Raw genomic sequence first — 244,080 nt, forward strand, 5'->3', positions numbered from 1 at the left:
ATACAAAAAATACAAAATAATTAGCTGGGCATGGTGGCAGGCACCTGTAATCCCAGCTACTCAGGAGGCTCAGGCAGGAGAATAGCTTGAACTCAGGAGGTGGAGGTTGCAGTGAGCTGACACCACTACACTCCAACCTGAGTGACAGAGCAAGACTCTGTCTCAAAAATAAAATGAAAAGAAAAGGCCAGGAGCAGTGGCTGACGCCTGTAATCTCAGCACTTTAGGAGGCCAAGGTGGAGGGATCACTGGAGGTCAGGAGTTTGAGACCAGCCTGGCCAACATGGTGAAACCCCGTCTCTACTAAAAATACAAAATTTAGCCAGGTGTGGTAGCACATGCCTGAAATCCCAGCTACTCGGGAGGCTGAGGCAGGAGAATCGCTTGAACCCTGGAGGCAGAAACTGCAGTGAGCCGAGATCGCGCCACCGCACTCCAGCCTGGTGACAGAGTGAGACTCTGTCTCAAAAAAAAAAAAAAAAAAAAAAAAAGAATCTGTGTGGGCAGAAAATAGGAATCATTGTTTTCTTTTTTTTTTTTTTTTTTTTTTTTTGAGACGGAGTCTCGCTCTGTCGCCCAGGCTGGAGTGCAGTGGCCGGATCTCAGCTCACTGCAAGCTCCGCCTCCCGGGTTCACGCCATTCTCCTGCCTCAGCCTCCTGAGTAGCTGGGACTATAGGCGCCCGCCACCTCGCCCGGCTAGTTTTTTGTATTTTTTTAGTAGAGATGGGGTTTCACCGTGTTAGCCAGGATGGTCTCAATCTCCTGACCTCGTGATCCACCCGTCTCGGCCTCCCAAAGTGCTGGGATTACAGGCTTGAGCCACCGCGCCCGGCCAGGAATCATTGTTTTCTACCCACTTTCCATGCAGTTATGTGGGGCCAGGAGAAGTCTGTCTAAAGATGGCCCAGATGAGTGGGGTGATCCAAGCCCATTGTCAAATATGCTTAGGGAGCTTGAAAAGTAGAAGTGCCACTGCTCAAAGCTGGGGCTCCTGGGAAGCCACAGGTGTTTGCAGCCCTCAGGCGCCCTGAGGGGCAGGCCTCTTGTTTCTGAAAGGGTGAGTCAAACAGGAGCGGATCGTGCCTAGAGACAGCAAAAGAAGTCCAAGGTCTCCTCCAGTCAGGCAGGCTGCTGGACTTGACGATTAGTGTTTTTTGTTTTGTTTTTCTTTTTTTCTTTTCTTTTTTTTTTTTTTTTTTCTTGAGACAAGGTCTCACTTTCTTGCTCAAGATTGGAGTGCAATGGTGAAATCTTGGCTCACCACAGCCTCAACCTCCTAGGTTCAGGTGATTCTCCCACCTCAGTCTCCCGAGTAGTTGGGACCAAAGGCACAGACCACCACACCTGGCTAATGTTCTGTATTTTTAGTAGAGATGGGGGTCTCACCATGTTCCCCAGGCTGGTCTTGAACTCATGATCTCAAGTGATCCACCCACCTCGGCCTCTCAAAATGCTGGGATTACAGGTGTGAGCCAGCATGCCCAGCCTGGACTTGGTGATTTTAATAGCGACCTGACACACCAATGTCATCCAGGGACAAAGGAATAACTGCATTTGATCAGGAGAAGGTTTCTTGTGTTACTCTCTAAAGTATCACTGTGATTCCCCTCAGGACAAGTGTTTTTCCCATGGGGCAGATGCTGGAAGCTCTAATTACACGAATGGGAAGCAGGGTTCTATTTCCAGAAAGGCAATTTACATCCCAGAAGCACGTCTGCAAAGCAAGTTACACTTTTGCCACTCTTGCTGTGTGTGGCTCCCCCCTGCGCAGCAGGCCGGGGTCGGGTAATTTTGATTTCATCACACCAGCCTCAGTGGGGATGGCAAGTCGGGCACCGATTAGAAGTGACTGGGAGCTCCAGGCCAGGAGACTTGGACTTAGCTGTTCTCCAGAGTGACTCTTCTTTTTCTTCTCTTTTCTTTTTTTTTTTCTTTTTTTGAGACAGAGTCTCACTCTGTCACCCAGGCTGAAGTGCAGTGGCACGATCTTGGCTCACTGCAACCTCCACCTCCTGGGTTCAAGCGATTCTCGTGCCTCAGCCTCCTGAGTAGCTGGAACTACAGGTGCCTGCCGATACACCTGGCTAATTTTTGTATTTTTAGTAGGGAAAGGGTTTCACCATGTTGGCCAGGCTGGTCTCAAACTCCTGACCTCAAGTGATCCACCCACCTTGGCCTCCCAAAGTGCTGGGATTAGAGGCGTGAGGCACCGCACCTGGCCCAGAGTGACTCTTCTATACACAAAACTGATTTCCTCCTCTTGCCAGTCAAGCCACGTTTTTCTTCTGTGGTAAGCAGCAAGCTGGGGAGGCTGAGCTAGGTGTGGTGGCACATGACTGCAATCCAAGTGGACCAGAGCTGCCCAGGCACCCACTTGGCCTGGGGCAAGGCTGGAGGGCACCCGTCCTGCCTCACTTGTTCCCAAACCTCAGGTTTCTAACTTGTGAAGCAGGGGGAGTGAAAGCGCTCTGGGTTTGTTGAGGATTCAGCGGGAGAGTGCCCATTGTGCCCTTCATATGGGTCTGGCACCCGAGTCAGTTGGTACCCATGTCCTGCCTCAGCAGTCTATGGGTGCACCCCAGACACTGCGTGCGCCCTGCTCTGCCTCTAACGTCTGCCCTCCTCAGCTGACACCTGCTCAAACTGCCTTGATCACAACCTTCTCCAGCCCAGCTTCAATACGCAGACTATCCCGGATCCCGGTTCTATTTTCCCCTGGCTGATGCCCCTCTGTCAGTCATGCCACTTCTGTTTACCCGAAGTCTCTGCTCCACCTGTGGGCCTCTCCTCCCTCCAAGGGAGTCTTTCTGGAGTGATATACTCCCTTGACAGCCTTCCCTATTTGAGTGCCAAATAAGGACTTGTCACTCAAAAGGCACAGGGGATATGGGGGGTGATTTAAACCCACTCCTTTCCCTCCAGGGAAACACACACGAACATCAGTAAAATGCCAGGATGCGTGTGTGGGAGAAGCGTGGCAGGAGGACCAAGGAGAGTGCCCCCTGTTTCTGCTGGGGAACCAAGCAAGGCAGGCTTCATCGAGGAGGTGAAATTAAGAAGGGTCCTGAGAGATGAATAGGAGTTCATAAGCCCAAAGGGCAGAGGCGGTGGACACCTGCAAAGTCCTGAGAAGGTCAGCGTGGCCAATCCTGAAAGTTTAAAAGGGGATGATAGCTGGCCAGGTGCGGTGGCTCACATCTATAATCCCAGCACTTTGGGAGGCTGAGGCAGGCGGATCACGAGGTCAGGAGATTGAGACCATCCAAGCTAACACTGTGAAATCCCGTCTCTACTAAAAATACAAAAAATTAGCCGGGCGTGGTGGCGGGTGCCTGTAGTCCTGGCTACTCGGGAGGCTGAGGCAGGAGAATGGTGTGAACCCGGGAGGTGGAGCTTGCAGTGAGCCGAGATTGCACCACTGCCCTCCAGCCTGGGCGACAGAGCCAGACTCTGTTTCAAAAAAATTAAAAAGGGATGATAGCTGAGGACCACTGACCTTAGGAGACAGGGAGGCATCTGCCTCTAGGTGAGGGCCCTGATCAGGCACCCTAGGGGCAGATTCTGTCTTCACCACTTCCTGATTTTGCAGTTTTTCCTATCTGAGCCTTAGTTTCTGCTCTGTAAAATGGAGATGTAACAGTACCCAACTCACTGAGAATGAAATAAAACAGCAAAAGATACGTGAGCACCACGTCAGGTGCATGGCAAGTGTTCGGTAACTGTTAGCTTTTGTTATTTCCTGGACTCTTAATAGCAAAGGCTGTACTTTTCTACTGGCTTCAACTAATCAGCCTAGCCCCAGCCCAGGCCTCCAGCTTCCTCCTGGCCCCCAGTCCCAGCTGTGGCCCAGCCATTCCAGGGTTGGATGTCTTCCCAGAGCAGAGAGATCCAGGCCTCCCGCTGCACAGAGAGGCAGGGACGGTGACTTGCCTGGGGGCACACAGTGAGCAGGAGCAGGGGTGGCCAGGGCTTGAATCCAGGGCAGTAGCTGCCCTTCCCTGACTGTCGGCTGTGGCAGGCAGTGCCCCAGAAGGGCTGCTCTGGGCTGGGAGCCAGCAGCAGCCCAGCCAGCAAGGAGGTGGCCGCTGTTGATACATGATAACACGTGTTTGTTTAGCTAGAGCCACTCACCAAAGGGGCGTTCAATTCCCTGCAGCAGGGAGCTGAGCTTGAGGCCCGAGTCTTTCTGCCCTTCCTCCCTGACACCCACAAGGGCTGCTCTGGCCTTAGAGATCGCCTGGCTGGAAACTCACAACTGTGTGTCTCCTGGATGTTTGGGAACACAAAAATCCAACAGGGCTCCACCCTGCTGCTTCTGGGAGGAGTGGCCCGAGGCTCCAAGTGGGACAGCAGTCCCCAGTGTCCCCCAGCCTACTAGCTCTACTACATAGGGTGTTCCAGGCTGGAGACCTCTGGGAGGCCCTGAGGAGGGGTGGCTTGAAGTAGTGGGGGCACTGCTGGTCGGTGGTCTCAGCGCTCCCCTGGGTCATGAAGGTCTTTGCACTTGCTTCTCCCTCTGCCTGGGACCCCCTCTCTGCCCCACCCGCTCAGGTCTCTCTGTAGATGTCACCTCCCAAATCTTCCCTCACCCCTCACTGCCATCCCGGGGCTTCCCTCCACTTAGCCCTGAGCCCTCCAGCCACATGGGGTCCTTGGGGCCTGGCCAATGTCAGGCTGATGGGGAAGGGGCCTCTTCTCTGGGAAAGCAGCCCCCAGAGACTCCAGCCTCTCATTTCCATGTTGCAGCAGGATTCAGGTCACTCTGAAGTCAAAACCTCAAGATGCCAGCTGGTGTCAGAGCCCCTGGGCCAGCCCAGACCCCTCCCACCCACAGAAGCATGGAGCCCAGGAGGCCATGTTGGGCGAACAGGCTGTGCCCAGACAGTGCCCTAAGACCAACTCATCACACCCAGTGAGTCCTGGCAGAGGAGGAGCCAGAAGCCAGGGGCAGAGCTTTCTCTGGGTTGGGCAAACGACATGGTGTGAGGTCTGAGCAGCCTCTGACTTCACCCTGCTGCCGCCACAGCCTGTGTGCCAGGAGAGCTCAGGGAACTGGCAAGGAACAAACTGTCCTCGGGCTGGCCCTCTGCCTACTTCCTGGTATAGAACCCACACCCCCGGGGGTTCCCACGCAGCCCTGAGGGCCGGGCTCCAACAGCACAAAGCTCAAAAACCCAGCCTCCCAAGGCGGGCGGATCACCTGAGGTCAGGAGTTCAAGACCAGCCTGGCCAACACGGTGAAACCCCATCTCTACTAAAAATACAAAAAAATTGCTGAGTGTGACGGCGGGCGCCTGTAGTCCCAGCTACTCAGGAGGCTGAGGCAGGAGAATCGCTTGAACCCGGGAGGCAGAGGTTGCAGTGAGTCAAGATCGCGCCACTGCACTGCACTCCAGCCTGGGCAACAGACTGAGACTCTGTCTCAAAAAAAAAAAAAAAAATCCTCATCCAGCTTCAAGGGGCCAGCCTCACCCTACTGCCTTCTCATATCCAAGAAATACAGAGAAGGAAACCGAGACCCAGTGATGGGCCAAGCATGTGTGTCAGGCAGAGGCAGAGCTGACATGAGGCCCCATCTCTCCTCCAGGCGAGACAAAGGGAAAGTGTGCTCTGGTCACTGAGCACAGCAGGCTCAAAAGAAAGAATGAGAGAGAGAGGTGCAGGGTGCCCAGTGATGGGCCCAGTAGGGAGATGGGGCCTGGCGTGGCCCCATTCTGAAGCTGCCCCTCCCACCCCTAGTGGGAGCAGCCAGGTTAGCGTGTGACCCCTTGACTGGCAGACACGCAGAACAGGGCTGTCCTGGAGATGAGCCAGATGTGACCCACACCCCCATACCAGGCAGCATTCTGGGCACTGGGTCACAGACCTGAGCTTCCCAGTCATTAGGTCAGGTAAACAGACGGCGTAAGGGTGACAGCGTGTTACTGACCACGTGGCTTCCAAAGGCCGTGGTGTCAGCCAGGTTCAGAGGGGTCCTGTTGAGAGAGGCTGACCTTGGACTCTGGCCTCCAGAAGCTGCAAACGACTGGCCTCTTTCCCTCCTCCAGCTTCAGCTACTCCGAGACCAAGGCACTAGACGGCCCAGCTCCTACAGCCACAGCACCCTGTCTGCAGGGAAACTAACCCCAAGATTCCATGCATTCATTCACTCACTCATTCATTCATTTATGCTCTGTTTGCTGAGCCTCCACTCTGTACCATGATCTACACGGGGCACACCTTGAGCATAGGGAATTCCCTCTCCTTGCTCTCAGGTTGTCCCAGTCTGACCAGGGAGACAGACAGACAGACAGACAGACACACACACACCATACACACAACACACACACACACACACACCATACACACAACACACACACACTATGGTTGGGGCTTTGATGAGTACAACGTAGAGGATGGAGTACACAGAGAAGTGTGTGTGTGTGTGTGTGTCCTCCTGGGGTCGGGGGAGGTTGTAGGCACAGCAGAGAAGACTTCTGGGAGGAAGTGTCCTTTCAGCTGGGTTTTGAGGGAGAAAGAAGAGTTGGGCCACAGTGGTGAGGAAGGGTCCTGCGGCCTTCAACACTGCCTCAGCAGCTTTGGAAGTAGAGCCCCCCTCCCACATCCTTCACTCCCACCTTACTCACTCACAACAACCTTCTTACCTGGGCTGAGAGCTGAGGCCGCAGGCATGGCCCACAACCTCACACTAACTCGTTTACAACTAGAACAGCACGACTTTAACAAGACACTCATGATGGTTTGGGTTTTTTTGTGTGTGTTTTTATTTTTATTTTTAATTTTTTTTTAGATGGAGTCTCGCTCTGTCGCCCAGGCTGGAGTGCAGTGGTGCGATCTTGGCTCACTGAAAGGTCCGCCTCCTGGGTTCACACCATTCTCCTGCCTCAGCCTCCCCAGTAGCTGGAACTACAGGTACCCGCCACCACGCCCAGCTAATTTTTTATAGTTTTAGTAGAGATGAGGTTTCACCGTGTTCGCCAGGATGGTCTTGATCTCCTGACCTCGTGATCTGCCCGCCTCGGCCTCCCACAGTGCTGGGATTACAGGTGTGAGCCACCGCGCCCGGCCCGCCTGTGGCTATTTTGAGTTATTTATGTATCTCGAGTCAGGGTCTCATTCTGTTGCCTAGACTGGAGTGCAGCGGCATGATCATGGCTCACTGGAGCCTCAACCTCCAGGGTTCAGGTGATCCTCCCACCTCAGCCTCCCGAGAAGCTGGGACCATAGGCGTGTGCCACCATGCCTGGGTAATTTTTGTATTTTCTGTAGAGACGGGATTTTGGCATATTACGCAGGGTAGACTGATGATGTTTTTAAAAGAAGATAGGCTGGCACGGTGGCTCACGCCTGTAATCCCAGCACTCTGAGAGGCCGAGGCGGGCGGATCACGAGGTCAGGAGATTGAGACCATCCTGGCCAACATGGTGAAACCCCGTCTCTGCTAAAAATACAAAAAATTAGCCGAGTGTGGTGGCGTGTGTCTTTAGTCCCAGCTACTCGGGAGGCTGAGGCAGGAGAATCACTTGAATCCAGGAGGTGGAGAGGAGCTGAGATCGCGCCACTGCACTCCAGCCTGGGCGACAGAGTGAGACTCCGTCTAAAAATAAATAAATAAATAAATAAATAATAAAAGAAGATAAAGAGGAGTTTTTGGTGGAGTTGTAGAATTCAGGGTCTGGGATCACACAGACCTAGGTTTGAGCATGGATTCAGCCACTTATTGGCTGAAACGTTTGTCTTTCTGAGCCTCCGTTTCTTCATCTGTGAAATGGGTGCTCGTGAAGTTTCGGCAAGGCTGCAGTGATGTGACTCGTCGCATGTGTCCAGCATGGTGCCTGGCCTTGGGTCAGCTCTCCGTAAGGCCCTGATCTTGGCTGTTAGAGAGGTTCCTGAGACGGAGACTGGGCCGGGCACTTGCTGTTTGGAGAAGGGGAGGAGACATTATTCTCCCTTCTCCAAGAGAACTTTCCTTCCTCAACTGTTTCTCACACTCTGAGCTCCAGCATGTACCTGCTGCTTCCCCAGCCTCCATCCAGCCCCTGCTGCCAAGGCGAGGAAGAAAGGATGGCCACCATCAGCAGGGCTGGGGACAATGGGGCCTGCGTTCCCCCGTCAGGGTCATTCACCACTTCTGACTCCTGGAGTCCATTACCACCTCTTTGGAAAGGTCACCTCCCCATTCTCAGTTCGTGTGGCTCAGGGAGGACGGGCCTTTCCTGACTCCAGCCTACTGCATGGCTGGCCTATGAGACAGCGCACCCCCCAGGCACTGCGACTGGTCAGGGATGAACATATCACCAAGCCTGTCCAGTGAGACGCAGCCTGGGGACTTCAGCTGGGACCCTGAGGCAAGGCGACCTCTCTTTCCACTGGGGTAGCCTCGTGGGCAGGACGTGAGCCTGAAGCTTCAGGCTGCCATCTTGCTGTCACAGGGGAGAGGCTGCCAGGGAGGAAGCCGGACCACCAGATGTGCGTCTGCAGCCCAGGTGCCTCGACCTGCAGCCCAGAGAAAGCCTCGGGCCTCTGCCAACCTGCCCTGGTGCAGCCTGAGTCCAGCCTGGGCAAGGGGGTTCGGAGGCTTGAGCTCAGGCCCCAGGCCAGCCCCAGCACTGATCTGCTGCACGACCCAGGGCCAAGCACTGCCCTGTTCTGAACTTCTGTCAACAGCAGGCCCTGTCCCTGCCCTGTGGGGTGCACAAGGCTGACAAGGCCCAGGCAAGGAGACAAGGTGGACAGGTGAGGGCCATGGCAGTCCCCTACCCGACAGGGCAGCAGCCCCAGGAGAGGGAGGGAAGGCAGCCTGGCCCGCCCTGCTCCCCTCACCCTGCCATGCTGGCCCCTGACCGGCGTCCTGGCCTCCCACGGGGCACCGATCCACAGCCAGGGAGAAACAGATGAGCTGGAAGCTTCACGCTCCTGGGTTCGAATTCACACCCCACCACCTCCCGGCTGTGTGATTCAGGGCGAATGACATCACCTCTTTGAGCTTCACTTTCCTCATCTGCTACCAGGAAATGGAAAGAGCACCCAGCGACCATCGCGGCAGGCACTGGGCTTGTGTGTCCCCGATGTCGCCATGGTTTATCTCCACGTCCCTGTGAGAGACGCCACCACTGCCTGTTCCAAATGAGGAAACAGGAAAATGAGACTCAGGCACATGAAGTGACCAAAAAACCACAAACCCACAGAACTAGCAGAGCCAGGCTCGCAGCCCCAGCTTTCCTGTTCTAAAGCCAGTCCTGCCTCAGCCTCCCGGGGCCTGGCACCCGGTGAGTGCTTGGCACAGGGGCCTGGCACCAGTGAGTGCTTGGCAAATGCTGGCTATGATCCTAGAAGGACATTTCCTGGGGTAGGAGGCCCTGGCTGCTTGTTTAGCTGCCTCACACCTGGTGCTCCTTCTGCACTGTGGAATTCCCCACGGAGGGGGTCTTGCTGAGCGCGGGGACCACAGCCTTGTTCCTCCACTCCCCAGCCTCTAGAGCTCAGGCCTAGAGGCCCAACTACTTTGCCTTAACACCTCTGTCTCATCAAGGTTCAGTTGGGAAAGTAGCATTTCAAACAGGAAAGGACTGAACACGGGGAATTTGAGGCTTGCAAAACCATCCAAAGAGCTGACGGGCAGCCACACCTGGTCCAGAAGTTAGGACTTATAGCCGGGCATGGTGGCGCACACCTGTGGTCCCAGCTACTCAGGAGGCTGGGGCAGGAGGACTGCTTGAGCCTGGGAGGTCGAGGCTGCAATGAGCCGTGACTGCACCACTGCACTCCAGCCTGGGTGACAGAGAGAGACACTGTCTTAAGAAAAAGAAAGAAAAGAAACAGGACTGGAGGAATTGCAGGAGTGTGCACCACCGGGGGGCTGGTCAGCCCCAGGAGACCACCAGAAGTCACTGGCAAAGTGTGACATATGGCAAAGCCCACCCCTGCCTGCCACCGCGCCTCCCCACAGCCTTCCAGGTGTCAGGCAAATGACTGGCAGGCTGTGACCCAAATCCCTGCTGCAGGGGCTTCGAGGAAACGTAGCTGTCAGGCTTCCAACCCCTGCAGCCCCCAGCAGCCACAGAGCAGGGAAAAAGGTGCTGAGTGTCCAAGGCCCTCAGCCCTAAGAGGACTGCAAAGTGCCCTGCACTGACCTGGCACACGGGTGCCCCAAGTGCAGCACTGCCTCCTGCTCCTCATGCGTGTGGTCCTGGGCAGGTTGCCACATTTCTCTGTGCCTGCCTCTTTGTCTGCAAAATCAAGATAATAATAACCCCCACCCCACAGGGCTAACGTGAGGATTCTTTGTGATAATCTGTGTAGAAAGTTTGATGCAGGAGCCTGGCACCCAGCGAGAGCTCAACAAATGCTGGCTGCTATTATCCTAGAGGACATTTCCTGGGGTAGGAGCCCCTGGCTGCTTGTTTAGCTGCCCTGCATCTGGTGCCCCTTCTGCAATGAGGAATTCCCCACTGAGGGGGTCTTGTTGAGCACGGGGACCAGAGCCTTGTCCCTCCATTCCCCAGCCTCTAGAGCTCAGGCCTATAGATTCCTCCACAAAGAATCAGGGCCCATTGGGACCTCTTCCCACTGGCTATGGCCGCAGCATCCCACAGTGGCACTGTCACCTGATGATGACATCCACAGTGTCAGCAGTGGTTACAGCAGCCCCTAGACCAGCCTATTCCTGGGGTCACCCAGGCTGTGGGGCAGCTTCCTGCCTCCTTGAGCTCCTCCTTCTTTCCAAGCTAGGTTTCCGAGCCTTCCCAGGAGTCTAAGAAAACCCTTCCAATAAATTATTTTCCTTCTTAAGTTAACATGGGTCAGTACCTTGTCTGCAGCCTTGGGGCTATGACATGAGACTGTGGTTCTCACAACAATTCTGGGGAAAGATGTGGGAGTGAACGAAGGTGAGCCAGGACACATCCATGAATGGGGAAATATGTAGCCACTGAAGGTGGTGTTTTCTTTTTTCCTCTTTTTTTTTGAGATAGAGTCTTGATTTGTCACCCAGGCTGAAGTGCAGTGGTGCGATCTTGGCTCACTGCAAACTTCGCCTCCCGGGATCAAGCGATTCTCTTGCCTCAGCCTCCTGAGTAGCTGGGATTACAGGCATGCGCCACCACGCCCAGCTCATTTTTGTATTTTTAGTAGAGACGGGGTTTCACCGTGTTGGCCAGGCTGGTCTTAAACTCCTGACCTCAAGTTATCTGCCTGCCTTGGCCTCCCAAAGTTCTGGGATTAAAGGCGTGAGCAACTGCGCCTGGCCTGAAGGTGGTATTTTCAAAGAACATTTGCAATGACTTGGGGGGACGGGGGCAGTAGCTTATGATACCTGACACCCCAGCTACTTGGGAGGCTGATGTGGGAATACCGCTTGAGCCCAGGAGTTCGAGGCTGCGGTGAGCTATGATTCGCCACCGCACTCCAGCCTGTCTGAAAAATAAAAAAAATCACTCAGAAGCCAGGGGCTACATGTTTCAGTTGAAGTGCGACTGACATGTAATAAAGTCCACAAACCTTAAGGTATAACTCAATTTTTTGGTATTGTGGTAAAACATATGTAACGTAAAATTTAATATCATAACCATTTTTAAGTGTACAGCTCAGTGGTGTTAAATACATTCACAACACAACACAACTCAATTTTTTTTTTTTTTGAGACGGAGTTTCTCTCTTGTCGATTAGGCTGGAGTGCAGTGGCGCAATCATAGCTCACTGTAACCCTCACCTCCCAGGTTCAAGTGATTCTCCTGCCTCAGCCTCCTGAGTAGCTGAGATTAGTGCCTGCCATTATTCCCGGCTAATTTTTATACTTTTAGTAGGGCTTCACCATGTTGGCCAGTCTGGTCTTGAACTCCTGACCTTAAGTGATCCACTCACCTCAGCTTCCCAAAGTGCTGGAATTACAGGCGTGAGCCACCATGCCCAGCCCCAAGTATCTTTTCTATTATTTCTTTTTTTTTTTTCTTTTGAGATGGAGTTTCGCTCGCTGCCCAGGCTGGAGTGCAATGGCGTGATCTCAGCTCACCACAATCTCTGCCTCCCAGGTTCAAGCGATTCTCCTACTTCAGCCTCCCAAGTAGCTGGGATTACAGAAATGTGCCACCATACCCAGATAATTTTGTATTTTTAGTAGAGACAGGGTTTCTCCTTGTTGGTCAGGCTAGTCTCGAACTCCTGACCTCAGGTGATCCATCCACCTTGGCTTCCCAAAGTGCTGGGATTACAGGTGTGAGCCACCATGGCCGGCCTTCTTTTTTTCTTTCTTTCTTTTTTTTTAAGATGGAATCTTGCTTTGTCCCCCAGGCTAGAGTGTAGTGGTATGATCTCGGCTGTCTGCAATCTCTCTCCTTTGTTCAAGCGATTCTCTTGCCTCAGACTCCCGAGTAGCTGGGATGACAGGTACCCACCACCATGTTCGGCTAATCTTACGCATTTTCTTAGTAGAGACGGGGTTTCACCATGTTGGCCAGGGTGGTCTCGAACTCCTGACCTCAGGTGATCCGCCCACCTTGGCCTCCCCAAATGCTGGGATTACAGGCATGAGCTACTGTGCCCGGCTAACTCAATTATTTTTGACAAGCCATACGCCTGTGTAACAACGACCTAGCTCAAGATACAGAACATTTCCAGTTCCCAGAAGGCTCCCAAGTGCCTCTTCTCAGACAATACTTCCCAAAAGTAAACCATGAAACTGAACATTATCCTCAAACTCCCACAGATTAGTTTTGTCTCTTCTAGAGCCCCAAAGAGACACTATCAAACAAGCACACTCTTTTGCCTGCCTGCCTTCACTTTATGTATGTCTGGAAGATTCCCCTGCATCGTCAAGTACACGGGCACTCATTGTTCTTCGCTGCTCTGTGATATCCAATTGCATGATGGGAAAGGCAAATAAAATCTCGGGATCCCAATTCACTCTGCCAAAAGAAAAAAATTAAGCTGAAAGCTGAGTCAGGCAAGAAACTGCTTCCCCTTTTGTTCCTAAGCAGAGAGCTACAGATAAAAGGTTAAATATCTACACTCTGCATTCACCTTATCTTGTGTAAAATGCCAACGTAGAAGCACTAGATGAATACGTCACTGACTACTCCCCTCCCTGCTCCTTTTCTCTTCCAACATACGGATTTAATAAGGTGACCATCCCCTCCCTCCTTCCTCTCCAGCCTGCTTTTCCCCTTTGAACACTGAAGCCCTCAAAATCATCTTTGATGACTGGGGCTCAGACTGGGAGAGTTCTTGGCTTTGCAGAGAAAAGAATTCAAGAGTGAGCAAACAAGACAGAGCAAAGCAAACACAAGTTTATTAGAGCGACAGAGTGCAGGAAAATGGCTGCTCCCTAGAGCAGTTAGCAGCAGCCCTAGTGGATCGCTGGCCAGCTATATTTATGGCTATTCCTTCATTATCTGCTAAATACGGGGCAGGCTATTCATGAGTTTTCTGCAAAAGGAGTGGCGAGTTTCTGGAACCAAAGGTTTCTACCTTTTTTTATTTATTATTTATTATTTATTTTATTTTTGAGAGGGAGTTTCGCTCTTGTTGCCCAGGCTGGAGTGCAATGGCGTGATCTTGGTTCATGGAAACCTCCGCCCCCCGGGTTCAAGCGATTCTCCTGCCTCAGCCTCCCGAGTAGCTGGGATTACAGGCATGAGCCACCATGCCGGGCTAATTTTGTATTTTTAGTAGACACAGAGTTTCACCATGTTGGTCAGGCTGGTCTCCAACTCCTGACCTCAGGTGATCTGCCCCACCTCAGCCTCCCAAAGTGCTGGGATTACAGGCGTGAGCCAGCCGGGCTTTTTTTTTTTTTTTTTAAATTTGAGTCACAGTCTTGCTCTGTCGCCCAGGCTGGAGTGCAGTGGCGCCATCTCAGCTCACAGAAACCTCTGCCTCACGGGTTCAAGCGATTCTCCTGCCTCAGCCTCCTGAGTAGCGGGGAGTACAGGCGTGCACCACCACGCCTGGCAAATTTTTGTATTTTTCGTAGAGACGGAGTTTCACCATGTTGGCCAGGATGGTCTTGATCTCCTGACCTTGTGATCCGCCCCCTTCCCAAAGTGCTGGGATTACAGGTGTGAGCCAACACACCAGGCCTCTACCCTTTTTGAACTGTGTAAGGTAACTTCTAGGAGTGGCCACAGTATTTGTAAACTGTCATGGTGCTGGTGGGAGTGTCTTTTAGCATGTGAAAGCATTATAATCAGTGCACAACGAACAGTGAGCGCAACTAGAGGTTGCTTTGGTCACTGTGTTGGTTTTAGCTAGTTTCGGCCCATGTCTTTCCTGCATCCTCTTTTGATCAGATCTTGTTTTGTTCAGCAGGGTCTTGTGACTGGTGCTCGGAAAACAAGTCCTGCTGATCTCTTCTTTATTCCTTTCCGGAGAGACTGTGGGCTCCTCCTCAATCTTTTTTTTTTTTTTTTTTTTTTTTTTGAGACAGAGTCTTGCTCTCTCACCCAGGCTGGAGTGCAGTGGCACCATGCTGGCTCACTGCAACCTCTGCCCCCTGGGTTCAAGTGATTCTCCTGCCTCAGCCTCCCGAGTAGCTGGGATTAAAGGCACGCGCCACTACTGCCTGGCTGATTTTTTTTGTATTTTGAGTAGAGACGGGGCTTCACCATGTTGGCCAGGCTGGTCTCCAACTCCTGACCTCAAGTGATCCGCCCGCCTCGGCCTCCCAAAGTGCTGGGATGATAGGCATGAGACTCCTTCTTAATCTTAAGAAGCGGTAGAAGGGCAGAGGTCTACCTTCTACAACTGCTTCCTGCTCATCTTATGGGCATAGGCTCTGCCCGGTGTTGGAGGAGTGAAAATCTCTGGATGCCTGATCTAAGGACCCCAAAGGCAGAAGGTCTTTATTTTCCAGGCCAGAAGACAGGATGGGTCAGAAACCCAGTGCCAGCACATGGAATTGTAATCTAGAAGACACGAACTTTACTAAGAGGTCAAATAAGTAAAGGCCAAAGATCAGTAGTAACAAGAGAGCTATTAAAGGTCCTAGGTAAAAACCAAGTCACTGATGGAAGAAGCTCCTTATCGAATTCCGCATAGTCTGGGTATTGGGGTTGTGAACACCATGTAGCCACTTGACTTGCTCTTCTTTTTGTGTGTGTGTGTGTGTGATGGAGTCTCGCTCTGTTGCCCAGGATGGAGTGCAGTGGCTCAATCTCGGCTTACTGCAACCTCCGCCTCCCAGGTTCAAGCAATTCTCCTGCCTCAGCCTCCCAAGTAGCTGAGATTACAGGTGTGCACCACCACGCCCAGCTAATTTTTGTATTTTTTGTAGAGACGGGGTTTCACCATGTTGGCCAAGATGGTTTCGATCTCTTGACCTTGTGATCCACCCTCCTCAGCCTCCCAAAGTGTTGGGATTACAGACGTGAGCCACCATACCTGGCCCTTTTTTTTTCTTTTTTTTCTTTTTTTTTTTTTTTGAGACAAGGTCCCACTCTGACTCCCAGGCCAGAATGCAGTGGCATAATATCAGCCTACTGCAGCCTCCGCCTCCCAGGTTCACGAAATTCTCCTTCCTCAGCCTCCCAAGTAGCTGGGATTACAGACATGTGCCACCACGTCCGGCTAATTTTCGTGATTTTACTAGAGATGGGGTTTCACCATGTTGGCCAGGCTGGTCTCAAACTCCTGACCTCAAGTGATCCACCCTCCTTGGCCTCCCAAAGCACTGGGCGTGAGCCACTGTGCCCAGCCTTGTTCATATATTTTGTCAGTATCTTCCTCTGCTTGACCTGAGGCGTTTACATAGGTACGGCAGGTTTTATTACTCACAGCATATGCCTGTCATTGTTCAGCCAACATAGAGTCTAATGTCAATCTATTATCCATAACTATATCTACTACAGAATCAAGAGAGGCTCAATTTATCTAAAGTACCTCCCATTTTATAAGAAGGCATGTAGAGTGAAAAGTAAAGTTTTGAAGAGTTGCCTCATGCTAGGCAAATCCTCCCCATGGGGCCAACAAGCCCACAGCAGCCCTGACCCCAGACAATGTAAGGCCAATTGCTGGCTTAGCTCCTGGGCAAGTCATGTTGTATAATTGAATACTAGAAGGCTTCGCCTGTCTTACTGTATGTTGACCTTTGAACCACATGTTATCAACACATTGGTACCCCTGGTCTCAAATGAGGAATGAGCTATTTTTAGGCTGATTGATTTAGTGGGCGTCCATATAGCCACAGATATCTACTGTGGGTCACAGACCCGAATGGGATGGGAGCTGTTAAGAACGTTAAGTACCGCTGGGCGTGGTGGCTCAGGCCTGTAATCCCAGCACTTTGGGAGGCCGAGGCAGGTGGATCACTTGAGGTCAGGAGTTTGAGACCAGCCTGGCCAATCTGGTGAAACCCTGTCTCTACTAAAAATACAAAATTAGCCGGGTATGGTGGCGCACGCCTGTAATCCCAGCTACTCGAGAGGCTGAGGATCACTTCACTGCACTGCGGCCTGGGAGACAGGGCAAGACTCTGAAAAAAAAAAAAAACGGTTTAGGACCTGTGTTATTCAAGGGGTGCTTTGGTTTAAGCATGAATGGGATGGGGGGAAAGTAGTAATTAAGGCAATACCAGTATTATGGGGAGCAGTTACAGGAATTGAGAATGACACAGTTGTTTGTAGAGAGCCTAAGGCCCTCCAAGGGGGACAAGAAGAATTATAATTGGTGGTACCATCAGGGCAAATATGTGTGGAATTCCAAGGCGAGGAGATATAGTGAGGCCTGACTGACTCTCTTTCTCCCTACCCACTTCCTGTTGTGGCCTGAGCTAGATTTTCAGGTGTTTTTTTTTTTTTTTTTTTTCTGATCATAGTATGCTAGAGGCAGTATCATGGCCAAGCTTTTATTCTGCCCCATATCGATGCCAGGATGGTGTGCTACCTGTCCTGGCTATATTATGTGCCTAAGTGGGACCCCTGTGGCTAAGAGAATCAAAAGACAGTTAAATATGCTAGGCCAGACGAAATGGAGGTGGACAGGCACTCACTCATCTTAAAACCCCTTTTAAGCAACATAGGAGCCAAAAACCAAAAGCCAAAAGACAAGGTGATGCAACTGACTTATCTATAAATTCTCTGCATTTGATCCAGTGTAATTTTGGCTTGTAGCAATGAGCTATAGAAAACAGAAGCACTTTGTTTAGCTGTTGTGGCATGTGTGTGTCTGTCCTCGATTTGGAGGGCCTGAACTAATTTTCTTTTTCAAAACTGGCCCTTATAATCTCATGCAATAGTCCCTGAGCTGGGAGACATTAAATAGTTTCAAATTCTGGAGGTAAAACAAAATATGAAGAATTAACAATGTTTCAAGCAAAAAGGCTAGGAGGAGGAGGAGGAGGGGGAAAAAGGTCATAAGCCCTGCATCGTTTTGAGAATGACAGAAAGGAAGCTCATAGGTAGCTAAACATTCAAATTATTTAGTACTGAGGCATAGAATTAATTATATTAAATGGATACAAGTCTGTCCCTGTGTCTCAGAAAGCAGTTTATGGCCAGGCGCAGTGGCTAATGCCTGTAATCCCAGCACTTTGGGAGGCTGAGGTGGGTGGATCACAAGGTCAGGAGTTTGAGACCAGCCTGGCCAACATCCCAGTTACTTGGGAGGCTGAGGCAGGAGAGTCGCTTGAAACCAGAAGACAGAGGTTGCAGTGAGCTGAGATTGCGCCACTGTACTCCAGCCTGGGCAACAAGAGTGAAACTCTGTCTCAAAAAAAAAAAAAAAAAAGAAAGAAAGAAAGCACTTTATTCTTATTGGTGACACTGAAGGCCATGGCCTGACTGGAAACTGTAAAAAGATTTTACAATCTTGTAGTAATTAATTTTTAAAGCTTTGATAAACCCCAGCCACAGGTCAGAGTCTTATACTAGGATTTGATTCTGATGGCATTTGTCAAAGATGTTAAAAAGACTCAAAATATTTGATCAAAACGGAACCACAGATCACTGTAAAACAATAGTTGTTTGGTGATAATCAAAAGCCTTTAAGGGCAATACAGATGGTTATGTGGATGTAAAAACTTTAACCCTTTTAAATCTTTCAGCATTCAAAAGACCTAATAAAGCCAGGCATGGTGGCTCACGCCTGTAATCCCAACGCTTAAGGAGGCTGAGGCGGGCGGATCACTCGAGGTCAGGAGTTTGAGACCAGCCTGGCCAACATGGTGAAACCCTGTCTCTACTAAAAAATTAGCCAGCCACGGTGATATGCACCTGAAGTCCCATCTACTCAGGAGGCTGAAGCAGGAGAATTGCTTGAACCTGGGAGTTGGAGGTTGCAGTGAGCTGAGATCACACCAGTGCACTCTAGCCCAGGTGACAGAGCAGGACTCTGTCTCAAAAAATAAAAAATAAAAAAAAGACCTAATAAAGACAGCACAGGAACTGTCTTGATGAAACATAAAATCTTATTTCTTAAGCCAGTTACCGAAAAAGCAAAACAAAACAAAACAAAACCCCTTCTGCAATGTAACTGCCTCTCTTTGTGTGTGAAGCCCATTTATATAAACTGGAAGTCAAACCTGATGAAAAAACTATTGGAATTTAATTGGACACAGGAAGAGTATGTTCAAGATTTTGAGGATGGCAGGGGAATACATGACTCTTAGTAACTGCATGAAGAATTTCCTGATTACGTTGAAAATTTAGATATATCAAGAAAAAGCCAAGGTTCTAAAATCAATTTATACTGAAGGAAAACACTGCTTTTTAGACCTCTAAGATAAGATATTTAGGCATCAGGCCATAACAGCAGTGAGAACCGAGGGAGAAAAAGTTGCTAGAGCTGATGAAAAGGCTAAGAGAGTTATCATCTCAGGCCTTCTTAAGGGGAGAAAAAGCTGAAAGTGGCAAGACACAACAACCTTTTGACTTCTGAGATATGAATCTGATAACTTTGCAAAAGAAACAGGTTATAGAATTGAAAAGCAGGCTGGGCACAGTGGCTTACACCTGCAATCCCAGCACTTTGGGAGGCCAAGATGGGCGGATCACGAGGTCAGGAGATCGAGACCATCCTGGCTAACATGGTGAAACCCCGTCTCTACTAAAAAATACAAAAAATTAGCTGGGCATGGTGGTAGATGCCGGTAGTGCCAGCTACTCGGGAGGCTGAGGCAGGAGAATGGTATGAACCAGGAGGTGGAGCTTGCAGTGAGCCGAGATTGTACCACTGCACTCCAGCCTGGGCGATAGAGCAAGACTCCATCTCAAAAAAAAAAAAAAAAAAAGAGTTGAAAGCAAACTTTCTTATAATTTCTTTTTCTTTTTTTTTTTTTTTTTTTTTTTGAGATGGAGTCTCACTCTATCACCCAGGCTGGAGTGCAGTGGTGTGATCTCGGCTCACTGCAAGCTCCACCTCCTGGGTTCATGATATTCTCCTGCCTCAGCCTCCTGAGTAGCTGGGACTACAGGCGCCCTCCACTATGCCCGGCTAATTTTTTTGTATTTTTAGTAGAGACAGTGTTTCACTGTGTTAGCCAGGATGGTCTTGATCTCTTGACCTCGTGATCCACCCATCTCGGACTCCCAAAGTGCTGGGATTACAGGCATGAGCAACTGCACTCGGCTCTTATAATTTCATTAAGAGCAAATCAATACCTTAAGCAAGCCTTCTTTTAACATAGGGGACTATTCCTTAGAAAGGAAAAATAATCTCCTTTTAATTACAGCTAACTTAATTACAAACAAAATTCCTATTTTTATAAATTCCCCTTTACAAATCTTATCACAACTTACATGAACCATCTATGTCCTGCTTTGACTTTCTGACTTGTCCTAGACTATCTCTTTCTTTCTTTCTCTTTCTTTTTCCTTCCTTCCTTTCTTCCTTCCTTCCTTTCTTCCTTCCTTCCTTTCTTCCTTCCTTCCTTCCTTCATTTCTCTCTCTCTCTCTCTTTCTTCTTTCTTTCTTTTTTTTTTTTTTGACAGTTTCGCTCTTTTTGCCCAAGCTGGACTGCAATGGTGTGATCTCGGCTCACCGCAACCTCTGCCTCCCAGGTTCAAGCAATTCTCCTGCCTCAGTCTTCCTAGTAGTTCGGATTACAGGCATGTGCCACTATGCCCAGCTAATTTTGTATTTTTAGTAGAGATGGGGTTTCTCCATGTTGGTCAGGCTGGTCTCGAACTCCTGACCTCAGGTGATCCACCCATCTTGGCCTCCCAAAGTGCTGGATTACAGGCATGAGCCACCACACCTGGTTTCTTTCTTTCTTTCCTTTCTTTCTTTCTTTCTTTTCTTTCTTTCTTTCTTTCTTTCTTTCTTTCTTTCTTTCTTTCTTTTTCTTTCTTTCTTTCTTTCTCTATTTCTTCCTTCCTTCCTTTCTTTCTTTCATCTTTCTCTTTCTTTCTTTCTTTCTTTCTTTCTTTCTTTCTTTCTTTCTTTCTTTCTTTCTTCCTTCCTTCCTTCCTTTCTTTCATCTTTCTTTCTTTCTCTCCCTCCCTCCCTCTTTCTCCCTCCCTCCCTCCTTCCTACCTTCCTCTCTCTCCCTCTTTCTCTCCTTCCTTCCTTCCTTCCCTTCCTTCCTTCTTTCTTTCTTTCCTTCCTTCTTTCTTTCCTTTTTTAAAAAACAGGGTCTTGTCCTGTTGCCCAGGAGGAAATGCAGTGGCACAATCTTGGCTCACTGCAGTCGGGATCTCCTGGGCTTAAGCAATCCCCACCTTAGCCTCCTGAATAGCTGAGACTATAGGCACATGCCACCATGCCCAGCTAAGTTATATATTTTTTGGGAGACAGGGTTTCACCATGTTCCCCAGGCTGGTCTCAAACTCCTGAGCTCAAATGATCCCCCACCTCAGCCTCCAAAGTGTTGGGATTACAGGCGTGAGCCACCACATCTGGCCTATCTCTTTCTGAAATAACCAGTAATTCTACTCTAGGACAATAATTTTCCTTACAAGATCCTTTCTCATATAAAGTTATTCTCTTTTCTTTATAACCTTCTTTGCCAAAAATACATCTTTGTATCTGTAATTTTTTTCATATCTCTCCCCTACTTACTGGTTTCTTTCAACCTTGTTTAAGGACCACTTTTTTTTTTTCTTTTTTTTTGAGAGGGAGTCTCACTCTGTCACCCAGGCTAGAGTGCAGTGGCGCGATCTCGGCTCACTGCAAGCTCCACCTCCCGGGTTCATGCCATTCTCCTGCCTCAGCCTCCCAAGTAGCTGGGACTATAGGTGCCTGCCACCACGCCTGGCCACTTTTTTTGTATTTTTAGTAGAGATGGTTTTCATTGCTTTAGTCAGGATGGTCTCAATCTCCTGACCTTGTGATCCGCCCGCCTCGGCCTCCCAAAGTACTGGGATTACGGGCATGAGCCACTGTGCCCAGTCTTTTTTTTTTTTTGAGATGGAGTTTTACTCTTGCTGCCCAGGCTGGAGTGCAATGGCATGATCTCAGCTCACTGCAACCTCTGCCTCCCCAGTTCAAGAGATTCTCCTGGGCCGGGCGCGGTGGCTCAAGCCTGTAATCCCAGCACTTTGGGAGGCCGAGGCGGGCGGATCACAAGGTCAGGAGATCGAGACCACAGTGAAACCCCGTCTCTACTAAAAATACAAAAAATTAGCCGGGCGCGGTGGCGGGCGCCTGTAGTCCCAGCTACTCAGGAGGCTGAGGCAGGAGAATGGCGGGAACCCGGGAGGCGGAGCTTGCAGTGAGCCGAGATCGCGCCACTGCACTCCAGCCTGGGCAACAGCGTGAGACTCCGTCTCAAAAAAAAAAAAAAAAAAAAAAAAAAAAAAAAAGAGATTCTCCTGCCTCAGCCTCCTTAGTAGCTGGAATTACAGGCGTCCACCACCACACCCAGCTAATTTTTGTATTTTTAGTAGAGATGGGGTTTCACCATATTGCTCAGGCTGGTCTCAAACTCCTGACCTCAAGTGATCCACCTGCCTTTGCCTCCCAAAGTGCTGGGATTACAGGTGTGAGCCACTGCGTCTGTCTAAGAACCACTTTTAACTCCATAATTTGAATTGACTTTTAGATAACTTCTTTTTTTTCTTTCTTTCTTTTATTTTTAGTAGAGATGTATTTCACCGTGTTGGCCAGGCTGGTCTTGAACTCCTGACCTGAAGTGATCCACCTGCTTCGGCCTCTCAAAGTGCTGGGTTTACAGGCATGAGCCACTGCGTCCGGGCAGATAACTTCTGAATTAGACAAAATTCTTATTTTTCTCAATAAGAACACATCTTTGGCACATTTTATATAAACCTAGAAAGCAAGAAACCCTGAAATACCCATTAGAGGTTAGCATTTTACAGATGAGCAGCATATTCCACAATTCTTTTTGTTTGTTTGTTGTTTTTGAGACGGAGTCTCGCTGTGTCACCCAGACTGGAGTGCGGTGGTGCAAACTTGGCTCACTGCAACCTCCACCTCCCAGGTTCAAGCAATTCTCATGCCTCAGCCTCCCAAGTGGCTGGGATTACAGGTGCCTGCCACCACGCCTGGCTAATTTTTTGTGTGTTGTTAGTAGAGATGGGTTTCACCATGTTGGCCAGGCTGGTCTCAAACTCCTGACCTCAAGTGATCCACCTGCTTTGGCCTCCCAAAGTGCTGGGATTACAGGCGTGAGTCACCATGCCCAGCAGGATTCCACAATTCTTTTTTTTTTGAGATGGAGTCTCACTCTGTCACCCAGGCTGGAGTGCAGTGGCAAGATCTCAGCTCAATGTAATCTCTACCTCCCAGGTTCAAGCAATTCCCCTGCCTCAGCCTCCCGAGTAGCTGGTACTACAGCACATGCCACCATGCCCAGCTAATTTTTTGTATATTTTAGTAGAGATGGGTTTCACTATGTTGGCCAGGATGGTCTCCATCTCCTGATCTCATGAGCCACCTGCCTTGGCCTTCCAAAGTGCTCAGATTACAGGCATGAGCCATCGTGCCTGGCCCAGGATTACTTATAAAAACTATGACACTAGGCTGGGCACAGTGGCTCATGCTTGTAATTCCAGGACTTTGGGAGTCCAAGGTAGGCAGGTCACAAGGTCAAGAGACTGAGACCATCCTAGCCAACATGGTGAAACTCCATATCTACTAAAAATATAAAAAATTTAGCTGGCTGTGGTGGCGCATGCCTGTAGTCCCAGCTACTTGGGAGGCTGAGGCGGGAGAATTGCTTAAACCTGGGAGGCAGAGGTTGGAGTGAAACGAGATTGCGCCACTGCACTCCAGCCTGGTAACAGAGCAAGACTCCACTTCAAAAACAACCACCACAAACTGTGATACTAGACAAAGCTAGACATCATTCAAAGCTATATCCTGGTTAACCATTTTTAAAGTCTGAACATTAAGTGAACACCTATCTAAGAATCTTAAACACATGAGCATTTTGCCGACAACTCAGAAGATTCAGTTATTTTCACTGAATCAACAATCTTAAATTAGTCTTACTTGCACAATGCTATTTTTATCAATGATTTCAGACATTTTTGTATTTATCAATAATTTTTTTTTTTTGAGATGGAGTCTGGCTCTGTCGCCCAGGCTGGAGTGCAGTGGCCGGATCTCAGCTCACTGCAAGCTCCGCCTCCCGGGTTTACACCATTCTCCTGCCTCAGCCTCCCGAGTAGCTGGGACTACAGGCGCCCGCCACCTCGCCCGACTAGTTTTTTTGTATTTTTTAGTAGAGACGGGGTTTCACCGTGTTCACCAGGATGGTCTCGATCTCCTGACCTCGTGATCCGCCCGTCTCGGCCTCCCAAAGTGCTGGGATTACAGGCTTGAGCCACCGCGCCCAGCCGTATTTATCAATAATTTTACAACCAGTTTTATTTACCAAAGATTCATGTGAATTTGAAAAGCATTTGGCCGGGCGCGGTGGCTCAAGCCTGTAATCCCAGCACTTTGGGAGGCCGAGGTGGGCGGATCACGAGGTCAGGAGATCGAGACCATCCTGGCTGACACGGTGAAACCCCGTCTCTACTAAAAAATACAAAAAACTAGCTGGGCGAGGTGGCGGGCGCCTGTAGTCCCAGCTACTGGGGAGGCTGAGGCAGGAGAATTGCGTGAACCCGAGAGGCGGAGCCTGCAGTGAGCTGAGATCCGGCCACTGCACTCCAGCCTGGGCGGCAGAGCGAGACTCCGTCTCAAAAAAAAAAAAAAAAAAAAAAAAAAAAAAGAAAAGCATTTGTACTTAATTTATAAGTACTAATTTATTTAAAATTCAATTTGGTAGCATGTTACACACATGGTGGGGAAAGGAACAACGTGATGTGTCAGTCAGGATAGGTCAACTGTGGTAACAAACAGCCCTCAAATCTCAGTGACTGAACACCACACAGCTCTGCTTCTGGCTCACACAAAATCCTTGCAGATGGTCTTGGTTAGGCATCCCTCCTCCTTGTGGTAACACAGGGATCCTGGCTCCCTCCTTGTGATGCTGTTATCTTCATCCTGCAGCTTCCTAGGTCACCATGGAAGCAGAGGAGAGTGTGGGGAAGGCGTACCAGCTGTTTCACCTCCTCGGCCCTACAGGGGTGTGTATTACTTCTGTTGATGCCTTAGTCCATTCAGATGGTGGGCACGTAGACTTCCATGTGGTGATTCAGGGACCCAGGCTTCTTGGGACTAGTAACTCTGCCAGCCTTCTTCCCTTAGATCCTTTGCCACTAATTAGACATAGAGAGGACAGAGAGGACCTCCCAGGAGAGAGAAGTGACCTAATTAAGGAGTCACATGGTCCCAGCCACTGCAGGAGGGTGGGGGGCTAGGAAATGTGGTCTTCGGGTGTGCCTAGGAAGAAGAAATGCATTCAGAGAGTGGAAGTACTGAGTCTCTGCCAGGAGGGGTGGCAGTGTTCACGAGGGGATGGAACCCACACTAGGGGTGGGGAGATGGTGCAGGATGGAGGCAAGAAAGTGTCAAGGCCAGTGAATGGAGGGTCGAGAGGGGTTGGGAAATCGTAGTCAGAGAGGGTCCTGTAGGAGAGGCCTAAGCTCAAAGGTCAGGAGCTGGTGGACCCCAAGTGGGATGCTTAAAACACATTTCAGAGCTGGGGCTATTTCTAGCGGTGAGAAAGTACAGGGCATGGTGGGAGGCCTCAGCAGAGAAGATGTCGGTGAAGGTGGCAAGCTAACAGAGGCCAGGTGCTGCATAGGTCATGCAGGTAGAATGCTGAAGTCACAGAGAGTGATGGTAGAAGCCTGGAGAGAAATGGGGTTTTAATTTTTTTAATACTGTGGCCGTGTGTTTTTTTGAACACTCAGTTCCAGGCTCTTTGTAACTATTCACTCATTTAATCCCTTAACAACCTCATGCAGTAGGTACTGGTATTGTCCCCATTTTATGGGCAGGGTACAGAGGCATAGGGAGAATAATCACCTGCCCAGGGTCAAATAGCCAACAACTGGTGGGGCTGGGATTATAACTCAAGCAGCAGGACCCCATTAGGCTACCTCTGGAATCTTCAGGCCATTTGTTCACAATTCATTTATTCATTCCTCCGAACAGTCATTGAGCATTTGCAACGTGCAGGCCCTGAAGGAGGACGGGGCCTGAGGGGTCCGTAGATGCAGGAGGCAAGGACAGGAGAGGACAGCGTCAGCCCAAGGACATAGACTTTGGGAGAGGACTGGGAAGGGGTCCTTGGCCCGGCCTGGAAGCCTTGCTTGGTCGGATTAGTCAATCCTGCCTCCGGGGCGGGGGTAGGGACCACAGGCATCCCAGGCAGCAATCTAGCCAGGGAACCTTGGCTTTATCACAGGCTGCTGGTGGCCAAGGGTTTCCCTCTCCACCCACCACCCCCGTCCACGTGGCGCCGTAGCCTGGGTAGTTTATTGTTATTAGCATGGTAAATATAAATTCTAATCTCAAAAGCAGCTTCAGTAAACTACGTCCTAGGAAAATTGTAATCCCGTTAACCCCGCACCCGCCCCAACTTTGCCAGGTCCCAAGTAGAGGGGTGGGGAGGGACTTGTAGGGCAGGGAGGCCCCGCAGTCGGAGGCAGTCAGTCTGCGCCGCTCCAGAGGCCCCAGGACGGAGGCAGGAATGGGGGTCCTGGGATCCCTCGCCGCCAACCCCACCCCTCGCGCGAGGCCCCACGGGCTGTTCTCCGGGGAGTTCTGCCCACCCCGCGGGCCCCGCCCCTGCCCCTGCCCCTGCCCGCCCCTTCCGAGGCCCCCTCCTTCCGGCGCAGCTCTCGCCAGGAGGGGCCGGAGGGAAGCCAGAATGCCGTTGGTCCGGATTCCTACTCCGCCGGCAGCCGCTGGCCTTGGAATTCGGCCCGGCAGTGGCTCTGCGGAAAGAGAGTCCGGCCTTCGCTTCCCTGAACCCAGCGGATCTCCCAAGGCCGCCCCTCCTCCCCGCTGCCGCTCATCCCCCTCTGCCTTCTTAGATGGCATTCTGAGAAGCTTGAGGGCCCGGCCAAGGTCACACGGACGGGCTGCCAGCGGGGCTCCACCGATCGCTGGTAGCTTCCACAAGCTGGTGTGGGGATGGGGGCTCCCAGCTCCCCTGTCAGTCACTCAAAGGGGGTGCCGACAGTACCGGGGGCCCTAAGGGGCCTCTTGACATTCAGGCCTGGAAGGCACGTGCCCTTGGGAGGGGAGGATGGAGGGTGAGTACGCCCACGACCGGCCACGACATCCTGCCTAAGCAGAGCCGCTGTCCTGCCTGTGCCCCTGTGCCTCTGCTTACCCATCTGTACAAGGGGTCCCCTGCAGAAGGGAAGGCCAGCCCAAAGCTACCAGGCAAAAGTCCAGCCTGCAGGGCCCAGGGCTGACTGAGGGGAGAGGGGCCCTGTGCACCCGGCAGAGGGGGTGCAGTGCCTGAACCCAGGTTGCCCAACTCCTAGCCCAGAAGTGTCATCCCCACAGTGTAACCTGCATGATGACTGGGGCCTTTTTAAAAACTGTATTTATTTTGTTTGTTTGTTTGAGACAGAGTTTGGCTCTTTTGCCCAGGCTGGCGTAAAGTGGCGCAATCTTGGCTCACCGCAACTTCTGCCCTCCAGGTTCAAGTGATCCTCCTGCCTCAGCCTGTTAAATAGTTAGGATTATAGACGCCCGCCACTATGCCCAGCTAAGTTTTGTATTTTTAGTAGAGATGGGGTTTCGCCATGTTGGCCAGGCCGGTCTCAAACTCCTGACCTCAGGTGATCCACCTGCCTCGGCCTCCCAAAGTGCTAGGATTACAGGTGTCAGCCACCACGCCACAATTTTGCATTTATTGTGCCAAAAATTGCGTTTAGGGATTCATTTGTGTTACAAATGTAAAGCAAGCTTAGAGCACAAAACCTCAAAGTGGGTTTTCACCAAACTTGGAAAGAGAGCTTAGATTGCCTGACTTAAGACTGGGCACGGTGGCTCATGCCTGTAATCCCAGCACTTTGGGAAGCTGAGGTGGGCAGATATCGAGACCAGCCTGGCCAACATGGCAAAACCCCATCTCTACTAAAAATACAAAAATTAGCCGGGCGTGGTGGTGCATGCCTGTAATCCCAGCTACTTGGGAGACTGAGGCAGGCCAATAGCTTAAACCCATGAGGCAGAGGCTTCAGTGAGTTGAGATTGTGCCACTGCACTCCAGCCTGGGCAATGAGAGAGGCCTTGTCTCAGAAAAAAAAAAAAATTGCCTGACTTAAAATATAGGCTATGTGGACACAGGAAACGCACTCTGAGGGGCCCAGGGAGTCATCTCCAGTAGAGGGACGGTCACTAGGTCATTGCCAGGGTCTACTATAGCGGCGCCAGGAGGGATTCATGTGCCCCAAGGGCCTCAGATTTAGATGTATCTGAATAAGGATAATCAGATTAGCACAGAGATGTGTTGTCAGGCCTGAAAGATGTTTGTCACACTGTACCACTTAAGGTACTCTACAAACCATTATTATTATTATTATTGACAGTATCTCACTCTGTCATCCAGGCTGCAGTACAGTGGCTCAATCATGTCTCTACAGCCTCAATGCCCTGGGCTCAAGTGATCCTCCTGCCTCAGCTTCCCCAGTAGCTTGGACAGGTGTCACTATGCTTGGCTCCATTACTATTTTAAATTAATCCCTCTATTGCCTTGAGAATAGCAAAATTATCTTGACTGGGACTTTTGCATGTGTGTTAAAAGCATTGATTTGTTCAACTTAAGTATTTCAAATATGCCCCAGTTTTGGTAACGCTGTCGAGATCTTTCTTTTCTTTCTCTTTCTTTCCTTTCTTCCTCCCTCCGTCCCTCCTTTCTTTTCTTTCTTTCTCTTTTTCTTTCTTTCTCTTTTTCTTTCTTTCTCTCTCTCTCTTTCTTTCTTTTCCCTCCCTCCTTCCCTCCCTCCCTCCCTTCCTTCCTTCTTTTGACAGAGTTTTGCTCCTGACCTCAGGTGATCTGCCTGCCTCAGCCTCCCAAAGTGCTGGGATTACAGGTGTGAGCCACCGTGCCCTGCCTAGATGTTTCTTAATTTTTGAATGTACCAGGAGCTTCAAAGAATGGAAAACTCTCCAGGCCCTGTTAGACCAGCCAGAGCTCCTGCAGGCTTTGCGCTTCCACTGGCACTTAGGATGAATGGGTGTTTGCTGCTCTCTGCCAGGCTCTGGGAATCCAGCTAACAATAAGCAGAAAAGCATAGATACCCTTTGTGGGGCCTTGGCTCTACACCCAGCTCTTTCTTTGCTGGTTTCAGCGAATCTCCCCAACAGCCCTGTAGAGTAGGATTCCATTTGGGAATGAGGAAAGTGGCTTAGAAAGGTAGATGCTCTGGGCCGGGTGCGGTGGCTCACACCTGTAATCCCAGCACTTTGGGAGGCCGAGGTGGGTGGATCACGAGGTTAGGAGATCGAGACCATCCTGGCTAACATGGTGAAACCCCATCTCTACTAAAAATACAAAAAGAAAATTAGCTGGGCGTGGTGGTGGGCGCCTTTAGTCCCAGCTACTCCGGGGGCTGAGCCGGGAGAATGGCATGAACTCAGGAGGCGGAGCTTGCAGTGAGCTGAGATCATGCCACTGCATTCCAGCCTGGGTGACAGAGCAACACTTCATCTCAAAAAAAAAAAAAAAAAAAAAAGGTAGATGCTCTGTCCAAGATCACACCTGGGTGGCAGTGTGACCTCTAAAGATCGATTTTGTGTGTGTGTGTGTGTGTGTGTGTGTGTGTGTGTGTGTGTGTGATGGAGACTTGCTTTTATTGCCCAGGCTGGAGTGCAGTGGCATGATCTCGGCTCACTGCAACCTCCACCTCCTGGGTTCAAGCGATTCTCCTTCCTCAGCCTCCCGATCAGCTGGAACTATAGGCATGTGCCACTATGCCTGGCTAATTTTTGTATTTTCAGTAGAGACGGGGTTTCACTGTGTTGGCCAGGATGGTCTTGAACTCCTGACCCAGGTGAGCCACCCACCTCCGCCTCTCAAAGTGCTGGGATTAGAGGTGTGAGCCACTGCACCTGGCCAGATTTTTTACCCATAATATTATACTCAAAATCCCTGCAAATGAGGACAGGAGGAATGCCTGCCCCACCCACCAGATATATGGGTATTCTAGTCACCTGCTTTCTCTGAGCCCTCTGGGCCCTAGACTCTGGCTGTGGGTGCTGAGGCAGAATGTATGGTAGAAGGGTCAGTCCAACTCAGACCACACTTGGGCTCAGAGACCTCCAGAAAGTTGCTGGACCTACATAGCCTTTCACTGAGAGAGCTTCCTGGGCTGGGGCCACGCTCAACACTCAGGGAAGGCCCAGCTCCATGTCACTCTGCTGGCTGGCACTGCAACCCAATCTTCAACATGGAGGATTGCAGCCGGGTGGCCTCTGTGCTCTCATCAATATTTTAAGGCTCAGAACTGGAGTAGGGGTGCTTGGTCCTGGGTGTGACCTGGGAGGGGGTGTGAGCACCGCTTTGCCAGGGCTCTGCTTCTCCAGCGCGTGAGGGAATCCCCACTGTGCCAAATGTCTAGTGCTTCCTGGGCCAGAGGTGCTCATGTGCAGAAGGACAAGTCTTCCTGGATGGGGTCCTGGGTGGAGTCCTAGGTCCTGCTGGCCTTTAACGAATGGTTTTACCCCTGTGAAGCTCCCTTGCCACCTGGGAGATGAAGTGCTAATTACACTCACCTCACTGCTGCTTAGGGATGCACACAGCATCTTTGAAAGGGCTCAAAGCCTGCTCCTACCAGGTGCTTGACAGCAGGTTCCCCCATCCTGGGGGGAGTCAGACTCACAAAGCTCTTTCTCAGAACAGGCCTTGGAGTTGGTGGCAGGGCTGAGGTCTGTGGGTGGAGCCCGAGGAACCCATCAGCAGGAAATTCAGAGAGTGGATGCGAACTTCCTAATTTTTCCTCTTTCCCTCCTAAGGCCCATCACCCACCCTCTGAGTCTGCTCTCAGAATTCAGCATCAATCACAGAGCTTTTGGAGAATTGTTTTAATGTTATCCTAGAGGAAAAGAGTCTGTAATTGGAACAACCTCTCCTTAGGACCAGTGCCTGCCATAGCAAATTTCTCTCAAAGTCTTGTCTACTTGTGCGCAGACATTGACATTTTGGTTATCAGAGTGTTTGAATTGTTTTTGTTTAAAATTATTTTTATTTTTTTAGACAGCCTCTGTTGCCCAGGCTGGAGAGCAGAGGTGTGATCATGGCTCACTGCAGCCTTGAATTCCTGGGTTCAAGGGATCCTCCCACCTCAGGCTCCTAAGTAGCTGGGACTACAGGCACATGCCACTATGCCTGGTCAATTATTTTATTTTTTGTAGAGACAGGGTCTCACTGCTTGCCCAAGCTGGTCTTGAACTCCAGGCCTCAAGCAAACCTCCCACCTTGGCCTCCCAAAGTGCTGGGATTACAGGCATAAGCCACTGCACCCGGCCCAAATTCTTTTCTTATACGACACTGTCTTCCCAACCTGTGAATTGCTACAAGTGTATGCATTATTCATCTCTGAAAACCAACCGCTGGCAGAGGCAACACCAGGCAATGCACTGCACGCAACAAAACAGGTGCTTCTGACATCCTATGCATTTTGCATACATTCTGTCATTCAATCCTGGGCGCTCGGGGTATTATAGTTGGTTATCAGAGTGTTGGAATTATTTTTGTTTTATAGTTGAGGAAACTGAGGCTCAGCCCAAAGTCATAAGCTAATAATTGCTGAGCCAGGAGCTCACCGATTTGTTCATTCAGCAAATAGGGTCTCACTCTTTCACTCAGGCTTGAGTGCAGTGGGTGCCTTGACCTCCCAGGCTCAAGTGATCCTCCTGGCTGAGTCTCCCAAGTAGTTGAACAAGTGTAAGCCACCATGCCCTGTTCATTTTTTTTTCATTTTTACTTTTTGAGACAGAGTCTTACATTGGCTGGGTTGGTCTCAAACTCCTGGCCCAAGTGATACTCCTGCCTTGGCCTCCCAAAGTGCTGGGATTACAGCCGAAGCCACGGTGCCTGGCCTTGAGGCAGCCTCTTCCTCCCACAGGGAACTGTAATCCCATAAAAATGTCTTAGGGTTTTCCTAACACAAGCCAGCAGATGCCAGAAAGAGTTATTTCAAATTATAGAGGTCCACTCCTTACTTTAGTGTCCCTTCCTCCTGGCCAGATTTCTGGCATTCCTTTGAGTTTACCAGACTGGTGCCAGGAGACAGTGGGACAAAGGGCTTGTCACCTGGGCAGGCCATTGGCATGGCCCCACCTCCCTGTGAGCTGGTATTTTTAGAGAAAGTCCTTGGCTCCTTTATCCAAATGGCCTCCCCAGATTGAAGCCCTTGGCTTCTCAGCCTTTCAAATATCCAGTGGGACTCCCACCTTGCCTGGCCTCCGTCCCAGGGGCCTTGGCCTCTCCTACCTCCCTGCAGGTCAACTTCCAGGCCTATCGCCACAGCAGCCTCACAAAAGTCCCCTTTCATTCTTATCCCTAAATAAGACCATTTTGCGTGGAGCAAGTTCAACCAAGTACACATTTTAAAAGATTTTTGCTTCTGGTGGAAGACTGTGAACTCCCTACATAGAAGCCATTTCCTGTGCATCAGGCACTGGATTTCCTAAGCCCCTGGCAGCCCAGGAAACCTCCTGTTTCAGCTCATGTCCCATAAAATGGGATCCATAATTTTTATATTTATCGGCACCTCACTTCCAGGAAGGACGGCAGCAGTGAGGGACATGGGACAGTGCGTGGCAAACGGTAGCAGGGGCCCCTGCCCCCCTACTGCGGCAAAGGTGCGTTAGTCATTGTCACAAGGCTGTTTCCTGCGGGGGATGGGGAGGCAGGGGACAGCGTCCACAACGCCAGCAGCCCCGTGGCACGCACCTTTGGCCTGTGCTCTGGGCAGTTGCGGCGGCCCCGTGGCGGGGATGATGCCCCTCCCTCGCCGGTCCCTGAGCCTCCAGCCCTGAACTTCTAGGCCCGAGCATCCTCAGTACCACGGACAGGGAAACTGAGGCTGCTGGAGGCGTGCAGACGGCTGGGTCCCGGTAGCCCGCGTGCAGCCCGGCCCAGCCTGGCCCACTGTGTGGCCTCGAGCCCGTCGCCTCCTCCCTCCTTCGGGCCTCGGTTTCTTAGTAATTCCTCGGGCTCCGCGAGGCGAGGACGCGCCTCTCACAGCGCTGGGAAATGTTACAAAATCAGAGCCACTGAGCCCCAGGAGGAGGCTGCTCGCCCAAGGTCACGCGGAGAGGGCAGTTGTCTCCAGACACGTTTCCTGCCTGCCCCTGCCAGGCCCGGCCTCTGATGTCACGGGGCTTCCGAGGGGTCCAAGGAAACTTTCAGCTCCCAAAGCCAACCCCGCGGTCCTCCGAGGCTCAAAAGCTTTACCCGCTCGGCCCAGTCCGGCTCCGTCCCACCCCGGAGCCGCTCTCCCGGCGCGCCCCCGCGCCTCGCTCCCCTCTCCCCTTTTCCTGCGACCGGGGGCGCCCCCTCGACGCCCCGCCCCCTCCGCCCAGGCCCTGCTCCCGGAGGTCGCAGCGCCCCAGGTTGGGGGCGGCGCCGCAGCCAATGGGGAGGCGGCGTGGCGAAGGCGGCGGCGGTTATGCTGCGCCGAGGCGGCGGACGGCGGCCAATCAGTGGCGAGCGCGAGGGCGGGCTGTGACGCTGCCGGCGCTCCTCGTGCGGCGGCGGCAGAGGAGCGAGAGCAGCGGGCAGCAGCACATCCCCGCGCAACAGTCGCCACAGTCGCCACAGCCGCCACAACCGCTAGAGCCGCCGCCGCCGCCGCCCCGCGCGCCCAACTGCCGCGGCCCGCCGCCCCCTGTCCCCCTCCCGGCCGGCCTGCCAGCCCGTCAGAGAGCGGCGAGCGGCCTCCCGCCCGGCCCCCTGAGGCGGGCGCCCGGCCGGACCCTGAGCCTCGTCCTCTCGCGCTGCGGCCGCCCGCGCGTCCTCGGCCGCCTGTCGGGCATGAAAACCAAGTTCTGCACCGGGGGCGAGGCGGAGCCCTCGCCGCTCGGGCTGCTGCTGAGCTGCGGCAGCGCGGCCCCGGCGCCCGGCGTGGGGCAGCAGCGCGACGCCGCCAGCGACCTCGAGTCCAAGCAGCTGGGCGGCCAACAGCCGCCACTCGCGCTGCCCCCCGCGCCGCCGCTGCCGCTGCCCCAGCCCCCGCCGCCGCAGCCGCCGGCAGACGAGCAGCCCGAGCCCCGGACGCGGCGCAGGGCCTATCTGTGGTGCAAGGAGTTCCTGCCCGGCGCCTGGCGGGGCCTCCGCGAGGACGAGTTCCACATCAGTGTCATCAGGTCGGTGGCGCCGGGGCTGGGGGCCGCGGGCCAGTCAGGTGACGCGGGGCGGGGTCCGGGCCGGGGACCGCAGCCGGCGAAAGCCCTCCTTTTCCCAGCCCTCGCGAAATCCAAGGGAAGCGGGTCCGCGGCCGCCGCAGGCCGTCCACAGGCAGGCTTTTGTAAAAACGTCGGTTTCATGCGAAAACGGGTCTACTCTAGGAGAACAATACCGTTCCATCACGAAGTGCGTGTGGTCCTGACGCTTAAGATAGGTCTAGAAAGTCTTTGCGGTTTAGGGCCTTGAATGAAGATGTTGTGGCTGGCTTTAAAAACACACATCACTTTTTAACTTTTTTCTGCTAGTTTCTCGAGTTCGCGATTTGATGTCTTTTCCCCTCTCAAAGAGTCATTTGTTAGTGGAGGAGTAGCATTTTCTCATCCCCTAAGAGACTGTTGAGACATCACTATAGCTGTGTTACTAGACAAAGGTGGGAGGCGTGGCTCCTAAATTAAGAGTAAGGTAGAAATATTTTTTCCTTTTTTTTTTTTTTCTTTTTGAGAAGGAGTTTCGCTCTTGGTCCCCAGGCTGGAGTGCAGTGGCGCGATCTCGGCTCACTGCAACCACGGCCTCCCGGGTTCAAGCGATTCTCCTTGCCTCAGCCTCCCTAGTCGCTGGGATTACAGACACCCGCCACCACGCCCGGCTGATTTTGTATTTTTAGTAGAGACAGGGTTTCTCATGTTGGTCTGACTGGTCTCAAACTCCGGACCCCGGGTAATCCACCCGCTTCGGCCTCTCAAAGTGAGATTACAGGCGTGAGCCACCGCGCTCGGCCATTTTTTCCTTTTTTTAAACTTGAAAATATTTAATCTTAAATTTGAATTACAGAAGTACGCGTGCAGGTATTCAGACTTAACAGAAGTCTGACCTTCTTTCATCAGTCTGCTTCCAAGAGATAGGCCTTTAACAATGTGTTCCTGGGCCGGGCGCGGTGGCTCATGCCTGTAATCCCAGCACTTTGGAAGGCCGAGGCGGGCGGATCAGGAGGTCAGGAGATCGAGACCATCCTGTCTAACACGGTGAAAACCCGTCTCTACTAAAAATACAAAAAATGAGCCGGGGTGGTGGTGGGCGCCTGTAGTCCCAACTACTTGGGAGGCTGAGGCAGGAGAATGGCATGAACCTGGGAGGCAGAGCTTGCAGTGATCTGAGATCGCACCACTGCACTCCAGCCTGGGCAACAGAGACTCCATCTCAAAAAAAAAAATTGTGTTCCCGGCCAGGCACGGTGGCTCACGCCTGTAATCCACTTTGGGAGGCTGAGGCAGGAGGATCACTTGAGGCCAGGGGTTTGAGACCAGCCTGGCCAACATAGTGAAACCCTATCTCTAGTAAAAATACAAAGATTAGCCGGGCATGGTGGCGCACGCCTGTAGTCCCAGCTACTTGGGAGGCTGAGGCAGGAGAATCGCTTGAACTCGGGAGGTGGAGGTTGCAGTGAGCCGAGATCATGCCACTGCACTCCAGCCTGGGTGACAGAAGAAGACTCTGTCTCAAAAAAAAAAATGTATTCCATCATTTTTTGCCAATTTTCTTTTAATTGGCTGACCAGGTTGTGTGCAGTATCTAGAAATTTGCTGGCTGGCTGCCACCAGTAATCCCCAATCCAGTTTTGGTCATTTGATTCCTTTTCTGTGCCCACTGTCTTTCACCAGAGCCACTAATGCAGCAAAATTAACTCTTTGAGCTTCACTTTCTCTTTGTGTTTCAGCCCCTCTGACTGCCTATGACCTAAGAGTGAGAGTTAAAAGGTAGTTGGTAAGGAAGCAGAGAAAAGAAAACCAAAGCTGTTTAGATAATCCCTGAATTGCTTAATGGCACTTAAAAAAATTCAGCTGTCTCTAAGGTTTACTTTAATTCGCTTTTAGTTAGTCCTGAAAATTCTCAACTAGAAGGGCGATCATTCTAGGCCATGTACTCACCAGTCTGTGAAGTGAAAAACCTGGAGGAGAAGTGACTTGCCTGAGGTCAGTGGGTGTTTACTGCCTTCAAAGCCTGAACTGCCAGGTCTCTGGTGTCCCCCTCTCCTGCACCAGTGCTCTAGCCTGCAGCCTGTGAAAATGTTTGGACACCCTAGATGTCTTAAGGACAGCCTTAAGACATTTTCATGGCCTTCTCCAGGGAGAGTTACTCAGCAGTTAAGCTTTTGCATTTTGCTCAAACCATTTATTAGGAAAGCATTGAGGATGTCTTGTTTCTTTTCTCCAGGAGTTAGCAGTCTTGGAAAACAAAGCTTTCCTTTTGGATTGGATGACCTTTTTACATAATGTTGCAAGAGTACACTGTCTCAGTCCTGTCTGTGTTCTGGAAGAGAATGTAGTTATGGAATAAGTTTAATAAGGAGAAACAAAGGTGATTTAGGACATGGGAAAGTGGGTGATGTCTAGCTTTAAAAAAAGACAAGGGCATTTGGAGGTGGGGAGAAGAAGAGGAATTCTCCTGAATGAAATTCAGTGATTCTCCATAGGCAGTTGCAGTTATTATGGCTCCAGCTATCAGATTTTACTGACATTTCCCAATCTGATTCTGGTTTTTGGTTTTTTTTTGAAGACAGAGTTTCACTCTGTTGCACAAGCTGGAGTGCAGTGGTGTGATCATGGCTCACTTCAGCCTCGACTTCCCAGGCTCTGGTGATCCTCTCACCTCAGCCTCCCAAGTAGCTGGGACTACAGACACGCACCACCATTACTTGCTAATTTTTGTATTTTTGTAGAGTTGGGGTTTCGCCGTGTTACCCAGGCTGGTCTTGAACTCCTGAGCTCAAGCAGTCCTGCTTCAGCCTCCCAAAGTGCCAGGATTATAGACGTGAGCCACCACACCTGGCCTCAATCTGTTTCTGGAGCTCCCTGTTTCACTGAGTGCCAGTGCATCTGCAGGAGTTTATCAGACTTCACCACCTCAACTCAGTGCATTCAACCTATTCCAAATTTAACCCTTTGGCTCCTCCCCACCCAGGAATGTGCTTCTGCTTTCTCTCTGCGTTCTGCGTTTGTAACAACAGCCTGGCCAGAGCCCCGGGATCATTTCTAACTCTGCATTCCCCCAGAAATCCCTCCTCTGCACGCAGTAGTAACTCAAACCTGATGAGCTACTTTTGTATCCCCACCTTCTGTCTGCTCCCTTTGCTGTCCTTGCTTAGACACTGTAACAGTAGGCACTTTAGGATCTTCTTGCATTTTGTGTGTTCCTTCTAATCCATTCTATATCGTGTTGCTGTGGATTTCTCAAATACTGGAAAATAAAATCCAGACTTGTTTGCATGGTCTAAGCTTGAGCCCTGGCTTACCTTTTTATTTTTTATTTTTAAATTTATTTTTTGAGACGGAGTCTTGCTCTGTCACCCAGGCTGGTGCGATCTCAGCTCACTGCAACCTCCGCCTTCTGGGTTCAAGCGATTCTCGTGCCTCAGCCTCCCGAGTAGCTGGGATTACAGATGCACCACCACATCCGGCTAATTTTTGTATTTTGGGTAGAGATGGGGTTTCACTGTATTGGCCAGGCTGGTCTTGAACTCCTGACCTCAGGTGTTCCACCTTCCTTGGCCTCCCAAAGTGCTGGGATTACAGGTGTGAGCCACCACACCCTGCCTGACCTAACTTTTTAGACTGATTCTTTTTGTTACTACTGTTTTAAAATCACTCCTTCTCCCGGACCACAGCAGCTAACATTGAGCTAGTTACACTGGAGCCTGCATTTTCTGAATGAGCTTTGTGTTTTCAGTTACCAGGCCTTTCTTTGCCCCTACCCTCTGCTTGGCAGCCTTTCCCCTGGTGTCTGCTTTTAAAATTCCTCTTTCAAGGCTTAACTCAGAGAGAACCAGACATAATGAATTTCTTTCCCCTCTGTGTCTCCTCTTTAGCACTTTGTACATGCAGGCCTTGTTATCACAACCCTTAACACATTTGTGTGTTTATTCATTCCATTCTCTTGTTAGATTGAATTCCTAGAGGGCATTTCATGTTCATCTTTGTATCTCCAGCACTAGAATAGTGCCTGGCACACCAGCACTGGATAAGTGTAGAAACTGTCATTTTTAGCTTAAATTGGCCTCTTTGCTGTGTGATGAACGGAGGTCCTTGTCTGAGTCTCTCCAACTATGAGTGGTATAGGGAAAAATAAAAATTGTCCTAACATGAGAATTGTTGTTAATGAACTGACCACTTAGAAAATTTGTTCATTTCCAGGCATCACAGCTTAATACTAACTCTGTCCCTCCCTGTCTAATCAATAGTATGTTATTATTTTCTTTCTTTCTTTCTTTTTTTTTTTAAGACAGTCTTGTTCTCTAGCCTAGGCTGGAGTGCAGTGGTGTGATCTTGACTCACTGCAACTTTTGCCTCCCAGGTTCAAGTGATTCTCATGCCTCAGCCTCCTGAGTCTCGCCCTGTTGCCCAGGCTGGAGCACAATGGCGCGATCTCAGCTCACTGCAACCTCTGCCTCCCAGGTTCAAGCGATTCTCCTGCCTCAGCCTCCCGAGTAGCTGGGATTATAGGCGTGTGTCCTGTCCGGCTAATTTTTTTTTTTTTTTAATCTTTAGTAGAGAGAAAGTTTCACCATGTTGGCCAGGCTGGTCTTGAACTCCTGACCTCATGGTCCACCTGCTTCAGCCTCCCAAAGTGCTGGGATTATAAGCATGAGCCACCATGCCTGGCCACCTGGCTAATTTGTGTATTTTTTGGTAGACGTGGGATTTGACCATGTTGCCCAGGCTGATGTAGAACTCCTGGGCTCAGGTGATCCTCCTGCCTCCTCCCAAAGCCCTGGGATTACCGGCATAAGCCACTGTGCCCAGCTTAGAGTTTGTTATTTTCATTGCTGATTGATAAGGTCACAGCAGTTGTGAAATGAAGTTTAAAGTCTTGTGTGGGATACAAGATTTCGTGAAGTTCAATGAATGAAATGTTGGAGAACTGTCAAAGTTTCACACACATCTTTTGACATTACGTTCCACAGACCCACTAACGGTGAAAAGAAAACCATTGATAAGGATGATACCTTGGACCCTGCAAAATAGAATCATATCAAAAGATGGAGAGAGTCCCACGAAAAGACTGGCCAAGTCCTCAGATATTGTTGTAAAATTATGCAGTAAAACTCACATAGGAAGTTAATTGTGTCTTACGGTGCCATCATAATGTTTTTGGAAAAATTTTGTCCAGATTCCCTACTTTTCATTTTAAATGTTTGCTTTTCAATTTAAACATAAATATGTAGTTGTACTTATAACCTAAATTATGTTACATTTAAGAACAGAAATAATTTTCAGTTTCATTTTTCAAGATACAATTTTATTTACGCTTGTTTTTACTGGAAAGTTTTGTTCCTTGAGTGACTGGCTTGCGGACTTTCTTTTTCTTTCTTCCTCTTTAAACTAATACACTTTATTTTTTAGAGCAGTTTGTATTTGTTTGTTTAAAAATGCGGGGTTTCACTGTGTTACCCAGGCTGGTCTTGAACTCTTGGGCTCAAGCAGTCCCTCCTGCCTCAGCCACCTGAGTAGGTGGAATTACAAGTGTGTGCCACTGTGCCCAGTTTTAGAGCAGATTTAGGTTCACAGCAAAATTGAGCAGAAAGTACAGAGAGTTCCCATATAACCCCCTGTCTGCACACAGGCACTGCCTTCCTCTTTCTCAGTTTCCCCCACCAGAATGGTACATTTGTTACAACTGAGGGACCTGCATTGACATATTAGCACTTAGAGTCCATAACACACTACATCCTATTCTTGCTGTTGTACATTCTGTGGTTTTTGGCCACCATATAATGACTTGTATCTACCATTTTACTGATGCTGCTTTACATGATGAAGTTACTTCAACAGGGTTATGCCCTGATAAACCATCATAAATTGAAATGCATTTAATACATCGAATCTACTGAACAGCATATCTTAGCCTAGCCTACCTTTAATTTGCCAGAACACTTACACATTAGCTTACAGTTGGGCAAAATAATCTAACAGAAAGTCTGTTTTTATAATAAAGTTTAAATATCTCATGTAATTTATTGATTATTGTACTGAAAATGAAAAATAAAATGGTTGTATGTATACTCGAAGTACGATTTCTTCCAAATACATATCACCTTGGCACCATTGTATAGTCGAAAAATCATAAGTTGAGCCATCATAAGTTGGAGACCATCTGTACTATCATACAGAATAGTTTCACTGCCCTAGAAATCCTCTACTTAATGTCTGTTTAACCCTTTTTCCCTCCTAACCCCAGCCAATTACTGATTCTTTTACAGTCTCCATAGGTTTTCCTTTTCCAGAATGTCATAGAATTGGAATCATACAGTATGTAGTCTTTTCAGTTTGGCTTTTTTCACTTGATAATATGCATTGAGTTTCCCGGTATCTTGTCTTGTCTTTTCTTCTTCTTCTTTTTCTTTTTTTCTTTTTTTTTTTTTGAGACCAAGTCCTGCTCTGTTGCGTAGGCTGGAGTGCAATGGTGCGATCTTGGCTCACTGCAACCTCCGCCTCCTGGGTTCAAGCAATTATTCTGCCTCAGCCTCCCGAGTAGCTGGGATTACAGGCATGTGCCACCCCGCCTGGCTAAATTTTTTGTATTTTTAGTAGAGATGGGTTTTCACCATGTTGGCCAGGCTGGTCTCGAACTCCTGACCTTGTCATCTGCCCACCTTGGCCTCCCAAAATGTTGGGATTACAGGCGTGAGCCACCGTGCGCAGCCTCCCTGTGTCTTTTCATGGCTTGATAACTAACTTCTTTTTAATACTGGGTAGTTGTCTGTCATCTGGATATACCATAGTTTATCCATTCACCTACTGAAGGACATCCGGGTTACTTCAAGGTTTTGGCAATTATGAATAAAGCTGCTCTAAACATTCATGTGTAGGTTTTCAGTTCATTTGGGTAAATACCGAGGAGCATGATTGCTGCTCATATGGTGAGAGTTACCTTTAGTTTTGTAACGAACTGCCAAACTGTCTTTCAGAGTGGCTGTAACATTTTGCATTCCTATCAGCAGTGAATGAGATTTCCTGTTATTCCATGTCCTCACTAGCATTTGGTGGTGTCAGCATTCTGGAGTTTGGTCATTCTGGTAGGCGTATAATGGTCTCTCATTTTCATTTTCTTTTTCTTTTTTTTTTTTTTTTTTGAGATGGAGTTTCACTCTTGTTGCCCAGGCTGGAGTGCAATGGTACAATCTCGGCTTGCTGCAACCTCCACTTCCCAGGTTCAAGTGATTCTCCTGTTTCAGCCTCCTGGGTAGCTGAAATTACAGGCGCCTGACACTACGACTGGCTAATTTTTGGTATTTTTAGTAGAGATGGGGCTTCACCATGTTGGCCAGGCTGGTCTTGAACTCCTGACCTCAGGTGATCCACCTGCCTCAGCCTACCAAAGTCCTGGCATTACAGACGTGAGCCACCGTGCCCGGCTCTTTTTTGTTTTTGTTTTGAGGTAGAGTCTTGCTCTATTGCCCAGGTTGGAGTGCAGTGGTGTGATCTCAGCTTACTGCAACCTCCCGAGTTCAAGCGATTCTCTGCCTCAGCCTTCTGAATAGCTGGCATTACAGGCGCCTGCCACCACGCCTAATTTTTTGTGTTTTTAGTAGAGATGAGTTTTTTCACTGTGTTGGCCAGGCTGGTCTCAAACTCCTGACCCAGGTGATCCACCCACCTCAGCCTCCCAAAGTGCTGGGATTACAGGCGTGAACCACCGTGCCTGGTCAGGTATCTCATTTTAATTTGCAACTTTCTTTTTTTTTTTTTTTGAGATGGAGTCTTGCTCTGTCACCCAGGCTGGAGTGCAGTGGTGTGATCTCCGCTCACTGCAAGCTCTGCCTCCCGGGTTCACACCATTCTCCTGCCTCAGCCTCCCGAGTAGCTGGGACTACAGGTGCCTGCCACCACACCTGGCTAACTTTTTGTAAGTTTAGTAGAGACGGGGTTTCACCATGTTAGTCAGGATGGTCTTGATCTCCTGACCTCGTAATCCTCCCACCTCGGCCTCCCAAAGTGCTGGGATTAGAGGCGTGAACCACATGCCAGGCCCCTGCCACACCTTCTTGAGTGGAAAGGAATGTTTTCCTATTCTTGAGTTTTAAGAATTCTTTATATATTTTTGTTAACAGTCCTTTATCAGATGTGTCTTTTGCAAATATTTTTACCTTGTGACTTTTCATTCTCTTGACAGTATTTTTTGCAAAGCAGTTTTTAATTTTAGTGAAGTCTGGTCTATCAATTATTCTTTCATGGATCATGCTTTTGATGCTGTATCTAAAAGTGATCTGGCTGGGCAGTGGCTCATGCCTATAATTCCAGCACTTTGGGAGGCCAAGATGGGTGGATCACCTGAGGTCAGGAGTTCGAGAGCAGCCTGGCCCATGGTGAAACTCTGTCTCTACTAGAAATACAAAAAAATTAGTCCGGTGTAGTAGTGGACACTTGTAATGCCAGCTACTTGGGAGGCTGAGGCAGGAGGAATTGCTTGAACCCAGGAGGCAGAGGTTGCAGTGAGCCGGGATTGCGGCACTGCACTCCAGCCTGAGCGACAAGAGTGAGACTCTGTCTCAAAAAAAGTAAATAAATAAATTAAAGCAATCACTATACCTAAGGTCATCTAGATTTTCTTCTATGTTATCATCTAGAAGTTATCTAATTTTGCATTTTATATTTAGGTTTATGATCCATTTTGATTTAATTTTTGTGAAGTGTAATGTCTGTCTAGATTTTTTTTTGCATGTGGAAGTCCAGTTGTTCCAGGACCATTTGTTGAAACAACAAATGGTTTGTTATAAAAGACATTTGTTACATTGTATCGCCTTTACTCCTTTGTCAAAGATCTGTTGACTATGTGAATGTATTTCTGTGCTCTCTAGTCTGTTCCATTGATCCATTTGTCCTTTCTTTTGCCAATACCACACTGTTTTAATTAATGTAGCTTTTTTATTTTTATTTTTTGAGATAGTGTCTTGGCTGGAGTACAATGGCATGATCTCGGCTCACTGCAACCTCTCTCTCCCGGGTTCATGTGATTCTCATGCCTCAGCCTCCTGAGTAACTGGGATTACAGGTGTGTGCCACCACACCTGGCTCATTTTTTTTTTTTTTTTTTTTCTTGAGATGGAGTTTTACTTTTGTTGCCCAGGCTGGAGTGCAATGGCACGATCTTGGCTCTCTGCAACCTCTGCTTCCCAGGTTCAAGCAATTCTCCTGCCTCTACTTCCCTAGTAGCTGGGATTACAGGTGCCTACCACCGCGCCCAGCTAATTTTTGTATTTTTGGTAGAGACAGGGTTTCATCCTGTTGGCCAGGCTGGTCTTGAACTCCTGACCTCAGGTAATCTGCCCACCTTGGCCTCCCAAAGTGCTGGAATTACAGGCGTGAGCCACCGCGCCTGGCATAATTAATGTAGCTTTATGATGATTCTTGAAGTTGAGTAGTGTCAGTCCTCTGAATTTATTCTTCATTGGCTATTCTAGGTCTTTTGCCTCTCCTTATAAACTTTATTATTATTATCATTTTTTTTTTTGAGAGGGAGTCTCATTCTGTTACCCAGGCTGGAATGCAGTGGCGCGATCCCAGCCAACTGCAACCTCTGCCTCCTGGATTCAAGTGATTCTCCTGCCTCAGCCTCCCGAGTAGCTCGGATTGTAGGCGCCCGCCACCACACCCAGCTAATTTTTTATTTTTAGTAGAGACAGGATTTCACCATGTTCGCCAGGGTGGTCTTGGAACTCCTGACCTCAAGTGATCTGCCCACCTTGGCCTCCCAAATTGCTGGGGTTACGGGCGTGAGCCACTGTGCCTGGCCTCCCTATACATTTTAGAATCAATTCGTTGGTATTCACAAAATAACTTGCTGGGGTTTTCATTGGGATTACATTAAATCTACAGATCAAGTTGAGAAGAACCGACGTCTTGATAACATTGAGTCTTCCTACCTATGAACATGGAATATCTCTCCCTTTGTTTAGTTCTTCTTTGATATCTTTCATCAGAGTTTTATAGTTTTCCTCAAGTAGAGCTTATACACATTTTGTTAGATTTATATATATCATTTTTGGGGGTGCTCATATAAATGGTAATGTGCTTTTAATTTCAAATTTCACTTGTTTGTCACTGGTATATAGGAAACTGGTTGACTTTTATGTATTAACCTTGTATTTTGCAGTCCTGCTATATAATCTCTTATTCCAGCAATTTTTTTGTCACTTCTTTCTGATTTTCTACATAGACAATCGTATCATCTACACAGTTTTCTTTCTCTCTTCCTAATCTGTATACTTTTAATTTCCTTTTCTTATTAGTTAGGACTTTGTATGATGTTGAAATAAGTGGTGAGAGAGAACATTGTTACCTTGTTCCTGTTCTTCGTGGAAAAGCTGTGACTTTCTCATCAAGTATGATGTTAGCTATAGGTTTTTTATAGATGTTCTTTATCAAGTTGAGGAAGTTCTTCTCTATTCTTCATTTTCTGAGAATTTATTATTTACCATGAATGGGTGTTGAATTTTGTCAGATAATTTTTCTCCATCTATTGATATGATCATGTGATTTTTCTTCTTTAGCCTGTTGATGTGGTAGATTATATTAATTGATTTTATTTTTTATTTTGAGACAGAATCTCACTCTGTCACCCATGCTGCAGTGCAGTGGTGTGACCTCGGCTCACTGCAATCTCCACTCCCTGGGTTCAAGCAATTCTTGTGCCTCAGCCACCTGAGTAGCTGGGATTACAGGTGTGCACCACCACATTCAGCTAATTTTCATATTTTTAGTAGAGACGGGGTTTTACCATGTTGGCCAGGCTGGTCTCGAACTCCTGACCTCAAGTGGTCCACCTGCCTTGGCCCCCCCCCAAGTGCTGGGATTACAGGCACGAGCCACCACATCCAACCTACTGTTGATTTTTGAATGTTTAACCTATAGTCCTGTGGTGAGGTCTCAGTCTTTTGGTGAGCCTGTGCACCTAGACTGTGAACTTTACCCATTTTTCTTAGTTCTTCTCCCCATTTAGGTGGGACAGAATGGCCAGAGGGGGCTGGAATTGTGTATTTCCCTTCTCCCAGGAAGTTTAGGCTCTGAGAAGATCCCAACAGGTTAGGTGCTGGCAAAATAATTTCTCCTGAGGGCAGACCTTGTTAAGAACAGAATGTTCCGGTGTGTTTAAAAAAAAAAAGAGAAAAGAAAAGAAAAAATGATTTCTTTGCCCCTCCTTGTGCTGGAAGCATGAAGGGATTTTTCCCCCCCTCAGTTTTCACTGTAAGGAACTGGTAGAGCTCCTGGAGGTAAAACTCATGGAATGATGGGGCTCCCCAGTAATTGGATCTCCTGGAGTTTTAAATTCTCACAGTTGTCCACACTGAGCCTCCAGCAATTTGTTAGTTATAGTTAAGGTTTTCCTACCCTAGCGCTGATTTGGTGGAGGATTTTACTCCAGTAAGCTATGATTCTCTGTATCTGCCTGTCTGTCTGTCCAATTTGGGAGGCAGCGGTTTCCCGCTTAACCTCCTTTGTTTCTTTTTTTTTCTTTTTTTGAGACAGAGTCTCACTGTCTCCCAGGCTGGAGTGGCATGATTCACTGCAAGCTCCGCTTCCCGGTTCATGCCATTCTCCTGCCTCAGCCTCCAGAGTAGCTGGGACTACAGGCACCCACCACCACGCCCGGCTAATTTTTTTTGTATTTTTAGTAGAGACGGGGTTTCACCGTGTTGGCCAGGATGGTCTCAATTTCCTGACGTCGTGATCCATCTGCCTTGGCCTCCCAAAGTGCTGGGATTACAGGCGTGAGCCACCACGCCTAGTCACCTCATTTCTTTAAGAGTTGTTTTTTCAGTTCATTCAGCTTTTTACATGTTGTTAGGATCAGGTGGCGACTTCTAAGCTTCTTACATGCTGGGCTAGAAACCAGAAGGTTGAGTGATATTTCTTTTCTTTCTTTCTTTTTTTTTTTTTTTTTTGAGACAGGATCTTGCTCTGTTGCCCAGGCTCGAGTGCATTTGTGGGATCATAGCTCACTGCAGCCTGGAATTCTTGGGCTCAAGCGATCATCCCACCTCACCGTCCTCATTAGCTGGGACTATAGGCATGTGCCATTGTGCCCAGCTAGGAGTAGAATTTAAATAATAATAATAAAAGCACTTGTTCTGTTATCTATCATATATTGCTTTCAGTGATGCCCACGTTCTCCTGCTTGTTTTCCCCTCCAGTGGAGCCCCGTCAGCCTGTCTAGTATCCTTCCGGGATCTCTCCATTCTCTGTCAGTGGCAGGGAATCTCCTCGTTCTGCTGCGAGGTGGGGCATAGCCTTTATCTTTAGTTTTCCACAGTGAGATCGTAATTTCCTTGTCTTTCATAATGTATTTACACATCTTAATGTACCTAGTACTCTTTTTGTCCAGTATTGACTGGGAGTCAGCGTGAGCTAGAAGGGATGCAAGCACTTTATGAGAAAGTGGGAGGGGATACTTCTGACCATGCCTTGTGGAAGGACTTCCTAGGTGGGAAGGGTAGGCAGAGGCATACTGTGTTCCAAAGACTGTGCTAAGGACAGTGGTGGCTTGAAATTTATATTTTAGAAACACTTTCTAAGGTGGCCTGGGGGATAGCATAGAGGAGAGAGGGATCAAGAAGCTGGGAGACCAGAGAGGAGGCTGCTGTAGTGGGGGTTAGGGGGAGGATGTACATTTGGGCAGGAGCAATGAGAATGGAAAGGATGAGAGAATTTGGGAGATAGGAAGAGGACCAGGCCATTGGAAACGAGGAAAGTTTTGAGCCTGGGTGAGTGGGAAAAAGGTACTACTGTTAACTGAAATAGGCAAATCAGGAGGAAGAAATTATTTTGAATAGAGGAAGGAAAAGATTATAAGTTGGGAATCCAGCTAGAGAACAAAGTGGTGTTCAAATTTTGGGGAAGGGAAAATAGGTAAAAACTGCAGAAAGAATCATGAAAAAAGTAGAGGAATAGTGAGGTGATTTTGTCCCCCCACCTCACCATTTGGGAATGTTTGAACATTTTTTTTTTTTTTTTGAAACAGAGTCTCACTGTGTTGCCCAGGCTGGAGTGCAGTGGCTCGATCTTGGCTCACTGAAACCACTGCTGCTCAGGTTCAACAATTCTTCTGCCTCAGCCTCCCGAGTAGCTGGGACTTCAGGCGCCCGCCACCACACCCAGCTAATTTTTTGTATTTTTGGTAGAAACGGGGTTTCACCGTGTTGGCCAGGCTGGTCTTGAACTCCTAATCTTGTGATCCACCCGCCTCGGCCTCCCAGAGTGCTGGGATTACATGCATGATCCACCGTGCCCGACCGAACGTTTTTATTGTTACCATGTTGGTGGTAGTACAGCTGGCATCTAGTGAATAGAGGGCAGTGTTGCTACTAAACATTCCTACAGTGCACAAGGCAGCTTTGCCCCTCAGCGAAGAATGACCTGGCCCCAGATATGAAGTGTCAAGGCTGAGCCATGCTGGAGTAGGATTCTTAAGACTGAGCTTTATCCTTTCATCCTTCTGGCTTCCTCTTAAATATTAACCTTTGCTTTGTAATTGGTGCTGATAAATGAACAGCTCATATGATCTCATGTAATCTTCACAAAACTTCTGTTAAATACTGCTACATTGTTTTATGGTGTGAAAACAGGCTTGGAGGCCTGCCCAAGGTCACACAGCTATTTTGTACAGAGCCAGCACTCCACCTGGGCTGGACGTTTTTTTTTGGAGACGGGTTTTTGTGTTGCCCAGGCTGGAGTGCAGTGACGTGATCACGGCTTACTGCAGCCCCAACCTTCCAGGCTCAAGCAGTCATCCCACCTCAGCCTCCCAAGTACCTGGGACCACAGGCTTATGCCACCATGCCTGACCAATTAAAAAAAAATTTTTTTGGTAGAGATCGAGTCTTGTTATGTTGCCTAGTCTGGTCTGCAGCTCCTGGGCTCAAGCAGTCCTTTCACCTTGACCTCCCGAAGTGTTGAGATTGATTATAGGTGTTAGTCACTGTGCCTGGCCTAGCCTGTTCTTTTAATGGTACCTCCTGGCTTTTCTTGTGTTCAGAGAGCTGGGGGTTAAGACTGTCCTGATTACTCCATAGAGATACTGATGTTTTACTGCAGCACTTTTTTTTTTTTTTTTACCTGAGCCATAGCTGCAATTTGAATTTTAGATGGTTAGAAGAAATTTTTCCAAAATCTGCTTTTTTTCTTATTTTCCTTGTGCTCTAAATTCAGTAGCTGTTTTGATATTATGCTATATTCTCTTTTCCATGTAGCCAGGCCTGTGGCTTAAAGATCATTTTTCTGCTGAGACACTGGTTATGTCGTGATTTTTTTTTTCTTTCTAGTCATTTTGACTTTTAGATGATAGTCATGAGGCTGCCTGCTCTATTTTCTCCTAGGTCCAGGCCCTCAGCCCTGGGGACTAAGCCCTGTATCTGCTGAACTGGGTGCCCTGTGACTTGTAGACAGTCTGCAGAGCTTTCAGTGGCTTTTTTGCTTTTCAGCAAAATACAGTTGGTTAGGTAACTTCTTACCTTAATTTATCAGGTGGAAATCTTTGTGTTACAGGTTGGGGCAGACAATTCCTCAGGTGTGTCATCTGCCTGAGCGTTCATTCACCTGATTCACATACATGAATACCAAAATATCCCCGTTGCTGAAAATGACAGGGGAAAAAACCCAAATAATTAAAGATAGATAGATGTTTGACATTAGAGATGACATATTTCTTTATTTTCTTTTTTTTGTTTGTTTTTGTTTTTTTGAGATGGAGTCTCACTTTGTTGCCCAGGCTGGAGTGCCGTGCCCTGATTTCAGCTCACTGCAACCTCCTCCTTCTCTGTGTTCAAGCGATTTTCTTGCCGCAGCCTTCTGAGTAGCTGGGACTACAGGTGCCTGCCACCATACCCAGCTAATTTTTGTATTTTTAGTAGAGATGGGGTTTTCCCATGTTGGCCAGGCTGGTCTTCAACTCCTGACCTCGTGGTCCACCCACCTCAGCCTCCCAAAATGCTGGGATTACAGGCGTGAGCCACTGTGCCTGGCCTAGAGATGACATATTTCAAGACCTTGGGTAGCCTACTAAGCTGTTGTATCACTGTAGCATGTAGCATGGATTTTTCTTGTTTTACAGTGCTATAGAATGTAACAGGCATTAAATAATCTCTCTCTTTTTTTTCTTTGAGATGGAGTTTCGCTCTGTTACCCAGGCTGGAGTGCAATGGCACGATCTCAACTCACTGCAACCTCCGCCTCCCGAGTTCAAGGGATTCTCTTGCCTTGGCCTCCTGAGTAGCTGTGATTATGGGCATGTGCCACCACGCCTGGCTAATTTTGTATTTTTATTTTTTTATTTTTTTATTTTTTATTTTTTATTTTTAAATTTTTTTAAATTTTGTATTTTTAGTAGAGACATGGTTTCACCTTGTTGGTCAGGCTGGTCTTGAACTCCTGACCTCAGATGATCCGCCCGCCTCAGCCTCCCGAAGTGCTAGGATTCCAGGCATGAGCCACCATGCCTGGCCAGAATTTTATAATTTTGTAACCTGTGTATTTGATGTAAGTGCTGAAGCATTGGAGCATTATTCATAATGTTTATAATTGACATGTAATAATTGTACATATGGGCCGGGCGCGATGGCTCACACCTGTAATCCCAGCACTTTGGGAGGCCGAGGCAGTTGGATCACTTGAGGTCAGGAGTTCGAGACCAGCTGACCAACATGGTGCAACCCTGTCTATACTAAAAATACAAAAATTAGCTGGGCATGGTAGCGGGAGCCTGTAATCCCAGCTGCTCAGGAGGCTAAGGCATCAGAACTGCTTAAACCTGGGAGGCGGAGGTTGCAGTGAGCCGAGATTGCACCACGGCACTCCAGCCTGGATGATAGAGCAAAACTCAGTCTCAAAATAATAGTAATAATAATAATTGTTCTATTTATGGGGTATAAGGTGAATTTATTCCTTCTATCTGACTATAACATTGTACCAGTTGACCAGCCTCTCCCTGTCTCCCCTGCCCTCCCCTTGCCTCTGGTAAGCACTCTTCTCAACTTCTATGAGAGCAACTTTTTTAGATTCTACACAAGTGAGTCACATTGTTACTGTCTTTCTGTTTCTTATTTTGCTTAACGTAAGTACTCTCCTCTGGGTTCATTCATATTGTCACAAAAGACAGAATTTCATGCTTTTATAAGGCTTAATAGTATTCTACTGTTTATATATACCACATTTTCTTTTTTCATCTGTTGATGGACACTTATATTGATTCTATAACCAATTGATGGCTATTGTAACTAGTGCTGCAATATACATGAAAGTGTAGATGTCTGATGTACTAATTTCATTTCCTTTGGATGTATTCCTAGTAATGGGATTGCTGGATTTTTTTTTTTTTTTTGAGACTGAGCCTTGCTCTGTCTCCCAGGCTGGAGTGCAGTGGTGTGATCTTGGCTCACTGTGACTCTGCCTCCCGGGTTCAAGTGATTCTCGTGCTTCAGCCTCACAAATAGCTGGGATTACGGACGTGCACCACCATGCCTGGCTAATTTTTTTTCATTTTTAATAGAGACGGGGTTTTACCATGTTGGCCAGGCTGGTCTCGAATTCCCGACCTCAGGTGATCTGCCCGCCTCAGCCTCCCAAGGTGCAGGGATTACACGCATGAGCCACTGCACCAGCCTGGATTTTTTTTTTTTTTTTTAAACTTGCTTTGATGAGCAGGAGCTGGATCTTAATGGTAATTCTATTTTTAATTTTCTGAGGACCCAGCATACTGTTTTTCGTATCTGTGCTAACTTACATTGCCATCAACAGTGTGTAAGAGTTCCCTTTTCTCCACATCCTTGTTAGTGTTTGTTGTCTTTTATCATTGATAATAGCCAGTCTAATAATGACTAGTGATGTTGAGCATTTTTTCATATATCTGTTGGCCATTTATTTTATTTTTATTTATTTATTTATTTATTTATTTTATTATTTTTTTTTTTTTTTGAGACGGAGTCTCGCTTTGTCGCCCAGGCTGGAGCGCAGTGGCCGGATCTCAGCTCACTGCAAGCTCCGCCTCCCGGGTTTACGCCATTCTCCTGCCTCAGCCTCCCGAGTAGCTGGGACTACAGGCACCCGCCACCTCGCCCGGCTAGTTTTTTGTATTTTTTAGTAGAGACGGGGTTTCACCGTGTTAGCCAGGATGGTCTCGATCTCCTGACCTCGTGATCCGCCCGTCTCGGCCTCCCAAAGTGCTGGGATTACAGGCTTGAGCCACCGCGCCCGGCCTATTTTTATTTATTTATTGAGACAGTGTCCTGCTCTGTCACCCAGGCTGGAGTGCAGTAACACAGTCACAGCTCATTTGCAGCCTCAACCTCCCAGGCTCAAGTGATCCTCCCACCTCAGCCTCCCGAGTAGTTGGGAGTACAGGCACATGCTACCTACCACACGTGGCTTTCTGGCCATTTATATGTCGTCTTTTGATAAATGTCTGTTGGGTCTTTTGCCTTGTTTTGTTACTGAGGGATGGAATCTTGCTCTGTCATCCAGGCTGGAGTACAGTGGTGCATTCATAGCTTACTTCAGCCTCAAACTCTTAGGCTCAAGCAGTCCTCCTATGTCGGCCTCCCAAGCTGGGAATATAGGCACACGCCACCATTTAGGACTAATTTTTTTTTTTTTAAACAGGGTCTTGCTCTGTCACCCAGGCTAAAGTACAGCGCAGCCTTGACTTGCTGGGCTCCAGTGATCCTCTTGCCTCAGCCTCTTGAGTAGCTGGTGTCCATTTTTTAATTGGTTTTCTTTACTTTCTTTGCTGTGAGTTCCTTGTATGTTTCCTATATTAACCCCTTAACTGATATATAGTTTGCAAATAGATTCTTCCATTCTGTAGGTTGTTTCTTCTCTCTTGTTTCCTTTGCTGTGCAGAAACTTTTTAGTCTGATATAATCTTATTTGTTTATTTTTGTTTGTGTTGCCTGTGCTTTTGAGGTCTTTTAAAAAAAATTCCTGGCTCAGACCAAGGTCATGAAGCTTTTTCCCTATGTTTTCTTATGGTAGTTTCATAGTTTCAGGTCTTTATGTTTTTGATCCATTTTGAGTTTATTTTTGTATATGGTGTGAAATAAGGGTCCAGTTTCATTCTTCTGCATGCAATATCCAGTTTTCCCAACACTGTTTATTGAAGAGACTGTCCTTTTCCCAATTGTGTTCTTGACGCTTGTTGAAAATCAGGTGGCTGTAAACGTGGATTAACTTGTGGGCTTTTATTCTGTTATACTGGTCTCTGACTGTTTTTACACCAATACCATGCTGTTTTGGTTACTATGACTTTGTAGTATATGTTGAAGTTAGGTAGTGTGATTCCTCTAGCTTTGTTCTTTTTGCTCCAGATTGCTTTGGCTACTGGGGTCTTTTGTGATTTCATATAAATTTTAGGATTGTTTTTCCTATTTCTATGAAGAACGTCATAGGGATTGCATTGATGCATTGAATGTATAGGTTGCTTTGGGTAGTGTGGATTTTTTTTTTTTTTTTTTTTTGGAGACAGAGTCTTGCTCTGTCGCCCAGGCTGGAGTATAGTGGAGTGATCTTGGCTCACTGCCACCTCCGCCTCCTGAGTCCAAGCGATTCTCCTGCCTCAGCCTCCCGAGTAGCGGGGATTACAGGTGCCTACCACCATGCCCAGCTAATTTTTGTATTTTTAGTAGAGACAGGGTTTCATCATGTTGGCCAGGCTGGTCTTGAACTCCTGACCTCAGTGATCCGCCCACTTCAGCTTCCCAAAGTGTTGGGATTATAGGCGTGAGCCACGGTGCTTGGCCAGTATGGACATTTTAACAATATTAATTCTTCTAATACATGAACATGGGCTATTGTTCCATTTATTTGTGTCTTCAGTTTCTCCGATCAATATTTTAAAGTTTTCATTGCAGAAATCTTTCACCTCCTTGGTTAAATTTCTTTCTTTTTCTTTCTTTATTTCTTTTTTGGTAGTTATTGTAAACACGATTGTTTTCTTTTTTTTTTTTTTTTTTTTGTCTTTTTTTTTTTTTCCTTTTTGTGGAGAACGGGGTCTCGCTATATTACCCAGGCAGGTCTCGAACTCCTGGGCTCAAGCTATCCTCCCGCCTCTGCCTCCCTGAGAGCTGGGATTACAGGCGTGAGCCACCGCGCCCGGCCTGTTTTCTTGATTTCTCTTCCAGATAATATGCTATTAGCTGGCATGCAGTGGCATGATCACAGCTCACTCACTTCAGCCTTGACCTTCTGGGCTCAAGTGATCTTCCCACCTGAGGCTCCCATATAGAAATAATACTGCTACTGATTTTTGTATGTTGATTTTGTATCCTGCAATCTTACTGAACTTATTAGTTCTTCTAATAGTTTTTTGGTGGGGTCTTTAGGGTTTTCTGTATGTTAGATCATGTTGTCTGCCAACAGGGATAATTTAACTTCATTTCCAATTTGGAGGCCTTTTCTTTCTTTCTTTTGCCTAGTTCTTCTGGCTATCAAGAGAAGCTGAAATGATTCATTTCAGTATTGATTAACAATTTCTGCAAAAGAACCTCTTTGGATGGGCGCGGTGGCTCACGCCTGTAATCCCAGCACTTTGGGAGGCCGAGGTGGGCGGATCACAAGGTCAGGAGATCGAGACCATTCTGGCTAACACGGTGAAACCCTATCTCTACTAAAAATACAAAAAAAATTAGTCCGGTGTGGTGGTGGGCGCCTATAGTCCTAGCTACTTGGGAGGCTGAGGCAGGAGAATGGTGTGAACCTGGGAGGTGGAGCTTGCAGTGAGCCGAGATCGTGCCACTGTATTCCAGCCTGAGTGACAGAGCAAGACTCTGTCTCAAAAAAAAAAAAAGAAAAAAAAGAAAAAGAACCTCTTTATACTGCGTGTATTCCCTTAGTATTCTGTTTTAAGGAATCATGAGTTGGCAGTTAGTGATGCCTGCACCACTGGGTCTGGAGGGCAGAGGTGAGAATTCTGCCAGCGGGTACTTCCTGCTCTTTTCCGTTTCCTTCCTGTCATTGTGTTGAGTGTGGAATAAGTGTGTTGTCACTGTACTTGAGATTTTGCTTGAGTATCTTGTACCTCTCATATATATATGTGTGTGTATGTGTGTGCGCGTGCGCGTATATTTATATTTATTTATTTATTTATTGGAGACAGAGTTTCACTCTCGTCCCCCAGACTGGAGTGCAGTGGTGCAATCTCAGCTCGCTGCAATCTCCGCCTCACAGGTTCAAGCAGTTCTCCTGCCTCAGCCTCCTAAGTAGCTGGGATTACAGGCACGTGCCACCATGCCCGGCTAATTTTTGTATTTTTAGTAGAGACAGGGTTTCACCATGTGGGCCAGGCTGGTCTTGAACTCCTGACCTCAAGTGATCTGCCTGCCTCGGCCTCCCAAAGTGCTGGGATTACAGGCATGAGCCACCACATCCAACCCATGCCTCTCATATTTAATTATGACTTATAAAGCTGTTATGCCAGGTGATAAAGTTTGTGGTTTCAAAACTTCTTGTAAATCGTTGAGAGCTCCTGGGGTTTTACTTGGGAGGATATTTTTGACAAATTATATGATAAATTTTTTCTACCATTTCTGGCATTTCTTCCCACCAGATTTTGTTGTTCCTGATCATATTATTATTTGACTCATTGGTAACTGGCTTTTTTTCTAGGTGAGTTTCTCACAGTTTGGGTTATTGGTGCCAGTCACCTTACTTCATTTATTTTGACCGTCACTAAAAAATAATTGACAGTTTCTTCATTGAAACCTATTGAATAATAGAGGTAACAGGTAATACAAAACAGCTGAAGCGTTTCCAGGTCGTGAGCTTGTTTCTGGCCAAGCTAGTCTGCCTTCCTTCTTTAGCAGTACGGGAATAAACTTTGAATCAGGTTACACAATTTAGAACAGTACTTCATCTGTTTGCTTTTGCATTTGACTGAGATTTCCAGAGTATGTGACCGGAAGAAAAACTAGGGCTTTTAACTCTGTTTTAATGCCTGTTCTGTTGCTTGGTAGCCAGAAACCCATGTTGGCTGTGACCAGACACGGCAGGGGGATTCTGATAAGCCACACAGTTGAGGCACCACCCCAAGTTTAGCAGAAAGGTTAAGGCTGTTTTTGGTTCCTTTGATCTACACATTGTCGGCCTGTTTCACAGCTTACTTTGGGAAAAACAAGAACTTTGGTTTCCCTTTTATTTTTGTTCTTTTTAACTAAGGTAGACAACCTTCTGGGAAAATAGATCCTGACTCTTGCTGTCTTGTTCCTAGAGACTCATGATGGTTTTTCATTTTAAGTAACCTTTGAAAAAACTTCTTAAATATGTCTTAAATCTGGGAAAAATTGTTTGTGTTAGAAGCACATTCAAATTTTTTAATTGGTAAGAAAAAAATGAGATATGGTTCACATACCATACAGTTCACCCATTTAAATTGTACAGTCCAATGGCTTTTAGTGTAGTCACAGATACTTGTAGCTGTTACCACCGTCAGTTTTAGAACATTTTCATCTTTCAAAAAGAAACCTTTAGTTATCATCCCCTACCCTTAAGTACCCCCTCCTACCCCAGCTCCTGGCAGCCACTAATGGACTTCACAGATTTCCGTGTTCTGGACAGTTCATATGAATGGAATCATATAACATGTGGTCTTTTGTGACCGTCTTCTTTTACTCAGCATAATGTTTTTAAGTGTCGTGTTGTGGTATATATCAGTACTTCATCCTTTTTTATTAAAACTGTGGTAAAATAAGGCCAGGCATGGTGTGCCTGTAATCCCAGCACTTGGGGAGGCCGAGATGGGTGGATCACTTGAGGTCAGGAGTTCCAGAGCAGCCTGGCCAACATGGCAAAACTCCATTTCTACCAAAAATATAAAAATTAGCTGAGCATGGTGGCATGAGCCTGTAATCCCAGCTACTTGGGAGGCTGAGGCAGGAGAATCGCTTGAACCTGGGTGGTGGAGGTTGCAGTGAGCTGAGATTGTGCCACTGTACTCTATCCTGGATGACAGAACAAGACCCTCTCTGAAATAAATAAATAAATAAAATTAAGTAAAATTATGGTAAAATAAGCAGCAGTAAAAATACCATTTTAACAAATTTAAAATTTATAGTTCAGTGGTATTAAGTACATTCACATTGTTGTGTTACCATCACCAGAATGTTGTCATCTTCCCAAACTGAAACTCTATACCCATTAAACTTAACCGACTCCCCATTTCCACCTAGTTACCCTTATTTTTAAAAATTCATGAGCTTGATCAGAATCTGTTTTCAGTTTTAAAGTTTTAAGCCACTAAGTTTGTAGTAATTTGTTATAGCAGTGATAGGACACGGAGACTTTTGTGTCATAGAGGTTTATAGAGAGTAGTCCTGATGGAAGGTGATTTTGCAGCTCCTATGACATTTTTCTTTTTTCCTCTCTCCTCTCCCCTCCCCTCCCCTCTCGTCTCCTCTCTTTTTTTTTTTTTTGAGACGGAGTCTTGCTCTGTCTCCCAGGCTGGAGTGCAGTGGCGCGATCTCTGGTCATCGCAAGCCCGTTGCCTCCCAGGTTCACGCCGTTCTCCTGCCTCAGCCTCCCAAGTAGCTGGGACTACAGGCGCCCACCATCACGCCCGGCTAATTTTTTTGTATTTTTAGTAGAGACGGGGTTTCACAGTGTTCGCCAGGATGGTCTCGATCTCCTGACCTCCGCCGGCCTCGGCCTCCCAAAGTGCTGGGATTATAGGCGTGAGCCACTGTGCCTGGCCTCCTCTCCTTTTTTTTGAGATGGGAGTCTCGCTCTGTCGCCTAGGCTGGAGTACAGTGGTGCAATAATGGCTCACTACAATCTCTGCCTCCTGAGTTCAAGCCATTCTTCTGCCTCAGCCTCCCAAGTAGCTGGTATTACAAGGTGTGTGCCACCATCCCGTCTGATTTGTATTTTTAGTAGAGACAGGGTTTCACCATGTTGGTCAGGTGACCTCAGGTGATCCACCTACCTTGGCCTCCCAAAGTGCTGGGATTACAGGCGTGGGCCACCGCACCAGGCCTCCTATGACATCTTTAATGTGGCATGTGGTGCTCTTCAGCTTTGCCTCCTATCTCTTTGGCAACTCTTCATGGTTAGTTATAAGCAAGGACTCTGGAGCCATATGCCTGAATTTGATTCCTTGCTTAGCTACCTACTTGGTGTGTGATTAGAGTATGGAGGTCTTCTGTTTCATCTGAAGGCCCTGGTAACCAGTTAATGTTGGAAGTTTTTTGAACAAGCTCCTAGTCAAAATCAGTTGACAGATCTTTAGTAACACTAGCATAGAAGATCTTGGAACTATTAATACATATCAAATGGAAAGCCCTAGAGAAGAACGTTTAAATATTGCCTCAAGATTTTAACCTGCTAATTATAGAAATATAATGGAGATTTTTGGATTCTAGAAGAATATGAGTTTGCAGGGATGCATCTGGGATGCCTTTCCCCTTCCCAGGACTGAGGGCATTTCTTCTTTCTTCTCTAAAGGAAAACAGCATGTGGAGGTACACACAGGCAAGTCTCGCTCTGTCGCCCAGGCTGGAGTGCAGTGGCGTGATCTCGGCTTACTGAAAGCTCCACCTCTCCGGTTCATGCCATTCTCCTGCCTCAGCCTCCCAAGTAGCTGGGACTACAGGTGCCTGCCACCATGCCTGGCTAATTTTTTTGTGTTTTTAGTAGAGATGGGGTTTCACCGTGTTAGCCAGGATGGTCTAGATTTCTTGACCTTGTGATCCACCCGCCTTGGCCTCCTAAAGTGCTGGGATTACAGATGTAAGCCACCGCGCCCAGCCCACACAGGCGATTTCAAAAACGCTTCCCCACCTCTACTCTAGAAATTAAACAGACAGAGAATTTGTCTGTTTTTAATGTGACTCATGGAGTTAAATTGGGAGAATAAATCGAGATAAGATGAGAACAGTTATTGTGTAACCCTGACTTTTCATCCATATTTATCCAAGAAGAGTGATTTAGCTCACCTGCAATACAGATACTTACTATCCTCTTATTTCTGACAGAGGCGGCCTTAGCAACATGCTGTTCCAGTGCTCCCTACCTGATACCACAGCCACCCTTGGCGATGAGCCTCGGAAAGTGCTCCTGCGACTTTATGGAGCGATTTTGCAGATGGTGAGTTGATAGGCTACTTTGGGAGGGGGGGGGATCCTGTTAACATTTTAAATCTTCTTTCCTGAGATACCTTGGAAAGAGATTTTAAATACTTTAATGGTGTTACTAAAGATATTTAAGTATATTGCTTTTACTGTAATTGGGCTGCACAACTTGGTTTGCATTCTGAGTTAATTCCTGTTCTTTTTTAGTTATTATTTATTAGTAAACTAGTACAGGTATTCCCAGTTTCACATCCAGAGAAGGTACAACGTTGGTTAAATCTTAAATAGTGCTTGATGATTCTTGGTTCTACATATTGATTAAAATTTTCAGCTCAGATTTAGATTGTAAAGTTCTAATGTGGAGAAGGTATTGTTTTTATAACATAATCCAAAAGATTTTAGAGGATAGTCCCAGTTAACAAAGTATGATCTCAATGAAGCTGAATTTAATAACTATTTCTCTTGAGATTTCCTTAAAACTTTGAATTGTTTGTTATAGTCATAGTCTTTCTAAAGTTTTATATTACTTAAATAATCTAATTCTTAATTAAAGTATCTATTGAATTATTCAGTTACAGGGTATCCCAACTTGTCTGGGTTTATCATTAATATTATTAATGTCATGAATTTACTATTTCTTTGACCACAATAGAAATGTTAGGTTGATGTATTTTTTTTTTTTTTTTTGAAACAGAGTTTCACTCTTGTTGCCCAGGCTGGAGTGCAATGGCGCGATCTCAGCTCACTGCAACTTCTGCCTCCCGGGTTCAACTGATTCTCCTGCCTAAGCTTCCCAAGTAACTGGCGTTATGTATGCCACCATGCCTGGCTAGTTTTGTATTTTTTTAGTAGAGACGAGGTTTAACCATGTTGGTCAGGCTGGTCTCAAACTCCTGACCTCAAGTGATCTACCTGCCGTGGCCTCCCAAAGTGCTGGGATTACAGGCATGAGCCACTGTGCCTGGCCAGGTTGATATATTTCTGTGGCAGGATTTTTATTTTTTTATTTTTTTCCTGAGATGGAGTCTGGCTGTGTTGCTCAGACTGGAATGCAGTGGTGCGATCTCGGCTCACTGCAACCTCTGCCTCCTGGGTTCAAGCAATTCTCCTGCCTCAGTTTTCTGAGTAGCTGGGATTATAGGCACACCACCATGCCCGGCTATTTTTGTATTTTTAGTAGAGATAGGGTTGTACCATAGTGGTGGCCAGGCTGGTCTCAAACTCCTGACTTCAGGTAATCTGTCCGCCTCAGCCTCTCAAAAGTGCTGGGATTACAGGCGTGAGCCACCATGCCTGGCCTGTGGTAGGATTTTGATATCTGTGTTTTTTTTTTTTTTTTTTGAGATGGAGTCTCGCTCTGTCGCCCAGGCTGGAGTGCAGTGGCACGATCTCGGCTCACTGCAAGCTCCACCTCCCAGGTTCACGCCATTCTCTTGCCTCAGCCTCCCGAGTAGCTAGTATTACAGGTGTGCGCCACCACGCCCGGCTCATTCTTTATAATTTTAGTAGAGAGAGGGTTTCACCATGTTAGCCAGGATGGTCTTGATCTCCTGACCTCGTAATCTGCCCGCCTTGGCCTCCCAAAGTGCTGGGATTACAGGCGTGAGCCACCGTGCCCAGCCTTTTTTTTTTTTGAAATGGAGTCTTGCTGTCGCCCAGGCTGGAGTGCAGTGATGCAATCTTGGCTCACTGCAAGCTCCGCCTCCTGGGTTCATGCCGTTCTCCTGCCTCAGTCTTGCAAGTAGCTGGGACTATAGGCGCCCACCACCACGCCCGGCTAATTTTTGTATTTTTAGTAGAGACAGGATTTCACCATGTTAGCCAGGGTGGGCTCAATTTCCTGACCTTGTGACCCACCTGCCTCGGCCTCCCAAAGTGCTGGGATTACAGGCATGAGCCACTACGCCTGGCCCTGATATCCTTTTTAATCTTCTTTGGAAGGGCCCATTTTATCTTAATGAAATAGAGTAGTTTTCAAGCTAAATTTTTTAGAAGACTAGCCTATTTCAGCTCAATCTAAAAAGCAGGTCGTATCCATATGATATTTGATTATATGTTTGGCAATATTAAAGTTCAAATTGGCAGTCTAGGTGTTAATTCTTAAAAAAATTGTCATAATGTGAAGAAACCCTTTTATTGGATAGCTTTTCCTTGACTCTGTCAAGCTGTGGAAATGGTTAAGATCTAAAAATGTGGGGAACAAGTTAGTATGTTTGAAGGTACATAACTATTCCACACATGTGTACGCTTGTTGAGGATATCTGTGGTCACTTTGTCATTAGGTGCAGATAGCTGGCATCCAGCTAGGACCACAATTGATGCTAACTGAAAACATAGACCCCTTGCTGTTAATACACAAGCAGAAAAGATTCTTGTGTTCACCATGCAGCTTGGGTTTTAAATTTAATCAAGTTGCAGTTTCAGAGTATAGTTTTAAAAATCTTTCATTGTTATTTTGGCACTTTTACTGATGTGCCTTTTTTTGTTTTGAGACAGGGTCTCACTTTGCCACCCAGGCTGTAATGTAGTGGCACAACCATGGCTAACTGTAGCCTCGACCTCCTGGGCTCAGGTGACCCTCCCAGCTCAGCCGCCTGAGTAGCTGGGACTACAGGAGTGAGCCACCACACCCAGATAATGTTTGTATTTTTTGTAGAGACAGGGTTTCACCATGTTTCCCAGGACGGTCTCAAACTACTGGGCTTAAGTGATGCGCCCGTCTAGTCCTCTCAAAATGCTAGGATTACAGGCATGAGTCACTGCGCTTGGCCTGGTATGTCTTGATAGTCATTTTTCCTTTGAGGACTGTTTAGATTCTGCAACAGTTAAGTCCCATTTCTGCTATTTTGTGTGTTTTGCATTTATACAACACTTTTAAAATAATAGCTGCTGAAATTACATGTGATATAAAACTATTATTTAAATCTGATTTATGAGGCTTTCATTTCTAACTTAAATAAGAAGCATTTTAAATGTGTTACAAGGTGCTCCTCTGCGGGCTAGACTAACCTAGGAGTTCAATCCTGTGCTCTAGAGCAGTGCTACAGTGATGGGAGTAATGGAGTATTCTGCATCTGTGCTGTCTGATACACTCGTCACCAGCCACATGTCAGTAATGAATATGTGGAATGTGGCAAGTGTGACTGTTGAACTGAATTTTAAATTGTTTTTAATTTTAATTAATTTAAATTAAAGTAGTGACATGTAGCTCGTGGCCACTGTGTTGGACAGCCCAGCTCGAGAATGTTCTGGTTTATTATATGAGTCACTTAGTAAAAGCCAGCTGCAGCATAGCCTACAACTGGGCAATTAGCCTTCCTCTAATAAAGATTCATTATCTTTATTATTATTTATTGTTAGTCTTTTTTCCATTTTGAAATTTTAGCATTGTGGAAGTAGTACCTGACAGTAGTTAAATACAGTAGAAATGTGTGGAAATAAAATTTGTTTGAACAGAATTCTATGTCCTAATTTATTTCGAAGAAAAAAGACTATTAAGTAACTAAGAAAAATAAAAAGAATTATTTAAGCCACTTAAAATGTAATTGACTCTTACCAAACTAATAGAATAGAGTATGTTTTACATATAATTACAATTTGGGGGGAGGTACCCCACGTTTAGCTTCTCAGTTATGTTTTTATTAGGCAAATGTTAAATGAGTTTCCATTCCTGAAGCTATATCTACTGATGTAAGGTGAAACCATACTTGAAAGCACCTTGGATAGAAAGGGAAATTAGGGCTGGGCATGGTGGCTCACTCCTGTAATCCCAACACTTTGGGAGGCCAAGGCAGGTGGATTACTTGAGTCCAGGAGTTTGAAACTCCTTTTTTGCCATGGGCAACATGGCAAAACCCTGTCTCTATAAAAAATTAGCTGGGCGTGCTGGCATGTGCCTGTGGTTCCCCAGAAACTTTGGAGGCTGAAGTGGGAAGATCCCTTAAGTCCAGGAGGTGGAGGTTGCAGTGAGCCAAGATCATGCCACTGCACTGCAGCCTGGGGGACAGAGAGAGACCCGTCTCAAAAAACAAAAACAAAAAAAACCGGAAGGGAAATTAGTAGTTTTCTACATGGATAATAAGCATACCTCTGACAATCTGACAGTTGACATAGACAACAAACTCATTTTTGTTGGAAAAAAACTATTTCTTTGTTTTGTAGGTGGGAATCTGTATTTTCAATGTAATTATTCAGTTGTTCAAGTCCTTAGTTCAAGCACACTTTTTTGGTTGTAGTTTAAACTTAGTAAACCATGAAGCCTAGAGTCACAGAGTTCAATATATTTGGTTTCCTAGCTCTGCGGAGTTTAGCAGGCATACTTGTTGCCAGTTAAGAGTTTCAGATATTAATGGCCATTGGAGAGTGCTGGTCATTGGGAGTACTGTGACAACATGAGGAGGGGAACCAAAATCAACAACTCCAAAAGATGGCTAAGGTACAAAAGAAGGAAAGTAAAGAGCAGGCTTAGAAGCTTCTAAGATGCGAGCCAGGCAACAGCTGCTGTGTGCTTTAGGAGCTGAGCTGCCACACACTGTGCCAGGGATTTTAAATTCCTTTCCAAATATTTTCAACAGCTTTAAAGTTTCTATTATTTATTTTTGCTGCGGTCTAGGTGTGATGAAATTGCTGATGTATAGCCAACTCTTTAGAATGAATCTGGCCTACAATGGAAGGAGATATTTATGGTCTACAGTGAGGGTTTTGTTCCTATCACAGCAAAAAAAAAAAAAAAAAAAAGCCAGAATTTATAATAAATTGTTAGGATTGATAATAAATTGTCAAGATTTGCATTAATTGAGAGATGTGACTGAGCAAATACAGAGCCCCAAATAATAAATCACATTACTTTCATAAAATTAAGGGTTAAAGAGAGAATTAAATATAGTGTGACTCAAATCTTCTGCTTTCCTTCTTTTTGCTCTACCTCATAGGAAAGCATACACACATCCTATACATGTGTGTGTATTTATACAAATATAACTGGTATCTCCCAAGCCAACTTTACAAAAGCAGCTGTAGCATCCTTCAAGGTGGGCTAGAATTCACTCCTTGGAAAAATGTTAATTGAAGACTACTGCACAAGGCCGGGCGCGGTGGCTCAAGCCTGTAATCCCAGCACTTTGGGAGGCCGAGACGGGCGGATCACGAGGTCAGGAGATAGAGACCATCCTGGCTAACACGGTGAAACCCCGTCTCTACTAAAAAAATACAAAAATCTAGCCGGGCGAGGTGGCGGGCGCCTGTAGTCCCAGCTGCTCGGGAGGCTGAGGCAGGAGAATGGCGTAAACCCGGGAGGCGGAGCTTGCAGTGAGCTGAGATCCGGCCACTGCAGTCCAGCCTGGGCAACAGAGCAAGACTCCGTCTCAAAAAAAAAAAAAAAAAAAAAAAAGACTACTGCACAAATAATAGGCCTATGTGTTTTCTCAGAGTATTTTGCATTTTTGCTTAATTATATGACAGATTTAGTTTAGTATGTCCCTTCTTTCTATTTCCCTTCCTTGTTTTAAGCTTTTGAACATTTTACTTCTGTGAGAATCAGAGGTGGTAACATTTTACACGTTCTTTGATCTGCAAATGATTTACAGGTGACTTGGTTTAAAATAACGAGATGATTCTCAACTTTCTCATTTTTCTTCATCTTGGCATTGTAAGATGTCTAATTTCCTTTATTTCCATAGTGACACTGAAATGACTGCTCTTTGGTACAGTTCTCTAAGGGTTAAGTGCCAAAAAGCCAAGGTAAAACTTTGATTGGGTTCGGCCCCACAGCTTCTGTCCCACAAACATCTGTCTCTTCTAACCTCTATTTCTATCTAAGATGAGACAGAAGCAGACTTCCTGACTGTATCCTGGAGTTTTTGTTTAGGATTTGTGTTAGTTTTAGGGTGCTTATGAAAATTCCTGTGTTTGTCAAGGTCAAGAATGGGTCCTTTTGAAAATATGAACAAGACAAGACACACACAGCTATAGAATATTATTTGTAGGAAATTATTAAACATAAAAATATTGGTCTGATCTTAAAGTAATGCATGTCAATATAATTTAGTGTCTGTTTTACATAGACTATCTTTAATTTTAATGGAAATGAGGTTATTTTCATTAGCTGCATAGATTATGAAAACCAAACTCAACTGTGAAACTACCCTGAGCTAAAGGAGGATAATTTAATAGAAGTTTTGGGAATAGGTCAGCCTTTGCATTGTGGAAAGAGATAGAATTGCTAGAAGAGAGCGTAAATGTATAAAATTAGCTATAAATGTAACTTGATTTTTTTCCTTTCTGATACTGGGAAGGAACATGAGCTCTGCAACGTCCAGTAGCAGCCTTTTCAGAGAAGCAAGTTTGGCTGATTACAAATAACCAGTTTGCTTATTTATCATGAATTGTGGAAGACACAAATGTCAGTACGTATTGTTCCTTCAATGTAACCTGTGCCAGTTGGCGGAAGTCTCAGAGGATTGCTTTGTCCCTTCCTCTGTCAGAACAGTGACTCTGTGTTAAGCCACTTCCTTCTGTGCATGAATGGAGAGATTTGGCCTCACCGTTATGAGCGGTCTCACAGGCATGAATGTTTATAATACACATCAAAGATCTCTCTTGAATGTTGTCTGGAAAATTGTTTTTGTTTGTTTTTTGAGTAATAGAAGGCTAATATTAGTGCTTGTTTGAGTACTAACCATAATAAAGGCATCAAGGCACAACGCAGATATGTATTAGCAACTCAAAAGAGTAAAATTTGAGACACCGTCCTTTTTGAATCTAGAAAACAAATGTCTTCCTCCCTGTTTTCTCTTAGCCCCAGTTTAATTAAAAATTAAGCCACAATAAAATATGGATAACTCATAAATAGTTAATATTAAACTACTGGCTACTGAGAAATCAGCTGCTAAAAAGTATTTCTTTATGTTACTAAGGTCACACCATGCAAAGACCAGTATTGCTGGTACTCCTTGAAGGAATTATGTCCCTGGTAACTGAATTCTGTGAATTGTCACTTTTTTCCTCATTGTATTAGGATCATTAGGAATTGAAGTTGTCATGTTCACGCTGCTTTAAAAAAAATTCCATTATACTTTTGAGTATGGTTTAATTCTTTATTCCTAAGGCAGTCAAAACTTCCCTCTCAGAAGTGAAACATTTTTCTCGTGTTGTGTGTTCCCATTTGGGCTAACCTAACATTTCTTTAGCTGATACTCTCCCAAGATAGTTGCCAAATTACTACCAATAGTCCTTCCATACCTGCTTTGGTGCCTTCTTTTGATAACCAAATAAACCACAGACTACTATGTCTAATTTTTACATATTCAAAGTGTCTTTGTCTTGCTGGTATTAAATGTTTGGGATTTATAGCATGAAGCCAATGCGGATTTCTGGTCCATGGAACGATGGTTTGACCGCAGCCCACCCCTCTTTGGGAAGGAATGTCTTTATGTTGGGTGGAGTGAAGGGCGTTGGGGGTAATGTACCACTTTAGCTGTATGTGCATGTGTTCTCTGCTGCAGGCTTGTCCATGCGATCGTGCCTGGAGCACTCTGGTTTCCAGGTGACAGACACGATTCACGGTATAGTATGAGACCTCTGAAGTTGGAGCATTCTCTACAGCTTTAATTTCTTTCTTTTAGTTCTTGGATTCAAGAATTGCTTTTAAAAAAGAAAGTTGTAATGCTTGTTAAGTAGCACCAGCTACAGTTTGTGCTGTGCTTAAAGAGGTACAGTGATTAAGATTTCAGAATGTTGTGTAATAAATATATCACTTTTTTTTTTGTCCAAAGCAAATCAGATTCCTTTCTTCTGTTTCCTCAGTAGAAAATGACAAAATTTAGGAATTTTAGAAGTTTATGGGCCTCAACGTGATAACTTAATTGAAGTAATCAAGTTCTTCCTTCATACCACTTCCAGCATTAAGGAAACACCATATATATTTTGATATTTTGGTCAGAATTAGAAACAAACCTTCTTCTTTGTCCTTACCAGTCAGTGTGCTTTCATACACTGGGTACCTGAGACCTTAGGGAGCTCTGCAGTGCTGATCTGATGTAGTGAAGCACACTTCCTGTAAAGGTGTTGCTTACAAGTCAACCCTTGGGATACTTAGAGGGAAGGTATTTTATTTAGTCTTGGAAGTCTGGGGAGCATTGGATCAGCAGGTTGCCCTGGATCAGACATACATTTTGAGAACTTCCTGAAATGGGCCTCTTTTATTTTTTTTTTTTGGAAATGGAATCTCGCTCTGTTGCCCAGGCTGGAGTGCAGTGGCGCGATCTCAGCTCACGGCAACCTCCACCTCTTCAGTTCACGCCATTCTCCTACCTGAGCCTCCTGCGTAGCTGGGACTACAGATGCCCACCACCACGCCCAGCTAATTTTTTGTATTTTTAGTAGAGACAGGGTTTTACCGTGTTAGCCAGAATGGTCTTGATCTCCTGACCTCGCAATCCACCCGCCTCGGCCTCCCAAAGTGCTGGGATTACAGGCATGAGCCACCCGCTTCTGGCCGAAATGGGCCTTTTAAAAACCTGGGTTTCCACTCACCTGTCTTTCTATTGGCTTATGTTGCTTAAAATGTTTTAGAAGTTCTAGTTTCCTAGGGATGTTCATCAAGTCATCCAATTTTGAAATTATTAGTGTCCAAAAAGATCAAGTTTGTTTTAGATTGGTCCTTGGGATAATTGAAGACACTCTAGAGACTACCATAAAATGTTAGAAATCACTTATCTGTTTAAATTCTTGTAATTCATATGTGCTCTTTAGATAATAACATAAGCTATACTTTAAATCATTGCATGAGATCTCACATTTTAATGTGTTCTGTAAAATGTTTTCAGAAAGTGCTATAAGTTGCCGGGCGTGGTGGCTCATGCCTGTAATCCCAGCACTTCGGGAGGCTGAGGCGAGCAGATCACCTGAGGTCAGGAGTTCAAGAAAGTGCTGTAAGAAGCCATAAAAGCAATAAATACAGGATGATTTCATTTTTTTCATAGAAATCAGGAAGAAATAAGGTTAGGGTCCATGATAACTCTGAGAGGAAAACATATTGCAAAGAAACCAAATGTTAATTGAAAGAGTTGCATAACTCTTTCAATTCTGTAGAATTGAACACATTCTATAGAGTCATGGTTCTCAGGCTTTTTCCTGCCCCACCTCTCCTGAGATGGAACATAGCTGCATCGTCAACAGGGACTCGGCAGGCCAGGGATTATAACAGATGCCACCCCTGTATTAAAAATCATTTCTCTCCTAGAGGGTTGAGTGTGGTGAGATGACCAGGGTGGGTATTAAGGGTCTCTGAAGCCACGGGCTACCCAGTAAAGAAGCATGCCACTCCAAGACCAAATGGGCATCACAGCTACTGAATTGAATCCGAATGATGTACCACATGCTCCTGTTCTCAGGGTGAATACGATGGCCTGGGAGTTGTTCAGTACTCAGCTCAGGAAGGTAATACCAGATTAGTAGAAAGATGGATTATTTTCCCAGACCAAAATTTAGATATCCTAGAAATTAAGTCTAGGATTTTTTTTTTTTTTTGAGTAGGAATTTTTTTTTTTTTTTTTTTTTGAGACAGCCTCACTCTGTCGCCCAAGCTGGAGTGCAATGGCATGGTCTTAGCTTGCTGCAACCTCTGCCTCTCAGGTTCAAGCGATTCTTGTGCCTCAGTCCCCTGAGTAGCTGGGATTAGAGGCATGCGCCACCACACCTGACTAATTTTTGTATTCTACGTAGAAACAAAGTTTCACCATGTTGGTCAGGCTGGTCTCAAATTCCCAACCTCAGGTGATCCTCCCACCTTGGCCTCCCAAAGTGCTGGGATTACAGGCATGAGCCACCGCGCCCAGAAAGGATTATTCTTACTTATTTGTTTATAGGTCTCAAAACATTTTTAAAAGGTCACAATCAATTTACTGTTTTATGTAAAGCCTTTAAAAGAGACAGTAAGGTGAATGATCCATTTAGTTATTTTTTGGTGAGGAAGGAGTGGTAGGAAGAAGAGAATGTTATCCATGTTTCTTAGTTTTCTTTTTTTGTATGTATTTTTCTTTTTTTCTATTAAAAAATGGATGGCACAAATTTTTTTCTACAAAAAACCTGTACTCTCATTTGTATATCATTTTAGTTCAGCAGCCACCATTATATTTAACAGTACCTGTTTCTATTCTGTATTATGATTTTTTTGTGCGTGTGTGAGATGAAGTCTCACTCTATTGCCCAGGCTGGAGTGCAGTGGGGCGATCTTGGCTCACTGCAATCTCCGCCTTCCAGGTTCAAGCCATTCTCCCGCCTCAGCCTTCCAAATAGCTGAGATTACAGGCGCCTGCCACCAGGCCTGGCTAATTTTTTTGTATTTTTAGTAGAGAAGAGATTTCACCATGTTGGCCAGGATAGTTTTGAACTCGTGACCTCAAATGATCTGCTCCCCCCTCAGCCTCCCAAAGTGCTAAGATTACAGACGTGAGCCACTGTGCCTGGCTCATATTATATTATCCATAATCAATAATGATTTGGTTTCTTAAATAGCATTTCCAATTTATTTTGCTGTTGATGACATGGTGTTCTTTGTAGCTGATTCATCACTTTTTAAAATCTGTCTCACAAGCAGCTCATGTAGGTAGTGGACCTTTAAAGACACTTTGAAGATAAATGTTTCAGATGTTAAAGATGTTTTAAATGACATTTAAATGATAGCTCTATGTGACTTAACGACACTTTCTTTATGCCACTTTCACCAATTCTTACTATGCACAGACTCTAGAGAAAACTGAGGTGCTGGTTTGTTTCATCTCCCAGTGGGGCTTTATTCATTTAGTCATAAACCTACTTCCCTCAGTATTAGAGAAGTCTTTCATTAAGTACTGGCCAAGTAAGTTTATTCTGTCTGATGGCTTAAATAGGTTAAAAGAAATACACCTGCTGTATTGTGGAACATTAGGTAACTTAAAGTAGGTTTTTGAATCCTAAAATCATATAACACAAAATACGATAAAGGGATGTCTCTTCCTTCTTGGTCCTGGAGTTGTCTTACTACTTACTGACTTTTTACAATTTTATTTTATGAGACGGAGTCTCGCTTTGTCGCCAGGCTGGAGTACAGTGGTGTGATCTTGGCTCACTGCAACCTCAGCCTCCTGGGTTTAAGCGATTCTCCTGCCTCAGCTTCCCGAGTAGCTGAGACTACAGGCGCACATCACCACACCCAGCTAATTTTTGTATTTTTAGTAGAGAGGGGGTTTCACCATATTGGCAAGCATGGTCTCTATCTCTTGACCTCGTGATCTGCCCGCCTCGGCCTCCCAAACTGTTGGGATTACAGGCATGAGCCACCGTGCCTGGCCCATTTTATTTTTAAAGCATGAAGTAGAACATTTTGAAAACCCATGCTCTATAATATGAACATTTACTGCTTTTCATAGTCTCATTTAAAATACAAAGTCTAAATAGCCGGGCGTGGTGGCGCACACCTGTAATCCCAACTACTCAGGAGGCTGAGGTGGGAGAATCACTTGAACCCAGGAGGTAGAGGTTGCAATGAGCTGAGATCGCACCACTGCACTCTAGCCTAGGTGACAGAATGAGACGCTGTATCAAAAACAAAAAACAAAACAAAACCCAAAGCCTTAAAATGCAATTTTGTTAGAAAAGTAAACATTTGAAACCTTGCACCAAATGTATTTATTATAAAAATAATACAAGCTTTTAAGCACTTTTTAAAGTATAGAAGTATTTAAAGTAAAAATGAAGGTCCTCTATTTTTTCATTTTACTCCCTAGCTAATATAATTTAGACTTTCAGGAATTTCGTTTTTAAATTTAAAAGTTCTTGGCCAATCAAAAAATCTTTTTCAGGCTGGTCATGGCAGCTCATGCCTGTAATCTCAGCCCTTTGGGAGACTGTGGCAGGAGGATCACTTGAACTCAGGAGTTCAAGAGCAGCCTGGGTAACACAGTGAGATCCCACCTCTACAAGAAAAAAAAAAAGGCCAGGTATGGTGACACATGCCTGTGGTCCTGCTACTTAGGAGGCTAAGACAGGAGGATTGCTCGACCTGGGGAAGTCGAGACTGCAGTGAGCCCTATTCCTGCCACTGCACTCCAGCCTGAGAGACAGAGCGAGACCCAGTCTCCAAATTTTTCTTTAAAGTTTCACCTCTTAAAAGCTAGCTTTAAAATAGTAATTACGCCTCCTTTATTAATGCCGTCACTGTAGCCTCTTTTATTTCCTACATCACAGGCTAATGAATATATGACTCTAACTTAAGATTCTCTTGAAAACTAAGCCCAAAATAGGAAGGAAAGAAAGGTGGGAGGAAGCCAGTGGCAATATATTTTTTATTATTATGTGCCTTTTAAGTGTAGAATTCAGTGGTTTTCAGTATATTTATGGAGTTGGGTGTCTTAGGCATAATTGAGACATTCTGATTTCTTAGGTCTTGAAATTTCAATGTTTATTTTCTAAAAGTTTTTATTATGGGGAATTTCAGATATACCCTAAAGTAGAAGAGTATAATGAACCCTAGTGTCCATTCTTCATCTTCCCCTCACCAGCCAATCTTCTTCCATCTTTTCCCTCATTTACTCCCCCAGGGTTATTTTGAAGCAAATTCCAGGTGTTATATTATTCTGTAAATGTTTCAGTCTGTATCTATACAAGATGATTTTTTAAAAATGACCACAGTAATGTTCACATTAAAAAAATTTAATAATTAATATTAAATAACCAGTGTTCAAATTTCTAATAAATGTAAAAAGCTTAGTTTTGTTTTATAACTTATAGAAGATAATTTTTATTAACTTGTTAGAGAAAAGTTTGATGTCATACTAAATATACAATGTATTTTAATATCTGCTTCAAATGAATTTATGTCACTGAAGTAAAATCCCACAGATGATTATATATATACTTATATATATACATATAGATATATATATATTTTTTGGAGTCAGAGTTTTGCTCTTGTCACCTAGGCTGGAGTGCAGTGGCATGATCTCAGCTCACTGCAACGTCTTCCTCCGGGGTTCAAGTGATTCTCCTGCCTCAGCCTCCTGAGTAACTGGGATTACAGGCACGTGCCACTATGCCTGGCTAATTTTTTTGTATTTTTAGTAGAGTTGGAGTTTCACCATGTTGGTCAGGCTGATCTCAAGCTCCTGACCTGAGATGATCCACCTGCCTCAGCCTCCCAAAGTGCTGGGGTTACAGGCGTGGGCCACCGCGCCCGGCCCCAAAATGTATTTAACTTCCTGTCTTCCTGGACGAAAAAGTTCTTCTCTTACCTTTCCATGAATATCCACTTGGTTTGAGATTTCCTGGTCTTACACTTCTTATTTACAGGACTTAGGGAGACTGAACATTCTGTACTGAGGAAACAGAACAGAGGGCTGGATATTGCAGAAGTCCATCTTGCCTTCATAATGGTGCTCTTTTGGTATAAGTAATGAATTCATCTGGAGGTGGACTGAGGGGGAGTGGGCAGGGGAGATTATCATGGAATTTACTACCACTTATAGTGCCAATATGTTTAAAGAAAGGCAAGGCCTTGGGGACTCAGCCAATTTTTAACTTTGGATGAAGTAACTTGCTTTTGAGAGCACCATTAGATAAGGGAAAGGGACTTCTGATGGCTAAATAACCCATTAACTGTATCTCCCTAAGAAGATACAGTTAGAGTAACAACAGCATAGGAATAACCATAGTCATTTAGAATTGTGTACAGGTCAAATCCCGTTACAACGATTTCAGAAGAGTATCAAACTTTCTTATTTGTCTTAAAGCTCATACTGCAAAGTATTAATATGTAATATATCATAGAACTTTTTTATTCTTAAGTTTCTTTGGGGAAAAAAGCACAAGGACTTCTGAAGGGGCATTTCTAATTAACCCCACGGCTAGCTTCCTTGTTACCAAGATCCTGGATGGGAATTTGCTGTTGCTGGTTGGCTGCATGGCACCAGGCAGCTCCTTGGGCTCACTTGCCTCGTGCTGTACCGCTCTGGAGCGTTCATTTATTCATGCAGCCTAAAAAGTGTAGTGGGCATCAAGATTTGCTTGGTGCTCTGGGAGAAGACTAACATCAAGAAAAGATGCAGTCCCTATTCATTAGGAATTTACAGACTGCTTGGAAGGGGCGACCACCAAAGCAGAGTCTAAGGTAACAGTGCAGTCACGAGAGTATTTGGAATTAGGGTGAAGTGAAGCTTTCCAGTGCTTACCACATCGCACATCAAATCATCTGCAAAGATCTGAAAGCATTTTTGTAGTATTTTGATTTTTATAACCTTCATTGTAACGGGATTTAACGTGTAACATCTTTTCATTAGAGAACTGCAGATTACACAAATGAAAATATCATAAATCCCCATTTGTACTTTCTGTACTTTGTACCAAGTATACTTAACTGTATGCTAAATATAGTATTGAATATGTATCAGTGCAAATATTAAGAGTCTTTTGCAAATAGATTTATGAACATGGGTACTTCTTTTGTTTACTTTTGTATTGAGTAAGATAGAACATGTACTGTTTATACAAAACATGCATTAAAATGTCTGGAATGTTATTTCAGTGTGTGATGGATGAGTGGTTGCTTTAAATCACTAGGTTTTTGATTGGTGCTAGAGTAGCTGGTGTTGCTTAACGTGGCATTTTTTTTCCTGTCCACACTTTCCACCCTTGGTACAGGTATTTTTGATAAAGCTGTGGAATGGAAAGGTATGTTTTTCATGGGATGTTCAAGAATCTGTTACATTAAATTTTTTTAAAGAGGTTTCCTTTATGGGATTCCTTTTGGGTCTGGCTTAAGCAGACTTAGTTTAATTGTAACAAGTAACATTTTTAGAGGCAGTGTTTGAGTATAAAAGTTTGTCATGACACAAATTTCTGACTTGACTTTTCCCCATTCCCTTATTAAAGATAGTACGAAGGATTTTAAAGCATTTGGGGTGGGGGGTTGCTCTTAAAATGTATGATCTGTGCCATGAAGAATGTAGCCCAAGGGTTGTTTATGGTAGTTAATGATCTAGTGTGTTGTTATTGCTAGAATCCTGGTTACCATAAATTTGCAATTTCATTGAGGAAAGTGATGTAAAAGTATTTCTTAATATATTAATATGTGAAATAATTTTAGAGACTTTATTAAATTCACACAGTCCTCTTTATGGTGGAGGAACAGTTCAGCTTGAGCTGGTGACCGACTGAACTAGAGGGGTTACTCCGGGAAAGTGGCGAGTCGGCAGGGCATGTCTGCACAGATTTTGTGCCAGGTTTCCTGCCTGCACAGCACTTTCTTCTCTGTCCGAGTTCTGTGCTGACCACAGCTGTCCACAGGCATGTTTACACTCCCTGTTCTTGCAGGTTGACTTGAGAGAACCACGTAGCTAAATTGGTGAGAGACTCAGCCTGACCGCTTGTCTTTAGAAGGCCTGATTGGAAGAGTGCACTCTATTGACTTTCCTCTAACAATGAAATTGTGAAAGGTACATGGGGCGGCTGTGAGACGTGCAGCTATCGGGTCTCACCGGCACATCCCTTTTCTCGTAAAGCAATGAAGCACTTTCTAAGGCGTTGGTACTAGTGCTGGAGGCTGCTGGTGCATTAGATGCTGCCCGTCACATCGGTGGGCTGAGAAATCTTCCTTAAAGACCTGTGATGTTTTGTAAACCCTGACTGTTCTGGTGGTTGCAAAGTTAGTGTTTGTTCAGTGTTCCCCATCTCACTGGAAGTGTTTCCTTTTTCTCATTCATAGAGATCCTGTAATAAAGAGGGATCCGAACAAGCTCAGAAAGAAAATGAATTTCACGTAAGTAATTGAGTCTTTCTGCATCTGTTTGAGATGTGAACTGGTGTTAGCCACCCTTTGCTACTCCAGGGCTTGGCAGTGTCTCTTATCTACCCTTGGAAAATCCTGATCTATCTTTCTGCCAGGAGGGGCTCTTGGTATATTTATTGGAAGCCACCTTGCAGAGACTGAGTGAGCAGTGGGTATTCCTCTTTCCTCCTGAGAGTGTAGACTGTGGAAGTTTGGTGTCTTTATGGCAATCGAAACAGCAATGGGATGCTGGCAGATGGCAGCAGGGGAGCATTCGTGTGTGGTACCCAATGTGGAGGCCTTGGCTGCCGCTGCTGTGATGCCTTTCTCACCCCCTCTTGGTCGTACCCACGGCCCAGTGGTTTTGGTGACCACCCTTTACAGGCCACCGCGCCCGGCCTGTAAAATTTTTATAATCAATATAAAAATAGCCAAGAAATAGGCTGAGTGTGGTGGCTCACGCCTGTAATCCCAGCATTTTGGGAGGCTGAGGCAGGTGGATCATGAGGTCAGGAGTTCAAGACCAGCCTGGCCAACAAGGTGAAACCCCGTCTCTACTAAAAACAGAAAAATTAGCTGGGCATGATGGTGGGCACCTGTAATTCCAGCTACTTGGAAGGCTGAGGCAGGAGAATTGCTTGAACCTGGGAGGCGGAGGTTGCAGTAAACCCAGATTGTGCCACTGCACTCCAGCCTGGGTGACAGAGCAAGACACTGTCCCCCCAATGCAAAAAAAAAAAAAAAAATCAAGAAATAGACATTAAAACAATTGAGCTAAAAAAGGAATGAAAGTGATGATATTTTTTCCACATGTTTCAGCAGCTTGTTTTGCATGTGTCCTGCTCTGGGGGCCCTGCTAGAAGATCTAGAACTTGTGCTCTCTGGAGTGACAGTGACTGGGAAGTCCTTGGGTGGGAAGTGATTGACATTCTGTTGTCAACCATTCCAGGCCCTTTGTACAGAGACCTTTGGACATCCTGGTAGCTGAAAATGTTGGATCACAAGGACCTCCGTGATGCTAAATCCAAAGTACTTTTCAGTTCTCATTTTATTTTGACTTCTCAGTAGCATTTGACATGACCCCCCGCCCTTTTGAAATGTTTCCTTTCCTGAGGGTAGCCATGACACAGAGACACAGTACAGATCTGGCTGTCTACATGCTGGGGTGCCCCATGGTTTGACCATAGGCCCTCTTCTATGTTGTCCTCTCTCCCTCAGTCACCTGATCTGTAGGCCAAAGGGCCACTGCATTTTTCCTCCAGCCCTGACCTCGACTTGGAACTAATGCCATTGGCTAGCAGTCTCTCCTCGGATATCTCACACGCCCCTCAAACTCGCCATGTCCTACACTGCATGCTTGGGCTCTTCACATCCCCCCACAGCACAATCAAAATCTAGTCCTTTCTGGTGATCTCTTTTTCTTGGTTGCTCAGCCAGTTAGTTCCCAGGCCAGAAAGCAGGGCGTTACCTCCGCGATCCTGCTGTCACTTACCCTGGCATCCTAACCATGATGTTGATATTGCCTTTGAATTGCACCTTACATCTGCCTTCTTCTCTTGTATCCCACAAACTATTCCCTTTATCGTTGCCATAGTCATCTTTTTGAATTGCCGACCCGCTCGTGTCCACCCCTTGCTTAAGATCCTTCCACGTTCGCTCTGCACCTCTGGCCAGGTTAAGGGGGCCTTTGCCTCCCATGTCCTCAGTAGTCTGACCCCTGCTGATCTTTCCAGCCTCAGCTCACAACCTGCTTTCCCCGCCCTTCATTCCCTCCAGCCAGGTTGTCCTAAACCCTGTGGTTTTTTCCCTGCCCTGGGCCTTTGCAGATGCCTTTTCTGTTGGCTGGCTCCAGGCCTTCACCTGTTTCCCACCCCCTAGCTCTTCTCATAATGAGGATCGGCTGGGGCTTCTTGCACAGGGCCCCTCCTGGCTTTCCAGACAAGGTTGGGGCTTTCATTTCATGCTCTCACAACACCAGGGACTTCTTTGCATTTTTTTTTTCTTTCTTTCTTGAGATAGGGTTTCACTTTGTCATTCAGGCTAGAGTGCAGTGGTGCAACTGCAGCTCAGTGAAGCCTTCTCCTAGGCTCAAACGATCCTCCTGCCTAGCTTCCCGAGTAGCTGGGACTACAGGTGCATGCCCCCACGCTTGGCTAATTTTTTGTATTTCTCCTAGAGATGGGGTTTTGCCATATTGCCCAGGCTGGTCTTGACCTCCTGAGCTCAAGAAATCTGCCTGCCTCCTTTGGCCTCCCAAAGTGCTGAGATTACAGGTTTGAGCCACCGCGCCCAGCCCTTTGCACTCACTTTCTTTCTCTCTTTTCTTTTTTTGAGACAGAGTTTTGCTCTGTTGCCCAGGCTGGAGTGTAGTGGTGCCATCTTGGCTCACTGTAACCTCCACCTCCAAGGTGGTGAGGCATGATTCTTGTGCCTCGGCCTTCTGAGTAGCTGGGGACTACAGGCATGTGCCACCACACCCAGCTAATTTTTGTATTTTTAGTAGAGACGGGGTTTCGCCATGTTGGCCAGGCTGGTCTCAAACCCGTCACCTCCAGTGATCTGCCCACCTCAGCCTCCCAAAGTGTTGGTATTACAGGCATGAGCCACTGCCCCTGGGCCCTTTGCACTTTCTATGGCTGTAAATTTTCAGTATTATATGATTTTTGCTCACACGAGACGCTGAACTCAAAACAGGCTTTTGCTGCTTCCTGCTGTCCCACTGCAACTACAGCAGCGGGTACAGAGCAGGACGCAGTGAAGAATTGCTGAAGGCTGGTGGCGGCTGCTGCCAGTGGACGTCTCAGACGTTCTACCCTTGCCTACTGGTACACACTGTTGTCCATTCCTCTCATCAGGTTCAGATGCCTTTACCTCAGGGGACCCTTCAGTTGTAGCAGCACCACTTCTCCCTCCTCAGGGCCTCCCGAGAAACGGCAGAGATTTGGGTCAAAGGGTAGGCAGGTGGTTGTCAGAGTGGAGGAGTTGGTTTTGTCTTCTTACTTGAGCCCTTTTGAGTTGCCGGTTTTGGTCTGCAGACCCTGCTCTTCTGAACATTTGCTCCACTAAATGGTCTTCTCCAAGCCTCACTGTCTCAGGAGACTCCCTGCCCTACAGCCTTCTCCAGAGGAGGCGGTTTCCTCAGTCACTTCCCAAGTACCTCAGGGCCACTAGTGGGGTTGGTGCCTTCTTGCTCCTTCCTCATTCCTGCCTGCCATGTCTCCTGTGTTGAAAACCCAGTTTTGTGAGGCTCACACCCGTGGCTCTAGCCCTTGACTCCTCCTGACGGCTCTCATCCCTTGGTGAAGATTTCAGTCCATGGCTCAGCCTCTGAGTTTGTTTTGGTTCCTGCTGTCATTCTCTGGGCTCTGTATCTTGACCTCCTCATCCACTAACAACCTTTTCCTCTCATTCCTCTTCCATCATCCACTCACGGATGTGCTCCAGACCTAATTGCCAGAAATTGTGCCCTCTCTGACATGAAGAGAAAAAGGAAGGCCTGAAACAGACCTCTTGGCTGTGGAAGGCAAACCTGGAGAAACTCAGTAGGCTGCCCAGCAGTGGTGAGCACCCACCCAAGGCTTGGCCCCATAACTGTAAGATGAAGCTGGTCCTGCCAATGATGACATGCCAGTTTCAACAACCCGTCTGCTGACCTGCCAGTACACTTTGGCACCCCCGTAGCCATGGCTCTGTGACCACCACTGAGACCTCTGGTCCAGACACGGCTGACTCCTGGCTTTCCTTCAGTCCTCCGTCCCACGTTCACCTTGCCCGGCTGAAGAGCTACACTCTGCCATCATGAGCCTTGCCTTCCACACATTCTCACTCACTCTCTCCACTGGCCTTCTGCTGGACTCATCTCACAAAACCCCACCCCTGCCAAACCCGGCCACCCACTTGCCTTCTCTGTGCTGCACCCAAGCAGCTGAACATTGTTAGAGGAAAAATCCATCATTGGCAGGACCAGCTTCATCTTACAGTTATGGGGCCAAGCCTCGGGTGGGCGCTCACCACTGCTGGGCAGCCTCTGAGTTTCTCCAGGTTTGCCTTCCAGAGCTGAGAGGTCTGTTTCAGGCCTTCCTTTTTCTTTTCAAACCTCCCTGTTCCTGCCCTGAACAGGCAGTATCACCTCACTCCCCAGCTGCTGCTTCTCTCCTGTCTTTGCCTGTAAGCCCTCTGCATTTGTACCCGTGTCTTCCACTGACTGTGAAGGGCTGTCCTTCCCTGGGCTGCATGTGTTGAACTCTCCACTTGTCTGCTTTTGGGCCTGACTTCTTGACCTGTCCCTTCACCCCTTGTGCCTTCCTCTCCCCTTTTTCATTGGCTGTTTCTTCTCAACCGCTCTGCCATCCAGGTGAGTCCCAGTCACCCCACAGAATCATGAGAAATAATAAAGTGGTCACTTGCCTCGTGCTTTTCTTGGCCCCACCCTGTCCCTGCTTCCTTTCCCACAAGATTTCTGGAGGTGGTATCTCCTGTCTCTGCTTTCTTACTTCCCCGTCTCCTTTTTCGGAAGACAAGTTTGAAAGCATGGGAAAGTATAGTAAGCACCTTTATTCTCACTGTGCAGAATTAGTCATTTATTTTGTCATATTGCTTGATTTCAGTCTTTTTTATATGAACTTATTTTTAACTTCTTATTTCATATCAATTTTAGACTTACAGAAAAAAATTTCAAGAATACTACAGAGAGGCCGGGCATAGTGGCTCACGCCATAATGCCAGCAGTTTGGGAGGCCGAGGCAGGTTCATCACAAGGTCAGGAGATCGAGACCATCCTGGCTAACACGGTGAAACCCCGTCTCTACTAAAAATACAAAAAAAAGTAGCTGGGCGTGGTGGTGGGCACCTGTAGTCCCAACTACTTGGGAGGCTGAGGCAGGAGAATGGCGTGAACCCAGGAGGCAGAGCTTGCAGTGAGCCGAGATCGTGCCACTGCACTCCAGCCTGGGTGACAGTGCGAGACTCTGACTCAAAAAAGAAAAAAAAATAGTACAGAGATTTCCCATGCACCGCTCACTCAGCTTCCCTAATGTGAACATCTCACATAACCACAGTGCAATGGTCAAAACCAGGACATTAACTTTGATGCAATAATAATAACTAAACGCCTGTAATCCCAGCACTTTGGGAGGCCAAGGTGGGCTGATCACTTGAGGTCAGGAGTTTGAGACCAGCTTGGCCAACAGGGTGAAACCCTGTTTTTACTAAAAATACAAAAATAAGCTGGGCTTGGTAGCGAATGCCTATAGTCCCAGCTACTTGGGAGGCTGAGGCAGGAGAATAGCATGAACCTGGGAGGCGGAGGCTGCAGTGAGCTGAGATCTCGCCACTGCACTCCAGCCTGGGCAACTGGCGACAGAGTGAAACTCCATTGCCAAAAATAATAATAATAATAACTATAATAACAACTAAACTATGAACTGAATTGAATTTCAGAAGTTTTCTGTGCATATTTTCTTTTGTTCTGTCTCAAGATTGAGTTAGATCTCAACATTGCATTGGCTATTTCTCTTTAGTCTTTTTCAGCCTGTAACAATTCTTTTGTTATTTTTAATGTTTATACCTGTGAAGAGTAGTGATCCGTTATTTTGGAAATGTCTCCTCAATTTCAGGTTGTCTAGTGTTTTCTCCCAATTGAGGTTATGAGTTTTTGGCTGAAATACCACAGAAATGCTGTTATGTCTTCTCAAGAGGTTCATAACATCAATACTCTTCTTCCTGGGTTTTAAATAAAGGAAACTTCATAGATAAAGTCGGTTTAAACCTCTTGTTCCATTCTCAACCACTTCTCTCTCCTGCTTCTGCTCATTCTTCACATGCTCCAATCTGACACCTATCCCCCCATCACTCTGAAACTGTTCTTGTTTTTGTCACCAACAGGTTCCATATTGCCAAATCTAATGGCCACTTAGCAGCATTATTAGGGAATGCCACTCTCCTTCCTGGCAGTGGTGCCTGCCTCACCTCATCTTCCGGCCTGGGCCCTCTTCTTGCTGCCTGAACTTAAACCAGTTTTTCAAGTTGTGGCTTGTGAACCTCTAGTGGGGCATGAAATGTTAGCATGTTGATTGCTTTTTCAAATGAAATAGAGTGGACAATATTAATAAGCATTGCCCAGTTGTGAGAGGGAGTATTGCTGTGGATAATGTTTGTTTTGGGAGTGTATGCGAGGGTGCCCTGTAGAAAGCTTTCTTTTCTTTTTTTTGAGATTGAGTCTCGCTCTGTTGCCCAGGCTGGAGGGCAGTGGTGTGATTTTGCTCACTGCAAGCTCCACCACCTTGGTTCACACCATTCTCCTGCTCAGCCTCCCGAGTAGCTGGGACTATAGGTGCCCGCCACCACGCTCGACTCATTTTTTGTATTTTTAGTAGAGAGGGGGTTTCATTGTGTTAGCCAGGATGGTCTCCATCTCCTGACCTCGTGATCCACCTGCCTTGGCCTCCCAAAGTGCTGGGATTACAGGCGTGAGCCACCGCATCCGGCCAGAAAGCTTTCTTACTATTTAGACAGTCACAGTAAGAAAGGGCATTTTAAGGCCTGTGCTGGTTCCTCTTCTGTCCCCAGGGGATCGAACCCCAGTTTGTGAGCTGTAAACATCATCAACGTGTTGAGGACTTGTGAATTGGTATCTTTGGCCCAGTCCTTTCTGTGAGCCCCAGTCCACCCAGCAATTCATGCTGTTCTCTTCCTTTTCCTCAATTGCCCTGTTCCAGTGAGACAGGCCTCTCAGTTCCTTGAAGGCGTCACACTTGTTCCTCCCTCATGGCCCTGTGCTCCTGTGGGGCTGCTGTGGCTTCTCACACCTCAGATCTCAGGTCAGTTCAGTGTGGCCTCCTTAGAAATACCCACTCCACCACACCAGTCACCCTTGTTTCCCTCATGACAGTGAGCCCCATCCATAGCTGTGTGTACTTGCTTACTGTCCATTTCTCTCTCTCTCTCTCTCTCTCTATCCCTCCCTCCCTCATGTAAGCCCCGTTGTGGGCAGGGGCCTTATGTGTCTTGTTCTTCGTTGGTTACCTGGCGCTTAGCACAGTGCCAGGACAGAGTAGACATGTAAGTGTGTTTTGGGCCAGTGTATTAATGAGTATTTCTGAAGCCCAAGTAAATTGTTCCAAGTTGAGATATGTGAAAAAATAGGACCAGTTCTCCCTCCACTGTCACTAGCTGTGGCTAAACCAGTGCATGGTGCAGGAGAGAACCCAGCCATGTCTGTCCAACCCCACTTTTTACCATGCTCACTTTCAGGAGCAATCAGGAGGTGCCTGGAGACTTAGTGATGACAAGAAGACCATCAGCAGTTGGTGCACTTATTCTAGGATTCTCTGCCATCCTTAACCTGTTGTGTGTTTTTTTTTTTTTTTGCTTGTGCCTTGGTGTTCTCTTTCTTTTTTTTCTTTTTTTTTTTTTTTTGAGACAGTCTTGCTCTGTCGCCCAGGCTGGAGTACAGTGGTGTGATCTTGGCTCACTGCAACCTCTGCCTCCCAGGTTCAAGCGATTCTCCTGCCTCAGCCTCTTGAGTAGCTGGGATTATAGGCGCCCGCCACCATGCCCAGCTAATTTTTGTACTTTTTTTGGTAGAGATAGGGTTTCACCATGTTGGCCAGGCTGATCTCAAACTTCTGACCTCAGGTGATCTGTCCGCCTCGGCCTCCCGAAGTGCTGGGATTACAGGCGTGAGCCATGGTGCCCAGCTTCATTTTCTTCCTCTCTAAATCCTTCTCTCCATGCACCATCTCCCCCTTTCTCCCACTGTGAATAAATATTGAACTGCAGTATTACATAAGAATAAGGGTGTTTTTGTTTACAATGTTTAGGACAGTGCTAAAGAGAATTGGAAAGTTCTTACATTTCTTTCCCTCTTCTCTATGTCCTTTCTGGGTTGACTCAGCTCTGGAGAGGATTCTGGCTAGTGCTGGTGACATGTGTTGACAATGCCACACGTAAATAAAGTCACCTCCAAGAATCCTTCCCAGTGGACGTGATGTGCAAAATGCTGAACTTCTGAGTCCAGCACCCCCTTGTCCTGCTATGCCCAGCCCCTGGTTACTTTTGTGTTTTACACAGCATGAGGGTGGGGGTGGGGACCATAGTCTCCAGAGCACCAGGACCATGCTGCCCCCTGGGGAGCAGGGGAACACAATGTCTAAGCAGAGACTTAGAGGAGGCTTTGCAGACCTTGCTTAAATGCCCCAGAAAGTTTATGTGATGTTGGGCTTGGAGTAAGATGGGGACTGCACCTCTGGACAACTCTACCATAGGACTGAAAAGTGCTTGGAAACCTTTTGACAACTAAACAAGGATACTAGATCTTTGTTGTCGTTCTCTAAGGTTTTAAGAAATAAAACCGGCCGGGCTCGGTGGCTCAAGCCTGTAATCCCAGCACTTTGGGAGGCCGAGACGGGCGGATCATGAGGTCAGGAGATCGAGACCATCCTGGCTACACGGTGAAACCCCGTCTCTACTAAAAAAAATACAAGAAAATAGCCGGGCGAGGTGGCGGGCGCCTGTAGTCCCAGCTACTCGGGAGGCTGAGGCAGGAGAATGGCATAAATCCGGGAGGTGGAGCTTGTAGTGAGCTGAGATCCGGCCACTGCACTCCAGCCTGGGCGACAGAGCGAGACTCCGTCTCAAAAAAAAAAAAAAAAAAAAAAAAAAACAAAAAACCTGTCTGATATCAAATCCCACCCTAAAATTCATTAGCTTGATAGATTGATGTTGTCAGTCTATTGTCATATACACAAAACCACAAATTAGGAAGATTGAGCCTCACAAGATGACAGGTCATAATTGTGAGGATTATACAAATGATAGTTGTAGATGATAATTGTGGAGGATTACCGACAAATCCATTTGCTCCCACAAAATATAAAAGTGACCAAAATACTTTTTGCTTTAATGTGGTCTGGTATCCTTTGGAAGTGGCTTTTCTTTTTTGTTTTCTTCTTACTAACTCTAGTACTGTATCATTTCCTAATAAGTTTGTCCTCTTGGTTTCTCAGTTTTTGGTAACGTGAATGTGTTTAGAGAATGTTTCTCTGGGATCATTTTCCTCTACAGCACATTTCTTCACAGGGGGTGAATTAGAATCATCTGAAACGTTTTTCAAAACAGCTCTGCTGGTGCCTCTCTTTTAATACTTGGGGTAGGACCTAGGAATCTCTTTGCAAAAGTTCTTTTTTTTTTTTTTTTTAAAGAGACTTTGGTGGTGATGGGGCATCTCACTGTGTTGCCCAGATTGGTCTCTTAACTCCTGGCCTCAAGTGATCCTCCCACCTCAGCCTCCCAAAGTGTTGGGATTACAGGCGTGAGCCACCACCTAGCCTGTAAAAGCTCTTTAAGAGATTCAGGTGGACCTCTGGGTAAGAATGACTCCTTCGCTCCAACAGATAGAAACCCTTATGCTGTAATGTGCTGTTTAAGGGGGAAAGACCAAGGACTGAATTTGCTTTGAGATCAAAGCATGGATTTTGAAGGCAAAATGATGATAGATCCCACATTAATTATTAGGACAAAGATAGAACAGACAGCATCATAGAGATTTCAGCAAGACAAACATTCAGTAACAGGAAAAGGTCAGGTATGCCAGCTGAAGTCTGGGATGCTCCATGCTCGGCTGCTCTTTGGACTAGAAAGCCATAGACCCTGGACCTAAATCAGTAATTTTCAAGCTTGTTGGACCCATGAGCCCAATTTAGTAGGCAGAAGGTCCTTTGGATCCTTTGCTTTAACTAGGTGCACTCAACCAAAAGCAAATCAACCCTTACCAGAATGGATGGTGTTGTGGCCTTTGGTGAGATGCCAAGAGTGAGACTCCTATATAGGTTGCGAAATAAATAGAAGCAATAAAAGCACTGATGGATATTTTTCTATTTTTGGAACTAGTGACCTAACTTAAACTCACATTTTAAATCTTATCAATATAGCGTAGTGCTTGCAAGCATGAATCCTGCAAATGACAAGATGTGTGACTTTGGAACCTCTATTTCTTCATATTTAAAATGGGGATGGTGATAACAGTAGTGTCCACATGAAAGAATACTCGTGAGGACTAGATGAAACACTCCTGTGAGAGTGCCTCTGATTCCTGGCGCAGAGCAAACACTCAGTAAACACCTGACTTGTTGCCATCTGTTTTAGGGGGCCGAGGCCATGGTTCTGGAGAGCGTTATGTTTGCCATTCTCGCAGAGAGGTCACTTGGGCCAAAACTCTATGGCATCTTTCCCCAAGGCCGACTGGAACAGTTCATCCCGGTAAGATTTGTTCATAAAGGCTCAGTTGACATAAGCCACAGACAGAAGATGGCTTCTTTGTCTCATTGCTGCAAGAACCTGCAATGCTGGTTCTTGAACTGTTAACCTCACCTATGTCCTTAAACTGTATCAGAAATCATGGAAAGCAACATTTATTTTGTACTCATATCAGAACCTCTTTCTTTCCTGTAAAGGTATATTCATCCAAATTTGAAAAATATATGAAACTTACCATTTCATTGTCCCCTGAGGCTGTGTACCCTGAGACTTTGCCCTTTTTCACCTTGTTCCTCTCAACTTCTGGGGCCCTGCTTTATAGAATTTGCTGCTAGAACACGTTGGCCTTGACTGTACCCTGCTCAGTCTCTGGCTGTAGCCCTGTGAGGGGGCCATGCCTGTTCTTTCCCATCACCCTTCCTTGGTTTGTTTTGTGCATTCCCACTGAGTCTCCCTACCTCCCATCTTCCTGTCCCCATATGCTGGTCAAATTCTTAGATTTCAAGGCCTTGCTCCAAGACCTTGCAGTCTTATTTCTAAGCAGTCATGATTATTTTCCCTTTCTTATTGTCCCAAGGCAGTTTTAGTGTTGCTGTAACATTTACCAGTATACCATGTCTTAGAGTTACATGTACATATCTAAAGCATAGTTTCTGTCCCTCTACCCACCCACCCCAGACTCCATGCCCTGCACAATTCTTCATGCCCAGGGGTTCTCATGAACCCTAAGTGTTGAAGTATGGCTCTGAGCCCTGGCAGTACTTCTTTGGTTGGCAATGCTGGTCTTTGTCAGCCTGCACTCCCTTCCTAGATAGACCAGATATTCCCCATTTTAATTGAGCATAAGCTCCTTGAGGACTAGAGTCATAAGCCGCTAACTTTTCCTGCCCTGCTGCATGAGATGTCTTATCCATGAGAGGCCTGGGCATGTCCAGGGCTCTCCTGTACATCTTTGCAGATGGAGCCTAGCAGTAGGATGCCTGGCAGAGGGGTGCTCTGCTGTGTCTGGCTGGGGACCAGGGGCAGGGGTTTCTTTGTCTAATCCCACAGCCCAGAAACAGGGAGGCTAGTTGTGCTCTGTCTCCCCAGAAGAGATATCCTCTTCTAGTTGACAGTGGTGCTGTCCATCTGTGCTAGCGTTGTGCTAGTTGCCAGTGCTGAGGATGTGTTTAGATGAGTGGATGGTGCCTTCATTGCACCAGCTTTTACCTTTAGTTTGCTCCCTGGCACCTGGCTATGTTTTAGTAGAGACAGGGTTTCTCCATGTTGGCCAGGCTGGTCTTGAACTCCCGACCTCAGGTGATCCGCCCACCTTGGCCTCCCAAAGTGCTGGAATTACAGGCGTGAGCCACTGCACCTGGCCGAGATAATAAGTTTTTGAAAGAATTTTGGAAATAATAAAACCTCATATGGTTATAAGTGGCAATATAGGTGAATCTTACAAATACAATGTCGAATGATAAAACCAAACTGCAGGAGACTGTAAGTAGTATCATACCATTCTATAAAGCTTGATACATTTTAAAAATTGTTTAAGAATGTATGCACATGTAATAAAAGTTCTCTTTTTGGACAAGGTAAGGGAATTGTGTTAACACAATTCAGAATAATAAAAGTATCTTGGGGACAAAAAGGGCAGGCATGAGGACACATAGCTTATAGTATCTGTGGAATCGATTTTGTTCTAGTTCTTAAGTTCTATCTATGCTCTTGTATATATTGTTTATTACATATTTAATTTTTTTTTTGAGATGGGAGTCTCACTGTCTTGCCCAGGCTGGAGTGCAATGGCATGATCATAGCTCACTACAGCCTCGAACTCCTGGACTCAAGTGATCTTTCTGCCTTAGCCTTTCAGGTAGCTGGGAGTGCAGGTGCACACCAGCACACCCAACTTATTAAAAAAATTTTTTTGTAGAGATGGGTCTTGCTATGTTACCCAGGCTGGTCTTGAATTCCTGGCTTCAAGCTCTTTTCCTGCCTCAGCCTCCTAAGTCACCAGGATTACAGGTGTGAACCACTGCACCCAGCCGTAGTGAAACTTTTATTTATTTATTTATTTATTTATTTATTTATTTATGAGGCGGAGTCTCGCTCTGTCGCCCAGGCTGGAGTGCAGTGGCCGGATCTCGGCTCACTGCAAGCTCTGCCTCCCGGGTTTACACCATTCTCCTGCCTCAGCCTCCTGAGTAGCTGGGACTGCAGGCGCCCACCACCTCGCCCGGCTAGTTTTTTGTATTTTTTAGTAGAGACGGGGTTTCACCGTGTTGGCCAGGATGGTCTCGATCTCCTGACCTCGTGATCCACCCGTCTTGGCCTCCCAAAGTGCTGGGATTATAAGCTTGAGCCACCGTGCCCGTCCGAAAATTTTTTTAAAATTCTATTATATACTAGGTTTGAACCATATGATGCTGCTGGTGTTTAACTGTTTTTGACCAACAAGAATGGCAGTTTCATTTGATTCAACCTAATACCATATGTTATTTCTAGATTTGCTTTTTTTTTTTTTTAAGATAGGGTCTCACTCTGTTGCCCAGTATAGTGAAGTATAAGCAGCTTGATCTCAGTTCACTGCAGCCTCAACCTCCCAGGCTCAAGCAATCCTCTCACCTCAGCCTCCCGAGTAGCTGGGACTACAGGCATGTGCCACCATGTTTGACTAATTTTGTTTATTTTTTTGTAGAGATGGGGTCTCCCTGTGTTGCCCAGGCTGGTCTCAAATTCCTGGGCTCAAGCAATCCTCCCGCCTTGGCCTCCCAAAGTGCTGGGATTACAGGCATGAGCCACCACGCCTGGCTTAGGTTTACTCTTCACTGCTTGGGATCAGGTGATTTAGTTTCATGATTCCTGTAGCCATCTTTCAAAGGGCATGTGAGAATAGCGGGGCCACTAGGGATGGTAGGTAGTCTGTTTCTCTCTGTGCTGGGGAAGGAATTTGGAATACTGAGATTTGTTCATATCTGAGCATGTTAGCTTTAGATTTTCCTTGTTGCCAAATTAATGGCAGTTTTGAAAGCTGAGTGAGCTACCTTAATAAGTCCTGCGTGTCCTGCTGCTGGAAGTGGAGTCCCTGTTCTTATCGCAGCATGGTAATTTGTTGACAGTGCTGGGGTGACAGTGCTTTCTGGAGGGAGTTGAATAGAAGGTTGAGCCCAATGCTTACAGTGAGCTCTTAGCTCTCAGTAGCAGACGTCTGCCACTTGCTGAGCTGCACCCTGGGCTGGGTGCTGTCCCAGAGACCTCACCTGCATTCTCTCCTCCCGCTCTCCTGGCAACTCTGTGAGAGACTTCATGTCCTGATTCCCATTTGATAGAAATGGGAACACAATGAGGTAACTTGGATGACCATGTAGCTTTGAAATGAGAATTAAAGCCACGATTTCAACTGGGATTTCCCTAAGTTGGGAGTATTCACTCTTACCTCTGTGCTGTACTTCTTTGCATTTTCACAGAAACCTCTCTTTAGATTTCTGCAGGGTGGTAGGTCACACGAGGAAGCTCTAGAGGTTTCAGTTGATTGTGAGCTCCCATGGGCCTCCTGTAAAAGGGCAGCCAAACAAGCATGGCCTCAGGCTGATTTAGGGGAAGTGCAGGATGCAGAGGCCAGGAGGAAGTCCTCTAGACACTGTTTTTTTTGCCCAACTTTGCCCTGGACACCTTCTCTGTGCCAGGCCAGGTGCTGACACCACCACTGGGAGCAGCTGGAGACGGCCCCCCATCCCTGTGACACATCTCCTGGTTAGGACCTGTTCTGGACCCCGCATCTCACTTGCAACACATCAGAGTAGAATGTCCTAGCTGACGGAGGAGCTGGGAGCAGAGCTGTGTGATAAACTGCTGAAGACATGGACTTCAGCATTGGGTAGAGAATAGACATTTGCTGTGGTTTTAGAGACCAGAAGAATAGATGATAGTGTAGTTTCAGTTCAATAAAATTTAAGGAAGGAGTTCTCATAGTTAAAAGGGGTTCAGAATGAAATAGATACTTGGAGGTGGCTGGCTCCTCACTGTTGAAGTGCCATAGCAATTGCTGGGTCACTGTCTGTGGGGACACAGTGTCCATTCTTAAGGGAATTTGGGGCATTGGGTGAGACTTAAATGCACTACAAAAGCTGGCTTCTCATTCCTAAGACAGTGTGATCTCACTCTTTTTAGTTTACTTGGTAAAGGTCAGTTTTTAACTCCCTTTTCTATTTCAGAGCCGGCGGTTAGATACTGAAGAATTAAGTTTGCCAGATATTTCTGCAGAAATCGCTGAGAAAATGGCTACGTTTCATGGTATGAAAATGCCATTCAATAAGGAACCAAAATGGCTTTTTGGCACAATGGAAAAGTAAGTGGTGAAATCACTTGGTCCTAATGTAGTTTTACAGTGGTGGCTCCTAGAAGTACCAGAGTGAGCAACTAGGTCTTCCTAGTTCACTGAAGTGCAGAGTGTCAGCTGGTGATACTTGTCTCATAAGTAAGTCTTTCTTACATATAAAAGTCAATTCCTAAACCAAGAAAGAAGGCTTATACAAAAATGCTATTGAACGGGTGAAGGGGCAGAAAGTCACCTTCCTAGAATGCCACGAACCCCCAAGGCCGCTCCTCTCCCTCAGTCGTGGCAGCCAGAGGGGTCCCGCTGGCATTGGGACTGCGCTGGGATTGAATGTTTAACCAAAGCCCCAAGAACAACAAGCCTTGGTGTATTGACAGTGATTCTTTGTTCTGTTCTTTTTTTAAAAAAAAATTTAATAGATATCTAAATGAAGTTCTGAGAATTAAATTTACTGAGGAATCCAGAATTAAAAAGCTCCACAAATTGCTCAGTTACAATCTGCCATTGGAACTGGAAAACCTGAGGTGAGTTTTCCTTCTATTTCCTGACTTTAAATATTCTTAGTCACTAAAACTGTTGTCAGTAAACATTGATTGAGCTTGCCTTATGTCTGGCATTTTACATTGATTTTACAGGATGAATTTAAGCAGATAAGTTTTGTCATCTGGAATTATGGTTCTCTAGAGGACTAGAGATTATAGACTCTATGTACTAGAGGCCCACACGTGGCCAGTTTGTGAAAGTTCCATAGAGAAGGGAAATGTCGAAGGAGTGGCTTGATGGCCAGGGCAGTAGAGTGTCTAGCGGGGTGGATTTTCTCTGGTGGGGAGAAGGGAGTAAGGGCAGGCTGGGGAGTGTGAGAAAAATCCCTCTTCCTTACAGTTCAACCTTGGCTTTTGTGAGAAACAGAATCTTCCTGCTGATCTCTGAAGCAAGGCCATCCTTGTCCTCAGAGTGATGCTGCATGCAGGCCACTCACATCTGTACACTAACAAGTATTTACACCATTTTTTGTTTGTTTGTTTAATAAGACGGAGTCTCGCTTTGTTGCCAGGCTGGAGTGCAGTGGTGCGATCTCGGCTCACTGCAACCTCCCCCTCCCGGGTTCAAGTGATTCTCCTGCCTCAGCCTCCCAAGTAGCTGGGACTACAGGTACACGCCACCACACCCAGCTAATTTTTGTATTCTTAGTGGAGACGGGGTTTCACCATGTTGGTCAGAGTGGTCTTGATCTCTTGACCTCGTGATCTGCCCACCTCAGCCTCCCAAAGTGCTGGGATTACAGATGTGAGCCACCACACCCAGCCATAAGTATTTCCACCTTTAATTACTCAGGTATATGCCTCCTCTGCTAGGCTTGATGATCGCTGCCGAGGGAAAACAAGTAAACAAATAAAATAATGTCAAATTGTGATAAGTGCTGTGACAGAAGCATAGACCAAAGTAGGCCGTTAGTCTGCATAGGAGGACCTGCTTGGGTCACTGGTAAGAGACGGGCCGTCTAAGGGGGTGCTGTACAAGCTGAGACCAGCAGAGAAAGGGGCTCCAGGAGGAAGTGGCACATGCAGAGGGTCCTCCGGGGGAAGAGCTGAGTGCAGAGGGCCTGTGGGGGTTTCAGGCGGGAGCTGCTGTGGAGTTGTTGCTGTGGAGCTGTTGTGGAATTCTGACACAGTTGTCAGAATTCAGATCACAGATACTACTCCCAAACTGTGTGTTGCTTTGGAGCACGAATTTGGTGCTGGCCATGTGGAGAAGGCAAGACGGTGTGCAGCTGACTGAAAAGCTTGATAGGTAACAGTGAAACCTTTCTTTTCAGATCATTGCTTGAATCTACTCCATCTCCAGTTGTATTTTGTCATAATGACTGTCAAGAAGGTAAGAATTGCTATGTTCTGTTACAGATGAGGTTTGTGTGTATACTTAGAAAATTACTGGCAGTGTGTCTAAAAAATGCCAGGTAGCATCAAGAGTATATTAGGTATATTAAATTATGATACAACCAGACAGTGAGGTTTTGTATTACTTTTTTAGCATATAAGGCCAGGCACAGTGTCTCATGTCTGTAATCCCAGCACTTTGGGAGGCCAAGGTGGGAGGATTGCTTGAGCCCAAGAGTTCTAGACCAGCCTAGGCAGCATAGCAAGACCCCATCTCTACAAAAAATTAAAAAATTAGCCAGGCATAGTGATGTGCACCTGTAGTCCCAGCTACTTGGTAAGCTGAGGCCGGAGGATGGCTTGAGCCTGAGATTTCAAGGCTATACTATATATATAGTATATATATATATACACTATATATATATAATACATATATGTATATGTATTACATGGAAGAAATCCGAAAGAATATTCACTAAACTTGGGAATTGGGATACAGAACTTAAACTTTCTAAGTCACATGTTACTTTTTCAGTGTTTAACTCCTTATAGTAAACATATATGATTTTTTTTAACCTGAAAAAGCAATAAAAGAACAAGATCCACTGCCTACCCCATTCAGTCCTGGGCCCTTCCCTTCTGCATCACATAGCGTAGTGTTGCTTATTGCAACACGTGTAATCCTAACACCTTCTCTCCTAGTATCAGTGCACTGTGCTATTAATTACTTTGGGCTTCTCTGCTTTGAAAACATGACAGTGATATGTTCCTTACTGTAACAAAATTTCATCCCACGCAATTGCACATTGAATAGTCTCATCAGAGGCCCCCCACTATGCAGCTCCCACTGGTGCTACTGACATGGCCTTGCTCTGCCTTGACCTTGCCTCCCCCAGTCACAGTAGTTCAGGTCACACCTTGAGCCCTTCTTTGCCAGGCTCAGCAGTTTGCTTTTAATCCTGAAAACGATCTCTCATGAAGACCCGTCATCCATAAGCCATTCATTTGAGCCAAATTACCTTTTACTAATTAGCTGCTTGTAGCTGGCTAACTCAAGTCAAGGAGAGTATAGACATTACAGCTACAGCTTTGTGTATTATCCTTGCCCTTCTGGTGGTGAGGGGGTGATAAATGGCACAGACATCACTAGAGAGAGGGGACTGGAGGAGATCAGCTGCGTTGATGATGGCAAAGTGTAGGAGGGATCGAAGAGGTAACAGGTGTACGTTAATTTTGTTCTGCTACTTTGGGTGTCTGCCTCCAATTTGCCTTTTTTTTTTTTTTTTGAGACTATTACTGTGTCACCCAGCCTAGTGTGCAGTAGCGCAATCAAGGCTCCACGTAGCCTTAGCTTCTTGGGATTAAGTGATCCTTCTACCTTAGCCTCCCGAATAGTTGGGATCACAGGCACACACGACTACGCCTGGCTAATAATTCATGGAGATGGAGTCTCTCTGTGTTTCCCAGGCTGGTCTTAAACTCCTGGACTCTAGTGATCCTCCCACCTCCACCTCCCAAAGTGCTGTGATTACAAGTGTGAGCCAATCACGTTTTCTGGTCTCCAGTTTATGTTGTAATTGCTACCCTAAATGGAAAAAGTATGCTGAAGAACCTAGACACTATACCTCCACTAGAAATCCTGGGGAGAGAGAGCAGCTGAAAACCTAGCAAAGGTTGGCTCACTGGTGCCAGCCCCAGGATGTCGGAGATGCTGAACGTCATGTCTAGTGTGGGGATATCAGGAATGTAGGCCTGCAGAGCCAGGCTGATGGCCGACCAACTCCTGACCCAGAATCCAACAGTAAAGGAAATAGTGGTGTAGGAATGCTGCCTGTGGTCTCGTTGGGAAGGAAAAGCAGGCAAGAACAAAGCAGGGCATCCCATGTGGCAGCGGAGCTCTTCCTTGCCTTTCTTACTGGAGGGCACTCCCGCAGCTTCCCAGCTGGGGTGCTGCAGCCAGCTGGAGACAGCAAACCAAGTCCCAGGGCTGCTGAGGGTGGTATTTGGCTAGCCTGAGCTCCTGCATGCCACCATACAGAACATTTGGGAAGTACTCTTCTGACAGCAGAGCAAGAGACCAGGCTTTGTTCCATAGTGAGCCTGGGGGTCCGGTGGGGACTAGGGCTATGAGCAGGGGTTGTTATGGCCAGGTGGGTCAGGAGCCTCCGTGCACAGGGGTAGGCCTCCCGTGAGCACTTCTACGCTGTGTCTAGGCCCTGGTGATGTCCACAGACCAAAAGCCACATTCAGCTAGGATTCCCTAAGGGATCAGATCCATTCTCTCGGCTCTGCTGTTCAAGGACTTGAACCTTCTATTGTAAAACATAAGCCATGTTATCCAAACCTTTTGCAGGTAATATCTTGTTGCTGGAAGGCCAAGAGAATTCTGAAAAACAGAAACTGATGCTCATTGACTTCGAATACAGCAGTTACAATTACAGGTAATATGTTACAGTCCAGTGTTTCCATCTCAATATTGTTTTATCATTATGATATACTTAATTAACAGTTATTAGAGAAAATAAGTCAAAACGCCACCCTGAGTTGCAAGCTGCTTCACCTGGAATCAGTGGCTTCTTGTCCAGTGGCCCGTGATGGTTGTGGTAAAGTGGCACGGCCCTCCTTGTTCCTAGCAGACAGCGCTAGTTGGGGACAGCCATGCCATTCAGCCAGACTTTGGCATTTTCTTTTGGCTTCAGAGATTATTTTCTTCTCATAAATCCTGGTTGAGGAGACACATTGTTTTGGAGTTGTGGTTCAGGTGCGCCTGTATAGCTTTAGTCAGCTGTGATGCTGACAACCATCTGTTGGCTGTCTCTGTCATTAAAGCAGTTACAGTCCTGCTCCCTCAGCAAGTCCAGATGGCAACAGGAGTGGCATGCTCGGAACTCAGCCTTTCTTTCTTCTGCAGTCAGGGAGCCGCCAGGCATACGGTTTGCCTCATTCTGTGCACTGTCTTATCTCTTATTTCAGGGGATTCGACATTGGAAATCACTTCTGTGAGTGGATGTATGATTATAGCTATGAAAAGTACCCTTTTTTCAGAGCAAACATCCGGAAGTATCCCACCAAGAAACAACAGGTAGGAGATGAGTTTTTGTATACTTGATAGGAAAATTACATCAATTTCATCCAGTTAGAATTACATCTTCTTTTTTATTTTTTGAGACAGGGTCTCACTCTGTTTCCCAGACTGGAGTACAGATCGCAGTAGTGCGATCATGGCTCCCTGTACCTTTGACCTCCTGCGCTCAGGTGATCCTCTCGCCTCAGCCTCCCAAGGAGGTGGGACCACAGGCGCATGCCACCACGCTCAGCTAATTGTATTTTTTGTAGAGATGGAGTTTCACCAAGTTGCCCAGGCTGGTCTCAAACTCCTGGGCTCAAGTGATTTTCCTGCCTCAGCCTCCCAAACTGCTGGGATTACAGTTGTGAGCTACCACCCCTGCCCTACATCTTCATTTTTAAAGTTAACCTTTTAAAGTTTGGTTTATGTTAAAAAATGTTATTTTGTTTCTGTTAAATGTAGACACAAATTTGACCTTTTAGTCCAGCTTATTAAAAATCTCTGTGTCAGAGATACTTACATTCAGAGAAGAGCTTTAGCATCCTTTGTAGTTCCTTCTAGTGTTTTCTGAAAAACCCAGCCTTGATTCCGCTTTCTGGCCATCTTTTTGGCGATCACTGACCTTTTTCTATTCATTTCACACTGTGGAGAGAGAAGTAATCTTTCGGGCACCAGGGTTTAGTAATGGAAGGAAATGTCTTTGGTGTTAACAGTTCCCTTTCCTGTCCTGAATGGTGGGAGGAGGCTGGTAATTGTGTGGAGAATAGTTCTCATGGGAGTTTCCTCCTGGGATCTTTCTCTCCCATTCCTCAGCCCAGCACTGAAGCCTTGGTAGCGGTGCTGAAGTTGAGTAGGACTGGGAGGGTGCACCAAGCCTGCCTCCAAAATAATGGTCTCCAGTTTTAAGTGCTACTCTAAATGGGAAAAGTATGCTGAAGAGCCTAGACACTGTATCTCCACTAGAAATCCTGGGGAGAGAGAGCAGCTGAAAACCTAGCAAAGGTTGGCTCACTGGTGCCAGCCCAGGATGTCGGAGATGCTGAACATCATGTTGAGTGTGTGTCTCCCAGTATGTCACAGTAGATGCATATGCTTCGTGACAGCTATTGACAGTCTGTTTTAACCATCATTGATCCTAACACAATTACTTTTTTTTAAGCTCCATTTTATTTCCAGTTACTTGCCTGCATTCCAAAATGACTTTGAAAACCTCAGTACTGAAGAAAAATCCATTATAGAAGAAGAAATGTTGCTTGAAGTCAATAGGTAACGTTTTTCCTTTTTTGATTTGTAAAGATAGCGTTCCTCTTTATAGACTATATTTGGGATGCTTCCTTGCAATTATGAGTATTTTAGAGCTTCTTTTTTTGTTTTTGTTTTTGTTTTTGAGACAGAGTCTTGCTCTGTCACGTAGGCTGGAGTGCAGTGGCGCAATTTTGGCTCCTGCAACCTCGGCCTCCCAGGTTCAAGCAGTTCTCCTGTCTCAGCCTCCCAAGTAGCTGGGAGTACAGGGGCCTGCCACCATGTCCAGCTAATTTTTGTATTTTTTAGTAGAGATGGGGTTTTTGCCATGTTGGCCAGGCTGGTCTTGGACTCCTGACCTCTGGTGATCCACCCACCTCAGCCTCCCATGCTGGGATTACAGGTGTGAGCCACCGCGCCCGACCTAGGAGCTTCTTTTTAATCGTACATCTTTAGGACTTGCCCTTTGTCAAAAATAGAATTTGCTACTTCTCCATTGTGGCTGAGACTATGCAGAACTTTCAGATCTGAGCATACAGCAGGCAGAGTATATTAGTCTGTTCTCACATGGCTACAAAGATACTACCTGAGACTGGGTAATTTATAAAGAAAGGAGGTTTAATTAACTCACAGTTCTGCATGGCCAGGAAGGCCTCAGGAAACTTACAATCATAGCAGAAGGCAAAGGGGAAGCAAGGCACTTCTTACATGGCACCAGGAGAGAGAGGGGCAGAGAGACAGAGAAGAAGGTTGAACTACCAAACACTTTTAAAACCATCAGATCTCATGAGAACCCCCTCACTATTGGGAGGACAGCATGGGGGAAACCACCCCCATGATCCGGTTACCTCCTACCAGTCCCTCCCTCCACACATGGGGATTACAATTAAAGATGAGATTTGGGTGGGGAGACAGAGACAAACCATATCACAAGAAGAGGTCCCGTGTCCAAGAAGGGTCAGGACACTTTGTGACATTCTGAACTGTCATCCAGACACAACAACCCAGCCATACAGGGTTGCTGCCACCCAGGGCCTACAGAATTTTTTTTCTTCTTTTTTGAGATGGGATGTTGCTCTGTCACCCAGATTGGAGTGCAGCAATGCGATCATGGCTCACTGCAGCCTCTAACTCTTAGCGAGCCTCTTGCCTCAGCCTCCCAAGTAACTGGGACTACAGGCACGTGCCACCATGCCTGCCTAATTTTTGTATTTTTTTTGTAGAGACGGGGTCTTGCTCTGTTGCCCAGGCTGGTCATGAACTCCTGGGCTCAAGTGGTTCTCCTGCCTCGGCCTCCCAAAGTGCTAGGATTACAGACGTGGGCCACTGCACCTGGCCGTGCAAACTTGTCACTGATGCTTGTGGAGTGGTGGGCACCGTTTGCTGTGTTTGACTCTTCAGTTTCTCCTAGAAAATGACTAAACTCATGTTTATCAGTTTTAAGTCTTGCTTTTTACTGTTTTTTCAAGTTTTCAAAGCAGGGTCCTGAAACTTGCAGATTCTGCAAAGGTCTAGACCACTATTTGTCCATCTCTTTAGTCAAGAGGCCTGTGGGTTGTTCCTATTATTTGGGGTCTCCTGTGACGTTATTTGGTAAAATTGCTGTTGAAGTCACTGTGGCCCACCTCATCTTTCCACTGCACTTACCACAGTCATCTCCTCATGGCCTCCAGAGTGCTCACCCCCCACACTAAGTGTGATGTCACATCTGCCTACCTGCCGCGCCCCACCACAGCGTACATTATCTCTTTCTGTTTCTTGAACTGGTGGAAATAGAAAAAGGTAGATGAAGGAGAACCCAGACAGAAAGGGTAGCACAAGGGACTCTAGTGGGCTGAGGACCACAGGATGAACAGAGAGTAGGGTTGGAGGATACTAGAGCAGGCACTCCTAAATTTGAGCTTTATCTTCATGTAGATGAACCCTCAGGGTATCGTTTGAGGAGAAACTTGGATTCGCAGTGACTTGGAGGCTTGGTATGGCCTAGAGATGGTGACGTGGCTCACACTCTCTCATCTGCTCTTTTCACTTCTGTGTGACAGGAGGGGATGGGACAAGGATGGGATTTAGAAGTCTCTTGCTCAAGGAGTGAGAGCTTCATCCCGCGTCCAGCAAAGGGCTGCCTCTTGGTTGCTGATGCTGTGCACCCTCCCTTGTAGCAGGCTTGCTTTATTTTCTGCCAGCATAGCCACCCAGGCCTTCACCTGCACCCTGTGAATGTGAATATATTCACCCTGTGAATATATTATGGCCAAGTGGCATTGACATGTGCCATGGCCAGACCAGCTGTGTGTGTTCATACTCACCAGTGCACCTGTCACTAGCAGGTGAAGGAAGGGTGTGGGAGTGGTTTTCCCATTTTTCTTAGTTAGTCCCATGGAATATAGACCCATGATTTGCCAACACCAACTAGGTTTGCATCCACACAAGTTAAAATGTCCATCTGGCATGAAATCATTTCATCAGTCCTGTAACTGATACTGTATGTCTCATATGTGTTTCTTGCTTTTATCATTCCAGGTTTGCCCTTGCATCTCATTTCCTCTGGGGACTTTGGTCCATTGTACAGGCCAAGATTTCATCTATTGAATTTGGGTACATGGTATGTTTTAGCAGCGTTTTTTTTTTTCCATCCTACTCCCGGGTAAAAATGCTATAGTATTTGTGAATGCTTGGCAGCAAATGACCATTCCTTACAGAGGGTTCTCTGTCTCCCCAAGTACCCGAATGTGGTGACCTGGTGGCATCAGGACAGTGTGGCTCAGCCCAGGAAGCCAGGGGAGAAGCCGCTGTCACTGATGCCGTGGTTGCCTTTGGAGGTTGCCCTCACTTCCAGGCCAGCAGACCTTGCCTCCCCGGCTTCAGAGAAGGGCCAGGTAGTCCTGCAATCCTGATGGGGAATGTAGGCATCTGCACCCTGGAGGTCCAGCTGTGACCTCAATCCCTTCTGACACAGGGGACAGTAAGTGAAGAAGAGTGGGTGGCTCTTGCCTGTGCTGTGGAAGGTTTTATTTCTCGGGTACCACTTCATTCTCCAGCCTGTAGTGCCCAACTTTGGGTTGGAAGCTGGTAATTACTGAATTAGACCTCCTGTTTTTCACAGGCATGTTTGTAACCAAGCTAGGCTGTCATTTACTTTTAACCTTAAGAATTGTCAGCTGGGTGCAGTGGCTCACACCTGTAATCCCAGCACTTTGGGAGGCTGAGGTGGGCAGATCACCTGAGGTCAGGAGTTTGAGACCATCCTGGCCAACGTGGAGAAACCCCATCTCTACTAAAAATACAAAAATTAGCATGCGTGGTGGCGGGCATCTGTAATCTCGCCTACTCAGGAGGCTGAGGCAGGAGAATGCTTGAACCCAGGAGGCGGAGGCTTCAGTGAGCTGAAATCATGCCACTGCACTCCAGCTTGGGTTACAGAGCAAGATTCTGTCTCAAAAAAAAAAAAAAAAAAAGAACTGTCATTGATACAGAAATAGAAAGGTTTTTTTTTTTTGTTTTTTGGTTTTTGGTTTTTTTTTTTTTTTGAGGCGGAGTCTCGCTCTGTCGCCCAGGCCGGAGTGCAGTGGCCGGATCTCGGCTCACTGCAAGCTCCGCCTCCCGGATTTACGCCATTCTCCTGCCTCAGCCTCCCGAGTAGCTGGGACTACAGGCGCCCGCCACCTCGCCCGGCTAGTTTTTTGTATTTTTTAGTAGAGACGGGGTTTCACTGTGTTAACCAGGATGGTCTCGATCTCCTGACCTCGTGATCCACCCATCTCGGCCTCCCAAAGTGCTGGGATTACAGGCTTGAGCCACCGCGCCCGGCCGAAATAGAAAGTATTTTTAACCATCAGACAAACCTTTCTGTTGTTCCATAGTGAATGAATGTTGGTGAGTTGTCTTGGGGTGGGGGACAACACAAATGTCTACAGTCTAGTGAGCTGCCTTCCTTCGGGACAGGGATGGGACTAGTTCATTTTGTCCTCCTCAGTTTTATACTAGAATGATTTCTACTTCTAGGCAGAAGGTTTGGTAATGCAAAGATGATGTTAGGTAAAAGAAAGGGACATTGGATTTTTAAAGCAGATTTGAGTCATGGTCAAATGATACTGTAAGACAAAGCATACTTCGTAACAAGGAATATTACTAGAGATAAGGGCATTTTGTGATAATAAAGGCATCAGTACATCCAGAGGACATTAAAAATCCTTGTCTTGCTTCAAAAGACATGATGTTAAAACTGACAAAAGTGAAAGAAGAAACTGGCAGATTCATGATTAAAGTTGGAGATCTCGGCCGGATGTGGTGGCTCATGCCTGTAATCCCAGCACTTTGGGAGGCCGAGGCGGGTGGATCACTTGAGGTCAGGAGTTCGAGACCAGCCTGACCAACATGGTGAAACCCTGTCTCTACTAAAAATACAAAAATTAGCTGGGCATGGTGGCAAATGCCTGTAATCCCAGCTACTTAGGGAGGCTGAGGCAGGAGAATCACTTGAACCCGGGAAGCGGAGTTTGCAGTGAGCTGAGATGGCACCATTGCACTCCAACCTGGGCAATAAGAGCGAAACTCTATCTCAAAAAGAAAAACAAAACAAACGTAGGAGATCTCACCACTCCTCTTCTGTGATTAGAACAAGGAAGAACACACACAGAAGGAGAGAGAGGGCCTGACAACTCTCCCTGCCAGCCTGGCCTCGTGCATGTTCATTAAACCCACCAGCAGCTGCAGAGTGCACGTTATTTTCAAATGAATATGGAATATTCCTCAAGATAGACCATATGCTGGGCCATCAAACAGGTCTTGATAAATTCAAAGGGAATGAAGTAATACCGAATATGTTCTCAGTGAAATTTAAGTGGAAATCAACAACAAAAGATATCTAGAAAATTCTCAATTATTTGGAAATTAAACAATACATTTCTAAATAAGCCCTGGGTCAAAGAAATTAAAAAGAAAATGAGAAAATATTTTACACTGAATTATAATGAAAACATAGCATGTCAGTATTTGTGGGATATACATAAAGCAGTATTTAGAAACTTATGGCTTTGTAGCTTAAATGTTTATATTACATAAGAAGAAATATTACACAAAATCCCTATCAAAACATTGGCAAAAATTAAATCCATTAACATATGTAGAAGGATAATATATTATAGCCAAGTGGCATTTATCCCTGGAATGTAAGGCTGGTTTGTATTTGAAAAAATCAGTTCATATAATTCTTCATATTAACAGAATGAAGGTGAAAAACCATATGATTATTTCAGGAACCACAGGAAAAAGAATTTGTCAAGATCCAATGTGATTTAAAAAAATCTCAGCAAACTAGGACTAGAGGGGATGTTCCTCAGCCAAATAAAGGCATGTATGAAAAACCCACAGCCAGCCAGGTGCAGTGGCTCATGCCTATAGTCCCAGCATATTGGGAGGCCAAGGCAAGTGGATCACCTGAGGTTGGGAGTTCGAGACCAGCCTGACCAACATGGAGAAACGCCGTCTCTACTACAAATACAAAATTAGCGTGAGGTGGCACACGCCTGTAATCCCAGCTACTTGGGAGACAGGCAGGAGAATCGCTTGAGTCCGGGAGGCAGAGGTTGCAGAGAGCCGAGATCACGCCACTGCACTCCAGCCTGGGAAACAGAGCAAGACCCCATCTCAAAAACAAAACAAAACAAATCAGATGGAACAGAATATAGTGCCCAGAAATAGATCCATATGTATATAATCACCTGGTACTCAACAGAAAGGCCAAGGTAATTTAAGAGGGAAAGGATTATATTTTCAAAAAACGATGCAAGAACATTTGAAGAGTCCTATGGAGAAAAAACTGAACCTGATTCCGTGCCATAAACAGCAGTCAACTTGAAACAGGTAACAGACCTAAATGTGAAGGCTAAAACTATTAAGTTTCTGTGAGAAAACACAAGAGAAAAGCTTAGTGACCTAGGCCGGGCGCGGTGGCTCACGCCTGTAATCCCAGCACTTCGGGAGGCTGAGGCGGGCAGATCACAAGGTCAGGAGATTGAGACCATCCTGGCTAACACGGTGAAAACCCGTCTCTACTGAAAATACAAAAAATTAGCCGGGCCTGGTGGCAGGCGCCTGTAGTCCCAGCTGCTCGCCTGTAGTCCCAGCTGCTCGGGAGGCTGAGGCAGTAGAATGGCGTGAACCTGGGAGGCGGAGCTTGCAGTGAGCAGAGGTTGCGCCACTGCACTCCAGCCTGGGGGACAGAGCGAGACTCTGTCTCCAAAAAAAAAAAAGCTTACTGACTTAAGCACAGATTTATTGGGTTACATAAAGCACTAGCCATAAAAGAGGAAAAAATAGAGTAAGTTGCTGTGAGCAGGAAACACATAAAAACCAAAGTGCTTTTTCCCATTCCTTTCATCAGCAACAATCATCACCACAGAAGACTAAAGTCGGGGGGCGGTTCTCCCCCCCTCACAAACAAGCAATCAGTTCTGGAGTGGATAGCAGATGGGTGTCCTTCAATTCCATTACGACACTGTCTACCTGGGGAGAGAATCAGACCCCACAGGTTGAGGGCTGAGACCTTAAGACTGCCCTCCACTTCTGACACCAGTTGCAAGTCCAGGCCTCTGGAATTTCTGACCAACCAGCCATATGTTGGGGTTCCCATGTTCCCCTCCTTGGGTTCAATTAATTTGCTAGAGCGGCGGACAGAACTCAGGGAAACATGTAAGTTTACCGGTGTATTTTTTTTTAAGACGGGGTCTCACTGTATTGCCCAGGCTGTCTCCAACTTCTGGACTCAAGTGATCCTCTTGCCTCAGCCTTCCAAGTAGCTGGGACTACAGACATTCCGCCACCATGCTTAGCTAACAAAGGGTATTTTAAGGGTGAAGAGATACATAGGTGGGGTGAGGTCTGAAAGGATTCTGAGCACAGGAGCTGCTGTCCCTGCGGGTGGGTTGGGGAACTCATTCTTGTTCACCTTCCTGTCAGCCTCCACCTGCGGTTCTCTAGAAACTCCCCAAACCCTGTCCTCTTGGGCATTTTATGGAAATGTCATTGGATAGGTATGATTGAAACATGGACAACCATGTTGAAATGTGATTGGACCAAAAAAGGTGTGATCTAAACCCGGCAAGGCCTGACCAGGTTCTTCGGGCCTCTTTGCACAGCGTTCCTTATCCCAGGGTATGAGGCAGGACCCTCTCCGGAATAAGAGTCTTATGACCCACAGTCAGATCAGAGTCTAGCTTTGGGCAGGTGAAAGGACGGCAGAAGGTCAGAGAGGGAGATTCTGTTTACTGTAGTAAGGGCTATGGGAGTTATGAGACAGGGACCAGCTACAAAAACACTCGTATATATCATCACAGTTGGACTTCATCAAAATGAAAAACTCTTTGAACGATATCATGGAGAAAATGAAAAGGCAAGCCACAGACTGGGAGAAAATAGTACAAATGTATATTTAATAAAGGATTCATATTTAGGATATATAAAGAACTCATAACTCAGCCAGAAACCAAACAGCCTGCATTATTATTATTATTATTATTATTATTATTATTATTATTATTATTTCGAGATGGAGTTTCGCTCTTGTTGCCCAGGCTGGAGTTCAATGGCACGATCTCGGCTCACCACAACCTCTGCCTCCTGGGTTCAAATGATTCTCCTGCCTCAGCCTCCCGAGTAGCTGGGATTACAGGCATGCACCACCACACCCGGCTAATTTTGTTTTTGTATTTTTAGTAGAGACGGGGTTTCTTTGTGTTGGTCAGGCTGGTCTCCAACTTCTAACCTCAGGTGATCCGCCCGCCTTGGCCTCCCAAAGTACTGGGAAAACAGGCGTGAGCCACCACACCCAGTCTCAGCCTGCTTTATAAATGGATAGAAGATTTGGACACTTAAGAGAAACACATGGCCAGTAAGAATCTTTTCATGTGTTTCATATAATTAGTCGTTAAAGAAATATGAATCAAAGCCTCATTGCGATACCCTACACACCCACAGTGATGGCTAAAACTTGAAAGAACTGACAGTCTCAAATGTTGGCGAGCAGATAGAGCAATGGGAATGCGCGTGCACTGCTGCTGGGAATGCAGTCTGCGACAGCCGGCGTGAAGATGCATGCGTTAGACCACCCAGCAGCCCTCCTGGGGAATTTTTCCAGAACAAATGAAAACAGATTCCACACCAAGACTTGCACTCAAACGCTCATAGCAACTTCATTTGTTTGTTTGTTTTTGAGACAGAGTCTCACTCTGTTGCCCAGGCAGGAGTGCAGTGGCCCAATCTTGCCTCACTGCAACCTCTGCCTCCTGGGTTCAAGCCATTCTCCTGCCTCAGCCTCCTGAGTAGCTGGGATTACAGGCGTGTGCCACTGCACCCAGCTAATTTTTGTATTTTTAGTAGAGGGGGTTTCTCCATATTGGCCAGGCTGGTCTTGAACTCCTGACCTCAAGTAATCTGCCGGCCTTGGCCTCCCAAAGTGTTGGGATTACAGGTGTGAGCCACCGTGCCTGGCCTGCAGCTTCATTTGTAATTGTCCCAAACTGGAAGCAGCCTCAATGCCAGTCAGCAGATGCGTGGATACTACAGTGCCAGATCCGTGTACTGAGAACACTTGGCAGTGCAAAGGAAGGTGGCACGAATGCATGACAGCATGGGCCACTCAGAGGCATCACGCTGAGAAGCTAGGCACGAGGGTACATACTGTATGGTGGCATTTATGTGCTACTCTAGGAAAGAAAAGTCCAATCCATAGTGACAAAAATTGAGTCGGTGGCTGCCTGTGGCCAACTGCAAGAGGCCCATGGGAGCTTGTAGGGATGCTGGAAACACAGGTCTCCTCCTGACTGCAGTGGTGGAGAACTGGCTGGATGCATCTGTGAAAGCCCTCAAACTGGACACTTAAAATGGGCTCATGCTTATAGAGTAGAAATTACAGCTCAGAGTTAATTTTTCAAAAAAGTGTTATTGTAATCTTCCTGGCTTCTAGAATTGCAGACTTTTAGATTAGGAGTGGGTCTTTGAGATTGTGTTGTCCTCACTGATAGACAGATGAGGGAAGAGACCCAGAAAAATACAGTGGCAGAAACAGAACACCAAGCCAGGTGTTCTCCCTTGCCTCTCAGTGTCTTTCTTAAAAGTCATGCTGCAGGAGATCCCGGGAAATAGGCAACGGGCATCCTCTTTTTTCTCCCCTTCTATTCTAGACTTGCCTATGTCCCAGGGGCCTTTTGCTCTAAAAAGTGTGTTATGTCGGTCAGCCAGTGCCCAGAGCACCCAAGGTTAACAAGGTGATGAATGGTAGCAGTGCCAAGCGTGTGGACGAGACGTCCATCCTGAGAGGCAGGGCTGGGCTGGCCCATGCCTGTAAACAGGCCTCCTGAGAATGAAGGTGTGCAGGGTGGGCCAGGAGCTTGAGGAGCCTGCACCTGCGGAGCAGCCCTGCTGCACAGGCCAGTCCTGTGCTGTTGGTCTCGTGGGTCCGTGCCCTCAGCTCTTGCCAGGGGTGGGGTTTGGGGGACACATGGGCAGGGGCAGGCCAGCAGGATTCCTTGCTTCTCTTTGCTCTTTCCTAGGACTACGCCCAAGCAAGGTTTGATGCCTATTTCCACCAGAAGAGGAAGCTTGGGGTGTGACTGTGGGGAGGACTCCATCCACCTCATCACTGGACTGCATGGGGAGGCGGCGGAGCGGGGTCCTCTCTGTGCTTCGACTACTGCTCCTGTGGCAGGAGGCTTTGGGTGGCTCACTACTGAACACAGATGTTTATGATACTAAAGACTGTATTAAAATGGAGCGACATTTATTTCACCTCTTGTTTACAATTTCACTAGGACTCAGAAACGAGATTGGGAAGCAGAAATATAGTGCAATAGTGCAACATCTCTGAATCCTTTTAATCTAGAGAAGGCGTTTCATATTTGGGGGCTAAGGTTTCCAGTCAGAAAGGGCAAACAGCAAGAGTAAGCAGTGTTACTTGCAGGTACTTTGGTTAATGTTGATTTAAATTTTTTTTTTTTTTCATGAATGTGCTGGTGAACACTGTGAGCAGGCTTTTGTAGATGGCGATGTGTTATAGACGCTGCTCATTCCCAAGGGACGGCAAGTGAGCAGAGATGTACTGTGAAGTCGCCAGTCACTACTGCAAGGTAGCTTCTGCCTGGGGCCCCCAGAAGCTGCTCCTGTATCCTCTTGGTCCCATGGCTGAAGCTGGAGCAGTGGATTGCTGCCGCCTGCGTGTGGAGCACAGCTCTCCCCTCCTGCTGGGCGTGTGTGACATTGATGAATTTCACTGTACTGCGTGTGACTTCTCCCTGCCCTTCCTCCTGATGGAGTGTGCAGACAGCCGTGCATGGCCATGGGGCAGTGTGAGGACCTCCCTGTCTCCCAGCTCCCCTCCCGGGGGAGCCAGCTGATTGACCCAGCTCTTTGGGCCTCTCCTGCCCTTTGCTCTGCCTGAAGTGTGGGATCCTGTTGAGTGGGCTGGGCCGCCCCCGGGCAGGGTGAGGGAAACCCTGGCCTGGGTTCTCTGAGGGCTCAGTTTCCCGGCCCTTACCTTTCCCGATGTCCCTGACATCATCATTCTTGTGGGAGACAGCAGCCTCTATGTGGTGAACGGCGTGGATTGAGTGTAGCTGTGAAATCCATATATATGAAATGTCCCGCGGGATACAGTCTTAGCTGACTTTTTTTACTCTGAACTCTTATTTGAATTGTTTTTTGTGCATATATTTCTGCTACCACAGAGATTGTCCTATACAAATAAAATAATAAAAACCCAACCTCAAGCTGTCACCCTTGGATGTGTCCTAAATCTCAGGGAGGGCTCCTGGTACCTGAAGGAGCCCATGGACGGCTCCATCTGCACCCACCCAGTCCCTCAGCTCAGCAGTGCCCCACTGCTCTCAGCTGGCATCCCAGCAGCGTGTGACCCCATCAGCCCTCCTCCACCTCCTCTTCTTCCCTGTCACACTCTGGTTTCCCTGCTTCTAGCCCAGAAATGAAGAGCCCTGGAGGACGTTGGAGACTGGGAGCAGCGCTGGTGCCTGGGGACACTGAGTGGCTGGGCAGGGGCAGGGGCAGGAGGGAGGCTTTCACTATTCACCCTTCTAGAGAGTTACAGTTTTAAACAGGTGAAGCCAAACTGAATTGAACAGCAGTGGTGTTGCACTCCTGCATAGGAGCTCTGGTGGCTTCTCACTCACCATCTTCCTGTGCCCAGGCCACTGCTGGCCTCACTTAGCCCTCACCTCTGCCTGGTCCTTCACACACGAGCTCACTTGCAGTCTCCTTGCAGAGATCCATTTGGAGCCGATCTTCCAATACTGGGCTCCTTCACTTTGCCCTGCTGTCAGCTCAGTTACAATCTCAGGCCTTGCTATTCTACCCAAGACACTGGCATTCCCTAAACCACCCTAGGCCCGGCCCTGGCCCATCATTTCTCTCCATGCACCTTAACTTTCCTGGAGCCCCTGGTGGTCTCTGCATCAGGCCATAAGCTCACATGGACAGGGATGGGCTCGGGCCTGTGCTGTTCACTGCCGAGTCTTCCACGCAGGTGACCCACTCCATCCCTGTGTCTCCCAGTGACCGCCATGCCCCAGAGGTGCCCACCCCAGTGCCTTTTTATGTGCCATTCTCATGGCAAACTGGACTTCTCTAGCCACCACTGCCAGGTACCCCCATGTCAAAGCCAGGGCAGGGCTGACTGGTCATCTCCCTGGGATCCCACACCACACCCCTCCTAAATCACACTGGGGCCAGTCGCCACGAGTGCTGCTCACCTATCCCAACCTCACTGCCTGCCCCAAGTCTCTGCCCAGCTCCCTCCCCAGGAGGGAGTGAGGTGTTGGGTTCTGGATTTGGTCCAGATCCACCTGCAGCTCTCCGGAGTCCTTCATTTAGCCTCCTCTGTTCCTACCCCAGCACCATGACACCGTTTCTCTAAGCTGAGTCTGCTCGGCATGTAGAATTACCTCAGAGGCCCTGATACCACCCCTGGCATCCAGAGGTCCTGAGCAAGGCAGTCCAGGAGCCAATGGACAGGCTCCTCCCAGCAGCTGTCCACAGCCACAGCTGTGGGAAGAACCACTTTGCAGCTTGTTGGCTTCTGGGAAGCACTGGCTCTGCCTCCCAGCAGGGGTGGGACCCAGGCCAGAGGAGACTGCAGAAAGCCACCCCCGTCCTGCCAGCAACGCAGGAAGGAGCACCAGGGAGGGGTCAGGAAGACTGTAGCCTCAGTGAGGGGAGGCTGGGCTTGGAGTCAGGCTCAGCCCCTGTTCTGACCCCCGGGGCCTGGGGTAATGTCTGCTGCTCGGGACAGCCTCTGCCCTTCCTGGCAGGCATGTGGCCTTGGGCGTGTGACACCATAGCCCTGCCTGGAGCATGGACCGGGACTCAGGTGCCCCAGACCGCTCTGTACTTCCAGCCCCCTGAGGCCCGGCACCAGGGCATGTATATTGGCACCACTCCCAACAGAGAGTAACCCAAACACCCGCTCACAGCCAGTTGCACACCTCCAAGGATGGGGAATTCACTCCCCTAACCCGGCCTGGGAATACATTTGCTCACTCCAAGTTAGAATGTGCTGGAAACATCCCTCCTTGGCCCTTCTCTGCCCCTTTTCACCCCAAGAGTCTGACATTGCAGATCTGCAGGTCCTGGCCTCAACTTTTTGAGGTCCCAGATCCTACACCATGCCTTCTACCCCGCCACCTGCCTCAGCTAGAAAGGAGGGAAGAGAGACGAGACATCACTCCCCAGGGCGGACCCTCTTTATTCCTCTCCTGCCTCAGAGGTCAGGACGGAGGTCTGGCAGGACCTGCAGTGGGCCCTAGTCATCTGTGGCAGCGAAGGTGAAGGGACTCAGCTTGTAGCCTGTGCCGGAGTAGAACTTGTTCTGGAATTCCACCCTGGGGGTGAGAAGAGGAGGGGTTGGTGAGGGGAACTCCCACCTCGAGCAGCCCAGGCCACAGGGTGGTTGCTCACCAGTGCAGCCGCAGGGCGTGCAGGAAGGCCGAGAGCCCCTCCATCACCAGCAGGATGGCCACGGTCATCACAGCAAAGGCGGCAAAGATGGGGACCAGCACCACAGCCGCCACGCCAACCTCCCGGCCCAGGCCCAGGCCTATGCTCATCACCATGGCCCACAGAACCTCGGACAGCTCTGCGAGCAAAGGAGACAGTGGGGGCCAATGGCAAGTGGGGGCCTGCCAGCCCCCAACCTACCTGCCGCAGCCTGAAGCCCTCCCTGCACGGGGAGCCAGCGAGGGACCTCCTTAGACAGTCCCACTTTACAGAGGGGAAACTGAGGCCCAGAGAAAAGAAACCCGCCCAGCCAACAGCCGTAAGTGAGAAGCCAGGAGCCGGGGCTGGCCGTCGGTGGCCAGGTCACTCACGGGCGTGGGCCAGGCTCAGGGCCCACAGGCGCAGGTAGGATGCGGTGTTGGAGACGCAGCCCAGGCAGAACTCGATGGTGTGGATGGCCTGGTGCATGAGCACCTCGGAGGGGACGAGCTGCGGGGCGGGTGCAGTGAGGGCCAGCGGGGCCTCACCCGTCCCACCCCCAGGAAGGCACCGCACCCACCTCAGCCTCCTCTTCATCATCCAGGCCCCCTGCCTTTTCCTCATCGGAGCTCCAGCCATTCACAGATGCATCAGGCAGGTCCAGCAACCCAGCCTTGTCTTCCTCCTGGGGAACGAGCAGGCAGTGTTGGCAGCGCTCCAGCCTCAGGAGGGCCCCCACCACCCACCAGGCCTGCTCCTGGCCACTTAGGAGCCTGCGAGGAAGTGGGGAGTCAGGTACACACTGGACAGTGGCCTCTCCTCCCAAGCAGCCCCCCACACCTTAGGCCCGGTCCTACCTGTCGGCCAGCGGGCCTCCTCCGCAGGTGGGGGCGGTGGCGGCGCAGCAGGTACAGGGGTGTGCCAAGCAGCAGGATGGGCACCATGGCCAAGGCCAGGACCACCAGCGTGGCCTGGACCACCTCCTGCCAGGGAGAGGGCGAGAGTCAGGGCACCCCTGCTCTGCACACCTGCACAGGAACTTGGATCACAGCAGTCACAGGACCCAGAGAGCCTGTGGCCGCTCCTCCCTTCAGGGCCCACGGGGGCTCTGTGCCCTCACTGAGTGAGGATTTGGCTCCATAAGGACTCCTGAGGGAAGGGACCCCAGGTTCCCAGCGTCACTTGTGCCACCTGCTAAAGATGCACGCCATCACCTCTGACGGCCCTGTCTGCACAGCCTGGGGCCTGCATCCCCGTTTCTTGGACGAGGATCCTGCAGCTCCCAGTGGCCCAGTGACCGTGGGATCCCCATGAGGCTGTGTGAGCTGGGCCCCCCAGCCACAGCACACCTGCCGGGGGTAGAGCGGCCGGTTGGTGGGGCTGTGGGAGAAGAGGAACATGTTGATGAAGTGGATGAGGATGCTGGGGGCCGAGGCAGCGCTGGCAGCCGACACACACAGCCACTTGTAGATGACTAGGAAGACGAGGTAACCGAAGAGCCCCAGCAGGAAGGTGAGCTCCGGCAGTGTCTCCAGCAGCAGCCGGTGCCTCTGGCCAAAGTGCCTGGCAGGTAGGAGGGAGGTGTGGTCACTGGGGCCCACTCTGGCCTGCCAGCCTCCCATCCCCCAGGCAGCTTTGGCCCTCACACGTGGTTGAAGATTCCAAGGACCACCCCGAAGGCCATGTGCACGACCCCCAGGATGACGGACATCTTCATCTTGAAGGAGTTGAGGAAGCTCAAGTGGTTGGCAGCCAGGCTCCAGACCTAGGGTGGCAGCAGGGCAGGCTGGACTCAGGGGCTCCCTGGCCAGCACTGCCAGGAAGTCCCCGGCCCGAGTCCTTCTCTCTCATCACCCTGTTTTCCCCCTCGGAGCCTGCAGCCTCATCCATCACCCACCCACCGAGGGGCAACAGAGCACAGATGGGCCAGCCGCCACGGCTCCAGCCTGGGTGACCTTGGGCATGGCCTCTGTGCCTCAGTCTCTTCTTTAGGTGAGGACACGGCTAACGTGCGGCCCACGGGGTTGTGATGAGGTTCAAACAGAAAATCAGGCTGGGCACGGTGGCTCACGCCTGTAATCCCAGCACTTTGAAAGGCTGAAGCAGGTAGATCACATGAGGTCAGGAGTTCGAGACCAGCCTGGCCAACATGGTGAAACGCTGTCTCTACTAAAAATACAGAAATTAGCTGGGCATGGTGGCAGGTGCCTGTATCCCAGCTACTCAGGAGGCTGAGGCAGGGGATCGCTTGAACCTGGGAGATGGAGGTTGCAGTGAGCCGAGATCGCACCACTGCACTCCAGCCTGGGTGATTGAATGAGACTCCATATCCCAAAAAAAAAGAAAAAAGAAAAAAGAAAATCACTTCCACAGAGGGTTGGGAACAGTGCTTAGCACAGTGCAAGCTACAGACTGGTTCCTGTCCGGTCTGGCTTTGCCTCCGCACACTCAGGAGACTGGTTCCTGTCCAGTCTCGCTTTGCCTCTGCACACTCAGGAGACTGGTTCCTGTCCAGTCTCGCTTTGCCTCCGCACACTCAGGGGACTGGTTCCTGTCCGGTCTGGCTTTGCCTCTGCACACTCAGGGGACTGGTTCCTGTCCGGTCTGGCTTTGCCTCTGCACACTCAGGGGACTGGTTCCTGTCCGGTCTGGCTTTGCCTCTGCACACTCAGGGGACTGGTTCCTGTCCGGTCTGGCTTTGCCTCTGCACACTCAGGGGACTGGTTCCTGTCCGGTCTGGCTTTGCCTCTGCACACTCAGGGGACTGTGATGCAGGCTCTGCAGGGCAGGAGCCTTGTCTGCCTCTTGTGCTGAGGAAAGGGCCTGGCACACGGGAGTGCTCCGCGATGGCACTGCAGGAGGGCTGAACCGAGGGGAGCCCCAGCCCCCACTCCCAGCTGCCTTCACCACCCGCAGACACTCCACCCCAGGACTCACAGGGTCGATGCCAAAGGGGTAGGGTCCCAGGAAGACACCGGTGACGTTGGGATCCAGGGTAAGCATCGCGTGCTGGGCCAGGAATGCATCACTGTAGCAACGGAGGGCAGGGCGGTCAGGGCTGTGGGGGTTGCGGGGCCCCCGGCCAGGCTGGGGCCCGGGCCTCACCTCCAGCCAGACTGGTTGGCCATGGCGGCCACACTCCAGCCCGAGGGGAAGATGCTGGTGGCGCGACTGAAGCACTCGTTGTAGATGAAGCCGGTGTAGATGGAGAACAGGCCCATGAGCAGGAGCAGGTAGCGGCCCCTGAAGAAAGTCTGCCAGATCTGCGGGGGCAGCAGTGTGGTGAGGGGCTGCCTGGCCCCACTACCCTCATCAGGACCCCAGCCCGGCCCCTCACCTCATTCTGCGCGGCCTTCACTGCCGGCTGGTTCTCCGCAAGCACCATGGCCAGGGCGAAGAGGAACATGAGCAGCCCGTGGCCCACATCCCCAAACATCACAGCAAACAGGAAGGGGAAGGTGATGATGGTGTAGGGAGCTGTGGGCAGAGGGCATGGTGGGTGAGCTGGGAACCCCCAAACACACCAGCATCCGTCTCCCGGCCCAAGATGCCACAGAGGCCCTGCTGGCTTGCAGTCAAGAACCCACCACTTAGCAGCCGGGCACGGTGGCTCATGCCTATAATCCCAGTACTCTGGGAGGCCGAGACGGCGGGGGGGATCACCTGAGGTCAGGAGTTCAAGACCAGCCTGGCCAACATGGTGAAACCCTGTCTCCACTAGAAACAGAAAAATTAGCTGGGCATGGTGGCAGGTGCCCATAATCCCAGCTACTCAGGAGGCTGAGGCAGGAGAATCATTTGAACCCGGGAGGCAGAGGTTGCAGTGAGCCAAGCTTGCACCACTGCACTCCAGCCTGGGCAACAGAGTGAGATTCTGTCTCCAAAAAGAAAACAAAAAAGAACCCACCACTTAGGAGCTGTGTAACCTAGGCCCGGTCACTTAACCTCTCTGAGCCTCCATTTCCTCATCTGTAAAATGGAGGTAACACCAGGCCACTTCATAAGGTCTCCGTGGGCAGCACCGGCCAGCTGCTGGAGCAGCTTCAGCTATTGCTGTCCCCAGAGCCCCACACAGAAGCCAGAGAGGACAGCGAGCCACAGGTGGCCCCAGCTGGCACATGGCAAGTTCCAGGAGGCCGAGCTGGTCGCTCCAGCTCTGAAATCTCGACTTCCCATCAGTAAAACAGGAACAAGTCCTCATGGGAGGCAGGAGGACCCCAACATGCACACCCTGTCAGGAGCTGTATTGTGACCCCAAAAAAGATATACTGGAGTTCCAACCCCCAGGAACTCCGGATGTGACCTTCTTTGGAGACAGGGTCCTTACAGAGGTCACGGGGTTAAGATAAGGCCATTACAGTGGGCCCTATCCAGTGTGCCCAGTGTCCTTACGAAAAGGAACATTTGGACCCACATGGAAGGAGAACAGCGTGTGAAGATGAGGACGGCCGCTCCAAGCCCAAGAGAGATGCCAGGAAGGGATCCTCCTGGACAGCCTCAGAAGGAGCCACTCCTGCCGACAACACCTCATTATCTTTTATTTTTTTAAGATACAAGGTCTCGCTATGTTGCCCAGGCTGGTCTCGAACTCCTGGACTCCAGGACTCCAGCGATCCTCCTTCCACCACAGCCTCCCAAAGTGCTGAGATGACAGGCATGAGCCAGTGCGCCCGGCCCCTGCTGACACCTTGGTCTTGGACTTCTAGCCTCCAGGACTGTGGGACCATGTCTGCCCCTTAAGCCACCAGCCTGTGACACTTCGTTACAGCTTCCCTGGCAAACACGTTGCCTCAAAGGCTGGTGCTTTGAGCTGGCAGCATTCTATCCGCCATGGGCCTCTGGGCGATGCTCTAGCTGCACCAGCCTCTGTCCATGTGCAGGGGAATCCGAGTGGGGCCCAGCTCCAGCCCCAGGACCCCGGCCCTGCAGGAGCAGCAAGCCTCCCAGGACCACACAGCCCTGGTCTTGGTTCACAGAGCCTCAGACTCACGCCCTGCCTCTACCACATGGGGGCCCAAGCACCCTGCCTCTTGCCCACTGGGTGAGGCAGGGCCCCTCCCTGGCCTGTGTCCAAGTCCCCTCCCAATAGGGGCTCCACCACGTCACACCCACGCTATGGGCCGGGCCCCCATCGGTGGTACTGGGGGATACTGGGCCCCTCCACTCATCTGACAACACCAGCCACACTGCAGCTGGCCCACTGTGTTGGGGAGTGGCGTCCTGAGGGGGAGGCCACAGCTGGACGACAGAGCAGGCACTGCAGGCCTCAGGACTCCCAATGGGGAGGAGGAGGATGTGGAGGGAAAGCACTAGAGCTCCCCCAACCCCTGCCCTCATCCCTTACTGGTTTCTACTGGGAGCACCTCCCTTAACCCACCGCTTACTCCAGAATGTCCGTCTCAGGGACAGCTTGACCCAAGACTGCATTAATGCAAACTTCTATAAAAACACTGTGTAGGACCAGGTGCGGTGGCTCACACCTGTAATCCCAGCACTTTGGGAGGCTGAGGTGGGCGGATCACGAGGTCAGGAGTTTGTGACCAGCCTGGTCAACACGGTGAAAGCCCATCTCTACCAAAAATACAAAAATTAGCCGGGCGTGGTGGCGCGCGCCTGCCCAACTACTCTGGAGGCTGAGGCAGGTGAATCACTGGAACCTGGGAGGCGGGGATTGCAGTGAGCCGAGATCATGCCACAGAACCCCAGCCTGGGCGACAAAGCGAGACTCCATCTCAGGGAAAAAAACCAAAAAACACTGTGTAGCCAGGAGTGGTGGCTCACGCCTGTAATCCCAGCACTTTCAGAGGCTGAGGTGGGCGGATCACTTGAGGTCAGGAGTTCGAGACAGTCTGGCCAACATGGCGAAACCCTGTCTCCACTAAAAGAACAAAAATTAGTTGGACGTGGCGATGGGCACCTGTAGTCCCAGCTACTCGGGAGGCTAAGGCAGGAGAATGGCTTGAACTTGGGAGGCAGAGGTTGCAGTGAGCCGAGATCACACCACTGCACCCCAGCCTGGGCCACAGAATGAGACTCCATCTCAAAAAACAAACAAACAAACAAACAAAACCGTGTGACCAAACCAACCACACCACAGGCTGCCTCCTGGCTCTGGCTTGCAGTCTCCAATGGTCACTAAGCTTCCTGACATTCCTCTGAGGTTTGCACTATTATTTCCAATTTGCAGGTGAGGCAGCTGAGGCTCAGAGAAGCTAAGAAACATATCAAAGTAGGCGAGATGGGCTTCCAACCTGGGCCATGTCCACCGCACAACCTCTGTTCTTTGCACAAGCCCGTGAGGCTCCCTTGTAAACTCAACAAGGGGGAGTTGGCTGGGAGCCGACATAAAGCCTCACACCGGCTGCAGAGCCCAACAGCCTCTCGAGAGTGACGGGATGCGTGCTCCTCATCCCAGGAGGGCAGGCCGGGCCCGGGATGGAGATACCTCCCACTCAGGCTCACACCCATCCAGTGGGGCAGCTGAGCCTCCCAGGACACGGGTAAGGGCGCCGTGGCTCTCACCGGGGTTCACCTCCTGGTAGCGGCCCACGCCGTAGGCGTCCACGATGCCCTGGAAGCTGGCTGTGAAGCGGTTGGTGCGGATGAGCGTGGGGGGCATGTCCCGGCAGGGGATGCGGTGAGCCACGGCGCTCACTCCCTCCTCCGTCTGGACGCCAGGACAGAGAGAGACCAGACCAGTGGCAGGGGCCTTCAGGGACCCTGGGACCCCCAGCCAGGCCCAGCTGGAGATGCAGAGCCCTGTGGGGGCTCCCTGAGCAGCCCCTTCCCCTCTCTCTGAAGTGAGATGATCGGCCCTGCTATGCCCTGGTGGGGGCCCAAAGACACCACATGGACTGGCAATGGCTTGGGAAAGGCAAGCGTGCTGCCTCCTAGGGACGGCCCAGGAGAAGGAGCCCAGCCTCACGCGCAAGCACCTGCTGTGCGTGGTGGGTGACCCCCGGGGGCAGGGGCATCACACCGGTTCCACAGACCATAAGCAGGCCTAAGGTCGCAGGGGGGCCTGAATTGAAATGAGGCTTCTGACTAAAACTACCCCGTCAGCCTCCAGGGACTCAGGAAAGTCAGGGTAGGGCTTGTTGGGCCAGGGCCAACAGGGTAGACTCCCTGGAAGAGGTGGGCCGTGGAGGAGGCTGGGAGGAGAAGGAGCCCCTGGGCAAAGCCCAGGTGCAGGGAGCCGGGGGCTGGAATTAAGGCAGAAATGCCCCGGCCTGGTAGGAGGGGCGGGTGGGGAGGGGGTGAGGTCTCAGGCTTCGTGCTCACCGAGCTGTCCCGCAGGGCCTCCTGCAGGGCAGGCAGGTCTCTCACGGAGCACCAGGCCTCGGCAATGAGGCACTTGTGCGTGGTGCTCACACTGCACTGGTTCAGGGCCAGGTACACAGCCTTCATCTTGTGGACCTGCACCTGCCCCGGCGGTAGCAGCTGCAGCACCCGGCCCAGCACCTGGCTCAGGAACCGCTCTGTCTCCCCCAGGACCTGCACCAGAGTGGGCAGTCAGCGGGGGCTGGGCGGGCAGGTGGGGTGGCTGGGCTGGGAGCACCCACCTCCTGCACCCACCTCTGGGAGGCCAGGCCAGGACACCCACCTCCTGCACCCACCTCTGGGAGGCCAGGCCAGGGCACCCACCTCCTGCACCCACCTCTGGGAGGCCAGGCCAGGGCACCCACCTCCTGCAGCTCCTGGCTCTGCTGCTGCAGCTGCCGCAGGGCTCCGCGGCGGGCCTCCTCCTGCTCCAGAAACGGGAAGACGTGGCAGTGGAAGCTGGAGGGAGGTTGTGCTTCGTGAGGGGCCTGAGGGTCCCGGCTACGAGACTCTGAGTCTGAAGGGAGTTCATGGGGAGGAGTCGTGACAGGGCAGGCTGGGAGGTGACAGCAGGGGCCTGCAGAGCGGGGCGGTGGGGCGGGTGTTCCCAGTGACTCACCAGTCCGTGATCTTGCGGATCTTCTGTCCAATCTGCTCTCCCCAGTAGGAGATGAGGAAGGTCATCCACATGGCTGGCTCGCCCTGCAGAGCAGGCTCAGTTGATTCTGGAGTCTCACTCTGCCCAGGACCCCCCAGCCCAGGGCCAGCTGCTCACCGTCACGGGGTGCTCCAGCGGCTGCTCCAGCTCCCTGAAGCTGGCGATGAGGAAGCCGCGGCAGGCCCTCCAGAGCAGGCGCTCTAGGGCAGGGGCCTTGTGGGGCTCCACCGCACCTGCCACAAAGCTGGCGGCCACGGGGCTGGGCAGGACTGCTCCAACCTCCCGCCCTGCCTCCCCCACCAGGCCCCCAGGGCAGGACCCTGACCAGCATGGGTAATCGGGCAATTGGGCCCACTGGCCCTGCCCACAGCGGAAGGCAGGAGGCCTCCCGGGCAGGGCCAGAAGAGAAGGACCCCCCCAGGGCCAGGGCTTGGGACTGTGGGAAGTTCCAGGTCTGAAGGAGGAGGTGGGGGCAGCCTGAGAGCAGGAACAGAGGGGAGAGCACTGGACGAGGAGTTGGAGCTCAGCCTGGCCCAGCCCAGCAACTGGCCAGGGGTTCTGGGCTGGCCAGAAAGGACAAGAGGTCAACCCCTCACTCACTTGACCCTCAGGTCCTGATGCGGCCCCCCGGGAGCCTGTAGCAGGGGCATCCTCTCTGAGGTCCCATCTGTGTGGGCGGCTGCCAGCTAGGAGCCCAGAAGCACCATGAGCCCTGGGCCGGACAGCCCCTCCCCAGCCTCCCAGTCTCCTGCTTGGGCTGGAGCTGACCTGGGGTCCATGGCCCTGACCCAGCACGGCGGCGTGGAGCTGCAGCTGGTGCAGCTGGGCCCGCAGGGCCTGCTGGTTGCCCCGCACATCCCGCAACTCCTGGGCCAGGCGCTCTGTCTCCTCCTGGATGCGCAGCAGGTCCCGGGGTGGGGGTGCCGGCAGCCTCCCCTCAGGCGGGGGCAGGACCAGCCCAGCCCGCCGCACCTCCTCCTGCAGGAAGGCTGGGCGCAGAGGAACGGGAGTGGGGTGCAGTCGACGTTGTCTCAACAGCTGAGGACCCCACCTGCTGCCCCAAACGCCATCCGCCACTAGCTGCTGGATTCACCAGGCAGAGGCGGCCGGAAAATCCTGGCCAAATCTCCATCCAGAAGCTGTGCTCCCCTTCCTCTGAGCTCAGGTCTGGGCTTGCTCTCCCTCCCCACTGCTCGGCAGAGGGCCTGAGGTCTCCCCACAGGCTGGCCCTCACGCTGCAGGGCTTGGGACCGGAGCTGGCGTGCGTCCTGTGTCTGCCTGATTGTTGAAAAGCTATGAACTGCAACAGCAAACACAAAACCCAGCCTGCTCCATGCCCCTGCCTTGGTGCCCCTCAGGCTCTTCCTGAGAGCGGTTGCCGAGGGCAGGGGTCCCTTTTGCATGCTCCTTGGGGGCATCCAACCCTAGATCCTGGGCCCACCCACCCCAGCCCAGCTGCGGAGGAGAAAGCTCTGTGTGTGCCTCTTCCCTACTTAGAAATCCCTGTGGCTCCCTGGTGCCCACAGGACGAAGTCCTGGGCTCTTATGCTGCATTCAAGGCCTCCCCAGCCAGCCCTGCCCTAGGCCCTCTGCTCAGCCCACACAAGGCAGCCACCTTCCCAAGCACACTTCACAGATCTCAGCTGCTCTGTCTTGGCCATGCGGGGCCCTGCTGTGTACCTCCTTTCTCTGCCTTCCACCTGGCAAACCCAGACTCTTCCTTTCAGATCAAACTTGGCCCATGCCTCCTCCAGGAAGCCTGCCTGGAATGTACGCCTGGGACCAACTCACTGAAGGTCTTCTCCAGCTCCTCGCAGCGCCGAACATCAACCACAAAGCGTCTCTGGAAGGCGCTCACCGAGGCGTTGAGCTGTGGGTGCCACACGGAGAGGTCAGTGTCTCAGGAAGGGGGTCAGGGAGCTTCTCAGCCTAGAGCCCAGGCCTGACTCTCCTCAGGCCTCAGCTGCCTCCTCCAGAAAGGTGCTGAGCACCCTGGGAGCCACAAGAGGCCGATCAGAGCACAGACCAGACCCCACACCCCAGGAGGGCATGGGGAGGAGCCCACTCAGGGGCCTTAGCCACGGGCTTCCCATGAGCAGCGCCCATGGCAGGGGCCGCTGGGGTTCAAACGGGGCCAGGGCCCTATGGGGGGGCGGTCCCCATCCTGCACAGGCCTTCGGGCTAACCTCGGCAGTAGCCCCCTTCCCACACCTGCCCACCCGACTCACGTCTCTGAACTCCACGAGGCCCAGCTCGCCCAGCCGACTCACGCAGGTGTAGGCGGCAGCTGTGGGCAGAAAGAGCTGGACCAGGGCCACCTCCTCGCTCCGGAACATGGAGCCCATGGTCCTGTGGGTGGACACGGATGGGGGCCAGTCAGAGGCGGACCACAGACAGTTCCCAACCACGGGCATCTGCGCACCTTCACTCACTGAATCCTGGAAGCTGTTGCTGCTACCACCCCCATCTGACAGAGGTGGAAACTGAGGCTAGGGCAGGCTTGGCGCGGTGCTGAGGTCACGCAGGAAGTAAGCAGTGGGATTGGGAGACCCCAAAGCCCTCTCTCGGGCCAACCTCAAGCTCTCTCCTGGCTTGCTCTGCCCACAGGGACCCCTGCCCCTACCTCCAGCATCTCCCAATGACACCGGCTCCACCCCCACCTTCACTCTGGCCTCCCCCTCTCAGGCTGCCCTCACCCTAGACAGGATCCCACTGGCCCAGGCACTCAGGCCCAGGGCTGCCCCAGGGGTGGCTGGAGCCCTCCCTGCTCCCTGTGGGGCTGCATGTGCTGAGAGGCGGGGGTGGGCATCTCCACTGGGTACCCTGGGACTGGCCAGGGAGCACCGCTGCTGGGAGGGGGGCGTCCCCTGAGGCCCAGGCCGCCTGGCAGCAGCCGCAGCCTACCAGGTGTTGAAACCAACAAAAGTGAAACTGCAGAATGGCGGGGAAGGGCCCGGGGCCTTGCTCAAGGCCGATGCAGACTGAGGGCGGGTGCCAGGCCACCTCCAACCCGCCCTGGCCCTGTGGATGCTGGGGCCCCTCCAGCTCCAAAGCCACTGCTCTGGGGGCCCAGCGCCCCTCTGTGGGACTCAGTTCCTCAGCTCGAAAATTAGGGGGAGGGGACAGGCCTGGTCAGGGCCCCGCCTGCTGCTGGGCTGGCCAGGGCCTGCCCAGCCAGTCACTTCCTCCCCTGGGTCTGGTTTACTTAACTCTAAATAGAGAACCGCAGCCCCAGCCCCAGCCTGGGAAAGGAGAGAAGGAGGGAACGAGGGAACACTGAGTGAACGGCCCAAGGCTGCAAGCGGGCCGGGCAGGGGGTAGCGGGGGCCTGGGTTCCATCCCTAAGGACCAGGCCCGGCCACAGGGCAGAGGGACTTGGGGCCCAGGGCTGTGTGACCTTGGGCAAGTCTCTCACCCTCTCTGGGCCTCTACTTCCTCTTTGGGTGAATGGGACATGGCACCCCTGACAGAGACAGGATCTAGGGAGGTGACAAAAATAACCAGAGCCCCGACTGAATCCCTTCATCCACAAGACCTCACACTAATCCCTGGGGGGAGAAATCCTGGGGGAGGGGGCGCTGGACCTTTGTTTTATATAGGACTCCACTGACACTTGGAGAGGTAAAGTCCAACGTTATGTGCCCAGCACAAAGGGTGAGCTCGGAAGAGGGCTGCGGTCTGACCTGGCTCCCTCTGGGGCTGTGCTGGCCAAATAAGGGGGTGTAGGGAGTCAGCTCTGGGGATCCGGGGAGGGGGCACCCCTGGCTCAGGGCCATCAGGGCTCCCACAGCCACTATGCCAATGGCTCGGCTCCATCACTTCCCAGGGGGTGGGGGAACAACCTATAATGGGCAGGGGGAGGGGTGTGGGGACGTGATCAACCCCCGCACTTGGCATGTGAGGCCCCACTGGCTCACCCCCTACATCTGTCCCCCTTGATCCCCACTCTAGCCAGGGGTCACCCAACCACTTTTATGGTGTAAATGAATATGCCTCCATCCTGCGGCCTGGGGTCTAGGCTCCAGCCCACTCCTCACCCTGTGCCCCTTTCCTGGCCCCTCATAAGGCTCCTCCAGGAACCCACCAGGTCTCTCTGCACCCCCGCCCTCCCCTGCGGATGACGGGAAGGCAGTAGGAGAGGGTCTGGCGGCCCCCATTCCAAATGGGGTCGGCTCTGGAGTCAAAAGACCCAGCTGGTCTCCAGGTCTGACACTTCCTAGCTGGGCGGCCTCAGCTTCCCCATCCGTAGAATGGGTCCCTCCCTCCCAGGAAGAATGCAGTGGGGAAAGTTCCGCGCACACCTGGCCCAGGAACGCTGGGCTCTGTTGGCCAACACCCCACCCTTCTCCTCCTCCCTTGGCGATCCTCCGTGGCCCCCCCAAGGCCTGACACCCGGCGGGGTGGCGGGCTGAGCTGCATTCACGGAGCCAACTGGGTGGGGCGCCGAGATCCCCTCCCCGGGGCGGGGGAAGAGGGTGGGCAGGCAGAGCTGGGGCTCCGCAGACCCCAGCGGGGTCACTCACCCGGGTGGGCTGCGCGCCGCGGCTCCGCTGCTGGCTGCCCCACTCCGCGCACGCCGGGCCGCACTCAGAGCTGCGTTCCCGCCCGCCCGGGGCCCGGCGCCGCTCACTCCTTTCCGGGCAGGCGGGGCGACGGGGAGGGGCCAGGGACGCCCCGCCCCCGGCCCAAGCCTCCACCGGAGTCCGGGAAGCCTGGGGGAGGCTGAGCCCAGGCTGTGGCCTCGCGGACGGGTCCTCAGTGGGGCGCTTAATCCCGGAGAGGAGACCTGGAGAACGGAGCGGATAACGGACCAGTGCCAACCGCACGCGTCTGTGCTGGCCCTGATGCAGGGGCAGCTCCGCTCAGGCCCAGCTCAGGATAGGGGATGAGACCCTGCTCTCCTCTCACTTTGAGGCTTGTGTGCCTCTGGCTGATGGGACCCCAACATTCGCAGGCTCATGGGCCTGGGGTCCCCAGGATGCTCTCCCACCTCCGGGACCCCTCCCTTGGGTGCGCGGCAGTGAAAGGCGGTGCTTACACCTTCCTGCTCTTGACCACCCGGCAGAGGCCCCGCGCTGGCCCTTGGGTGGATGGCTGCCCCACTCCGGGCCTGCTTCACTGGCAGCAGGACACAGGGCCAGGCCATGCTGCCTTGTTCTGCCCAGGGCCCCGCACCCAGCAGGCCCTGGGAGATACCCTGGGGCAGAGGCCAGCTGTCAGCTCCACCGGCAGCCACAGCCGGGATTGTCACTGTGACCTTGCTCCAGGTCAGCACCATGGGCATCATCAGGTCCTAGCGCCTGGAAGCTGGGACTCACGGCCATCCAGCTGCCTGCACTTTGGCCAGGCTGGGGCATTCCCACTGGAGGCCAGGGGCCCTTCAGCTCTGGCAATGCCTAAGCCCCACACAGTGAGCAAAGGCCTGAGGGGCTGTGGCAGGGGTGGACAAATGGAGCCCCAGAGTCGGGCCTGGAAACTGAGTCACAACCAAGCTCAGCTGTGGTTCCTCAGAAAATTGGGGGACTTGTTGGGGGTCATAGGCCTGTTCTGACAGGGGCAGGGCCTGACACAACCAGACAGCTCTGGTGCGGTCTCAGCAGAGCAGTGCCCGGGAGGCCACGGTTAAGGGAGAGAACCAGCGGTGAGCTGGAAAGTCTGACCCGCTTGGAATAGAAGTGCTCCGTGCGCAGCTACAGGCTCCACGCGGCGCTCTAACAGCGGTTATGTCTGGGAACAGCTAAACCTGCAGGGATTCAGGAGTCCTACGCCTGCCTGGTTTTTGGAAGGAGCGCCTGTTTTCATCAGTGGCCAAGATGAGCTGTGAGCCGGACCTGTGGACACTTCCCAGGCTCCAGGCTTCCCCTCGACTCCTGCAGTTACTTCTCACCCCAGTGCCACAGGCTGCGGGGCCCAAGCAGGGGCCCAGCCACTTTGGCATTAGATGGCAATGCCTGGCCTAGGAAGAAGGCCCAGGTGTTACACCTGAGAAAAGGCTTCCTGGAAATGGGCTGGGAGAGGCTGGTTTTTTGCTGCAGGACTTCTCAGAGCCTTGAATGTCTACCACGCCATACTTGCCAGCAGGCAGACAGCAGCTGGGGCATTTCCCAAACTCACTGGGCGAGGAAACTTGTTCTTTCAAAGTAGGTTTTTACGAAGTAGTGCTTTGTAAAAAGCACTTTTGGAAATGATGGAAGACGGGGGTTCAAGGTCTGTGAACTGAGTTTTATTATGGGATGTGTGCTCCATGGCCCTGAGCAAGCCTCTTCACCTCTCGGAGCTGGTTTCCTCACTGCAAATGAAGTGAGATCCTTCCACAGTGCTTAGCACAAGTTAAAGTGGGCTGCTTTTGGCCATTATGTGGGCAAGGGGCTTGTGTGTGACCCTGGGGGGAACCCCACCACATTGCTGGGCCTGCAAAGCAGGAAGTGGTGAGCAGCTGCCGGACGAGCAGCCTGGCCTGGGGAACATGGGGAAGAAAGAGGATGTGGCTGGAGGCAAGGCCAGCTCAGGGCCAGCAGGGCTTGTGTCACCCTCGCGTGACTGTCACCCCAAGCAGGCTTCCTCCTACCCCCAGCAAGGATGCCCCGGCCGGAGTTTCTGCCACTTGCTGTTCTTCAGCCTGAGGCCTTGGGATGCTCCAAGTCCTAAGGGTCTTAGAAGTGGATGGCTCTTGGGAGACAGGAGGCCCAGGCCCCAGCCGGGACAGCTGGGACTGTGGGAATGACAGGACTGTGGTGACCTCTGGCATTGCTGGGCCTCGGGGAAGACACCCAGGAAGAGGCAGGGTGATCGTGATGCTGCAGCCTGTGGCCCAGCCATGAGGGCCTGGTGGGGCCCTGGAGTCCACAGGAAGGCCGGGCTGGGGCAGCAGGACCGCAGAGAACATAAAGACTAGGGGGCTACCTAGTCCAGCTGGAGGCACCACAGGCCTCAGGCAGGCTGGGGATGGCCCCACCCTGGACCACCAGAGTCAAGACAAGAGGCCGTGGGGTTGGAGCAGTATTTTATTGGGCAGCAGGGGTTGTGGGCCGGTGGGGCATCACCGGTACAGGTAGTCAGCCTGGATGTTGGCGGCAATCTCAGCCTCCCACTTGTCCCCATTGTTGAGCAGCTTCTCCTTGTTGTACAGCAGCTCCTCATGCGTCTCCGTGGAGAACTCAAAGTTGGGGCCCTGCAGGTGGGGTGCAGGGACAGTGGTTAGGCCCCGCTGAGGAGCCTCAGCGCCCCTCCCACCCAGGGGCTTCACGCACCTCGACGATGGCATCCACGGGGCAGGCCTCCTGGCAGAAGCCGCAGTAGATACACTTGGTCATGTCGATGTCATAGCGGGTGGTCCGGCGGCTGCCATCAGCTCTTGGCTCAGCCTCGATGGTGATGGCCTGTGGGAGGGGCCACCAGACACTGCTGCGCTGCGCTGTCACATCCCAGCCCCCATTGCCCGGGTCACTGCTCATCCCCACCCCTGGTGTCTGCCAGAAGCCCTCTCCCCTCAGAAGCCTCCCGGACTCCAGTTAAGAGGCCGCCCTGCACCTCTGCCGTTGGCGCCTGTCTCCTCGGCACGCGCCCGGCTGGCGTCCCTGCCATGCTGGTTTTTTTTTTTTTTTTTTTATTGAGATAGAGTCTCGCTCTGTTGCCAGGCTAGAGTGCAGTAGCACAATCTCGGCTCACCGCAACCTCAGCCTTCCGGGTTCAAGTGATTCTCCTGCCTCAGCCTCCTGAGTAGCTGGGACTACAGGTGTGCACCACCATACCCAGCTAATTTTTGTATTTTTAATAAAGACGGGTTTTCACCATGTTGGCCAGGATGGTCTGGATCTCTTGACCTCATGATCCACTTGCCCTGGCCTCCCAAAGTGCTGGGATTACAAGTGGGAGCCACCGCGCCCGGCCTGCCTTGCTTGTTTGTCAGCTGCCGGCGTCATCTGCTAAGAACCCCATTCTCACCAGGGTGCTGTTCACTGCGTTGTTCAGTGTAGCGCCCCCTGCCCTGAGGGTGTCACCCTGCGACGGGGGCTGGGTTACAGTCCCGCCTCACCTCACCGAGCTTTCCAGATATTGTGAGTTTTACAAATTGAAGGTTTAGGGCAACCCTGCATAAAGCAAGCTCACTGATGTCATTTTACCAACCACGTGCTTGCTTCTTATCTCTGGGTCAGCACTTTTTAGGAATGAAGTTTTTTTTGTTGTTTTTGATTTTTTGTTTTGAGACAGACTCTCGCCCTGTCACCCAGGCTGGAGTACACTGATGCAGCTCATAGTGCACTGCAGCCTCAACCTCCCAGGCTCAAGCGATCCTCCCACCTCAATCTCCCAAGTACCTGGGAATACAGGGGCTAATTTTTTGTATTTGTTGTTGTTGTTGTTGAGTCGGGGTTTTGCCAGGTTGCCCAGGGTGGTCTCAAGTAATCCACTCACCTCGACCTCCCAAAGTGCTGGGACTATAGGTGTGAGCCACTGTACCTGGCCCCTAAAGTATTTTTAATTAAGGTACATTGTGTTTTAGATACTTCACAGCCTACAGTAGTGTAAATTCTTTGTTTTTTTTTTGAGATGAAGTCTCACTCTGTGGCCCAGGATGGAGTGTGGTGGTGCAATCATAGCTCACTGCAACCTCCGCCTCCCAGGTTCAAGCAATTCTCCTGCTTCAGCCTCTCAAGTAGCTGAGACTACAGGTGTGCACCACCACGCCCGCCTAATTTTTGTTATTTTTACTAGAGACGGGGTTTCACCACGTTGGCCAGGCTGGTCTTGAATTCCCGACCTTGTGATCCGCCCGCCTTGGCCTCCCAAAGTGCCGGGATTACAGGTGTGAGCCACTGCACCCAGCCCTAATTTTTTTTTTTTTTTTTTTTTTTTGCGATCTTGGCTCACTGCAACCCCTGCCTCCTGATTCAAGTGATTATCGTGCCTCAGCCTCCAAAGTAGCTGAGATTACAGGCACCTGCCGCCAGGCCTGGCTAATTTTAGCATTTTTAGTAGAGACGGGGTTTCACCATGTTGGCCAGGATGGTCTCGAACTCTTGACCTCAAGTGATCCACCACTTCGGCTTCTCAAAGTGCTGGAATTACAGGCATGATCCACTGTGCCCGGTCTAAATCTAACTTTTAAATGCACTGGAAAACCAAAACATCTGTGTGACTCGCTTTACCCCAATGGTCTGGAACCGAACCTGCAACATCGCCGAGAACGCCTGCACGGTTGGTTGCAATCCTGTGCTTTTTTTTTTTTTTTTTTTTGAGACGGAGTCTTGCTCTGTCGCCCAGGCTGGAGTGCAGTGGCGCGATCTCGGCTCACTGCAAGCTCCGCCTCCCGGGTTCACGCCATTCTCCTGCCTCAGCCTCCCGAGTAGCTGGGACTACAGGCGCCCACAACCGCGCCCGGCTAATTTTTTTTGTATTTTTAGTAGAGACGGGGTTTCACCGTGGTCTCGATCTCCTGACCTTGTGATCCGCCCGCCTCGGCCTCCCAAAGTGCTGGGATTACAGGCGTGAGCCACCGCGCCCGGCCGCAATCCTGTGCCTTAAATCTACTTTTCTCCATTTGATGGATGAGAAAAACAAGGTTCTGAGAGGTTGAGGGACTCCTCAAAGCTACACAGCAAGTGCGGGGGCACAGCCCTAACTCAAGGGCACGTCCTAACTCTCAGTTCCTGGGTAGCCCGCTGGGGGAGGGGCTGGCTGGGAGGACCTTCTAGGGTGCCTGGCAAGGACTCTCCTACGCCCCCATCCCAGAAATGTAGTGGCCACAACTCACAGTGGGACCTGTGGCTGGCAGGCTCATCCTTCAGTGCTTATAAAGATGCGGACAATAACCTCCACCTCCTCGAGTGGTTGTTGAGATTACAGGAGAGGCTGTGAGTCACACACGTGGCACAGTGCCAGGTCTGTCTGTGGACAGCACTCACTATGTGGAAGCCACGGCTGTGACCATCATGACTGCTGTTTGGGGACACTCCTATGCGCTCCCAGTCTGTGGCTGGAGTAGAGACATCAGGGTCGCAGCTCATGGCCTGGAGGACCTGGGAGTGCTCCAGGGGACAAACTAGGACTTGGACAGGAGCCACCCGAGTCACAGAACACTGGGAGGGGTTGCTGTGCGCACAGGAAGTAGCGATGGCGGCTGCCGGGGCTCCTGCCAGGCACACACAGGGGTCTGACCACAGCTCTGACCGAGTCATATTGTTCCTGTGCTGACAGGCCTGGCCCCCGCTGGTAAGCACCAGACCCACTAACAGAACGGAAAGCCGGGCCTCAGAGGAGCAGCCACTGGGGAAGGGAAGCTGCAACAGGCACACAAGCAGGACCCCGGAAACGGTGGCTATATCCAGGGAGGGGTTGATGGCCTCAGGTGCCACCCCATGGCTCATAGGCCCAGGGGTCACACCCCTGGCCAGACCCCAAGGGGAAACCTGTGTGTGTCAGGCACCTGCCCAGGGCTGGAAGCTGCACTTTGCCAACTCACTGACTCTGTGCTCCGGTAGCAAGACCTCATCCTTCCCATTCACGGGGGAAGTGGCTCAGAGAGGGAAAGGGACTTCCCTGGGGACACACATCAAGCAGGGGCCAGGGTTTGGGCCTAGGGCTGCCTGGCCTCCCTCTCCCAGTGGCAGGGTCTGGCCTGGTGGTCGGTTGGGGCGGGGACTCACCTGGGCGGGGCAGACGGCCTCGCAGAGCTTGCAGGCAATGCAGCGCTCCTCCCCGGATGGGTACCGGCGCAGTGCGTGCTCCCCACGGAAGCGAGGGCTCAGCGGGCCCTTCTCGAATGGGTAGTTGATGGTGGCGGGTTCGCGGAACAGGTAGCTCAGGGTCATGCCCAGGCCTGTGGGCAGCATGGGTTTGGTGGGCAGGGGTACCCTCCTCCCCCATGCATCTGTGCCCAGCCGGCACCTGCCCTGTCCCCTCCTGCCCAGGACGCACCTCGGAAGAGCTCAGTCCATAGCAGGGTCCGGGCTGCCCGGTCAGTCACTGACTTCATGTCCGTCTTAGACTCCTGCATGTTCACATACTCTGCAGAGAGGCGGGCAGGGAGGCCGTGGCAGGGGCCTCGCACACTGTCTCCCTGGAGTCTCTGGGAGAGGAGGCCTGGCCCTCACTTCCAGGTGCAACTGCTGGGCTCCAAAGGGGCCGTACACTCACCACACCTCTCCCCAGCCTCAGCAAGGACCCTGGAGGCCGCCTCTGGCCTGAGCCCATCCTTGCCTACCTCTCCCTGTGCTTGGGTGGCCATTCGAGCCCAGAGGCATCCCCGCCCAACAGGGCTTGAAAGAGGAATCAAGGGGGGAAGTGGGGGGCTTGAGCCTTTACCTTCACCAGGGACTGGCAAAAGGCACAGGTACCCATGGCTCACACCTGGCAATCCCCTCCCCATCACCCCCAGGGAGCTCTGAGATCACACGTGCTAACTCCGGCCATGATGGACCCTGTCCCTGGGAATTAGTCAGTCTCCATCATCATAATCATTTTAAGAGTGGAAACAGGCTCAGAGAAGAACGCCCCTGACAAAGCCAAGACTGGAACTCAGGTCTCTTCCCCACCTCCGGCAGGACCAGTCAGGCTAGAGGCCACCCAGGTACTCACTGTAAGTGGCTGCCACTGCACTGCTGTGGAGGGTCCGGCCACCAGGAGGTCCTGCAAAAAGAGGGGCGTGACCTCATGCCAGGAGACTGGGCTCCCCTACCCCCAGCAAAGGCTTCCTTGGTCCTACCTGTATGTGCGGCCTGGGCCAGGGCCCGCAGCAGCGTGGGCATGGTCAGGCAGCGCATCTGGGGGCAGAAATAGGGGTGGAGAGTGGGGTGTGCCCAAGTACCAACCTCTTCTGAGACTGGCACAGCAGGGATCCCAAGCCTCCACTGGAGACCCATGTGTCACTCTGCCCTCTACTCATACCCCATTGCTGTCAGAGGCACGGGTGGCTTTCCTGTTCCCAGCGCCTCCCAGCTTTCCACCTGATCCAGCTCAGCTGAGCTACAATTCAGTTTCTGTGGACTCCAAGTTCTGCCTCACCTAAGAAACCTTTTAAATCCATCCTTCCTTTCTCCCTCCCAGAGATCCTGTCTCCCATCTTTCTGCTCCTCCCTTCATCCTCCCCAAATCTGACCAAAAACATTAACAGCCCCTACCAGCATACACTGATAGTTAACTTAGCTAGCTCCCCACCCCAGACACCGTGCCCAGGGGGTCACATGCACTGCCATCCTATCCTTACAAGGACTCCACGAGGGAGGCACTAATAAGGCGCTGGGGCTCAGTTTGTTCAGTGACTCGCCAGGGCTGGGTGTGGTGGTTCACGCCTGTAATCCCAGAACTTTGGGAGGCCGAGGCGGGTGGATCACCTGAGATGAGGAGTTCCAGACCAGCCTGGCCAACATGGTGGAACCCGATCCCTACCAAAAAATACAAAAATTAGCCGGGCGTGGTGGCGGGCGCCTATAATCCCAGCTACTCAGGAGGCTGAGGTAGGAGAATCGCTTGAACCCGGGAGGCAGAAGCTGCAGTAAGCCCAGACCACACCATTGCCCTCCAACCTGGGCGACAGAGTGAGACCTCGTCTCAAAAAAAAAAAAGAAAAAAAAGTGACTCTTCGGAAGTCACATGATAAGGAGGTACGCAGAGGATCGGAACCCAGCCCTGCCCTGCTGGAAACCCTTCAAGGCCTGAACAGTCCTCGGTACCATATTCCTTCCCCCGGCTTCAAGGCCCTCCTGGAACTGTCCCCCAGCCTGCCGCGTGACCTTGGGCAGGTGACGTGACCTGGCCTCCGTCTTCTCACTTATGAAGTGGGTTGGGGGCTGGTGATCTTGTGAATAAGGGGAGCCCATACATGCCAAGGGCACCCCAGAGCCCGGCACTCAGTCGGAGCTCATAAGTGCTCCTCCCACGACCTGTGACCCCCTAACAGGCCCACTCCTTTGGACCACTGACTGTAGTTCCAGGGACCCAACCCGGCACCTTCCCCAACCTTCCCAGTGATCTCCGACCCCATCGAGGCCGAGGGCGCACAGCGGCCGGCGCATGCGCCCTGAGAGCGGGCTCCCCGCTGCACCTGAAGGACACGGAGGCCGCGGGTCCTGAGTGAGCCCAGGGGAAACCCAGGCAGAGCTGGCGGCGCCAACGGGGACACCACACTCGCCCCCGAAGCCACGCTGCCCACGCCCGGCTTTCGCGGACAAGACATGAACACCCACCTTGAAGCGCCGCCACTACTTGCCTTGCGGAGCAGGCCAGTCAATCGGGAGGCGGAGCCTACACTCTAGGACGCTCCCATTGGGCCGGCCGGCTCCCCTTTTTCTGTATTGATGCTCCATGGTGTGGTCTGATTGGCCAATACGGCTGCTGAAAGAGGCGGGATTCAGAAATACTTTCTTTTGATTGGCTAGAACAGAGCGGCGCTTGAAGTTTGTAGGGGGCCGCCATGTTGGTTTGGGGAGGCCAATAAATGAAGACTTCCGAGTCGCCGGAGGCGGGACATCCGGGGTGTGGTTTAGAAAGCGTTTGCGGTCGCCCTGGGTGCAGAGACGGGGTCCATCGAGTCTGGGTGGGGGACGTGTGATGACGGTAATGGCGACGAGATGCTCTACCCACGCGGCCTCCTTTAATCCTTACAGCAGCCCTGTGTGGAGAAACTACAGTAACGTGTTATCACGTTAAGGCGGGAAACTGAGGCATGGGAGTATTTAGTAACGTTCCCGGGCCATAGAGCTTCGGTGTGCGGCCGCCTGATCCACCTGATCCGTGTGACTCCCGTACTCAACCAGCCTGTGTTTCCTCCCCGCGAATTCTTTTTTTGAAGACAGTCTGGCTCTGTGGCTTAGGCTGGAATGCAATGGTCCGATCTCGGCTCACTGCAGCCTCGACCTCCTAGGCTCTGGTGATCCTCCCATCTCAGCCTCCCGAGCAACTGGGACCACAGACACCTGCCACCACCAGGCCTGGCTAATTTTTGTATTTTTTGTAGAGACGGGGTCTCGCCGTGTTGCCCAGGCTGGTCTGGAACTCCTGGACTCAGGCGATCCTCCTGTCTCGGCCTCACAAAGTGCTGGGATTACAGTTGTGAGCCACCACACCAGGCCCGTCCCCGGGAATGCTGTGGTAGAGGGACCCGTGGATGCCCCCAGGCTGCTTGTATGTGTGTGTTTTGGGAGGGTCTGCCCTGAGAGTGGGTAGGAGTTGGGCAGGCCAGGAAGGGAAGGAGACAGAGGGCATGTCCCATGCCCATGCAGAGGGAGGACATGCACGGTAGACCAGGACGAGGACAAGGGAAGGCTCAGTGTGTGCAAAGGGGACAGTGGTTTGGGATTTGCATGCAGATGCCCGAGCCTCCAGAGGATTTGTGGGCCACAGGGAGACTCTGGGGGAGTTCAGGCTGAGGAGTGGAGAGGGCTTTGGGCTGGTCAGCAGGTGCTCAGAGGAGAGGGGCTGGCCCTGGAGAGAAGGGAGGTCTCGGGATGGTGGCACACACCTGACCCCGGGCCTTCGCCAGGCGATTCCTGCGTGGATTCCTGCATGGATTGAGGAAATCCTGCATCATTACAGAATTGTTACCCAACGCCAGGGGCTTGGTCCAGAGTCCTGTTGCTAGCTGCACAGAAAGCAAATCACCGAGATACAAGTATTGCCAGGGAAGAACGCTTTATTCAGGTGACATCAGCCAGAGAGACAGGATACGAAACTCAGGTCCATCCCTGTCCCCCTCCCTGACTAATGTTGTAGGTTGATATCGTCTGAAAAGAAAGCAGGAGCCAAGGAAGAGGAGGTGGCCCGCAGGCTGTAGGAGCTGCCTGTCATTGTCCAAATGTAGGTTTCTCAAGCATCCGGCTTCTTAGGAAATTGGGCCGGTTTCAGAATCATCAACTTGTTCAAAAGTGGGACTTGGTTAATTCTCTCCACTGAACAAATGGGGAAACAGACTCAGAGGGCAGGGATGGCCTTGGATGCAGTGATTCCATGGTGTGGCCTGAGTCAGATGCCAGGGCCCCTCGGCCACCCGCTCCACAGGAGACGGGTGGCTTAGAGGCGCCATGTCTGTCCTCTTCTCCTGAACATGGGTGGTTGGTGTGGGGGCAGGTCACTGCACTGTTTCCCATGCCTCCTGCCTCGGCTCTCGTAGTTGGGAGTGGCTGAGGGAGGAGGCTGAGGCAGGGAGAGGGAAGACCCAGGAGGGAGGAGGCAGGCGCTGCTTTGAGGAGTGCCCTGGAGCCTTGGCAATCCTTTTCCTCCTCGGGCCCTGGAGCCCGGGCCCCGTCTCCACCAGCTGCAGGCGACAGCCGTCATGGTGGTCTCGGGCCTGGGCCTGGGGAAGGGCTCATAGCAGTGTGCAGCTGCAGCCTCGGGCCTCCATGGCCACCAGCAGCACCCTCAGGCGGCGCGGCGAATGCGGCGGGTAGCGGAGGGCGTTCAGCTTCTCCATCCCCGGTCTGCGCAGGAGGCAGGCGCGATGGTGGGAGAAGGTGTCGAAGGAGAACTTGCCGTGGTACTGGCCCATCCCGCTGGCACCTGTACAGTGGCACAGAACACTGGTGGTCAGGCCCTGGGGGTCTCCCAGTCACAGAGAATGGGGCCTAGACGGGCTACTTCACCCCTCTGAGCCTCAGTTTCTCCATCTGTCTAGTGGGCTGATCATGAGGCACTGTGGGTAGCCCCGAGCTTGGCACCAGCTCAGTAAACCTTGGGGGTACCAGGTGCCAGGCAAGATAGGCAGACTGGTCAAGGGCATGGATTCCAGAGTCAGACTGCCTGGGGTTAAACCCTGGCCCTGCTGCAAACAATCTGTGTCACTTTGGACTGTGCTTCAGTCTCCTCTGCTGTGGGGTGACAAGGGTACCTCCCTCCTAGGGTTGTGGTGGGAATTGAGGGGATGTTGAGAAACCTGGACCCAGTAGGTGCTGTGTGCAGTGAGCTCTCCTCAGCGTCTAGGTCAGGAGGTAGACGAGGCCCCAGGCCAGGGCGGCCAGGGCACAGCCTGGGTGGTGTGGGGTTGGCTGGGGGGGCTTCCTGCAGTGAGTGAGCTCCAGGGATATGCAGTTAATGAGAGGAAGAGGGTGGGTGGGGGCAAGAGGGACCCAGGCTTGGGGAGCCTTAGAGGTGGGTGCCACATGGTGTGTTAAGGAGCTGGGCAGAGCTCAGGCTGTGGGAGCAGCAGGTGGGGAAGCCGGGCTGTGGCCATGGCCACCAGGAAGGGCTGGCTCGGGGGCCTGGGAGCTGGGGGAGGCTTTCCTGAGGGAGCAGCAGGGTCAGATGTGCCCATAGACAGCCCCAGCTCTCCTCCAGGGCAGGGGAGGCGGGTTGAGGAGGCTGGGGCTGAGGAGGCAGCTAGGTGGAGTCAGGGGCAGCCACCCAAACTCGAGCCGAGCCAGGACAGCGGCACAGGCACTGTTGTGGCCCTGGCTGCCCTCCAGGAAGGGCGTGGACCCACCTGAGGCAGCTTGCCTGGCCCTGCCATCGTTCACTCTGGTGCTGAGTGTGGATGGGTGGCAGGGCTGCCTGTCACCTGCCTGGGGCCTACTGTTCACTGAGGAGGAAGTGGACTCAGAGAGGGGAGGCGCCACCTGGGCCACAGGCGCGTTGCTGGGACCATCTCTGAGGCTTCCTGACTCAGAGGCCAGGACTCTGCAGTGGCATCGGGGCTGCTCTGGGGGGTGGAGGATTGACACTCATCTGGGTCTCTCAGGGTGGGGAGGTGTGGTACTGAGAGCTGGACGGGGGACGGGGTTAGAGGATTGGCCGCCCTGGAGTAAAGGACACCGGCGGCATTGCTGCTGAGGGGCGCCGCCAGGTCGTGCAGTTGGGGAGAAGAGCAGATAGCAGCGCAGTGGGCAGTGTGATCATGGTTGTGTGGTATTTTAAAACATTCACTAAACTGTGTGTCCGTGCAGAGATGGTCTAGAAGGTTCCACTGCAGACTTTTTATTTTTTTGGTACGGGGTCTCACTATGTTGCCCAGGTTGGACTCAGACCCTCTGGGGTGGGGAGCAGTATGCAGGTTCTGGGGTGAGGCCTCCTTGCCTGTCCCTCTGCACTGAGGTGGGGCTGGGGTGCTTTGGCGGGAAGGTATGCAGGTAACACTATTGCAGTTTGACCAAATGGTCACAGAAGGGCAGGGTAGCAGGCACCTACCCACTCCTCCAAAAGGCAGGCTGGCCAGGGTCATGTGCATGAAGCCGTCGTTCCCACAGAAGCCCCCGCTGCTGGTCTGGGTCAGCACCCGCTTGACCACCTGGGAGAGAACAGGATGTGTGTGAGGCCGCCTTGAGCCCCAGCAGGATCCTCAGGACCCAGAGCCTGTTCCATGCTGGACTCTGTGACACTGATCTTGCCTCAGAAAGGGTCTGAGGCCACCATGTCAGCTGAAGGGCCTGTGATGGTACAGGTGGGGCAAGGGGTTGTGTAGCAGCCCCTCGTGGAGCTTCCAACTTGGAACATGCTTCCTGGACATCTGCTCATGTGTGGTCCGTGCTGGGGGCAAAGACTCTTAGGCCTGGGGGTAGGGGCAGGAAACCCAGTGTTGCCTGGGGACATGGAGGGTGCAGTGGCAGCAGTGCAGTGCTGGACAGCAGGGAGGCATCCTAGGGGAGGGGTGTCATGTGCCTGCTGAGTGGAGGAACTGGGAGGGACAGAAGTTGTTCAGGTAAAGAGGGCACCCTAGCCAGAGTGGCGGCTGAAGGGCTGTGTGGTGTGAGCACAGAGACATGAAGACATAATGATGTGGTCAGATTTGCACTTTAGAAACAGAAGCGTGGCCGTTGCTTGACTTAATAAAGGACCTTCTTCCTCAATCTGTAGGCTTATTTGAAGACTGAAAAGAAAAAAGGATTGGTAGACACTAAATTTTTGCTGCACAAAAACTTCACTATATTTAGTTGCAATCACCATGAACCTCTGATCACAGCTGGGTCAGGGCTTGTCTGATGTGGGGAAAGTGGACTCCCCCCAGTGGATTCAGAGACCAGCATTACCCACAGTGGCAGTGGCAGCAGATGGAGGAGATGGAGCAGAAGGCAGCAGAGGGCGTCCCAAGTAGTATGGGCAAGCCACCTTGTGCGTGACTTGTGTCTTAGGTGTGACTGTGTGTCCTGGGAGCAGTGCTGGGTGGTCAGAAAAGTTTGAAGCCAGATGACTCCACTGCCAAAAAGCCTCTGTGGAGTTTTCTAAAGGTAAAAGTATCCAGATGAAGCGGGGCTCCTTGGAGGAATGGCTACTTCTGGAGTTGGAGCAGGGAAGATACAAGATGAGCCTGGAGCTGCTTGTAGCACCAGAGGGGAAGGAGGTGGTCACAACCCAAGAGGCTGGAACACCTTACATGGGCTTCCGAGCCGGAGCCTCAGACAAACCACACGACCTTGGATTACAGCCCCTGGAGTCAAATAAATATACCTGAGTCCATACTGACCCAAATAAACAATTCAAGAGATGAATCTTTCTTACAGAATTCCAGGAAATAGATGTGGATTCTGCCGCCAGCCAAGAACACTGTATCCAGCTAAGACTACGCTGCATAGATGAAGAAGAAATAAAGCCTTTCCCGCACAAGCAAAGGCTGGGGGGGTTTATCACTACTACATCAGTCCTGCAAGAAATGCTCAAAGGAATCTTAACATGAAAACAAGTTGATATTTGCCATAATACACACAAAAATACAAAACTCGCAGGCCCTATAAAACAATCATACGAAGGAGGAGAGAAAGCTATCAAATGGCAATACAACAGAATTCCACCAAACCACAAACGGAATAAGAAAAGAATGTGTAAAATAACTAGATAATAACTAACAACATGATAGACCAGCATAGAGCTTAATTACCCTCACCTGGTGAGGGTGGGGTAGCCTTAGAGACTTGCTTCCGAATAAAAGAGAAACAAACAATAGTAACTTCCCAGGGAGACCCTGGCAGATACCGCCCTAACCCGGTAGTGAAGGTTCCCCCTCACTGGCCACATGTGCATCTCAGGTGCCCCTGATGTGGTGTGAGAGGCAGGTTCACCTCTGTGGGATTCTCTCCTAAAACCGGTAACCCTTCTTTAATCATGAGAAATACACCAGAGGAGCTGAGGCTGGAGATGTTCTACAGACTTGCCCAGCACTCCTCAAGCTGAGAGGCTTATTAATGCAAGGAGGGACACTGGCGTGGATCCTGGGGCCGAAAGAGGACGTCAGTGGCAAAACTGGCAAAATTCAAATAAAGTCTGGAGTATAGTTAATAGTAAGGCACTGCTGTCACAATTTTTTTTTTTTTTTTGGTTAGGAGATCCTTCCACCTCAGCCTCCTGAGCAGCTGGCACTACAGGTGTGGCCCACTATTCGCAACTAATCTTAAAAAATGTTTCATAGAGACGGGGTTTTGCTATATTGCCAGGGCTGGTCTCAAGCAATCCTCCCACCTCGGCCTCCCAAAGTGCTGGGATTACAGGTGTGAGCCACTGTGCCCAGCCCTGCCATCACTTTTTTAGTTTTGACCCATCAAAGCACCATTAAATGGGGAAGGTTAGGTGTGGGGTCCATGGGAACTCTCTGTACCATTTTGGCAACTTTTCTGTAAATCTAAAAGTATTTCCCAATACAAAGTTTATTTTAAAAAAAGTTCAAGTGGCCAGGCACGGTGGCTCATGCCTGTAATCCCAGCATTTTGGGAGGCCAAGGCAGGTGGATCATCTGAGGTCAGCAGTTGAAGACTAGCCTGGCCAATGTGGAGAAACCCCATTTCTACTAAAAATACAAAAAATTAGCCGGGCATAGTGGCACACACCTGTTACCCCAGCTACACAGGAGGCTGAGGCAGGAGAATCACTTGAACCCAGGAGGCAGAGGTTGCAGTGAGCCGAGATTGTGCTACTGCACTCCAAGCTGGGCAATACAGTGAGACTCCATCACAAAAAAAAAAAAAAAAAAAAAAACAAGTTCAAATGGAGGGAATCAAGGAACCGGCTGAGGGATGGGGAGGGTGGGTAGGGACTGCTGGTACCTCCTGGTGTTTTTTAATCTGAGGGCTCCACCCTTGGGCCTCCCAGGCTGCCTCTGCAGCTTGAGCAGGGGTGGGGGATCAGGGCTCATTCTCGGACCTGCACCTTTGGGTCATCCCTGACATGTTGCCTGTGCCTTCAGAGCCAGGCATGAGGGGTCATGTGGCCACCAGGCTCCAATGTGTAAGGAAGAACAAAGGCAGGGGCTGACCTAGAAGAAACACTGGGCCCTAGAGAAGACCCTGGGAAGCCACCCACAGAAGGCCTAGAAGAGTGGGGCCCGGACTGGGGACAGGGTTGGGGTGGGTGAGGCTCAGCTGCTTCTAGGAGTGAGCAGAGACAGAGCCAAGAGGACCACCATTCCAAAGTCCTGAAGCCAGTGGATTTTGGTGGCCCCTCTGCTGCCACCATTTGCACTGCCCACTGCGGGTTCCTGACCCTGCCCAGCCCGGCCGCACCCCCACCTGGCTGCTGTTGGAGAAGGCGTACAGGGCCAGGGGCTTCTCCCGCCTGTTGATGAACTCGATGGCCTCGTCCACGCTCCGCACGTTCACGATGGGCAGGATGGGCCCGAAGATCTCCTCCTGCATCACCGGCTCCGTCTCCTGCACGTCCACCAGCACTGTGGGGGCTGCCGGGCACCAGAGATAGCTCAGCCCCAGGGCCACAGTCAGGACCACCCCCAGGAGTGGGGGTAGAGATGGGGACAGGGCCATGGGCCAGGGCTCCAGGCCAGGATCCTAAGGTCTGACTTCCCACGGCTTCAGGCTTTGGAGTGTTTAGGGAAGAAAGTCTCCCCACAGCCCCCAAGAAGGGACCCTAGGTCTTCCCCAGCCTGCTCAGGGCCTGTGGGGTGCAGAGAATCCCCTGAACTTGGTCTCACAGTCAGGGGTGATGGGATTCTTAGAACCTTAGGGTTCATGAGGCGACAGCATCCCAGAATGTTGGAGCCACAGTGTCCCGTGAGCTGCTGAGCCGTACGGCCCAGGAGACTGGGGGGCTCAGGACGGGGCCATTAGAGTTTAGAACCTGGGGATCGTGGGCTCGGAGAATCTGAGGTTGTGGCCTTTCAGGACAGCCGGTGGTGGGATGGGAGTTCATCTTAGCACGCTGGGCCCTGGAGCCCTGGGATCCGAACTCAGCGAATCCAGGGCTGAGGGAGCAGTTTGGCCTTGTGGGGCCACAGGCTCGGAAGCACAGAGACGGAGTCACGGCACTGGAGCTGTGGCTCAAGACCGGGCTCTGACAGGGGCCGGCTTTCAGGTGCGGGTCCAGACTCGTGGCCCAGCCGTGGGCCCTCCCGTGAGGAGGGGTCTTGGCCCAGGTGGGCTGTGGTAGGGGCAGCAGGACTCACCGATGTAGCGATCGCTCTCGTCACTCTGGCCCCCAATGGCCACGTGGCCACAGCCCAGCAGTGCCCGCAGCCGCTGGAACTGTTTCTGGTTGATGATGCGGCCCAGGTTTGGGGAGCTCTGGGGGTCGTCGCCATAGAAACGGGTGATGGTGCTCTGCAGGGCGGGCAGCAGCCTCTCCTGCATCTCGGGGCTGCACAGGACGTAGTCGGGGGCCACGCAGGTCTGGCCGGCGTTGAAGTAGCGGAACCAGGCCACGCGGTTGGCCACGGTCTGGGGGTCGCAGTTGTCGTCCACGTAGCAGGGGTTCTTGCCCCCCAGCTCCAGGGTGACAGGTGTCAGGTGCTTGGCGGCAGCAGTCATGACAATCTTGCCCACACGAGGGCTCCCTGGGTGTGGAAGGAAACCAGAGTGGCCGTTCAGTGACCTGGGCCAGGCGGGATGGCCCAGCCCCGGGCCCCGCTCCTCCCTGGAGAGGTGTTGGAGTCAGCGGGCTCCAACGCCTGGCCTTTCCTTGTTCCTCACTGCCACCCTGCAGCCCAGGGCCCTGCTCATCCTTCACCAGGACCAGCCCCTAAGCACAGAGTCTCAGGAGGGAATGGTGCATGGCCGCTATTGGCCCCCAGGGTCCCCCTCCTGAGCCAAACCCCTTGGCTCCTCCCGCCTCTGCTTCTGACCCTGGCTTACCCTGCAGGGGACTCTTTGCAAAATGCTGCATGGAACCCCTCCCTACCCATCTCCTTTGGAAACTTCAGGGATCCCTGTTCAGCCAAGGCTGGAGTCCAGCTCTGTCTGTGGCATTCAGGTCTCTCTTCTCTAAACCTAAACCTGGAAGTTCTGCCACGTGCCCAGCCCTTTTTTTCTGACCCTTGAGGTGGCCTGGCCCAGGCTGATGCAGGCGTCCCCATGTCCTGCCTGGCTCGGCCTCACCTCTCCTCTGTGCTGGCCTCTGAGAGCCCAGCAGTCTCCCCATGCACTCAGCCTTCTCTGCCCTAGCCCTGTCTGGGCCTCAAGGCCCCTCCCCAGACCTGACTCGCCGACCACGCTGCTGTGTCTGTGGGGATGGCCCTGGCATTTCTCCCCCTTGTGGTCAAGGATTAAAGCCAGCAGGAGCCACTGTCCCTTCTCTACTTTCACCCCTGCCCCGTCCTGGGCACAGTGCTTCCTGGGCTCTGTGCTTCCTTCCGGGCCTCCTCCTGTCTTTGCTGGGAGGTGGCCTGGTCAATCCTGCCGGGCCCATCCCCATGACTGCCTCGACCTGCAAGGCACAGACTCGCCTGCCAGCACCACTGTCCTCCTCCCCCTCCCTCTGCCCCTCACTAGCTCAAAAACTCCAGGCTGGGTTTTTGTGGTGGCTCATGCCTGTGATCCCTGCAATTTAGGAGGCCAAGGCAGGAGGATTGGTTGAGGCCAAGAGTTCGAGACCAGCCTGGACAACATAGTGAGATCCTGTCTTTACTAAAAATACAAAACATTAGCCGGGCGTGGTGGTACATGCCTATCATCCCAGCTACTTGGGAAGCTGAGGCATAAGCATCACTTGAACCCGGGAGGCGCAGGGGTTGCACTGAGCCAAGATTGTGCCAAGATTGTGCCACTGCCTGGGTGACAGAGCAAGGCTCTGTCTCAAAAAAAAAAGGAGTGACCTCTGGCATGGATTTCACCAAGGGCTTGTATGCACATTCCAGCCTGTCCCCATCCTGGTCACAAGGGTGACCCTGGGCAGGACGCTGAGGCCTAGTCCCTCATCTGCCTGCAGAGAGGGCTGTGGGCACCAGTAGGGTGGTGTCTAAGAGCCTGGGGGCAGTGGGGTCACGTATGAGGGTCTGGGGGCAGTGGGGGCAGAGGCTATGGTTCCTGAGGCTGTGGTTGGCACGGTGGGCTGGCCCTGGACGTAGGACTCCATCCCTTCCTAAGGGGTCTGGGGATCCAGGACTGCTCCCAGCCTGGTCCAGAGAGAGAGGAGAATTCAGTCTTTCTTGTGGACTCCCAGATTTAGGGACAGGACCCCTGAGCATGGGGCTGTCCTCCCCAACCCCAGCCTGGCCCGACCCTCGTCCCGGCCTCACCTGTGAAGAAGATGTAGTCGAATCTGTGCTCCAGCAGCTGCCCCGTCTCCTGGGGCCCCCCCAGCACCACGGCAAAGCAGCTCTGCAAGGCGCGATAGGCGAGGCTCCCTCTGGGACCCCAGCTCCGAGAGCCCAGGGAGGAGCCCGCCCTGCCTGGACCCTGCCCTGCCTCCGTCCCGCCTGGCCTGACCCAGCCAGGGCTCTAGGAGGGTTGGGTGGAGGCAAAGTGGGGAGCAGGGAGCTCCCCAAGGTTGCCTGGCATTGGCAGGCCCAGCTTGGAGTCCGGCTGGCGCTGGAGGGACTGATGCCAGGGCCAGGTGGAGGCAGACACGGGACCCCTGGGCAACAGGCTGCCCTCGCTGCTCCTCAGAGGGAAAGTGAGGCTGAGAGGGGCGGTGACTTGGTCAAGTTTACACAACTCAGAAGAGGCAGAATTGAGGTGGGGACTTGGGTCTGACCGACAGGCCCTTCCATGTCAGGGGCTGCCCAGCCCTTGAGCCCTGCCTGTTCCCACTCCACCTGCCCGGCAGCCCTGCTCACCTCGTCCAGGTATCGGGGCAGCACTTCGGCCAGGACCTTCTCCATGCTCTTGCTAATCTCTGATGGCTTCAGCACCACGCAGTTCCCTGCAGGGCAGCGCAGGGAGAGAGCTGGGGGAGGCGTAGCCCGCTCCTGGTCTCCACACACCTGCAGGGCAGGCATCGGCCTCACCCACTTTCAGATGCAGAACCTGGTTCAGAAAGGTGACTTGATGGGCCCAGGGCCACACAGCCCGGGTATGGTGGACCAGACAGTCTTCTTTGTCACCTGGGCCGTTTCCCCCATGTCCTCCTGGGATCCATGGGTGGCCCTGAGACCCCCAGTGGCGAAGGGTGGCCGGAAGGGGCAGGCCCAGCTCTCACCTGCAGCGAGGGCACCCACGAGGGGCACCAGCGTCAGGTTCAGGGGATAGTTCCAGGGCGCAATGATGAGGACCAGGCCAAAGGGCTCCTTCCGGATGAAGGCGGAGTCCAGCTGTGTGGCCTGGGCGGGAGCCGGGGATGAAATTAAGTGCTCAGCACCCCGACCCCTTGGCAGCCAGCTCCATCCAGAGGGGCCACCCTGTAGGAGCAAATATCCCGAGCCCCTGCCCGCCTCAGCCCGACCAGCTCACCAGGTTCTTGGGCACATGCTCGTCCTTCATCCAGGCCCGGAGGTTCCTCAGGGCCAGGGTGATCTCGCCCTGGCTGATGGCAACCTCGGACAGCTCCGACTCGAAGGCCGACTGCGGGAAGTGGGTGGGGTCAGGGTGGGCCAGGAGTCCCAGAGCCAGCAGGAGGGTACAGCCTCCTCCAGGCAGGGCCTGCTTCCACAACTCATTCATTCATTTTCATTCGTTCACTCACTCACTCCATGTTCAGTGCGTGCTTCCTGTCTGAGGTGCTGTCTCTGCAAAACGGAGGGCCCTGCCCTGGGGCCGACCTTGCAGGGGGTAGTCGGTCCATGTGAAGGTGAGAACACTGACGGCTCCATTAGGATGTGGCCGCGCTAGGGAAAGCACGGAGCAGGGCAGGGGTGGAGACTGCTGGAGCGTGTGGCTGTGCACAGGTGTGCACATGTATACATCCAATGTGTGTATGCTGTTTTTACAAAGTGGCCAGTACAGGTCTCCAGGCGGTGGTCACATTTGAGCAGTGACCTAAAGGTAAGGAAGGAGCAAGTCGTGGGTACTGGGAGGCGGCATACTGTAGGCAGAGGCCCTGGCAGCTGCAAAGGCCCTGAGGTGGCTGTGAGCTTGCTGTACTCCTGTTTAGCAAGAAGAGGAGTGGGCAAGGTGAGGGGGCCAGGCGGCTGGGCAAGGGACTCCTGAGAAGAGCAGAGATGGGATCTGACTTAGGTTTTTTTTTTTTTTTAATTTTTAATGTAAAAAAAAGTTTAGTTTTTGATTTTTTGCAGAGATAGTGTCTTGCTATGTTGCCCAGGTGGGTCTTGAACTCCTGGCCTCAAGCAATCCTCCCACCTCGGCCTCCCAAAGAGCAGGGTGGAGATTGGTCTGCAGGGGACACAGGCACAGCCACCCCTAGGTAAATGCTGTCAGTTCCCACAGCCCAGGGGCCAGGGCCACTGTCAGGCTTCTAAGCAGGAGTGAGGAGATCCGAATCAATAGGGACATTGTCCTGCTCTCGACTAGCCAGTGCGCCCTGCCCTCTGCACCCCAAGGGAGGAGAAATCAGCCAGGCCGCAGGCCGCTGGAGAACAGGTCAGGGACACCGGGCCAGGCTGTCTGCCTGCCTGAGGCAGCGCCTGAGGTTATGGGGTGTGGGCTCTCCCGGGTCAGGGCAGAGGGGGTGCTGGATGGGCTGGAGGACCAGCGAAGCCCAGAGAAGGGGATGCCCTGCCTGAGGTCACTCAGCGAACCAGGGGCAAGGCCAGGGCTACAGCTGGCTTCCACCCAGAGGGAGGAAGACGCCACGCGCACCAGCCCCTCCCAGCCACGGAGGCTCGGTGAAGGTGCCTTCCACATGGACTTTCCCACAGCCTGTGCTCTGGCCCCATGAGCCTGGTGGCCTGCCCGTCATGCCTCCTAGGTCACCTGGGACCTGACTTTGGGAGACTGGGCTATTTTGAGCCAGGTTCAAACTCTGGCTCTGCTCTTCCTGGCTGCTTGCCCTCGGGCAAGAACGCGCTCTCTGAGCCTCGTCTGGGGGCCGCTGGGTGCGTGGTTGTCCAGCCAGATTCACCAAGGGGTTAACTGAGAGGGTGCACGTGATGCTGGGCAGATGCTGCCTGCTGAGGGTGGGGACAGGGGGCTGACCAGGGCCAGAGAGAGAGACCAGGTTGAATGTTCTGGGCTACTGCTCCCTTTGTAGGGCCCTGCTCCTGCACCTGGGATGGGAAGGCAGGAGGCAGAATCTGAGCCGAAGGGAGAAAAGGGACCAGACAGATGTCAGGTCAAGTCTCATGAAGGCAGGTAGGTGGCCGGTGGCAGAAGCTCAGTGGTGGCGGGGGAGTCTGTCCCCAGGGAACCCAATGGGCTAGGGGAAGATCTGGACACTATGGCCTTCAAGGCAAAGGGAGGAGACATTTTGTCCAGAGAATAGGAGCCAGGGGCAGCCCCTGGCACAGATGTCCTGAGGCAGGGGCAGGTGTCCTGAGGCAGCGGCAGGTGTCCTGAGGCAGGGGCAGGTGTCCTGAGGCAGGGGCAGGCCAGGCCCTGATGGGTAAGGGGTTGGGGGAAGTGTGTTTCTCGGGGTTCTGCCTTGGCTGCTACTGGGATTGGGAGGGGCTAAGGCCCCAGGCCTTCAGGGTCCAGACAGAGGCCACGATGCCTGCTGTACCCAGAGAGAAGCCCAAGACCTCATAGCCTGTGAGGTCCTAGCTAGTGTGGCCCGTGCCCCGGGCCTCGTCTTTGTTGTCTCTTCCTCTCCCACTCCCCACAGCCAAGCTGGCCTCCTTGCTGCTCCTCAAGCAGAAACGCCCAGCACCTCCTGTCTCAGGGCCTTTGCACATGCTGTGCCTGCTGCCATCTCCCCAGCGTCCATGGGGAGCCTCCCCCTCCATCTTCATGTCTCTGCTCTAAGACCCCTTTCTCAGAGAAACCTTCCCTGACCCCCACATATAAAACAGCACCCTGATCCTGGCCCCCTCTCTCCCCTTCACCCTGGGTGTGTCTCCAGGGCACATATTTCAACCCAACATGCTGTGTAATTATTATTATTATTATTTTTGAGATAGAGTCTCATTGTGTTGCCCAGGCTGGAGTGCAGTGATGTGACCTCAGCTCACTGCAACCTCCACCTCCCAGCTTCAAGCGATTTTCATGCCTCAACCTCCTGAGTAGCTGGGATGACAGGCGCCCACCACCACATCCAGCTAATTTTTGTATTGTTAGCAGAGACGGGGTTTCGCCATGTTGATCAAGCTGGTCTTGAACTCCTGGCCTCAAGTGATCTGCCCACCTTGGCCTCCCAAAGTGCTGGGACTACAGGCGTGAGCCACCGCGCCCGGCCTTGATGTGCAATTATTTATTTGCTGTTTTTTTGTCTCTGACAGAAGGTCAGCTTCGTAGGTGTGGGAACTTTGTTTTATTCTCTGCTGTATATCCAGAGCCTAGAACAGTACCTGGCACATAGTACCTGGCACATAGTAGGTGCTCAGCAAATAGTTGCTACATGAATACAGAAATGAGTGACTGGATGAATGTGCAAGAGCGGCTCTGGCCTAGGGGAGGAGCTGCTTTCAACTCCCCTTCATGGAGGGCGCAGCTGCCTTCATCCTCCTCTGTCCCAGCTGCCCTCCGTGCCCCCCTGCCCCTGGTGCACCCTCTCATACCCCAACCCCAGCCCACCTTGTGCAGGTCCTGGGCCAGCGCGTGATGCAGAAGCTGCTTGTTTTCGTGCAGGAAGCGGCCCAGGCCTCGGAGCTGCGCAGCCCGGAACTCAGCCGACCGCGTGCGCCCCATGTGGAAGGCCTCCCGCAGCCGCCGCAGCGTGTCCTCAAAGGGGTCCATCCTGCCAGATGGGGCGGCATGAACTGGGTGGCCAGGGCTGCCCCTCCTTCGCGGGCACCACCCAGCCGCCCCAGGGTCTGGGCACCCCTGACCTGCCTGCACCCACAGGGGCTTGCAGACACCTCTACCTCACACACACACAGGGACCCACTCAGAATGCCCCACGGGGACTGAGGCTGCCTGCGACCCCTTACCCCCAACAGTGAACACTCCCAGACACACATGAAGCCCCTCGCACCACTCCCCTCTGCCATGCACCTGGAGGCGGCTGAAGGACTGGATGTGGGCTTGGGGACAGCTGTTCCACCACAGCCCCCCGAGGGTGAGCAGCAGGCAGAGCGCCACGCTTCTTCCTGCCGCACAGAAATTAACCCCAAGCCATGGCCTCTGCCCTGCCCTGATGCCCCTCCTGGAGGCGGGGCGGCCTCACCCCTGCCAGCCTGAATGGAGTAAGCAGGAGCTTAATGAGTAGTGGGGGTATCCCACCCACTGCCACCATGGCCACCACCTTGGAGCACTCCAGACACAGAATTCTCCATCCTTCCCTGTCCCCAGCCGGGGGGCACTGCCCAGGGAGGCCAGGCCGGTGGGCAATAGCCTCCTCTCCCTGTGCCTGAGCTTCTGCAGGAAGAGGGACAACACCTCGGGCCTCCTGGAGGCCCTGCTGTCCACCCCGCCGGGGCTGTGGTGCTGGGAGGCGGAAACAGCTGTGGGGGAGAGGATCGGGGGTGGGAGAGGGCGTTCCTGCCTCCATGCTGGTGCCAGCCAGGGCTGGCAGGCAGGGTAGGGGCCTAGACATTCCCCCGAGCCCTGCCTGTTTACTTGAAACTTGAAGTTCATTGGAGGAGCGCTCTGGCGCACTCGTTCCTCGGCCTGGTGCCAAGGACCTGTGGGGACCCTTTCCTCCTTTCCTCTCTGAGTCCCTTTCCTCCAGATCGCAGGTTGGTCGATGCTTCCTCCAGGCAGCCCACCCAGATTATGCCCCCATCCACTGTCACAGTGGCCCCTTGACTCTGCTCCCCACCGTTCTGAGTTTTGCTATGTGATAAACGTCTGGTTACACTCTACCCACCTCCCAACCCTATCCACATCCCCCTTATTTCCCCCTCATTAGGCTGGGAGCAGGCCCCTCTGTTCCTACTTATTTGAGAACTAGTGCTCGAAGCCTGTCATGTTACTGGTGTGATGATGGCACCTGCCAGCTGATAATGAGACCACACAGTCTGTTCTGAGCCCAGGGCCCAGTGTCAGTGAGTACAAGGCTGTGGGTGATTATTAAGTGGCCACCTTGAGGGTGGGACCTGCTTCGGTCTGCAGGATGGCCCTGCTGGACCACTGTGCTGCTGACAACCTGGTCGGGAGACCCAGGCCAGCCCTCAGCTGGAGTGATTGGGGGGCGGGGGCAGGCAGGCTGAACCCACCATCTTCCTGCTCTGACTGGGAGAAGCTGGGCAGCTGCCCGCACACAGGACAGGCACCATGGTCCCCATAGGCGATGGCCCGTCACGGGAGCAGGACTGAGACCCAGGAGCCAAGAATGAGCCTCTCGAGCCACCATCAGGCCTGTCTCCAGGCTCTGCCTCTTACTGGTTGTGGAACCTTGGGCAAGTAACTCACCTTCTCTGCCTCAGTTTCCTCATCTGTGAAATGGGGATGCTAATGGCACCTGGTGTCATTGTGAGGATTAAATGACATGACGCTGCATAAAATGTTTGCTGTTGTGCCCACAGAAAGTACTCGACAAAGGTCAGCTCTGGGTGTTCTGCTAAGTAGCCTGCAAATATTTATCTCCCCCAACTCCGCACTCTCCTGGGTCATTCTCCATTCTACTCTCACCTTCAGACTTCTGCCGATGGTCAAAGGCAAACCACGCCTGCACCTCTCTCGCCCTTTGTAAGACTCTCTGCAGAAACCACAAAAATGCAAGGCACGTAATGTGAATGGTGGACTGTGGGCCGGGAGCTCTGCGAGGGATGGAGTTCTGCATGGAACATTCCAGAACCCTCCTAGCAACACTGAAACCAACTCACCAGGGCCGCAGGACACATCTCTCCCACAGAGCAACCAGCCCTGGCATTGCCCCTACGGGTCACTCACTCTGGACTGAGGCCCCCAGGGAGTGCCCAGCAGGGGACAGGGAGCTGGGCAGGACCCTCGCAAGTGGAGAAGCCAAGGCTGCCTTCCTCCTGAGATCGGGGGATCCTGGGCCTGTGACCCACCGAGGGTGCCGGGCAGCCATTGTGGTCACACAGAATAGGGAACTCCTAAATCAGACACTGGGCTGGCGGCCCCCAAGCCCACCCCCGCGGCGCCTCTCCCACAGTGTGAGGTCATAAGGAAGTTGCATGTGATCCCCGTGCCTGCCCTTACTCATTTCACCACCACGGCTGCCTACTGAGGGGCTGCTGTTCACCCCACTGAAGGAGATGGAGGCTGAGGCTCACAGAGGGCTAGAGCTTGCCTGATGCCACCCAGCTCCTCACACTGGAAAACCCAAATCCAGAGGAGCAGAAGGCTACCCACCCCGGCTCCCACCTCCCTCATAGTCCCCTGGGGATGGGCAGCCAAGTCCTTGGGGGAAGGGACAGTGGGTTGGGGCCTGGACAGCAGACCCAGGGCCGGGTGGACTCTGGCAGGCCGGCTGTGGGAGGGGTGCCCAGTGAGGGGAGGTCTCTTGCTGTTTGGATTCCATTTCCTTGGCCTCCCTCCTCACCGTTGCTGCCACTCCCCACAGTGCTTGGGTTGTGGGGTCTAAGCCTACCTCTTGCCTCCTGGGGCTGAGCCACTGAGGTCCGGGGGCTGATGGGCCCAAGGGTCTCTGGGGCATGGCCCCCCATCACAGGTTGAGGCACATCTGGCCCAGACCTACAGCTTCTGGGGTGGGGGGGAGTTGCCACATCATTTGGTGATGAAGACAGTGGCTCTGTTTCCTCTGGCCTGGGGGCCGGTGCAGGACCAGGCACTTCACCCCAAGGCCGCAGGCCTCTAAAAGCAATACTCAGGTGCCCGCACGCTGGGCACTATGCCAGCCTGGGTGCTCGCCGCAGGTGCCCACAGGCTCTGGGAACAGAGCGGGCAGGAACGGGGACGACATATCACAGGGAGTGAATGGCTGGCCAAGCCGCTGCCCCCAACCTCACAGCAGGGACCGTCCTGCTGAGGGACCATCCCCGGGCAGAGACCCCTCTGCTCGTTCACACCCCGGCCCGTCAAGTGGGTTGGATTCCAAGGAAACAGAGGCTCTGCCCGTTCTCTCATTCTTCCTGCCTCAGTTTCCTCATCTATACCACGGGCCTTCTAAGAGCATCCTGTAAGCACGGTGTAGTCTGGGGGCCCAATGACCTGGGTTCAAACTGCAGCAACCACGTGTGAGTGGGGATACCTTGGACAGGTTGCTTGACCTCTTTGTATTCACTTTTCCCGTCTATAAAATGGGGCACTGGCTGTAGCCCCCACACCACTGTCGGGAGAATTCAAGCACTGGGAGCCCGAGAAGTGCTCAGTGTCCACGGAGGACGGACGTACAGGGGAGGGCTGGGGGCAGCCCCTCTGTAGAGGGGCCTGAAGAGACCTTGATCCAGGGTGGGTGTTGGGGAGACACGGACATCACCCTGAGACCCAACTGGGGACAGTGATGTGGTGACAGAGGGACTGAACATGGTGAGTAGAGGGCCTGGGGGGACCCCCATCAGGGCAGCCAGAAGGCCGGGATCACCAGGTCAGCATCAGGGGACCCACAGGCCCAATACCACAGGGTCTCTGATTCTGATCTCCTGCAGTTTAGCTTCCTTCAACAAACATGATGAGAGGCTGTGGTTTGACCTGAGTTCCTGTACTAGGCCCCAACAGACAAGACCGAACCAAAATGGAGGCACTTATGCCAAACACCACGTCATCAAACTGAAGCTTTAAGGAAGCAGATAGAACCCAAAACAACAGACAAATTTCTCCGGGAAGGAGGAGATTCCAGTCCACCTGGGCTGGCGTCATCAGGGAGTCCCCTCTGCCTTACCCCTTAGAAAACAGCCGTCTGCAGTGACCTGGTGTCTGCAGTGACCCAGTGTTAGGTAGTTTGGTGTTTCCTATTTTTCTGTTTCCTCCTTCTTGCCTTACGAACTCTCCGTTCCGCCACAGCCTGGTGGGAACTCTCATTCCATTTTGTAGAATGCAGGCTGCCCAGATTCACGAATCATAAATAGAAGCCAATTTGATCTATAACTAAATGTGTTGTCATTTTGTCTTTTGATGGCCTTAAGCTGGATTTTCATGAGGTCTCCGAAAGCTCGGCAGCCCCTCCCTTCCATGGGGTCCTTGGGGAGCCAGGGACCAGCGCATCCCCACGTTTGTGGCTTGGGCCGACCCAACCCTGGGCCACAAGGCGGCTGAGCAGCCCCGGCTCCCTGCTGGGGCACAGTTCCCGGGATGAGAAGGGCCTCCTGCAGGCAGGGCGGGGCTGGCTGGCTACTCCTTCCTTGGACCCTGACAAAGTCCATTGCTAAGAACAATTCTTTCCCAGAGTCATTCATCGCCACGTCCCCGCATCAGTGCTGGGCATGCAGGCTGGTGCCCAGGAAACAGCTGTTGCTGGAAGAGATACTTGACCCGCTGCAGGGAAGGAGGGCACAGTCCTTCCTGGGGCAGCTGGGCCCAGAACTGGTCCCTTGGTTCCCTTGGAGGGTGTCCGGGAATCCCAGGAAGAGGAGGTGGTGGCAGCCCAGCTCGGACAACGGAAGGGTGCCTGCTAGCCAGTGGGGTGCCCGGGACCTCGCTGCCACTCCCCAGCCCTGCCTCTCCTCCTTCTGCTTTCTCCCCCAGCAGGCAGGCAGATGAGCTCAGCCAGGACATGGCGGCCCCTGAGTGCAGCTGCCTGTGGCTAGGCCCGCCTGGGCTGCCTGCAACCCACAGTTGCTGAGCTGGACTCTGGCCCTGACTGCTGGCCCACTACAGCCCCAGCCTCCCCGGAATACTGTACCTGAGGCTCTGCCAAGCTGCCCTTCCTCCTGGCTGTCTCACTCTGCCCGGCAGCCCTGCTGTTAAGAAATGTCCAACGCAGGGCCAGCCCCCCGGAGGCGGAGTTGCCCTGGCCTCATGCCTGACTCTGGCTCTGGGCGGGCTGGAGGCTGCAAGCCGAGATTTCACCACCACCTCCCTCAGGGGCCTCGACATCTCCTCCCAGACCACAGAGAAGGAGTCAACGCCCAGAGGGCGCCAGGCTAGAGCCGCACAGCAGGGATGAGCTCCGAGCTGAGGGCCAGCCTGAGGACGAGAAGTGGGGCAGTGGCCCTGGGAATCCTGGTGTGGGGAGGGGAACTATCATTGTATCAGGTATATTATATTATAATATTAGTGGAATGTTATATTCTGTGGCCCAGAATAGTAAGGAAGTCTCTGCCCCCCTCTCCCAGCCTTCCCCACTCCCAGCCTTCCCCTCTCCCAGCCTTCCCCACTCCCAGCCTTCCCCACTCCCAGCCTTCCCCACTCCCAACCTTCCCTCGATGCCTCCCTAAGGAAGGAGACCACTACTACTCCTGCCCTCCTGCCACCGCCTTGCCTGGTTTACAAGACAGGAGGAAAGAGAGAAAGCAAAAAGTTAGAAAAAACAGAAGTAAGAGAAATAGCCAGAAGACCTTGGCGCCACCACCCGGCCCTGGTAGTTTTAAAAAGTAATAATAATAATAACATCAACCCCTGACCTAAACTACTTGTGTTATCTGTATGAAAAAGCATTGTAAAACTTTCCATTCTGTTAGCTGATGCACGTAGCCCCTAGTCACATTCCCCACACTTGCTCAATTTATCACGACCCTTTCACGTGGACCCCTTAAAGTTGGAAGCCCTTAAAAAGGCCGAGAATTTCTTTTTCGGGGAGCTCGGTTCTTAAGACACAAGTCTGCTGACGCTCCCGGCTGAATAAACCTCTTCCTTCTTTAATCTGGTGTCTGAGGAATTTTGTCTGCGACTCGACCCACTACCTTTCTTGGTTCCCTGACCGGGAAGCAAGGTGATTAATGGGTGTTCAAGGCAGCCCCTTAGGCAGCTTATGCCTGCCCTGTAGAGCATCCCTGCGGGGGACTCCAGCCAGCTTGAGCGATGCGGATCCTGAGAGCGCTCCGGGGTAAGCATTGGCCCTGGTAGGATGCCTCGTCAGAGCAGCGCACAGCAGGCCCCCGTGGAGGATCAACGCAGTGGCTGAACACGGGGAAGGAACCGGACATTTGAAACACGGTAAGACTGGTCTTGGGAACTTGCCCACTCCATCTGAGTGGAAGCGTGGCCTGACCACCCACAGGGTGCCTTTGTTGGCACTTTGGGTTTTGTTTTGATTTTGACTTGGCTTAAATTGCTTGACGAACAGCTGTGCCTTTAACAACACTTTGGTTTTAGTTTTGATTTTGATTTCGTGTGAATTAGACGAGTGAGTAACATTTTACCCTTTCCTTCTTGTAGTGTGAATGTTGTTTTGTCTTGAGAGAAAAACAGGTCGGACGCAAAGTAAGCCCACTCCGCTAGGAACTATATTAAAAAAAAATCAAAAAAAGAAAAAAAATAAGAGGAAAGTCATCAAAACATCAAAACTTACTCTATTTTTGTTTGTTTGTTTTTTGTTTTTTAGAGACAGAGTCTCGCTCTATTGCCCTAGCTGGGGTGTGTTGGCATGATCTCTGCTCACTGCAAGCTCCGCCTCCCAGGTTCACACCATTCTTCTGCCTCAGCCACCCGAATAGCTGGGACTACAGGTGCCCGCCAACATACCCGGCTAAGTTTTGTATTTATAGTAGAGACGGGGTTTCACCATGTTAGCCAGGATGGTCTCGATCTTCTGACCTCATGATCTGCCTGCCTTGGCCTCCCAAAGTACTGGGATTACAGGCATGAGCCACCACGCTCAGCCAAAACTTACTCTATTAAAATGCACGTTATGAAAGGTTTTGGAGGGGGTTACAGAGTTAAGTTAACCCCCGTCCTCCCCCAAAGAGGCTGAGAACTCTCTATGAATTAGAATTGCCCTCTTTTGGTGTTGGATAGCCGACGGAAGGTATAGACAGGGAATAATTGGCAATGTATTTAAGGTGGTGACAAGAGTCAGAGGACAGCCAGTGGACCCAGATCAATTCCTTTATATTAACTCATAGTTAAATATAATATAAACAAAAACCAGCATAAATCCAGCCCTGTTTAACAGCTTATTGCAAAAGATAAAAAAAAAAAAAAGCTGAAAGTGAAAGTAAGAGCAGTTTCGCCAGTAGACACAGAGTTAAAAGGAGAGTCCCAGAAACAGCAAGAGAAGCCAGTTTTGTAGGAGCCGCCAGAGGTAACAGAAATTTTTTCTCCATATGCCCCAGCCTACCCCTCTTTACCGAGGCCAACAGCCCTCCCAGAAATGAGATTCAGGAGCTAACACGCCCCAGGTCTCACCTCCGAGGGGAGGATCGGAGCCTTGAGAGGCCAGGGAAGGAAGTCAAGATAGTCAAGCGGGCCGTCTCAGATCTGGCCGTCCTCAAGCTATGTAAATGCCTCTCAGGGAGACACGAGGACCTATCTATTATGATGACCAGGCCCATGTCCGGGGACAGGGGCAACAGACTTTCATCTATCAACGCTTTTCTTTTTTTCTTTTTGAGATGGAGTCTTGCACTGTCACCCAGGCTGGAGTGCAGTGGCGTGATCTCGGCTCACTGCAAGCTCCTCCTCCCGGGTTCACTCCATTCTCCTGCCTCAGCCTCCCAAGTAGCTGGGACTACAGGCGCCCGCCACCACGCCTGGCTAATTTTTTTTTTTTTTTTTTTTTGGAGACGGAGTCTCGCTCTGTCACTCAGGCTGGAGTGTATTGGCTCCATCTCTGCTCACTGCAAGCTCCGCCTCCTGGGTTCAGGCCATTCTGCCTCAGCCTCCCAAGTAGCTGGGACTACAGGTGCCTGCCACCAGGCCCAGCTAATTTTTTGTGTTTTTAGTAGAGACAGGGTTTCACCGTGTTAGCCAGGATGGTCTCGATCTCCTGACCTCATGATCCACCTGCCTTGGCCTCCCAAAGTGCTGGGATTGCAGGCGTGAGCCACTGCGCCTGGCCTATCAGCCCTTTTCAACCACTAAACTGGAAACACCCTGAACCCGCCACCTTGCTCCTGGTATCAGAGAGTCCCGTCAAGCATGACTGTGCAGAGGTGTTGGACTCAGTTTACTCTGGCAAACCTGACCTCCGGGACCAGTCTTGGGCATCAGCAGACTGGGAGCTGTATGTGGACGAGAGCAGCTTCATCAACCCACAAGGGGAGAGAGATGCAGAATATGCGATGGTAACCCTGGACACTGTCGTTAAAGCCAGATCGTTGCCCCAGGAAATACTTCAGCCCAGAAAGCGGAGCTCATTGCTTTAATCCGGGCCTTAGAACTCAGTGAAGGTAAGACTGTAAACATTTACACTGACTCTCGGTATGCCTGTTTAACCCTCCAAGTGCATGGAGCATTATATAAAGAAAAGGGCCTGCTGAACTCTGGCAAAAAGGACAAAAAGGACCCAGAGAACGCAACTCAGTTTCAGCGTTTGCAGAGGTACCGAGAGGCACTTCTGCAGAAGCTAAGAGTTGGTAAAAAGAAAGCCATTAATATAAGAAAAATTTCAGGGCCAGGCGTGGTGGCTCACGCCTGTAATCCCAGCACTTTGGGAGGCCGAGGCAGGCGGATCACGAGGTCAGAAGATCAAGACCATCCTGGCTAATGTGGTGAAACCCTGTCTCTACTAAAAATACAAAAAATTAGCTGGGCCTGGTGGCAGGGGCCTGTAGTCTCAGCTACTTGGGAGACTGAGGCAGGAGAATGGTGTGAACCCGGGAAGCAGAGCTTGCAGTAAGCCGAGATTGAGCCACTGCACTCCAACCTGGTGACAGAGGGAGATTCCATCTCAAAAAAAATTAAAAAAAAGAAAAATTTCAGAAGTGCTTCAAGGAACTGACAAGAGCCTAAGTCAGTTTTATAAGAGACTCTATGAAGCATTCTGGCTTTATACCCCATTTAACTCTGAGGCTGCTGAACATTAGCATATGGTGATTACTTCATTTGTAGGGCAAGCCCAGGGTGACATCAAGCGGAAGTTGCAGGCGTGAATACCACCCAGTCTATAAAAGTGGCCACCAACGTGTATGTTAACTGTGACCAGGGAACAAAAGGGAAAGAGCAAAAGCAACAAGCATGGCGGCTAGGCACGCCAAAGTTTAAATCCCTCTCCCCAGCCCAGCTCCATCTAAAAAAAAAAAAAAAAAAAGGGAGGCTAAAGACCGGTGCCAGGAGAAGAGCAAAAGAAAAACAAGACTAAGAGTAAGTGTAAAAAAAGGAAATCAAAAGGAAATAGGAGAGACAGACAGCAGTGCATGAGGGCAGGGCCCATGCCGTTGCCTGGCCCCGCCAGCTGGACGTGGGAGCAGAAAAACTCAGAAAAAAAAAAAAGGAAAGTAAATTCAAGGCTTAAAGAAAAAAAGCCAATGTGTTGGCAACAGCTCTTATAAAAAAAAATTAACAATGTGAGAGGACATGGATGGAGATGCAGACATGGAAGAAGTCAAGTTAGGCAAGGATTCAAGAGCTGGACAAGGCTAGAGAAAGATTAATGTGCCAGATACAGAAAGAAAGAAAACTAGAAAGATAAATGTTCAGAAGGCAATGAGGGAAATGGCTAAGGCTGCAAGACAAAGAGGCCATTGGCCAAGGGCTGCCGCACCTTGGAGGAACCAAATTCTGACCTGATCAGGCTGGCAGAAGCTGAAGGACGTGAGGAATAGGACAGACCCGGCACCTTCTCATTAGGCTTCCAGGAGCCCACGGTCACATTAGAAATTAAAGGTGGCAGGATTCGGCCGTATCTGGATTCCAGTTTCTCACCGATGGCTAAGCCACTAGATGGAGTTACAAAAGGGGCAGAAAACGAACCCCTCCTCTGGGAAACGGAACAGGAGAAGGAGCCCTGCCTTGTGAAAACTTGCTTGTAGACTTTACAGAACTGCCCCGTGCCGGAGGCTGTCGGTACATGCTAGTGCTTGTTTGCACCTTTTCAGGATAAGTTAAAGCTTTCCCCACCAGGACACAAAAAGTACAAGAAGTGACTAAAGCACTGTTAAAAAACATTATCCCCAGGTGTAGACTGCCTCTAACTTTAAAGTCAGACAATAGGCCGGCATCTGTAGCTAAAATAGTGCAAGATTTAACAGGACTGTCAAAAATCAAATGGAAGAGACACACAGCCTATCGGCTGCAAAGTTCAGGAGAAGGTGGAATGCGTGAACCAGACACTTGAGCAGCTACTGAAGAAATATTGCCAGGAAATTCATTTAAGATAGAATCAGGTTTCTGCCTATGGTCCTCCTCCGAGTCAGGTGCACCCCCACCAAACAAACTGGGCATTTGCCCTATAAGATTTTGTTCGGTCGGCCATCCCCACATCATAGGTCAAATTAAAGGTGACCTCCAAGAACTAGGGGAATTAACCTTAAGAAACAAATGCAGGCTTTAAGAATTGCCAAAGTGTTCATAATTAGGTACATAAAAATGCCGATAAGCCTGACACCCCTTTAAATCTAGTGACTGTGTTTAAGTTAAAAAGTAAAATCTAATTTCTCTAAGACCCACATAGGATAGGCCCTGTATGAAAATCTTGTCCACTCCCACTGCTGTTAAACTTGCATGTGTTGTGTCTTAGATTCATCACAGTCAGCTAACACTGGCAGCTCAGGACAAGTAGACCAGCCAGCAGGACGCAGATCATCCAATCCAGCTGATCCTGAGATGAGACCAAGCTGCTGCTGAGGACCACAGCCCTACTCTGGTCACTCTGGAGGCTGACCAGTTTACACACGGCTGAAGTTTGAGGACTCGTCAGGCAAGTCACCTTCCCCACGCTTGCTCAATTTATCATGACCCTTTCATGTGGACCCTTTAAAGTTGGAAGCCTTTAAAAAGGCCAAGAATTTATTTTTCAGGGAGCTCAGCTCTTAAGATGCAAGTCTGCCGACCCTCCTGGCTGAATAAACCTCTTCCTTCTTTAATCCAGTGTCTGAGGAGTTTTGTCTGTGGTTCGTCCTGCTACATCCTACCCAAGACTCAGTTTCCCCTTCTGCAAAACAAAGAGGTCACACCCAAAGGTGGCTGGAGTCTAGAAATACCATCTCAGGGACCACACCTCGTGCCTGCTCCTCTCCCGGCGCCCTGTGCTTCTATGTCCCTCCACGTCACCCCACGGGCCACCCCATTCATAGAGCCTGTCTTCCCCCAGATCTAACATTTTACAAACGAGGAAGTGGGGGCAGAAGGGGTAGGATGTAAACATGGGGGGGGTGTGTGGCAGGGCTTCTCGCTCCAGAGCTGGGTCTGTACCCATCCTGGATGTCCCCTCTGCCTCCCGGGAGGAGTGCCTCCCTCTCTGCTTAGGACCGTGGTCGTGATGCCATGGTCACCTTGGTGGTTCCTGTAGTCTCGATCCTCCTCAGGTTTGGCACAGGCAGCTGTGCCAAAGCCTGTCCCTGCCTGCCCCCAGCCCGCCCCGGATACACCTGTCTGAGCCAGCACGCTGCAGGGATGATGCGCAAGCTGCTGTGGATGTGGACAGGCAGGGGACAGGGTGACAGGTGTCGGGGAGGAGCCTCCTCTATACCCCTTCCTGGGCCTGCCGCTGCTGCCATCTCCCTGGTGCCCTGGGTCTCCGTGGCTCCTGGCCCTGGGGCCTCTGAGCCAACCTGGCACCCGGGAGGTGCTCATCACGGCCCCCACCCGCCAGCTCCCTGCCTACCTGGGAGGGCGGTGAGGTCTTCTGGACCACGCCCACACTGGTGGCCTGTGAGGATTTAGATAGGGTAGCAGTGAGGAACTGCAGAGCCCCTCTCCTCTGTGTGGGATGGAGCCCCCAGCCGCTGCCAGTCACGTGGCTCAGCATGTGACAGCCCAGCCCTGCCGTTCTCTGGAGCTCAGCCAGATCGAGCGGGTGCCAGGCAGGGCTGGGCAGGGGCTGAGTCTGTAGGTCTCAGCTGGGAGTGAGGCCCAGAGAGGGCAGCCACTGGTCTAAGGCCACACAGCAAATCAGGGACCCATCTTGGTGGGTACTGGCAGGTGGGAGGGGTGTTTCAGGATCCCGAGGGCCCCCTCCCTGGCCAGGGAGCTGTCGAGGAATTCCCCCCAACTCACAGGGGTTGAACTTGTCATGAATGCAGGAGCAACTGGGAGGAGGCCCCTGAAGAGGCCTGTCCTCCTGGGACAGGAGGGCTGGGCCCTCCCCAGTCTGGGTTGGGTGCCCCTCACTACTCCTCAAAGCTTCAGAGGCTCAGTGGGGCCTGGGAGTCCCGTCCTTGTTGAGGGGAGCCCAGGGTAAATGGGGAACCCTCTGCGTATGGCACCAGGAGGACTCGTTTTTGAAGCCAGCTCTGGGGTGAGGGGGCTCTGCCAAGGCCCAGGCCAGCCAGGTGGGGCGGATGGAGGGGAGCTCAGGGATCTGGGCCAGACAGCTGCAGCCCCGCCTGCCCTGCCTCCTCCTCGAGGGGCTGACGCTTCCCCTCTTTGGGCCTCGGAGTTCCCATGTGAGAATGGGGCTGACTACAGTCCTGGGGGCATCTGTGGGTGAATGAGAGGGTTCAGTGGGCACGTACCTCGGCGCCTGGCATGGAGGGTGTTAAGCGTGAGGTCTGGGCTTAAATCCTGGTTCTGTCACTTACCTGTGTGACCTAGGTTAGCGTCTTAACCCCCCGTGCCTCTGCCTTCCCATCTATAAAATGGGATGTGTAAGAAGAACGTACCCAAGTGATTGTGAGACCGAAACAAGTCATTGAATGCACGTGGGCCTGGAACTGTGACCATTCCAAGTGCCCCAGCCCCTCTGGAGGGGTCTGAGAGCTACCATCCTAACTCCAGGACAGAAGCATGGGCAGGGCATGAGCATGGCATCAGGTGGAATCATGCATTCATTCATTCATTCATAATTCATTATTCATTCCCTCACTTCTCAGACACACACCCCTGAGCCTGGCTCACAGGGCCTCAGACCTGCCCGAGAGCATCTCACTGCCGCACCTGCCCACGAGTAACCTTGAACAGGTCACGTTTCCTTACTGGGCCTCAGTTTCCCCAACTGTAAAATGGGGCTGACTCTAGCTGCTTCACACGGCTACCGTGAGGGTGAAATGAGAGCCGACCTGATGGCACCTGGTGCCCAGGAGGTGCCCAGAGCATGTGAACGTCCTCCTGCCCTCCTGAGGAAGTAGCTGCCCCAGGCCTTGGCCCTGAGGCCCTGGTCCTGCCTCCCACTCCCTCCCTGGCAGCCTGGAAGGCTGGACCCACCCTGGCTCCTCGGAGAGGCAAAGTTAGAGGCTGCAGGGGCACAGGGCCCAGGACACAGTCAGAACTCACGGGCAACCGTGAATGCGGGTCACTTGTTCATTTATGCACTCAACAACCCTTTACTGAACACCTACTGTGTGCAGATACTTCACACAATTTTCACAATTCCCAGACATTATTGACCATGCTTTCCAGCTGGGTCACACAGTGACAAGGACACACGGGGATCCACACCCAGCCAGTCCTGGCTCCCCGGCCCACGGTGCTTCCAAGGTGCCTGGAGCCCTCGCACAGGAGTGGGCTGGGGTCTTCAGCTCTGGGTGAGCCCCTTGCCACCAACTCTTGGGAGCCTCAAGCATCAGTGGAAAGCAGCAGCCACCTGGGAATTTGCTGTGCCAGGCACTGAGCAGAGCCCTTGGCACACCCCAACCTGGGGACCTCCCAACATCCTGTGAGCCAGACCCAGTGATCATCATCCCCATTGGCTTTAATGTTTAAAATATTGTGGAATCGCATCCATGCCAGGGAAGTGGTGTTAAGGGAATCACGTGGGCTGCCCAGCACGCTCCTGTGTCAGTGTAATGCAGAGTAACAATATTCCAAGAGGTTATTTCAGGGAGTTCCAGTTGACAGCAATATTTATTCCCTTCTGCTTGCTTTTCTTCAAGGAACATTGATTATTTTCATAATGAGAACTGAAAGTAAAGCCTTATTATAGAGACAAGCATTGGCAAACAGTGAGGGGGGAGATCTGGCTGCCCCTTCCTGGGGATGTGACTGTGCACTGTTGCAACCTGGATGGGTTGGCCTGAGCGCTGGCCCTGCTCAGATCTCTGTCCCGCAGGTCACCCTGGTGTGTTTATCTGGGCCACCCTATCAGCCTCATAGGTAGTCTCCAGGCTCCCCAAGAGCAGCTCCATAAACCACCTAAAAAAATCCTTTCTGGAGAGAGGAGATGTATCAGTCAGGTCAGTCAGGGCTTAGAGCCTCCAGGGCTTTTTTTTTTTTTTTTTTTTTTGAGAGAGAAGGTCTCACTCTGTCGCCCAGGCTGGAGTGCAGTGGCACAGTCTCGGCTCACTGCAGCCTCATCCTCCTGGGCTCAAGCAATTCGCCTACCTCAGCCTCCTGAGTAGCTGGGGCTACAGGTGTGCACCACCACACCAGGCTAGTTTTTGTGTTTTTTGTAGAGATGGGGTCTTGCTATGTTGCCCAGGCTGGTCTTGAACTCCTGAGCTCAAGTGATCCTCCTTGGCCAGCCAAAGTGCTGGGATTGCAGGCGTGAGCCACCTTGCCCGGCTGTCTCCAGGTGTTTCGAGTAGGAGACATTGAGTGCAGGGAGTTGGTGGCACAGCACAGGTGACTGAAGAGCCCAGGATGGGCAACCACAGCAGCTGCCACCACTCCCAGACCCAGAGGGACAAGGGGAGGAAGAGATGTCACCAGGCCCTAGAGGGTTGGGTCCCTCAGGGAAATTGAGAAGCTTGGGGGGCCCACTCCCAGCACTTTGGGGATTAAGGCGGGTGGATCACCTGAGGTCAGGAGTTCGAGACCAGCCTGGGCCAATATGGTGAAACTCCGTCTCTACTAAAAATACAAAAATCAGCTGGGTATGGGAGCACATGCCTGTAATCCCAGCTACTCAGGAGGCTGAGGCAGGAGAATTGCACTTTCTCATCATGCTGTGTAATGATGCCAGTGTCTGCTGTCTGAGAACGGCCCCCACCTTAGCCCTACTCTCCTACCTCCTCCCCGCCCCTGAGCTTCAGGCCCTGCCCTCTCTCCTGCTCCTTTCCTGTGTCCCACTTCCAGCCACCCACCTGCATGAATCCACCTGTCTGTTTCCCACATCTGCACTTGGGCATCCTCACCTGGAGAAAGTTCTGTCTCCTGGAAGCCTGAAGCCACTGCAGATTCACACCTCCCTCCCCTGTCCCTCCACCTTCCCAGCAATCCTTGTGGGGCAGGAGGTGTTTGTCATCCAGTCACTCATGCATCTATCCAGTCACAAGTATTGATCACTCAGTAGGTGCCCAATGCCATCCTCTGCATTCGGGAGAGGATGTACCTGGAGAGCAGTTGGGGGAGGGGGTGCACAGGGAGGGCACGGAAAACCAGAAGGGAAGTGGAGGGCTGCAATCTCTGCAGGGACGGTCCCTTGTTCCCAGAGCTGAGTGGGAAGGAAGCCACCTGGGAGGAGCAGGAGGAAGAGCATTCAAACCAGGAGGAACCCAGGGGCCAGAGAATCTGGATATTTTCAAAAGGGGCCCCGTGGCTCCAGCCAGGTGCACAGCCAGTGCTTTGGAATGTCAGCCCCACCACAGCTCCCGCTGCAGCCCTGGATCCAGTGCCCAGCAGGACGGGGGCGGGTGGCTCTTGGCCCCACTACAGGGTGGTGGCAGGGTTCCCCATGTAGTTCAGTGGGGGCCACAATCTCCACCTCCCAGGACCCCACCCAAGCTCCCTTTTGCACAGCCCAAACTGGAGCAGGATGGGGACATGGGAGGTGGGCTCTGGCTGTAGCGTCCTGTGGTGGGAGGTGTGGCCCAGCTGGTGAGGATACTGTCTCTGTAGGGCTCTTTGATGAGCTGTTAACAGCAGACTTGGAGGTGGGGCTAGGGATGACCCAGGCAACCCTGACGGGAGCTTAAGGTGGGCCTGGCACTTTTCCAAGGCTTTGCATTAACTCAGTAATTCTGCCATGGCCCTGGAGGTAGTGCCAAGTATTTCTGTTTCACTGTCAAGGAAACTGAGGAAACCAAGGCATAAAGAAATGGAGTTAATTCCTAAAGTCACAGGGCCAGGAAGTGGCTGAGTGGGAATTCGAACTCACACCCAAGGGGGCACACACAGGCACGCCCCTGCACGCGCGCGCGCGCGCGCACACACACGTGTCCTGGAGGAGGCAGCCCGCAGGGCGGGACAGGGCGGGGCGGGGGCAGGTCCCGCCCGCCGGGAGGAAGTGGCCGGGCGGTCGCAGGGGCTCCGGGGCCACCGCCGCGAGTCCGCAGTTGCTCGGGCCATGGAGGCGGAGCCGCCGCTCTACCCGATGGCGGGGGCCGCGGGACCGCAGGGCGACGAGGATCGGCTCGGGGTCCCGGACGGGCCCGAGGCCCCGGTGAGTGGGGACCAGGAACGCGAGGGGCAGGGGTCCCCTGTGGTCCGGGGCGGGCCGGGGGGTAGCGGGCACCGGGGGGCATGGGTTCGGGGCGCGATCGCGGGTGCGAGCGGCATGCGTGGCCCGCAGCTGGACGAGCTGGTGGGCGCGTACCCCAACTACAACGAGGAGGAGGAGGAGCGCCGCTATTACCGCCGCAAGCGCCTGGGCGTGCTCAAGAACGTGCTGGCGGCCAGCGCCGGGGGCATGCTCACCTACGGCGTCTACCTGGGTAGGTGCCGCGCGGGCACCCTGGGCCGCCCCGCCCGCTCCCAGCCCGGCCCGGGAAACAGAAACCGCGGGCCTCGGCCTCCCGCCCGCTCTCACTTCCCCTCCGCCGCCCTCGCAGCTGCAGCCACGGCCCCCCGCTGTGGGGGTGGGGTAGGGAGGTCAAGTAGCGCAGCGTCCCCAGGTCCCAGCCAGAGCCTCGGTGTGGGTGGGGGGCGGGGGTCCAGGCTCCGGGACAGACCTGCCCCTTTCGGAAATGGAGGCTGGCGGAGCAAGGCAGGTGGGGGTCTGGGCCCAGCTGGCCAAGTGGCCGCGGCTGGCAGAAGGCGTGGCAACCCGGACCCACGCTGTCCTGAGGGGCGCTGCCAGAGGGGATGCCTTCGGTGATTGCAGGTCCCCAGGAGGCCTGCATGCCGGCTTCTGCTCGGTGGCGCCCAGAGCCAGGCTGCTCCCTCCACGCCGCTCCCTGTCCTGTCCCCAGGCCTCCTGCAGATGCAGCTGATCCTGCACTACGACGAGACCTACCGCGAGGTGAAATATGGCAACATGGGACTGCCCGACATCGACAGCAAGATGCTGATGGGCATCAACGTGACGCCCATCGCCGCCCTGCTCTACACACCAGTGCTCATCAGGTGGGCGTGGCTGGTCCCGTGGGATGCTGCGGTACTCCCATCTCGGCGGGGTGTAGAGGCCGGCGGGCCAGGAGGCGTTCATCTGTCGGATGTTTGTGGTGGGAGAGAGCAAGGGAGAGGCTTCTTCTACCCGGAAGCCTGAGAGTGAAGGGGGTGAAACTCGGATTTGGGGAAGGAAAGAGGAACTTTGCCTCAGGGCACATTTGGTTTCCAGCAACAGATTTCCACGGGCTGAGCTCCCTCCCAGCTTGCCTGGGTCTCATGGGACATCCTCCTCTCCAGGCCTCCTGGGAGGCCTCCCAGAGCCAACGTGGCCTTCTGGGTTGGGGCTGTGGAGTTAGGGGTTTCTGGTTGGTCAGCAAAGTCCAGCACCCATGCCTGGCCCAGTCGCTGTGACTGGTGCTGAGGGGTGTTTCTCACAGACACACATGGCGGGGCAGGTGCTCCGGGAACTCTGCCCCAGATCTGAGCCCTGGAGGTATGTGGCTCAGCCTCCCCATCACCGGTCCACAGCGCCCTCCCTGATGGGACCTGGAGACCAGTGGACAAATTGTGTGAATTTGAGTTCCCTCATCTTAAACAAACAAAAAACCAAAAAAACTCCATTTAAACAAAAATTTGAAAATTTAAAACATCTCCAGTTGCACAAGCAGGATTAGAATAACTGAAATCATAAAAAAGAACCCCAGGCCGGGCGCGGTGGCTCAAGCCTGTAATCCCAGCACTTTGGGAGGCCGAGACGGGCGGATCACGAGGTCAGGAGATCGAGACCATCCTGGCTAACACCGTGAAACCCCGTCTCTACTAAAAATACAAAAAACTAGCCGGGCGAGGTGGCGGGCGCCTGTAGTCCCAGCTACTCCGGAGGCTGAGGCAGGAGAATGGCCTAAACCCGGGAGGCGGAGCTTGCAGTGAGCTGAGATCCGGCCACTGCACTCCAGCCCGGGCTACAGAGCAAGACTCCGTCTCAAAAAAAAAAAAAAAAAAAAAAAAAAAGAACCCCCGCCTAAGCCCTCCAGGAAATCGGCTATCCATGCTGTCCCACCACCATGCGTGGATTATATTCACATCCTTGTCCCCAGAGCGCATGTGTGTGGACACGCCCGTGTGTGTGTGTGTGTGTGTGTGTCTGTGTATGCAAGCGGGCCATGTTTGCTTTCGCTTGCTTACTTTTTTTTTTTTTTTTGAGACAGACTCTTGCCCTGTCACCCAGACTGCAGTGCAGTGGAATGATCTTGGCTCACTGCAACCTCCGCCTCCCAGGCTCAAGCGATTCTCCTACCTCAGTGCCCTGAGTAGCTGGGATTACAGGCGCCTGCCACCCGGATAATTTTTATGCTTTTAGTAGAGACGGGGTTTCACTATATTGGCCAGGCTGGTCTTGAACTCCTGACCTCAAATGATCCGCCTGCCTTGGCCTCCCAAAGTGCTGGGATTACAGGCATGAGCCACCGTGCCCAGCGCTTGCTTCCTTCTTTTCACTGAGCATATCTCAGCCTACTCTACAGCCTTCACAGTTACGACTTTGCAAGATGGTAGCATCTTCTGCAGATATGGCGGCACTGAGTTGTTTCCTTGTTTTTTTTTTAATTAATGTGTTTATTTATTATTATTATTATTATTGAGACAGAGTCTCACTCTGTCACCCAGGTTAGAGTGCAGTGGCACAAACACAGCTCGCTGCCTCCTCAACCCCCACACACTGGGCTCAAGCAATCCTCCCGCCTCAGCCTCTGGAGTAGCTGGGCCGGCAGGAGCACCTGGCTCACACCTGGCTGAGTTTTATAGTGTTTATAGCGATGGGGAGTTGCTATGTTGCTCAGGCCGGTCTCGAATTCACCCGCCTCAGCCCCACAAAGTGTTGGGATTACAGGTGTGAGCCACCACATCCAGCACTCCCCCAATTTTTTAAACAATTATTTTTCCTAGGATACATTTTCAACAATGTCTTTACTAGGTCAAAGCCATACGAAAGGCTTTATGGTTTTTGGAACCTATCACTTCTACTAGTAGCAGTGAACTCTTGTCTCCTGTGTGCTGGGCACTTTATTTATTTATTTATTTATTTTTATTTTTACTTTTTTTTTTGGAAACGGAGTCTCGCTCTGTCACCCAGGCTGGAGTGCAATGGCACAATCTCGGCCCACTGCAACCTCCGCCTCCCAGGTTCAAGCGATTTTCCTGCCTCAGCCTCCCGAGCAGCTGGGATTACAGGCGCCCATCACCACGCCCAGCTAATGTTTTGTATTTTTAGTACAGACGGGGTTTCACCATGTTGGCCAGGCTGGTCTCAAACTCCTGACCTCGTGATTCACCCATCTCGGCCTCCCAAAGTGCTGGGATTACAGGCAAGAGCCACCATGCCTGGCCGTGCTGGGCACTTTATAAGTGCAATTTCATTCCCAAGAATTTGAGGAAGCTGCTCTAATCTTAGACATGAAGAAACCATGGTGTTGAACAACTTGCCCAGGTCCCACAGGCAGTAACTGGCAGACTGAAGGCTTGAACCCTGGCAGAAGGACAAATTCACATGTTCACCCCCTGCCAAAACTACCAGGCTGCTTTCCCAAAGGGTTATGCCGTGTGCATGACCTCTGGCTATATGTGCCACTTTTTTTTTGAGATGCACTCTTGCTGTTGCCTAGGCTGGAGTGCAGTGGCGCGATCTCAGCTCACTGCAACCTCTGCCTCCTGGGTTCAAGCAATTCTCCAGCCTCAGCCTCCTGAGTAGCTGGGATTACAGGTGTGAACCACCATGCCCGGCGAATTATGTGTTTTTAGTAGAGATGGGGTTTCACCATGTTGGGCCAGTCTGGTCTCAAACTTCTGACCTCAGGTGATCCGCTCACTTCCACCTCCCAAAGTGCTGGGATTACAGACGTGAGCCACCATGCCCAGCCTATATGTGCCACTTTTAAACCACATCCTCACCAGTGGTGAATGCACATTTTTACTGGCATTTTTACTTAAGGAGCGTAAATACAGAAAACCTGAAGGTACCAGTAGTAGTTTTTGGCCTGATCAGCTTCCATGGCCTGATTGGGCCCTCAGCCTGTCACTCACCAAGCCCCTTCTATTGTCACTGTGTGACCTTTTCCCAGACCCAGAGAGGAGGAAACTTCCTGACTGACCACCACGGTTCTTAAGAGCAACGGACTGGAGGCAGGGGCACCAGGACTCCGGCTCTGCTGCTCCCAGCAGTGGGGCCTCTTCCTCTTTCTTCTCCCAGCCTGAATCAAGCCCCTGGGAGGTGTCCCTGGGCCCTACAGACACAGTGCATGAGCTTGGGAGGAGAAGGGGGAATGGGAGAGTCAGAGAGCCCAGAACACGCATGAGGTCTGGTTATACCCATGGGCCACTCTCCATCCTCACAGTGGCGGTGAGAGGCCTGTGGTTTGGGCTCTGTGCCATATGACAGCTGGGAAAACTGAGGCACAGTAGCTTGCCTGAGGCCACTCAGCAGGTCTGTGTATCTGAGATTCCATCTCAGGGCCCTCGACTCTCTCTATCTCACACAGCCCTGTCAGCTGGGACCTGCAGTTTTGGCCCCATTTGGCTTCAGGCCGCCGTGGTCCAGCAGGCCCGTGGTGCCAGCATGCCTCCCACTGTCCGCAGGTTTTTCGGAACCAAGTGGATGATGTTCCTGGCTGTGGGCATCTACGCCCTCTTTGTCTCCACCAACTACTGGGAGCGCTACTACACGCTTGTGCCCTCCGCTGTGGCCCTGGGCATGGCCATCGTGCCTCTTTGGGCTTCCATGGGCAACTACATCACCAGGTGAGCCTGGTGGGCAGCAGAACAGGAGGCTGGAGACCTGGTCAAGCCTCCACTTTATTACCAACTTTGGCTCAGGGATCACGGTCCAGCCCCTTCCACCCTCTGGGCCTCAGCTTCCCCACACCAGGGCTGGTCTGCCCCTAGCTCTGGGTGCAGGACACACAGGAGTGGCACAGGTCGGGCAGGGGAGAGCCTTCTCTCCTTTGTGGTCCAGGATGGCACAGAAGTACCATGAGTACTCCCACTACAAGGAGCAGGATGGGCAGGGGCTGAAGCAGCGGCCTCCACGGGGCTCCCATGCGCCCTATCTCCTGGTCTTCCAAGCCATCTTCTACAGCTTCTTCCATGTGAGTGCCACATGGCTCATTGTTGGGTGGCAAGGGCAGACCCCCGCATTGAAGCCCATCCACAGTCTCATCCCTCTAGTCCCGTTTTCCTTTCTTTTATTATTGTTATTTTTAAGAGGCCTGGTCTCACTACGTTGCCCAGCTGGCTTTGAACTCCTGGGCTCCATTGATCCTCCCACTTTGGCCTCCCAAGCAGCCGGGACTACGTGCACACACCACTGCATCTGCCCCAACTTCATTTCTTTTTCTTTCTTTCTTTTTTGGTGGGGGTGGGGGGCAGGGTCTGGCTCTGTTGCCCAGGCTGGAATGCAGTAGTGCAGTCACGGCTCATTGCAACCTTGAACTCCTGGGCTCAAGTGATGCTCCTACCTCAGCGGTCTGAGTAGCTGGCATCACATGCGTGTGCTACCACACCCGGCTAATTTTTTTATTTTTTGTAGAGAGAGGGTCTTTCTATGTTGCCCAGGCTGCCCATCTGCCTTTCTTGAGCACACCCCAGCTTGCTCATCCATAGAGACCTCATCTGCCCCTGTCCACAGTGCTGGCCAGGAGGAGGTCTTCCTCACTGCGCGGCCCTGTAACCACGCTACCCCCAGAACTGGGAAGGCCCCTGTCCCCAAAACGCTGTGCCTGGACGTGACTGTGACCCCTACCTGGCTCTATACCTGAGTCTGTTCCCAACTGCCCTTGTGTCTGCAGCTGAGCTTCGCCTGCGCCCAGCTGCCCATGATTTACTTCCTGAACCACTACCTGTATGACCTGAACCACACGCTGTACAACGTGCAGAGCTGCGGTTAGTCCTTATGGGGGTTGGGGAGGAGTCCCCAAAGCCTGCTTACTTTCCCAGCAGACACTGGGCCCTCACTCACAGGATTCAGGGCTGGCAGCCCAGCGCCCCACGGCTCTGGTGGGCAAGACACAGGGCCCTGTAGGAGTAAGTAGTTAGGACATCTGACCCAGCCAGGAGAGTGGGTGGGCAGGGAAGACTGCCTGGAGGAGGCACCATCTGGGCTGAGGCTGCCAGTGGGATCTTTCTTGGGGCCAGGCAAAGAGTCAGAGCTCAATCAGTGCAGGGGGTGTGTATGGAAATGTGAGGTCGACTGAGCCTTGGGGCAATAGGGTGGGAAGCAGGGGAAAGATGCCCCTTTCCGGGGGGCACACCCAGCCCCAGTGGCCCAAACCTCCAAACCGCTCTCCGAAGGAACCCTGCCCTTGCTCTCACTCTCCCGCGCCTCCGCGGCTGCTGTGGCTCCACCCAGGTGGCTGGGTTGACTCTATGCCCTACTCTTCACTCACGGCGCTCCCACCCCCACCCTTCCCAGGCACCAACAGCCACGGGATCCTCAGCGGCTTCAACAAGACGGTTCTGCGGACGCTCCCGCGGAGCGGAAACCTCATTGTGGTGGAGAGCGTGCTCATGGCAGTGGCCTTCCTGGCCATGCTGCTGGTGCGGCCTGGGTTGGGGGCAGGACAGTCTGTGAAGCAGAATGTGGGTCTGGGGACCGAGTCTGCGAGAAAGGGTCTGGATCAGATGGAGTGGCCAGGGTCGGGTTGTGGCCTGGAGGGGGAGCCGTAGGCCTGGGAGCGTGATCTGAGTTGGGGAGTTAGGGCCGAGTGCTGCTGCGGGCATGAGGCTCGGAGGCGGGGCTGAGGCCTGTGGTCCGAGGCAGGGGTGGGAATCCAGAGGCCAGGGGCTGGGAGTGTGGTGGCCTGGCTTTGTGCTGAGAGGCGGGGCCTTGAGCTGGGATGAGGCAAGACCTGGACCTGTGGGTGTGTCTCAGGGTCGGGGCCCTGGGCTGGGAGGCGGGGCCGAGAGCTGGGGCAAGGCCTGGGTTTGTGGTGCATCTGAAGGGCGGGGCTGAAGCCTGGAGGCCGGGCCTGGGCCTGGCTGGCTGCCCCTCAAGTCATGGGTTCACAGGTGCTGGGTTTGTGCGGAGCCGCTTACCGGCCCACAGAGGAGATCGATCTGCGCAGCGTGGGCTGGGGCAACATCTTCCAGCTGCCCTTCAAGCACGTGCGTGACTACCGCCTGCGCCATCTCGTGCCTTTCTTTATATACAGCGGTTTCGAGGTGCTCTTTGCCTGCACTGGTATCGCCTTGGTAAGTACAGCCTGCATAGGATTGCCCGATAAAAGACAAGATAACCAGGTAAATTTGAATTCAAGTAAACAACGGATAATTTTTAATTACATGTGTAAGTGTGTACATGTCTATCCCAAATATTCCCCTCCTGCTTTCTCTTCCCTCTCTTACCCCCATCCCGTCTTTACCTTGGGCAAGTTATTTTAGCTTCTCTGAATTGAAATGGGATGGCACCCACAAAGCGTTTGGTTCCTTGCGGAGTACAGCCCATGCTGTCTAGGGACACTCCAGGCATTTTCACACTTGCCCTCAGAACCTTCCTCTGAGCCTTGGAGCGAGGTCAGGCAGTCCAGGGAGGGCAGGGCGTGGCCTAAGGAACACTTCTTGTGGGGAGGTCTGGGCTGTTCTGGACTCCAATGCGCACCCCTTGTCCCCCCCAGGGCTATGGCGTGTGCTCGGTGGGGCTGGAGCGGCTGGCTTACCTCCTGGTGGCTTACAGCCTGGGCGCCTCAGCTGCCTCACTCCTGGGCCTGCTGGGGCTGTGGCTGCCACGCCCGGTGCCCCTGGTGGCTGGAGCAGGGGTGCACCTGCTGCTCACCTTCGTCCTTTTTTTCTGGGCTCCTGTGCCTCGGGTCCTGCAACACAGCTGGATCCTCTATGTGGCAGCCGCCCTTTGGGGTGTGGGCAGCGCCCTGAACAAGACTGGACTCAGCAGTGAGTATAACTGTAGGCACTGGGAGTGGGGGAGGCGGGCGGGGCAGGGGACTTTATGGTTATCTCTGGGCGGTTGGCTGGACATAGACATCCCAGGGACAGATATGGGGTCCCATGGTCACATAGGGTCCTGTGGACATGGCAGAGGTAGGTGGGGCTTCCTGTGGACACTCCAGGGGTGGAAGGGAAGTCTCATGGACACAGTGGGGACAGATGGGTAGGGCCTGGAGACAGGTGTGGGAGTTCCATGCCATGAACATTCTGTTAATACCCCAGGGCGGGCACAGGGCCCCATCAACACTGGAGGGTCAGTGTGAAATCTCGTGGCTACACAGGGTAGGTGTGGGGCTCTGTGGACACCCCTTAGGGACAGTGTGAAAAACACATCAGGGATTCTCCCTTTTCATACCAGGGGACAGGGCCTACCTTGGCATAGTTTTCGTGACACTTGGAGCAGATGTTTTGGTCTCTGCCTCAGGCAGCGTGTGGTAGGAGCAAGTGGCCTTGTGTACACCAGGGCATAGATACAGACATGGGCCTTTGTATGGAGAGGAGCAGGCCTGCAGCTCCAACCCAGTCTGCTCAGTACCAGAGTCCAGGCCCCAGGTCTGGGCTGCTGGGGAACAGGGCCCTGTTTGCAGAAGGCAGCGGGTAGACCCAAGTTCAGCTCCAGGATGTTCCCTGTCCACAGATGGGCACATGCAGTGACACAGCTAGCACACACGGGCACGGTCCTGCAGGGCATCCATGTCAGCATCTGTTCTGATGGGCCGAAGCTGTGAACAGTTTTGAACGTATGGCAGAGGTCATGCCTGCTGCTGGCAGGGCAGGGGCTTGCCCCGTGTCTCTGTCTGTAGTAGGGGCTGGAGCCCCACACTGCACCACAGTCTCTTGGCCGTTTTGCCCACGTATAGCCAATTCTGGGCAGAGTCCTGCCTGGGTATCTCGGACCTATGTTGTTCCCTGTCTGGTCCTGGCATCCCCTCTGCCAAGCTCCACATTCCGTCTCCTCCTTGTGAACCATGGGGGCTCTGTGTCTCCTCATAGCAGCCCTGTGGGGGTAAAGTCACCCTGCAGGGCCCCAAGACAGGAGTGTTCATGTCCTGAGTGCCTGGCGAAGGTGTTAATAGTGGCCCCTACAATTTGGCAGGTGCCATGCCCACTTTCTTTAGAACTTCAGAACACAGCACACAATAGGCATAAGCTCATCTCACCACTGGGAAAAGCGGCTCTGGGGAGTTAAGTACCCAAATCACCCACAGAGCTGATATTACAGTCCTGAGAACGAGTACGCGTCTCCTGACTCCCGATTCATTACTCTTTTTGCCCACCCTGGGAGGACTCGTTGGAAAGGAAGCCCCCTCTCCATGCTTAGCTTCAGGTTTGATTTGCAGAGTTAGCAGCTGCAAATAGTTCGATCTCCCTAGCCCCAGCTGAGGAGGAGAAACAGCGCCTGCACGCTTGGCACTGCACACCTGGGGTTGGGGACAGGACATGACTAAGCACAGAGCTTTCTTCTTTTGAGGCCACGCATGTGGTGCAGAGCGGAACCACCTGCATCCACACAGCCCAGCGCACCTGCTCCTATTTCTGCTTTAGCGTGTGAGTGGTGTGGTGACTAGGGTCTCCACCAGGGGGCAGGCCAGGACCGGCTTACAGCACTTTCTAGGCGCTCTCCGGTCCTGGGCTGGGACTCACACAGGGCTTAGTAAAGTTCATAGGTGGTAGCTCGGCAGCTCCAGGCCCCAGGTGACACCTCTCCCCTGCCTGCCCTGTACCGCCTGTCTGCAGCACTCCTGGGAATCTTGTACGAAGACAAGGAGAGACAGGACTTTATCTTCACCATCTACCACTGGTGGCAGGCTGTGGCCATCTTCACCGTGTACCTGGGCTCGAGCCTGCCCATGAAGGTGAGGCTGGGCAGGGTTGGGGGCCCCATGCCCAATGACGGGTACTTCCTTAGCCCCTGCCCTGGCTTCACAGTTTCCTAAACGCCACCCCTTCCCAAGCCAGTCTCTGGGCCAAGGCCCCATTCCTGCAGCCCACTGGGTGGCCCTCAACTCAGCACCTCACTTACTGGCCCACCTCCAGCCAGTCTGTTTGCCCATCTCTGAGGGTATTTTGTGGGTGCATCACAGCCGTCCTGTGGGCTCTTTGGTACCCTGTTCTCCAGATGTTGGGTCGTCTCCCTTCATGGCCTGAAGCAGGGCAAGGCCCTCATACTCTGCTCCCAAAAGATGGTGGCTCGGTCTAGCAAGTCCCAGTTGCTAAACATTTTTTAAAAATAGAACTAAACATAGCAGGGAATGGGCCGGGCATAGTGGTTCATGCTTGTAATCCCAGCACTTTGAGAAGCCGAGGTGGGCATATCATCTGAGGTCTGGAGTTCGAGACCAGCCTGGGTAACATGATGAAACCCTGCCTCTACTAAAAACACAAAAATTAGCTGGGCATGGTGGCATGTGTCTGTAATCCCAGCTACTCTGGAGGCTGAGGCACGAGAATGGCTTGAACCTGGGAGATGGAGGTTGCAGTGAGCCAAGATCATGCCACTGCACTTCAGCCTGGAGGACAGAGTGAGTCTCTGTCTCCAAAAAAAAAAAAAAACAAAAAAAAACAAAAAAAAAAAACAGTGAGCAGGCTGGGCATGGTGGTTCACACCTGTAATCCCAGCACTTTGGGAGGCTGAGGCAGGAGGACTGCTTGAGGCCAGGAGTTGAAGACCAGCCTGGGCAACATAGGAGACCCTGTCTCTACAAAAAATTTAAAAATTAGCTGGGCGTGGTGGCGCGTGCCTGTAGTTCCAGCTACTTGGGAGACTGAGGTGGGAGGATGGCTTGAGCCTGGAAGGTTGAGGCTGAAGTGAGCTATGATCATGCCACTGCACTCTAGCGGGTGTGGGGCGGGGGAGAAGGAGCGACCCTGTCTCGAAAAAAGAAAATAGCAGGAAGCATGCCTACAGATATGTGTGTATGTACTGAGCTATGATGTAAAATCATTCCTGACTGCGGGTTATAGTCAAAACCCCATGAAAAGCATCACTACAGCCCACGGGCGTGTCAGGGACACAGAGTGTTGTAAGCCCTGGGAAGGCAGGGCCTGTGGCCAGCAGTTTGTCAACACCGGTGCATGCACCCTATGAGGCAAAGGGATTTGCATTCTCCCCTTACAGCGTGGGACACTGAGGTTCCCAGGGGCGTGGCGACAGTAAGGGACAGTGCTGGGATGTCAGCCTCGCCTGCAGGAGGCGGTCCAGGAAGCATGGGTGGAGGGGCTGAAGAAGTTGAGGGCGGCTCCAGGAGGAGGGAAGGGCCTATCTCAGCGAGGGGCATAGGCGGGGAGGTGCGGGGCGAGGCGACCGCGGGTCCCTGGCATCCCTGTCCTTATGCCCAGGCTAAGCTGGCGGTGCTGCTGGTGACGCTGGTGGCGGCCGCGGTCTCCTACCTGCGGATGGAGCAGAAGCTGCGGCGGGGCGTGGCCCCACGCCAGCCCCGCATCCCGCGGCCCCAGCACAAGGTGCGCGGTTACCGCTATTTGGAGGAGGACAACTCGGACGAGAGCGACGCGGAGGGCGAGCATGGGGACGGCGCGGAGGAGGAGGCGCCGCCCGCGGGGCCCAGGCCCGGCCCGGAGCCCGCCGGACTTAGCCGCCGGCCCTGCCCCTACGAACAGGCGCAAGGGGGCGACGGGCCCGAGGAGCAGTGAGGGGTCGCCTGGTCCCGGGACTCAGCCTCCCTGCTCGCCGGCCTCAGTTTACCACGTCTCAGGTCGGGGAGACCCCCTCCGAGTCCCGAGCTGTCTTCAAAGGCTCCTGTCTCTCCTCCCCCACATTGGGGACGCCCCTCCCAGAGCCCGGGTCACCTCCGGGCTTCAGCAGCCCCCTCCAAGGCGGGGTGGAGCCTTGGGAACCCCTCAACCAAGAACAGGGGTTCGAAAACACAGCTGAAATCCCGCGGTCCCCTAGCACGCGCCCCAGCCCCGGCGCAGGGTCGGGGTCTTCTTGCGACCCGGCCCCGCTCCAGATCCGCCCAGCTCTTGGCCGCCTGCCCAGACCGCGTGGGAGCGCGCTTTGCATCTCCTATCCCCAGGGTCCGCCGAGAGCCACAATTTTTTACAGAAAATGAGCCATAAAGAGATTTTGTACTGTCCTGACTGGGGAGTCCTAGGCCGCGGGGGACGGAGCGCCCCTGGGGTGCACGCCCGGCTGACACGGCCTCTGGGCGCCGTGGTGGGAGGCCCTAACCTGGGGGGACCGCTGGGAGTTCGCAGTGCGGAACCCCACTGGGGACGGGGCAAGGTGTCCGTAGGCCCCGCCCACCATTCCGTCCTCCCTCCTGAGGCCCTGCCCCTCCCCATATGTGCCTGCCTTTGCCAACCCCAGCAGAGAAAGGAGCGGCGGAGCGGCTGGCAGGGACCTCGACGTGTGACGGCGTTGCTGGTCCCCCATGGGTCCAGAGGGCGGGACAGACTCCGGAGGCGCACCCTCCAGGGGCCTGTGTAGTCATCCTCAGCCCTCCAGCGACCACCCCGTACCCATACCTTTTCGTTATTCGTACAGGGTCCACTTCTGAGCCACGGTGGGGTCACCCGGTGCCCAGTAGGGGCCTTGGAAGTGGTGGTTGGAGGCCAGGTATGGTCTGTTACTACCCTTTCCTGGCTACAGCCTTAGCTGCGATGCCCACGAGAAACAGGCTGGTTGAGGGGCAGACCCCCTACAAGGTCTGAAGGTGCCATTCCTCCACCCGCTTCTCTTGTGGCCAGAGGAGAGGGACACCCCCGCCGTGAAGAGCTCTGAACAGTTGGGTGAGGACAAGTGGGGGCCGTGGGAGGGCCATGGAGCCCCCAGCTGCACCCCAGCAGGCCCGGGGCTGGCCCACACCATTCCTCACTCCCCACAGCCCCTCTACCCCTGACTGCGGCCGTCCCTGGTCCCTGCCTCCAGGCTCCATGCCTGCCTCAGCATGGCTCTACGGATTCTCCCAGCCCTAAACTGTGGCCCCATCTCCCTCTCTGCCCTCATGTGAGTTTGGTTCTTGAAGCCTCTAGTGGGCCCTGGGGCCAGACTCTGTGGCCTTGGACAGGGAGTCTCCCATCTGAGCCACAGGTTCCTTCTCTGTTAAGTGTGTCTTTGCAAACGAGGGAACATGTTGGAGCCCTCAGCCTGGTGGCTGCAAGCGCCCCAGACCCTGTAAGAAACACAAAAGGGTGCGATGGGAGACTTGACATTTTCTAAATCTGGGAGGGAACGCTACCTGCCTCACGCTGACCTTCAATGACAAGCAGACTGACAAGCAGTCCCGAGGTGCCACCATAGGCTGGGTGAAGGCCAGTGCTGTGTGCTTCCAGTTCCCCCTGGGCATCTGCTGACTCAGCGTTCTCTGGAGGTGGCTGACGACATCCTCCTGGCAGGCTCCAGAGAAACCAGTCAGAGTTGGGCAACCTGACCCTCAGATGATTCACTTCTGAATGCAGGGCAAGGTGATATTTGGAAGGGTGTGGGCCCCTGGGATGCTGGGCAAACGGGGAGCGGGTGCCTGGATAGTGGGCCTACAGCTCTTCCCAGTTCAGAGTCAGTTCTAATGTCCATGGTGCCAAGGAACAGAGGCTCTGGTGCTGAGCAGACCTGAAGGTGACCCGGGCACATGGAGTGGCCACTTGGAGGCTTGGCTCCTAGCTTTGCTCTTCCTATCTGGGCATTTCCCATGAGAAGGCTTCACAGGGCATCTGGCACACAGAGAATGCCCAGATGCTGACATGTGCCAGACAACACATATGTACACCTGATAGGCCACACGTGTGCAACATGCAAACACACATGATTGGTAACACCTGTGACAGGCACTACATGACAACACACGTGCACACATGACGGGAAACATATCACCGGCCGTGTGACGGGAAACAGCGCAGGCAGTGCGACGGGAAACACACATCATGGACTGTGTTATGGGAAACACACAGCACAGGCCGTGCGACGGGAAACACACAGCACAGGCAGCGCGACGGGAAACACACATCACGGACTGTGTTACGGGAAACACACATCACGGACTGTGTTACGGGAAACACACAGCACAGGCAGCGTGACGGGAAACACACAGCACAGGCAGCGCGATGGGAAACACACATCACGGACTGTGTTACGGGAAACGCACATCACAGACTGTGTTACGGGAAACACACAGCACAGGCAGCGCGACGGGAAACACACATCACAGACTGTGTGACGGGAAACACACAGCACAGGCAGCGCGACGGGAAACACACATCACAGACTGTGTGACGGGAAACACACATCTCAGACTGTGTTATGAGAAACACAGCGCAGGCAGCGCGACGGGCCCTGGCAGCAAGCTCAGCCGGCTGGCTCTTTTCAGGCAGGGGTAGCTCATCGTAAGAGATGACACTGGCATAGGTGGCACCTCCCTTGTCTCCATCACCCCTGGATAAGGTGACTGGGTGGAGGTTCTGGACCCCTGAGTGGATGAGCAGGTTGTGTCATGGCCTCCGTGTCTGATTGCCACCCTCGCTCCCAAAGCAACTCTGTGATTTTGTTGATCTGCACTATGGGGGTTTTTCTTTTTCTTTTCTTTCTTTTCTTTTCTTTTTTTTCTTTTTGTTGTTGTTGTTGCAACAGAGTCTCACTCTTGTTGCCCAGGCTGGAGTGCAATGGTGTGATCTTGGCTCACTGCAACCTCCACCTCCTGGGTTCAAGCGATTCTCCTACCTCAGCCTCCCGAGTAGCTGGGATTACAGGTGCCCACCACCATGCCAGGCTAATTTTTTTGTATTTTTAGTAGAGACGGAGTTTCACCATGTTGGCCAAGCTGGTCTCGAACTCCTGACCTCAGGTGATCCACCTGCCTCGGCCTCCCAAAGTGCTGGTACTACAGACGTGAACCATCACGCCTGGCCAGGATTTTTCAATTATGTGATTCCAAGAAGCTCCAGTCCAAGATTTTCCCTATCTTGAAGTTCTCAGTAGCAGGTTAGATAACCTGAGCAGTCTCCCTCTTCAAAACACCTAGAAATTCTGGGTAAGAAACAAACGTCCTTTTAAATATATAGCTGAGGCCGGGCATCGTGGCTCATGCCTCTAATTCCAGCACTTTGGGAGGCTGAGGTGGGCAGATCATCTGAGGCCAGGAGTTCGAGACCAGTCTGGCCAATGGTGAAACCCCATCTCTACTAAACATACAAAAATCAGCCAGGCGTGGTGGTGGCAGACACTTGTAATCCCAGCTACTTACGAGGCTGAGGCAGGAGAATTGCTTGAACCCCAGAGGTGGAGGTTGCAGTGAGCCAAGATCGCACCATTGCACTCCAACTTGGGCAAAAGAGTGAAACTCCGTCTCAAAAAATATATAAATAAACAAAATAAAATAAACATATAGCTGAGTTCTTGAGAAAATAAGTTAAGTCCCCTAAGGCCAGAAGTGAGGAGGGAAGTAAGAACCAAGGTGGGGACAGAGGAGCTGGTGCTGCGGCTGCCTGAGGGCAGGGCTGGGTTGAGCGTTGGAAACCCTTACAAGGCAGGGGGTCAGGGTTACAGTCAAGCATGATGAAGTTGGGGTCACAGAAATGCAACACCTTTAGAGAAAGGGACATAAAAATTTTCACCCAGAGGAACAGAAAGAGGTGAGAAAATTTGAGCTGTAGGTGGCAAACAAGTTTCCCATGAGATCGTCGTTTTGAGGCTTCTCTTTTGTAAGTGTGGAATTGCTACAGTGAAGTCATGCCACCTGTGTGGTCTAGGAACGCCAGAGTTGAGAAATTAACACTAAAAAGTTGCTTTCAGCTGGGTGCAGTGGCTTACGACTGTAATCCCAGCACTTCAGGAGGCTGAGGCAGGTGAATCACCTGAGGACAGGAGTTCGAGACCAGCCTGGCCAACATGGTGAAACCCCGTCTTTACTAAAAATACAAAAAGTTAGCCAGGTCTGGTGGTGTGTGCCTGTAATCCCAGCTACTCGGGAGTCTGAGGCAGGAGAATGGCGTGAACCCGGAAGGCAGAGGTTGCAGTGAGCCGAGATCGCACCACTGCACTCCAGCCTGGGCAAAAAGAGTGAAACTCCATCTCAAAAAAAATAGTTGCCTTGACTTAGTGGCACCCTCAGGCCCCTGGCAAAACCAAACAGAAAACTTCTTTCGGTAGCTCCTTTAAACCTGGCCACCCAGGATTCTCCCTTCTGAAGCTCAGCTCACAATTCAAAATGACAGAACACACAGGAAACACATCACCGTGAGAAACGGCAACAGACATAAAAAAGAGTAGGATTCGACACCTGCTCCAAATACCCCCAGCTAGGAGAGAGAGGCTGTCCCATAGTATGTGAGACAGGCAGCTTCTAGAAGGGCTCCCAGTGATCTCCCACCCTTGACTCTTCACAACTTTGTGCAATTTCCATCCCTTGATTGTGGGCTGGACCTAGTGAGTTTCTTCTAACCAACTGAATTCTCGTTTTACTTCTTTTATTTTACTCAGAGATAGAGTTGCACTGTGCTGTCCATGCTAGGATGAAACTCCTGGCCCTGAGCAGTCTTCCTGCCTCGGCCTCCCAACCTACCAGGATTACAAGCACGAGCCACTGCGCTCAGCAACCTTTCCATTTATTTACTTTTGAGACTCGCTGTATCATCCAGGCTGGAGTGTGGTGGCACAATCTCGGCTCACTGCAACCTCCACCTCCCAGGTTCAAGCAATTCTCCTTCGTCAGCCTCCCAAGTAGCTGAGATTACAGGTAACTACCACCACGCCCAGTTAATTTTTGTATTTTTAGTAGAGATAGGATTTCACCCTGTTGGCCGGGCTGGTCTAATACTCCTGGCCTCAGGTGATCCGCTCACCTCGGTCTCCCAAAGTCCTGGGATTACAGGCGTGAGCCCCTGAACCTGGCTAACCAACTGAATGCTAAACTGGCCTGAGAGATTCTCACTCCCTGGTGTCCACATCTCGCTAATGCCCTCCCGTGGGTGAATGTGATGGGCTACAGTACCTTTGAGCTAATCAAATGGGACGTTACCTAAGTGGACCTGAACCAGTCAGGCAAGTCCTTTAAAAGAAAGGCACATGGCGGAGAGGCGCTCTCCTGCAGGCTTGGAGCAGAGCAAGCGGCCATGGTGCCACCTGCAAGGGGGCCTCTGGAAGCCGAGAGTGGTCCCCAATGGCAACTTGCAAGAAAACAGGGACCTCGGTGCTCCATTGTAGGGGACTGAATTCCGGCAACAACCAGAAGGGGTGTGAAGAGGACGCTAAACCCCAGCTGAGAACGTGGCTGGCCCACACCTTGACTGCAGCCTTGTGAGACCCTGGACAGAGGCCCCAGCTACACCATGCCAGACTCCTCATCCACATCACCCACATCCACAGTGCGACAATGCCTGGGTGTTGCTTCAAGCTTTGGAATTTATGGTAATCTGTTACACAGCGATAAAGAACTGATACAAGGCCGGGATTGATGGCTCACACCTGTAATCCCAGAACTTTGGGAGACCAAGGCAGGAGGATAGATTGAGCCCAGGAGTTTGAGACCAGTATGGGCAACCTACAGAGACCCGTCTCTACAAAAATAAAAATAAAAATAAAAATAAAAATTAGCTGGGTGTGGGAGTACATGTCTTGTGGTCCCAGTTCTTGGGGAGGCTGAGGTGGAGAGGATCACTTGAGCCAGGGAGGCTGAGGCTGCAGTGAGCTGTGATTGCACCACTGCACTCCAGCCTGGGTGATGGGGAGAGGCCCTGTCTCAATTTAAAAAGAAAAAGATGCCGGGCATGGTGGCTGACACCTGTAATCTCAGCACTTTGGGAGACTGAGGCAGGCGGATCACCTGAGGTGAGGAGTTCAAGACAAGCCTGGCTAACAGTGAAACTCCATCCCTACTAAAAACACAAAAATTAGGCGGGTGTCGTGACAGGCGCCTGTAATCCCAGCTACTCAGAGAGCTGAGGCACGAGAATCACTTGAACTTGGGAGACAGAAGTAGCAGTGAGCAGAGTTTGCACCTTCGCACTCCAGCCTGGGCGACAAGAGTGAAACTTCATCTCAAAAAAAAGGAAAAAGGAAAAGAAAAATAATACAGTGGCAAAAAGTAACAGGCTGTCACTTCCGAAGGCAGGTTCTGAAGACCGATTCTGTCTTGGTCACACTTTCTGGCATTCTTTTTTTTTTTTTTTTTTTTTTTTTTTTTGAGACGGAGTCTCGCGCTGTGTCACCCAGGCTGGAGTGCAGTGGCGCGATCTCGGCTCACTGCAAGCTCCGCCTCCCAGGTTCACGCCATTCTCCTGCCTCAGCCCCCTAGTAGCTGGGACTACAGGCGCCCGCCACCACGCCCGGCTAGTTTTTTGTATTTTTAGTAGAGACGGGGTTTCACCATGTTAGCCAGGATGGTCTCGATCTCCTGACCTCGTGATCCACCCGCCTCGGCCTCCCAAAGTGCTGGGATTACAGGCTTGAGCCACCACGCCCGGCCTCTGGCATTCTTTTTGAGGCCTACCTTGAAAGGAACTGAGAGCAGCCTCTGGGCAATAGCCTGGGAGGAACTGAGGTCCTTATTCCAACAACCCAGGAGAAACTGAATCTTGTCAGCCCCAGGGCATGAACTTGGAAGCAGGCGGCATCCAGGCCAGCCTTGAGATGATTGCCGCCCAGCTACGGCTTGGCTGTGGCGTTTGATAACTGATGCGTGGTGTGTTATCTGATGCCTGGCATCCCTGCCAGATGCTCGGGACCCTTGTCCCTACAGGGATTTATGAATGTTGGGACAAATGACACCTAGGCTTCAATGGCTGTGTGACAAAATTTGTTAACCATATAGTAAATGGCAAGAGGATTCCCCTGGAAGAAGGGCCTAGGTTGGGTCTGGAACGAAACAAGCATCAGTGGAGAGGGTGGCTTTGGGTTTTCATTTGGTTGGGGCTGGGGTTAAGGTGAGGTTGCCATGGGTAGCCTGGGACTTATGGGATTCAACATTTCTGCTGGCTCCAAAGTACTGACTGCAGACGAGCCTTGAAAACGTGCAGAGGGAAAGAAGCCAGGCATATGGGCCACAGGTTGTATGATTCCATTTCTATGAAGTTTCCAGAACAGGTAATCCCTAGAGACAGGAAGCTGACCAGGTTGGGCAGGGGTTGGGGGAGGAGGAATGGGGAGTGGCTGCTAATGGGGACGGGTTTCTTTCTGGAGCGTGAAAATGTTTTTTTTTTCTTTTTTTTTCTTTTGAGACAGAGTCTTGCTCTGTCACCCAGGCTGAAGTGCAGTGGCACCATCTAAGCTCACTGCTACAACTTCTACCTCCTGGGTTCAAGCAATTCTCCTGCCTCAGCCTCCTACGTAGCTGGGATTACAGGCACCTGCCACTTCACCCAGCTAATTTTTTTTTTTTTTTTTTTTTTGACACAGAGTCTTGCTCTGTCGCCCAGGCTGGAGTGCACTGGCATGATCTCAGCTCACTGTAACCTCCGCCTCCCAGGTTCAAGTGATTCTCCTGCCTCAGCCTCCTGAGTAGCTGAGACTACGGGTGCATGTCATCACACTTGGCTGATTTTTTTGTATTTTTAGTAGAGATGGGGTTTCACCATGTTGGCCAGGATGCTCTTGAACTCCTGATCTTAGGTGACCCACCTGCCTTGGCCTCTCAAAGTGCTGGGATTATAGGTGTGAGCCTCCACGCCTGACCCAGAGTGTGAAAATGTTCTAAGATTAGGCAGTGGTGATGGTTGCACAATTCTATGAATGACTAGAATCATGGAATTCTACATAAGGGTAATGCCCTTATCTTCTCATTTTAAGGGAAAGAAGGAGCTGAACCTCTTATGCAAAGTAGGATGATGATCCTCATCCTCCCAATAAGAAATAAAGTAAATAGCCTCCAGGCATTCCCTTCCACCAGAGGAGCAGTTGTTTTTTAAATAACCCTTTGGTGCCAAGTCTATTACTAAACCATATGAGTCATTTTTAAATACTACTGCATGGGAATTAACACAATCTTGCCAAATTAAAATTTTAGATGGGCCCTCAAAATTTTTAGGACATAGTTTTCCTACAGGTTTATATTGAAAGCATGGGGTATCTCCTATTACTCCCCTTTTCATTTGCCTTAAAGGAGAGAGGGAGAGGCCGGAGACCAAATGTCCCTGTTCCCCTGTGACTAATCTCTCTGGAAGGTAAGCAGCCCAGACTTGAGTTTCTAGATGGATACAACCAGGTGCATGTCCGAGGCACAGAGGAGGGTATTTATAACCCATCGTAACATTAAATGCAGTGCCTTCTTCTCCTGGTTGAGCAGGGCAACAGTTATCTGTTGCTCTAGGCATCCACACACTATTGTTAGTATAGATTCCCGCAGGAGCATCCAACCTGGTGAGAGGTTGAGTAAGTGGAGGAAAAGGCACATAAGCCCAATAAGAATAATTTTGTGTAGCAGGTAAATCAGGGTGAGGGGAAACTGGTGAGACAGAATGTATAAGGAGGAGAATTATTAAATAAAACCTATTGTAAGCGAGATCCAGTGCTGAAGGAGGAAGAGAAGAACAGAGGGATGTTATTTTCAGGCTAATAGAAATGGTGAGATTTTTAGGTTTGTAAGGAGAAAAAGAAAGGGAATTAGGAGAAGTGGGATTAGTTAGAGGGGTCTCCGTTCTCATTAGGGAGGGTTGAACCAGACCCACTTTGATTTGGCGTGCCAGTTTCTGAGAAGTCAGCGCAGATCTCACCAGGTATGAGGGCGGTCTCTGATGCAGACGTATCTTCCCTGTGGTTTTCATTGTCAGTGTTCACACGAAGTTTAAGCCTCCTCGTGGGCACCCAGACAGCGGATTGATGATCTCCTGGTGAAACACAAGCATACCCTCTTCCCCGCGTTATAATTGTTCCAGGTTCCCAGGTATTGGTTTGGGAGTTTTTCCGTAACACTGACTTGCCTTCATTTAGGGAGAATTTTTTGCCTGTATAATGGCGTTCGGCTGCAGTCAGAGTATCGTCTTTAGGAACATTTAGAAAGTTTAAAGTAAACAATGCTAAATGTAATTGGGAGTGGGGAGTGGTTAAATTATGCTTTTATTGCTCAGACTGTTTGGACAATTGAGTTTTTAAAGTGTGATTGACCCGTTACACCACAGCCTGTCCCTGAGGATTGTAAGGGATTCCGGTAATATGGGAAATTCCCCATTGTTGCATAAATAAATCAAAACCATTACTAACATATCCATATGCCTTTATTTGATATGGAAGCCCCATAACTGCAAAGCAAGAATACAGAGGTCTTTTAACATGGGCCATGCCTTCCCCTGTTTGGCAAGTAGCCCAAATAAAACCTGAAAAGGTGTCTACAGAAACATTTACATATGAAAGTCTGCCAAAGGAGCGCTAACATGAGTCACATCCATTTGCCATAAATCATTAGGAGTTAGGCCTCTGGGATTAACGCCAGGCTCCTGATTTGGAAGTACGAAAACTTGGTACTGAGGGCTGCGGTGGACAATAAGCTTAGCCTCCTTCCAGGTGAGAGCAAATTTATCTTTTAATCCAGCAGCACTGACATAAGTGAGATTGTGGAACTCCTGAGCCTCTTGGATTGCAAAAGAGACCAAACAGTCAACCTTATGGTTACCAGCAGACATGGGTCCTGGTAAAGTGGTATGAGATCCAATATGTGTAATATAGAAAGGGTATCTACGTTGGCGAACCACCTGTTGTAACCTTGAAAATAAGCCAATTCAGAATTATCAAAATGTTTGATAGCGGTTTCTATATTTTTAGTGGCATATACAACATAAGCAGAATCAGAGACAATATTTAAAGGTTTGGGGAAATCTTGTAAGGCAGTAATTACAGCAATTAACTCTGCATTTTGAGCAAAGGTATAAGGGGTAGAAATAAGCTCGTCTGTAGGACCCACATAACCAGCATTTCCATTACTGGAGCCCTCAGTGAACACTGTTATGGCCTCAGGAATGGGGAGGGACCACCCAAGAAGTCATTTTTATAAAATCAAGCAATTTGTTTTTTTGGATAATGATTGTCCATAACACTGATAAAATCAGCCAAGTGAATTTGCCACTGTATGGAATATTGAAAAGCGGCTTGAACTTCAAGCCGATTTAAAGGAACCACAATTAAATTTGGATCAAATCCAGAAATTTTAAGTATTCTACACCAAGCTTGTCCAATTACAGATTTTCAACAGCATCTTGTAATCTAGCCAAAAAATTAGGATATAAATTATTGTGACCCTGTTTAACAGTAGTAAAAGAAACAGGAGCTTGGCCTGCGGTGTGTAATTTATCCCAAGCTCTTATACACACCTTTATTACTTGTTCTGTGGTGAGAGCATCAAAGCCTAATTGGGAAGTAGTGTCAGAGTAATTATTGGAGCCTGTGAACGGAGCCAGAGTAACTGGAATGCCATCAGCCCGATTTAGCTGAACCTGCAGACGGGCCTCCTCTGACCACCAGGTACGGAATTGCAAATCCTGAGATGGAGTTAGAACAGCTTTTGCCAAAAGGTTCCAGTCTAAAGGAGGCAAAATGATCTCAGAACGAAGAGTCTGTAATGCCATTTTAACATATGGAGAAGTAGGACCATACTGAGTACAAGCATCTTTGAATTTTTTTAAAAAGGTAAGATTGAGTGGTGCATATTGACACACTTGTACCCCTTGAGCATTGGGAGGTTCCAGTGCCACCAGGTAAGCCCACACCTCTCATCCACTTGTTTCTTTGTTCTGGCATAATACGTGTTGCATGGAAGTTTCAAGAACAGGCACATGAGACGGAGTTGGCATAGAAGTGACAGGAAAAGTATGTGTAGGTAAGGGAAACTGAGGTTGAGGAGGTTGGGCCAGTATGAGAGCATAAGAAAGGGGCACTGGGGGAGCAGAAGAGGCAGATGCATGCTGGTGATTATGGTCCCAATCCTGTGCAACCAGAGTGGCAGGGGTGTCTGTGTGTGAAGAAGGGTATAGAGAAGCAGGTTGAGTGGATGGCAAAGTGACCAGTTGAGGGACTAAAATGACAGGAAGGTGAGGGGCTGCAGTGAACAGGGGAGGGTCTGTGGAATTACAGGTAAATTGTAGTTTGGTCCCAGAGCCATTAGATGGCTCTGGAGGCAAAGGCTGCAAAGGTTTGAAGAGGGAAGAGTTAGCATAGATACGGTCCTGGGCTGTCCAAATCAGGGCCGTGGGAGCTACAAGTACCAGCTCTTCATGAAAAGAAATGAGATCATCAGGGAGTGACATTAAGCCAAAGACACCAGAGTTAGATATTGAATCCTCAACATCGTCAGATGGGAGAGGAGTAGGCAAAGGGAGAGGCTGAGCAGATAATGAAGGCCAAGCGGGAGAGGAAAGCTGAGGAAGAGGTAGAGGGTCACCAGATTCAGAAAACTGTGGTAACTGCAGGGGGTCACGGGATTGGTACGTCATTAGGACAGCACATACCAAGGCCCAATCACCCCAAACAGTGACAGGAACATAATTTCCTGTCAGGACCAGTTCTCGGAATTTTGCACCAACACGATCCCATAGTTCCACATCTAATGTTCCCTTTTCAGGAAACCAAGAACAGTGTTCTTCCACTGCCCTAAATAGGGTGACCATATTTTCCATGGGCACCTGAACTCCCCCTGTTTGAACAGGAGTTTAATATAGTAGAGATAAGTATAATGTTTAGATTCTGTGTGACCCATAGTTACCCTGGACAATACACAGACAGCTCACCAATCGTTGGGGAGCCAAACAAGTGTTTCTGTGGACCGGATCAATGAACGTTTCTCTGCACCTACCAAAGGGAAGTGGGTTCCCACATGTACTTAGGAAAAAGAAAACCACGTTGGCATGCCAGATATTGGGGGAAGCCACCCCCAATATTTCAATGTAGGTTCTATTTTCCATAAGTGTAGGCTGGCTGAGAAATAAAGAGAGATGGTATAAAGAGAGGAATTTTATGGCAGGGCCACCAGGGGTGACATTACATATTGGTAGGACCATGATGCCTGCCTGAGCCTCAAACCAGTAAGTTGTTCTTAAGGGTTTCAAAAGGGGAGGGGGTGTAAGAACAGGGAGTAGGTACAAAGATCACGTGCTTCAAAGGGCAAAAAGCAGAACTACTACTAAGGGTCCAGCAAAGATCACAAGGCAAAGGGCACAAGCAGAACTACTGATAAGGGTCTATGTTCAGCGGTGCATGTATTGTCTTGATAAACATCTTAAATAACAGAAAACAGAGTTCAAGAGCAGAGAACTAGTCTGACCACAAATTTACCAGGGCACAGTTTTTCCCCACTCTAGTAAGCCTGAGGGCACTGCAGGAGACCAGGGGCTATCTCAGTCCTTATCTCAACCACATAAGACAGACATTCCCAGAGTGGCCGTTTATAGACCTCCCCCCAGTAATGCATTCCTCTCCCAGGGTATTAATATTAATATTCCTTGCTAGGAAAAGAATTTAGCGATATCTCTCCTACTTGCACGTCCATTTATAGGCTCTCTGCAAGAAGGAAAACATGACTCTTTTTGCCCGACCCCGCAGGCAGTCAGACCTTATGGTTGTCTTCCCTTGCTCCCTAAAAATCGCTGTTATTCTGTTCTTTTTCAAGGTGCACTGATTTCATATTGTTCAAACACACATGTTTTACAATCAATTTGTACAGTTAACACAATTATCACAGTGGTCCTGAGGTGACATACATCCTCAACTTATGAAGATAACAGGATTAAGAGATTAAAGTAAAGACAGGCATAAGAAATTATGAAAGTATTTGGGAACTGATAAATGTCTATATTAAAAAGAAATCTTCACAGTTTATGTTCCTCTGCTGTGGTTCCAGCTGGTCCCTCCATTCAGGGTCCCTGACTTCCTGCAACAGCAACTCCATTCAGAGGAGGGCAGGACAGACAGCGGCAGGCCTCATCAGAACCCAAAGGCCATGCAGAACCTTCTCATGACAGCCTCCTGGGGGAGACAGGGGTCAATGGGAGTTGTAGCAGCTCCTACAGGCTTCCCACTCTCTGGAGGGTCACAAGGTGTCCTGCCATGACTCAGATGAGCCTCAGTTTGAGCTTTTGCCTCTGTGGCCTGTGTGGATATGTGCAGGGCCACCAGGGTGCCATGGTGGAGCCATTCCCTACACAGCCTGGAGGGCTTGTGTGAAGTGGCCATTTATAATGAGCAGACTTAGGGGAAATTGAATAAAGAGGTTTTCATGAAATGTGTAAGTGGGAACATGTTGCCTCAAAAATCCAAGTAGCCCCAACAAACGTTATTAGAAAGCTGGTCTTAGTCTGCAAATTAACACCACAAATTGGACAACTGACAAAGAAAAGAAATTTATTTCTCCCAGTTTTGGAGGCTGGGAAGTCCAAGAGCACGGTGCTGGCATCAGGCAAGGGTCATCCCATGGCAGAAGGGTGTAAGGCAGAAGCAAGCATGTGAGACATGGAGGAAATCAGGCTGACCTCACTTTTATAACACACCCAGTCTCGTGATCACTAACCCACTCCTGCCATAAGGGATTAATTCATTCATGAGGGCAAAGCCTTCATGACCTAATCACCTATGGAGGACTCCCTCTGCAACATTGTTACAATGGCAATTACGTTTCGTTTTTTGTTTGTTTGTTTGAGACGAGTCTCTCCTCCCAGTTTGCCAGTAAAGCTCCCCTTCTTTCTGTGTAGCCATCCTGGTGGTCTTTTGAATGACAGGACCATTTTTTTCCTCGACCTGAGTCATTTTATCTTCACCTTTTGTAATTAGGGATATTTTAGGGGGGTTTCTATTTAATTTTTTTCTCCAAGGAGTCTCAGTGTCCATGACAGTGTCACAGCAGTGAGGATAGCAGCAGCAATGTATCTGCTTGCTGAGCCCTGAGGAACCTCTGCCATGGGAATCCTGGAGATCTGAACATCATATAAATTCTTGCTCAGTGGCCCCCCCCAGGGAGTTATTGCCTTTTTATATGGAGCGTTTGGGAAATGTGGGGCCAGCATCTGGCTGAGATACATAACCATTCCCTCCAATGAATGATGCTGCCACCTAGTAGGGTCCAGTCTGGGGTCAGGATTCACTTTATGTCTGGCTCCTCGGCCCCCTTTCCCCATCATTACCTCTGGCTTAAGCTGCTACTTTTAAAGCAGATGCTTGGAAAATCCCAGGAGAACCACCCTAAAGTGATGCGACCCAGAGCACAGGCGTGCCAGCAATCAGCCGAGCCGGTCCAGGCCAGTCCTGGCATCCAGCCCTCCGGTTCTCAGCATGAATTGTTTGATTTGGGTGCCTGGTATCCCTGCCGGACACTGGGGGGCCCCCACCAGGGATTTGTGGATACTGGGATGAAAGACATTGGCACCAATGGGCATGACATAAAATTTATTACTCACATAATAAATATCAAGAGGATAAACAGCCCTTCCTCCCGAAGAAGGGCTCGAGATTAGTCTGGAGCAGAATAAGCTGTGTGGGGAGGGTGAAGTGGCCTCAGGTTTTTGCCATGTGGAAGAATTACCTGTTGTGGTTTGAGATTCCCACTCATGCCAAGAGACGGAGGGCACTCTGGGCTCTCTGATTGGGCTGCCCAGATGTGGGGCAAAGGGGTGGGTTGGGGACATAGAAGCTGTCAGTGGTCAAACAACAAAAATAGAGTCTTTCTGTGTATAACACCTAAGATGCCTGCTGTGACTATTTCTGTTCAAAGCCAGGAAGGGGTTGGTGGGAAGCCTGAGGCAGGCACTGGTCCACAGCAATTCCCACATCAAGTACAATGTCTGGGTTGCAGTCTGGGAGGGACTGTGAGCCAGAGGGCCCAGCTAAGCTGCAGCCGGATTCCTGGGCTGCAGAAGCCATGGAATCATAACTGAGAACTGTTTTAAGCCACTCAGTTTTGGGGTAATTTGTTATACTGCAGCAGATAACTTGTCTGGATTTTGGTATTGCAGGTGGGTTGCTGCCATAACAAATAACTAGAAACAAGAGGGCAGTATTCAAACTGGGCTTCCAAAAGGAAGGGCCAGGCACAGTGGCTCATGCCTGCAATCCCAGAACTCTGGGAGGCCACAGCAGACAGATCAAAACCAGCCTGGGCAACTTAGAGACAACTTGACTGTAGAAAGCAAAAGTTCCTCTTCAAAGCTTCCCCTTTAAGTCATAAATGTTATTGATATCTTTTCTCAGAACTAACTTTCTTCAAGTTTCTTATTTTATAGTAACAACTCTCTGTTAAGCCTTATGTAGCAAATGTACCAGAATAAGTATACTCTGAGTTCAATATCTATGTTAAACATGCTCACAGGCAGGTAGTATGTTCTGTGTTCTCATACCTTAGTCAAAATATTGTGCTGGACGTACCCAGGCATGTCCCAGATTGCAGCATACACTCCTTCCTTATTTGGGAATATTATTACTTTTCTAAGTCCTTTTGTAAACAACTTCCTTTCTTCTTTTGTTCCTCCCTGCCTTTACCTATTTAAAAAAGTTTTAAACTGTTAGCCAATCAGGTTTTAGTTTAGATGGTAAGGTCTGGCTCCAGCCAATGACACGTCAATAGGGACCTCATGCATAAGGGATAAATATTTTAGTGTCTTTTTTATTTTGTATGTGCTCGTGGCAGGATTGCTGACGGACAGCACCCTTTCTGCAGAAGGTAAAAATCACCTTGCTGAGGAAGCTTCTTGTGTGATGGCTGATTCTTCTCTGTGACATTGGGGAATAACGATTTATTTCCAACAGCTTGGGGGTTCACCTGGGATCACCCAGTCTCCTTCGGGTCGGGATCTCTGATTCCCCCCCCTCCAGGGGAGGTGTCCCGCTGCCTTATTGCAGTGGCATCAGGGACTGGGAATCTGGACTCACCTGTTGTGGTGAATAAATCTGGACCCTCAGCAAGGCAGAAAAGGACAGACAGGCTAGCATTGCACTGCGGCAGGGACCGGGTAAACTCTGTGCACAGACCAAAGTAAAGAAACGTCGCAAGGGGGCGACAAAGTCCTTGCTTGGTGGTCGGGATATCCTGGAGGTTAAAAGTGGGTGCGAATAGACCTCACTGCAGGTGGTGGTGCTTGTGTACATCGTGATAAGTCCTACTGCTGGACGAAGTGAGTGAGTCTTGCCTGCGGTTCCGTGGATACATCATAAGGCTTCCTGCCGTGGGGTTTATACCAGCACACCAATGCTAAGAGGGACTTAAACTCCCGTGAGGAAAGTGGCCAGGTAGGACAAAGTGATTGAAGAGTGTAAAAAGCCCCCAGAAAGAAAAAGAGGAGTTAAATCCTCCTCAGGGAAAACGAAACCTCAAGCACGAAACGTTAAAAATTTAAGCAAGCCAGGAAAAAAGAGCATAGACAAGAAATCTCCAGGATTAAGAGGTTAACTCTATCTGATAATCAATACGGGAAAGATTTATAGCAAATCAGGGGCAAAAAAAGATGCAAGCTATCAAATCCCTCCTGATAGTCCTTTAAGGCTTATGTTAAAGTGTTGGAAAGATAATGAAAAAACTAAATTAAGCAAAAAAAAAAGCAGCAAATAATTAAGTATTGTTGCTTCATTTGAACTAAAAAGCCAATTCTCAAGCCAGCGGTTTTTTAGTCAAAATTTAGGTCAGATAAAGATTAAGTCTGTCAACTTTTAATAATATATGTTAATAGCAAAAGTCCTGTGTCACAAGAAAAATTGATTATGCTTTATGCTAGTGGCAAGGGCCTATTATTCTTTATCCTTTAAAAACGACCAAAGGGGGACTAGAAAATAAAAAAGAGTCAAAAATGGCCTCATCAAATAAGAGATAGGACCCTCTAGACCACGTTTCCCCATTTCTTAATAACCTGCCACCACCTCCCCACGCAGCTGCTGCTGTCCTAGATCCCCTTCTGGACCTGATCCAGAGCCAGCTGCCACTCCGGGCCCCCCTACCCGTGTTCTTCCTCCCCCATATAACCCAGATTCTTGTGAATCCTAGGAGCCTACGAATTCTAAATGTCCTTTTTTAAAGAAAAGCCTCCAACAAAAATTAAAACAATGTAAGAAGGATATTCACAATTTCCCTTTTCCTCTCCCCCAAAAAAGTTAACTTCAACATTCTTTCCTTTAAGGGAAGTTCCTCAAGGAGGAGAAACTATTGGTTTTGTGGATGCTCGCCTTACTGGGTCTGAAGTTTGGAGAACTAAAGCCACTATTAAATAATCCTAACAGGGTGGCAGATCAAATTGATCAGTTTTTAGGCCCTCAGTTATATACTTGGGCTGAATTAATGTCCATCCTAGGCATCTTTTTTTCAAGGTAAAAAAGAAATACGATCTGGGAACGTAAACATCCTCCAGGTCAAAATGTTCTGACAGCATGTCATAAATTCCCTGCTTAGGACCCGCAGTGGGATAACAATAATGCTGCCCACCAAAATAATATAATGAATTTAAAAAATAATAATCAGGGGGATTCAAAAGTCAGCACCCAGACCCCAAAACCTTTCCAAAGCATTTAATGTCCAACAAAAGAAAGATGAAGGACCTATGAGGTTCTTAGATTAATTAAAAGAACAAATTTTTAAAAAATGCTAACTTAGACCCAGAAAGCCCTCTTGGGCAAGGAATGTTAAAACTGCGCTTTGTTACTAACAGTTGGCCAGACATTGCTAAAAAGTTACAAAAATCAGAAAATTAAAAAAAAAAATCAATAAAAAAGTTATTTAAAAAGGCTCAAAGCCGAGATCGCGCCATTGCACTCCAGCCTGGGCGACTAAGCGAGACTCTGTCTCAAAAAAAAAAAAAAAAAAAAAAAAGGCTCAAAAAGTATATGTAAAAATATATATATATATATATGAGGAAAGACAAAGGCAAAAAGCAAAAATCTTTTGGCAAAATTCACCAGGGCAGATGATGCCAGAGACTAGATCTAGACCTGGGCCGATAAAATTCTCTAGGGGAGGCAAAAGGAAAAAGTTCAGAAATTCAAAAATGCAAAACAAAAAAAGAAGGCAAGGTCAGTATTTTATTTATTTTATTTTATTTTATTAATTAATTTATTTTTGAGACAGAGTCTCACTCTGCCACCCAGGCTGGAGTGCAGTGGCGTGGTCTCAGCTCACTATAAGCTCCGCCTCCTGGGTTCACACCATTCTCCTGCCTCAGCCTCCTGAGTAGCTGGGACTACAGGCACCAGCCCCCACGCCTGGCTCATTTTTTGTATTTTTAATAGAGACGGGGTTTCACTGTGTTAGGCAGGATGGTCTCGATCTCCTGACCTCGTGATCTGCCTGCCTTGGCCTCCCAAAGTGCTGGGATTACAGGCGTGAGCCACTGCACCCGGCCAGGTCAGTGTTGTAGAGAAAAAAGCCAAAGTAAGTGTCATAGGAGCTGTGGATGTGAAAATAAAGAGGAGAAGCAAAGAAGCTTTGGACTTGGTAGGGAGGAAGGAGAAGACAGATGCTACAGATGCGGGAGACCAGGTAATTTTAAAAGGGAATGTTCCAAGTTAGAAAAGGCAGAGAAATCTCCCCCACTTGTGACCATTTTTAAAGAAGAATAGAGTGGGGTGGTCACTGAAGCTGAAGAACATGGAGGTGGTCGACAACCAGTAGCCTTTCTATCGAAAGCATTAGATCCGGTTGCCAGTGGATGGCCACCGTGTGTTCAGTCTGTAGCAGCCACAGCAATACCAGTTGAAGAAAGTAAGAAATGACTTTTGAAGGGTATCTAACAGTGAGCACCCCTCACCAAGTTAAGGTGATCCTAAACCAAAAAGCTGGGAGATAGCCTACTGATTCTAGAATCTTAAAATATGAGACTATTCTATTAAAAAAAGATGATTTAACATAATTCCCTAAATCCAGCAGGCTTCTTAACAGGAAACCCACTGATTAAAAAACAACATTTGTGGTTAGATTTAATTGACTATCATACAAAAGTTAGGCCAGATTTAGTAGAGACCCCTTTTAAAACAGAGCGACATCTATTTATAGATGACTCCTCCTGGGTAATTGAAGGGACACGACATAATGGATATGCTATAATTGATAGAAGACCTTACAAGGAGTAAAATCAGGAAGATTACCAAATAGTTGGTCTGCTCTATCTTGTGAGTTATCCACACTTAGGCCCTAAAATATTTACAGAACCAGGTAAAAACCATCTATACTGAGGCTAGATATGCCTTTGGGGCATCTCATACATTTGGGAAAACTGGGGCCAGGCAAGGACTAATTAACAGTAAAGGTAAAGAACTTCCTCATGAACTGCTAGTTGTTCATGTTTTTAATAGTCTTCAATTACCTGAAGAAATAGCCATTGTCCATGTTCCAGGACACCAACCTAACTTTTCTTTTAAAAGTTGAGGAGACAATCTTGCAGACCAAAGAGCAAAGCAGGCTGCTGTTTCTGAGACTCGCATTTTTCATTTAACCCCTTTTCTCCCTTCTCCTACTATAGTTCCTATTTTCTATCAAGGCGAAAAAGTCAGCAAAGATTAGAGCTCAAAAAAAACTCAAAGGGAGATGGATACTTCCAGATCAAAGAGAAATGTTATCTAAGCCTCTTATAAGAGAAATTTTGTCCCAACTACATCAGGGAACTCATTAGGGTCCCCAAGCTATGTGTGATGCAGTTCTGTTTATGGATGTATTAAAATTTATACTTTATCCAAACAAGTTACAGTTATTTAATTTGCAAAAAAATAAAAATAAACAAACCTTAAAAAAATTATCCCTTAGAGGAAAAACTCCAGGACTAAGGCCGTTTCAAAGTATTCAAATTAACTATACTAAAACGCCCCCAATTAGTGGCCTAAAATATTTATTAGTAATAGTAGATCATTTTACCCACTGGGTAAGAGCCATTGTTTTTTCAGGTGCAACTGCCAGTAATGCAGCCAAAGTCTGAATTCAACATATTGTACCTAGGTTTAGATTAACAAAAAAAAAAAATTAATTCAGGCAGTGAAATCCATTTTACTGCATGTGTTATTATCTAGTACAGGCCCAAGTACTAGACATAAAGTGGGAATATTGGCTGGACGCGGTAGCTCATGCCTGTAATCCCAGCACTTTGGGAAGCCGAGGCAGGTGGATCACAAGGTCAGGAGATCAAGACCATCCTGGCTAACACAGTGAAACCCCGTCTCTACTAAAAGTACAAAAAATTAGCCAGGCCTGGTGGCAGGTGCCTGTAGTCCCAGCTACTTGGGAGGCTGAGGCAGGAGAATGGCGTAAACCCAGGAGACGGAGCTTGCGGTGAGCAGAGATCATGCCACTGCACTCCAGCCTGGGTGACAGAGCTAGACTCTGTCTCAAAAAAAAAAAAAAAAAAAGTGGGAATATCACATTCCTTGGCATCTATCCTCTTCAGGGGGAGTAAAAAGGATAAATCAAACTCCTAAAAATCATGTAACTAAATCAGTCCTGAAGACTTGGTTGCCATGAACTAAAAGTCTTCCTATTGCTTTATTAAAAATTAAAACTGCCCCTAGGAAAGATGTTGGATAGTCCCCTTATAAAATGTGTAGATTACCCTACTCACATTCTTCTTCTGATGTCCCTAGGTTTTTATTAATTGTTATTTATGGGAGGGGGGATTTGAACCCCATGGGTATTTGATCTCTAGCTTTGAATTTATTTGGTATACCTTGTGGAATCCTAGTTGCATCTAAATAAACATGGGGGTCAAAGGACCCAAGAGGGGCTTCTCTTGTTTTACAATGTCGTGGGTTTTTTTTGTTTGCTTGTTTTTCTGGTTGATGAAATGCCAGGGTAAAAGGGACAGCCAATTGAACTACAGTACAAATACCGCTCAAATTATTTGGCAGAGTGTCCAGTAAAGGCCCTCCACAACACCACTATACATCTGCTTGGGGATGAATAAGGGCTGACTGATGAGTCAGCTCTTGGAAGTGCCTGACCTTACCGCATCTTGTTAGGTTTCTAAGAAACACTAAATTTTCCCCTTATCTTGAGAGACACAAAACAAAAGTGGTGTCAGAAGATGGAGGCTGGATGGCCCTTCGGGGCTCTTTCAACACTTCAACACTCTAGAACACTGTGTGCCCATAAGCAACCACTCCGCATTTCCCACACCTCCATCCCCTGGCAACTGCCAGTCTGCTTTCTGCCTCCGGGGATTTGCCCATGCTGGCCATTTCATACAAATAGGACCGTACAGTATGTGTCTGGTTTCTTTCACTTAGCACAGTGTTCTCCAGGTGAATCCAGGTTGATTGCAGCATGTGTCTGTACTTCACCCTTTTTTCAAACATAGACTTTGTTTTTCAGAGCAGTTTTGGGTTCACAGCCAAACTCCATTTTTTTTTTTGTTTGTTTTGTTTTGAGATGGAGTCTCGCTCTGTCGCCCAGGTTGGAGTGCAGTGGCGCGATCTCAGCTCACTGCAACCTCTGCCTCCGGGGTTCAAGTGATTCTCCTGCCTCAGCCTCCCAAGTAGCTGGGACTATAGGCATGTGCCACCACACCTGGCTAATTTTTGTATTTTTAGTAGAGACAGGGTTTCACCATGCTGGTCAGGCTGGTCACGAACACCTGACCTCAGGTCATCTGCCTGCCTCGGCCTCCCAAAGTGCTGGGATTACAGGTGTGAGCCACCACGCTTGGCTTCCATTCGTTTTTATGGCTAATATTGCCTTGTCTGGATAGGCCACATTTTGTTTATCTGTGATGAACCCTTGGATTGTTTTCACATTTGGGCTGTTGCGAATGGTACTGCTGTAAACATTTGTGTACAGGTATTTGTTTGCATGCTTATTTTCAGTTATTTTGAGTATATACCTGGGAACACAATCATTGGGTCGCATGGTAATTCAATGTTTAATTTTTGAGGAGCCACCAGGCTGTTTTCCATGGCAGGCACACCATTCCCCATCTCCACCAGCAGCATCTGAGGATTCCAATTGCTCCACATCCTTGCCAACACTTACACAAAATCAGAGCTCTCACAAATACTGTATCAGTCAGTTCAGGCTGCTGTACTGAAATACTATAGACTGGGTGGCTTAAACAGAAATTTATTGGCTGGGCGCGGTGGCTCACACCTGTAATCCCAGCACTTTGGGAGGCGGAGGCAGGCGGATCACCAGGTCAGGAGATCCAGACCATCCTGGCTAACACAATGAAACCCCATCTCTACCAAAAATACAAAAAATTAGCCGGGCATGATGGCAGGTGCCTGTAGTCCCAGCTACTTGGGAGGCTGCGGCAGGAGAATGGCATGAACCCAGGAGGTGGAGCTTGCAGCGAGTGGAGATCACGCCACTGCACTCCAGCCTGGGCGACAAAGCAAGACTCTGTCTTGAAACAAAACAAAACAAAACAAAACATAAATTTATTTTTCATAGTCTGAAGACTGGGAAGTCCAAGATCAAGATCAATGCTGACTGATCTGGTTCCTGGTGAGGGCCCTCCTCCTGACTTTCCGATGGCTGCCTTCTTGCTGTCTCCTTATATGGTACAGAGAGAGAAAGAGAGAGAGAGAGAGAGAGAGAGATCTGGTGTCTCTTCCTTTTCTTTCTTTCTTTCTTTTTTTTTCCCGAGACAGAGTCTGACTCTGTTGCCCAGGCTGGAGTGCAGTGGCCCAATCTTGGCTCACAGCAACCTCTACCTCCTGGGTTCAAGGGATTCTCCTGCCTCAGCCTCCCGAGTAGCTGGGATTACAGGCGCCTGCCATCACACCTGGCTAATTTTTGTATTTTCAGTAGAGAAAGGCCAACTATGTTGGCCAGGCTGGTCTCAAACACCTGATGTCAGGTGATCCGACCGCCTCGGCCTCCTAAAATGCTGGGATTACAGGTGTAAGCCACCGCACCTGGCCTCTTTTCTTATAAGGAAGAAAATTCCATCAGGACCCCACACTCAGGACCTCATCTCAACCTGATTACCTCTCTGAGGTCCAGCCTCCTAACATCATCATATTGGGCGTTAGGGCTACAACATGGAAATTTAAGGGAGATAAAAACATTCAGTCTATAGCACTACCTAACAGCATGGACTCAAAATATAGAAATAAAACATTGACAGAATTAGGAGGAAAATTTGCCCAATCCACGCTTCCTTCAGGGACAAATAGGTCAAACTGGCAAAATAGTAAGGTAATAAAAGATTTGAACAACAGAATTAGCAAAATTGAGCTAATGGAAATATATATATATGGCAGAGAGGGGCATGTTGTTTTTGAGCACACATGAAACAGTCATAAAATTGATCACATACCATGCACCAAAGCAAGTCTCAAGAAATTTCAGGCCAGGCATGGTAGCTTACGCCTATAATCCCCACACGTTGAGAGGCCGAGTAAGGTGGATCACCTGAGATCAGGAGTTTGAGACCAGCCATGGCCAACATGGTGAAACCCTGTCTCTACTAAAAATACAAAACTTAGCCAGGTGTGGTGGCACGTGCCTGTAGTTCTAGCTACTCAGGAGGCTGAGGCAGGCGAATCACTTGAACCCAGGAGGTAGAGGTTGCAGCGACCTGAGATCATGCCACTGCACTCCAACCTGGGTGACAGTGAGACTGTCTCAAAATAAATAAATAAATAAATAAAAGGAAATTTCATGAATCTGGCTACATATATGAGATTTTTCGACTATAAGGTAATCAAGTTAAAATGGATAATAAAGCAATATCAACAACCATACATTTGAAAGGTAAAATATATGCTTCCACATAATGTGTAGATTAACTAAGAAATTATAAAGGAAATTAGCAAATGTTAATACTGAACAATAATGAAAATATCAAAAACTTGTGGAGTGGAGAGATATGATGCCTAAAGGGAAATATATCTCTCTAAATATCTATATAAGAAAATCAGTTCGACACCAGCCTGACCAGTATTAGAAAACTGGAAAGATAATAAATGGCCTCCTGAAAGAAGCATTATGGGCCAGCTACCTGGGTGCAAGATGGGTCATGGGGGTACCATATCCCCATCTATATATATACTCAACCACATCATAAGGTTGCAGGCGGTCCTAGAAATTATAACCAATGAAACATCAAGGGCACTAGATTTATTGGCAATACAAGCAACACAAATGAGAAATGCTATATATCAAAATAAATTGGCTTTAAATTACCTCTTAGTCTCAGAAGGAAGAGTATATAGAAAATTTAGTTTAACCAACCTTTGCCTACAAATCGATAATAATGGCTAAGCTGTCATGGAAATCACAGCTAAAATGCACAGCTGGCCCATGTTCCAGTTCAGACTTGGTCCGGGTGGTCCCCGGATTCCTTGTTTGGAGGATGGTATTTCAACCTTTGGAAAATTCAAAACCCTCATTGGTGGGTTCTAACTTATTCTTGGCATCTGCCTCATCCTCCCCTGCCTTTTACCCCAGTTTATTAAGAGTATTCAGTCAACTATAAAGGCAATAGTAACCCAAGACACTACCACACAGTTGTGGCATTAACCAGATATCAGCCACTGCCAGTAGAGGAAGCAGCTCAGCTCCACGAAGAGGTGTCAAATAGTGGTGCTTTCTATCAATACCTTTGTTATAAAAAGCACCAAAGGGGGAAAGTGAAACAGTAATAAAAATAAATTAAAGAATATGTAAGCAAAAACTCAGCTGTATATAAGAAAACCCAAGTTCCCCTGAGAAAGAGAAAGAGCTGGAGTCCTTTAAAAATTAACTGCCTGCTTTTCTGTGACTAGTGAGCCTCATCTCTCCTCCTTTCCCATGCATTGTGAAGACCCTGTTTCCCCAGCTGTGCAGCTGCAAAGTCACTAGACAGATAAACTCAAGTTGTAAAACATGTTTTTCCTTGAAAAGTAAGAAATGGGCCAGGCGCGGTGGCTCAAGCCTGTAATCCCAGCTACTCGGCACTTTGGGAGGCCGAGACGGGCGGATCACGAGGTCAGGAGATCGAGACCATCCTGGCTGACACGGTGAAACCCCGTCTCTACTAAAAAATACAAAAAACTAGCCGGGCGAGGTGGCAGGCGCCTGTAGTCCCAGCTACTTGGGAGGCTGAGGCAGGAGAATGGCGTGAACCCGGGAGGCGGAGCTTGCAGTGAGCTGAGATCCGGCCACTGCACTCCAGCCTGGGTGGCAGAGCGAGACTCTGTCTCAAAAAAAAAAAAAAAAAAAAAAAGAAAAGTAAGAAATGATGCAATGCATGTCTCAATTAATTAAATAATTGTCTTTGTTTCTCGCTTCTGTAATATGCTTCCCCCTGCACAGATCTCCCCCTGCCCCACAAAATGCTTAAAAGGTAACTTAACTCAGCCGGGCATGGTGGCTCATGCCTGTAATCCCAGCACTTTGGGTGGCTGAGGCAGGTGGATCACCTGAGGTCGGGAGTTCAAGACCAGCCTGGCCAACATGGTGAAACCCTGTCTCTACTAAAAATACAAAAAAACTAGCCAGGCGTTGTGGCAGACGCCTGTAATCCCAGCTACTCGGGGGGCTGAGGCAGGAGAATCGCTTGAACCAGGGCTGTGGAGGTTGCAGTGAGCCGAGATTGTGCCATCGCATTCTAGCCTGGGGGACAACAGCGAGGCTTCACCCCCTCCCCCCCCAAAAAAAGGTAACTGAACTCTTCGTTCAGGGCTCAGTCCTTTGAATATTAACCTGACTGGAGTAGTGCACCTAAATAGTAAATATCCTTCTCAACACCATCGGTCTCTCTGATTTCTTGTCAATCCTGCTACAGTATGGTGAAATCATGCCTCTACTAAAAATACAAAAATTAGCTGGGCATGGTGGCACACACCTGTAGTTCCAGCTGCTTGGGAGGCTGAGGCAGAAGAATCACTTGAAACTGGGAGGCGGAGGTTGCAGTGAGCCAAGATTGCGCCACTGCATTCCAGCCTGGGCAACAGAGTGAAACTCCATCTCAAAACAAACAAACAAACAAACAAACAAACAAACAAACAAAAATTAGCCAGGCATGGTGGTGTGTGCCTGTAATCCCAGCTACTTGGGAGGCTGAGACAGGAGAATTGCTTGAACCTGGGAGGTGGAGGTTGCAGTGAGCCGAGATCCTGCCACTGCACTCCCACCTGGATGACAAAGCAAGACTCTGTCTCAACAAACAAAAAACAAAAAACAAAAAAAAAGAAAGAAAGAAAAAGAAAACATCATGCCTGTAATTCCAGCATTTCAGGAGGCCAAGGCAGGCAGATCACCTGAGGTCAGGAGTTCGAGACCAGCATGGCCAACATGGTGAAACCCTGCCTCTACTAAAAGTACAAAAATTATCCTGGCATGGTGGTAGGCACCTGTAATCCCAGCTACTCGGGAGGTTGAGGCAGGAGAATCACTTGAATCTGGGAGGCTGAGGTTGCAGTGAGCTGAGATTGTGCCCCTGCACTCCAGCCTGAGTGACAAGAGTGAGATTCTGTCTCAAAAAAAAAAAAAAAAGAAAAAGAAAAAAAAGAAAAAAGAAAACATCAAAGAAGTACAATTAATTGTAAACAATAAGATGCTTTTAAAAAGCTATAGAGTAAATCTAAGAAAATAAAAGAATAATAGGAGCAAAAATATATGAAATAGAAAACAAAGCATAAGAGATAGGATCAACAAAATAGATGGTTCTTTTTTTTTTTTTTTTTTTCCTGAGACAAAGTCTTGCTCTGTTGCCCAGGCTGGATTGCAGTGGGGCAATCTCAGCTCACTGCAACCTCTACCTCCTGGGTTCAAGCGATTCTCCTGCCTCAGCCTCCCGAGTAGCTGGGATTACAGGCACCGCCACCATGCTTGGCTAATTTTTGTATTTTTTTTAGTAGAGATGGGATTTTGCCATGTTCACCAGGCTGGTCTTGAACTCCTGACCTCAGGTGATCACCCACCTCTGCCTCTCACAGTGCTGGGACCAATATTTGCCAACATCTGGCAAGGCTGATCAGGATAAAAAATAACTATACACAATGTATATGTATCAAGTCATCGCATGGCACACTTTGTATTCAATCTTTATTTGTAAATCCAGTTTTTAAAAATGAAAAATAGTAAAAAAAACACACAAAACAAAAATAACTAACTGATAATAGGACATAATAATAGCTACAGTCAAAATGTTTAAAGGGAAAGAGAATTCTGTAAATAACCATGAATAAATCTGAAAACTTAGAATGCATTGGTAAATTTCCCAGGGAAGTGTATATCTTACAAAATTTGACACAGGAAGAAACAGAGAGCCTGAATTGACATCTGACCATTTAAAAAATTGCACCAAGGCCAGGCACGGTGGCTCATGCCTGTAATCCCAGCACTTTGGGAGGCTGAGGCAGGAGGATCGCTTGAGCTCAGGAGTTTGGAACCAGCCTGAGTAGCATAGCGAGAACTTGTCTCTACAAAAAAGCAAATGAGTTGAACGTGATGGTGCATGGCTGTAGTCCCAGGTACTTGGGAGGCTGAGGCAAGAGAATCGCTTGGACCCGGGAGGCGGAGGTTGCAGTGAGCCGAGATCATGCCACTGTACTCCAGCGAAGTTGTGGAGACGAAGATTTTATCATGCAGATGAATCCTCCAGGAAGCAGGCTTGAAAGAGAATAGATTGTGAATGTTTCTTACCAGACTTAACAGTGTGTTCTATCAGTAATTCCAAAAGGGAGGAGGGTATAATGAAGCAGATCCCGCCCCTACTTCCCATCATGGCCTGGCCTGAACTAGTTTTTCAGGTTAAGGTTAGAATACCCTTGGCTGAGAGAGGGGTCCATTTAGATGATTGGGGATTTTAGAATTTTATTTCTGGTTTATTGTCTTCCCCTTCTGGCCAAGATTTGCCAGAGGCAACATCAATGGCCACCAAAACTTTTATTTTGTCCCCTGGCATTGCCAGGGCAGCATGACGGCCTGCCCCGGGTCCATCCTGTCCCTTGGTGGGACTCCCTATGGCCAAGGGACATAAAGTCAAAGATTTATAGCCAATTTATTTTTTTTATTTTTTATTTATTTATTTATTTTTTTTTTTTTTTGAGGCGGAGTCTCGCTCTGTCACCCAGGCTGGAGTGCAGTGGCGCGATCTCGGCTCACTGCAAGCTCCGCCTCCCGGGTTCCCGCCATTCTCCTGCCTCAGCCTCCCGAGTAGCTGGGACTACAGGCGCCGCCACCATGCCCGGCTAATTTTTTTGTATTTTTAGTGGAGACGGGGTTTCATTGTGTTAGCCAGGATGGTCTCGATCTCCTGACCTCATGATCCACCCGTCTCGGCTTCCCAAAGTGCTGGGATTACAGGCTTGAGCCACCGCGCCCGGCCATATAGCCAATTTAAATGTTCTAGGAAAGATGGACATGAACAGGCATTCACTAACCCTTTTTTTTTTTTTTTTTTTTTGAGACAAGGTCTCACTCTGTCACCCAGGCTGGAGTGCAGTGGCATGATCTTGTCTCATTGCAACTTCTGCCTTCCAGGCTAAAGAAATCCTCCCGCTTCAGCCTCCCAAGCACCTGGGACCACAGTCGTGCACCACCATGCCTGGATAATTTTTTTGTACAAACAAAAAGCCAAAGGTGAGGTTACAAAATTGACTTTATCTATCTTTAACTTCTATGTATTGAGCTACTGTAATCTTGGTTTTAGTTATAGACTTATAGCAAGTAACTATACAAAACATAAGCATTATTATAACCTTTTAAGCTAAGGAATTTAGAAACTTCTGTTGTGCTGCAGTGCTTTTTGTGGCCTTTTAGTAATTTGTTCTAAGATGGTTGGAAAAACTTTTAAAAATATATATCTATCTGCATAAATCTCATAACTAGGAGTATTATACCCAGGAGGCTTTGTCACAAGGTATCTTTATATCCATTCAGTAAAATTGTCTTTTAATTCTACAGGAAGCAGAAAATTCTTTATGGTTGGGAATGGATGAAAAAGTGCCTATATGGCTTGGCTGTGTCCCCACCCAAATCTCATCTTGAACTGTGGTTCCCATAATCCCCACATGTGGTGGGAGTGACCTGGTGGGAGGTAATAGAACTATGGAGGCAGTTTCCTCCATGCTAATCTCATGATAGTGAGTAAGTTCTCACGAGATTTGATGGTTTTATAAAGGGCTCAGCTCTCATTCTTCCCCTTCCTGCCGCCATGTGAAGAAGGATGTGGTTGCTTCCTCTTCCACCGTAACTGTAAGTTTCCTGAGACATCCCTAGCCATGCAAAACTGTGAGTCAATTAAACCTCTTTCCCTTTTAAATTACCCAGTCTCAAGTATGTCTTTATTAGCAGTGTCAGAACGGACTTATACGGTGCCACATATTAGCTCAGAAGGCAAAAGTCCCTTTGTCTGCCAGCTGTTTAGGCATTTGTGTACCCATCCTTGATTTGGAGGATCTGAGCTAATACTATCCCTCAAACCCTGCCCTTACAATGTACATACCCACCTCTTCCACAACAGTTCCTGGGCCCAGAGGGAGGGTGCTTGTATAGTTTCAGCAGCAGGGCATTTACGGTAAAAAGCAGATTGGGCCCAGCGGGGTGCCAAATGAGGGAGATTAGCATCTCTAGTCTTCAGAATGCCACTATTCTGGTTTCCTTGGAAGTAAAACAAGGAGAGATAAATAACATTAATAATTTGACAATTGGCCAGGTGCAGTGGCTCACATCTGTCATCCTAGAACTCTGGGAACCCGAGGCAGGTGGATCACTTGAGCCCAGCAGTTTGAGACCAGTCTTGGCAACATGGCAAAACCCTGTCTCTGAAAAAAAAAAATACAAAAATTAGCAGACCCTGGTGGTGTGTGCCTGTAGTCCCAGCTACTCAGGAGGCTGAGGTTCGAGGATTGCTTGAGCCCAGGAGGCAGAGGTAGCAGTGAGCCAAGATCATGCCACTGCATTCCAGCCTGGGTGACAGAGACTCTCTCTCAATAATAATAACAGTATTTTGACAATTAAAAGAGTATTTGTGTGTCAGAACAGAAAAAGGAACCTATTCTATCAGGGCACCAACTAAAAATATGAAGAAAAATTATAATCTGGTACTCTTTGTTTTTCTTTTCTTTTTGAAATGGAGTCTCACTCTGTCGCCCAGGCTGCAGTGCAGTAGCACGATCTCGGCTCACTGCAAGCTCCACCTCCCTGGTTCAAGCGATTCTCCTGCCTCAGCCTCCTGAGTAGCTGGGATTACAGGCGCACGTCACCAAGCCCGGCTAATTTTTGTATTTTTAGTAGAGATGGGGTTTCATCATATTGGTCAGGCTGATCTCGAACTCCTGACCTTGTGATCCGCCAGCCTCGGCCTCCCAAAGTGCTGGGATTACAGGCGTGAGACACCGTGCCTGGCCTCTAATCTGGTTCTTTAGAGGCTTATTGTAGCCAAGAGATAATTCATGATTCAATCTGCACTCAGAAACAAAAGTCAGGGCTGGAATCTAGTAATAAGTGTTATAATTTTCCTTTGAGACAATTTCTCTTTCTAGCCCTCCTTTTGTACCAAAGAGAAATTACAGTAAGATCAATTTATGTGCAAAATAAGTTTTAGGCTTATTATACTTGGTCTGATTTTTTCACATAAAATGCAACAAGAATTGATTGGTCGTATAGGCTCTTATTAATTTTGCTTTGCCATACTTTACCTAAAAATATGTTACTCCAGTCAAACTCTTGGTTTAAAAAAAAAAAGAAAAGAAAGAAAAAAGGAAAACAAAAAAGAAGAAAAGAAAGAAAACCAGTGTCTCCAATTGCCCTGTTTTAAAAGAAAAGACTCTTTCTAAACTTCTGCAAATAACTATATTGTCACAAAATCATGGTTTTCAAAGTTTGGAGAACTCAGAGAGAAAGGTAAATTTGCTCACACAACCATATTTTACCCAAATGTTCTAAACTATAAACAACTCAAAAGAAAACGATTTCCTTGACTCTTCCTTAAACAGAGTAGCAGCTTCTGCACAAGCTGTCGCATCTTCACCTTGGAACTGTCATTCACAGCCCTTGCTGAATGAGAGCTGTTTACCAGGCACTGTAGAATCTAGCAGCTCCTCATATAATTAGAGTCAGTCCTAGGGGGAAAAAAAAGAGATTTCCTGCTCATGAGAATCTCCTACTTACATCCCCAGATAGCAAGATCCTGTGCAAACCATTTTTATTTTTTCATGAAACTCTTTTGGGCACCATTATTTCCATTAGCATGGGATAACTTTAGTTAGCATCCCACGGTAAGGCAGTAAGTGCCCTGCAAGAGGAAACTCTCCGGTCCAAAGTCCCAGCAGTCGTCACTGGGAAATGCACACAGGTTTTTGCCATAAGCTCCAATAAATGTTCCACAAAGGGCCATGAAGTGGAGGGTTTGTTTTGACTCACACTCCAGCTTCTACCCTATATTCTGTGGGCTCAGGAAATCTTACTAGTTCCCGTTCAGCGTGTCCAATTAACATTTCTCCAAGGGCAGATTTACATGCCTTCAGTTTTATAGTACTAGGTAAGAGAAACAGCCCCCAGTCAGATACAATGACCATTTTCATAAGACACACAAAGCCTGTCTAAATATCTTAGATTTCATCATTCTATCAACCCATTCATTTTCATGATTTGGTCCCAGACCGTTTCTATCTTTCTTTCTTTTTGAGGCGGAGTCTTGCTCTGCCACCCAGGCTGGAGTGCAGTGGTGCCATCTGGGCTCGCTGCAAGCTCCGCCTCCCAGGCTCAATCGATTCTCCTGCCTCAGCCTCCCGAGCAGCTGGGATTACAGGTGTGTTCCACCACACCCAGCTAATTTTTGTATTTTTCAGCAGAGACGGGGTTTTGCCATGCTTGTCAGGCTGGTCTCGAACTCCTGACCTCAAGTGATCTGTCCGCCTTGGCCTCCCAAAATGCTGGGATGACAGGCATGAGCCACCGCACCTGGCCGATCTTTTATTTTCTACCCCCAGATCATCTTACCTTTTCTGGTGAAAAAGAATTTGAGTTCCCAGCAGAGAACTAAGTCAAGGGATTCGTGCCCTTTTTTGAATCTTTATCTTAATTTGCCTCAGCATTGCCCCAGGCAATGTCAGCTTTCTCATTATAATCTTTGTCTTTTGATTGTTCTTAAATTTCCCCAATCTGGGGAAAATGCAGAAAATTGACGTGGAGCCCTTTAATGTTGGGGGATCAGCATGGGCTCCTTTTGGTCCACCCAGACTTTGATGGTGTTGCAAAGACCTTTGTTGTAGTTCCATTAATTTTCGTTTTATTTATTTCATTTCTTAATAACCATCCAAAAATTTCCACCACCCTTCTGGGGTGAGTCCTTTGATTTCCCTTTTGCATTTCCTTTTTTTTTGTTGGTAATTTGTAGGGTCCAGCCCCGCAGGGTCGGTGGTTTTTCTCCCCGTGTGTGGAGATGAGAGATTGTCGGAATAAAGACACAAGACAAAGAGATAAAAGAAAAAACAGCTGGGCCCGGGAGACCACTACCACCAAGAGGCGGAGACCAGTAGTGGCCCCAAATGCCAGACTGCGCTGATATTTATTGGATACAAGGCAAAAGGGGCATGGTAAAGAGTGAGAGCCATTTCCAGTGATAGGTAAAGTCACGTGGGTCACGTGTCCACTGGACAGGGGGCCCTTCCCTGCCTGGCAGCTGAGGCAGAGAGAAAGAGAGGGGAGACAGAGAGACAGCTTATGCCATTATTTCTGCATATCAGAAGCTTTTAGTACTTTGACTAATTTGCTACTGTTATCTAAAAGGCAGGGCCAGGTGTACAGGATGGAACATGAAGGCGGACTAGGAGCGTGACCACTGAAGCACAGCATTACAGGGAGAAGGTTAGGCCTCTGGATAACTGCGGGCAGGCCTGACAGTCAGGCCCTCCACAAGAGGTGGAGGAATAGAGTCTTCTCCGAACTCCTCCAGGGAAAGGGAGACTCCCTTTCCCAGTCTGCTAAGTAGCAGGTGCTTTTCCTTGGCACTGACGCTACCGCTAGACCACGGTCCACTTGGCAACGGGCGTCTTCCCAGATGCTGGCATTACCACTAGACCAAGGAGCCCCCTGGTGGCCCTTCCCAGGCATAACAGAAAGCTCGCACTTGTCTTCTGGTCACTTCTCACTATGTCCCCTCAGCTCCTATCTCTGTATGGCCTGGTTTTTCCTAAGTTATAATTATAGAGCAAGGATTATTGTAATATTGGAGTAAAGAGTAATTGTTGCAAAATAATGATTAATGATATTCATACATAATCATATCTGTTATCTATATCTAGTATAAATATTCTTATTTTATATTTTATTACACTGGAACAGCTCGTGCCCTCGATCTCTTGCCTTGGCACCTGGGTGACTTGCCACCCACATTAATTAATCTAATGTTTTGTTTTTTATTGATTGATTTTTTTTTTTTTAGATGGAGTCTCGTTCTGTCACCTAGGCTGGAGTTCAGTGGCGTGATCTCGGCTCACTGCAAGCTCCGCCTCCTGGGTTCACACCATTCTCCTGCCTCAGCTTCCCAAGTAGCTGGGACTACAGGCGCCTGCCACCATGCCCGGCTAATTTTTTGTATTTTTAGTAGAGACAGGATTTCACTGTGTTAGCCAGGATGGTCTGGATCTCCTGACCTTGTGATCCGCCCTCCTTCGCCTCCCAAAGTGCTGGAATTACAGGCATGAACCACCGCGCCTGGCTTTTTTTTTTTTTTTTTTTTTTGACTTGAGTCTCTCTCTGTCACCCAGGCTGGAATGCTATGGTGTGCTCTCAGCTCACTGCAACCTTCACCTCCCAGATTTAAGCAATTCTCCTGCCTCAGCCTCCCAAGGAGCTGAGATTACAGGTGCACGCCATCATGCCTGGCTAATTTTTTTGTATTTTTAGTAGATATGGGGTTACATCATGTTGGTCAGACTGGTCTCGAACTCCTGACCTCAAGTGATCCGTCCACCTCAGCCTCCCAAAGTGCTGAAATTACAGATGTGAGCCACCGCACCTGGCCCCTAATTTTTTCCCCGTAAGTTATTGGGGTGCAGGTGGTATTTGGTTACATGAGTAAGTTCTTTAGCGGTGATTTGTGAGATCCTGGTGCACCCATCACCTGAGCAGTATACACTGCACTGTATTTGTTGTCTTTTATCCCTCACCCCCCTCCCACTCTTCCCTCTAAGTCCTCAAAGTCCATTGTATCATTCTTATGCTTTGCATCCTCATAGCTTAGCTCCCACTTATCAGTGAAAGCATACAATGTTTGGTTTTCCATTCCTGAGTTACTTCACTTAGAATAATAGTCTCCAATCTCATCCAGATCATTGCAAATGCTGTTAATTCATTTCTTTTTATGGCTGAGTAGTATTCCTCTCACCCAGATCATTGCAAATCCTGTTAATTCATTTCTTTTTATGGCTGAGTAGTATTCCATCATATATATCATATATGATATATACCATAGTGTGTATATATACCATATGTACCATATATATCATATATAGACCATAGTGTATATATACACCATGTATATATGTGTGTGTATATATATATACACACACACACACACACCATAGTTTCTTTATCTACTCTTTGATTGATGGGCATTTGGGTTGGTTCCATGATTTTGCAATTGTGAATTGTGCTGCTATAAACATGCGTGTGCAAGTATCTTTTTCATATAATGACTTCTTTTCCTTCAGGTAGATACGCAGTAGTGGGATTGCTGGATCAAATGGTAGTTCTTCTTTTAGTTCTTTAAGGAATCTCCACATTGTTTTCCATAAAAGCTGTACTAGTTTACACTGCCACCAGCAGTGTAGAAGTGTTCCGTGATTGCTGTATCCACGCCAACATCTACTTTTTTTTTTTTTTTTTTTTTGAGACGGAGTCTCGCTCTGTCGCCCAGGCTGGAGTGCAGTGGCTGGATCTCAGCTCACTGCAAGCTCCGCCTCCCGGGCTCACACCATTCTCCTGCCTCAGTCTCCTGAGTAGCTGGGACTACAGGCGCCCGCCACCGCGCCCAGCTAGTTTTTTTTTTTTTTTTTTTTTTTGGTCTTTTTTAGTAGAGACGGGGTTTCACCATGTTAGCCAGGATGGTCTGGATCTCCTGATCTCGTGATCCGCCCGTCTCGGCCTCCCAAAGTGCCAGGATTACAGGCTTGAGTCACCGCGCCCGGCCTTTTTTTTTTTTTTTTTTTTAGTGGCCATTCTTGCAGGCGTACAGTGCTATCGCATTGTGGTTTTGATTTGCATTTCCCTGATCATTAGTGATGTTGAGCATTTTTTCATATGTTTCTTGGCCATTTGTGTATCTTCTTTTGAGAACTGTCTATTCTTGTCCTTACCCCACTTTTTGATGGGATTGTGTTTTTTTTCTTACTGATTTGTGTGAGTTCGTTGAAGATTCAGGGTATTAGTCCTTTGTCAGATGTATAGATTGTGAAGATTCTCTCCCACTCTGTGGGTCGTCTGCTTACTCTGCTGACTGTTCCTGTTGCCCTGCAAAAGCTCTTAATTTAATTAGGTCCCAGCTATTTATCTTTGTTTTTATTGCATTTGCTTTTGGGTTTTTGGTCATGAAATACTTGCCTAAGCCAATGTCTAGAAGGGTTTTTCCAATGTCATCTTCTAGAATTTTTATGGTTTCAACTCTTAGGTTTAATTCCTTAATCCATCCTGAGTTGATTTTTGTATAAGGCGAGAGATGAGGATCCAGTTTCATTCTCCTACATGTGGCTAGCCAATTATCCCAGGACCATTTGCTGAAAAGGGTGTCCTTTCCCACTTCATGTTTTTGTTTATTTGTTGAAGATCAGCTGCCTGTAAGTATTTGGGTTTAGTTCTGGGTTCTCTATTCTGTTTCATTGGTCTATGTGCCTATTTTTAGACCAATATGTCACTGTTTTGGTGACTATGGCCTTAGAGTATAGTTTGAAATCAGGTAGTGTGATGCCTCCAGATTTGTTCTTTTGGCTTAGTCTTGCTTTGGCTATGCGAGCTCTTTTTTGTTCCATATGAATTTTAGAATTGTTTTATCTAACTCTGTGACGAAAGATGGTGGCCTTTTGATGGAGACTGTGTTGAGTTTGTAGATTGCTTTTGGCAGTATGGCCATTGTCACAATATTGATTTTACCCATCCATGAGCATGGGATGTGTTTCCATGTGTTTGTGTCATCTCTAATTTCTTTTAGCAGTGTTTTGTAGTTTTCCTTTAGAGGTCTTTTGATTTCTTTGTTAGATATATTCCTAAGTTTTTTGTTTTGTTTTGTTTTGTTTTTGCTATTGTGAAAGTGGTTGAGTTCTTGATTTGATTCTCTGCTTGGTTGCTGTTGGTGGATAGAAGAGCTACTGATTTGTGTGAATTAATTTTGTATCCAGAAACTTTGCTGAATCCTTTTATCAGTTTTAGGTTGTTTCTGGAGGAGTCCTTAGGATTATCAAGGTAAACAATTATATCATCAGCAAACAGGGGAAGTTTGACTTCCTCTTTATTGATTTGGATGCCCTTGATTTCTTTCTCCTGCCTGACTGCTCTGGCTAGAACTTCCAGCACTATGCTGAAGAGGAGTGGTGAGGGTGGGCAGCCTTGTCTTGCTCCAGTTCTCTGAGGGAATGCTTTCAACTATTATGTTGGCTGTGGTTTTGTCATAGATGGCTTTTATTACAGTAAGATATGTCCCTTGTATACTGATTTTGCTGAGGGTTTTAATCATAAAAGGGTGCTGGATTTTGTCTAATGCTTTTTCTGCATCTATTGAAATGATCATGTGATTGTCATTTTTAATTCTGGTTAGGTGATGTATCACATTTACTGACTTGCCTGCATTAAACCACCCCTGCATCTCTGGTATGAAACCCACTTGATCATGGTGGATTATCTTTTTGATATGTTGTTGAATTTGGATAGCTAGTATTGTGTTAAGGATTTTGGCATCTATGTTCATCAAGGATATCAGTCTGTAATTATCTTTTTTGGTTGTGTCCTTTCCTGGTTTTGGTATTAGGGTGATGCTGGCTTCATCGAATGGATCAGGGAGGGTTCCTTCTTTCTGTATATTGTGGAATTGTGTCAAAAGGATTGGTACCAATTCTTCTTTGACTGTCTGGTAAAATTCTGCTGTGAATCCATCTGGTCCTGGCTTTTTTGTTGTTGTTGGTAATTTTTAAATTACCACTTCAATCCCACTGCTCGTTATTGCTGTGTTCAGGGTATCTAATTCTTCCTGGTTTAAACTAGGAGGGTTGTATTTTTCCAGGAATGTATCCATCACTTCTAGGTTTTCTAGCTTATGTGTGTAAAGGTGTTCATACTAGCCTTGAATGCTCTTTTGTATTTCAGTGGTGTCGGTTGTAATTTTCATGTGTGTCCGTGTGAAGAGTCCACCAAACAGGCTTTGTGTGAGCAATAAAGCTTTTTAATCACCTGGGTGCAGGCGAGCTGAGTCCAAAAAGAGAGTCGGTGAAGGGAGATGGGATATGGCCATTTTATAGGATTTGGGTAGGTAATGGAAAATTACAGTCAGAGGGATTGTTCTTTGGCGGGCAGAGGCTGGGGTCACAAGGTACCCAGTGCGGGAGCTTCTGAGCCAGGAGAAGGAATTTCACAAGGTAATGTCATCTGTTAAGGCAGGAATCAGCCATTTTCACTTCTTCTGTGATTCTTCACTTGCTTCAGGCCATCTGGATGTATACCTGCAGGCTTGGGCTCAGAGGCCTGACATTCCTGTCTTCTTATATTAATAAGAAAAATAAAATAGTGTTGAATGTTGGGGTAATGAAAATTTTGGGGGGTGGTGTGGAGAGATAATGGGTGATGTTTCTTAGGGCTGCTTCGAGCAGGATTAGGGGCAGGGTGGGAACCTAGAGTGGGAGAGATTAAGCTGAAGGAAGATTTTGTGGTAAGGGGGGTTGTTAGAAGAAGCATTTGTCATATAGAATGATTTGTGATGGCCTGGATGTGGTTTTGTATGAATTGAAAAACTAAATGGAAGACACAAGGTCCAAATAAGAGCAGGAGAAAAACAAGTATTAAGGAACTAAGAATTGGGAGGACCCAGGACATCCAATTGGAGAGTGCCCAAGGAGGTTCAGCATAGCCCTGACAGCAAATATTATTTATTTACTTTAAGAGGGAGTTAAGAGTGGCGATTTGGGATAGCACCAGGAGATATCAGCTGTGATGGCTTGAAGAAACAGTGTAAACCGGCAGTGTAAACAAGAGCAGTGCATTTATGAGTAGTTGAGAATAGTGAATAGGAGTATGACTAGACAGAAGAGAGTAGGGTTGACAAGTGTTTGGGGCACAGTCCAAGTTGGTCTGGTGTCTGGAATGAGACTGGGGCCTAATAAAATGGAGCGTCTATACAGGAGCTCAAATGGGCTGTACCCTATAGCATTCCAAGGACAGGCCCGAATTCTGAGAAGGGCAGGTGGTAAAAGTATTGTCCAATCCTTTTTAAGTTGGTGGCTGAGTTTGGTGAGGTGTTTTTAAAAGACCATTAGTCCGTTCTACCTTTCCTGAAGATTGAGGAAAGGTAAGGTAGGTAAGTGATATGCAGGTTTCACTGAATACCAAGAGCCTGAGAAACTGGTTGGGTGATTTGACTAGTAAAGCCCAGTCCGTTTTTGGACTGTATAGAGGTGGGAAGGCCAAACCGAGGAATTATGTCTTATAGAAGGAAAGAAATGACCATAGTGGCCTTTTTAGACCCTGGGGGAAAGGCCTCTACCCATCCAGTGAAAGTGTTTACCCAGACCAAGAGGTATTTTAGTTTCCTGACTTGGAACATGTGAGTAAAGTCAATTTGCCAGTCCTGGGCAGGGGCAAATCCCCAAGCTTGATGTGTAGGGAAGGGAGGGGGCCTGAATAATTCCTGAGGGGTAGTAGAATAGCAGATGGAACACTGAGAAGTGATTTCCTTGAGGATAGATTTCCACGATGGAAAGGAAATGAGAGATTCTAAGAGATGGGCTAGCGACTTGTAACCTATGTGGAAGAGGCTATGAAATGACGACAGAGTAGAACGGGCCTGTGAGGTTGGAAGGAGATATTTTCCTTGGTCTAAGGACCATTTGCCTTGTGTGGGAAGAGATTGATAGGTGGCAGTTTCAGTGGGGGAGTAGGTGGGAATGATTGATGAGGAGAAAAACTGGCTGTGAGGGACAGAAGTTGGAACGCTAGCTGCTTTTTTAGCTACCTTATCAGCATAAGCGTTGTCCTGAGCGATGGGATCTGATGCCTTTTGATGGCCCTTGTAGTGAATGACTCCAGCTTCCATAGGAAGTAAAGCAGCCTTGAGAAGAGTTGTTATTAAATGATGGAGGACCCTTGCATAGTGAGGAAACCTCTTTTGCCCATATAACAGCATGGGGGTGGATATGGAAGGCGTATTTAGAGCAGCAGGATATGGAAGGCATATTTAGAGTCAGTATAAATATGGATGGGTAGTACTTTTGCGAGAGTGAGGGCTCGAGTTAAGGCAATGAGTTCGACTTGCTGAGAGGTAGTGGACGGGGTCAGAAAGTATGTGCATCAGGTGTGAGGAAGAAAATAGATTTTGGAAGTTATGAGAATTGTAGAGAGTGAGTTGAGCAGTTTGTGATTTTGAGTGAAGGGGTGGCCTGCCGCTCCACACCTGTAGGTGTTTCTCATCAGGTGGGACCAGAGACTGAGAAAAGAAAGAGACACAGAGACAAAGTATAGAGAAAGAAAAGTGGGCCCAGGGGACCGGTGCTCAACATACGGAGGATGGGCACAGGGACCTGTCTCTGAGTTCCCTCAGTATTTGTTGATCATTATCTCTACCATCTTGGAGAGGGGGATGAATAGGTAATAGTGGGGAGATGATCAGCAGGAAAACATGTAAACAAAGGTCTCTGTGTCATAAATCAGTTTAAGAAAAGGTACTATGCCTTGATGTGCACTATACAAATATCTTGGTGCATTAAAGAGCAGTATTGCCGCCAGCATGTCTCACCTCCAGCCCTAAGGTGGTTTTCTCCTATCTCAGTAAATAGAACATACAATCGGGTTTTACACGGATTCCATTCCATTGCCTGGGGACGAGCAGGAGACAGATGCCTTCCTCTTATGTCAACTGCAAAGAGGCCTTCCTCTTTCACTCATCCTCCTCAGCACAGATCCTTTATGGGTGTTGGCCTCGGGGACAGTCAGGTCTTTCCCTTCCCATGAGGCCATATCTCAGGCTATCACATGGGGGGAACCTTGGACAATACCTGGCTTTCCTAGGCGGAGGTCCCTGCGACCTTCCTTCTGCAGTGTATTGTGTCCCTGGGTACTTGAGATTAGAGAATAGCAATGACTTTTAACAAGCATACTGCCTTCAAGCACTTTTTTAACAAAGCATATCCTGCATAGCCCTAAATCCATTAAACCTTGAGTCAACACAGCACATGTCTCTGCCAGCACAGTTGGAGCCAGGGTTACACATTAACAGCACCTCAAGGTAGAAGAATTTCTCTTAGTACAGAACAAAATGGAGTCTCTTATGTCACTTGTTTCTACATAGACAAAGTAACAGTCGATCTCTCTTTTCCCCACATTTCCCCCTTTTCTTTTCCACAAAACCACCATCGTCATCATGGCCCGTTCTCCATGGTGGTCGTTGTCTCTTCGGAGCTGTTGGGTACACCTGCAGACTAACAACAGACAGAACAGGCACACAAGGATTAATATGAAATTTACAATAGTAGAACTTCCGATGGTCTTAACCCAAGTGACAGGGTTAAGATTTGCGAGGCCATCAGCAACTCCTGCTATTGCCTCAGTTCCTGGTACCAAATTTAAATGGGCTTTTGATGCTTCAAAAATTTGTTCCTTTAATTTGGAAATGTCTAAAGTGAGATTATCTTCTCTTCCCTGTAGGTAGTGTCTAACCATGTCCCAGTGATGCTCAGACTCGTTATAAACTCGGGGTGTAGTACAAAAATCTGATGTATTCCAGTCACACTGTAACTAGAAACAATGTTCTAGCTCATGAACCTATCTCCCATCCAAATGATAGTTTGTCTAAGATCATTAATTTGATTTGCCTATTTTTGGTCAATACCAGATTGTGAATTCCACAATCTTGTAGAATTCTTTTGCCAATCGTTAACAAAGTTTACTGTCTGAACATAAGAGTGCAATGCAACTCCTGCCACAGTGGCCATAGCTGTGATTGCAATTAATCCCATAATCACTACAATTCAAGTAAAAATGAATCTCTTGTATCTATTTAAAATGACTTTTAATACTTCAGTCAAAATATGGACAGATGGCGAGGCCTCCCACGGTCGGTCCATGGACACAGGGATCCACATGCCTTCTCTTGCTCTCACTAGCAGAATACAGTGCTGCCAATTAAAAGTTGAATCAATGCAAGTAAACAATCTGTAATTTTCACAGGTTATAGTTCAGGAGTCTGGTGTAATAACTATATTTCCTACAACTAGCATATAAGGGGACTTTACACAACTTTGCAAAGGAACTGTTAGACTGGAATTTAGGTCGATAGTATAAAATGGCTTATGATCTCTTGTTTCTATAGTTTGATTTCCAGACCAAATTTTAATGCAGTATGAGGCCACGGTAAGCCTCCATAATTCTGGATGTTCAGGACCAGAAACAGGACTTACTATTTTTGGTCTTGGAGTAGAGATTCCTTTTTCTCCCCATTCCCAAGGGTAGAAAGATTAATTTTTTGGGCTTATGTTTGTCTATACTTTCTGTTAAGTCACTATTAACAGCTGGACTCACTTGTGCACTGGGACACGGTTGAGTTTTGTCCTGTGCAATTGTGGTAGAATTGACCTCAGGGTGCCCGATCTATAATAGTTCTGAATTCATTGTTTTGTAATGTCACCACACTATCCGCCACACATTCTTCCCAAACTACAACTACTGTGCCTTTTGATCCTTTGGGAATTTCCTTGGGGCAAGGTTTCCCCTTAGGCCTAAATTTTAATGATCTTTGATAAGAAAAGTCCTGTAAATAATTTACCTGTGGCCTGAGTGACATTCCACTTACCGTGTGATAAGTAAATCTACTGGTGGGACTGACAGTAGGTACCTCTACCAACCAATTTTGGACTGCAGGCATTAACATCCTGGTGCTCTCCCTAGGCAAATAGGAGGATAACGATACCCAGTGGAAATATTTATCATCATTGCTTCTTCCTCAGGTTTGGCAGGGCAACGATCATCTGTGGGCCAGGTACCCACACACTATTATTAACATATACTTCAATAGGATTATCCATCCATGTGACTGCCCGAATTAAGGGCGGGAAAGGCACACAGGCCCAGTAGGTATAATTCGCTGCAGATGCTCCTGCAGGCATGGGGAGACTTCCCACCGTTGATAAAATCATCAAAGCTGCAAGCAGCATGTTCTCTGGAGTTTGTGTCACCTTTGTGTTCTCTAGGCTTTTTTTTAGCTAACTGTGTCAGCTTCTTTAATTGTGCCCAAGTTGGCGGCTCCACTTTCTTGGTGGATGGCGACTTCGTCTGTTCTTCTGACATCACCATTTTGTCCATCTTGCGCGACGATGGTGCTCGATTGCAGTGTTTCCGTCTCTGTGGAGGTGCTTTTCTTTGCATCTCCGATGGGTCCATTGTAGAACTTTTAAATGTCTAGTGGGTATCCCAACAGGAAGCTGATTTTCTCCTGGTGAAACACAAGCAAAACCTCTTCCCCAGGTTATCACCTTCCCTATTTCCCATGTCTTATTTTTGTTGTCTTTCCACCAAATCAGTTTTCCTTCATATGGGCTGTTCTTTTTTCCAGCAAGACGTTGTTCTGCAGAAGTAGTAGTCTGATTTCTATAAATGTTTAAAAAATTTAAAGTGTAGAGTGCTAGATTAAGTTGCATCTGGGGAGTGGTACACTCCTTACTGTCTCCCACTTCTTTTTGTTTAACTAATTGACGTTTGAGTGTTCTATTAGTTCTTTCAACTATGGCCTGTCCTTGGGAATTATAGGGAATTCCTGTTGTATGTGTAATTTTCCACTGATTTAAGAATTTTTGGAAAGCTTTACTACAGTATCCTGGTTCATTGTCAGTTTTTTGTTTTTTTTTTTTGTTTTTTTTTGAGATGGAGTCTTGCTCTGTCGCCCAGGCTGGAGTGCAGTGGCCGGATCTCAGCTCACTGCAAGCTCCGCCCCCCGGGTTTATGCCATTCTCCTGCCTCAGCCTCCCGAGTAGCTGGGACTACAGGCGCCCGCCACCTCGCCCGGCTAGTTTTTTGTATTTTTTAGTAGAGACGGGGTTTCACCATGTTAGCCAGGATGGTCTTGATCTCCCGACCTTATGATCCGCCCGTCTCAGCCTCCCAAAGTGCTGGGATTACAGGCTTGAGCCACCATGCCCGGCCTCATTGTCAGTTTTAATGTTTTCTGGAACTCCCATTACAGTAAAATAAGATAATAAATGTTTTTTAACATGGGAAGTACCTTCTCCTGTCTGGCAGGTTGCCCATACGAAATCTGAGTAAGTATCAACTGTCGCATGGACACATGATAATCTTCCAAATGAAGGTACATGTGTGACATCCATTTGCCGTAACACATTAGGATACAGACCTCTGGGATTAACTCTTGCCTCTTGAGTGGGCAGGGGTAGGACTTGACACTGGGTGCAATGTTGTACAATATCTTTTGCCTGTTCTCATGTGACATCAAATTTGTTTTTTAATCCTGCTGCATTTATGAGTCAAAGCATGAAGTTCTTGTGCTTTTATGAATGCAGACGACACCAGTAAGTCAGTTTGTCCATTTGCTTTAGTTAGAGGCCCTGGCAAATTAGTGTGTGCTCGAATATGAGTAATATAAAATGGGAAATTTCTTTTTCTTATAGTTTGTTGTAATAAACTGAACAGCCGGTTTAACTCATCATCCATGCTATATTTAATTAGAGCTGTCTCAACATCCCTTGTAGCCTGTACTACATATGCAGAATCTGATACAATATTAACAGGTTGATTAAAATCTTGTAACACTGCAACCAACTCTGCCCTTTGGGCCGATTGATACTGAGTTTTGATGACTCGCTCTTTTGGCCCGGAGTAAGCCGCTTTTCCATTGCTGGAACCATCAGTAAACACTGTCAGAGCATTTTCTAAAGGTTTATGTCTGGTAATTTTAGGTAAAATCCAGGTAGTCAATTTTAAAAACTGGAAGATTTTTGTTTTTGCCTACTGATTATCAATAACTCCCACAAAATCAGCAAGACCAATCTGCCATGCAGCAGAATTGATAAAGGCTTGTCTAACTTGTTCCTTGTTTAAAGGAACAACTATTTTGTCTGGGTCATTTCCACACAATTTTATTATTCATAATCTTTCCTGACCAATTAATATAGCTATTTGATCCAAGTACAATGTAAAAGTCTTCATTGTACTGTGAGGAAGAAATGACCACTCCACAAGATCAGTATTTTGAACAATGATGCCTGCTGGAGAATGTGCAGTAGCAAAAATCAAAAGTTGGAGTGGGGCTAAGGGATCTATTCTATTTATTTGTGCTGACTGAATTATTTCTTCCACTAATTTAATTTCTTTTGTTGTCTCTGGGGTTAATACTCTTTTACTATTTACGTCTGGGTCTCCCCTTAAGATAGAGAACAGGCCGGGCGTGGTGGCTCACGCCTGTAATCCCAGCACTTTGGGAGGCCGAGGTGGGCGGATCACAAGGTCAGGAGATCGAGACCACGGTGAAACCCCGTCTCTACTAAAAATAGAAAAAATTAGCCGGGCGCAGGGGCGGGCGCCTGTAGTCCCAGCTACTCGGGAGGCTGAGGCAGGAGAATGGCGTGAACCCGGGAGGCGGAGCTTGCAGTGAGCCGAGATTGCGCCACTGCACTCCAGCCTGGGCGACAGAGCGAGACTCCGTCTCAAAAAAAAAAAAAAAAAAAAGATAGAGAACAAATTTGACATGGCCTAAGTAGGAATGCAGAGAGTTGCCCGAATCCAATTAATATCTCCTAGCAATTTTTGAAAGTAATTAAATGTTTTTAATGTGTCTTTTCTTATTTCTATTTTTTGTGGCTTAATTTTTCTATTTTCTATCTGCATCCCTAAATAATGAAAAGGAGTAGAGGTTTGAATCTTATCAGATGCTACTGCCAGTCTTGCGTCGGCAACCTCTGCTTGCAGAAATGTATAACAGTCAATTAATTTGTCTCTCATTTCTGCAGCACATAAAATATCATCAACATAATGAATGACATAACAGTCTGAAAACTTGTCTCTAACTAGTTGAAGAGCTTGACCTACAAAAGTCTGACAAATAGTTGGACTATGAAGCAATCCCTGAGGTAACACTTTCCACTGAAACCTGGTGGCTGATTCTTTATTATTTACGGCTGGTATAGTAAAGGCAAACTTTTCAAAATCCTGCTCTGCCAGAGGAATGGTAAAAAAGCTAATCCTTCAGATAAATTATAATTAAAGGCCAGTCTTTTAGGATCATGGTGGGAGAGGGCAACCCGGGTTGGAGAGGCCCCATGGTTTGAATTACGGCATTTACGGCTCTTAAATCAGTTAACATACGCCATCTGCTGGATTTCTTCTGAATTACAAACACAGGAGAATTCCAAGGCAAGAATGAAGGCTCGATAAGTCCCTTTTCTAACTGTTCCTTTGCTAATAAACGCAAAGCCTCCAGTTTTTGTTTTGGTAGCAGCCATTGATTTATCCATACAGGTTTTTCTGTTTTCCAAGTTAATGGAATGGGTTTAGGAGGCTCTACAGTGGCCGCCCCTAAAAAGGATGCCCTATTCCTTTTCTTTCTTGATTTCTCTCAGTCTCAATTGGGACTTTAATGCCATTTTAATTTTTCCCTAGTCTCTTTCCTCGTACATATCCCATCTGAGTCATGATATTTTGACTCGTGGGGCTGTATAATGGAGTGGGCATAATGATTTCCGCACCCCATTGTTGTAACAAATCTCGACCCCACAGATTAACAAGAACTGAAGCAATCATTGGCTGAACAGTACTTTCTTGATTATCTGGCTGTAAACAATGTAAAATCATCGTACTTTGATACACTTCGGAGGCTGTGCCTATGCCGACAAGTCCTGTGACAAACAGCCTTTTGTTTAGGCCAATTTTTTGGCCACTGATTTAAAGCAATGATAGAGATATCTGCTCCAGTGTCTGTTCACTCTTCAAACTGTTTTCCTTGAATAATGGCCTTACACACAGGTCTGCTCTGTGAGACCTGACTTGCCCAATATGCAGCCTTTCCTGTAGGATCAGTGCATCCAAACCCTCCTGTTCTTTTTATCTCACTGTTTCCAACCTTAATATAAGGCAGGAGTCATAATTGAGCAATTCTGTCTCCTGGACTGGCACTGCAAGGAATTGAGGAGCTAATAACCAATTGAATTTTGCCTTTGTAGTCTGAATCAACCACACCAGTGTGAATTTGAACTCCTTTTAGATTTAGACTCGACCTTCCTAAGATTAGTCCTACAGTCCCCTCAGGCAGTGGGCCATATACCCCTGTGGGGATTTTTTTGTGGGGACTCCCCTGGAAGCAGAGAGACTGCTTGTATAGTGCATAAATCTACTGCTGCACTGCCGCTTGTGGCGGGGAACAGTTGCTGTATTGTGGTAACTGGCGCATTCCCTGAGGCATTTGTGACAGTGGAGTTGTTGTCCCTGAAAACCCTGAGGAACAAAGGGCCGAACTGGGAATGCCCCAGTGTGTTGCAGGGCCTGACATTCCCGACAATGGTTGCCCATTTTTATCAAATTTCGAACGACATTGATTAGCCCAATGTTTTCCTTTTTTACATCTTGGACATAGGCCAGGTGGCTGTTTATCTGTTGTTGTAGTAGCTTGAGTTGTTATATTTTGTTTATTTGAGACTGGGCAATTCTTTTTTAGATGACCAATTTGACCATAATTATAACATTTTCCCTCAAATGTTCTAACTTGTCCTGCTGAAGCAACTCCCATTATTGCTTGAGCCATAAGCATAGCTTTATGCATAGCTCCTCCAATTCCATCACAGGCTTTTATGTTCTCTGAGATTACATCTGATCCTGCCGGGACCTGTCCTTTTAATGGCTTAATGGCTGATTGCCACCCAGGATTGGCATTTTTGTATGCCATCAACTCCACTGTGACCTTACAGGCATTCTCATTGGTAATTGATTTTTGAGCAGCGTTTTGGAGCCTTGCTCCAAAATCAGGGTAGGGCTCTTTAGAGCCTTGTCTTATTGTATTGAATGAGGGGCAGGTGGTTCCTGGATCTTGGCTTTTTTCCCCGGCTCTAAGGCAGATAGTTCTAACTTGCTCAATGGCCTCATTCTGCATTATTGCTTGTTGATTAGTAGTGATCCAATTTTGACCTGTTCCTAATAGCTGATCTGCAACTATGTTAACTGGAGTATTGGCAGCCCTATTTCTTCGGACCTGTTCTTGTGCCCCATCAATCCACCAAGTCTTAAATTATAAAAATTGAGAGGGTGAGAGTGATGATTTGGCCAAAATCTCCCAATGATAAGGAATGAGTCTATGTCCATGAGCAATGGAATCTAATAATGTCCTCATATAAGGGGAGTTGGCTCCATACTGTTTTACTTCCTCTTTCATATCTTTTAGCATTTTTATACAAAAAGACTCATATCCGGCCTCAGCTAGGGAAGGCGCTCCCTCTTGAGCCTCTTCTCCAGGTGGTATTGGCTCTAATATTACTGGGAATTGCCACGCCTCAATATCTCCTTGCTTTCTTGCTTTACCAATAATTTTATGTAATGCACTGCCCTGTCCACTAGGTGATGCTGTAGGACTAAGTCTCATAGTGGGCGGCTGAGGCTATAGCGCCCTGCCCCGTGGTGCTGGAAACATTCCTGGCGGTCTAGACTGATTTTCTGGGGGCCGCCGATACTGAAGTTCGGCTGGCGGCCAGTATTGATAGGCTACTGGCGGTTGGGTCTTATTTTCTACCGGCTGATATTGTGGATACTGTATTTGGATTAGCATTGCCATGACAGAGACTTTCTCTATTTGATATTCTCTTGGGGTTTGTACTTGTCTAACCTGCATTTGAGGTTGTAATGTCACAAGCATCTGAACTGCAGGAAGAGGAGTTGGCCATCGTGATTTAGACTCTGATGGCCCTGCTAATTCTGGACCTTTCTCTTCTAATTCTAATGTTTCAAGATATATCACCTCCTGTAATTGATTATAGTCAACATTTAACGTTGACTACAATTACCGGCTCTGCTACATGTAGTCAACATTTAACGTTGACTGTAATGTAGTCAACATTTAACTTTGACTACATTACCGGCTCTGCTACATATTTACAATGTGAACTTTCCATTCCTTTCTGGGATTCTATCCCTGCCTCTTCATCACAATCTATTACACAGCTTTCAGGGACATCAGAAACTGAAACGCTATCTTCTCCTGTTTGAAACCATTCTAAAACTGCTTTAATAATGGCCCAATCATTCCATACTGAAAGTGGGATGATTTTACCCTCCCTACTTGTTTGTTTTAATTCTTGGCCAATTTTTTCCCCAATATTTTAGATCTAAAGTTCCCTGTTCTGGAAACCATGGGCAGAATTGTTCTATCGTTTGAAATAGCATGATTAGATTTTTTGTAGAGACTCTAACTCCCCCTCTTCTTAAAAGAATTTTAATAGAGCTGAGAATAGAGGCATATTTACTTTCAGTTTGTCCCATTGTTACCCTACGTTCTTCTGAGCGCACAAGCTTACTGCAAGGCTGACCATAGACGTACTCAGGAATCTCTCATTGACTTATCCTCAATGATCACGCTCGAGCGTACCTTCACCCTAGAGAAAAGCACCCACGTTGGGCACCAGATGAAGGGGTGGCCTGCCCCACCACACGTATGGGCATTTCTCATCAGGTGGGACCAGAGACTGAGAAAAGAAAGAGACACAGAGACAAAGAATAGAGAAAAAAAAGTGGGCCCAGGGGACGGGCGCTCAACATATGGAGGACCTGTGCAGGGACCTGTCTCTGAGTTCCCTCAGTATTTGCTGATCATTCTCTCTACCATCTCGGAGAGGGGGAAGTGGCAGGACAATAGGGTCACAGTGCGGAGAGGATCAGCAGGAAAACATGTGAACAAAGGTCTCTGTATCACAAATAAGTTTAAGGAAAAGTGCTGTGCCTTGATGTGCACCTATACAAATATCTCAGTACATTAAAGAGCAGTATTGCCTCTAGCATGTCTCACCTCCAGCCCTAAGGTGGTTTTCTCCTATGTCAGTAAATAGAACATACACTTGGGTTTTACACCGAGACTTGCCCGGGGATGAGTAGGAGACAGATGCCTTCCTCTTATCTCAGCTGCAAAGAGGACTTCCTCTTTCACTCATCCTCCTCAGCACAGACCCTTTACGGGTGTCAGGCTAGGGGACAGTCAGGTCTTTCCCTTCCCAAGAGGCCATATCTCAGGCTACCACATGGGGAGAAACCTTGGACAATACCTGGCTTTCCTAGGCGGAGGTCCCTGCAGCCTTCCGAGGTCCCTGCAGCCTTCCCTAGTGTATTGTGTCCCTGGGTACTTGAGATTAGAGAATAGCAATGACTTTTAACAAGCATACTGCCTTCAAGCACTTTTTTAACAAAGCACATCCTGCATAGCCCTAAATCCATTAAACTTTGAGTCAACACAGCACATGTCTCTGTCGGCACAGGGTTGGAGCTAGGGTTACATATTAACAGCATCTCACTGCAGAAGAATTTCTCTTAGTACAGAACAAAATGGAGTCTCTTATGTCTACTTCTTTCTACATAGACACAGTAACAGTCTGATCTCTCTTTCTTTTTTTTTTTTTTTTTTTTTGAGACAGAGCCTTGCTCTGTCGCCCAGGCTGGAGTGCAGTGGCACGATCTCCACTCACTGAAAGCTCGTCTCCCGGGTTTACGCCATTCTGCTGCCTCAGCCTCCCGAGTAGTTGGGACTACAGGAGCCCGCCACTGTGCCTGGCTAATTTTTGTATTTTTAGTAGAGATGGGGTTTCACCGTGTTAGTCAGGATGGTTTCGATCTCCTGACCTCGTGATCCTCCTGTCTCAGCCTCCCAAAGTGCTGGGATACAGGCGTGAGCCACCGCGACCGGCCAGATCTCTCTTTCTTTTCCCCACATTGAGGGCCTCTAAAAGTATTAAGGCAGTGGCAGCCGCCATATTCAAACATGGTGGCTAGGCTAAAACGGTAAGGTCAAGTTGTTTGGATGAAAAGGCCACAGGGCACGGTCCCCGTCCTTCTGTAAGAATTTCAACCACACAGCCCTGCACTTTGGCTGTGTGTAATGAAAAAAGGGTTGGGATGAGTCAGGGAGAGCTACGGTGGGAGCAGTCTTGAAAGCTGTCTCCATTGAACGGAAAGAGGAGTGGGGAAAGGATTTAGGATCTATGGGGTCAGCTAGGTTTCCTTTTGTGAGTTTATATAATGGTTTTGTTAGGATGGCAAAACCAGGTATCCAAAGGCGAAAGTATCCAACCATGCCCAGGAAGGAAAGGAGTTGTTGTTTTGTAGAAGGGGTTGGGCTTTGAGAGATCAGTCAGACACAATAGGCAGGGAGAGCATATGTGTTTTTATGAAGAATTATGCCAAGATAGGTAATGGATGAGGAAGAAATTTGGGCTTGACTGAAGTAATGGGGGCTGTCCGCGAACCTTGCAGCAGTACAGCCCAGGTAATTTGCTGAGCCTGAGGAGTGTCAGGGTCAGTCCAAGTGAAAGCGAAGAGAGGCTGGAATGAAGGGTGTAAAGGAATAGTAAAGAAAGCATGTTTGAGATCCAAAACAGAATAATGGGTTGTGGAAGGGTTGTGGAGGGAGGTATTGAGGATAGGAGAGTATATGGGTTTGGCACCATGGGGTGCATAGGCAAAACCATTTGGTTAATAAGGCACAGATCCTGAACTAAGCTGTAAGACCTGTCCGGTGTTTGAACAGGTAAAATGGGGGAATTGTAAGGAAAGTTTATAGGCTCAAGGAGAGTTAAAAGCTCATGTGGTAACAGGCAAGTGATAACAGGCTTTAATCTGTTTTTGTTTTTGTTTTTTGAGGCAGAGTCTCATTCTGTCGCCCAGGCTGGAGTGCAGTGGCGTGATCTCAGCTCACTGCAAGCTCCGCCTCCTGGGTTCACGCAATTCTCCTGCCTCAGCCTCCTGAGTAGCTGGGACTACAGGTGCCTGCCACTGCACCCGGTTAATTTTTTGTATGTTTAGTAGAGATGGGGTTTCACCGTGTTAGCCAGGATGGTCTCGATCTCCTGACCTCATGATCTGCCCACCTCGGCCTCCCAAAGTGCAGGGATTACAGGCTTGAGCCACCACGCCTGGTGCTTTAATCCTTTTAAAGCATGCTGTGGGATGGGATATTGGTGTTGAGTGGTGTAAGGGTGATTAGGTTTTAATGGGATGGGATGGTAAGGGGTGAATGATCAGTCACCAAGGAGGGAGTAGAGGTGTCCTATACTTGTGGATTAAGGTGGGGAGATACAAGGGGAGGATGTGAAGGAGGCTTAGAACTGGGGAAAAGGGCAGCAATGAGGTGTGGCTGTAGTCCAGAAATAGTCAGGGAAGCAGATAATTTTGTTAAAATATCTCAGCCTAATAAGGGAACTAGGTAGGTGGGGATAACTAAAAAAGAGTGCATAAAAGAAAATTGTCCAAGTTGGCACCAGAGTTTGGGAGTTTTAAGAGGATTAGAAGCCTGGCCGTCAATACCCATAACAGTTATGGAGGTAAGAGAAACAGGCCCTTGAAAAGAAGGTAATGTGGAGTGGGTAGCATCCATATTGATTAAGAAGGGGATGGACTTACCCTGCACTGCAAGAGTTATCCAAAGCATCTGTGATGGTCCAGGAAGCTTCGAGGTGATCGGACAGCGTCAGTCTTTAGCCCCTAAGTCGAGAAGATGTGGGAAGTTGTCAGAGAGCCTTGGGCCAGAGTTCCAGGGGCTCTGGGTGTGGCTGCTGGGTGAGTTGGACAGTCTGATTTCCAGTGGGGTCCTGCACAGATGGGACAAGGTTTAGGAGGAATCCTGGGCTGAGGGCATTCCTCGGCCCAGTGGCCAGATTTCTAGCACTTGAAGCAAGATCCTGATAGAGAAGGTCCTGTAGGAATGCTTGACTGCTGCAGCTTAGGCATTTTGAAGTTCTTGCGTGCTGGAGATGTGGCTGGGGTTTCTCTCACAGTGGAGGCAAAGAGTTGCAACTCAGAAATATGTTGCTACTTGGCTGGCTGTACTCTATTATTGTACACCTTGAAGGCGGGTTCATTAAGTCCTGTTGTGGGGTTGGAGGGTTGGAATTTAATTTGGGGGATTTTATTTAACGTCGGGAGCAGATTGGGTAATAAAATGTACATTGAGAATAAGATGGCCTTTTGACCTTTTAGGGTCTAGGGCTGTAAAGCGTTTCAGGGTTGCTGCCAAATGAGCCATGAACTGGGCCGGGGTTTTATATTTGATGAAAAAGAGCCTAAACGCTAGCTGATTTGGGAGAGGTCAGATAAAGAAAAAGGAGCATTAACCTTGACTATGCCTTTAGCTCCAGCCACCTGTTTAAAAGAAAATTGTTGGGCAGGTGAGGGGAGGGCTAGAAACTGTAAGCCGGACCAGGTGTGAGGAGGGGAGGTGATAAAAGGATTATAGGGTGGAGGAGCAGAGGCTGAGGAAGAATTGGGGCCTGGCTCGGCCTGGCGAGGAGCAGCCTGGGGAGAAGGGGAGAGGTCAGATGGGTCCGTAGAAAAGGAAGATTGGAAAGACTCAGTGATGCTTGGGATTGGGACTGAGGGGACAGGTGGGAGGGAAAGAAGGAAGATTTGGTACGAGTTGCATTGGGAACAGAAACTAGGGAGGGACCGATATGTAAAAGAATGCCTGGAGGTCAGGCATCTCAGACCATTTGCCCATTTTACGACAAGAATTATCTAGATCTTGTAGGATGGAAAAATCGAAAGTGCCGTTTTCTGGCTATTTGAAACAACTGTCGAGTTTGTATTGGGGTCAAGTGGCGTTGTAGAAGAAAATTAGGCATTTAGGTTTTAGGTCAGGTGTGAGTTGAAGAGGTTTTAAGTTCTTGAGAACACAGGCTAAGGGAGAAGAAGGAGGAATGGAGCGTGGAAGTTTGCCCATAGTGAAGGAGGCAAGTCCAGAGAAAAGACAGGGTGGAGACACAAAGAGAAAGAGTAGGGGGTGCTTGCCCCCCAAAAGTGGTGCTTGCCATGAAGGGTGAAGGATCAAGGCAGGCATCCCCGTGGTGATCAGACACCTCTGAAACGTGGGTGAATAATCAAGCAGGCGTCCCCACAGTGATTAAACACCAAGAGAAGACTGTCTTCCCTTGTCTGTGACAGGTGCCAGAGTCTTGGGTTCACGGATAAAACGTGTCTCCTCTGTCTCTACCAGAAAAGGAAAGGAATTGAAATTAAGAGAAGGGAGAGATTGAAGGATGGTGCCAAGATTGAAAGGAGAAAGAGGTCGAGGGATAGTGAGAGAGGTTGGAGAAGAGAGTAAACTGAGGCCGCTTACCCGATTTAAAATTGGTGAGATGTTCCTTAGGCTGGTTGGTCTGAGGACCAGAGGTAGTGGGTGGATCTTTCTCACGAAGCAAAGAGCATGAGGACAGGGGATTGATATCCCAAGGGACGTCCCCTGATCCAAGTCACGGCACCACATTTCACGCACGTCCATGTGAAGAGACCACCAAACAGGCTTTGTGTGAGCAATAAAGCTTTTTAGTCACCTGGGTGCAGGCGGGCTGAGTTGGAAAAGAGAGTCAGTGAAGGGAGATGGGGTGGGGTCGTTTTATAGGATTTGGGTAGGAATGGAAAATTACAGTCAATGGGGGTTGTTCTTTAGCAGGCAGGGGTGGGGGTCAGAAGGTGCTCAGTGGGGGAACTTCTGAGCCAGGAGAAGGAATTTCACAAGGCAATGTCATCAGTTAAGGCAGGAACCGGCCATTTTCACTTCTTTTGTGATTCTTCACTTGCTTCAGGCCATCTGGATGTATACGTGCAGGCTTGGGCTCAGAGATCTGACAGTAATATCTCCTGTTTTATTTCTCAGTGAGGTTATTTGGATTTTCTCTCTTCTTTTCTTGGTTAATCTTGTTAATGGTCTATCAATTTTATTTATCTTTTCAAAGAACAAGCTTTTTGTTTCATTTAGCTTTTGTATTTTTTTCTGTTTCAATTTCATTTAGTTCTGCTCTGATCTTGGTTATTTCCTTTCTTCTGCTGGCTTTGGGTTTGGTTTGTTCTTGTTTCTCTGTCCCTTGAGATGTGTCCTTAGATTGTCTGTGCTCTTTCAGACTTTTTGATGTAGGCATTTAGGGCTATGAACTTTCCTTTTAGCACGGCCTTAGCTATATCCCAGAGGTTTTGATAGATTGTGTCACTATTGTCATTCAGTTTGAAGAATTTTTTAAATTTCCATCTTGATTTTTTTTTTTGACCCAATGCTCATTCAGGAGCAGGTTATTTAAATTCCAGGTATTTGTATGGTTTCGAAGGTTCTTTTTTGAGTTGATTTCCAGTTTTATTCCACTGTGGTCTGAGAGCATGCTTGATATGATTTCAATTTTCTCTTGTTGCCCAGGCTGGAGTGCAAATGGTGTGATCTCGGCTCACTGCAACCTCTGCCTCCCAGGTTCCAGCAATTCTCCCACCTCAGCCTCCCGAGTAGCTGGAATTACAGGAACATGCCACTACACCTGGCTAACTTTTTGTATTTTTAGTAGAGACAGGGTTTCATCATGTTGGCCAGGCTGATCTGGAACTCCTAACCTCAAGTGATCTACCAGCCTCAGCCTCCCAAAAGTGCTGGGATTACAGGTGTGAGCCACTGCACCGGGCCTATTTTACATTTTAACAATTGCTACTGAGGTTGACCGTCTTTTAGTTTATTTGTAGCCTATTCAGGCTTCTTGTCAGTTCAGTTTAACAAAACAAAACAAAACAGCTTCTGAGAGAGAATTCATATCCCATACAACTCACCCATTTACAGTGTACAATTCAGTGGTTTGGAGGCAGTGGACCTCCCCAGTGGCCATAACCCATCTGCTGCTCTTAGATGGGCCCTAGGATTCTGCCCTGTGTCCCCTTCAACATCCCGAGTTCGGTTCCTGGTGTCACATTGGCATTTACATCTTTAGCTACGGAGGATTCCGGGACCAGGGCTTGGTCACAGGCTGTGGCCCCCACTGGGCTGGCTCCAGTCACAACCAAGGGTTATCTCAGACGTCCCTCCTGCCCACAGGGCTGCACACTCTGCCAAGAGACTCTACAGCCCTCAACAGGGCGTGTCCTTGGCCTCAGGCTTGGGGGAAGGTGGGGTGGGGACAGGGTCACGCCATCCACGAAGGACAATAGTGGGACCTGAGCTCATTCTGCCCCCCCGGGAACCTAGAAGGTGCTCAGCAAATACTTGTGGAAACATTAGCAGGCAACGTTGAGTGGCACTGATTTTGTGCTAGGAGCTGTGATCTGTCTTTTCCATTCTCACATCTCCCTCTGTGATCCTCTCAAGAACCATGGCAATTAGGTGTTATTGTTAACTTCTGAAAGGCTCAGAGACTTTAAGCAACTTACCCACGGTTGTACAGTAAATAAACTAATGAACAATGCACTATCCAAGAGCTACAGGTGCCGTCACCCATCAGGGTTCTCTCTGCAAAGGTCTCGGCCCCTTCCTCTGCCCTGACTATGCCAGCTGGGCACATTGGGAGTGGAAATAGAGCCACAGTTGCTCATTTTGACCTGTGAACCCTGAAGAGTGAGGAGAGGAGAGGAGAGGAGGGAGATGAAGATTTAGCATGGAGACCCTAGGTGGGGCCATGGGTGGCATGGGACCACTGTGGCTGGGTCCTAGGAGGACTTCCTGGTGGAGGCAACATTTGCCACCGGGGTCTTGCTGACATTTTCATCCTGTGACCTTCCCCTGGGAATCTTTTTTCCTGATCAGGTAACTCCCTGCTAGCCCATTCCAGTAACCACACAGCAAAGCTTCAGACAGCCTTGACTTGTCTAACCTGTTCCCAAGCTGGCTGTGCAGTGTGGTCCCTGGGGGCACGGCCCTGGAAGAACAGGGCAGACACAGAGCAGCTGTAGATCCTGGCAGTGAGAAAAAGGCAGTTCGTAATTAGGACGTGCAGCCCTGCCCCACGCCTATTGGGTAACCCTGAGCATCACCCCAGTGATTACCCCATTGCCAGGCGTGGGCACGGGAGTTGGTTTGGGAGCTGCCGGGCTCCCGGGAGGATCGCAGTCAGCACAGCAGGGCTGAGGCCTGGGGGTAGGAGCAGAGCCTGCGCATCTGAAGGCAGCATGTCCAAGAAAGGGGGTGGAGGTGCAGTGAAGAACCCGGGAGCAGAGCCCACGCTGGGGTATGTGGGGGCACATGGGTGAGGGTCAGGCAGAGGGAGCTCAAGGTAAAGGGCACTGGTGGGAACCAGGGGCATGGAGGGAAGGGGATGTGTGCTCATGGCACGTGGATCAGGGGGCGAGCCCACCAAGGGGCCTGTGGCTGCAGGGGCCGTGGGCACAGGGCTTGCTCAGGAGAGGGAGGTGGGCACTGGTGTCTTCTGAGCCTCACCTTGCCCTGTGGCAGGCTCCTGGGAAGCACCCCCGGAAATGAAGCCTGTTCCCCAGGAGCCCCAGGGATGGGGACAGACCCCGTCCTCCCTTTGAGGAGCTCCCAGGTTAGGGGAGAAGGCAGCTTTGTGGACAGACAAGGACTCGGTGGGGGGCACCAGGGCTGTGATCAGGAGGTGCCGGAGAATTGGGGATTGGAAGCAGAGAGCTTCTTGGGAGTTGAAGCGAAAGTCGGATCTTTGGTTTCAGATTTTAAAAGCAACATGCATTGCTTGTTTCTGGTTCTAGAAATACTACATTCGCATTTAGAAAGTCTGGAAACTGCGGCCGGGCGCAGTGGCTCAAGCCTGTAATCCCAGCGCTTTGGGAGGCCAAGATGGGTGGATCATGAGGTCAGGAGATCGAGACCATCCTGGCTAACACGGTGAAACCCCGTCTCTACTAAAAAATACAAAAAACTAGCCGGGCGAGGTGGCGGGCGCCTGTAGTCCCAGCTACTTAGGAGGCTGAGGCAGGAGAATGGTATAAACCCGGGAGGCAGAGCTTGCAGTGAGCTGAGATCCGGCCACTGCACTCCAGCCTGGGCGACAGAGCAAGACTCCGTCTCAAAAAAAAAAAAAAAAAAAAAAAAAAAGAAAGTCTGGAAACTGCAGGAAGATGTTGAGAAGACAGTGAAGGGCGCAAGGCACACATTGGCACGTGGTCACCGTGGTCACAGGGCTGGTGTGAGGAGAGGGGCTGGGGGGCCTCCCTCCTCACACTGAGGCTGTGAGGAGGGCAAATCAGGTCGTCTCTCAGAGCCTCGGTTTCCCCGTCCTTCCAACTGGGTAATAATAATAGCTGTGAGGCTTAAATGAGATGTGCATACCAGCTGCCTGGCCTCAGATGCCAGCTCTGACTTCCTTCTGGGCCCTGCACCAGGCATGGCCACTGCCAAGGGATTGAGTCCCTCTCCATATGACAGGTCCCATCAGGCCTCCACCTGCCGCTGTGTCTTATTTCTCAGCATCTACCCCCACAGGGCTTTTGCACGTTTGTCCCTCTGTCCAGATCGCTGGCCCTCCAAAAGGCCCTCCCCTACGACTTCCCCATGGCAGTCAGAGCCAGGGGTTGGTCTCTGGCCGCCTCTGGAAGAAACCCAGGCCACACTGATCATGTTTCTAATGACATAATTGTTCCACGTGTGGACTGTGAGCTCCGCGAGGGCTGGCCAAGTCTGGAGTGGTCACCTATGTGACCCAGGTCCAGTCAGGAACTGCCTGGTGAGCAGCCGGGGGTCCCCAGTGTAAATGCAGAAAATCTGAGACAGGTCTCAATTAATTTAGAAAGTTTATTTTGCCTGTAATCCCAGCACTTTGGGAGGCCGAGGCGGGTGGATCACAAAGTCAGGAGATCAAGACTATCCTGGCTAACACGGTGAAACCCCCTCTCTACTAAAAATACAAAAAATAAGCCAGGTGTGGTGGCGGGCGCCTGTAGTCCCAGCTATTCAGGAGGGTGAGGCAGGAGAATGGCGTGAACCCGGGAGGTGGAGTTTGCAGTGAGCCGAGATCGCGCCACTGCACTCCAACCTGTGTGACAGAGCGAGACTCTGTGTAAAAAAATAAAAATGAAAATAAATAAAATAAAAGAAAGTTCATTTTGTGGCCAGGTGTTGTGGCTCACATCTGTAATCCCAGCACTTTAGGAGGCTGAGGCGGGTGGATCACTTGAGGACAGGAGTTGAGTTTGAAACCAGCCTGGCCAACATGGTGAAATCCTGTCGCTACTAAAAATTGACTGGGCATGGGGGTGCACGCTTGTAATCCCAGCTACTCTGGAGACTGAGGCAGGAGAATCACTTGAACACGGGAGGTAGAGGTTGTAGTGAGCCGAGATCACACCACTTGCACTCCAGCCTTGGTGACAGAACGAGACTCCATCTCGTTTTTTGTTTTTTTTTTTTTTAATTTTTTTTTTTTTTTGAGACAGAGTCTCACTCTGTCGCCCAGGCTGGAGTGCAGTGGCCGGATCTCAGCTCACTGCAAGCTCCGCCTCCCGGGTTCACGCCATTCTCCTGCCTCAGCCTCCCGAGTAGCTGGGACTACAGGCGCCCGCCACCTCGCCCGGCTAGTTTTTTTTTTTTTTTTTTTTGTATTTTTTAGTAGAGACGGGGTTTCACCATGTTAGCCAGGATGGTCTCAATCTCCTGACCTCGTGATCCACCCGTCTCGGCCTCCCAAAGTGCTGGGATTACAGGCTTGAGCCACCACGCCCGGCCCGGAGACTCCATCTCAAAGGAAAAAAAAAAGTTTATTTTGCCAAAGTTGAGGACGTGCACCTGTGACACAGCCTGGGGATGTCCTGACGACATGTGCCCAAGGTGGTCGGGGCACAGCTTGGTTTTACACATTTTAGGGAGACAGGAGATGTAACAAGGCTGGGCGCAGTGGCTCACGCCTGTAATCCCAGCACTTTGGGAGGCTGAGGTGGGCGGATAACCTGAGATCGGGAGTTTGAGACCAGCCTGACCAACATGGTGAAACCCCGTCTCTACTAAAAACACAAAATTAGCAGGGCATGGTGGTGGTCGCCTGTAGTCCCAGCTACGATAATCGCTTGAACCTGGGAGTCGGAGGTTGCAGTGAGCCGAGATTGTGCCACTGCACTCCAGCCTGGGCGACAAGAGCAAAACTCTGTCTCAAAAAAAATATATATATATACACACACACACAAAATACATATATATACATTACATATACACATTTTATATATGTGTGTGTATATATATGAAGTACATTGGTTCCATACAGAAAGGTAGGGACGTCTTCAAGCAGGGGGTGGGGCTGGGGGTTGGGGGAGCTTCCAGGTCCTAGGTAGGTGAGAGACCGCATTCTTTTGAGTTTCTGATGAGCCTTTGCAAAGGAGGCAATCAGAATATGCATCTATCTCGGTGAGCAGTGGGGGGTGGCTGTGAATAAAATGAGAGGCAGGGCCGGGCCGGTAGTTCACGCCTGTAATCCCAGCACTTTGGGAGACTGAGGCCGGCGGATCGCCTGAGGTCAGGAGTTCGAGACCAGCCTCAACTTGGAGAAACCCCGTCTCTACTAAAAGTACAAAATTAGCTGGGCGTGGCGGTGCGTGCCTGTAATCCCAGCTACTCCGGAGGCTGAGGCAGGAGAATCGCTCGAACCTGGGAGGTAGAGGTTGTGGTGAGCCGAGATCGCATCATTGTACTCCAGCCTGGGCAACAAGAGCGAAACTGCATCTCAGAAAAAATAAATAAATAAATAAATAAATAAATAAATAAATAAATAAAGGGGAGGCAGGTTGACCCTGATCAGTTTCCAGCTTGAATCTTCCTTTTAGCTTAATGATTTTGGGGGTCCAAGATATTTCCCTTTCCCACCAGTCAGCCCCGCCCAGCAAGCGCCAGGACCCCTGCCCTGCAGCAGGTGGGCGGGACAAGAAAGCACCTTGGATGAGAGGCAGGGCCTGGGTCCGGCACCAGCCCCTGTCTGTTTCCTCATCCGTCAGGCAGATGCTGCTGGCTCCGTGATTATTTCACTGAGCACCAGATGTGCACACGTGAGGACAGGCAATGACAGCTCAGAAAGGGCAGGGGTTCCTCTGCCCCACCTGCCTCACCTGGGGAAGTTGTGACCACACTGAGGCCAGGTTCCTGGGATGAACAGCGGGACATCTGTGTGCCATAGCTCATCCCAGACTCCTCCAATCTGGGCCTTGATTCAGGGCGGAGGCGATCATCCCTCCAAAGGCACCAGGGAGCATTGGAAGAGGTTAGAGCTGAGCTGATGTAACCAGGAGCTGCTTGAGCGCCGGGTGGAGGCTGCTGATGCTTGAATTCCAGGCACAGCTTTGGGGCAGGGCCCTGGAACCCGAAGACCTGGAAGCGCTGCAGGCCAAAACTCTCTGCTACTAGAGAAGGGCCCAGGATCCACCCAGGTTGTAGCCCAAGACAGGGCTTGAGCAAAGACAGTAGATGAATATTTGCGGAGCCCTGGGTGCTGCGTCCTCCTCCAGGCCCTCATGCGGGGGGGCCGGACACTGAGTGTGGGGGTCCTGTGCCAGGAATGGTGGCGACGCTGCCCAGGGGAGGGAGGCTGCATCTGCAGGTGTGGCTGGGAAGGTGCCCAGCATGGCTTCCTGTCTCCCCACATTCTTCAGCTGGGACCTGAGCCAGGCAGGGGCTGCTCTCCTCATCTCGTCATTCATAAGGACAGGGACTTCTGCCATTGGTTCAGCTGGCTCTGTCCACGGGGGAGCACTGTCCCTGCATCACATATGACAAGAGTGCTTGGTGCGGTGCAAGTGCAGATGGTGCCACTGGCCTCCAGGACACTCACTGGGGATGCCAAGGCCCTGCTAACCACTCACCTCCACTGCCCTCAGCAATGCGGGTCTGAGGCAGCAACCCTGGGCATGGCCCTGTGACCTGCAGCTGAGGGATGAGATAACTGAAGTCCACACGTAGACAGACGTACAACACACATGGACACAAACACCCATACACACACAGACACCCATACACACACAGACACCCATACACACACAGACACACATACACGCACAGACACACATGGGCACAGACACCCATAAACAGACACAGATGCACACAGACACCCATACACACGTATACACCCATAGACACACACAACACACATGGACACAGACACCCATACACACACAGACACACACAGACACCCATACACACACAGAAACACATGGACACAGCAACCATGCACACACAGACACCCATACACAGACACACAGATACACTTACACACACGACACACATGGAGAGAGACACCCATACAGACCCCCGTACACAGACACACACAGAAACACAGACACCCATACACACACAGACATCAATACACACACAGACACCCATACACACACAGACATCAATACACACACAGACACCCATACACACACAGACATCAATACACACACAGACACCCATACACACACAGACATCAATACACACACAGACACCCATACACACACAGACATCAATACACACACAGACACCCATACACACACAGACACCCATACACACACAGACACCCATACACACACAGACACACAGACACACACGACACACATGGAGAGACACCCATACAGACACCCATACACACAGACACCCATACACACAGACACACACAGACATCAATACACACACAGACACCCATACACACACACAGACCTACCGACACCCATACACACACAGATACACACACACACCCATACACACACAGACACACATGCACACAGACACCCATACACACACAGACACCCACACAGACACACATGGACACAGCACCCATGCACACACAGACACTCATACACCCAAGGATACACAGACACACAGACACACACATGACACACATGGAGAGAGACACCCATACACACAGACACCCATAGACACACAGACACACACAGAAACACAGACACCCATACACACACAGACACACACACTCACCCATACACACACAGACACATATGGACACAGACACACAAACACACACAGACACACACCCATAGACACACAGACACACAGACACCCATACACACACAGATACACACAGACACACAGCCATACACAGACACACGCAGACATACAGACAACCATACACACACATGACACACATAGACACAGACACCCATACACACAGACACACAAAGACACAGACATACAGACACCCAAACACACACAAAGGCACCTGTACACACACAAACACAGATACTCATACACACAAAGACACACACAGATGCACAGACGTCCATACACACACACACAGACACCCATACACAGACACAGACACCCATACACAGAAAGACATACAGACACCCATAAACACACAGAAACACAGGCACTCATAAACATACACACAACATCCATACACACAAAGACACACACACACCCATACACACACAACCATACACACACAGACACACACACACCCATACACACACAGACACACACAGACACACAGACACCCATATACACACAACACACACAGACACTCATACACACACACACAACACCGATACACACAAAGAAACACACCCAGAGACATCTATACACACACATAGACACCCATACACACAGACACGCATACATACACACGCAGACACCCATACACACAGATACACAGAAACACACAGACACCCATACACACAGAGAGACACACCCATACACACCCAGATACTCACAGACACCCAGCCACCCATACACACACGGAAACACAGACACACAGACACATAGATACCCACACACACACACCCATACACACACCCATACCCACACACCCATACACACACCCATACCCACACACCCATACACACACCCATACCCACACCCATACACACACCCATACCCACACCCATACACACACCCATACCCACACACCCGTACACACACCCATACCCACACACCCGTACACACACCCATACCCACACACCCGTACACACACCCATACCCACATACCCGTACACACACAGACACACAGACACCCATATACACACAGACACACACATACACACACACCCCCATACCCACACAGACACTCATACACATGACATCCTTACACACAAAGACATAGACATACAGACACCCATACACACACACAGACACCTGTACACACACAGACACAGACATCTATACACACAAAGACACACAGACACCCATACACACTAGACACACAGAAACTCACACACATATGCACCATCCCCATACACACAAAGACACACTCAGACACCCATACACACATACACACCCATACACACAGACACAGACACTTGTAAACACACAGACTCACAGACACCCATACACACACACACAAACACCAATACATACACACTCATACACACACAGACACCCGTACACACACAGACACACAGACACCCATACACACACAGACACACGGACACACACACACAAACACAAAGACACAGACACCCATACACACACAGACACACAGACTCACACAGACATCCATACACACACAGACACCCATACACACACAGACACACAGACACCCATACACACACAGACACACGGACACACACACAAACACAAAGACACAGACACCCATACACACACAGACACACAGACTCACACAGACATCCATACACACACAGACACCCATACACACACACACAAACACCAATACATACACACTCATACACACACAGACACCCGTACACACACAGACACACAGACACCCATACACACACAGACACACGGACACACACACACAAACACAAAGACACAGACACCCATACACACACAGACACACAGACTCACACAGACATCCATACACACACAGACACCCATACACACACAGACACACAGACACCCATACACACACAGACACACGGACACACACACACAAACACAAAGACACAGACACCCATACACACACAGACACACAGACTCACACAGACATCCATACACACACAGACACCCATACACACACACACAAACACCAATACATACACACTCATACACACACAGACACCCGTACACACACAGACACACAGACACCCATACACACACAGACACACGGACACACACACACAAACACAAAGACACAGACACCCATACACACACAGACACACAGACTCACACAGACATCCATACACACACAGACACCCATACACACACAGACACACAGACACCCATAAACACAGATGCACACAGACACGCAAACACCAATACACACACACACAGACACCCATACACACACAGACTCACACACACGGACACACACAAACACAAACACAAAGACACAGACACCCATACACATACAGACACACAGACTCACAAACACAGACATCCATACACACACAGACCCCCATACACACACAGACACACAGACACCCATACACATACACACAGACGCACACAGACCCACAGACACCCATACACACGCAGACACCCAGACACACACTGACAGACACCCACACACGCACAGATACATACAGCACACAGACACCCATACACACAGACACACAGACATACAGACACCCATACACACACAGACACACAGCACCCATACACACACAGACACACAGCACCCATACACACACAGACACAGATACCCATACACACACCCATGCACACAGACTCCCATACACACAAAGACACACAGCACCCATACACACACCCATGCACACAGACTCCCATACACACAGAGACACACAGCACCCATACATACACAGACACACGCGGACACCCATACCCACAAAAGGGCACAAAGACAGCCATACACAGAGAGACCCACACAAAGACGCAGAGACACAAAGACGCAGACAGACCCACGGATACACAAAGACACAGACAGACCCACGGATACACAAAGACACAGGATTTGCGCGCCATTCTTCAGCCCCTGGGCTGGAATGCTCAGAATCCCCTTGCTAGGACCTGGCAATCCTCCTGAGTGTCCCCCTAGACCCCTTCCCCCACCCCCATGGTCCTGATCCTTCCTCCTCTCCAGAACCCACTGGGGTTCCCTTGGGCCCTCAGGCTAAAGCCCAGAGGGGTTCATGCCCTGGGGCAGTCTCAGCTCTGCCAACCTACCTCCACCTGCCACCTGTGCCCACGGATACCAACCCCGGAGCTCTCTCCTCCGCTTCTACTTCCTTCTACGACCCGCCGAGTGCCACCCCCGCCCAGAGCAGGTGCCAAACCCTCGTCAGCGCTAGGGCACGTCTATGGCTTCAGTTTCCTCATCTGCAACCTCTGTGAGCTCTGGAGCAAAGAACCCTCCGAGTCCCTCGTTTAGACCCAGAAGGGAGGGAGGCCCAGGGGAGAGCTCCGTTCCGCCTGAGTGGTCTGGGCGGAGCGGTGGCCAGGTGCCAACGTGGGTGGGTGTGTGTCTGTGCAAGGAGGGGAAGTGCAGTGAAGAGCTGGGATGGTGGTCACCCGAGGTGTGGGGTGTGCTGGGCTTCCAGAGCGCCCAGGAGGGGGATTCTCTCCCAGGAGTGGGGGAGGTCAAGCCCAGGGCCCTCCCTCATGGACACGCCTGGGAGGCAGGTGAGTTGGGGGGGGTGGCGCAGGCAGCCCCAGCCCCGTGGGGTCATTCAAGTGGGTCTGTGTGTGTACGAGGTGGGGTGTCTGTGAGCCTCCATGGGTGCAGGTGGGGCAAGGGTGTGCAGACTCTGGGGTGGCTGGAGGGTGCCTGTGAAGGAGGGGCAGCCCAGCCATCCAGTTCACTCTGCCCTGTCTGACAGGATGGACCCCTTCGAGGACACGCTGTGGCGGCTGCGGGAGGCCTTCAAGTCGGGGCGCACGCGGCCGGCCGAGTTCCGGGCTGCGCAGCTCCAAGGCCTGGGCCGCTTTCTTCAAGAAAACAAGCAGCTTCTGCAAGACGCACTGGCCCAGGACCTGCATAAGGTGGGCCGTGGAGGGTGCGCCCAGGCAGGGGCTGGAGCGGCATCCCTGTCCTCTTTCAGAAGGGTCCATGCCCCCTAGTGACTGGCTGTGTCCCTAGTTTTATCCCTGTTTAACAGACCCCTTCCCTGGCATGTGGAGTGTGGCAGGCACCTGACCTTCACTCCTGAACACTCACAGCCACCCTGTGATGCAGGCTTGATGGCTGTCCCCATGTTGCAAATGAGGAAACTGAGGCACTCGGGGGTTAACATCGCTTGCCCAAGACCACACAGCCACGAAGTCACAGATCAGAATCACAGCCATGCGCAGTTCCCAGGGGACCGCAGTGCCTCCCATAGGAGCTGTCTTTATGTGTCCGGTGCTGGTGGTGCCTGCATGCGCCCTCCTCAAATTCTAGACCCCTCCTGGCCCGGGTCTGGGCCTGACCTCTCTCACCTCCACCACAGTTAGGCTTCGAGGCAGACGTATCTGAGATCATCACCAGCCAGAATGAGGTCGACTATGCCCTCAAGAACCTGCAGGCCTGGATGAAGGACGAACCGGGCTCCACGAACCTGGTGAGCCCTGCTGGCAGGCGGCGGGAGGGAAGGGCAGGGCACCGGGCAGCTCTGGTCCAGGCCCCCTTCTGCCACCGAGGCCCTGGGCAAGTCACTGATTTTCTCGTCTTTCCTGGGATTTCATCGCACGGGGAGGTGAGGCCCCAAGTGCGCAGTGGATGGGCTTTGGGGTAGCCCTTGGCAGGGCCTCACCGTCTGCCCTGTGCCTCAGTTCATGAAGCTGGACTCGGTCTTCATCCGGAAGGAACCCTTTGGCCTGGTCCTCATCATCGCACCCTGGAACTACCCCGTGAACCTGACCCTGGTGCCCCTGGTGGGCGCCCTCGCTGCAGGTGAGGAGGGAGTTCCGAACCCCATGCTCTTCCCGCCCAGTAGCCCCTCCCAAAAAGGCCCCTGGAATCCTGCCTATGAGGCACCCTCAGCCTCACATGCCCTCTGAACCCAGCCCCTGGTTGGGCATGGGGACCCTGGGCTCCCCCAGTGACATCCCCATCTGCCCCTGCAGGGAATTGCGTGGTGCTGAAGCCATCAGAAATCAGCCAGGGCACAGAGAAGGTCCTGGCGGAGGTGCTGCCCCAGTACCTGGACCAGGTGAGGGTGGCCCTGCCCCGGCAGTGCCCGGCATCCCTATACCTCACCCCTGCAGGCTGAGGAGGCCCAGCTGGCCCCTAAGCCCGCCCCCGAGCTACCCTGAGCCGCCCATCCTGCCTTGCAGAGCTGCTTTGCCGTGGTGCTGGGCGGGCCCCAGGAGACAGGGCAGCTGCTGGAGCACAAGTTTGACTACATCTTCTTCACGGGTGAGGGGCCAGGCCAGGTTCCCAGAGTAGGCGGAGGGGATCAGCAGGGCAGAGGGTGGGAGGGCTGTGGAGGGAGGAGGCTGGGGCCAGCAGTGGCGACACATGGGAGCTGGAGCTGGCACAGAGGCCGTCTGCTTGCACAGGCCAGGCCCTGGGCACATTGGAGCAATTGGATCCTGGGGTGGCCGGGCTGGAGGCAGGTCCCAGTGTGTGAGCCACAGCAGCCAGGAGAGCGGTGAGGCGGGTCAGGACTTTCTATGAAGAAAGCGGGCAAGAGTCAGGTGCCTGGAGCGTGTGGTCAAGGCCAGTTGAGGATGGGGTCTCCTCACCGCTTGCCTAGGGAGCCCGCTGACTCCAACACCTCTCCAGGGAGGAGCGGGGCCCGGGGCTGGGCCATCCCGCCTGGCCCAGGTCACTGAACGGCCACTCTGGTTTCCTTCCATACCCAGGGAGCCCTCGTGTGGGCAAGATTGTCATGACTGCTGCCGCCAAGCACCTGACACCTGTCACCCTGGAGCTGGGGGGCAAGAACCCCTGCTACGTGGACGACAACTGCGACCCCCAGACCGTGGCCAACCGCGTGGCCTGGTTCCGCTACTTCAACGCCGGCCAGACCTGCGTGGCCCCCGACTACGTCCTGTGCAGCCCCGAGATGCAGGAGAGGCTGCTGCCCGCCCTGCAGAGCACCATCACCCGTTTCTATGGCGACGACCCCCAGAGCTCCCCAAACCTGGGCCGCATCATCAACCAGAAACAGTTCCAGCGGCTGCGGGCACTGCTGGGCTGTGGCCACGTGGCCATTGGGGGCCAGAGTGACGAGAGCGATCGCTACATCGGTGAGTCCTGCTGCCCCTACCACAGCCCACCTGGGCCAAGACCCCTCCTCACGGGAGGGCCCACGGCTGGGCCACGAGTCTGGACCCGCACCTGAAAGCCGGCCCCACTGTCAGAGCCCGGCCTTGAGCCACGGCTCCAGTGCCGTGACTCCGTCTCTGTGCTTCCGAGCCTGTGGCCCCACAAGGCCAAACTCTGGTCCCTCAGCCCTGGATTCGCTGAGTTTGGATCCCAGGGCTCCAGGGCCCAGCGTGCTAAGATGAACTCCCATCCCACCACCGGCTGTCCTGAAAGGCCACAACCTCAGATTCTCCGAGCCCACGATTCCCAGGTTCTAAACTCTGATGGGCCGTACGGCTCAGCAGCTCACGGGACACTGTGGCTCCAACATTCTGGGGTGCTGTTGCCTCATGAACCCCAGGGTTCTAAGAATCCCATCACCCCTGACTGTGAGACCAAGTTCAGGGGATTCTCTGGGCCCCACAGGCCCTGAGCAGGCTGGGGAAGACCTAGGGTCCCTTCTTGGGGGCTGTGGGGAGACTTTCTTCCCTAAACACTCCGAAGCCTGAAGCCGTGGGAAGTCAGACCTTAGGATCCTGGCCTGGAGCCCTGGCCCGTGGCCCTGTCCCCATCTCTACCCCCACCCCTGGGTGCTGTCCTGACTGTGGCTCTGGGGCTGAGCTATCTCTGGTGCCCGGCAGCCCCCACAGTGCTGGTGGACGTGCAGGAGACGGAGCCGGTGATGCAGGAGGAGATCTTCGGGCCCATCCTGCCCATCGTAAATGTGCGGAGCGTGGACGAGGCCATCGAGTTCATCAACAGGCGGGAGAAGCCCCTGGCCCTGTACGCCTTCTCCAACAGCAGCCAGGTGGGTGTACAACCAGGTTGGGGGCAATGAGGGGCTGAAAGGGGCACAGACTGGCCCCTTTCCTTTCACAGCCCTTCCTAGGAGGGCTTTGGAGCAGCAGATGCCTCAAGGGTGACTATATCTAGGCCAGCTGGTACCACCGCATCCGGCGCAAGGATGCCTGGCAGAGAGGACAGGGCCCAAACCCACCAGGCATGTAGCGGGCCCGTCCTCTGTCCTGGCCGGAGCAGCCTGCACCTGGACTGTGCAAAGGTTCTGCGTGGGCAAGCAGAGGCCTCGGATGGAGGTCAGGGACAGAGCAGAGCGGGGGCCTGATAGAGCCCAGCGGGTCGTGGTGGGGCCTGCAGCCCACACTGCAGTATCCTAACCTCACCGTTAGACTCAAGGCTGCCGGCCCCGCGGTCCTGCAGGGCTTCCTGGTCTTTGCGCCATGTTGGTATTCACCCCACGGCACCCCAACCATCACTGACAGGTGCTGTCCCCAGAAGACGCTTAGAGGGGAGATTATTGCCTGTTAGAGGGTGGAGGGGCAGGTGGAGGGGCATGTGAGGATGAGGCTCACCTCCACTGTGGAATGTGCGGGGCTCAAGCCCTCTTCCCATGACTGGAGCCCACCACCCACCTTCCCACTCCCCGGCAGGTTGTGAACCAGATGCTGGAGCGGACCAGTAGTGGCAGCTTTGCAGGCAATGACGGCTTCCTCTATGTGTCTCTGCTGTCTGTGCCGCTGGGGGGAGTTGGTAGGTACCTGCCCATTTCCACCCCCAGGAAAGCTTGGCTTTGGTACCCCAGACCGAGGAAGTCCCTTCGCTCACTGTTCAACCTTGATCCGGGCCCTGGGCCTCTCAAGGCCTCAGTTTTCCTATCTGTACAATGGCTCTGTGAGTGGCCTGGCTCTCTCTGAGCTCTCTGCCAGCTGTGTGCCCCTGGCCAGGGCAGTGGCCTGCTGCTAGGGCTGCATGGGCAGCCTGGCCTCAGGTCCTTGCTCTCTGTGCTCACCTAGGCCACAGTGGGATGGGCCGGTACCACGGCAAGTTCACCTTCGACACCTTCTCCCACCACCGCACCTGCCTGCTCGCCCCCTCCGGCCTGGAGAAGTTAAAGGAGATCCGCTACCCGCCCTACACCGACTGGAACCAGCAGCTGTTACGCTGGGGCATGGGCTCCAACAGCTGCACCCTCCTGTGAGCGTCCCACCCGCCTCCAACGGGTCACGCAGAGCAACCTGAGTCTAGCCATGACAGGCTTGTGCTCCCAACTCACATTGTTCCTCCAGACCGCAGGCTCCCCCAGCCTCAGGTTGCTGGAGCTATCACGTGACTGCATCCTGGCTGCCAGGGTTGCAAAGCAAGGTCTTGCTTCTATCTGAGGGATGCTGTTCGAGAGAGGCCAAGAGACTACAGAACATGCCAAGTAACCTCACTCATCCCACCCTCCCCAATTCTAGCCCTTTGCTCTCTCGGTCAAGGTTGGCCAGGCCCAGTCCCAGGGGCAGCGTGACCCTGGAAAATACGGTGCCCTGCCTTCTTAGGGGCAGCAGCACTAAACGGTTGAGAGCGTGGATCTCTCCAGGCCTTTGCTCTCTCCTCTAGGCACACACGCACTTCCGCCTCTGCCCTGTCCCAATTGTACCAGCACTGCCTCCCCCAGGGATCCTCTCACATCCCACACTGGTCTCTGCACCACCCCTCTGGTTCACACAGCACCCTGCACTCACCCACAGCAGCTCCATCCACAGAGAAAGCCGGGGTTTGCATCCTTCCACTGCAGAGTGTTACTGGGACGTGTGGGCAAGTCCCTTGACTTCTCTGAGCCTCAGTTTCCTTATGTGAAAGTTGCTGGAACCAAAATGGAGTCACTTAAGTCAAACTCTAATACAATGGAGTCAGGGGGGCCACAAAGAAGCCCTCACACACACATGCCCGAACGGGATTTATCACAAGACACTCCTGCGTGTAGACCAGACACGGGGCATCTCGAAAGCACGTCCTCAAGACTGTAGTATTCCAAATGAGCTGCAGACGCTTACCTACCATGGCCGTCTCCACCAGAAAACCATCGCCAACTCTGCGATCAGCTTGTGACCTACAAACCTTTTAAACAAACCTTGTTTAAAAGCAGCTTACATGGACTTCTGTCCTTTAAAAGCTTCCCCTTGGCTGTGGCCCTCTGCGTATGCCTGGGATCCTTCCTAGCACTCATAGCCCAGATAGTCATCCTCTGCTCTTCCCAAATAAATTCACCTGTTCTGGAGAGTCTGTCTCTCTGAGGTTGACACTTATCTTGTAGAATGGGGTTCCCACTCATCTTTGATCATAAAGGAAATCTCAGATTTAGAACTACGTTACCCAGGCTGCTCTTGAACTCCTGGGCTCAAGCAGTCTACCTCGGCCTCCCAGAATGCTGGGATTACAGGTGTGAACCACCATGCCCAGCCCACATTTCTTAAATATGGTGATTCAGTCCAAACCTTGGTAATACAATCGATGTTTCTAATTGTGTCCTGCTTACAGGGAGCAGGATTTGTTTTTCGTTTTTTGAGGTGGCATCTCACCCTGTATCCCAGGCCGCAGTGCAGAGGCACGATCTCTGCTCACTGCAACCTCTGCCTCCCGGGTTGAAGCAATTCTCCTGCCTCAGCCTCCCTAGTAGCTGGGATTACAGGCGCCCACCACCATGCCCGACTAATTTGTTGTATTTTTAGTAGAGACGGGGTTTCACCATGTTGGTCAGGCTGGTCTTGAACTCCTGACCTCAGGTGATCCGCCCGCCTTGGCCTCTGAAAGTGCTGGGATTACAGGCGTGAGCCACTGCACCCAGCCCAGAGAGCAGGGTTTTTGTGTGTTTGTTTGTTTTTGTTTGTTTGTTTTTGTATATATAAATAAGAATATTCATGAATAGTTTCTGAATTTTGCAGGAATCAAGTAGGGAGAAAAAGTGAATACTTCTGCCTTTGTTCACAGAGGACACTTAGTCAAATTATTGCAAATGTCGACCCAAAGAGCCAAACTCTGTACAATATTTGAAGAGATTTATTCTGATCCAAATATGAATGACCATGGCCTGTGACACAGCCCTTAGGAGATCCTGAGAACGTGTACCCAAGATTGTCAGGTCACAGCTTGGATTTATACATTTTAGGGAGATGTGAGGCATCAATCAATATGTGCAAGATATATGTTGGTTTGGTCCAGAAAGACGGGAGAACTCAAAGCAGGGGCTTTCAGGCTATAGGTAAATTAAAAAATTTTCTGCTTGACAATTGGTTGAGCTTATCTGAAGACCTGTGATCAATAGAAAGGAAATGTTCAGGTTAAGATAAAGGATTGTGGAGACCAAGTTTTATTGTGCAGAGGAAGCTCTCAGATAGCAGGTGGTAAAATCTTTCTTTTTCTTTTTTTTCTTTCTTTTTTTTTTTTTTGAGATGGGGTCTTGCTCTGTTGCCCAGGCTGGAGTACAGTGGAGCGATCTCGGCTCACTGCAACCTCTGCCACCTGCATTCAAGTGATTCTCCTGCCTCAGCCTCCCGAGCAGCTGGGATTACAGGTGCACACCACCACGCCTGGTTAATTTTTGTAGTTTTGTAGAGACAGGGTTTCATCACGTTGGCCAGTCTGGTCTTGAACTCCTGACCTCAAGTGATCCACATGCCTCGGCCTCCCAAAGAGCAGGGATTACAGGCGTGAGCCACCACACTGGCCTAAAATGTTTCTTATCTAACATAGAAGGGTGCCTGGCTCTTAGCTGATTATCTCCTGGATCTGGAAAGAAGTTAAAAAAAAAAAAAGAGAAAAGGGGATTCTCTACAGAA

The 244,080-nt window shown here is 50.0% G+C and overlaps 6 protein-coding genes, 4 long non-coding RNA genes and 1 pseudogene across 60 annotated transcripts; 5 read left to right on the forward strand and 6 right to left on the reverse strand.

The window, feature by feature from the left end:
• Positions 1-33,013: 33,013 nt before the first annotated feature.
• On the reverse strand, positions 33,014-36,236 carry LOC144334086 (uncharacterized). The gene is made up of 2 exons (XR_013403499.1): positions 34,831-36,236; positions 33,014-34,175 (listed from the first exon to the last, which is right to left on the reverse strand). It is a non-coding gene; the product is annotated as an uncharacterized LOC144334086 (long non-coding RNA).
• CHKA (choline kinase alpha) lies at positions 33,014-105,071 on the forward strand. Of its 6 annotated transcripts, none has more exons than XR_013403479.1 (13): positions 33,014-33,620; positions 57,662-57,773; positions 73,494-73,547; positions 83,700-83,813; positions 88,010-88,143; positions 88,551-88,655; positions 89,948-90,006; positions 92,362-92,449; positions 92,982-93,090; positions 94,235-94,341; positions 96,838-96,919; positions 97,038-97,279; positions 103,866-105,071. XR_013403479.1 is itself a non-coding variant. In XM_028833151.2 (13 exons), exons 1-13 carry the CDS (start codon positions 33,289-33,291, stop codon positions 103,923-103,925), a joined length of 1,386 nt encoding a protein of 461 aa, XP_028688984.1. In that variant the 5' UTR covers positions 33,014-33,288; the 3' UTR covers positions 103,926-105,071. The 6 variants fall into 6 exon arrangements, 4 of the variants coding, with proteins under 4 accessions (XP_028688984.1, XP_014969002.1, XP_014969003.1 ...); XM_028833151.2 differs by lacking the exon at positions 97,038-97,279 and adding an exon at positions 72,431-72,460; XR_013403480.1 differs by lacking the exon at positions 97,038-97,279 and having other exon boundaries at positions 94,235-94,365; positions 96,784-96,919.
• LOC144334083 (uncharacterized) lies at positions 40,570-44,833 on the forward strand. Its single transcript, XR_013403496.1, has 3 exons — positions 40,570-41,126; positions 41,444-41,648; positions 43,000-44,833. It is a non-coding gene; the product is annotated as an uncharacterized LOC144334083 (long non-coding RNA).
• On the reverse strand, positions 56,496-63,155 carry LOC144334079 (uncharacterized). The gene is made up of 2 exons (XR_013403492.1): positions 62,923-63,155; positions 56,496-57,295 (listed from the first exon to the last, which is right to left on the reverse strand). It is a non-coding gene; the product is annotated as an uncharacterized LOC144334079 (long non-coding RNA).
• Positions 59,379-62,203, forward strand: LOC144334076 (uncharacterized). Its single transcript, XR_013403489.1, has 2 exons — positions 59,379-59,632; positions 61,497-62,203. It is a non-coding gene; the product is annotated as an uncharacterized LOC144334076 (long non-coding RNA).
• Positions 105,072-107,041: 1,970 nt separating the features above from the next.
• Positions 107,042-120,528, reverse strand: TCIRG1 (T cell immune regulator 1, ATPase H+ transporting V0 subunit a3). 18 transcript variants are annotated; one of them, XM_077961924.1, is made up of 21 exons: positions 120,312-120,528; positions 119,797-120,059; positions 117,502-117,622; positions 117,065-117,143; positions 116,042-116,262; positions 115,874-115,959; positions 115,391-115,517; positions 115,235-115,317; positions 114,981-115,074; positions 114,577-114,789; positions 113,818-113,962; positions 110,633-110,772; positions 110,401-110,558; positions 110,233-110,323; positions 108,942-109,060; positions 108,645-108,858; positions 108,153-108,278; positions 107,876-107,980; positions 107,688-107,805; positions 107,278-107,455; positions 107,042-107,201 (listed from the first exon to the last, which is right to left on the reverse strand). In XM_077961924.1, the coding sequence occupies exons 1-21, from the start codon at positions 120,417-120,419 to the stop codon at positions 107,123-107,125; spliced, it is 2,868 nt and encodes a 955-aa protein (XP_077818050.1). In that variant the 5' UTR covers positions 120,420-120,528; the 3' UTR covers positions 107,042-107,122. The 18 variants fall into 18 exon arrangements, with proteins under 18 accessions (XP_077818050.1, XP_077818051.1, XP_014968993.2 ...); XM_077961925.1 differs by having other exon boundaries at positions 117,544-117,622; positions 120,312-120,526; XM_015113507.3 differs by having other exon boundaries at positions 120,470-120,516.
• Positions 120,529-122,259: 1,731 nt separating this feature from the next.
• Positions 122,260-128,514, reverse strand: NDUFS8 (NADH:ubiquinone oxidoreductase core subunit S8). 11 transcript variants are annotated; one of them, XM_077960702.1, is made up of 8 exons: positions 128,458-128,510; positions 127,606-127,656; positions 126,978-127,035; positions 126,851-126,901; positions 126,191-126,355; positions 125,920-126,092; positions 122,524-122,652; positions 122,260-122,444 (listed from the first exon to the last, which is right to left on the reverse strand). In XM_077960702.1, the coding sequence occupies exons 2-8, from the start codon at positions 127,639-127,641 to the stop codon at positions 122,313-122,315; spliced, it is 744 nt and encodes a 247-aa protein (XP_077816828.1). In that variant the 5' UTR covers positions 127,642-127,656; positions 128,458-128,510; the 3' UTR covers positions 122,260-122,312.
• Positions 128,515-129,884: 1,370 nt separating this feature from the next.
• On the reverse strand, positions 129,885-155,055 carry ALDH3B1 (aldehyde dehydrogenase 3 family member B1). Of its 17 annotated transcripts, XM_077961951.1 has the most exons (13): positions 148,109-148,185; positions 145,898-146,010; positions 144,973-145,039; positions 142,975-143,137; positions 140,037-140,325; positions 139,801-139,911; positions 139,550-139,670; positions 139,188-139,273; positions 138,648-138,729; positions 136,581-136,967; positions 135,691-135,857; positions 132,386-132,485; positions 129,885-130,765 (listed from the first exon to the last, which is right to left on the reverse strand). In XM_077961951.1, the coding sequence occupies exons 5-13, from the start codon at positions 140,157-140,159 to the stop codon at positions 130,575-130,577; spliced, it is 1,368 nt and encodes a 455-aa protein (XP_077818077.1). In that variant the 5' UTR covers positions 140,160-140,325; positions 142,975-143,137; positions 144,973-145,039; positions 145,898-146,010; positions 148,109-148,185; the 3' UTR covers positions 129,885-130,574. The 17 variants fall into 17 exon arrangements, 16 of the variants coding, with proteins under 16 accessions (XP_077818077.1, XP_077818073.1, XP_077818076.1 ...); XM_077961947.1 differs by lacking the exon at positions 140,037-140,325 and having other exon boundaries at positions 148,109-148,236; XM_077961950.1 differs by lacking the exon at positions 145,898-146,010 and having other exon boundaries at positions 148,109-148,230.
• A 4,277-nt stretch (positions 155,056-159,332) lies between these two features.
• Positions 159,333-171,533, forward strand: UNC93B1 (unc-93 homolog B1, TLR signaling regulator). 2 transcript variants are annotated; one of them, XM_077961941.1, is made up of 11 exons: positions 159,333-159,562; positions 159,692-159,833; positions 160,311-160,464; positions 164,080-164,241; positions 164,456-164,588; positions 165,288-165,381; positions 165,911-166,035; positions 166,507-166,689; positions 167,112-167,385; positions 169,177-169,317; positions 170,708-171,533. In XM_077961941.1, exons 1-11 carry the CDS (start codon positions 159,467-159,469, stop codon positions 171,088-171,090), a joined length of 1,887 nt encoding a protein of 628 aa, XP_077818067.1. In that variant the 5' UTR covers positions 159,333-159,466; the 3' UTR covers positions 171,091-171,533. The 2 variants fall into 2 exon arrangements, with proteins under 2 accessions (XP_077818067.1, XP_001104582.1); XM_001104582.5 differs by having other exon boundaries at positions 169,177-169,295; positions 170,779-171,533.
• Positions 171,534-211,670: 40,137 nt separating this feature from the next.
• Positions 211,671-213,923, reverse strand: LOC114672221 (endogenous retrovirus group K member 19 Rec protein-like; annotated as a pseudogene).
• A 13,382-nt stretch (positions 213,924-227,305) lies between these two features.
• Positions 227,306-242,518, forward strand: ALDH3B2 (aldehyde dehydrogenase 3 family member B2). Of its 2 annotated transcripts, none has more exons than XM_028833153.2 (10): positions 227,306-227,344; positions 237,051-237,213; positions 237,660-237,770; positions 237,982-238,102; positions 238,276-238,361; positions 238,486-238,567; positions 239,017-239,403; positions 240,103-240,269; positions 240,910-241,009; positions 241,273-242,518. In XM_028833153.2, exons 2-10 carry the CDS (start codon positions 237,052-237,054, stop codon positions 241,455-241,457), a joined length of 1,401 nt encoding a protein of 466 aa, XP_028688986.2. In that variant the 5' UTR covers positions 227,306-227,344; position 237,051; the 3' UTR covers positions 241,458-242,518. The 2 variants fall into 2 exon arrangements, with proteins under 2 accessions (XP_028688986.2, XP_077818088.1); XM_077961962.1 differs by lacking the exon at positions 227,306-227,344 and adding an exon at positions 227,412-227,599.
• The last annotated feature ends 1,562 nt before the right edge of the window (positions 242,519-244,080 follow it).

The sequence above is a fragment of the Macaca mulatta genome, chromosome 14 (assembly GCF_049350105.2).
Source record: "Macaca mulatta isolate MMU2019108-1 chromosome 14, T2T-MMU8v2.0, whole genome shotgun sequence".
In the NCBI taxonomy this organism is placed as follows: domain Eukaryota; kingdom Metazoa; phylum Chordata; class Mammalia; order Primates; family Cercopithecidae; genus Macaca; species Macaca mulatta.

Coding starts and splice junctions, on each gene's coding strand:
- UNC93B1 (XM_077961941.1), top strand. CDS start 159,467: ATGGAGGCGGAGCCGCCGCTCTACCCGATGGCGGGGGCCGCGGGACCG. Junction 165,382..165,910: donor GTACAACGTGCAGAGCTGCG/GTTAGTCCTTAT, acceptor CACCCTTCCCAG/GCACCAACAGCCACGGGATC. Junction 166,036..166,506: donor CCTTCCTGGCCATGCTGCTG/GTGCGGCCTGGG, acceptor ATGGGTTCACAG/GTGCTGGGTTTGTGCGGAGC.
- ALDH3B1 (XM_001103584.5), bottom strand. CDS start 148,302: ATGTCGAGGCCCCTGAGGGAGGTGGTGGTGAAATCTCGGCTTGCAGCC. Junction 143,138..148,108: donor GCAGCTTGGCAGAGCCTCAG/GTACAGTATTCC, acceptor CCCATCTGGCAG/GATGGACCCCTTTGAGGACA. Junction 130,766..132,385: donor CCTGCCTTTTGGAGGAGTGG/GTAGGTGCCTGC, acceptor GCCACTGTACAG/GTGCCAGCGGGATGGGCCAG.
- NDUFS8 (XM_077960699.1), bottom strand. CDS start 128,447: ATGTCTTGTCCGCGAAAGCCGGGCGTGGGCAGCGTGGCTTCGGGGGCG. Junction 127,036..128,231: donor GGTCGGAGATCACTGGGAAG/GTTGGGGAAGGT, acceptor TTCTGCCCCCAG/ATGCGCTGCCTGACCATGCC. Junction 122,653..125,919: donor AGGCCGTCTGCCCCGCCCAG/GTGAGTCCCCGC, acceptor CCCCTCCCACAG/GCCATCACCATCGAGGCTGA.
- CHKA (XM_028833151.2), top strand. CDS start 33,289: ATGAAAACCAAGTTCTGCACCGGGGGCGAGGCGGAGCCCTCGCCGCTC. Junction 33,621..57,661: donor TTCCACATCAGTGTCATCAG/GTCGGTGGCGCC, acceptor TATTTCTGACAG/AGGCGGCCTTAGCAACATGC. Junction 83,814..88,009: donor GACTGGAACAGTTCATCCCG/GTAAGATTTGTT, acceptor TTTCTATTTCAG/AGCCGGCGGTTAGATACTGA.
- ALDH3B2 (XM_077961962.1), top strand. CDS start 227,541: ATGTCCAAGAAAGGGGGTGGAGGTGCAGTGAAGAACCCGGGAGCAGAG. Junction 227,600..237,050: donor GGAGCAGAGCCCACGCTGGG/GTATGTGGGGGC, acceptor CCTGTCTGACAG/GATGGACCCCTTCGAGGACA. Junction 237,214..237,659: donor TGGCCCAGGACCTGCATAAG/GTGGGCCGTGGA, acceptor CCTCCACCACAG/TTAGGCTTCGAGGCAGACGT.
- TCIRG1 (XM_077961924.1), bottom strand. CDS start 120,419: ATGGCCTGGCCCTGTGTCCTGCTGCCAGTGAAGCAGGCCCGGAGTGGG. Junction 120,060..120,311: donor GTGGTCAAGAGCAGGAAGGT/GTAAGCACCGCC, acceptor TCCGTTCTCCAG/GTCTCCTCTCCGGGATTAAG. Junction 115,518..115,873: donor CATCAGGACCTGAGGGTCAA/GTGAGTGAGGGG, acceptor CGTGGCCGCCAG/CTTTGTGGCAGGTGCGGTGG.